General features: G+C 41.1%; 1 protein-coding gene across 4 annotated transcripts; it reads right to left on the reverse strand.

Moving 5' to 3' along the window:
• Positions 1 to 11,661: 11,661 nt before the first annotated feature.
• On the reverse strand, positions 11,662 to 203,671 carry APP (amyloid beta precursor protein). Of its 4 annotated transcripts, XM_016197633.2 has the most exons (18): positions 203,522 to 203,668; positions 156,726 to 156,893; positions 140,919 to 141,048; positions 122,132 to 122,244; positions 119,793 to 119,986; positions 107,195 to 107,394; positions 96,913 to 97,080; positions 94,594 to 94,650; positions 82,857 to 82,990; positions 77,542 to 77,616; positions 76,652 to 76,810; positions 61,856 to 61,984; positions 60,670 to 60,769; positions 37,147 to 37,368; positions 29,376 to 29,429; positions 23,099 to 23,199; positions 19,915 to 20,061; positions 11,662 to 12,890 (listed from the first exon to the last, which is right to left on the reverse strand). In XM_016197633.2, exons 1-18 carry the CDS (start codon positions 203,576 to 203,578, stop codon positions 12,789 to 12,791), a joined length of 2,310 nt encoding a protein of 769 aa, XP_016053119.2. In that variant the 5' UTR covers positions 203,579 to 203,668; the 3' UTR covers positions 11,662 to 12,788. The 4 variants fall into 4 exon arrangements, with proteins under 4 accessions (XP_016053119.2, XP_016053121.2, XP_016053120.2 ...); XM_016197635.2 differs by lacking the exon at positions 94,594 to 94,650 and having other exon boundaries at positions 203,522 to 203,670; XM_016197634.2 differs by lacking the exon at positions 29,376 to 29,429.
• Positions 203,672 to 288,358: the final 84,687 nt, after the last annotated feature.

Here is a 288,358-nt window from a genome sequence, read left to right on the forward strand (position 1 = left end):
ATTCAGCTTCCCTGATGTTAACGTCTGGCACACTTATCAAAGTCAGGACTATAGTACTGTTTCAAATGTAAAGCAGTATATCCCAGCCGATGGTGCCATTGCCATGCTTTTCTGTCTCGTCTCACTAGCTCTCTATTTCCCCACTTCAGAAAAACCAAAAAAGAAAGAGGAACCTACTCCTAACAGGCAGCCCTGGGGGATGGACTGTCTTTCCTGCCCTCTGCTTTTGGCGATCTGCATTCTTTCTCCACAGCACTGGGCTCTGTGATGCCCAGTGTCAGAGTGTTAGCCCAGGGCTCGGCATACTGGCTTGTTTCTGTATTAAGAACTCTCAGAATCTTCTTACTGAGGCAGGATAGTAAGAAACTAGGGAGATTCCTTGACAAGTGGAATAAGGGAAGCTGAGACAATATAATTAAACAAACAATATAATTAAACAATATAATTAAGGCCAAACAGTCTGAGCAATTTACAGCCGGCTAATGAATCACAAGGTTTAATCTTCCCTAACCAAGAACACTTGGAATGAGCAAATGGTTTACACATTCCAGACCATCCTGGGACAAAACCACCTCAGCATGGTCCCTCTTCAGTGACGTTCTTTAAAAATAAACCAACCAGAAAATTACCCGAGCCCTTGTTTTGATGAATCAAAATATTGAGGGACACACATGGAAAGCTAATGAATATTCTGTTAAGAGCCTCCTCTGAGACCTCCCCTAGGATTCCCAAGGGCCAAAGGGACATAAAAAGCCTCAAGACAAAGGAGCCACAGCACACCCTCAGAAGAGCAGGCCCAAGCCTTGTAGCTCTGCTCTTTTTCTCCTAAACTCTAAGGGACCACACGAGTTCTCCTAAACTCTAAGGGAGCTGTGGGCAGCGGCAACTCGACCAGGGCTAATCCCCTGAACCTGTCTCCAAGGCCCCCTTTCCTCTGACTTTCCCTCTCCTGTTGCTTTTCCAGTCTGAAGCCCTCTTGTTGCACTGTCCCCAGCTTCAGTAAACATACTCTCAAAAGCCACTTGGACTCCTGTTGTGAAATCTTTCCTACACAAAGTCAACAACCCACACACACTACCAGCTGGCCCTAGGCAGACCCGCCTGGGGCCCAGACTCCATACGGTAACATTATCCGGGGTTCAGATTAATAATCCAAATCTCAGTCTCATGCTCATACATACTATCTACTTAATACAAGGTTTATCTCCTTTTTTAGTTAATACTATTCCTTTATAATTAAAAAGTAAACATATATATCTTGGAGATAGTATGTTCAGCCTGGACATGTATTTCAAGATGGTTCCAAGCTCTAGCCTCTGGTTTGTTTTGGTGATTTTCAAAATGCTTAGGTATGGTGACTGTTTCTGAAAAACACACCCAAGATTTATGTGAAGGGTCACATTTCTAGCTCATGGGTTCCTGTCAGTGTACTTCTTCAGCCTTGTTTTGCTGTGTGTGTGTGATCTTACAGGGAGCTGTAGGTTTGGGGTCACTGCCATCCATCTCAGCTGTCTTCGAAATCAGTGGCAAACACAAGAGTGGCTTCGAGTTTTCCATGACAAGAGACAAATCTCTCCTGGGAAGTTCTCCTTTGTGAAGTGCAAGAAAAATCCATCAGCCGTTTTGTGTTGACTTTTCTTGCTTACAGGGATTTGTTGGCAGGAAGAGTCTTGGTTTTCTTGATTGAAGAAATGAAGGAAAAAGAAAAGCCAAATGTAAAAGTCCAAGGGTCAATTTGCTATTCAGACTGGAAAAGATTTATTTCCAAGGATCACATGTGGCATCTCTAAGATCTTTCTGCTTACCTTAGCCTACTACCCCCTCCTGACTCCAAGAAAGAAGGAAAGAAACCCTTTGTGGGTGTGCTGTCCGGGTTGTTTAAATACCCATCAGAGCCTCACTGCCAGTGAAATGATTAGAAATCACTAGGTTGTGTATGGTGGAGGCAACTTGAGCCTCTGGCCCATTAGAATTTTAATCTAGAAGGGCTCCATACTGGTAGTTGAGACATAATTATTTCATTAACTTTTGCAGTGTCTGCATTGCTTTTTTTTAAAATAGATTTTTTATTGATTTCAGAGAGAGGAAAGGAGAGGGGGAGAGAGAGAGAATCATCAGTGATGAGAGAGTCATTGATTGGCTGCCTCCTGCACTCCCCCTGCTGGGGATCGAGCCTGAAACTCGGGCATGTGCCCTGACTGGGAATCGAACCGCCATCTCCTGGATCCCAGGTCGATGCTCAACCCCTGGACCACGCTGGCCGGGCTGCATTGCTTTCTGAAGACTCCACTCTGCCACAGGGAGGGAAAAGATCTAAGGAGACCGTTCTTGTGTGCCAAGTATTCCTTTCTTTCCACGATGGAAACATTATTCTGGTGGTGTGGGTAAGATCCAGTATCTATCACGCCAACATAGAGACTCTCCTGCTGGGCAGTCAGAGTAAATATTCTCCAAGTCTTGGCTGGTCTGCAAGCCTAGAACCTTCACCTGATTCCTTAAACCTTTGCCACCTTTAACCAAGAATAACTATTTTTTATCATGTTATTTTCTTTTCCTTAAGTCGATCTACTCTGATACATGAAAATTAGATTTGTGTATAGCAAACCACTTACATTTGCCAGATTTATCTGTAATTTTAGGAAATTTTAGGAAAGATTTAGAGGATGGGAGAGAGAAAAGTAGTATGCAAGAGACACTGGATTGTTTGGGAAATGTCTCCTTGGAACAGAGATCTATGATTGTCACAATGGTGAAGCCAGCAAAGGCCACATATATAAAAACGAAAATCTGTCCTGTGTTTGAAATTGCAAGCAGCAGGGTGCTCTTTCAGCCCTTAGTGCCGTCGTTACATTTGCATCTTCTTGCCTTTGGGCATTAAAACGCAACGAATCCACCATCACAAAACCCGTTATCATAAACAATAAAAAAATGAATCATCAGACAACACATTGATGGCGCTGAAATTAGTTTAGTATAATGTAGATATAATGATAATGTTGGTATCAGAGCAGTTTGCATCGTAATAGGCTGAACCATTTTTGGGCTTTAATTCTGTGTTCTTTCATGTGTGGCTATTGTTATGTGTGTGTGTGTTTAAAACATCTGTGTTCTGGTCACTGGTTTCTGTTTTAGCTTTTTCTCGGAAAAAATTGTCTACTTTCTTGGACAGAAAAAAAAATTCCCTCTAGCTGTCCTTTGAGCGAGAGTTCTAATGACTTCTGTACAGAAGCACATGCTGCCGTGGGAATGGTCGCCCGACAGAGCGCCGAGGCGGTGGGAGTCTGCCACTCTCCTTTTGCTTCCATCCTCCTGGAAAACTGCTGAAAAACGCCCCCTTCCAGTCTTGACATATGAAAGGCAAACCTCAGAATGTAAGCGCCTCCCAGCAGTGCAGGGGTAACCTAAGTGTCCTTCTGCCCGGCAGCCGAGACCCAGGGGCACCTGCAGCTTCCTTTTAACTGAAGCAACGCAATTCTTCCTTTAATCTTCTTCTGGGAAAAAGAGGGGAGGGTGCCACCATCATATGTGTCTTCTTTCCTGTTTGTTTCTGAGTTTTTGCCTTTTAGATGATACAATTGTCTTTTTTTTTTTTTTTTTTTTTTTTTTTTAATTCCTCCTAGTGAATTTTCATTGGCAGTTTTGAGTCCCAAGCTGGCCTCCATGGCCCTTTCGCCGATTTCATGCCCTGCTATTCATTGCAGCAAAAACTGGGAACCTAAGTGCGGTCTCTTGACTCAACAACATCGCATTTACGTAGCTACCTCTGTTGGGGATGGTGTGGGGAACTTCGTAGCATGGAGATAATTATTCCGGTCCCCTGTCTGTGTGGCCTATTGAGGGGTAACTTTCTATTTTACCTTATGAGCACCTTGAAGTTTGTCTTTTTCTCACATAATTTGGAAGCAACACAAAATGTATTGACACAGCTTGGCTATGGCATTTAAGAGGAATTTGGCCCTGGCAGTCCAATGTTAACCACTGCGGAAAGCAGCACACACCTTATCCCACAGGGTACCTGGGAGAAAAACCCAATGGCACTTTTTGGCTCCCTCTCCCACATGGGCTGTCTCTCCTGGCAAGATTCCCTTAAATGCTATTGGAAAAGTTCCCTGGACCCCACTGGGTGGGGACACTCTGCACAAACCACTGGGCAGTTTGAGCAGCAGCAGCTGGGAACTACGTGGAGGAGACAGGGCGGAGTTCTGATGGAACCAAGACTTCCTTTTAAGGGACAGTATTACCAGCTGTGAGATAAATAAGTATTGATCTCTGACCCTGGTTCCTGGCATAGAGCTCCTGAAACCCTTATAAATGTGCTAAGTGATAAGAACACTAGGACCACCTTTTGTTCTGTTGAGGTTACTCTGGGTGGGCTCCTGGATGGCTCTGGAATGGGAGCTGGTCACTAGAAAGACTTGATTAGAAGCTTGGAATTTTCACCCCTCTCTCCTGCTGAGCCTCCCTTTCTCCAGAGAGGGGAGAGGGGCTGAAGTTGGGTTAGTATTTGATCCTGACGACATGAGGAGCCCCCCATCAAATCCCAATAGTATGGCTTTTGAAGAGCTTTCAGGTGGGGGAACACATCAACACCAGGGCGTGATGCACCCCAACTCCACGGGGACAGAAGCTCCTGCACTCAGGACCCACCCAGACCTCGCCCTGTGTATCTCTTCATCTGGCTGTTCACCTGTGTCCTTTACTGTACCCTTTAATAAACTGGTAGACGTGTTTACCTGAGCTCTGCCAACGGCTCTAGTGAGTTATTCGAACCCATGGAGGGGGGTCATTGGAACCTCCTATCTATGGCTGGTCAGTCAGAAGCATGGTGATAATCTGGGCTCGGCACTGGCATCTGAAGAGTGTGTGCATGTGTGTGGGGTCGGAATAGTCTTATGAAACTGAGCCCTTAACCTGTGGGATCGGATGCCATCCCCAAGAAAGTGTCAGGATTGAGTGAAACTGTAGGATACCCAGCTGGTGTCGCAGAGAGGTGCTTGGAGTGCGGAAAACCCCCCCCCACATTTAGTGGTTGAAGTGTGAGAAGGAAGGTGTTCTGTGCGAGTAGTAAAAGAGACTCACAGGAGACAAACACACAGCAGGTAAGAATTATTTCTGAGCCCTAATCTGGAGTCTCGGGGAAGAAAGAAGTGGGTGTCTGTGAGAGCTGGTGGTGAGGAGTGAAGAGATGAGCGGAGTCCTGCTCGTATGCACTGTGAGCTGCAGGAAAGTCACCCCGTGTCGTTGGGTTTTAGTTTCCTGTTCACTGAAATAAAGGAGTCCATCTACATGATCTCTAATGTCCCTTTACCTTCAATTTTTTTGATCTTACATATGCACTTTGTTCATTGCAGCATTATTTACAAAAGATAAGATATGGAGGCAACCTAAGTGTTTATCAATAGAAAAATGTATAGAAAAGAAGTGGTACCTACATAAAAGGAATACAGGGTGGGGCAAAAGTAGGGTTACAGTTGTGAGTATGCAAAACACAGACTTTATTCTTGTATTATCAGTTATTAATCATTGCATTATTTTCCAGATGAACAACTGTAAACCTACTTTTGCCACACCCTGTTTTACTCGGCCATTAAAAAGGAATGAAATCTTACCATTTGCGACAACCTGGATGGACCTAGAGGGTGTTACGCTAAGTGAAATAAGTCAGGCAGAGGATGAGTACCTTATGATTTCACTTATATGTGAAATCTGAGAAACAAAATAAACAAGCAAAACAGAAACAGTCTTATCAATACAGAGAATATTTTGATGGTTACCAGATGGGAGGGGAGTTGCGGGGATGTGTGAAAAAGGCGGCATTAAGATGTACAAATTGCCAGTTACAAAAACAGTCATGGGGATGTAAAGCACAGCATAGGGAATATGGTCAATAATATTGTGATAACTGTGTATAGTGTCAGATGAGTACTAGACTTATGGGGGTGATCACGTCATAAATTATATAAATGTTGAATTACTACGTCATACACCTGAAACTAATATAATATTGTATGTCAACTGTAATTGAAAAATTAAAAAATACTTTAAAATACTTTTTGACCTTAAACATTTGGGAAAAATTTGGGTAACTGGAGTGAAACAGGTAGCTTGGGAACCTAAGGACTATTTCTTCATTCACGTTTCTCAGCCATAAAATCAAGTGTCATACGCTTTTCTTGAAGGTAAAGATGCAAAATCTTTAGCCAGAAACATGTTCAGAGACTCTCAGCAGAGTCCCTGGGCTGGGCCCTGCATTTATTTACTTATTTATTTAAAAATATATCTTTACTGATTTCAGAAAAAGGACGGGAGAGGGAGAGAGAGAGATAGAAACATCAATGATGAGGGAGTCACTGACGGGCTGCCTCCTGCACGCTCCCGACCGGGAATTGAATCGCGATCTCCTGGATCCTAGGTCAATGCTCAACCACTAAGCCACGCCTGGCTGGGTGAGTTCAGTGTTTTTAGACTTTCTATTTGAAGAAGAATCTGCCTTCCATATACACAGGGCTTTTAAGCCTGAGCTTAAAATGATCCTGGAGAGACCAGACATCCGATTATAAACACACACTGAAATGGGCAGGGGGTCCTTTCAGGAACTCATTTCACTTAGGCCCATTTCTTTGTAGATAATTTTGCTCCCTCCATTCTCAAAGCTTATTAAAAAGTCCCCAGTGTACATGCCTTTGGGTGCAGAGTCCTCAGGTACTTCTATTGCTCTGAGCTTGTCATTTTCCTCTCTCCTATTAAGTATCTATATTTCATGGTGAAATCCACCAAAGCTTTTATCTTAATTCCTAAGCAGAAGTGAAACTCCTCAGTAATCGGTGTAATTTTCATCAAATGATCGCTTCCCTGTTCTTATTGTTGGACCTCCCGGCTCGTTTCCCATAACCGCATGGAAGAAAGTCCCATAGGAAACAGGACACAGGAAAAGACGTTTTATTTAGGCCTGGCCAACTTACTACGAAGATTAGTTAAAACTATTAGTTTCTGGAGAAAACAAAACAAGATATACAGTTTGGTTCTCTCTAGTTTTTATATAGCATTTGCATAAGTCATTCTCCTTCCTCCTGTATCTCCTTCTTGATATTTTTTCTGTGCTTGTTGCCAAAATATGACAACACATTTTCATTCACTTTTTCAGCAAACACTCACTGAGCAATCATCACGTGTGAGGCAGTGTTCTCACACTAAGGATTCATCAGTGACCAAGACAGACAAAAAAATCCCGCCTTTATGGAGCTTATGTTGTAGTGAGGGGAGGGCAATAAGCAAATAAAAGTGAGATGGTGCCCAGGAGAAAAATGATGGAAAGAAGGGGTGTAGGACATGCTGGGCGCAGGGAGGGAGCTTGGTTTTAACCAGCATGGTCAGGAAAAACACTATCAAATGATGACATTTGATCAGTGACCTAAAGGGGATAGAGAAATAGGACGAATGGATAGCCCGTGGGTTGTGATTTTTGGCCTAAACAACTGGAAGACTGGAGTTGTCATTTACTGAGAAGCAAAAAGCTTTGGAAACAGTATATGTAAAATGAATTAAAAGCACATTATTGTGATATAACCAGCAGCTGTCCACCCTGGCTGCATATTAGAATCACCAGGGGTGGCTTTAAAACACAAGAGTGTGGGGGCTTGCTGGTAACAGTGGTTAAATCTCCCTCTTCAGCATTGCCGAGAGTAAGAGACAGTGAGCCTGCAAATGATCTCCAAGTACAGGAAACAGACAAAACTAAACAGATGCCAACAGAGTGCCCCCTGCCGGCCTGCTGCAGCCACCACAAGCCAAGGGGTGCCAAAGTCAGGGGCCAGGAGCCAGAAAATCCGGGGGAAAACGAGTGGAGGGGAGCAGGGGACTTGAAGAAAAACAAGACAGAACCACCCTCAAAAGAGAAAGGGAAGCAAGAGATACAAAAATAGTGACCCTGAGGGGGACCTGGTAGTTCAGAGCCCAGGCTACTGAGAGGGGGCCGGAGTGTGCAGGCCCAGAGGTTCAAGCTTGGAGACGCACAGCTTCTGGGGGACTGCAGGGTCCGTGGAGAAGGGGTGTCCTAGGAGACGGGCAGTGAAGGGAAAAAATGAGGAAAAAAAAAAGAGCAAAATGAAGGATCTTCCTGAAAACAGGTACAGGACACATCAACTCTTCCCCTCCACCCCCATCTATGAAGGACGCTGGACAGAAGAGAGCAGGACGCACCCAAAGAATGTGCTTCCTGAGGCCCCCTGCCCACTAATGACCAGGAACAGAAGATAACGGACCGTTTCCACCGAGCAAGACGCCCCAAATTGTGAGTGAAAGATTCTCTGCTGGCCAGGTCTCCTCCCACCCCCAACCACCGTGAAACTGAAGAACACTGTTAACACTCAATGTTAATGAAAAATTCTCCAACATGCATTTGGGGATATGGAAAATACCCTGAGTCAGAAATACAAAAACTAAGTAAAGAAATCAAGTCAGGGGGCAGTGGGGGGGGGGGGGGGGGGGAAGAAGGGGAAACACAGGAAGAAACGAAATGAACTGATGGAACTCAGGAGAGAGACAGAAGAAAATCACATAACCAACCGAATCAGTGGTACAGAAGAGATTGTAAGGTGCCCAAAGGGTTCAAATAAAACCTTAATAAATGGTATTGAATAAGAGAAGGGAAACAGCCCAGAGAATGAAAATGAACAAAGAAAATAAACAGGATCAGAGAGGAGATTGAAATGGAAACGAGGGAAAGGAGGCTGGAAGTTCGTATTACTGCTGTTTCCGAAGAAAAAAAAAAAACAATAATGGAACAGAATATAAAACTCTAATCCAAGAGAAAGTTCCAGACAAAAATGAACTGACCCTGCACATTGAAAGGGCCTGGGAAGGGGGAGTACTTAAGAAAATTGATCGCAAATAATCAACTCTGAGACATAGCTTTGTAAAATGATCAGACTTTAAAGATACAGAAAACATATCAGATCCTCCAGGCTAAAAATGAAAAAACTTAGGAAGGAAAGAGAATTAGATTGGTTTGAGTTCTCGAAAATAACATACGAGGCGAGGAAACAGCATGGAGCAGCATTTTCAAGAAACTTAAGGAAAAACAAGCTGCCCATCAAGTTGCAAGTGATAGAAAATCAGTCTTGAATTGGCCAGAACTGCAGGAAGACTGATCACACAGGCTGTTGTGGGGGAATTTACCAGAGGGCGAGCTTCATGCAACCAAAAGATGTCTGGGAGCAAAGGACCGACCGGGAATTTCATCTCACTTACTGGACTCTAGAGCTGAGACTAATAGGGTGGGTTCTTGCTGGGGAAAAAAAAGGAAGCATTCATGTAGAGCAAATGCTACTGAAAATATGGGAGAGGAGAGAGAAAAGGGGGAAGGTACAGTAAGAACACTGACTGCTGTGTAGGTGGGAGGTAGGAGACAAAGAATACCATTTAGACAAGACAGAAAAAGGTTAAGAAAAACAAGATTAAGAACACTACAGAAAGCATGGGTACAAAAGTAACCACTAGAATGAAAAGACAAAGTTTCCCATAACACACACACACACACAACTGCACACCAAGAGCCCTTCTCCCATAGAGACACAGTAAATGTAATGCACACAGTAATTACATCAGATATGACAGAGTGGACAGCACCCGTAGCAGTCATATCATAAAATGGAATGGGCCGAACCTGCCTGTTAAAAGATTTTCAAATTGGCTCATAGAACGAAAACCCAACTCTGTGCTTGTACAGGACAGATACGCACTTAAAACACAAAGCTGAGCATAAAGGGTGGAAAAAGCTTTATCGGGCAAATGGAAACGGTAGACAGTAGGGTTTGCTATCCCAAAGGCAAAGCAGACTTCAAGCCCAGAGCTAAAGACATGAACAGAAAATTCACACAGGTATAAAATGGTCCTTGAATAATATATGAGTATCCAACTTTACTCGTAATAAGATAAATACACATTTAAACTGTATTCAGATGCCATCCCTCACCCACCAGGTTGACCAGGCCAAACTACCCCCAAATCTCAATGGTCTTTGACCTGGGCAACTACTACTATAATTCTATTTGATAATATACTGGTTTTGTGAAAATTACCACTTTATTAACCCCCGGGCCATCTAGAGGATCCTCTCACTATACCTCAATTGAGAACCAAGATTATAAGGGCATTACCTTTTCTTTTCATAATTCTAATATATATGTGCTTTAAAATTTTTTCATTAATGATTGAAGCTAAAGCTTGCAGTTTCTGGGATTGAAAGCTGGCCTGGGAAAAAATCCTATGTTTGGAAAAGTTGGATTTCATTTCATTAGTCATTGGAAAAATAGTTTTGTCAGGGCTGATTTTACCGTTAGCTACCTCTCTTGGGCTAGGCGAGATGGAGCTGCGGCTGATGCACGTGAACTGTCATGCGTCACACATCCTCGCAGAGCAGTCATGTCTAATTGCCCTTGGGGGGTGAGGGAGAGGACGATTGTGTTCTCATGGAGATGGGATATGCTCAGATGCATTTTAATTGAGCCTGTCTATCATGCAACATGATGAAACGATTTTGTTCAATTTTCTGTGCTTAGTGCTATAGTTTAAAAGGTCACAACCTAAAGCTAAAATGTGCTGGGGCTGATCCTTCTGTTCACCTGGTACCAGGCCCAACACTGCAAAACACCAGGTGGCGTGTTAGTAGACCTTCGGGGTAGCGGTTGGATAGGCTTCCCCGATGAAAAACCATGTACGTATGACTTTGTTTTAAAATGATGTAGAACAGCATGGGCTCAACTGGGGGTGAATTTGCCCCCCCAAGGGGGTCGGACAGCTGGCAATGTCTGGAGACAGTTTTGATTGTCATACCCAGGTGTTAGTGGCATCTAATGGGTAGAGGAGAGATGCTGCTAAACATCCTACAATGCACAGGACAAGTCCCCCCCCGCCCCCCGAAAGAAATGATTCCCTACAAACTATGTCAATAGTGCCAGGGTTCAGAAACCCCATTTTTCTAGAAAACTGGCTATCAGCTGGTCTTAATTTTTATTTCCCTGGAACTCTTCTCTTCCTGTCTTATTTGGGACTGTTATGGTCTGTCTGAATGTTTGTGTGACCCCAGATTCCTATGTTAAGATCCTCATGCCCAATGTGACGGCATTAGGGGGGGATTAGGTCACGGGGGTGGAATACTCAAGAACGGGACTGGTGATTGTAAGAGAAGCTCCAGAGAGGTCCCTTCCCCCCGCTGCACCGTGGGTAGAGAGAAGCCGGCGACCTGTAGGAGCCCTACCTGACCATGCTGGCACCTTGGTCTCGCACTTCCGGTCTCCAGAACTGTGAAAACTAAATTTATGTTGTTTAGTAGCTACCCAGTCTGTTAAAATTACATAAACATTCATGAAATGGGATTTTGTTACAACAGCCTGAACAGACTAGGACACAGACAAGCCTTGAGGACCAAGATATGGCAGCAAAATGCTTTAGGCCAAATGAAAACTGAGTTAGGTCCATGAGGTGCCTGACTAGCACTAGGGGTTGCACATAGGCCCCAAAGTTTCCATCTCAGACTTACAACTGAGACACAATCGGTGGGATGCCCAGGATTAGAGGACATTAAGTTTCTCACCTGTCTTCAGATGACTAAATAATCAAAAGGCTGTTACCATGGAATCACTCACACCAGCACAATGGCGCTCCTCCAAGAATGTGTTTATTTACATGAAAACACCATTTTATACAAATTGAAGACAGATCTTTAAAGAAGGGATCGTCCAGGCATGCCGTCCCCATTCCCTGATTTTGCCCCTTCCCCTTTCGTCTTTTGGTATCACAGGTAAAATGTCTTAGACAGGTTAAAGAAAACTAAATCTCCCTCTTTCTCCACCTAAAATTACTATGAATATTGAATGTCCATCGTCATTCTCCAAAGAAAACTCTTGCCCAGGGTTATTTTATTTAATTTATTTATGTAATACAGTGTAGAAAGCTATCATGGTCATAAGCAATGACTGTACAATCATCCTGCAAGAAAAATTTTGGGGAGAATTCTTGGTAATTTGAGACCAGCAGAGGACTCCCTCCCCCCCACCCCCCCACCAATAAAAGTGCTTACAAGGAACAGGGATTCTTTTCTTTATCAAAGATCCAAAGATACATGGACCAAAGAAATTTCAGTTCTGAATGCCTAATGTGTGCACATAAAACAGGCACAAAGGAATAAATGTGTATCCTCGTAATTCCTATATCACAAATATAGCAGAAGCAGCAATCTGTACAGTAAAATGCAACCATGGGGGGGGGGGGGGAATTCTCCAAATCATCTGGAATACTTAAAAAATGTTTAACTTTAAAATGCATAGTGATCAGGAAAAGAATACTTAGGCAAGAGAAGCAGCTACACTCCCACGTTCACATGAAGCATCCCCCATCGATTCTTAAAGCATATTTCAAGTAGGACTTAACTGGGTCACAAACCACAAGAATAATATACACCTGGCTAAGGGGCTACGTGATAAATAATCAGCAGAGAATCTAATCATGCATTAGTTGGATACAGCTAAATTCTTTACAGTACACAAAACCCATTAATAACGCAGCGGAGAGACCAAAATGTAAAGAGAGAGAGAATACATTACTGATCTGTGGATTAATTCAAGTTCAGGCATCTACTTGTGTTACAGCACAGCTGTCAAAAGGCGCTAATGAGTAAATAATAAAACAGAAGGGTCGGTTCCTTTCCACCATCTCCTATAAATGGACACCGATGGGTCGTGAAGCAATGGTTTCTGCTGTCCAACTTCAGAGGCTGCTGCGGCGCTGGTCTAGTTCTGCATCTGCTCAAAGAACTTGTAAGTTGGGTTTTCATAGCCGTTCTGCTGCATCTTGGAGAGGTGGCGCTCCTCGGGGGTCACAGCGGCGTCCACCTGGAGGGCAAGCACGGGGGAGACGCGTGAAAAAGAAACATCAGCCTTCCAAGGCTGCGCACGGAGGAGCAGAAGGGAGGCAAGGTTGGCCAAGATGCACAACACCCGCTGTTTTCTCGACGTGAACATCTGGAAGCGAGCCCAGGGCCCACCACTTAGGCAGATGCTCCATCTCGCCACCAGGTGGCGCTTCAAACCCTGACGCGCTCATTGGCTGCCCCCCGCAGCTCAACAGCAACTGGATGCATCTAAGGATGGAAAATACACTTTTTTTTTTTTTTTGCTTCCCTGTTGGCTCAAGAAAAGACAAGAAAACCACGATGGGCGACTGCTTTACTTGAAAGTGTGTGGCCATTTAGAAAAACGCCCAAGAGAAATTCAGCAAAGTATACCGGGAAACACTGAAATCTGGACTGTGCACCATCCCAAGTTTCATTTGTCCCCATTTTAACCAAAGTGAACGCGTTGAAGAGACGTCTAAGAACCTTTCAATTAACAATGTATGTACATCAAAGGGATTCTTATTTGGCACAGAAAATACAGCAAGGACGTGCCGTTCTAGATTACAGATTATCTTTTTTCTTTTTAAGTGAGCACTGAGATACTATAGAAGTGTGTCCAGCTTGAGGTCTAGAAATAGACCCTCTGTGGAAATGGTGCTTTATCTCTAAGATTAGGCCGGCAGCTGTAAACCTGTCCTGTCCTGTCCGTCCGTCCCTCAAGCCCCCACCCCCCCCAGTGTCACTGCTAGGACAGAGCTGTGTGGAAGCAGAGGGTGTCCTCTCTGCACCGGGCAAGGTGTGCTCATCCCTGTACTGCGGGGAGTGGCTGCTCAGGTGTCCAGTGTATCTGGGGTACCTCTCTCAGTGCACGGGGGGGGGGGAGGACGTGACCGTCTGCTGAATGAGTAAAAGCTTACTTTTGTTACTCTTTTAAAAATTTCTCTTCTGTGAAACCACTGGAAGATGAAATAACACAAATTTAATCAGGACAAAGAAGACGCATGTTTTCCAAAGAAAACCTGGGCTGTCGTGTGAAGATGGTTTTCCTTCCAAGGGAGCTTTCTGTTCTGCGCACAGTGAAACTGGGCTCCCCACATAATTTCCGGGGGAATCCTGCAGGCCCGTTCCCCACGGCGGAGTGGTTCAAAGCTACATTCCGATCCTTACCTCTGACACATCCAACCTGGCAGGGCATGGCTCAGACCCCACACTGCTGACCCACTGCCACCCCACGAGGGAGACACAGCAGAGGGCTCGAGCTGGCGCTGACACCACGTCCTAGGGGTGGAGCCTGATATGACACTGTGGCGAGACCACCCGGTCTAATGAATTATTCAGACTAAAAGCCTGGTGCAGCCACTATGGAAAACAGTAGGGTGGTTCCTCAGCAAACTAAAAACAGGACTACCACAGGATCCAGCAGCTCCACTTCTGGGTATTTATCCGAAGGAAATGAATCCACAATGTCAAAAAGATATCTGCACCTCCATGCTCATGCAGCGTTACTGATAAGAGCCAAGACATGAAAACAACCCAAGTGCCCACCGACGGATGAATGGGTAATGGAAACGAGGCACGCATGCGCACACACACACACACACGCGCGTGTTATTCCACCACGAAAGGGAAGGAAAGCCTGCCATTTGCAACAGCAAGGATGGACCTTGAGGGCATTATGCTAAGTGAAATAAGTCAGACAGAGAAAGACAGAAACTGCATGATATCAATTATATGTGGTGTCTAAAAAACCCCAAACCCAGAGGCAGAGAACAGTTTGGTGGCTGCCAGAGACAGGAGGTTGGGAGCGGGTGAAATGGGTGGAGGGTGCTCAGTGAGTCCCGGGGTGTAACGTGCAGCATGGTGACTGATATTAACACCACTATATTGCATATTTGACAGCTGCTAAGAGAGTAGGTCTTAAACGCTTGTAACTATATGAGGTGATGGGTGTTGACTGAACTTATTGTGGTGATCATTTTGCAATATATACATGGATCAAATCATCACGATGTATACCTAAAACCAATACATTGTATGTCAATTATGCCTAAGAAAACTAAAAAAAAAAAAAAAAAAAAAGGTCTGTCAATATCCTCTGGCTTCCCCATGGCCACTCACTTAGAGGACATTGTTCAAATGACCGCTTGGCGTCCCTGTCCTTATGGGAACAATCACAGACGTCTTCCCACCCGCGACAGCATGCTATTCAAACCTGGGCATCTCTTTGCTCTGTGCCACCTCTGACCAGATTTCAAAGAATGTTGAGGTTAAAAAAAAACACACCTTGCTGTGGGGATCAAGCACAGAGCTGTTTCCGAGCGTAGAGAAAACCATAATGTTGCGGGACTGCTGAAATATTACAGCTGCAAGCCCTTCAGGAGCCACCTCAGCCCTCACACTGGCTGTCCACGGGCGTCTGCATTCATCGAGAGCAGAGGGACACCTGGCAATGTAATAGTTCATGTCCCCTTCGAAGTCCAGAACGAAATGCGTTAGAGCCTGCCAGAAATGCGAGGCTCGGAGCTGCTGTGCCGTCCAGGCACCTAACTTTCCTGTCTTCTCACGGCCTCTTTTCTACGCTAACCCTCTACCCTTGGCTGCTGGGGAGGGCGGCTCCTGTGTCTCCATTCCCTCTGTGGGTGGCAGGGCCCTCAGGCCTCAGAGGCTTGGAGCTCCAGGAGAAAGGATGATCCTTACAGAATGGCACCCAAGGAGTTGTGGATTCTGGCTTTTTTATCCCCAACGCCTTGAAAGCAAAAAGTGAAACGCTGAGTCCTCATGCCCACAGATAAACATACCCTTAGAGTAGGAGCATGGGGCGAGGAGAGCCTTCCTCTCCAGCAGGGCTCAGCAACCTGTCACTCGCGGCTAAGCGGCACGGTGCGGGCCAGCCCGCTGCGACCCCGAGCAGACAGGGCTTCTGCACGAGACCTTCACGTTACGTCCCCTAAAGCGGAGCTGGGGAGGTTGGAGCCAGTGGTGCTTGTTCTGGAAGGAGCGACAGAACAATGACGGTGGGGATGGAACCCCCATCCGCCTGCCGGGCAGGGACAGCTCGAGAGACGGAAACACGCAAGCACACATCTCTGACTGCTCCCTCTCCAACTTTCTGGGTCAGGTGGCAGCAGTAACACCTGAGGTCTTTGCTTGGCTCTGTGTGGTGTGCAGTCTTTAGGAGGCTCTGGGGCCCCTGACTGCACCCCAGCTTGCCTTCAACTGGCTCTGCACTGTGGAGGGCTGAGCCCAAACAGCCCAATCGGCCTTGTCCTGGCACAGCCTCGGGTAGGACTTCTGAGCACTCTTCCTACAGCTTTCTCTCTGAACTTGACTTTTTGGAGCCACTTGTCCCTTCACTATATCCAGAGGAATTTACAGCTCAACCATCACTCGTAGAGACAAAATTTTATTTGGGTCCCCCCGTTTCTAGTTCTCCGGCATCACATGGCTTCTAGCGTAGGTCCCTTAGGCCAGCAAGCACCACGTTTTAATTTTATCCTGGATAGCCACCAGCAGGGTGTGTGTTGATGGCCGCCCCTCTAATGGGGGCACCAAGTTAGAGCAAACATCAGAATCCCGACCCGTGCAATTTTCCATTTCAGGTCACCCAGGGGGATTAGGAGACCAGGGTGAGATCAACTAAAATGTACGTAATAAAGGAGCCAGTGACGTGGGCAGGAAAGTAAAGCAAAGGAGAGAGCAACCAAGTTTCCAAGCCTCTGTTCATTCCTCCCAGTGACCTCCCGGTGTGGATTTTCTCCTCAAATGCGCACAAGTTCCTTTTCTTAATTATAATCCCGTCTCTTGATAAGCGGTCCAGTTATGTTTAACGCCCACACGGAGTGATTCTTCAGGCAGGCTCACGAACCTGTGAATGCCTTTCGAAATCATTTTGGATGTTTTCCGCTGGCTTCTGATTTCTCTCCCTGCTGCTGGCTTCGAGAAGGTGCGGATTCTGAGCCGCCCTTGCTTCTCTTAGCTTTGCTTCCCACGCACCTAGCCATTCCGTCCAACTGCTCTACACCACGCCGGTGGTCATTAAGTATCCCCATCCTGGGGTCAACTTCTTGCCAGGAAAAAGGGTCCCTAAGGACATAGTATTGTTATAATGTCACCAACCAGTATGATGGCACATTCATAAAAGTCATACACCACAACTCCATGAAACGCTAAAGCAGCTGCTCTCCTCCCGTTTAGATCATTAATGAGATGACTGGGGGTGTGGGGAGACTGCTGATGTTTCCAGTTATCAGGTCTGTGAAAGAAACATATTTTCCACCCTATAATGAAGAATTTGTGGGCCTCTCTCCCCTAATTTTTAAAAATGGAAATATATTTGACATATGACATTATGTAAATTTAAGGTGCACGTGCTAATTTGATACATTTATACACTGAAATAGGATTGCCATTGTGGTGATAATTAGTGTCTCTACCACATTAGAGAATTTTCTTTTCAGTGGTTGGAATAATTAAGTTCTAGTCTCTTTGCAAATTTGATGATTATAATATTGTCTATATTCACTATACTGTGCATTAGATCTAGGGCTTTTTTTACTACTCATTACAAGTTTATACCCTTGAACAACATCTGTGTACCCTACCCCGCAACCCCCATTAAAGGCGAGGTCTCCACTTAGGAGGAGGAGTGGAAAGAGCTACAGTATATATTTCCACGTATCCACTGTCAACTGACATCGGTGTAGGAAAGTCCTATCTGCTATTAAACAGAACTGGGGTCAGTGGGCTTTGCAGGACCTGACAATGGGTAATTCAGCTGGAGCCGGGCTCTGGAGCCACCAGAGGGTGGCACACTGGGGAAACAGTGTCACAGAGGGCCATCGTGTCACCACTTGAGGCAAAAATAAAGCAGTGTCATCTCCTTGGGGAACTGTGGTTAATGGCTCACAGCATGAATCTCTGGCCTTATGGCTGAGCAAATCATTAAATCAATGTTTATTGCCTGTTTTTAAAAAACAAAAACTAGCAACTGCTCATTTCCAGCTGGTAACAACTCTATTAATAAAAATACCAGGCTCGTTTTCATTTGCACATTTCCATCTTCTTCTGTCGGACTAACCGTCAGATTTCCTGGAGACCAAAACCTTCATCACAATTTCTTCTTCGTGCATGGATTGTGTGAAGTACAACTGTACTCGGTCCAGACAGACTTCACCCAGCCCAACTGGACATGTTCATTTATTCATTTTTGCTCTTAATGAAGTAGGGTTACTCATGAACGAAGCAGGCTAATCAGAGCTGGAAATGAACTTGTTTCGGGCTCTCGAGTGTGGGCCTGCTGAGAAAGGCAGAGAACACTTGTAGGAGGGTCGCTTCCATCGAGTGTGGACTCCGGCGTGCTCTTAGAGAAATGGTGCTCTGAACCCACAGCACACGGTCTCACCTGGGCCCGGGGAGTCAGCCCAGGCGCTGGGCTGGGCTGCAGCTCTTCCTGTCCAAGTTCGACCACCCCGCTAGACTGTAACCTTCTTAAGCACAGGGATGGCAAACAGCACGTTGGGTGAAGTTCGGGTCCAACACTGATTTACACGGCTCAACATGGGGCTTGACAAAGTGTTTCTTCCGAAATACAAAATGAGGCAGGGCCCTCACTCTGGAGAGCTTTCTAGTTGTTCTCAAGGAGCTAGTAAAATGAATAGCAAAAGAAGAGCTGAATAACTGCCCTCCCTATAATTCTGTTCTGTTAAGATGCCTCTTGGCTTAAAATTCTTTCCTTTTGTTCAGCATCTGTGTTGAAGTATCAATTTCTCTGATATTTCAAATCCAAGGAGGCATTTCTTGGTGACCAAAAGCAGCATTAACTTAGGTAGCGATGGTTATGCCTTTGAAGTCTTCTTACAGCCTTAAAAAGCATGACTATAACTAGTTACCAATGGATTCTTTTCAAAGATGAAATACTTAGATGATCCTTGCATGTCTGACTCAGTCAGAAAAATTTCCAATACCTGCATTCCCAGCCTCCTATCTGGAAAGTCTGTTTCCCTGGCTCTGGGGTAGGGCCTGGGGATGCGTCCTCTCAAATAAGTAGCTGGTAAGTCCTGAGCACAGCCCCAGCAGGCAGCCTTGCGAGAGGCCCTCCTTCTCTGCCCAGCATCACTGAGCTCTGTTATGGGCTGAACTGTATCCCTCCAGTTGTTTTCTAAGAAATTCTATATTCCACGAGCCCCCTTCCCCCATTATATTTTAAAAGCATAAAAGAGACTTATTTGTAAGTTTTATTTCTCAATGTTTTGTATCATGGATTTAAGAAATCCTATTTGAATCTTGCAGCTCACCCTATTTTGTTGGTGTGACCCATGACTTCTGTGCTGTGCACAGTCATGTCAATCACCGGCTGGCCTCCGGGGAGAAACAGTCTCAAGGACATAACTGCAGCAGCCGTGGCTGCCACCGGTGGGCCTTCTCTCCGCCTCCTGTCCAACTAACTGCACTAATGGCTCAAAATGAGGATGTTTCAGGAGAAAGTGCAGGGTCACAGGCTGAACATCTTGAATAACCGTGTGTGTTCTGCTCAGCTGTTTGGCATGATATGATTTTCTGCAAAACTTTAAAGGTAAGACTCTTTACTGAAAATTATTGTTTACTACTACCTGGTTTTAGTTAGAGGTCAGACTATTTAAGAAACACACAAAACATCTGGGAATAACTGTGTTTAGATTTTTTTTTTTAAAGCAGCCTTCCATTGCCTTTTTTCCTTTCTTTTAAATGCTGGAGGGTAATCGCAATTTTTAAAGCCAGGCGTTATCATTAATAGTTTGATATTTCAATACAAATGGTAAGAAGCTGATGTGGCAGTGCACAACCCCAATGCCCTGATCACAGTGCTTATGTTGAAATGATTAAAAACCAAAGCAAGAAAACAGCTGCAACTTGAGAGCTCTATACAGGAATAAGGATTTTTTTCAGAGAGAGATACCTGGATGATCCTTAGTCTAACGCCAAGCAAGAACATCCCCTCGCAGTCTTTATCTCCCACTTGCAAACATGCAGCCACGTTTACCTACCTCCACCACACCATGATGGATGGACGTGTACTGTTTCTTCTTCAGCATCACCAAGGTGATGACAATCACTGTTGCTATGACAACACCGCCCACCATGAGTCCAATGATTGCGCCTTTGTTGGAACCCACATCTTCCGCAAAGAACACCTTGAAAACAAATCAAGAAAACGGATGGTAACTGCACAAGACATTTTGATGAGGTGTATGAACAGTTTTAGTATATTCAGCATATCTCATGCTGTCACTTGGCGTTGCTGGTCACTCCGTTTTTTGGGGGCATGCTTGAAAAAAGAAAGCACACATTCTACTTACCAAGAATGACATTTGTAATCTATAAAATAATGTGCACTGTGTGGCTTCCCCAAGTCTAGCAAGTCTACTCACCCTCCCCCCACATGTCCCCAGAAAGGCAAAGCAGAAGCCAAGAGGGGTCTGAAACCCTTTAGCAAGTGGAACACTCGCTGGGAGGTGGGACAGTAGCTTGGCTCTATCTAAAGCTGTAAAGGCATGAATCACGATTGCAAAAGGAGGTCAGCATTTTCCCAGTCACAGCGGGTTTAAACTGGGAGACCTGATGCATGACAACTGCACCTTAGGTGCTCTCCAGGCCCACAGATGTCCTAATTTCCTCAGAGCAGCAGTTTTTAACAGGTGTGCTGGGGCACACTGGTGCCCCTCAGAATTTTAAAACATGCAATGCCTGACTGTTTAGTCAGGGGCACTGACCTCTTTTCCCTTAGGTTGCCAAATAAAAAAATGACAACAGCCAACACAACAATAGCCATCCGGTGTAAATGAATCAAAATTATACCTATTTTTTTTGTCAGATTGGCAAAAAATATAATAGATTTTTTCGGTGTGTCGCAGAATTTTAGTGATTAGTTTACGTGTGCCATGAGACAAAAAAAGTTGAAAACTGCTGCCTTAGAGGGACATCAACACACAGGAGGTAGAAGAAAGAGGAAGTCTTATTACCCACTTTAGCCACAATAATTCAGTAGGAAACTAATTAACCTTGAGAAGCATAGTGTTTAAAAGAGAGTTATTTCAAAGGGATGTCCTATGCAAGAATTTTAATAGTCACAATAACTCATGCTTTCTTACTATGTTGTCTCCAGAAATCCAACTAAAAACGTTGCTGTTTATTTGGATTAAATATAAGAATTTAGAGACCGCTGTAAAGAAGAAATTTATTCAGTATGGTAAATTTATGGTACTACACTCCTTCCTATTGTTTATAAAAGCAAGTCATTCTTTTTCAAATTTAATGACTTAAATGGAATTATAAGAGTGAACTGCAACTTGTATCATTGTGTTATATAAGGAGACGATCCCAAGCCAGGTCATTTGGCCTAACGACTCCTAAACATATATATCACATCTGTTGTATAAGTTAATGAAAATAGTTCCCTAAATACTGTTTTCATTCAATCTCAAGGCAGTAAAATGACCGATTTCCATAGCGGAAACTAACAGTCTAGCAGTCTGCAGAGGCAATATAACACGCAGCAAGCTTCTACGGGTTTTACTCATAGTCTATTTTGCAACAGAATTAGCAGCTGTTCATAAACATTCCACTTCCTAAAGAATTTGCTAGCTCACCATTATCTATAAAAAGCAAACCACTAATTAGCTAATGATACAAGTCTGAGGTAATCAGGAATAAACGCAAGTCTGGACATCCTCCTGTGTCTTTAAGAAAATACTGTAATGTTGTAATACTCATTGCACTAATTATATGCATTATCTTATCAACGAGTTCAGTAGAGGGAGCTGGTTGTCCTAATTGCTGCCGCTCCCATTAGTCACTGTCGCGTTACAGGAGTGGATGCAACTGCAGAGATGGACTTTTATGACACAGGCACCAGAAAAGGCAAATCTGAACATTAATCTTCAGCTCTGTGCCCCACAGGCCCCCACTCCTTAGCAGCTCCCCCAGTTCTTCTTTTAACCTTTTCAGCACGGGCCAGATCAAGAATGCCCCCGATTCCATAATAACTATACTGGATTAACTTGCCAGCGAAAACCATGCTCCAAAAAGCTAAATGTCCTTTTACCAAAAAAATTACGGGAGTTAAAATGCAAATCTGAATCTCAAGTCAGGTTTTGATTTGCGCCAATTATGTAGAGTGAAAAGTCGAGGCATAAACAGTCCATCAAAGGGATTTCTTTTGGAGTTTAATAGTTGGATTTAGAAATTTTATTCGTGACTATTGGAAAGAGAGATTTCCTTTTGAAAGAAAAAAATAAAAAAAAATCACACACGTAAACTAAAACAAAAACGAGTGCCCGAGAGCGAGCACTTCAAGTATTATTTCTGTTATGATAATTTTATTATCATTCCTTGTTCACTGCTGAATGTGCAGTGAAACCGTCTCCTTTATTAATTTAAGCCCCTTCCTGTGCTTACTGCTATGACGGAAGGAACCCTAACATAATGCAGGATTTATTTGAAGCTTTTGGTAAAGGATTTTACATAACCACTAGAGCTGCCTGCCAAGGAAATGGCTGCTTTTTGATTTACTCTGATTCTAATATTGGGGGGGGGGGGGAGGGGGGGGGTTGACAGGGAAATGTGTGATTTTAGGCTGAAAAGGAAGCTGCCTTTTCCCTTGCCCAGGCTATAACCACAGCAATGCTGGGAACAGCGCACAGTCTCGCTCACCTCCTGCCTCCCCTCACCTGGATAGAGGTGCAAAGATCCTGCCCCAAATCCTACCCCTGCAGGAGAACTTCAAACAAGGGAGTAAGGGGGAGACGGGAAGGCAGGACAGAGGAGGCCACGAAGAAGGAAAACAGAGACAAATGTGCACATAAGCCAACAGCCAGGATAAAAAGTGTTCCGTGACGCCAAGCAGCGTGCACACGTGTTTGAGGGTCTGATCCTTCCAAGAAATTTATTGTAGACCCGTTTTCCTAAAAAACCCGAGTGGACGTTAGTTAGGGTGGCTGCTACAGCAGACGTGACTCCTCTAGCAGACACGGCTTCCACCTTACGCTGCCTTCCAGGCACAAAGAACTACAACCTAAAGAGCCTCTCTCTCTCCAAGCTCTGGTGAAGACCCAGAAGCAGGCGCTTTCCTTTGGTTTGGAACCTTTCCCTCCACTGGGCCGGTGGCGCAGGGAGCAGGGCTGACATGTCATTTGGCGATGGGTGCAGGGACAGGTCGGCGATGTCACGTACCAGTTTCTGATGATGAACTTCGTATCCTGAGTCGTGGCGGAATTCCGCGTCCATCTTCACCTCGGAGATCTCTTCCGTCTTGATATTTGTCAGCCCCGAACCTGCACGGCACCAGAAGCATCACACGGTCATTAAAACACAGGCAGTGCTCGTTTCCTCTATCAACAGCAACGCGACCACACAGAGGCCACCAAACTCTTCCTAGGCCTGAGCCTGGATGCAATGAATGACTTTTTTCAAGAAAAATGACACCCTACATAAAAATCCTGAACCACCACCTATTTTAAATAAACAAACAAAGGATTAAAGATGAAAGAAATCTGAGGTTAAGGCTTTTACTTGCCTTAAAGCACATGCTATAATTTTTTTTTAAATGAGGGAAAAGCAAGTTAAATGCTAGCTGGGGGGTTGGCAAGGTTTGTTCCTAGAATATGCTGGCTTGCTTTAGGGACTTATAGGTCAGCCTACTGCATGTCTTTTTTACATGTGCTCACATTCCTTCAGGAGAAAAATAATAAAAGCTTTTAAAAAATGAACATTAATTACGTGGTAGAACAAAACTGCTACTTTGAGGCTTTGTTCCAATTACTAATAAATTATGTTCCCGTATCTATGCAGTGAAGCCTTGTAAAAATCCTATCATTTATTTAGTTAAGTGATTTAGTTATAGATACGGAATATAATTGGCTCGTTGGCTGAACAAAGAGCTGCAGCACATAATTCTTGAGAATGCTTCTTTGGGACTAACCGACTCTTCCTTCTCTATAAATCGCTATATGATTCTTCCATTAATTGTTGCAATGCATTTCATTTTTCAGATAATAATTTGAAGCTTAAAAACAAGACGCAAAGTCATTTTTTTAAAACAAAAAGATGAAAGCACAAAGTGTAAGTTTCTATACTGTAGTATTTAAATATCAAAGGTCAGAATTTTAGGATGGGAGAGGCTTTTAAAATCATGTCCTCTAGGGTGTTCCCAACCAAGGGCCGACTCTCAGCTCCTGCCTGAACAAAGGGGGGCTCTATCAGTTTGCCTCCGTTTTCAGGCAGCCTTGCCGTTAGAATGACCTTTCTTACATTAAGCCGAAATCAGGTTCCTATAATTTCTTTGTTCAGCACACGGCCCTCCCTTCTGCACTAGAGCCTTGAACTGGGGAGATGCCCACCGAGAGGCATGTTCCTGCTGATTGTCCTTTTACTCGAGCTACTCATTCCCGGTTCCTTCAGCTCCCAAGGGACCTAAGTTCTTGCTCTTTGTTTAGTCTCTCTAACCACCCTGTCTACAAGGTGCTGTGACACCGAACTGGAACAGAAAAGCACAGTGTCACAGCACCTGATGTGCCAGCCTAGCAGCACAGCCTGTACAGAAAGGACTGGAGGGTAACTGGACAAGACCTTGGGAACCCACGCTGGCTATGACACATCACCCACTCCTTGCCCAGAGGCTCACGGTTTCCACTTAACAAGCTGCCGGGAAACAGACTCAGGGTCAACATCCATCTACATCTGGCTTGTAGATTGTGAGGCTCCCTTCTTTCTCTTCTGCTGTCGGAACTACACTTTTCAGTTCCTATCTTCCCAGCTCTTCTCCTGCTCTCCAGATTCCACAAGGATCATGGAGGACGGTTCTATGATTTCACCCTCAGGTTCTCTTAGCCTGCGATTTAGCCTGGGTCATAATGATTTGAGCATGGGTAGAGACGGGTGACAGTGTTAAAATACATAAAAAAATCGGTTTGCACGCCTCTCTTTAAGAGGTGAGACTGATTCCCGTCCCTTGAGTGTGGACTGGAGGAAGTGCTTGCTTCCAGTAAACAGAATATGGCAACAGTGACAGTGGATGACCCTTGAGACTAGGTCATAAAAGACATTGCAGCTTCTTTTTTATTCTTTCTCTTGGTCTAGGAAAAGACAGCCATCATGTTGTGAGGACACGCAAGCAGCCCTTAGAAAGGTTCACCTGGTGGGGCACTGAGGTCTCCTGCCCACAGCCATGTGGATGTGCCATCCTGGAAATAGACCCACTGGTCCCAGTTACCCTTCAGCCCACAGACGCCTGCAGCTCTGGCAGATGTCATGAGTGCAACCTCATGAGAGACCCTGAGCCAGAAGCACCCAGCTGAACCATGCTTAATGTCCTCAGCGTTGCAGTTAACTGTAAGAAACTAAATGCTTGTTGTTTTAAGTGGCTAGGTCATGGGGGTATTTGTTACACAGCAATAGATAACTAATACAAGGGACTAGTGTTTTTCTTTCTCATCTTGATCTATCTTGGGTTTTAGTTTCCTTTTATTAGAGGTCATTCTTTATAATATAAACATAACAGTCAAAAGCACAGAGTGGTACACCTTCCTTTTCTTTCACCTTTTAACTGGTTCTCTCACTGACTGCCCCCACCCCATCCCTAAGCCAGTCCTGAGGGCTGCTGGGCTCTCTATTCTTATTTATTTTCTTGCTTTAAAATTATTAGCCTTTTCTCCTAGGTTTCATCTCATTTGGCCTTTCTTTCTGACACTAATTTTTATTGGGCTGTGGCACGAACACTTTTAGTTCTTACTGTATACTTTTATCTTTCTACAAAACCCTTTTAAATCTGAGATCCTTGTAGAACCACAGTGATTTTTTTAACATGTCACCCTTTTTTCTGTCATTAAAGTACAGCAATGCAATAGTTAATATTATTATTTCTGAGATTTTTAGAAAACTCATTGGAATAATTTTTTCTTTTAGGGCTTGTGAGACCAAATAATCACTTAAAAAATAAGAATGAGCTCCCCACTCAAAAATTTAAAAACCCACATTATATCTGAAAAGATACCACTAATATTTTTGATGGTTAAAAAAAAAATCAAATTCATGTATCAAGTTAGAACAACAGATAATTATAGCTCAATAGTCTAAGAGAGTTTCAGCGCAAACAGCTCTTGTTAGTTCATTTTTGTACAGCATTTATAATCATTTAGTGAAAAGACTTTCTATACATTAAGTAAATCTCACTAAAGGGAGAGGAATTAATGAGCTTGCACATAGGAAATATCAACGACAGTAAGTTGACACTGCACGTGATAAAACGTGATGGGTAGATTTCAATCAATTGCAGGGGCCTTTGTTTACAGGCTCCCCAGATGCATTTTTGGGTTGTGCTGATTCCATCTTAAGCCCTGGTGTGACTCCAGTTTTCTAAGTCATACCAAGTGAGGAGAGCCTGTTGTGCATTTGCGGGAAAGGGAGGGACATCCTTCATGACGCCGTTCACAGGGCTCGAGGTCAAGGACCTGGCTTTCTTTATGAGGACTGGAGGAGGGTGGTAATAAATTACAGTGGAAGGGCTCACTTTCCACCCTGTGAAGAGGCCGCTAATGCATTTTTCTTCTTTATTCTGGTCAAATGGTGTAATATGTCCTTCAGGGTCTATTTTTCTCTGGAAATAAGCCACAGGGAGTAGCTGCAATGGCCACTAGGCTTAGAAATCACCACTGACATTACTGTGTTCCCTACCTGGCTCTACAGTATATAGAAGTTACAGAGCCCCAGTGTTCAGACATGAAAATCGAGGAGAAGTCATTTTCCTCAGTGGTGATTATATAAAAACCCTTTCTTTACTTGTTTTGGAGTGATAACAGTGATTATTCAAAAACAATGACATGATATGACAACCCCGGGGAGGGTTTCTAAGTTTGGGAAGTCTAAAGAGATAATTTGGCACCTTAGGCTCAAGCATGTAGTCTTATAAAGTGTGGTGATGGCAGAACAAAACCTAATGCCACAAAACATGGGGAGAAATTGGCCCAGGTGCTCAACAGAATCACTACCAGTTCATACATGCAGCGCATCTATGTCTTTATGCACATCCAGCAAATACAGCTATTCATAAACATGCCTTAACTAGAATCTCCCTCACTTCCTCTCTGAGCATTCTTTCCCACCCATGACCTTCTTCTATTGGGGGAACCCAAGCCTTACGATGTGTAAGGAAGGAAGCTTGGCCTAGGCCGTGCTCTCCTCTGCACAGAATTAAACCCCTTTTCTTTGCCAATGGATGTGCTTCAAATTGTTCAAGACCCTTCTTGGAGCTCATCTCCAGCAACTGCCTGGTTAACACACCCTTCAACAGTGCCCCATCCTCTCATATCACAGGCATTCTGGTTCACACTTTATATACTATGTACCCCTGCCTTTCTATTTCCATCTCTTCTTTCTGAATACACAAACCGTGTATCCCTTCAATTACATTTCAAGCTCCTCTGAGGGAATTTATTTAATTTCCTTTGACCCTCCACATCATTTAGTGCATTGATCTTTGTGAAATATCAAAATGAAACATTGCTATTGTACAAGAAAGACTTTAGATAAGCCTTCTTTCCATCAATATATTACTTCTAATTATGCTCTAGTTCTTCCCTTAAAACAGAATGTTTTTGTTTGACAATATATGGAAAAGTCTTATTCATGTCAGATGTTTTTTTTAAAATATATATTGATTTGAGAGAGGAAGGGAGACGGAGAGAGAGAGAAACATCAGTGATGAGAGAATTGTCATTGATCGGCTGCCTCCTGCAAGGCCCCGAATGGGGACCGAGCCCACAACCCGGGCATGTGCCCTGACTGGGAATCAAACTGCCATCTTCTGGATCCTAGGTCGATGCTCAACCGCTGAGCCACACCTGGCCGGGCCATGTCAGATTTTTTAAGAAAAGAAAAAACAATTCGACTTTGGTGGTATTACCCCTTCCTGGATATTTCAATGGGAACATATCAGCCCAGAGTGCCCAATTTAAGACCTAACTAAAATTTAATTCACATTCTATGCTTGTAGATGGGAAGCATTTCTTCCTTTAAAAACAAAGTAGGAAGAGCCATGAAAAAAGGCCTGCGGCAGCTGACCAACCTGGGCTGGTCTCAGTTGTGGTTAGAATGAAACTGACCCTCCGCCTTGGGTCCCAGCAGTGGGCTGAATGGGATGATAATGTCAACTGCTGGCTCCCTGACATTCACTTGTGTGACACAAGCAATAAGGCGGACATTAAGCCAGCCGAGGCTGTGTCTGACTTACTCTAATTCTCCTCTGAGAAGCCCTGCAGACAGGAGATTCATAAAATCAACAAGATCAGCTGCCAAGATGTGTCACTCCACTGTCCCTGCTGCCCTATTCATCACAGGGCAGAGGCATGAAGACGCCCCACATCAGACTCTGAGTCCTCAATGACTGTGGTGGGGACAGACGTGGCCCGAGCCTGCGAGAGGGGCAGGGTGTGCTCCTGGCCCCATGGCTGACTATCTCTGAACCTGGGACCTCTGTGTGTTAGCATCTTCAAACAAGGTTCATTTCCCATTTCCCGATTACTGCACAGGGACATTGTGAGACCAAAGAACAAAATAAATATGAGAGGGTGTGCATAGTTAGGAGGAAACGTTCCCCAGGACATACAGGTTTGTCAGCTCAGTAACTCCTCTGCTCCTTTGGAGTCGTTGACAACACTACCTATGGTTGGGTGAGGTTGTGCGTGGAGTAAAATCAGGCCTGCATGAGCCCCTGCTGTGGTGTGATATTATTCTTAAAACTAAGTTTGAGACATAGACTAAAAACAGATCGAAGAGTGAAAACACGTATCTGCTCAATGCTTGGGAAAGTGTAAAAAAAGAAGCGCCCATTTGGTGTTAATGGGGATTTTAAGTAGCATGAGAAATAGAGGACTTGTATATAAAATTATGCATGGACACCCGCTGTGCCATTTTAGCCACCACTGAGATTAAGTAGACACAACCTACAAAGGAGGAAATGTGAATATTTCTGGGCTATGGAGATATTCCCATTCGGATATTTTTAGAAAGTCACGACTCCTTGAGGAACTGGTTGAAGTGTGAGCCTGGTTCAGTTAGAAAAGGGCCATTCAGATCCAACAAGAAAGTATGACCTGCTCATCGCAGTAACCAAGTCGCCACCAGACAGAACCTGCACCTGCGGGGGGTTCCATGTCTGCAGACAGACAGGCTCTAAAGAATCCTTTCCACTTAAAAAAGACAAAAGAAAAAAAATTGTTGGCAGGGCTCTCTTTCATTGTTTGAAAAGGAAAGCTCAGAAAGAAAAAAAACAAAACTTACGAAATAAAGCGTAAGGAAAAGCAAAGGGGACTTTTAGAAAGTTTGGTTTCCACGTCGTTTCAAACTCTGTTTCTCAATTTGTGCATTTTAGGGAGGCTGACAATGAGGAAAGGGGGCGGCATCCGCTGAAGCTCAAGCGAAAGGTGCTGAGAGGTGGGAGGTACCCGGGCTATACCTGGTCGAGTGGTCAGTCCTCGGTCGGCAGCAGGGCGGGCGTCAACAGGCTGGACTGGGCGCAGGAAGCAAGAGACACGGAAAGCAAACAAGACAAATCGAGATGGTGAGTCGAGGCTCCTGAACACAGAGCAGGGAGAAGCATGTGCAATACACAAGTTATAAAAGAGGGGCGGCTGGAAAAAAGAACCTCAGTGAGTTAGTCCCGAGCATGGGGGGGACCACTTCCAAAGGCGTATGGCTCTTCCTCTGGGCCAGTCCCACTCCTTAGTTTTCTCACAAAAGCACTCACCAGGATACACAGCACATCAAAGAGGAGCTGGGGGGAGGGGAGTGTGGATTTCCCTCTCAGCAAGTTTACAGATAGTTTTTGATTAGAAATAAAATAGATTATACCCAGCCCAGAAGAAAATCGTAAAGATACCTCCTTTGACCACTGTCCAGTCTTATTTTACAGCTAATTAACTACAAAGGACTCCGTTAAATCTCCAGGGGAAATGCAAATATGAATTTATCTGGAGAGAAAGGTTTCACCACATCACCTGCCATTTAGTGAATCAAATTTGTTCCCAGTTTGAGAGTAAAAGAGAGAAACCAGAAAGTAAGTCAGTCTGTCTCCGTCTCTGTTAAAAGCTGGCTTCCGTTGAATAGATGACATACAGTTGAAATGTGTGAAATACTGATACTTCCTTTCGGATTTGTTGACTTGCACAATTTCTCTTGTGTGCGTAGCCTGGGCCTGGCCCAAAGGAAACAGCGCAGGCGGAACCATAGTGCCCACCATTGTCTACCGCTGGCCGCGATTTCCAAACTGCTTCTGATTCTCAGAAATGTTAACTTGAACTTCAACACTGGTCTTCGAAGAAAACAGGCCAGGGAGAGGACCAAAGCTTTTAGGATTAATATACGGACAAGGGGCAGATGAAGCCAGGAGAGGGGACGAGCCCCTGGGGTAAGGCCTGGGAAACAGGAAGGTGGGGCAGAGGGAGCGAAGGTGTCTGTGGGGAGACAAGGCTGCTCGATGGATCAGCGGTTTCAGGGAGACCGCGCAGCTCACTGATGGGCACAGCCCAGGCGTGCAAGCGGGGATTGTAATAAACCCAGGTTGCTTTTGAACGTAACACATGTCGGTGGGGCCAGTGAGAGGAAAGAAAGTGACAGCATGCCCAGTCTTCAAAATATGAGAAAATCGTGTTCTGTGAATACTAAGACGTTTGGATGAATCCAAAGAGAAACGTGGTTTGGTCCTTTGTCCTGCAGACGGCGGCCTGGTACAGGAGAAAGGAGGGGTGGGGGGCAGCGAAACCTGACTTTTACAATGGACGTGATTTGGGGCAAATGGTCACTTCTGAGGCTGTTCCTTCATGTGTAAAATAAAAATAATAACATCCGCAACTTCTAATTGTAATGAGGGGGAAAAATTTAAAACCTCTAATTTAATACTTTCTAATTTTCCAAACAGACTATTACTTGTTAAACCAGAAGGTGGTGTCCATAGAGTGTTCACAACATTTTACACTGGCCGTTTAGTAAATGAACAGTAAGAAACACACCACCTTAAAGAGTTAAAATAAACCTTAATCAGAAATGAGTTATTTCTCTGCCTTCAGCAGCTTAGGATCAAAACCTTCCCGAGAAGAGGAGAGAAACGGGATGGCTGAAGTTCTGGGCATTGTGAGGTTGTTAGTTCTGGCATTGCTGGTTTCAGAAGCTCTCAAATACTGTAAAGCCACATTTATTAAATACTCTTTATCAAATATTCTGTAACAGCTGTTGCTGTGAGGACGATTTTTTTCTAGTACCTAATTCGTGTATTAGATTAGGACATACTTCCTTCTGCAACTCACAAATACACTTGAACAATACAGTTTCTCTATATTTCGCCTTCTTTCCCCCCATCTGCAACCGCAGAGAGTAATGGACTTTCTCTTCGTAAAATGGAGGTAACCGAAAAATGATTGTACTGTCTGAGTTTCCCCACAAAGGCCCCAGATGGTGCTTCCACGGAAGATAAGAATACAGGAAAGCACATTACAGAGCCGAGAAGTAACTAAGGGGTGAGCACACTGGCTGGTGGTTAAATCATCAGAAACCGCACGTGACTCGGAGGGAAGCAGCTGAGTCTGGGGTTTAAATGCAGCTTGAGAAGCTGGTCCAGCCTCAGGGTCCCCCCTTAACGCCTCCACTTATTGTCTGTGATCCTGGGCAAGGCGCATTCTCCCCGATTCTCAGTTCTGTCCCAAGTCAACAGGGTTTCTCCAGGGCTCAGCTGTGCAGAGACATGAGGAAGAGCCTTATAAGTGATTATTAAGCAGGATTCCACAGCTACTTAGGGGAATACGGAAAAGTGTCAAGTGTGCATAGAAAAAAGTCCAAAACGTATAACCGCCAAAAATTATCATCAGTTATTTCTGGGTGGGGAGACCGTTCCTCTAAGTTTCTCTTCCTTTTTTTGGTCAATGTATGTGTAGCATTTGAAACCAGTAACAAAACCTTTTCTCTTTTTCGGGAAGATGAAACAGTACTAGTTTTAGTCACTTACCCCCTAGGCTGCTTTAATAGTTTGAAGTTGGTTCAGTAAGAATTCATACTGAAAACGTAAGTAACTCTTGTGTCCGGTGAGCAGACACGGATACATTTTTTAAAAAGACAATTACGATATCATTGGGGGGAAAAAGAGCATGTATCGGCAAGACAGGGTGCTGCATTTCTTCCCAATCTACTGCAAAGACTTCCTAATTTTCCAAAAGGACTATTGTTAAACCAGAAGGTGGTATCCATAGAATGTTCACAACATTTTACACTGGCCGTTTAGTAAATGAATAGTAAGAAACACACCACCTTAAGGAGTTAAAATAAACCTTAATCAGAAATGTGTTATTTCTCTGCCTTCAGCAGCTTAGGATCAGAACTTTCCGCAGAAGAGAGAAACAGGATGACTGAAGTGCTGGGCCTTGGGAGTTTGTTAGTCCTGGCGTTGCTGGTAACAGACCAATTCTAAGCTAAGCACTGCCCTCGCAGCCTCCCCGCCCGGCCCCAGGTGACGGAGGAAGCAGCAGCAAGCCAGTTCTGCACAAAGAGAGGCCTGAAGAGGCCTGGCTCTCAGGTTTAATGAAAGCCTTTATTAAATCTTGATTTCACCGCTGACAGTGATGCGCTTGCTGCTTTTCATGGCCAGGGAAAAGCAGGGCAGAGGGAACTTCGCTTCGTGATCACATACATGCAGCCTCACAAGACCTGCTGCGCCTCGCTGAGAACACTCTAGTATTTTACGGATGCCGTGTAGACAAAGGAGCTGCCTGTGGGCCACAGAGACTTGCTGGTGGCCACACTGCCCTTCCCGGCTGGCCGGCTCAGGCGGTCATAAAAAACAACACGCTCAGACGCTACCAACACAAACGCATTCAGCCAATGATTTCACTATCCCTGAGAAAACAGTGTTAGGAACACCAGCTGCACTTTGGTTTAGCCAGTTCAGTTTTGTGGACTGGAAAAAAACCACAGAATAAAAATCTCTTCAGGCAAATCGCAGCTGGTCGAAGGGCCAGAAATACTGCAAAACCGTGTTTGTGATATGATTATTTTTTTCAATGTAAATTTAAAGAACGTCTGGGTGTCGGACCCTCTATTGGGACATCACTGATTGTTCTTAAGAAAAAAACCCACATTTTTGGGAAGCGTGTGAAGCTCCAGTGATAAGGAGCATATGAACAATGGAAGGAAATCCTTTGAGAATTCTAGATATTTCCAATAGCTCCGTGTGTGAGCGCATGTCTGTAAGATTCACAAGAAACAGGGCTCTGGAAAGAGGGAAAAAAGGGAGACAAGAGGATAGAAAGGGTAAGATTTTACCACACAGGGCAGGACAAAAATAAGTTCACAGTTGTGAGTACATAAAACACAGAATTTATTCTTGTATTGTTACGTATTAATTATTGTATTATTTTCCATATGAATAACTGTAAACCTTTTGCCCCACCCTGTATGTAGCCTGTTATATTAATTAAAAGGATATACCATTTTGGCCATAGAGTGATTCTCCTTGAAACAAGCTGGTAAAACCACTCTAATAAGATCCTGGTTCTATTTGGAGAAAAAAAAACAAAACCTAAAACAAAACCTACCGCTAAACACATACTATGTCACGGGCACTTTGCTAAGAGTTTTACCTGCCACCTCATTTAATGCTCATACCCTAACTTTAGTTAGGAGTTATTATCAGCTTTTTTTTTTTTTTTTTTTTTTTACGGACTAGGAAATAGCCAGAGAGGCTCTGTAACTTGTCCACAATACACAGCAGAGCTGGAATTTAAACTCTGATCCACATCATTCAAAAGTGGGGGGGTGGGAGGAACACTATCCTGGGGGAAAGTGGGGGATGTGGAGGTGGTTTTGGTTGTCACTAGACTGCAGGAGGGAGGGCACTCCTGGCTTTAGTAGATGGGGCCTGGGGATGTTAAATGCCGGGCACGGGGCAGTGCCACAAATAAAAATTGTCCTGTATCCTGTATGATTTCTCATATTTATGATTATGTGAGTCCAGACCTAACTCAGTTTTATAAACAAACACAAAGCATTTTTGCACAGTTCTTACTGTAACATGGATATTCCAGGAGCTCACCACTGGGTTAATTGAGGGAAGACTGTTTTATTTAGGGCTTTCCCAAGAGTTACTCACTATTTTAGAAAATCACGTCACTGCTGCTTGTAGAAGCTGAATCATGGAATCAGCCCTGAAGCAGTTGGCATCTGTATTTGTCACATCCACGTAGGACAGACACCTGACTGTGCCACTAGTAGTCGAGGCTGAACTCTTACATGAGGAAACACTTATTAAAAATTAGATCCCTTATAGTGATTTCCCCCCTAAACTCTGTTAGTCCATTTTAAGATTCATCATTAAGAAGGCTTTTCAAAATGTTATAAAATGGATGTTGGGTCTGGTAACAGTGAGAACCAGAACGCAAGCTCTGGGATTCTGTTATTGCCTCTAATACTTTTATATAAGATTTTCCTGTTTATCAATAACAGATTTTTATTTTACAACAATATCAGCTCTTTGGATCAGGCCTAGGAATGCAATAGCCTGGGTCAAGAATCCAGAAGCACCTGGCAATACCCAAGGGCCTGGTGTATGTGTGTATGTGTATGTGTGTATTTGTGTGTGTCTGTGTGTGTTTCCTCACATTTGTGTGCATGGGTGTTGTCTCCCAGGAACAATTCCACAATGTATGTGTTGTTAGGAATCTGAGCCCAATGGCCACTCTTGGAGTCTATGTCTGAGCAGAGGGGTTTAGTTCATTAGTGTTCTGGGTACCTCCACCAAATTGTATTGTTCTTGGCCTTCCAAAAGTGATCATTTTGGGGAAATCTAGTATAGTTAATCTGATCTTTGTTTGGATTATTTGGCAAGAGGAGGGCAAAGGTGGGAGGGGAATCATTATGGCTTTAGGATTTACTTAGGAAAGTGCTTTGGTGACATGGTTCCTCCTTATCATTTCGACTTAAAAGGAACAATACTTTTTTTTTTCCTAAACAAAATGGATCAGTTTGGATACTATTTAATGTTTTTGATATAGGCAGCATACTTAACAGAATGCATATAATTTTGATGGAGATCTCATATTTGTCTATGAATACATATAAGTCAAGATAAAATGTTTAGGGCATATAAAGGCAGATTTACTTAACTGGTGGTACTACTCATACTACTAATATGATAAGTGCCAAGTTAAATTGACCTTAAAGACACCAAGAAAATGTGTGGGCTGATATTCATATATAAAGCAGTCCAGTTCTCATCCGACAGAGCGAGAAAGTAAAGGGAACATTTGGAATTGAGGAAATGCAGCACCGAGGCTGATACGCAATGCTCTGCTGTTCCATAGCGCACTGCACGGCACTAGGCTCGCTGTGTTTCACGGTAGTCCCTGAGTTTGAAAAGTTAACATAGGGCTTGAGTGTCCTTGATTTCTGTTCAGTTCTGTACATGTACTGTCCACATGTCCAAGAATTTACAACGTTTAAGAGAAATACCACTTATAACAAACGCAGTCATTTCTGTAAACTCATTTTACTGTGCTCTTATTTTAGCTTTGGCTTTCTAAATCTCTTTCTACAAACTTTACCGTAAACAAATTATAATTTTCAGTCGTCGTTGTGTGTGTGTGTGTGTGTGTCTGTGTTCATAAAAATGATTTAGGTAGGTGCTGAAGTATGTTTTACCCTACTTTTCCAAGATCAATAAATAATAGAAAATATTAAATGACTATTTCATTTACAGAAGCTATATATTTGAAAAAAAAATGAAAAGGTCTTAAATTATGAGAAATTGATTAGAAATTCTGTAAAAAAAACAACAAGAGTATAATCTATATATTTAAAATTTTTTCATAAAAAGCTAACTCTTGGACATAAATGACATACCAAACATTTAACATTATTTGCTGTAAAGGACACTAAGCACAGTAATTGTCTACCAGAAAAGTTTGTTAGACTTCAGACGTGTTACCTATTTCTCCCTCAGTCCAACAACTGAATGTAAAATCTAAATGAAAAGAGGAAATCTCGTGTACATTCAATTTACAAATAAGATTGGACATTTTCCACAAACAGTTCTCATTAGGGACTGCATGATGAGGATTTAAATAGCCAAAATGTATCCACCTGTAAAAAATGATTCAATGGCATTCTATCACAATTTAATAAGAAAGTTACTCTGGTCTTTGATAACTAAAGTCCTTAAAATTTTTTCCTCTATGTAAGAATTTTTAACAAATCTTAATTATTTTTATGTCATGAATAATATTGTTGTTCGGATCTGGAATTATCACTATAAGGTATCCTTTTTCAAATTAATAAAACAAATTTGGGGTGATTAATCACATTATGAAATCAGTTTCTATGAAGATTTTTCTGCAATGGTTCTTTAAAAAAACAACTCTCTAGTGCACTGAAGGTCTAATGTTGGATTTAGAGTTAGTCTGAGGAGTAACTAACTGCATTTTGAGTTGTCCACACTACAAATACCCATATTACAAATATTACCACCATCAAAGGTTGCTCCTTTAACAAAGAAAATCACAGGTAAAATCTTAGTATGTTCTTGAAAAACATGCTATTAGTATCTCAAAATCAAGGTGTTCCTGTGTTCAACATTTTATACTTTTGACATGGAAAAAAAAAACACACCCAAGATGCTCTCTTCTAAATAGATATTATTTGAAAGTTTCTACTAAGAAATCTGAAAGAAAGCACATTATCCAATGTGCAAAGTAAGACAAAGAAAATTTTACTTCTCTGCACTGTCACCGGAAAAACCACTTAGAACAACTTGCACCTTAATTTTGACAGCTGCTTTATATTTCACTTTCTAAATACAAAATTGTGGACCTCTTAAGCAAAATTACATTTCATAAGTGTTCTCTATCTTTGCCTTTAACATTTAATGTAATCTGAAGTTTAATGCACTAGAAGAAACAACCAAAATGAAACCTATTTTAGTGCCTTTTAAACCTCCATTTATGCAGGCAGGCCCCACTGAGACTTCTCTCTTCACTTTGTGAACTGTGATTTCCATAATTTCATCGCCTGTCCATTTTCTTCAAAAGTTGGCATTCTAGGCCACTGTCTCATAAACACAAATTGAATACTGGGCTTTCATTCCAGAAGCAACACAATACCTCTCAATCAGAAAGTGTTTTTAAAAATTCATATCAGAAGTCCCCCCCTTCGGGACATTCGAGAGCTGTATATACACCTGGGCCCCTTACCTTCGTTTTCTGTGTTGGCTGGCACAGGGTCGACCGCGAAAGGATGCCAGGGCTGGAGCTCGTCCAGGCTGAACTCTCCGTTCCCGGGAAGCAGCTCCACGGTGGTTTTGGTTTCAGTCAAGGACGGCATGAGAGCATCATTTCCATAACTGATTCTTGGTTCACTGATCATGTTGGCCAAGACGTCGTCCGAGTAGTTCTGCTCCTTCTGCAGCAGTTCATCTGAAACAAGACAAAGCCACGCATGATCTCATGGAGAGCCACGAGGCGGTACCGTTATCATATCCATTTCACAGATGTGAAAGCTGAGGCGCATGGTAGTTAAGCCACGTGTGCAAAGTCATAGCTAGCAAGTGCCCAAGGCGGGATGCGAGCCCAGGGAGAATGGCTTAGGCCCGGGCTGACGCTCCTTCCAGTGGGGAAAGGCCTGGAGAGCTAACTGGTCATTTCCTCCTCCTACAGTTAGATTCTCCCAGTAAACTATGATCCTCGGGCACCAACAGTGTGCTTTGGTGATGTGCATGCCGCAGTATACAGGGGCATTTCTTTCACGCCAAAGGACAAACCCAGTGAATCCCCAGCCTTTCTCTGAACACGTGTAATAACCAGAGCAGCCTAACAGATGGGCAGCCTGCTTCGTTCTCGAATAGTTCGCAGTTTTGCCTTGAACAAGTCTGTCTTCCCCAAAGGCTCCCCTGGCTGCTGCATGATCTATGTTCTGAGGCGACAGAGAAACAGTCCCCTTGCCCTACGGTTGTGGCCTTGCACACGCGGAGCTCTGCTCCAGCCTCCTCTTCCAAGGACTAAAAGTACCTCCCTCCCAACATGCCTCATGTGATCTCGAAGCAAATATTCTGCCTTAATCTTCAGCTGCTTCTTTTTTTGAAAAGTGCTATCAGTTACCCTTTATCAAAGTGACTAAACAAATTCAACTTTAAGGAACATAACTGACATGCTTGAAGTTCTTGTAGACTAGTGAATATTCCCAAATTATATATTTCATTATTGAAATGCATTTTTATAGGAAAAAAAAGCTTGGAATATAACCTTATACCCGTGTAATTATTGCTTTAAAAACAGGGTATCGCAAGATGTGCGAATCTCCTATTGTGTCGCCAAAGATTCACCAGGTTTTTCTGTGTGAGATATTTTTAAAAATTAGACACTCATAAGTAGCACATGCGCTACCAACAATATTAGATTAATCAGAATATCTTATTTTCCAGTCATAACTCTGTTAAGAGTTTACCGTATTATATATTTCAAACCAATCATTGGTTAGTACTATGCTGTAGAAAATACAGAAAATAGAATCAGGATTTAAATTTGATTTGTAATATTTTACTATCATCTTTCACATTCTCCTGTAAATTGAAAAAAAAATTATCTGAAAAATTAAAATTCTGTTCAAATGTATCTATTAAAACAATTTGACAGAATAGCATTAACGCACGAGATTAATATCCTTGTATGGAGTTGGTTTTATTGCAAGATATTATTTTAAACGATGAAATCCCAAGCAAATCAGTTCTTTTGAAGTCTAATTTGAGCCATAATATATATCTACCCACCGCGGGCCATTCTAAAATTCAATATCTGATGCTCGCAATGACCTTTCCCACATGGATAAAAGGCCCCATTAGATTTCTTCCAACTTTTTCATGTCTTACCAGAGTCACAGGTAATGGCTAATAACTTAGCCAGTGTCTGCTTCAACAGATTAAATCGGCACTTCTTTTATATAAATCTTATGCTTGTGCCTGTTAAACACTTAAAATATTAAAGAAGGATCTTCTGGAATAATTACTGGTGCTTACTCGTTCATCTTGAAGGGGGATAACCTTCATCATGACCTGCTTTTGGCTCCACCATGCTGCTCTCGGTGCCTTCAGGCATTATCATCGCTTTCTCTGTCGGCAAGGGGTTTCTCTTTGTCTTGCCTACGCAGTTACTAAGCTTGTTCCTCCTGACTTCTTTGGCGATTGAATTCAATCGTCAAAGGGCAATGATTCAATCACTCATGCCTATGTATTGAAACCTCCATAAAAACCCCAAAGGACAGGTTCAGAGAGATTCCAGGTTGGTGAGCACATGGAGATGCAGGGAGAGGGATGCCCGGGAGAGGGCATGGATGCTCAGCACCCTTCCTCCACACTGTGTCCTGTGCATCTCTTCCACCTGGCTGTTCCTTTTAGAATAGACTGATCTAGTGAGGAAAATGTTTCTCTGTGTTCTGGGAGCCACTCTAGATTAATAGAACCCGAGGAGGTGGTGGGTGGAAGATCCAGTTTATAACTGGCCATCAGAAGCCCAGGTGACAATCTAGATTTGCTATTGACTATGGTTGGGGGGGGGGGAGTCTTGTGGGCCTGGTCTTTTACCTGTGGGATCTGCCACTGTCTCCAGATAAACAGTGTCAGAACTGGGTTGAAGTGTAGGACACTCAGCTGATGCTGGAGAATTGCTTGGTGCGGGGGGGAACCCGCACATCAGAATCGGTGTCAGGATCGTAACACCACAGCTCTCAGACTGAGCGTCCCAGACGTCCTGGATTATCCCCAACTGATCATGCATTCCCATCAGGACACCTTTGTTCTCTGTTCCTGCCACCCGAGAGGCCCATCTCTGATGATCTAAAGTATATGAGCTCTCTCAAGGCCACCTTGAATATTCCCATCCTCTGAGATCCTCCGCAGACTTTACGAGACGGGCATTCTGATCTCCACAGGACAGGAGACAGGCTGGGAGGCGTGAACAAATTGCTTCAAGATCCCAGGGCCTGTAAGCGTTCGTGTTGACACCCAGGTCCTGGGCACAGTGCCGGCCACAGGAGGGCTCCCTGAGTCTCCTCACGGGAACGATCATGCACCGAGTAGACGGAGGACCCAGGCAGCACGAGCGTAACTCTGCTCCACAATGCCTTCCGCTCTGACAGGCTGCAACTCAAACGCCACTGGCCCCTGGAATGAGTATTGCTCTGTCCCCTCAAATAGGCATTTCCCAGGCATGGCAGCTGGAGGGAGGGCTGTACCCACCTCAGCCATGGAGGTAAAAAGGTGGAGTAGGCAACTGTCCCAGTGGAAAATCTTACGTCTGTACTTCATAAAATATCCAGGGCATTTCGAGTTGTGGCAAATCGTGGGGCTCCCTTTTCTCTTTTTTTCTCTTGTACCACTGGCAGGAAATTTCCTCCAAATGGCTATTCAAATGTTGAGCCCCACAGGGGTTACTCTTCCTGGTTTAGTATTATATTCATTTTCAGAAAATGACAGAAATAGTCAAGAAAAGTTATATATATATTTTTGGCAAAGTGAAAACCACTTAGGCTTTTATGTTTGGTACAAAGTGGCGGAAATCCACATTCCCATGTCAATTAAACAGGAGAGATTCAGAAACCACCACCTCTGGTGATCTCATGTGGAACAAAGAAAGTCAGTGTGGTTTTAAGGGACAAAAAGAGGTAGAGGGAATGATGGATTTCTGTTAGCTGGAGTGGGATTCAATTTTGAACAGTGCAGGGCAGCCAGCTACCTCTTGATATTATTAAGGGCTCAGGATTGTACCAATGGCTAACACGATTGGCAACGGGCAATTCTGCCTGTGATTAAAAAATCCAGAGCCAAATATGATTATGTCATTGCTCATTTGGAGTGGGGCTTCATTTTTGGATTCTGTGGTGAGACTAATCACACCAAAGCCACACTTCTATGTGGGTGGCCCTGCTGGATTATCTTTTTACTAGAATTAATGCAATATTTTATTAAAATGCTTTGATGGCATGGATTGGGGATTTCCAAAGCTTTCAAACATCTGCGTTTGCCAAACTGCCGTGTTACCTCTGCAGTAAAATATTTTCTTCCATGACTACCCAGGCACATGGGCTTTGCAGTTAAAAGTGGAGATACTTAACTGAGTTCCCCCTACTGGGGATCAAGCCCGCAACCCGGGCATGTGCCCTGACCAGGCATTGAACCGTGATCTCCTGGATCCTAGGTCGATCGATGCTCAACCACTGAGCCAAGCTGGCTGGGCAGAGATACTTAATTTCAAATACTAAACATCCAACAAAAACCTCAACAGCTTGCCTTTCTAAAAATGTGTTGAGGATGTAAAGGAGAAATACTTCATCACAAAGAGAACAAAAATATTTAAAATATGGCAAAGAAACTAACATGAAAAGAAACACCCAAAAGCAATTTTATCTTGTTCAAATGACTAAAATGGTTTGTTTTCATAAAAGCAACAGACTTCCATGATTTTGGAGAGAAATAGCCTCATAAAAGAGCTGCTCAATGGGAAACAGATGAATTCTAATGTTCTTCTCTTAATTATTAATCTACCAGTCAAGCTCCTTCTAAAAATTTAACTGCCACATTTTAGGATTCAAGAAAATAAAGTTTACAAGCATGAGATCAGCTCTCTTTTACAAGCTTCGGTTGTAATTACTGGACCACCTCTGCCATCCTTTGACCACATTTGGGGTGGAGAGGACACTTTCCCAATCACAGAGGAGGTTTGGCCTCGCATGGGCCCGTGTAGGACACAGCTAGCAAAGGTCTGACGTGGAGGCTGGTGTGAGCCTCGGGGCCCCTGGGCTCACTGCTTTTTCTTTTGTACGGGATTGAAGCGGCATTGCTGTTACTAATATCTTTCCATTTTCTGAGTCTTCTGCTTCCTGGTACAAAAATACGTATTTATCAGCAGCCTTTCCCCCAGATGGAAATTTCCTTTGAAACTTATCTAACAGGGGACTCTCCTATGACCAATTCTCGTCTCGTAAAGAAATATTTCCTTAGGCATCAGAGAGGACCGAGGACTACGCCTCTGTACAAAGTGCTCCTAGCCCTCCCCCCTGCCCCAGCCGCCACGCTGCACGGAGGTGTTGCTAAAGGGGTGTGACTGTTCCCCATCTAGACGCTCTACTATAAACTGCCCCCCATTCTCGGCATTTTGCCCATGCCAGCGCCGGGAGTTCGGACTGAATTTTTCAGTCACAGTTCCGTGCATGTCTGACCCACGGCCCAGCCTACAACTGCCAACTGTTCGTCAGGCTCAGCCTCCACGGGCTCCGAAACTCCCGAAGCCTTGCGTTCCTCACCCACGGAATTGGGGGAGCTTGGAAGACGGTCTTTGCAGGTCCTTCCCTTTGAATCCTGTTGTCTCTATGCGTGGGGGTCCTCTGGGAGCTTGTGGCAATGCAGAGTCCCAGGTCCCACCTGGGGCCAGGGAAACAGACCGCTGGCGAACGTGATCCCCAGGCGACTCTTACGCACATTACGGCCTGACCACAGCTGTACAGAGGCACAGCCACACAAAGGCCGCAGGTGTCCCTTTCATAAAAATCAGGCTCAAACCCAAACAAGCTGAGAACGAGGGTGGCCAAGAAAGAACCCTGGCAGAAGAAACCTTACTCCGAAATCCCTCCAAGTCATTTGTAGAACCCAATCCTTTGAGGCCATCATTCAAGGTGACATTTCAATACCACAGGGAAGGAAGGACTACTTATGAATTTCTGTTTTTTCCAGACCATTTGTCAGGCAGGAAGTGACATAGGAGCCAGAGCAGGGAAGGGTTCAGGAAGCGTGTGTTACTCAGACTCTGAGAGAAAGAATGTAAGAGTGTAGAGGGCACCACTGCCGGGCTCTCCCCTCCTGAAGACCAACCCTAGCCGGAGCACACCTACTTCTAGGCACCGACTTGCTTATAGCGCAGTGGAGCAGCTGTTTGAAATGCTGATTTGGGGGAGAACCTTTGTGGCCTTCAAGTGATTACTGTAATTAGGATATTTTGATCGCTGGGACAGCCCGACTGTGATGGACTGTCATGTGAGGACATCCTGATAGCTTGAGATCAGCTGCACCCATGACACCTTCTTCTGGGGCCTCTTCACATCCACTACCTCATTTGATATCCACTACAATCTTTGTGCTGGGATTACCACCCCCACTGACAGTTAAGCCAACTGTGACATCCACCTTGAGAAATACATTTAAAGTCATCAAGTGGTAGAACTGAGATCTGAACCTAAGTATCTCGATTCCCAGTGCAACCTTCTCATGATTCCTTGAAAAATTCCATTTTATGGAGAGCCTGGCTATTTAATCTGATTAGTAACTAATATAATAGAAATGTACAAACTCCTATCATGACCTGTCATCCTGTTTGGCATATGTTATTGATGGATTTAGAAAGTGATGAATGCAATGGTATTTTGTTATTCCTATGAGGAAACCATAGTCCAAAGTCACAGAGCAGAGCTGAGAGCCAGGGATTTCCCACTTGTTACAACCATGTGCTGCTCCCTTATCTAAGCCAGGCCTTACCTGTCCCTTCCATTTGACAGCCCATCCTCGACAGCAGTTCCCTTCTGAACACCTATCGCCTTTCAATTTCCCTTCTGGAAGATGGGCAAAAATATGATAGGTACACAAACTGTTATTAGGTTTCACCAATTTGGAGTCAAATTCAAGATAATTTAAACTCCTTGAGATCTTGAGCTAATTAATGGTCGATTCTGCATACTCAGTCATCCTAAACATCTCTTTGCATCAGGGGTGCAGCAACTAGACAACTTCATGGCCAACAGGGACAGGGAGCCCTGCATGATGCTGCCGCATTTTCCAACTTGGGAAAAAATTTATAGACATAGTCTCATCCCAGAGCAATGCTGCTCCACAAATCTAGTTTTTACTTTGACCTCCAGAAAACTGGGTCAGTCCTCTTATTTTTAGCCACACCATCAATCTTCAAAACCTCTCACAGTCTTAAAATTCAGCCTCCATGTCTGAATCTGAGTTTATTTTTCTTTTAGAGCTTCTTGGACACAAACTTTAAATGGAGCATGCTTTGCCCACTTATGACAACAAAGTGTCCCCAGAGGGGATACAAACAGGGCTACGCATCGCTGTGAGAATATCCCTCATGGCAAGTGACATTTTCCTGAAGCACCATGTGCCTGACTTAAGACCGAGGGTATAGAAAAAGTCCCTTTTCATTTCGGATAAGTTTCCTCCAGACTTTTAAACATCGTAGATCAAACAACTTAGTCCTACCAATGGCACTGGTCAGAAATCAAGATAAAAGTCAGGAGGTCCCCCAGCATCTGAAAAGAGATGAAAGGGTTCCTTCTTCCTGTTTACTTGTGGAGTCTGTGCCAACGTCCAGATCCTATTTCTGGTTACATCAGGAGTCCTGCTTCAGCCTGGGTCGTCGGGAGCCTAAGCAGTCCCAAGGGGAAAACGCTTCTAACGTATACACCAAAACCCATGTTTATTTATTATAGAAAGAATTTCTGAAGCTATGCCACGCTGAGATTGTAATTCACGCATATAAATCAATGTCCTTTTGAGGAAACACATACTGAAGACTTAGGATGTAAAGGGCCAATGTGTCTGCAAGTTAGTTTCAAAGCCAGGACTTTTTTGTAATATTTTCAGAACTTTTCTTTAAGTCTGGAATTGTATTAATATTAAAAAGTTCAGTCCTGCAGAGCTAAAACTGGAGCGCCAGCTTTAACCTGTATATATCTGGATTTTTCCACTGTCAACATATATAGTGAACATGCATATATGACCACTGGCATAAGCAGATACAAGGTACATATCCTGTACAAACGAAAATAAAAATGAGTGATTTTTATGTCTCCTCTCCCCTAAATATAAGTCAGTTATTTCATGTGGTTTTCAAGCCTGGAGACAGTGGTCTCTTCACATGCTAGAGGAAAAACTGGCCGTCCTTTTATGGCTAAGCTCAAGGAGTTTCAAGCTAATTATGACCATGTGGAATTCTCCCTTCAAACATGTCTTCAAGGGCCTACCCCTGCGGCATAAACGGGGACTTGACTGCGATCCTTCTTTTATAGGAAAACCTAACAGTTGCTACTAATTACAAGAGTAACAAATTCAGTGCCAAAAAAAGTAGAAAACAAAAGAAATGACAATTCACTTGCAATCCCACCACCAGAGAGAACCAGGAGAAACATTTAAAAAAATAGTTTTACCCTTTACAGAGCCGGTTACTTCATCTCTTCCCACCACCGCTTTATGGCCTAAGTTTTACGACTGTGGTCAACGAGAATACGCGCGGTGAGGCTGCTACGCACGCAGAGGCCCCGGGGACTGGGAATGGCAGGTTCCAGGGCACGGGTGGAATCGCGAGGGGGAATTTTTCTCCTGTTTCACTGTACACTATGTATTTCTCAGTTTTCTGGTTGTTTTGCACAGTTGGCACAGTTTTTTGTTTGTTTGTTTTTACTTCTAAGTTCTCAGATACAGAGTAAATTGGAAAAATGAAATAAACCTGGTTTGAAAAAAAATAAAATAAGACCTGGGTCAGTATCACATTTCATGTTTACAAAAACTGCTGATGCCTTTAGTGAGCACAAAAGTAAAATGATGAAGATGATTTTTGAAAAAATACTCAAATAACAGTTTTACTGCCTTTGCATATATTTTAACAAAGGCAAAGTTGTTTGGGCAACTCCATACAATCTGAGCCCATCCTCTCCTGGAGCCTTCTCTGCTGGTGTTGTGGTGTCTGGGCATCAATCCATAATGTCCCCTTTTTCCACCTCAGCTCTGCACCAATTCAGAGAGCAGGACGAGATGAAAGCATCACCTTTACTTCTAATACAGGCCAGGCCCTTACTAGCTCACATGGCTGGTCAAGCCGTGTGCAGACTGGATTTCAGCTTCAACTTGTAGCCTCAGTTGCACCTGCCGAGAAAGGGAGTGTGAGGGAGTGTGAGGGATGCCCCTACGGCTGGGCCCTGTCCAACCTGCACAGTGTAAGCCCTGGTCCTTTCCCGAACTTGTGAGAGCCTATCTTACCTGGGTAACTGCTATCCTGGGGGGGGGGCCAAAGGAAACCAAAGGAATGGGAAATGGCCCCTCTCAACAGCTACCAACCATTCTCTGCTATGCTCTGAAGAAAGTGCATTTCAACTGATTCACCTGATAAATGCTTAATTGACGGATTTTATCTTTAGAAGGACATAAAGTATTGGTTAGCAAGGCTGGTGAGCTCGTGTTAGAAAGCAAAAGTGTCTACATCCATACAGAGTCAGTTATAAGGGGAACAGGAAAGGGTGTGAGTAAGATCAGCACAAATACAAATATAATACAAATGTAAATATATATGTATTACAAGGGAGGGCGAGCTTCTGTTTCTGCAGACATCACAGCATGTATGTACACATGATAGCTCGTTGGAAATGTTTATTTACACAGATTAAAAAAACAGCCCTCTATGCTCTCCTGCACCCTGGCCTATTTGTGTTTTCTTTAACACAAAACCTGCTCTGCAGCGCACAATTCTAGAAGAGCAATGGTCCCTTCTCTTCTGCATGAGCTGATTTATGTTTTCACTTAACAATGCAGGGGAAGCCGAGCCTGGTGACGGAAAGTGCTTGGCACCTGGGGCTCGGAGATGGATGGAGAGTGTCTGTCTTCAGGGACGCATTAACAGTGCAGGAGTGGGGGAGGCTGGAAGGACTCACTTTAAGGAAAATACTCTGGGGCCAAGAAAAAGAAAACCATCTTATCATTAATTAATGAGCTCATTCATTCATTTATTCACTCATTCAACTGTTTGGGAATCCAACCATCTACCATCTTCCAGGCCAGCGCAGGCAATAACTAAGGCCATTTCTTTTTACTCAGAGCCCATGGCCCAGAGGAAAGATGGGCATAAAAATAATTCCAATGCAAGTGCAAGGTAAACAGTCTGAACATAGTGAAAAACACAAAGCTGGGATTTGGGGGCTGGGGACAGTGATATTGCAGATTTGCTAAGGAAGAGACATAAGTGCATGTGCCAAGGCAGAGCTGGGATGCTGCCGGCTGTTGGGACACAGAGGCAGTGAACAGAAAGCAGCTTAAACGGAAACCAGAAGTTGAAGTTTGTGGGATACAGAGCACAGAACACTCCGGCCTGCGCCAGGAGTAAGCAATTAGCAGAATCTGGACTATGGGAATTCTACGCGCTGAGCGGCCAGCAGTTAATTAACAGGTAAATTATTAAGAAAAAAGAAGGGATGGAGGGAAAATCTGGGGATTATAAGATACTTAAGTGATGTGTCAACATGAAAGAAAGGGGGAGGAGACAATGGGTAAAACGCATACTGAGTGATTAAGCCAGAAAGGCATCCAAGGAGGAGATACAAGGAAGGACGGTGTTACCGTGAGGGGGTGGGGTGCGAGGGGAGGCTGTGGCTAGGACAAGTAAAGGGGTAACCGGTGGCTGGTAATGTTCTTAGTCTTGACCTGCACTTTGCCTATTAGAAGAGCTAATACAGGGCACAAGCACAGGTTTTACTCAGTCTTGTCGAGTTTACAGGATTCCAACACTTCACAGGAGACATGCTGGAGCCACTGAAAATATGGGCATGGACAGCACGTCTATGACCAAACAGCCCACAGGGAAGACTAGGGTGAAACGGGGGTCTCCCGGATTCCAGAAGAATTCCAGGGGTTTCTTGGGGAAAAGCCCACATTAGATTCCCCTCAAGGGATTCATTGTGTATTGAATTCTGCTAGAGAATGAATAGCTCCACCCACAGCGAAGTGCCATGTCTTTGATGAAAATTCTTACAGTGTCTAAAAGCAGTGCTTACCAATAACACCAGACTGCTGGTCATTGCTAAGACTGTAAGGAGCAGGGTATTTCATACCCAAATAAAGAGTTATGGGTCTTTTTCCCCTTAAATCATTTCAATGTTAGCATCCATGAGGTGATTAAAAAAAAAAGGCAAACATTCTTTTATTCTACAAAGAAAAAAGGAAAAAAATTGTGTAGGAGATGAAAAATAAAGCAGACTCAACCTTTTTGCCAATTTAACCTGGGATATATGTTCTCTTCAGACAGCGGTGAAGCGAAACGGGTGGTATCACCGAGGCCAGCTCTGCGTCAAGCTGTCTTGTGAACCACGGATCCTGGTGCCAGAAGGTGTGTTCCATCAAACGTGCTGGAAACGTACCCCAGAGGACCACTTCCTCACCAAGGATGGCTAACCCATCCCACTGCCCAAAGCAAGTGCTTTCCACGATGCTCAGCTTCTGGCTTCCTAGGGAGACCTTCCCCCCGACTTTCCTTGTCATCACTGCCCAGTCTCAGCACTAGACCTCATGCAAGCCCCTGGTGCTTTTCCAGTTGAAAATTTACAAGCACTTCTAGTAATTTCCTTTCTTTAAAAATGTTGCTTAAAAACGTTATTTTCATCTCAGCACAGTTAACCTTTTTTCTACCCTGCTCTGAAAAAAAAAGTAAAAACAAACCCAGACTTCATCTCAAATTATAATACACTATATAATTATCAATTTTCATCTCTGATTTCTACTCTTTACTTTTTACATAATCAGATTAAAAATATAACTACCATTCTTGAAATATATAGTATTAAAACACTATCACCTTCAATGTTATGTAATTAATTCAGCTCAAAGTTTAGAGCCCTCTCCACTAATTACCATAGTGCTCCAACAGCCTTTTTTTAGTGATGTAAGCAATCTTTATTTGAATAAACTTTAAGCTCAAGAACAAATTAAAAAATGATTCACATTACGGTGCATTTATATATGTCTTTTCACCTTCCAAGTGCAGTAAACATTAATTAACCCTGGGAAATTAAAACAGCCACAGTTTACAAATTTACTCATTAATCAGCCTCAAGCAAATGCAAAGCATTTAAAGACTTTCACAATTTGTACCAATTAAATATGGAAATTACTTTTTTTAAACAAAGAGATCATCAATTCAAGACAAGCAGTCCTTTGACTTAAATTTGATAATGTTTCAGAAAGAAACGTGGTCAATTTTTCAAATTCGTAGAAGTCAAGGGAAAGGAAAAATTAAACTGCCTGTTATGGGTTGAATTCTGTTCCCCCAAAAAGGTACGTTGAAGTCCTCATCCCCAGTACCTGTGAATGTGACCTCATTTGGAAACAGGATCTTTGCTGATGTAATCAAGTAAAGATGAGATCAGACTAGAATAAGATAGGACCTCAATCCGATATGGAGTAGGGGGGACCCTACTGGAGTAAGGTGGGTCTTGATGATACAGAGGAAGGCACACGGAGACAGAGAGAGAATGCTACCTGAAGGGGGGGGCAGAGATGGGAGTGACTATCGACAAGCCAATGCCAAGGATGGCAGGCAGCACCAGAAACAAGACAAAGTGGAGCAGGTTCTCCTTCAGGGGGAGCATGGCCCTGCGGACTCCCTGATTTTGGACTTCTAGCTCCAGAATAATGAGAGAATAAACTGTTGTTTTAGGCCACCCGGTTTGGAGTCATTTGTTACAGCTGCCCTAGGAAACTAGTGCACTGCCCATAAGTGAATATTAGCCATTTGCTGGTAAGATAACCATTTCTGGCTATCATAACTGCACTGGAGTAGGGTGTGGCTTCTTAGTAATCTTACATTCAAGGCTGGGATTGGTAGATAAAGGGAGAGGAATGAAAGAGCTCTACCATCCAGGAGTTTAACTTAGTTCCATTAGTGCAGAGATGTTCACTCCTCAAACACCAGAACACGTTTCAGTGGAAACGAAACGCTTCTTGGTTTCAGCTCTCAGCTCCTCTCTTCCAACACTCCTCTACAGGGAACACTACCCACCGGCCTTTCTTGACCCTCAGTGGCTGCACGTCTTATCCGGGTAAGACCATGGGAATTTTGGGCACCAGTGTCACCTCTTAAGCTCAGCAAGGAAGTAGAAGGGCTTCGGTTTCAAACACCCTGGAAACACAGAGGTTATGTCATATCCTCTCTAAGAAGCCAGAAGCTGAGCTGTCCCTGGCAGCAAAATGCATGACCAATGCCTGTCCGGTGTAAGGTGTTACTAACTCCAGGGTGACAGCACTCCAAAGTCTAACGCCAGACTGAGTCTGCTGTCATTCCTACGCTCAGCAGCTGGGCTGAGCGAAGCTGGGACAGCTGGGGTCATCTGCACAATTCAACCTATCAAGTTCACTTTAGGGGTCATATTTGACAAGCTGATCTTAACAAAAAAATTCTTCAGGAGCCTCAAAGAGAATAGATAAATTAGTAAAAAGACAAGTTTTCAAAATCTATCAAGTCTCTCCAGATCAAGCATATGCTTTATGACACAGAGGCCTTACATTTGAAATTCGTGAAGGCAGAGTGAAGGCTGCTGAAGTGAAACCTGGTTTCGCTGACTTAGGGTGCAGAAGCAGGAAACATGTATTTCATGGCTCCTCTGGCTTTCGGGGGATAAAGAACCCATCCATGTGCACTGCATAGATGATAGCTGAGCTCTGAGGGGCCTTTCACATCTTAGGACTTACAGGAACCAAACCGAAGATGTCAGCAAATGCCAGATACTCTTCTCTGCCTACTGGCGGACGGCACCAAGGCGCAGAAACCACGCGGGGCAGCAGAGACGGCCCAAGGTATGGCTGGAGTTCCTCAGCTCATCGCAGTCGCTCCCCTACTGGTGGGTTCCAAGGACATAAAGCCAAAAGCATTACCTTTTTTCACACTCAAGTACTGGGGGACCTGCTCTGATTTCTGAAGGCACTTGCCAAGACGTGTTGAACCCCATGGGCCTCGACCATTTTTATGGTGCAGTCACAGTCTCTGATTTGGATCAAGCCACGTAACTCCCCATAATCCTTCACCTGAAAACTGAGGCCTGGGTCCACCTTCCTGTTCCATGTGCAGGAGGCGTGGGCAGCAGCCGGGGGACTCAGGTCCACCCTGAATGAGGGGAGGGACCCATCTCCTCGTTTCACATCAGAGATCGAGGAAGCACAGTCTTGCTGACGGACGATGCCATGTTCAACAGATAGGGCCTTTTTTTGGGGGGGGGGGGGGATAACTGTTTTAGTGCACCCACAGACCGTCACGCCTTAATTCCTCTTCTTATACCTGAACTGGGTACTTCAGGTATAAGAAGGCAGAGCCCTTAAGATGGAGAGAAAGCACTCAAGTGTCGAGGAACTGGATTTCTGCCCAAAGGAAGGTGAGGGAATGAAGCCGACTTAGCCTGCGAGCTGTAAATACACTGCGGCGGGGCCGACGTATCTAAAAAGAAACTTCCCGTAGCCTCCGCCCATTCCTGCTTTTCTTGAAACAGCTCCCCCCCATTTTCCTCATAATAGCTGACATTGCCAACAGCATCTGGAAACTGTTCAAGTCTGATTCTTAGCAGAAAAGTGAGGGGCTATTTATACGAAGGTTACTATCCTCAAAACACTTAAATGTGGTTGGTCCGCTCCAAGTAATCATTCTCAGTATGAAAAAAATTGCTGAGAACTAACTTCTAGAAGTCGTTTTGGCTGACATCAAGCCCCCTAACAGACAGGAGGGGAGGGCAGCAATGGTGTGTTAGGAAGGGTCGCCTTTTCCCCAGAATAGCGGGAAACCGAGGGCTCTGGGGCCACAGGAGAGGGTACAGTCCCGGGAGAGACAGATGGCCTAACGCTCGCTGATTACACTCACGCTGGCGGCTGAGACCATTTCCACCTGAGCTTCCCCAAATGCTGCATTTAATTCCCCTAGAATTTTAGGGACATGGAACCCCAAACAGAGAAATACAAATTAAACAGGAGGCTGAGAAGGGGAAGTGGAGTCTGTGGTACATCATTTGTCTTTATTGTTATTTCAAAGGTAGTAAAATATATTCACAATACTGAGGGTATCAGGTGAGAAGCAGAAGTGCCTCTCTCCGCAGGCGTGCCAGTATATCCATAGGAATATGGTCTTTTCTAAATTACAAAAGTCTCCACATTTTAATTTATTAGGGAGAGTCAAATAGTCCCATAAAAAGGTTGTACCAGAGGCTGATTAGTGGCGTGTGAAAGTTCCTTTCACTTCCTCTTGTCATGACAGAGTATGACAAATTTTTAAAAATTACCAACTTGATAATTCAAAAAAATTATGTTTTGATTTGTACTTTTAATCACAAGAACTTGTTCATCTTTTCATCCGTGACTGCTCAAAAATTGTGTATCTTTTTCAGTGAATCTGAGCTGTTGTATTTTATTTTATAATCAAATACAACAATTCATTCACAGTTTTGCCTTAAACATTCTTTGTGGCATATAGTTTTTATCATGTGGATTTAGAACACAACTGGAGAGGTGCTTTCAAATCCATCAACGTATATAATACTTTACTTACAGTGTATGTCGCATTGAAAAAGGAGTGTTTGGCAACTTTCCTTTATATCAAATACACTGATTTTCATTTGAGAGTACACCCATCTTAATTCTTTCAAGGCTCAGTAATCATCAACAAAATGAAGATAGGTTTTTGCAAAAGAGTACCCAATTTAGAATTTTAAACAGCAATCTCTCTCTCAACCCTCCTACACCCCCTATCCAAAACCTGGAATGTGAAATTTGGTTTGCTTCTAGAGCTTCCTAACTAAAAACAGTATGAAATGCTAATAAATACAACATGTTAATATGATACGTTCCCTTCTGCACCCGCAGCTCAAGCCCAGGAAGTTCCTTCATAACGTGGGGAAGCTTCAGAAGCTGTGGCCTCAGAGCTTCGCTTCACTCTTCCAGCCTCTGCAAGAGGGGAACAGAGCGGTCTGCCAAGGCCCGGCTGGCTCGGCCTCTGGCTTCCGAGAGGCATGAAACCTGCAGCTGCCCCTTCTTTCTCTCGTACGAGGACAATGTCTCTGGTCTCTACTGGCCTTGGGAGCAGCTTTATCAAGTTCAATGGTAAAGAGAGAGCTGAACACATAGTCCCTCTATCTGCTCTCAAGGGCTGGACAGACTCACCTAAACGCCACCCACACCAAACATAAAGATACAGAGTCATCCACGAGACAAAATACAAGTCATTATTTGCTGTTTCAAAGAAATAAATAAGATTTAACCCATGCTTTCATGAGCACATGTAAATGAATATTTATAAAAAATTAAACATTCTAAATAAGCTATTTTAAATTCACTGTCTTAGGTCAATGGATCTGTCAATAGTAGTAGAGATAAAGTAACAACCTGGTCTTGGTCCTCTGACCTGTTCCTCACTCCAAGTCCAAAAGACTCTTTCTGAACAGCGTTTTGATTTATACCTAGTCAACTCTCTTTTGGACACATGCCTCATCATTTGGAACGGGTTAATAGACTGATCACCTATTTTTGATGAGATACTATACCCCAGAGTCTACGACTTACTGTCCAAAGCAGCCCACAGTATATATGAGAGCAGAACAGCTGACAGAGAGTAATGGGGCTTGCTTGGGGAATGCATTGCTGTGTTTATTTGAGTTGAACGGCAAGATGCAAATTGGTGTTTCCTTCCGAACTGTCTCACATGGGAACATATTCCTCTCGTTCCCAGTTAGTCTTTGTGGAAATATATTTCCAAATTCATCTCAATTTGAATGTCTCTCTATACTCAGGGTGGCAAACATCACTCTGATATTTATTCTCCTCTGTTTAAAGATGACCCTTGCAGGCAGCTGCTTGTGAAAAACAAAATAACCAGCCTTTGTTCCAGTCTGAAATCATTGGTTGTTCCCAAGCCTCCACACATATAAAATCAGGACACATCTGCTGTCAGGTTCTATGCCAGGGAGTAGTCTAGCAGCCACCACTGTGGTCTGACTTCACTCCCCAATCATTTTAGTTAGGATTCCTTTTTGGATTTTGGTTCAAATTACACGGCCACACGTAAAAGCTGGCGCGTTAATAAAAAACCCTAGAACCGCAGTGAATCATCATAGAAATCAGCAGAGCTGGCGTAGGAGGCACTGCCTCAGGCCTCACCCGCTTGGTGGAAATGCCCCCCTACACACACACAAATAAGAGAATGGCAGGAAAATAGACAAAACGACTGAGGTGCCACAGTAGTGATTCAAAGGAAAGCTCACAAAGACATTTGCTCGAGTTTAATGAAAAGATACCTGGACCCTGATGTCCACTGCTAGCAACATTAACAGCAGCCACGGTACAAAAACAACTAAGTATCCCTCGACGGATGAATGGATAAAGAAGACGTAAGACACACACAGAGGAATACTACTCAGCCATAAAAAAATAAAATCTTGCCATCTGTAATAACACTGTTAGACTTTGAGGGCATTATGCTAAGTAAAATAAATCAGACAGAGAAAGACAAATACCGTATGATCTCACTTGTATGTGAAACCTAAAAACAAACAAACAAAAACCAAGCTCATAGAACAGAGAACAGACTGGTGGTTGCCAGACGGGGAAGATAGACGAAATGCGTGAAGGGGGCCAAAGTGTATAAACTTCCAGCTATAAAATAAGTCATGGGCATGTAATGTACAGCATGGTGACTACAGTTAAAAGTACTGTATTACACATTCCAAAGTTGCTAAGAGAGAGTAGATCTTCAAAGTCCTCATAACAAAAAAATAAATAAATTTGTGACTACGTATACTGATAGATGTTAACTGGACTGGCGGCGATCATTTCACAATGTACACAAATATTGAATCATTATGTTGTATTTGAAACTAATATAGTTTATATGTCAATTAGACCTTAATTTAAAAAGATAAATAAAATAAAATGCATGGTTCAATTTTTGGAAGCATTAACTCTTGCTAAGAGGGGGACAGAGATACGCATATAGTGGCAGGCAAGCAAACGTTGGTCCTACTATTAATTTAGGAAACAATACTTGGGAAAATATGAAAAGGAGCATTGAGACTACTGTAAAACCAAAGATGAAGCACGTTTTTGGTAATTTATGATATAAATAAATGTTCTTGTTTCCAAATACTTAAATCAGCTGTAAAATATAAAATCTACATACATTTATAGCAATTTATGAAAAACAAAGAATAAAAGTAGAATGAATTAACAACTCTCTATTTTTACACTTTCTTTCCTTGTTGACACCCTTCCTGGACTGACAATAAGGATACTTAAAATTCTCAGTAGTGATGAATGTTGAATTTTGTTGGGCTGGCTAGTGCTGTAAACGCTCTATTTTAAACCTAGACTACTTGAATTCATTAAATCCTGAAATCAATAAGTTTATTAGGAACAGAGAATGGAAACACTGTCTTTGAAATCGCTGTGTTTTTTTCCCAGAGTAGAAAATTTTATCAAGAGGCCACAGTCAAATTGCAATAAGAAATTATGAGCATTTGTTCATTAGCACGAGTTTCTTGATCTCCTGCCAATATTTGAATTCTGTCCCATTCACTATGGATTTGTTCTGCCAGAGATCCTTCCAACATCTGGTTTAGAATAATTCCTGTTTTTATTAATTTTGAATGCTAAAAGAAAAAAAACAGGGTAGGAAATAATTATGCCTTCCTTTCCCCTTTCCTTCCTACTGCCTTTCTCATAAATTGGTCATTACAGCTTTCTGTGAAAGAGCCATCTCTGAATTGAGAGCTGCAGTATTTTTAGCCTTGAGGTAGCTGCAAAATGAAGCACTTTGATAAATAACCTCAGTGCCAATAGTAAGAGCAAAACAGAATCCTTTTAGCATAGATTTAAGGAAGATTACAAAGGGCGAAAAAGTCCAATCATTTTGAAATAGCAATTTGGCAAAGCAAAGGTTGAGCCAAACAATGGGAGAAACAAAGGGAGTCTGCCTCTTTGAAGGGTTTAAACATGATTCAAAAAGAACATGGACATTGAAAAGGAGGTATATTTTCTTTAAAATAATGATCCTATCATTTGCTGAATAAAAAAATAAAGTCTCAACCAGCTACTTGAAATAATGAGGGGGTTTTCCCACCTCTACAAACAATGCCTTAAGCCTTCTTTTGTAAGAAAATTTCATAATTTGCATGCAAATAACTTTTTTGTTTAAAAAAGAAAACATTCATAAATGACTGTGCTTGGGAACCTGCACATAATAATTCAAACTGAACTGAAAAATTATTATAAAATAACAAAAGGCAAGTTTTTATAAAACAACTAATAGGGCAGTTCTGATCATTCACAGAGCGAAGTATATGGAATAAGTAGCTTAGACTGTGGTGGACAAGGAAGTCAAACCAGACCACATACTTGAAAGATCAAGCATCAAAGTATGTGACTTGGGCAGATAACCAAAGAGCAGTGTCATGGATGGGACACGTGACAATGTTATAAAATGTGATTAATTACAGCCCTTAGAACTTCTGCTTTATTCCTCGTTTTGATGGCTTTGCCAAACGCACTGATTTGGTCTTGATCAATTACAGCTTTAGAGAACACAGGCTGTGGCCATGGAGAGGTTGGTTTCGGGCAATGCCATGCTTGTGCTAAGGAGCCTAGGATGGGTCTTTAGGGTTACAGAGGAGTCCGTCTGATCAGCCTAAGAAGCACCTACCCTGCAGTCTGGGTAGATATTTCTTAGGTTGCTTCAACCTTGGCTGTGATTACTAATCCCTAGGAAGCACCGGGTGTGAGCAATCTGCCGAAGCCTGAGGATGCAAGGTGACCAAGACAAGGCCTGGAACAGCTCAAAGGGTGGAGGTACCGGAGGACATGTAAACAAAGAATTAAATACCAAGTATAATTGAGGGGCAGAAGGAGCATGAATTTTGGACTCATGAAGATCTTGGCTCTAATTCCACTTTCAACACTTCACTGTCTCTTAAGGGCAGGTTAGTGACTGCCCCCTAAGGTTCAGTTTCTTCAGCTATGGATAGGACATGCTATCAATGACTTCACTACGGTTGTCATTTGCTTCTGTGTTTGCATCTGTGTGAATTACGAGAAAGCCCCGCTTCAAGAGGACATGGCCCAGTGCTACAGGGCTTGGTTCCGTGAATGGGTTGCGGAAAGAATGTCAGTCCACGTTTCCCTCCCAGACCACCTGCCACATCTATATGTTATGGCCCAGGACCTTAAGGGTGAGCTTTCATAGAGAACTTGGACCATCAACATCCTCAGTAACAGATACTCACTACTTTACGACTTGGCCGTCACTCAAATGCCAGCTCTTCTCTCTTGTTCTCTATGCAAATTAGTCAAGAGTTTATGGAAGCATGACCATTTCAGTTGAGTATTGAAAGATGCTTTTCAGGCAAGGAAGAACCACGTACAGGATTTATGTGCATTTTAGCTGGGAACCTGGGCAGTCCTGAAGAGGGAGAATTTGAGTAGAAGGGAGCCATGATGCGACAAGAGGCAGGATGACTAGAGCTGGGAGCCCTGAGAAGCTCATGGGCGAGAGAGGAGGGTCTGAGCTAAGGCAGTGGATGCACGAAGCAGGATTCCACGTGAACACGGGAGGCAGAATATAGAGGGCCTGAGGTTTACAAGAAATCACGGGAGAGCAGGAGGAAGACATTTGGGGTAAGTTCAGGACAACTGGGAGAAGCCAAAACTGTAAAGTGAGTGAATTTCAAGAAGAACAAATCACTTATTTATACACACTGACTGCAGTTGGAGAAATGTGTGGGAAACAGTGGAACATGTCACTGGGACTCAAAAGACAGGCTATTAGACCTCTGGATTTGGGATTTACTGGAGTTAATAGTAAAGGTGCGTAAACAGGATCCCGATGAATCCTATGCTCCAGTCAGTTACCTTCTAACTGTTCTAATTTGATGCCAAATCCTACCTTCGTTCTTCCTTCTTTCTAGCGTGGCCAGCGTTGTCCACAATAGAGAATTCTACCAATGGGAGCATAAATTAACCGCAGCACATGTACCTATGTCATTAAAGAGACTGGCAGTTCCTCAGACCGGTGAAAACACTTCATCTCAAGAGCACTTGTTACCTGTATTTAATTAAACTATTGTATTTCTCTCCAGATGTTTTCCTGCTTCAAAATCATCCTAATTACCTGCATTTATAGGCATACATTTTTATATAAAAGGCACGCATTTGTAGGTACTTCGAATCCTGTCCTTTTGCCAGCGGCTCTGAATTTTAAGACCCTTCCTATTTGCACAGAACTGACTCCAAATCGAAAGTCTGATTATATACAAAAGGGGAGACAAACAAAAGTCCAACGAACAACAAAGTATTTAATCAGAAACTATAAAATGCACAAGATATAAACTGGAAGAAATCTATGAAAGTCCTTTTAGAAAGTAAGCTAAAAAACACCACCTGATATCAGGGAAACTTTCATACATATACAAAAGTAAAAAGAATACTAAGAAGAATCTCCAAATATCACTCAGCTTGAACAATTAGCACCCATGGCCCATCTTATTTCATGTACATTCCTACTTTGAAAGTTAGTTATTTTTAAATGTCCCTTCAAATGAACAACTACAGAAAACAACCAGAAGCTCAATCCAGAAAAGCCATTCTCCCCAGGGAGCTCTCTTCTTTAGCTTTCGTCTTCGAAGCTCAAATGGTATACATGTCTAATTAACGGAAGTTCATTACTGCAAGCTTCTCTTTCTATTGCAAAGAGCCATTTAAAAATAAGGCCAGAAAGATTTTTAAAAAGATCATCTCAGGATTTGGTGTCTAGTAAATTTACAATGACAAACATATGAAAAAAATAACCTGCTGTTATTCTAACTTAATAGCTGAGTCTTTCGTTTTCAGGGGAAAAATTCGTGATTCCAATGATCTGAATATTCTTCCTGTCACTGAGATTTGAAGTCTACTGGGTTGCCCTAATCTTAGGCATTTTGCTACTCTCAAGATACCTGAATCACCATCTGTTCTGTGGAAGTATGACTCAATAGTGGCCACTGTTTTAGTACTATCATGCTGAATAAAAAAGTCCTGATAATTTAATTAGGAGTAAGCCATAATTACTGGGTGAGAGGGAATTATTATTGGTCATCAATGACTTATTCCTCTATAGTTTGGTACTACTAACAACACCTTAAGTAGAGTCACATATGAAGTCACATTAAGCTCATGAACATAAGCTTGTTAAGAGAGCGCTTAATATACAAAGATACATTCATCTAGAAGATTTGAACTTCAGTTCATTAAGAATGTGATGATTTCTTTAATTTTTGTCTCTTCTAGAACTTATTGAAAGATTTTCTTATACTTATTTAATAGACAGTTTTTTAAAGGTTCCTTACAAATTTCTGTCCTACAAATACATCTAACAAGAATATCCAGTTCTTAAAGAAACTCGATAGGGTGAAAAATTAATTGGGAATCCTGTCTTCAATCCATGGTGTAGACTAAAAACTCTACCCTCCTAAGATCTTGCTCAACAGTGAGTTTTCCCTTTTGAACAAAAGCTTAGATGACACAGTTTCTTTTCAAAGTATGTAACCTGAAGTACACTTGATTCTACCTGTTAATGCACAATACTAATCAGACCATCATCATCTGATACAGGCCAAACACGTGACTGATATTAATACGAACAACATTTACAAGGCAATACTAAGTTACAAGAGAAAGGGTAGAATAGGTAAAAAGCAAGTCAAGGGGTGTTGTGGGCAATTGAAAGAAGGGATTCCTATAATGGGTCTATCCATCTACAACATCCTGGCCGATCTGGCTTCAGATAACCCGCATCTGTTTCCAACCCAATTAACAAAGGGCAGGATTTGTTACAGAGGGAGATAAACCAGAAGCATACATACTGCTAATGTGCTGACAGTTTATGCACCAAATCTCCAGGGTGACATATGTTTCTTTTACGTTGAAAGATTCACTAGCATAATTGCCATCTATGTACTTTTCTGAAGGAAAGTTAAACAAATATGGGCATTTAGGGGCTTTGTGAAGAATTATGTTCTGTGATACTTGGCTCCCTTCTCCAGGAAAGACAAAGATGGGAGAATTTATACAAAATATTCAAGATGTCATAAGGAGAACCAGGGACATAAAAGGCAGTGGGCACACAAATACATGGTTTTGATCATGTATTACAGTCACGTAAGACGTTGCTATCAGGGAAGGTGGGTGATGTGCACACTGGACTTTGGATTATTTTTCCAACTTCTTATGCGTGTATGATTATTTCAAAATGAAAGTTTAATGAAAGATAGTGGGCACAGCATTTAATTAAATTTAAACACAATGTGGTTCAGACAATAATCATGGCTACTGTGGGCAGGGGGCGGGGGAAGGCTTCCAAGAAAGACATGAGTTACTGAATATAACAATAGCCAAAGTCACAGTTTTTTGCTTTTGCTGTGCTACTTAGAATATGTGTGGCACAGGCTAGTAAGTTTTTTAATTTGTAAGTTTGAGCTCCTTCATCTACAAACTGGGGATATAATGCCACTCACAGGTTACAACAACAGAGCATTAAAAAATGAATGGTTGTCTTCATTAAACTGCAAAGAACCAAAGCACCATATGGTGACAGTTACAAGGTGACAAAATTAGAAAACAACTGTTGACAAGTAAAATCCAATAACAAATGGCTCGTTGCTGCACAAATATACCATACGTCAAGTTACATCCCCCACTTTTGTAAGTATGGGTAGTTAAGACCTGATGCAATTGCTAAGGTGAGAGCTAGTTCCAGCCCCCAACTTTCACTGTAAAACAAGGGGATCTGCTCTTTCCCTTCCACACATGAGAATGCTGGTGATTTGCTGATGCCGATGAACTCATTCTCTGGTTTTCTCCCACAGGAGAGAAATATGTTGATGTGCACTGCATATCAAAAGAACAAGTCACTTACCAACTTCATCCTGAATCTCCTCAGCCACAGCAGGTACATTGTAGAGCAGGGAGAGGGACTGGTTCATGCGCTCGTAAATCACACGGAGGTGTGTCATCACCTGCATCAAAGGATGACAGCTACAGGTAAACCATCTCTGGAGTAAGGAATAGCTATTTCCTTACTAAGCATCACGGACAGATACACACTTCAAAATGAAACTGACAAAACACTGCTGAAACTTTTAACCTGAAAGGGCATCCTTATTTTCCTTCCACTATTTTTTTGTTCTCTAACTTTAGAGCTGCTTGAAGCTTGCCATTATATTGTACGCTTGCAACCGTAAAATATAAAGCCAATTAAAAATATCATTTCATCCATCTCTGATTCTTACTACTGAAGTCCCTAAATAACCTCTTGATGTCTTAATTTTATTTATTTGCAAACTTGTAAATAGATTAGAATATATTTTAATTTAACTGGATAGTTCATGAAATAAAATATATATTTTAAATTCTTCTATTTAAAGAAACGTAGAAATTTTAGATTTCCAGGGATAGATGTCAGTTGCCAACTTTTTGGAATGGAGGAATATAATGCATATTTATTATAGGACTTATAGGGTCACATTATAGCAAAGCATTGTGAGATTTTGACTGCCTACCATGATTTAGTTGAACCAATTTTAGAGGTTTTGCTTTATATACTTTTGGGTTTTGTTTTTAAATATATTTTTATTGATTTCAGAGAGAGGAAGGGAGAGGGGGAGATAGAGAGAGATAGAAACATCAATGATGAGAGAGTCATTGATCGGCTGCCTCCTGCATGTCCCCTGCTGGGGATCGAGCCCGCAACCTGGGCATGTGCCCTGACCAGGAATCAAACCCCGATCGCCTGGATCCTAGGTTGATGCTCAACCGCTGAGCCACGCCCAGCCGGGCTACTTTTGTTTTCTTCATTATAATAATTAGAGATTTAAACGGTTCCTTTAAAAATCAGTAGCAGTAGACACTGAAGATTTTTATATTATTAATAATTCAGAAATTGACAAACTGCACGTTGCCCTAAGATGAGTCTTCAGAATTGACCAGGTGTTAAAGAGCAGCTGCATAACATCCACAGCTGCTCCAGGAGGAATGACAGATCTGACTCCAAGACCAAGAGCACTGGCTGGTCCGAGCTGCGGGTGATCACACGTTGTGCTCACCTGGGACCGGATCTGAGCAGCTTTCTTTGGATCCACCATGCGGACATGTTCGAAATGCTTCAGGGTGTGCTGCCTGTCTTTCTGTTCAGCACGGACGTACTTCTTCAGCATGTTGAACACATGACGAGGCTGTAGGAAAGAAAATGAAACAAAAAACTTCAACTTTGTGCAAAATACTGCTTCTTCCAATGGCTTTGGGTCCGAGGTCCCACTCATTCATCCCATGGTGTGACAGCATTGACAGTCCTCTCTTTCTAAACATTAACCCCATTCCTTTGTTCATGGGCAATTCTTAGTGGATTGGTCACTTTTCATTTCTAAAAGGTCATTTGATACTTGACATATATGATAACTGTCCTCCTGAATAGACATTTTCTTTTTATTTATTTTTTTCTTTTTCTTTTTTAAAAATATATCTTTATTGATTTCAGAGAGAGGAAGGGAGAGGGAGAGAGAGAGATAGAAACATCAATGATGAGAGAGTCATTGATCAGCTGCAGCTCGCACCCTGGGCATGTGCCCTGACCGGGAATTGAACCCTGATCGCCTGGATCCTAGGTTGCTGCTCAACCGTTGAGCCACGCCCGGCCAGGCGACATTTTCTTTTTAAATAGCAGCATTCTGCTATAGAAGGAGCACTGATTCTGGATCTGTTAGATTTAAGTTAGGTCCTTCCCTTTTCCCACCCAAATATACAGGGGCTCATGAGACCACATTTCTATACATTCAGTCTTAACAGTTATCTCAGCAGTAATGTTACACAAATAATCCCATCCTAAGCAGAGTTTGCTACTGAGTAGCATATAACAGTATACTAATGAAAATGAGGAAAATAATAAGCAGCTCAACCACTACTAATTTGCAGGCCAAGAAACAACTGATAGGCTCTCAGAGACATTACATTTTCCAATGCAAAACTGTAGTTATTTTATTCTGAAATGTAATTAAATTCTTCCTGTGCCATCAGATTCTAATCCTTTCAGCAACAACTAAATTTCTTCTTAAGTGCTTCTATGTTTTTCTAATTGGTTCCATTTTTATTCCAATACTACTTGAAAACATTCATTCTCATAAAAAAAGAAAAAAAAAAAAAAGAAAAAAAAAGACAAAACCTCCTTTGTCCTCAACAGTGCCACTGCTCTGTGCATTCTACTGTGGGATTTTATAAAATGATCTCCAAAGATACACGTTTCTTCTTCATTAAAACAAAACTATGGAAGTTCATGTCAGGAATAGAATTTTGGCCAGTTGGGTAAACCTAGTTTTTATTAAGTTATGAGTCATGGGCACCTTGAAAATCTGCTGGAAGGTATAGAATTTTTCCCCAGACATGGGGGTGGGGTGGGAGGTGAAGGCTGCAACATCCTATGAGAGGTGCCCTGCCTTCCCCCTTGGCTTGTTTAACTCGGGGCCACCTCCCTGACAGCCTAGGTGCACGTGTGTTCTTCCTCTGCGCTCCCATGAACAGCTATGCAAGTCCCCACTATTGTACTTAACAAAGTCTATTAAATTGTTGATGCTTCTGACTACCCTCTTCAACTGTGAGATCTGTAAGGACCAGACTTGGTGTTTGTTAGGGACCACACGGTGCACGGCGCTTGGCTCAGGGAGGGTGTTCTGGAATCAGGAGCTTGTTAATGCCCTCCACAGGCCACATTCCTATACTTAAGAACACAAGGAAAGAAATACAATAAGAAAATAAACCTGCGCTCATCTGCCTGACTTATTTCTTTTACTCAAGAAGAAATGTGCTTCTCCAGAATCTCAAGATCGACAGACATCAAAGGTTGAAACCCAGCTTTTGGCAGCACGTCATGAGAATTCTCACTTGCACTGGTGGAATCTACAAATCAGAGAATGGCCCTTTCAATCTTAAAAGAAGAAGAGAAGTAGTAAGAGGTAACAACTGACCATCTACATCGACAATGTATATATTTAAAAGACAGTAAGTTTGCATGCAATAAATTGATAAAGCTAATTTAAAAAAAAAAAAATCTTTATTGACCTCAGAGAGAGGAACGGAGAGGGAGAGAGAGATAGAAACATCAATGATGAGAGAGTCATTGATCAGCCGCCTCCTGCAGGCCCCCGACTGGGGATCAAGCCCACGACCTGAGCATGTGCCCTGACTGGGAATCCAACCCCAATCTCCTGGATCCTAGGTCAATGCTCAACCGCTGAGCCACGCCCGGCCGGGCGATAAAGGTAATTTTTAAAAGGTCAGCGGTTAAAGGCTGACTATTGCCGAACACGAGGGATGTTGTACATGCAGCACTGGCGTATGCAGCATCCTTTAGTTCTAGAGCAATTAGACATCCAAAGTTGGAGACAGAAAGGGTTGCAACTAATTATATTTATTCATGATGTGCCTGCTCCTCACTTAAGCAACTGGCTGCCTTAATGTTCTTTCTCAGTTGCTCCGTTTCATATTTTCCCCTTGAAAAGGCTTTATTGTTTGAAGAATTTTTAAAAATTACTTTACATCATAACTCTCTTCTTCTTTTCTTTGCAGTTAGTCACCTCTGAATGTTCCTATGAGGCGTTTTTATCCTGAAAGGACTGTCATGACCAAGTGTGAGCGCCAGAATGTAATGGCTCCAAACTGGCCAGGGCACGACTGCACTAAGTTAAACCTCACATTAGAGGATGGGGGGCCATTTCTTTTTAACATCTGGTTTCCTTCTGCCTTCTGCTACTACCACCAACAGCACCTGTGTCCTTGGCCTAATTATCAACGTAAACATCGACTTTAAAATGAATGAATCTCAAAATTACACAGGCCTCAACTTGCTCCTCTGTGCAATTAAGACAGTATCTTCACATACAGAGAATGTGAGTATTAAAAATGGTCCGTGTTAGTTACTGAGCATAATGCTTAGTCCTTAGCAGGTACTCAATACATATTTATTTCTTCTACTCATTACTTGCCTCTACCCTCCCTCCCTTTTTTTCAGCAAAACAATAACAGTTCAAAACTTACTGACCACTAATAGGAACCAGGCCGTTTTAAGTGCTTTATGCACAGCAACTCATGGAATCTTCATATCGACCTTAGGACAGGTATAGCTGCTCACCTCGCTTCATAGATGAAGCACAGAAGGCCCTGAGGGCCATCCAGAGGGTCACCCACTCAGTGACAGAGCCAGCCAGCAGTGGGGCAAGAACAGGTAGCCCAACTCTGGCTCCAGAGCCCATTCTTCTCAACACTAGTGAGCCTGCCCGTCAAGGAAACTCTAAAACGGACCAAGCTAAAGCAGCTCCGCAATGTAACTTGCAGCGATGAAAACAGAAAGAACTGAATGGTGAGAAGAGAGAGTCCTCGGCTGGATTCTAGTTCTTAGAAGCTCGGATAATATTCGGAGACATGGAATACCTGCTCTCTTAACTGTGCAGAGAACCACCCAGCCTTAGCTTGTTCAATCCACAACTACCGTGCTTGGTCTTGACCACTGCCCTGTGCTTTGGCTACTGTGGCAGGGGGCGGGCGGAGAAGCAGCGGGACAGGAAGGCCTCTGTCAACCTGATTACTGGAAAGTGATTAAAAGCATTAGTTCAGAGGTAGGCTTTTGTGACATTCACGGATTCCGGTTCTAAATCCATCTATATTTTATTAAGACGGATAATTAAATGGTGAATGTGCTCACACGTTTACAATTGCTTTTCTCATTTAATACTAACACTTCTTACAAGCTTCACAAATATATTCTGAACGTCCCCCTCGAAATCCCTCCAGCGTGACAATGGACAGTAGCGCAGCCAGCTCTACTCCCCAGGCCTGCCCGGGAACAAAGCTCCCGCAAAAACAATGAGCCCCGCGAGTAAGCAATGACCTCATCTTCGCTTGGGGAGCTCAGAGCCGCACTGTGTGTGCATCCACATAAACACAGCATTTTCCTCATGCCTATGCCTCGGGGCTGAGATAATTCAGGAAGACATTACCAGGCCCCTCAATAAATGAATTACAGGGTTCTGCTTGCTTGATTTAATCATGCAAACACATTTCTAAGAATTATGCTTAGAGATGAAAAATATAAAAATCAGATTAGCTCTTACGTTGGAGTGGGCAGAAAAATCATACCAAATAAAATGATGGTTATGTCTACACCTCAGGAAAAAAAAATACTATTTTTAGTTAAGAAAAACATAACATTTCCCTATCCTTTAATATTTTCATTTTCTCTAGATTATAAAAACAAAAAGAACTCTACCTTTGGTATTTGATTCATGCACATTTCATACAGAAAAAGAGAAATAATTGCCTTTATAATTTTTAGCCAGAATATAGATTCCCAAGGCTTAAAACTAGTTATATTTAGAGCTGTATCATGTATCGCAGAATAACAGAAAATCTCATTTGTTTAGGGCATTTTATTTCATTACGCTAGGACAAAGACACATTTCTTAACATTTAATTAAAACACAGAAACACTCAGAAATGACAGGAACAAAATACCTGGTATCTCGATAGAAATATATTCTCTTAAAGTAACTTAACTATTAGTATGTCACAATACTTATATTTAAGACAGGATTCTCCAAATGATTAGAAAAACAAGCACTAAGAATTCAGTAGCTCATCATAAAGCTATTGATAGTAGTTGAGTTTAGGAAGCATGTATTTAACCTCTATGTGTATAATTTCATTCTCAAGTCATGATATCTTCTATAACTAGTAATAACATTTTTCTGCTAAATTTCCCTTATTTCACAACTTAAATATTCTATGTATTAACACTAAAATCTGGTTTTATTGGCATTAAATGGCTAATCTTATTATTAAAATTTATAGCAAAAAACCAGAGATAATAGGAAAAAAACTGCCCCAGGGACTAATTATTTCCAATTGTATTTACTGTCACTAGTGCTTCTGAAAGAGCGTTTATACATAATTACAAAGTATCTGTTTGCATTTGATGTGACACTTTTCAGTTTGCACTAAATTCACAATCACAATGCATTTGAAAAATTCATTTAAAAAAGAAATTTCTCAAAGAACTAAGAGTAGGCATTACTGAAATGGATTAGACTTCAACCTGAAGATTTACATTTTGGCTCATGAACCATTTTCCTATCTTGGAACAAGAGTAAAACCTATCTCTAGCTGCTGGTGCAGTTCCTGGCACGATATTTCCCAGAAAATATTTAACAGGCTCTACAGCACATCCACGCTAGTGTCAACAGGAAGATTCATCTCACTAATTTCAGGGGATGTCATAGCTCATCTCCTTATGGCTTGGGTTTTGCTGTCAGGTTCACGTAGGTAATTCTGAAAGAAATATCATGGCCTTTCCCTAGGAGATAATTTCTTTCTAAAAAAATTAGCTTCTCCACTTCTCAGATGTATTGCCTTTTTCACTCAGTTCTTTTATGCAATTTCACGAATTTGTTGTCCCTGGATTTAGGATGAAGCATGCACATTCGACCGACTCAATGCCAATCACGTTGGAATGCGTGGGTTTTCACTCCACGGCTCACGTGGGAGGAATATTAGAACATGACTCTTCAGCTCAGTTGTCCCCCTCTATGGTTTTATGCTTGATCCAGAAACCTGGCATCTTATCCAAACACACTTGTTCCTTAAACCGCTTCCTAATGGGAAGAAATGATCTGTCAAGGGCCTTTCAAGGCCCTGGGTGTAATCCTGCCAAGGAGAGGGAAGTGAATGAGTCACCTGATGGGGAGCATGGGAGCACCCTAACCTTTCCATGTCACAAGGGAGTCATTCAGAAAGCCCTCTCCCGAAGCACTGAATTGCACCCCAGTGGTTTCCAACCCTGTGACTGGGGGAGTTAATCACCTACTACGAAAAAGCAATTTTCTCCTGTTTTCCAAGTAGGTTCAGGGCCATTATTTTCACAGTTCTATACCTTGGATTTCAAGAAATCTTGAGCATATGAAGAAAATGTACAAAATCTCTGTGTGTCAAAGGAAAAAACACACCAAAGAGAGTTAAGCCTCTCTGTCTCCGCTGAGTTTATTTTGCCACATTGGCCTTCAGCATTTCACATCTACCCTCACTATTTGTAAGAAAAAATTCTGAAAACAAAGCAAAACAGCACCCCGAAAACAACGCCCCTCAAAACAAAACGAAAAAGAACCAAGCATTCAGGGATGCTTCGGCGGCAACCTTCGCATCACACCCGTGTTTATCTTTAAACCTAGGAGCTGAGCTAAGTTTTTAAAGTCCTCTGCAAAATACACCTACACTGAAATGCTTTTTGTAGTTGTTAAAATGAGTATAAGAAGGCAAAACACAACTCTAGGCCAAGCTGAATACAGAAGTCTTGAGAAAGCAGCTCGGGAAATGGTAGCAGATTCCTGCTCTCTCCCCACCCCCATCAGTGTTTCTCAAGGTTCGAGAATATGGTGGCATTAGCTCCATCCCCTCCAGGCACATCCAGATTACTCCTTGGCCCTGGCTTTGTGCTGTGACAGAACAGGGCACCCAGGCAAACAGCAGGTCATCTCCCATCCCTTCCTTCCTCCTGCGGAAGAAGACAGGTGACTTCCTAAACAGGAGCACAGCACCAAAGCCTCCATATAGTCCATCCTAACAACATTCTACCCTTTCTCTTCCTAGGGAGGAAGATACCTATTTTACAGTTTCACCCCAACCTTCAATTAATCAATCCTTCTGTTTTTCTAATTATGTCTAACAGAAGCTAGAAGAATGTTAATTGTAAAAGAGTAGGTGTTAACCCCAATTTGCAGATGGAGGGGGGAGAATCCTTTTGGGTCACTTGGTCCAAGTTACAGGTTATAGATGGCAAACCTGGGAATTAAAGACAGGCGTTTCTAGTCTACTATACATTGTAGAAAAGAAGGGAGGTTCTTATCTTGTCACTCACCAATTAGTGACCTTTGATCAAAGCTGGTAGGTTGCATCATTTTTTTCCAGAATATTTTGCTAGTTCTCAGAAGTAATTTAACTGTGACATAATAAAAAATATATCTTTGGTCTCTGCCTCCAGCTCTTGACATAGAGTTCCCAAAGCTCCTGCCATTTCCTGAGTGATAGGAGCGACAGGAGCATCTTATGTTATAAAACATGTCTCTGCTGGTGAGTGTGCTGGGGTGCGGTGTGCATCATGTGCCCAGAGAGGGTATGCGAGCTCCATGTCCCTTCCTGCACACCTTGCCTGTGCACCCCTTCCATCTGGCCGGTCTTGAGTTCCATCCTTTATAATAAATCACTAACAATTAAGGGAAGCATTTATCTGAGTTCTGTGAGTTGTTCTAGTAAATTATCAAACCCAAGGAGGGAGGGGTGGGGACCCTGATTTATAGCTGGTTAGCTCAGAAGTGTAGGTGGTGGCCTGGGGCTTGATTGCCTCCTGAAACGGGAGACAGTCCTGTGGGGCTGAGCCCTACACCTATGGGGTCTGTGCTAACTCTGAGTAGTATCAGAATTATTTAATGTGAGAAAGAAATCCACACATTTGGTGTCAGAGTATTGAGCGTAGAGGTAATAGTTTTCCCTTTGGCTACAGAGACCATAGCTATAAATTACTGAAGCCAGCATAAAGAACTGAAATTTAGGACCTGCCCCAAACCCTGTGATTTATGTTTTTGGACCAACTTTAGCACACACTGGATCTAGAGCTTAGAGCAGCTGGCTTGAGAGCAAAGACGTGCCAGAAACTGTTTGGACCTATGTCTTCAATTCTTGTTTAATCAAGCAGTGAAACCCGCCGAATCCCTGAGTAAGACACAGGATTGTTAAGGCGCCCCAGGAGGCGAAGCCCACAGACATTGTAAACAAAAGATGTTCTCAAGTACCACAGACCTTTGGAAAGATTCGTCGAATGGGTCTGACCATCTGACAAATGCCAATTGTGACATACTCTTGATTTCTTCAGAGAGAGGTGCGATAATATGCTTTAGTGTTACCTATTCATAACTTGGATTTTCCGGTCACCATTTTCAAAGATATTCACATTTACATTTCTTTTCATTTCACCCTCTCCTCATACTCTAACTACAGTGCCCTGACATACTAAACATATTTACATGACAAAACTCAACGTAAAGCTTATAAAAACCATATTGCCTGGGATCTTTAAACTGACCCATGGGTGAGCTTCATGGAGGGAGTGAGCGCAGAGGCCCATGCGTGACTCTGTGTGCAGCGTACACGTTTCAAGGGCGAAGGCCCTGGTGGCTCTCTGTTCTTCAGGGTGGCATCTGCCACGCCGGACAGCTAAGTAAACGCTGGTTCACTGAATAATGTGTCGTGCATTTGTCTAAAACAACTAAATATTTATGTTTTCATTTTCAAAGATGAAATGAAAGTAGATATCAACATTGAAATAGATACATGGAGACTTTGCTGGAACAAAACATTGCGGTGCTGTGTGTTTTGACAGCAACTGATGAAGAGCTGTTCGACTAAGTAGGGTTCTGCTCTGGAGGGAATCTGGGTGATGAATTTGGTCTCAGAGGCACAGGACAGCTTTCAAGCTAATGCCTTTGTTGCATACTTCTTTATTTTCTATTTAACTTAATTCAATTAAAAACAGAACGCACTAGGGTCTCTGGTTACAAACATCCCGCTGGTCTTTAGCAAGATCTGTCTGTTAAGCTTGGTAAAAGATTCAAGCAAGGTAAGCAGGTCATACTGAGAAGCATTACTGAAAGAGCGTGCAAACTTCTCAGCATAGCTTACAGGATTTTGTTCGTTAAATGCTAATCCTCCTAGGTTTGCTCCCGCTGTTCGTTACTGGTCTGTCCCTAAATGCTCTCAAGTTAACGAGTCCCCTTGTGCTCACCAAGTTTTACAAGTCTCAGCTTAAAATAACTGAATGTTGAGTGAACAATTAGTATCAAGCAGAGCATAATTATTTACATTTCTCAAAGATGATTTTCACCCTAGCAGTCTTTTTAGTATATTTTGATCAGTTTTACAAAGTTTTGAATATATTATAAATTTGAGGGCAGAATGTCTTAAACATCTTAGCACTCACCTCTGTCAGTGCCTTCACATGTTAACAATTCAGCAAATAATTTTTAACTTATTCACCATCCATATATCCTATTTACCTTGGAGACATATGCTATTTACATACATTCTATAAACGCTTCATATTTCTTTTGCAACCAAGAGTGATAAGCAGAAAATGAAGGGTTGTAGGAGGGGGCAGTTGGCAATATCACATAAAACTAAAACAGCCAAGTCAAGCACCTCAATTTCATTTTTGCTTTACAAAACTTACAGTCACAGCAAGATTCATGTTGGCTAAAGACTGATTTAGCTGCAGCCTCCCTAGGCCTTCACTGGGTTGCCTATCACAACACACCCATTAACAGCTGCCCTTTCTTTTCTCCAGCGACTGCTTCCTACTCAACATTTATTGCCTTGTTGTTAGAATTCACCACAGTGTTGAATGAAACCTCAACGTAGGGACAAAACCATGCTCCTTAATGACAAGTCTCACAAATTGTTACATTAATGTCCAACCAAAGAATTCTATGATGACATTTTCAGGAATCTCAGGAAAATTTGGCTGAACTAATCTGAAGTGCAGGTGCTAAAGACACTGCCAATTTTTTTGTCTCTGTTAAATATTGAGAGTCTGAATGTGAAACACCAGCTATGAGCATGAAATTAATTTTAGTGTGGCCAAGATGGTTACAACCACGAGAACACAAAACAACACTACGGGCGCGCAGACAGACAGGAATACACAAAAATGTTTCCTAATTCTCACTTCCACATAGAAAATGCTTAAACGCTGTTAGAGGCACAACAATGATTAGGATGTTGTGTAACTGAAGATTTAGACAAAGTATCTGCAAAGACTCCAAAATCTAAGCATTACAAAGGAAGATTTGGTCACCCATCTCTTATCTTTAAAACATTTCACTTCTCGCTAATTAGGAACTCTTGTTTTTCCAGACCTAAGTGTACAATAGAAAGTTTATTTTAAACAGAGATTCCTATCCAGCCTTTAGTTTCACTGTACAGGATCCCGTTTAAGTGTAATTTCTCTTTAGATCACAAGAATGTTGCCTGGGCAGCCAATATCATCGTCCTCTCTCCTTCTATGAACTAGAACCCCGACAGTTCCACGAAGGAGGCCCAGGCAGTATTTAGCTCGTATTTCATGGGCCCATAAGTGCTGAATGTGAGCTCTGATAAGAGTCAAGTAAGAGGCCAGAACCCAGGACTGGCTGTCAAATGATCATGTAGGTTTAAGTAGTACTTTGGTAGCTTGAAGACCTCCAAAGCTGAACTATGCTCGACGCACCTTTGGAGAGGAACTGAACTTTTCTGAAAAAAAAAAAAAAAAAAAGAAAGTCTAACTCCTTCATTTTCCAAGGAAACTTTTAGAGAAGTGAATACATTGAAGGGACTGATCCTTAGAAGGATCACTAACTAGCCTTCTACAGGTGACGAGTACATTCTGAGGGCAAAGACACACCTGTATTATACTTTGATTCCTGGAGAAATAAAACTGTTTTTAACTATTATAATATTTGAAATACGTGCCTAAGTATGATTCAAACAATGCGCTTTTACATTAATCATTCCGTGCATCAGCCAGGAGGCACAGCGTAACTAATGAAAAAGGACATGTGGAAATAAAGCACACATAGACATGGGGACTCACACATGAAATGCATTGTAGAACAAGGAACTTTAGCTGAAGGAAACATCATCGTATAATACTTCAGGCTTGGGTTAAAAATATAGATGAAAGCATGGATTAAGCCTGAGCTTCAAAGACACTGTGAAAATAAATCCATGTTGTTTCAGATTCCCATGTCTGCAAAGTTTGGGACTGGATGGTGGAACATGGTCAGGGTAAAAGGGATACTTAATCTGAAGATAGTATCGGCTACAGAATTTATAGAAAAAAACAGACTAATTCATTTCCTTTACTGAGTATTTCATATTTTCCAGACACTGTTAAGTCTGAGGGAGATCTCAGAAATATCTATTTCTGGCTCCAATACAAGGCGTGACCTTCCACAGATAATAACCAGCAAGCCTTTGATTTATCTTGCAACAGTGATATATAAAAGTCCTCAAGAAGGGATTTAGAATTTCCTCACATTTTTCAAAGTGCAGAGCTAAGTGCCTTATCAAGTTGTATGTTAAACTTAAAATGAAACGCTCAGACAAAGGTGGTAACTTAACAGAAATGATAGGCAATGCCATGATGGCCTGCCTAAGACGACCCAGGTCCAGGTTTTAGTACGTGGGAGAGTTTTATACATGTCTAGGTAACAATTTAACAGGAACCCCTGGATCAATCAATCAACAATCTGATTTTTTTTAAAACAGTAAAACAGTTCTTCCTAATCCAGTTTTTAATTTTAATTTCAAACGAATATGTTAATTCTACATGAAGTGGTCACCAGACCCAGAACAAGTGTGATTATGATGAATCTAAAAATATCCCCTTTGATAGCACTGAAGCTTTGGCAAATGTTCCTCTTGTCAGCGTCTTTCCTGTGATGGCCGACGGGCTGAAGCAGAAGATTTGACGTGTGCACTTCTGAGACTTCCTTCAGTCATCTTATTTTTAGCTCTATCAATGACCATTTAGCAAAGCTCTTGTTTCAGAGAATGGACTTCCAGTTGGACCACTTCACTAAATGTCAGCTATTAAGATTTTGGTCTCAACACCCACCATCCTGCCCTGATGGTCCCACCTCCCAAAACTGAGTCCTCTAGAAAAAAAGAGTAACCACAGGACTTTCTCTCCAAAGAGACAAACAGAATTTTACTGAGCAGTGTTTGGACAGAGATTTTTTTTTTTCTGACTAGAAAATAAAATGCTAATGTGAATATTCTTTTTCAAAAGCTTTTTGTTCAGAGAGGAAGCATGGTCTATTAAGAAGGCACTACAGTGGTCAACTGTGATTCACAGCTCCACCCTGTCCACTGCTAGTGGTGTCACTGTGGGCCAGCCACTCAATCTCAGTGACATCATCAGTAGAACAGGGTCAATACTATCTTGCTACCTGGAAGAGAACCAGAAGCCCTTTATGGCTCCTCAGAGCTTCCTGTGCTATAACTTTCCTACAGAAAGAAAAATCAAAATGATGAAAGGAATCAGGGCAAGTCAGTGGCTTTTTGGTTTAGTTATATAATATAATGTGCACATAGACTGCCACTTCTAGCCAAGATCAAGTAATGGGAAACAGAATTGCCTGCCACCTGAAACATCCAAAATGGAAAAAATACATAGAATTCTGTTTTTACAATATGTTAGACAGACATCAGATGAAGGACAGTGAACACTGAGAAATGGGAAACAAATGAGGTGAGCTTTACAAATGCCTAAGCTTACTGCCTTGAGTTTCTGGGCTGTGGCTCCAGGCACAGGAACCCAGGCAGAGCTTGGTGGACTCCCAGAGTAGAAGATATGGAGTGAGAGTCCGGAGGGACAAAGGTGGCTAGAAGTCACAGGAAAGAATACGGGAGAGGAGGGAGTTGCTCAGAGAGAACCCAGAGATTTGCAGATGATGCCCCTTGAGAATGTAGCTGACTAATGATCAGTGAATGCATGCAAAGAAACAAATTGAGGGCACAGAACAAAAATCATCCAAAAGGATTAGAGGTAACAGTATCTAATGTTCACACAGGGTTAGGAATAACATCTATTTCTACCATCCAGGTGGGAAAACTCAACATCATGGTAGATTACTCAGAAGGATCTTGCCTCACTACTGGGGAATATCTAGTCATAGGCTGGTAAATGCTCTGATCCACCTAAGAAATCTTAAAAGGAAAACTGTTTCCAAGTAATTTAACTACATTACAGAACATAGCTCAAGAATAGTTAGTTACAGGTACACACAAATACCTAGCACTCAACAAGATACAATTCACAATGTCTGACAGCCAATAAAAAATTACTAGGCATGAAATGATGCAGAAAAATATCACATATAAAAAAAGAAAAATTACTCAGAATTAACCCAAAGCTAACACAGATGTTTAAAAGTAGCAATCAAGGATATTATAAGAGTTATTATAATGCATCCTATAGTTTCAAAAAGTTAAATAAAGATATGGAAGATAGGAAAAAAACCCCCACAACAAACAAAAACCCAGATTAAACTTCTAGATATGAAAACTACAACATTTGAGAAAACATAGCCAGACGGTAATAATGGCAGCTTGAAATACACAATGGCACATCATAATCAAATTGCTCAAAACTACTGTAAAGAAAAATCTTAAAAGTAGCAAGATAAAAAAAAAAAAAAGGTATGTTATTTCCAAAGACAAAGAAAAGGATAATATCAGTATTCTTTGGAAACAACACAATTAAGTAAACAATGAAGCACCATCATTAAGGTAGTTAAAAAAAACCCAAAACTCCATCTTAGAATTCTATACCCAGCAAAAATGTCTTTCAAAAATAAAGGTGAAACAAATACATTTTTTAGACAATCAAAGCAAAAGAATTCTTCACCAATCTACATGGATTAAAAAAAAATTAAAGGACATCATTCAGTTGTAAGAAAAATGATTCCAGATGGATCTATGCAAAGAATGAAGAGCACCAGAAATGTCAACTATATAGGTAAATGAATATTTTTCTTATTATTTAAAACCCTTTAAAAGATAATTGACTGTTCAAAGAAAAATAACAATAACAATGTATGAAGAAAGTGTGATGACAACAGCCCAGAGATAGGAAATGGGGAATGGAAACATTCTCCTGTAAGGTTCTTATAATATACGTGAGGTGGTGTATCACTGTGCAAAGTTAAAAATATTTTCTATAGACCCTAAACCAAACACTAAAATAACAAAATAAAGAGTTATAGCCAAAAAGGCAACCAAAGACATAAAAGAGAATTATAAAGAAATAATCAATTAGTCCATAACGTGGCAAAAAGAAAAAAAAGGAAACAGACAGGTGGGATAAAAAGGAGTCACATAGCAAGATGACAAAGGTGGAGTAACTTAATATAAGACACAGTGATTTCAGAGCAAACCATAGTACTAGAGATAAAGGAGGTTTGATAATGATTGGGGGGGGGGGTGGTGAAAGAGCACATAACCACCCTGAACGTTTATGCACCTATAAACAGAACCTCCAAATACACAAAGCAAAACCTGATAGCATCACATGAAAAAGGCCAACCCACAATTCTGGTCAGAGATTTCAGTATCCTTCACTTAACCATGGATAGTACAAGTAGACATGGTGCACATACACTCATGTTCAGATTATTTTAAGCCCAAAGTAACCTCTCCTATGAAGCTTCACGGAGGACATCTATGCTTGCGTTGCTTGGTATGAGCATTTATCACTAAAAACCACAAATAGGGCTCCCTGCTGCTGACGTCATGATGGACTAGGGCTACTGGGAGAGAATACGGCTGCTGCTCTGAACAGGAACTCCTAGTTTTGTTTCTCTAATTCCACTAAAAATCCTTAAGACTTGGCCAAATCTTAACTTTTCTTGACCTCAGTGACATCACATAAGATGAGGGGCTGGGCTACACTCCGTCCAAAGTCCTTCCAGCTTTTCTGGTTCCCTGATTTCAACTCTACCACGAAAGTTCACCATCCCTGGTATATCAACTCAAGTCAGCCCTTGCACTCGGAGTCCCTGGAAAGTCGGCCTGACTCCTCTGCGGCAAAACGTGTCTACTGTACTCACAGCCCTGGGGAGGCAGCTGCCCTGTGACCCCTTACCCTTCCAGATGGAATGGACGGACCAGGTGAAACCTGCAGACCAGGGTGCGCACGGCATCCTCCCGGTCTCTTTCTTACGGCCTCGAGTGCCCAGGGCCCGCGGGTCTGCCTGCGGCGGGGCCCCACCTACCCGAGGGGGGACGGCCTGCAGCGCGGTGATGTAGTTCTCCAGGGCCAGGCGGCGGCGGTCGTTGAGCATGGCTTCCACCCGGGCCATGTGCGTCTCCACCAGCTGCTGCCTCTCGTTGGCTGCTTCCTGCTCCAGAGACTCCACTTTCTCCTGGAAATGCTGCCGCAGCGGACACAGGCACGTGTCAGTGGGCAGCGGACCAAGTCGGATGGGGCGGCAAGTGCGAGTCATTTAAACGAGACACCAAATTCCATTTCATTCAAAGATTTCATAGTCATTCCACCGTCCTGACTAATTCTGCATGTTTCAGGGGTTCCCTGTCCCTTTCCTGGGCTCTTTCCTCCAAATTTAATTTCCCATCGTAAATCATTATTTTATGTGGTCTCTGAAGACTGATTTGCCTAACCAAAATGTAGGATAAATTTACGTATTCTTGAAACTCTAAATTACAGTGCATATTAAAAAAATATTCCTCTCTTATTCAAAGTATTTTAATTTAAGAAAATGACCATGAAAATCTCAAATTTACTTAAGGTAATTTTAAGAGGGGCTGCAGTTAAAAATTTTAATTACATAATTTTTGCTAAGGGAAGAAGCAGCAGAAGGTCATGGCAACCAGAAAGATATATTATTGATTAAAAAGTAGACTGCAAGTGACAATCTGAGTTTTATGGAAGTGAATTATAACTTGAGCTAATTGGGAGCAAGTATAAAGCAGGGTTTAAGCAACTCGATTACTAGGCAATGATGAGCAGTAATCCAAGTTGATGAGAATATGAACAATCACACATGAGATTCCAGCAGATGGGAAACTTGTAGGCACGCAATGAAATGGTGGGGAGGGTGTTTGCTGGCATGTACCTCTTGGTGAGAATGGGCTCAGGTTTTACCTGGATAACTGCTTTCTTATCAGCTTTAGGCAAGTTCTTTGCTTGATGTTCTGCCTCTTCCCATTCTCTCATGACCTACAAAATAAGAAAACAATTAAATTTAAAATTATCAGTTCTTTTTTCAAATATAGATTTAATGAGACATTATGTTTTTCTTCTGTATATGACACTGTAAACAATTATCATGTTCCAGTCTTATGTCAACAATATTTGACCTCCCACTAAGATGTCGGTCTATCCTGGTAGTACATTGAACATAAATACTTGAATTTATTGCAGCAATATGGCCGTTTGAAACAAAGGTGGTCTGTTTTTCTTTTCCTGAGAAAATGCTGAAAGTCATTTTACTTGATGTGCACAAATGTTGATGATGCGTAACAGACATCTATTTCCTGAAAAAACTTTTCCAACATTAAATTGAACATGTTGATTTTAGTCTTTTGAGAAAGCAAGTTATAAAATTTCAAACAGTATGTGGGAAAGCCTATATAACATTTTATGCATGTGTAGACACGCCATGAACACAGTGCCGAAAAGCAGTACATACCCGAGGAAGGAAAAGACCAGGAAAAAGAATTCTGTTGTCAGATACCCTGAGATCCAACCCACTGAAGAAATGATGGGTAATTAGGGCCCTTTGCTTGCCAACCCACACCATAAACAGCGAAAATGCCCTAAATTCCTCTAGAAATTCTCAGAAAGTACACATTATAATGTTCTGAATGCAGCTAAAAGTATTCTTGGCAATAACACTAATTTAACGACCAGGCTAGTCTGTTTTGTAGAAAAATAAAATCTCCTCCTCTCATCCTTGATGTTCACCCAGGATTTCCCTGAGACAAGTTCACTCACTGATCTGAATGCAGAGAAAAGACTGCAGCTGTGCATATTGTTGAAAGAAAATGGTTTGAGATTCTCACCACCTATGGCTGCCTTTTCTTTTCCAAGTCTACTACTTGCTGTCAACTAGTGTGCTTTTTTTTGTTTTTGTTTTTAAGTGCAGCTTATACTTGAGTCAGGTAAAATAAAGAACAGAAAGATCAAGTAAGAGAAATACTGGTTTGTTGACGGGTGTTTACTTGCATATTTTGTGGACTTCCAAACCATGAGACAACTTGATTTCTGTACGACAAGAGCCTGTTAATTTATAGGTATTTATCCCTAAGGAATTGGTTTTTCTGATGTCCCTCAAGATCATAAAAAAAGGGATGTTTGGAATAAATAACTATTGACAGAGCAGTTCTATGAGATAACACCACATCAAATCACCATGAGAGCTTTTCATTAGATATTCATTGTATACTAACATAAATTTTTTGCATAAGATACAAGACAAGTGTCTCCACGTTGTTTTCATGAAATTATGGACAAAATAGAATGGAATGTATTGTCTACTACACTTGACAAGCATATTAAAAATGACCTAAAGAGTTCACATCAAAATTGGGAAAAATGTCCCATTGCTATGAAAAAGTACAGAACATAGAACAAAACACTGTCCCAGATGATTGGTGTCTCCAAGAATTAATGAAGGGCACCTGCAGGGAGGGGGCTACGGAAGGCTACTTTTGCTTTTATGGATGAGATAAGCCTTGCATTAAAAATTTTTCAATTTCCTGCTTCAAGAATGTTTACAGCGGTGGTATTGTACCATGAATTCTTTAGGCAGGAGTCTCAAAATTAGTTTGAGAGAAAGGTCAAATGTTTTACTGGAATGTAAAAGTCTGTTTTCACAGATTACATTTAAATTTTTACAATCTCACTTTGTAGATTCAGAACCTGGACTTTCAGCTTTGAGCAGAGAACTCAGGGAGTAATTAAGGAGATTTATTTAGCCAATAAATTGAAAATAAGCACTTCTGAAGAAATGGAATAAAATTTTGATTCCCAGAGAAATTTAATAATATCTTACATCCTCACAAATAAAACAATTCAACTCTATCACATCACATGAGATCTACCCCTGAAAGATAAACACATACGGTAGGCTCAGCATCTCCCTGTGAACGACGGCTTCCACTGACAGATAACATTACTGCTGGCTGGCCAAACACCAGATCCGGTGTGGAGGGCTTTACAAAATCTAGCTCATTTAACTGATTCCTCACAACGGCCTGTGAGATTAGCAATGCCCAGCCCTATTTTTGAACCAAGTTAAGTTACCCACTCAAGGTCATGCAGGAAAAATATGGAAAAGGAAGGATATAAACCAAGATCTTTGTGGCTCTAAAGACCAGTTTTGTCCCCTATGGCCCAACTGGCCATTATAAAATCGCAAATCTAGCAGATGGGCTAATTTTATTTATATTTGGTGATAGGAAGAAGGATCATTCCTAGATGTTGATGCTTATCTTAAAAATAACACATTTAGAGAAAGGTCAACTTTCATTTTGAAGAACTTCATTTGAAGGATACATTAAAATTGGTAAATTCATAAATAATAAAAGTACTTATAAGCTGTGTCATCTTGTATTTGCCAGGTACTACTCATAACATAGAGCAACAGAAATCTACAAATTTAGAGTCATCATGAGCCACAACAAAAACCAGGAATACCAGAATAACCAAAACCCTCCGTATTTGTAAGAAAACAACAAAAACTACAATAAAAAAGAATTAAAAGGACTACATTTTTTGAATTAAACATTCTCAGGATCTGGACTTTGTGGTTGCTGCTTATATTGTGTCAAAGCAATTTTCCACTGCATGAGCAAAAGTACCAGCATCACCTGGATTTACGGATCTTCAAAGACTTGGCAGTTCCATGCAGAGAAAATGACAACTCATACAAAGAGATTTAAGAGGAAGGCAAGTTCAGAGTCAAATAGTCCCCAGAATTCAGTGGCACAGATCAGGAAGATAAATGCTGATCTCAGGCATCTCAGGTTCCTGTGACCACCTGGATCTGGCAGCCTGCATTCTCTGCTCCAGGATAACATCTCTCGTGTTAGCTCAGGTATTGCTAATGGCTAAAAGATGAAGAAAATCTATCAAAACGTAGATGAATTAAAGGTTAAACAGATCTGTTAAAATTAAGTTACTATTCCAGGAGAGATTAATAATATCTAAAACTAGGAGAGCATTTGAAATCAGTTATCTTAATAGAATCAAAATGACCAAGGTACACTGGGAAAAAAATTCAGGATTTGTATTTTTTTTAAAAATAGTAATGACTATTTAAGTGAGTTCAATAAAGAAACGCAAGGTTAGTAACGTGACATGTAAACTTATAGGGACTACAAGTTTACAATCCAGCTAGAGAGATCAGATGTGTTTGCAGGCCAGTCATTTGCTCCCTCTAAGAACTGGCTCGCCCTGGGAGGGGCAGTCTCCCCTGGGTTAGTAAGGTCCCAGCTTTCAAATCATCAGAAATGACAGAAGAGGAAAAGCATGATTACTGTAGTCTACTAATGACCTATCTTGATCTTAAAATCACTAATTTGATCACTAATAAAATTGGGGATCAAATATGCAGAGCTAAAGAACAGTAAGAGCAAGAACTGCTTGCCCCTCTCCGAGGACTGTGTGGGGTAAGGAACGGGTGGGACCTGCCAGCGGGAGGCAGAGCAGAAGGGCACCTATTTCCAGAGGAAGGGGTGCTGAGGGGAACGGAAAGGCCAAGGTGAGCTGAGCACGAGCGGAGCAGAGGCCGCCGCAGTTTAATGCTCCCAGGACAGCGACGGCAGCACCTGGGTGGAAGGAAAAGTAGGGAGTCCGGAGTTAGGGCGCAGGGGGTTGGGGTGTCAGGGCAGGCACTGGAAACACCAAGCTAAGCAGTCAGTATTTTTTCTTGTTATTTTTCTTTTTTTGTCCCAGATACGGATTTTGAGGTCAGTGCAAAGCCCCTGAAAGCTTCATGAACAAGAAGTGAGAGAGAGTTTAACTTGAAGGGACATCATCTCAGCAGCCATAAGTATGACTCGTAGTCACCCTTGCTCTTTTGACAGAGTACTGATCAACTTGTGTCTTTCCTAAAGAAGAACCCCATTTTCCCAAGAACCGGTTTCGGGTGGAGCCTCACTGTTCCACTCTAGCTAGCTGTCCAGTTTCACTCGCATTCGGGTTCTCACTGGGCGACGACTAGAGCCGCCCATTGTATTCCAGACCCGAGTACTGGGAGTATGTCCCCCCCTAATGTTATCATTCCTAAGTACTTCCAAGTATTGTGCTCATGCTCTTAAAAAAAAAAAAAGGAATTGTGTTGTGTTGTGCCTTTCCGGATACATTAGTGGTTCTATGTTTTAAAACATAGGTTCTATAGTTGCTCAGGTATGGCGAGGCCAACACATCAGGAGACGACTGCCACTGAGAAGACAGTTTCTTGCTCAGTGTCCAATGTGGCACCTGGGGAAGCACCAGGGTCGGTCCAGAGGCGGAGAGAGTGAGGAGAAAACACAGATAAAAAGATTTATTGTGGTTTGTAAGCAAAGGAATGAGCGAGGCAGGGTCAAGTAGCTATGTGGGCTTAGGACTGCCCAGTGTGGAGAGCTCGGGTGGGACCTTGGGTACAGGGGCTGTCTGTCTGTAGGTGTCTGGTATCTGGCCCTGTGGTGAGTGGGGCCGGTGGACAGTGGCCCGGAGTGTAAGAGCCCGAAGAAAAGAGGTAGTTGGGGGTATGGATTCTGAGTGGTTGGTTTGTACTGGAAAGCTGTGTTTGCGGGCCAGCCATGTGCTGCCTCTAAAAATTGGCTCGCTCTGGGAGGGGCAGTCCCCCAGGGTTAGTAAGGTCCCACATGTCAGATCACCAGAAAAAAGAGAAAATAAAAAGCATGATCACTATAGTCTACTAATGACCTATTTTGATCTTAAAAAAATATATAGGACTAGATGAAATTATTATTATGCTTCACTTTAGCTTTAAGTTTCTATGGTCCTATGAAAGAGCTTTGTAAGATGATTGGTTCAAAGATATAATAATCAGGTATTTAATACAAAAATTCTCCAACATTAGCTAAAGAATGTTTTGTGGGATTTTAATTTACAACTTGATGGTTACAGGTACTACATATGCACAGAGTAATAAAACCACCGAGAGTGTAGTAGAAATACTGAATTTCTGCTTACAAAATCCTATTATATTTATTATACCTGGATCTTTCCTAGGTGGGATGCTCAGGAGCATCTTCCCCCCAAATCAATACCCTATAGCAAACATTGAAAATTAAGACTTTATATCTTTAAGAATCTGATAAAATTAAAGCCCTCTCCCCTCCCCTAGATATTTATTGACCCCTGGGTCCCCATGGGGACACTGAGGGAAAGGCAAGACCAGATTCCCCCTTAGTGGTGGGCTGCAGCAGGAACGGGCCACATACCTGGGACATTCTTTCCCGGTGCTTGGCCTCCAGCCTCTCTTTGGCCTTCTGGAAATGGGCGTGCTCATTCTCATCACCGGGGGTCTCCAGATACTTGTCCACAGCGTCGGGGGTGCTGGCGGCTGTGGTAGGAACTGTGAAGCAGAAGGGAAGGAGGGTTGAGAAGGGAAACGGAATATCCAATCATTTCAAAGAGAGCCAGAGTTTCCATTTATTCCAGAACAAGGAGCTCAGTACAGAAGCACATATAAGATGTTAATGCTGTTTAAGAGACCACCACGAGGCACTTCCCAGCACAGTAAGATGTGTGTCACCCCTTTCAAGACTCAGGTGAAGGAAAAATCTTGAAAATAGTCCATTTTCTGATTGTAGTATTATATTTAAAATTCTTTGCAAAACTAGCAGGCATACAGCAAAAAGAGTTGGTGTTTAATACAGACGTGTTGTCCTAAATTCCTATGCTTTGCTAAATTAATTTTTGTAATCCTGAAAGTAAACGATGGTGCCATCAATACCACGCCTTAAGATGCCTACAAAACCCAAAGAAATCTCAAAATTAGCCTATAGCAGAGTAATTGCACTTCAGAGCAAAGGTAAATCCTACACTGTATATTTTAGATAGCTTGATTACAAGCCATCTTTAGTGAGAAAATATTTTAAGCACTACCAAAAAACTCAATAAGCCAATAAATGCATTTTTGAAATCACAAAAAGACCTTTCTACTTTCCCAAATTTGGTCGTGGTCAACTGATTCATTCGACTATTGATTTCTATTTTGAATTCCACTAATACTTTTGAGCAATATTACTGAATTGCTATATTATATATTTTGCTATATTTAATGGGAAACAAATACCCATTAAATTGAAGAGTGTATCATATAACAAAAATGTCTTAATTCATGAGCTGAGAGAATTATAACACCTATACAAGCAGTTTTCCAAAAGATCAGTAATGACTAAGGAGAATTTAGAACATTTATGAGCTTATTTATTTTTTTAAATGAAAAGAAAAAAGTATTTTCATTTAAAGAAACTATGTTAACCAAAAAAAAAAAAGAAAGAAAAAAAAAGAAAAAAAAAAAAGAAAGAATTAGGTGTTTGCATTATGTTCTCAGGTGAAATCAATGTTTTTTTAATTCAAAAGAGAATTCAAGAATCACCAATGTCCTAAGTATTCTTTATGAAACTTCTCTAATTACTGAACTATTATACTTGAGATATAATATCCCAAAGAGGACTTGAATGAGAAGAATTTATGGCTACGTCATTTCAAAACTAAACTCTACGACAGATGTCTTTTATACATGCTTCCAAAAAACATCTGGAATGTTAACAATCCAATGGCCCCAAGATTTTCACCCAAACCAGAGGCTTTCCTGTTACATAATTAAATATTATCTTTAATTTTAATGAGAAACATTCATTTGGATTTCTTTCTTTCTATTTCAATCACTGCTTGATAATTATTATTTTTTTAAATATAAAAGCAGTTTAGGTATCCAGGCTTTCAAGTGGAAGGAAGTGCACAGGGCATATTCCTGGAACTTTTTCAATACTTGTGAGTCCACCCCCTACCTGGGGGTTCTGAGTCAACTGGTCTGGGGTTGGCACAGGGCATTCATTTTGAAAAACTCCCGCCTCCAGCTTCTGTGAGTAGAAGAGGGTGAGAGTGTTTCAGTAGCAAAGGGGAGAGGAAAGGAAAGAGCATGAGCTCTGCACGCAGGCAAGGCTTGACTTCAGTCCTAGCCAGGCTGGGACCCAGGGCACTCAGGTGAGCACCCTGTGTGCCAGCTGCTTCATCTATCACACCAACGTCCCAGGGGCTGGGAAAATGAGGTCCACACCCTGTGTTAGCCACCCTGCAGAAAGGGTGGCACAGGGGCACTCCCTATTAGCGCCCTCCCTTCCTCCTTTATTACATCTTAATTCAAAATTTAGTGCTTATGCCACCAAAGGAAAATGAGCTACTTTCATTTCAAATCCGCTGAAACGGAATCACACACAGGATCATGAAGTACCATTTACAGGAAAACATGGACTTTTTTCTAAAAAGTCTTCAGTATGACTTGGATAAAAGGTTGAAATGATTAAAAATGAGGCCTTAATTTTTCAGACTGAAAAATGATTTTCAACTTAAAATCCTTTCTGTAAAAAAGAAAAAAAACCAAATATTTTTGACTTAATAAGTTTCCCAATGTGCAATGGAAATGGTATTTAGCATTTTAAATTTGTTTCCCTTTTTTTTTCAATCCTCACTCAAGGGTATGCTTATTGATTTTAGAAAGAGGGGAAGGAAGAGAGAGAGAGACAGACGTCGATGTGAGAGAGAACATCGACTGTTGGCCTTCATACGTGCCCCGACCAGGAGCTGAACCCGCACCTTTGGGTACACGGGACAACACGCCAACCAACCGAGCCACGCTGACCAAGGCTGTTTCCCAAGGTTTTCATCACTTTCTCATCATTACTGGCACAGCTCCAATGAGAACAAGTTAAAAGTTCTTTTGTTATAGTACAATCTGATAGAATGACAAAATTAGGCAAACCGTGTTTTACATTTTGAATAAATAAAAATGTTTGGGGTTACGTTCCCTGGTCAGGATAGCCACAGGCTGTAAGTGTGTCAGCCACACCAGGGCACCCTCTTTGGGAAAGTGGAATTACAAAGTTACCATCTAAGGAGAAAGGTTCATTTGCAAATACTGCCTATTGTTGTGGAAAGGGGGAAAACATTAAAATATGTGTCTCATTAGCCTAAGTTGAAATAAAGCTTTACAATATTAAGAATGAAAATTAATAAGGAATGAGCCCGTGAAGTATGTTTAACAGGAGTAAGAATATTTCAAATGTTAAACCTTTCAAGCACATGGAAATAAACACAAAGACCGAGTTACATATTTATTCCATTTAATCAGGAAATAGTCCTCCGAGTGAATTCTTGTTAGTGACCTCAGTTCCTCCAGCTGGGGACTTTAAAGGGCAGCTGCCTTTTAACCCTTAATTCAGATGTTTTAGGCACTCATCCTAACAATCCACCTCAACTGGTGTGAGTGAAGATTTCCCGTATTCACAGCCACCAGCAAACCAGATCCCTATCTAGCCGAGGAGAGAAGAGTGATGACACCTCTTGATATTTTAAAATGAATTTAGTATTTCATGATCACTAGCCTGCAGCTGGTGAGGAGGAAGGAACATTTTAAGGAGGAGTTTGGGCAGGGAGCTCATCTTCTATTTCTTTAATATTCCTACATCCTGAAGACTCATCTCAGGACTGGCTGCCATCGTGTGAAGTCTGTGGTAGACCAGAGAGAGCATCACAAGGGTGGTGGCAGGGGCTGGGAGACCTGTGTCCCATTTCTTGACCCTTTCAAGGTGCTTTCTTCGGGGAAGGAGAGGCTCCAGGAACACAGTGTGTTCCAAGGCACAAAGGGACAGGGAGCTGTGTATGTATCAGTCCCTTTTGTCACCTGAACCACTTAGAAAGGGAAAACAAACTGGCTTTAGGAGGGTTTCTTTTTGTTTTGTTTTTTTAAACTTCCACAAAGCGTTCATACTGTTCAGACACCTCTGAGGTGCCCTAGGTACTGTGATATGGGCCCAGATTTCCAAGTTGGCCAGGTAATAAAGCCTCCATTCATTAGGGTCTGTGGTGCTAGCCACTCCACATGTGGTCTCATTTAATATGCGAGAAGAAAAAATTACCCGGTTACATATAGTGCACAGAGGGGAAACGCTATCATTCAACATCCCCACATCCCCAGACACGCAGCAGCAGGTCTGCATTCAGGATTAGGGAAACCAGGAAAAGGCTCTGAAGTTAATACTTAGAGCAGTAAAGGGCTAATCCAGCGACATGTCTGGGGCACTGGAAAGGGTTTGTTTTGGTTAATGAACAACATGAACTGGCCAAAAATATGCTTTGCTATGACATCTGTCCGCCTGTTTTCTAAGCTGTTCCCGCCCTGCACGCTGCCTGGTAAATGACCCACAACCAATGTTGAGCAGGGGCAGAGCCATGGCTCAGGGGCCAAGCGCAAGGGCCCGTAGGTCTTGAGTCTGAACACTCTTCTAGCCTGGGAACCCGCTCAAACACGCTCACTCGTATCTTCTGCAAGCAGGCTTGCTGGATAGTCGCCTTCTCAAGGAAAACTAGGCTTAAATCTCAGGGTCCTGCATTTTTAGCTCTAGGTTTTGACCTCTAGCTACCAAACCCTAAGCGGCCTTCCCACCATCAGATTTTTGTGACTTTAACTTTCAGATGACCTTCACGGCAGTTTTCTCAGGCTCTTAATAGCCTTGTAGAATAGGCTCGCATATATACCTTGGGCATGGGTGCCTGCAAGTAACACCAAATGAAAAAAATACAACAGAAAACCCGCTTCAACTCACAGCGCCCTGCCGCCTCAAGGGGAACATTCAGCTTCCGAATCTCCGTGGAATTCCGGATGAGCAGCCCTTTTTCTTTCTGCACCCCTGGGAGGCCAGAGGGTACCGAGAGGCTGAGACAGCAGCCTGGATGTGGACTACGCTGCCTTGAGAGGGCTCACTCCTTCCATTACTCCTCCAGGTAAAATTACAGTAATTCACATTGTTAAAATGTGGTTTGTATTATGGAGAAAAAGAAAAGTGGAGCAGGGTTGAGGAGGGTCAGGAGTGCGGAGAAAAGGGGGAGGCGGCAGAGGGAGGGGGTGGCCAGCTCGCTCTCACGGAGAGGCCCTTGTTGACACGAGGAGCCCGAGGTCCACTCTCCAGCGACCTGCTGCAAGAACACGGCAGGCAGGTGAAGAAAGGAGCACAAAGGCCCTGAGAGCTGGGTGTGCCTGGAAAATTCCAGGACGAGCTGAAGAAGTGTGGGAGCAGGGAGGGGGAGAGGCAGGGTGAAATGGGAGAGGAGAGCCGAGCCAAGGAGGGTCACCGGGGGGGGGGGGGGCGGAATGCGATGATGTGCTGTGCTGTGCTGTGCTCTAAAGGATCACTCTGCTAAGGGACAAGGCAGAAGGAAGACCTTTAGAAAGACAAAGAGGAGGGTGGTTTGGAAAAGAGGCGGGGAGGGTCTCATGGCAGGTCCCCCCACCCCCAGTCCCCACGCAGACGACAAGGATCGTCTCACCACGCTTCTCTTACCACAAAGCGCCGTTACCTAAGCCGCAGGCAACCGCACACCAAGGGAGCTGCGGCGTCCACATGCGTGCGACGGCTCATTTCAGGCTTTGAAATGATGCGCCGAGGCCTGTCACGGCACTTCCACTCCTCCCTGCAGTCTCGCCAGTGCCTCGGAGCTGAGTTTGTTTCTGGGCCCGTGTGTGTGCGTGGCGGGTGTGTGTGTGTGCGCGTGTGCGTGTGTGTGAGAGGAGCAGATTTGCTTTCAGCTTAGTAATGAACCCTGGCGCTGTACCCAATGTTCCTGTCACAAAATACACCGCCATCACTGGGGACACAGATGCCAAGGAAACATTTCCGTTTCTGTGTTTCCCCTGAGAAAACTTGAAAATGATCAGGGAGGTTACTTCAAAACACTGAAAACTGGTATCACCTGCAGGACGCGGTAGAGATCACCCCCGCCCGTCTGCAGGGCCTCCGTGTTAGACACACCATCGAGCTGAAGTGTCCATGTGCCCCGTTCTCATGTTCGTCGGAGTTGACAGCCACTGCATTGTACTCCGTTTCCTGTTCACACTGAGGACAGCAAGGACGTGGGGCCCAAAACAGAGACACTGTGGAAAACCGCCCCAGTCATTCTGAGATTTGTGTTTCCTCAGTCTCTCAGGTGGCATCATTTTACAGTCTTAATGGGCTCAGGACGCAAAAAGAGGAAAAATCCCTCCTTCCAACAGTAACAACCGTGACCACCTACACCAGCCGCAAGGCCAGTGTTTCCTTAAACACAGGCCCAGAAATGGCATCTAGTCAATATACTGACATTAGCCACTAACAAGGAGATCTGATTAGGCTCCTTTGCCAGCAGAGAGGCAGTGCGTTACCCCGATAGCAGTGACAACAGAAAATGAAGGTAAATTAAGACCTGTATGAGTCATCGCCTTATCACCGAAAATTCTATTTCATCCGGAGCTAGCAATGCCATCACTTAAAACGGCTGTGATTTATATGAGAGGTGGCAATGGGGATAATTTATATATAGGGGACATGTAAACCCGTAGAGAACCATTTTATGTGAAAATTTAATCTCAAAGCATGGCAGAGCTTTGCGGACTGTCATCTCAACTTTCTTTATAAAAGGGATCCACTTCTCTAATTCCAAAACAGCTAAAATCCCTAACGCGTGCGAAACACAAACATCTGTCAGCGCCACCGAGTCTGAGTCAGAGGAAGCATTTATAACGTGAAAGTAGTTTGTGGTCCATAAATGTGGTACACACTCTCTAAAAGGAACAAAGGCACTTTCCCCGACATGCCCTGTGTCACTATTTTATAGTCAGTGCGATCACGGTTGGCAGACTATCAAATGCATCATGTGGACATAAGGTAATAAAAACGTAATCTATGCCATGTTTACTCTACTCTAGCCAAGCTACATTTCTTTTTTATGTCTTATGGACACGGATGAACGTGGGAATTTTGTCAAATATGTGAAATGAGTGTGAAAGAATGGATGCTGGTGTTATTTTTATTAATAGCTACATCCCACATAACACAATGCACCAAAATGGAAAAGCATCCTCAAGTCTGAATCTAAAAAATAAATACGTGAAGCCATAGTGATAATAACCGGCATCTAGGCTTTCTTAACCTTCGGTTACTGTGTATTTGTCAATTTGCTGGAAGCAATTTTCAGCTTCACTAATGGTGGATCATAAAAGGTGGACACCTGTCATGATCACTCAACACTCAACAGATGAGTTCAAAAAGTCAAAATCTTCAATGTTGTCCACTTTTCTAGAAACTAGCCGTAAAAGCCAGATGGAGCTGTTAACCTCTGTGGAGGTCTTAAGGATAAAACCAGTTTCATTTTATTCCAGCCTTCCAAAGCAAGCTTTCCTTACATTGGTATATTTTACCTTATATTGTTATTTAATTCCACCACACACGTGGGTCTCATTACGTCAATGAAACTCTCAAGTTATTGAAAGTAGGTTATTTAGTTTACTTTCCTGGTGTCCCTTAACATACCAAGCTCATCCCCAGCACATCCTGGGCTCAAAAGTAAGAGCTTTATTAAACCAGGGATTAGCTTGCTGGTCTTTTTTTGTAAATAATGTTCTATTGGACACAGCTGTGTCTAGTCATTTATCAGGTGTCTGTGGCTGCTTTCATGCTACAACTACTGAGTAACAGAGACCACATGGCTTACAAAAACCTAAAATACTGACTATCTGGCCTTTTAGAGAAAAAAGTTCCAACCCTTTATTAAACTGCATACTCTTCTTTGGAAATAGCTAAAGAATAAAGCACATATATAATGAGCATTTTCTTTAACTGTTCTGAGTAAATGAGATTTTTTTCTCTTCTTTTTAAATGCTGGTTTGCTGAGCAAATCAATTCTTTTCAAAGTCAGGGATTCTCACCACGGTAGCTTGGCGGAAAAGGCCATCCTTTCTACCCGCGTCATTGCTGGATACCAAAGACGCAGCTTCTCGTCCCTGTTAACCTAATAGATTTTATTGGCACTGATGTCGCCTATAATTTAATGCACTACCACGTCTTTTAAGGCTTTTAGTAATGCTTCGAATTTCATAAAAATGTCACAGTTCCGTTCGTATTAGGGAACATGGTAACAGAAGCTCAGGGTTACTATTTTGCGACTGGAAGAAGCATGGTGCGATTAAGAACCATGGTTCGAGTCCTGCCAAAGACGGAATGGCCCTGACGTTATGACAGGACAGGGCAACTCTGGGGTGGGGTGGCACATTTCACTCAAAGGCCACGCCGAGTTACCTACAGTTTGCAAATTGTGAGCTCCTGAGAACCTGGGATGGTGGTTTGGCCTGATCCGATGTGTTCTCTGGTAGGCGACTGGTCCTTTCTATCTGGGCCATTTGGATGTGAGTAGACAGCAGTCTTTACCCCTCCCCAATTGTGCACGAGGCAGATGCACACCTTTACAGGGACCCTATGGCCATAAACACGATCCCAAGGGTCACCCGTGCCAGCAAGGCCACGCGGCGCCTCCAGAGACAGTCCTCCTCCAGCACACGCCGGGCCTGTGCGAAGCGAGGCAGACACGGAGGGGGTGCGCGGTGCATGTGAACCTGGGGCTCCAAGCAGGGGCTTGCTGGGCTCGTCTCTGCTTCCCCAGCAGGGCTTACGTGAGAGCAGGAAAACCACGAGCCCCCCAACGAATACCAGTCAGGGCAGCAGCTCCTGCCCTCCCTTGCAAATGCCGGGAGCGACCCGGTGGTCTCGCAAACCCAATTTCATAAACCTCTGCTGAGAGCCGGAGGCCGCCGACACTCGAACACGTCAGCATGCCTTCAAGCGCGTGAAAGCGCGATGCTTACATCAGTTCCAGCTCTGCATCAGATGCGGGCCCACTGTAGTCTAGATCGGGGGTCTCAGCTGGGTGATTCTGCCCTCCCCGGCACAAGGACACATTTGGCAAAGTCTAGAGATATTTTTAGTTATCAGAGCTGCGGCGGTGTTATTGGCATCGAGGGGGTAGAAGCCAGGGATGCCGCTCAACATCCTCCCTGCGCCCACAGCACGGAATTACCCGACCCAGAGTGCCGGCGGTGTGGGGGCTGAGACCTTGCTTTAGGTGCTGTTTGCACCACAACTCACGGCAAAATGGGCCACCTGTCATTCTCTTTGGTCAGACCCCCTCGGTGTAGTCAGCTAACTAAAAATTGGCCTGATGCTCTGTGTGAGATTAAATGCCATTAAGGAGTCAGTTTGTTTGCCATCTGAGGTGCAATCAGGTGGATTGCACCTCAAATTTTACAAAAAAAAAGATCACGCTCTCATGTGAAACAAACTAATCCCTAGATATGTATGTAATGTGGTGTTGTTCACAAGCCTGGAGGGTGAAACTCTTGCACTGTCCTAAATCCAAAAGGGTGAACACAAAAGTAATATCAGAAACAATCTGGGTCTCACAGATTCTGTTTCAAATGGGGAAGGGATTTTTAATAGGATTCAAATACTTAAGTTTATGAGTAAATGAAAGCTCTTAGCCTCACATCTCTAAACTTTCTATCAGTAATTTTGATTCTTACCTATAATAACCCCCCAAATTCACTGTCCTTTAAAATTGCAATGTTCAAAATTGTTTTTTATGACAAATATTTAAAATCTAGAAATACCTAATTTTAATAAGTCTTGACAGGAAAATTATTGTATTTATAATGTAGACTATCACACATTTTCCCTAAAATGTGCAATCTTAGTTTAACTGAAGAGCTTTTACTATCTCGTTTCACATTTATTATTTGACTAGAATAATAAATGTGCGAAAGGTGAACAAGCCCCTTTGATTTGGCAACTCACACTGAGAAAGCCATAAAATCAACCACCTTTTTGAAAAGAGATAACCCTCCAATTAGGTTGGTTAGGGAAGTCCTAGGATGGCGAGGAGCCAAGTGCAAGCCCAAGTTGCCAAATCAGAGGGGCTTGTTCGCCTACCTAGTTCTGGCTCATTTTCTCTAACTCCAGTCTGCTATCTGCATTTGACCTCCAGACGACCATGACTTTCAATTCAAATGTGCAGCTTTGCTATAAATAAGATGGTTCAGGCTATAAATAACCAGAAATTATAGGTTTTCTCCAGTCTGTTTGTACTAACACTACAAAATCCTTCCCTTGCTGGGACTGAATGGTCTCTGTAGGTAAATAAGAAAATATAACTGCCAAAAATCGTGCTTCACCCTCCTAGAATGGAAACGTGTCAGCATCCCAAACAGATGGAGAAAATTACTAGGATAGAGAAAATTATCAAATAATAATGTTCATTTCCATTAACTAATGAAAATGGAAAAATACAATTATTTTATATACTAAAATAATATAAAATAGAACATAAAAATAATTATTGTTTTGTAAAAGGGTGGGAAAGACATTTAATTCATTTCAGTGTGCTAGGTTCATGGCACTTACAAAAAATGTTTTTAATATTTGTCATCCGCTTTCTACTATCTTCTGTATTTTTAAAATGTGCTTCTGAACTTCAAATATAATTTTTATAATCTAGAAAACAATGTCAGAACCAAATACTTGGCCATCTGGAGTATGCAGCACAGCCATAATATCATTTAGGTTTCAAACTTGGTCCTGCCATTTTTGATGGCTGGGGAGAAGTCACTAAAATCTTAAAGCTTCATTTTCTCATGTGCACAGAGGTAAATGCCACAGAGTATTCCTGAGAAAAATAAATGGCCCATGAAAATGCCTAGTAAAATCCAACATTCCTCGCAGATCAATGTATTATCAATCTTACAGTGTAATATCTAGTTTTCCCTAATCCTTCTACGTCTACTCACTTCTAATACTTTCAATGTTCTTAGAAAGAATGCTTTTTCATAGCAATCATAGGAAATACGTTTATTGTGGGCATAAAAACCACAGCCTTCAAAAGTTATACATAATTCGAATGCATTTGAATCTTATGGAGGCCATTAAAAAACTTTTCTATAACATCTTTTGTAAATTACATAATTATCCAACTATAATTTATCTTTAAAAAAAGATAATTGGTTTCATCAGTTTTGAGACTAGATTTTTTATCAGGAAAATATAGAAAAATTCAAATTTCCTTGTGATTACCAAAGGGAAAAGGGGTGGGGTGAGGTAGAAGAGAGTAAATGGGAAATAAATGGTGACGGAATGAGCCTTGGGTTGGTGAACACACAATACAATATACAGATGATGTATTATAGAATTGTACACCTGAAATCTATATAATTTTATTAACCAATATCACGCCAATAAAAAAAAATCAAACAAACAAAAAACGGTAATTTTCATTATATCTAAGTTACAATTGAAAGTGTGTGTTTTGATCCAGCATCCACAAGCGTCAATAGTGTAAACCATCCCTAACCTAATGCTGGATAAATCCATTTCTGGATATAATCCAAATTTAAAAGTGAGTAATTGTGAGTCTGACACCATGTTGTTAAACTCAGCTAGACTGACACACCAACGGAAATCATCACAAAGCACGGACATTGTATGGTAGGCTGATACAATACCCCTTTAGAGGAAGCTCTTTCTCTACATCTTTGTGATGATGTCCCAGCAGAGTGCATTCAGAGACAGGCAGAAGAAATGGTTCTAAATTCTCAAAGTGACCTTTCACTTCCTAAAGCCTAGGAGCTGCCTTACAACACACACAGCTGAAGCCAGTGTATACACATTAGTACCAGTAGTTAGTACAATGCATGCACGTTACATATTTTTTTCTGGGAAACAAGTCATTTATAAACATAGCCTCTTGTTAAACCATGGCATCTGTGAGCTTTAGGAAATAAAACAGTGATGCCAAATAAGACACAATAGTAGTGTTGTATTTACAACATTTTATAGAACCAGTAAACTAAGTAAAAAGGAAGCTGATCAGAAATAGAAGCAGTTTAATAAATGCCTTTAGCCGGATACGTGAAGTTATATGGCAAAATCAGACTTAGTTTCAAGCAAAGCAATGGAAATAGACATTTTATTAAAAGACAGGTAAGTGTTCAAGAAACACAGAACCATGCAAAGAAGTTGACGATGCTAGACTGAAAATCCAGCCATGCAATGTACTCCTCCCTCCCTCCCTCCCCTCAAGTGAATTACAACATACGTTCAACAGGATCTCGGGGAAGAGGCTCCTGGGTAGTCTTGAGTAAGCTTTGGGACACTATGGAGAAAATAAAAGAACATAACTAAAAAACAAAAATAGAAACATGGGAATGGCGGCTGAAACTCACACGATTCCACTAGCCAAAGAAAAAGAAAACAAAATAATGGAATTAAAAACAAAAACTAAACAAATATCCTGAGCTTTGGCCCCCCAGCATGGAACCATGTCAACAGAGAAACATATGATATATTTGCACAATGACATCTTAGACTGCTGGACACTTCGTCTCCGACAGGATACCTAAGTACCCTGCTGAAGGATTCCTTGCTTCCACGCTCCCTCCTTAGTGCCCGGCGTCCCCAGCTCCCTTCTATCCACTCTCCAGGGCATCTCTGTCGTTTCAGCCGTTCACAGGGCAGCCTCTTGCTCTGGGCTCTGGCTATTTGCTGGGGCTTTACTCTTCACTTATCTGTCAACCTTTCTAACTGACCTTCAGCCTCTCAGTTTTGCCTCCTTGATAAATTATTCTGTAACCCACTTCCCCTGAAACTGAGCACTGCCTGGCTTATCCATTACATCTTTGTCTGCAGCATGAACCTTTTGCAGATCTCAGCAAAATGTGTACCACCCAGGGCACCTCCAGAGGCTCCATCTGACCTGTGGTGCCTGCTGCTTGCTCCGGGCCTGAATCAAACGAAACTGACCACGTGCAGAGGGGAGAGGCTGCCATAGGGTCTGCTGTTGTTGTTTTGGGCGGCTGTTTCTAACTCTTGAGGCAAATCCATCACTGCTAATAACTTCTTAAAACCCTCTTTCTTATACGTTATATGCATACATATTTATACTCCCCCAAAAATCCATTTGGGAAAAGAAGGAAAAGGTTGGAAATATACCAGAAGATCTCTCCCAGCAGCTAAACCAGTTAGAATCACTTTCACAAAGGCCCTTTGTTCAAGAATGTCCAGGCGACAGAATCCCCCATTATGCTCCCTGTTACCTGACCTAATTAACGGCTTTGTTTGAAAGTGAAGAAAGGACTTTTTTGAGCTAGAAGCTGCAACCATCTACTCAGAGCCAGAAAAGATGCCCGTGAGGTTACCTGTCCCTGCACCTGTTCGAACACGGGACAGAAGGGGAGCGTCTCTTACACCGGAGACCATCAGGAACTTTTCCACCAGACTCCATCTGGATACTGGGCTTCACAATAGAAGATCCTAACAGTGCAGGTCCTGTTTTTGTTTAGCTTAATCCTCCGATCACACCGGAAAACCATTTACATAATCCCTATAAATCCCAGGCAGGAAACGGTAACTGTCACTCTCACAAAGCGAGGAGAACAGGCAGGAGTCTCTCCAACAAAACAATGCACAGTTATTGAATTCAGTCTTTAATTTATCCAGCTGAATAGCTACTTCTTGAGTAGTTAAAGCTTCCTACTCATGAAGATAAAGGAAATAAAATAAAATTTGGGATTTATTTTATTTTATGGGAGGCTGTTAAGAACAGAAGTTCCTATGTCCGGTGCATGACTTCCTGAGACCTACATCTGTGGAAGGAGTTTCAACTCGCATTTAAGTCATTGTGACATCATTTATTTACCCCCCAGGGTTGTAACAGCTTAAAGTTCAAGAGGCAAGGCTTTAAAAATTAAATTCCCTGAGCCTTATGTCATTGAAGGTTTGTCATATTAAGTCACGAGCTGTCTTCTATTTCCAAGAGAAGACACCTAAACTTGGAGTTGCAAATGTCCACATGTGAGCTCAGGGGCCACAAGGACCTTTCTCCCCTCTGGCAAGTGAACTGCATGTGCTCACTTAAGTCCCATTCCTTCACCACAACAAAAGTCCCATACGAAATGACTCAAAAGTACTCATCACAGCAAATACGCCTCACCAATGCAACCGAAGCACCGTCAGCCAGGCTTCCATGGTAAACCTTATCTGCACATGTAGTGCACGTGCACAGACCCAAACACACAGGTACACGGACACACACATATGTATACACATTTGCAGAACAGCCGAGAAGACAAAACAGCAACCCCAGCTTGGCTTAAAGAGAAGCACTCCAGAGTCCCTAGAGATTGCAAGACGGACGCACCACAGCCGGTGGAAGGACACATCCGGGCCATGCTTTAGTAGAGACACGGAGGGGGGAGCTCAGGATCGAACGTACTGGAGGAGGTGCCCCGTCAGAGAGGTCGACAGAAATGGGGTTAGTGGGAGCGACAGGCCCATCCCCAAGAGCCAGGAAAACCAGTGTTACAGGGAGCAGAGTCAGTGCGAGAGACGAGAGGCGGCCGGGCCGAGGGTCACTTACTGACGCTGCCGCACACGGCCATGCAGTACTCCTCGGTGTCAAAGTTGTTTCGGTTGCCGCCGCATCCGCCGTAAAAGAATGGGGCGCACTTCCCCTCGGTCACATCAAAGTACCAGCGGGAGATCATTGCTCGGCACGGCCCCGTCTCGGCTTGTTCAGAGCACACCTCTAATCAGAGGAGACGTGGGAACCACATTTAGCGTGAGAAGGCACCGGCTCGGGGGTCATGCACACGTTTACTTTTCGAACGCTTTCGTCCTACCCGTGGTGACCCGGGTCGGGGTCATCAGGCAGCGCCTGCCAAACCTTCGCTGAGGAATTTAATGACCTAGCAGGCCTTTAGGATTACCTTGGACACAAAGCAGTGCATTCAGGTCTGGTGTAACGTGCAGCTCTCGGAAGTAATAAGAGGGTTCCAGCTGGAGGTGAACAATCTTTGAGCTTAATATTAAATGCCTTAAGGTATAACTGCACATCAAAACATTGCTTCACTATAAAAAATAACCTTTTAAAATAACTTCCAACTACATAACAGGTAAAAGGATTGTGTCTGGTTAAGATGCAAACAATTTCACCTCTCGCAAATATCTGATTTTCTTTAATAAACGATTGCCTTGACTTGTAGTATACAATAATTACACATACAGGGTGGAGCAAAAGTAGGTTTACAACTGTGAGTATGTGAAACACAGAGTTTATTCTTGTATTATTACTTATTAGTCATTGCCTTATTTTCCGTAGTAACAAGTGTAAACCTACTTTTGCCCCGCCCTATATTTTGAAGGTGATCCAGTTTTCAGCCAGTCCAATGACTGACGGTATTTGAAAGCACATGTAATATCTGTCAATGTGACTTAAAGTCAGTTACATTACCTCTAATTAAAAAACAATTTTTATTTGTGTATTTATCTGTCCCTTGAACAATTATGTTCCAAACAATAAAACATGGTCAAGCAACTCTAATTTGTTCATACATAACATGCATTGTTTACATTAAAACACGCCTTACCTGTCAACATGATTTGACACCCTCCCCAGGACCAGTTTCATAATCCCCGATCAACTCTAAGTGTAGTAAACTGTCCGGTTCCATTTCACAGGGGTTAGATAAGAAACCTACCTCCCATGTAGATTCCATTTTTGTTAGAAATAATTCTCCAGCTCAGTTGTGCTGGGCCGTGGAGAGAGCCTGAGGATGCCTCAGCACATACAGGTGTTGAGTTTACTCTCAGCTTTACTAACACGCCAGGGGAAGGCAACCTTCTAAATGGTAAGAGCCATACAAAACCCAGAGCTTCAAATTAGGAATATTCAAGACTGACGGCTGTAATCAACTACTCAAAGACAAAGATCCACAAGGATGTAAAAGGAAACTACTACTTTGCTTTCACATATACACCACTCCTGGCTCTTTCCAACCAAGGCAAAGAGCTGATGGCAAAACCAGAAGCTGCAGCTGCCCTGATGATGTTAACAGAGTTGGGAGGGGCAGTCAGCACTGAGCCCAGGAGGTGAGTGTCGAACTCTCTGCGGGAGAAATGTCCGGGGTAACAGACACGTAAGATGGGTCAGGCTCTCTTTAGAAGATTTTCAGATGGAACCATCTAGACCCAGGAGCATCAAGTTCAATGTCACCCATTATTAAAACCATCTCATTCACTACTGTTGCTTTGAATGTCCATGCTCACCAAGCAACGCAATTTAGTTGGCTTTATGCACAGAATTCTCCTGTATGATAAAAATCTGTCAACCTCTTGATGTTAGTATCCCATACACTAGGCAATTCGATTTATTCCCCCCAAATTAAAGGACTATCATTCTGGCTTATAAAGGGTTAGTTTTTTTGGGGGGGGTCTGATTCCCTCTGAGTTATTGACAAAGCAGCCAATGGGCTGCAGAGCTAAAAACCATGCCCCGGATGTGGGGTATCTGCCAACCACAGCCGCCAGCTGTCTGCACTCCTGGACTTTATCTTCCACTGTAACAAATACCTCCAGGCTGGCTCTTCCCTCCTTCTCTGTACCTCCATCACCAATGTGTACACATGCATGTCACATTTCTTTTCCTCACTCATCTCTTCCTCAGGCTGCACTGATTCCAACAAGACTACAAGGCAATGGTGTGTTCTGAGTCTACACTTGGTGGGATGTGACACTAGAGTTACAAGTGGCCACTACCAAGGAAAGCACAGAACACATGACCCTAAGTCACAGGAGCAGACAACAAAAGTCACTTCCTCAACAACTCAAGCTGATCCTCACATTTTATACCTCTCAGAGCACTAAACACATGTCTTCGATGTCTGCCACAGGCCCCATGGTCCGCACCCCAACTCTGCAGGGGCAGGAAACATGTTTTGATGATATCTCCTATGTACTAAATAGAAGTGGCAGAATTCAGGTGGGTGCAAGTAATAACATGAAAGAATGATGACCTAAAGGGTGGTAATCACGGTAGATATTTGCCCTTGTGTAAGACAGTAACAATTTCTTACTTCTGATAGAGGCAAAACCTCCTGGTCCAGAACTCAAATGACATTAAAATGTACTATTGTTTTCCTAAACCAAGTGTGAAACATAATGGCACATCCATTTTTTTTATATTTTATTTTTCTTCTGTCTCTTTCTAAATGGCTATGAAACCATTTGTCATAGCTAATTTGTAGAGCCCCAATCAATAAGGAAAAGCATCCTGAACTCAAAATCCATTTTCATGCCAATTAATAGACAGAATTCCAGGATGGGTCCCCAATTCTTGCTGAAATCTCCAGTGAGAGTCTTAATCCATCCATAGAAAAAGGCAAAGGAAGAGTGACATCATCTCCATTTGGGGAATGTTTTGTTGGCTGTTGTGACATTAGTGCGGTTGCTGAACTCCTGACCTGGAACAGCTCCCAAAGAGTTTCATGACTCTGGTGTGGACATTGTGGACAATGTCTCTATGCACTTTTGATCTTTGTAAGGTAGGTCCTTGCTGAGATCTATGCTGGTTTCAACACTAAATTCCATTTTGTAAAAACCAGTATTATATAAATACAAGAAGGAAGCAGAGCAAGAGCTCTCTACATTATATACAATTATTATGTAATTCACTGTCCAAAATATAATACTTAATCACAAAAAATTAATTCTGAATGGATTTTGAATTGGAACAAACTTTTTAGTGGGCAACCAAAATTAGAATGCTAATTTTACACTTAAAAAAAAATTCAGCATGAAGATAGCTGTCAAAGTGGCAAGCCAGGACGGGGAGAAGCTTCCCACTTTCAAATATATGATAATTATAACGCCACTTTAAAAAGCAAATAATTAGCTTTAAATAACCACTAACTGAAAATTTTAGAATAATATAAAGCTTTTTATTATTTCATTTCTAATAATAAAATTTCAATTCTCAGACTATAGGAATGTATGTAAAATAAAAGCGTGTATTACATGAAATGTATAGTTTAAATTTATAAATAGCAATCACCTGAATAATCCAACTAACTAATCAAACTAGAGTGATTTACAGAAATCTTGGAGTTCTGATACTGTAAAAAATAAATAAAAAATTATGAAACATGAAAAAAAATTATGATGCATACATGGTTTCTCCACATGCTGCAAGAATATATGCACAAGTAAAGTTCATACATAGTACAAATTATATCTATGTTCCTTGAGTTAAAAATTACATATTTTGCAATTTTAATGTACAAAGGGCAAAGGAAAGAAGATGAATATAGTTTGATCTTATAATAAGTCAGCTGCTGTTTAATGTTAACAATAAAATCAAATGAAAACAATGACAGAAGTACTGAAATTCTATTAAATATGCTTATCTTTAATATTTCAAATAAATGTTGATATATCTACCTAATCATACAACCCATTAAAAATGAAAATAAATGACCTCAATACCATTTATAGAAACTTCAGTTTTTAGCCTAAGCCATTGCTACAATGCTAATAGTGCTATAGGGTGAAACTACATGAGCCTAAGTTATTAGAATGATCTTATATTCTGTAGAAGAATAAATAGATAAGTTTGTGTTTGATCCTTATGGATGAAAAATTTAAAAAGTCAACATACTAGAAAACTAGTTATTTTTAAAGTTTTGTTGTTTTTTTGTACCGTAGTTGGTACATGTCCTTTTAATGGAAAAGAGAATTTATAATGTGCTTGCAAATATGAGCACACAGTCATAAAAAAACACAGCCAATAGAAAATTCCTCTGATCAGGGCAATAAGTTGTCAGATATTTATTACCTACTAATCATATTTTACTGACAGGAGGCATGTAAAATTAGGCAAGCAAGCTTCAACTAAAGTCTTATGACAAATCTCACGTAAGCCTGAAATATGGGCTGAAATATATAAACAAATGATGGGAACAGCTGTGCTAGTAATGAAATCACTGACTCAGTACAAAACGACTGGTGCTAATTTGTCACAGAAGTCTCCAGAAGATATGTGCCCTGGACTTGCCTTTTACTGAAATGTGTTGCTTCTCTCAGGCTATCCAATACATCTGTCATTCCAAATATACCTGACCTGATTCTCACATCCCTCCATGATGGAGGGTTATTTATAAAATGCCACCCGAGGAGATGTACTTGTAAAGTGTTTAGCCTACTAATCAGTACTCTTGGGTTGATGGTGCTGGAAAGCATTCATAAAAAGGCACCGCTATGACTTCCTGACACCTTTGTTTCCTGTTTGTTGTGGGAATAAACTTGTTTTTCTCTAGCCTGTGTGGCTAGTCTGAAGCCCAACATAGTATTGCAAGGAGCTCTAAACTCTGAATAAGACACGATGTCATGTCCTTTGTTGGAAACAAGAGAAAGTGATTTTCCTTACTGACTCTGAGGCCAGGTGTGCTTGGAAATTGGCTGTCTTAACACACACACACGCGCGCACACACACACACACACACCCCCCCACAAAAAACCAAAAACCTCTGATTTATATTGCTTGCCAATTTCTGTGATGTCAATACTCCTACCATTGGTATGTCAAGCTGCCAGTGGTTGTGGCTCACAAAAGTCCTCAGTACTTTAATAATCAGATTTTATTTACAGGCTAGCCGGAGTCGGCTATACCACATCAATGAGAGGAAAGAGGCATGAGTGAAACGAGTAACAGCTGTATAGGAAGGGAATTGCTAGGAGTTTTCTAATTTGCTTGGTCTTGACAGGTGAATTTTCACAAAATTGTTCGGTGGGTAAACATATCAAGATTCTTTCATACTTGGTGACTTGGATAATGTATTAAGAACAATACCATCGATAAGGAAGCTTTTCCCTTTCTGTTTCTTATCCCGCTTCAGCCTCCTAAATCTGCAGTGTGGGGGGCGTGAAATGCTACTAGAGATTCGTTTATAAATATCAGTTCTATTATACCAATAATAAAGTCACATGTGTGCCTTTTATAATTAAAATGACAATCTGTTGCCTTACTATAGACAAACTGTAGTTAACATTAGTCCTCTAGAGGATCAGAACAATGCTTATAACCATGACAACGATAGCGTTTTGTTAACTGAGCACTTACTGTCTACCAGTAACTGTACTAAGTGTTTCCCATGGATAACTTCATTTAATCTTCACACAGTGATGAAAATGAGGTAGGTATTATTAAACTCTATTTACAGAGGGAAGCAATGAGGCTTAAATGTTATATAACTGATACAAATTTACACAGTTAGTAGGGTGTAGAGCCAGGATTTGACTCTGGCAGCCTAGTCTTGTAAAACAAACTGAAACACCATGCGCCAGGCACACGGTAAGTACCTAACATGGATCATGTAAAGTAATTCTACAACCAACATGCAATGTCATATCAGCATCTTTACTACATACGTGAAAGTTACTTAACTGGCCCAAGGCCATACAATTCTTAAAAATCCTCTCTCAAATACTATACTAGTCTGCCACTAACCATAATAAAACTACCTCATGAAATTAACTAGGTATGGTCAAATCTGAACTATAAAGAACTTCATAGTGTTTTTCTAATGATCAGCATCAGTTTTTTATAAAGGCCCAGATTGATAGTAAATATTTTTACCTTTGTGGGCTGTATGGTGTCTACCCCATTCTGCTTCTGTAGCATGAAAGCCGCCACAGATAACATGTAACCAAATGGAGTTGGCTGTGTCCTAATACAACCTTTTGATTAGAAAAGAGGTGCCAGGCTATCTATAGCCATAGTTTGCTGACCCCTGACCATTACGCTCAGTGTGAAATGATAGTACTGTGAATATTTGCCTATAGCAAAGGGATAAACATTTATAAGGGAGCACAGGTTAAACTGAAATAGTGCGTATTTATAAACAAAAAAGGAAAGTTTTGACATTCGTGTAACTGAAATACCCTGGCCCACCTGGGTCCAAATCCTCACCACTTACCAGCTTAGTCACTCTGGGCCATTTTAAAAAAATGTCTCTAGGTCTTAGTTGCCTTGGCTTTAAATGGGGAAGTAAAATTTCTGCCACACAGCAGGGTTACAAGGATTGAAAAGATAGAACCATCACCCTAAAGGGCAAGGGGAGTGGTGATTCGGAAAACACAAGAGTTCTAGCCCCATCTGCCACGACACAGTGAGAGCCAATGCCCTACTCATCACATCTGCCTTCCACTGCGACCAGCAATCAGGAAGGCATAGTGAGTACCTGCTGAATAAATGAACATGAGTTCTGCTGGATGGCCAAAAATCGGTCCGATTAAATAAAAGATTATGTCATTTATTACAATACACATGTTTAATGAGAGCTTAGAGTTCATGGCTGAATCAGAAATTGCCCTGATGTCTTGGGTTTATGAAGTGTAATCCCTTCTCAAAACACAGAAAATTAGGAGCAAGTGTCTAAATAAACTACTGTTTTATTCAAATCGGTACTAGCTTATTCTGTTAGATCAATATCCTAGTTGTCTTATTTTTTGTGTGTTTTTTTTTTTAACAACCCAAAACAACAAATTCTAAAGCCAGATGGATGTTTGAGCTTGCTTTCAAGTAATACCTTTCTCCTCTGGAATCCGCAACACGGTTAGAACTGACAACTTCCACTCTCATGTCATTGATTCTACTACAAAATGGCTGGAAATTTTACGACCCTGCCGAAATGTCCTATATTTTTCTTTCCTCTGCCTATTTCTTTCAAATTTTAACCAGTTACAAAAATATTGAGTTTTTTTATGAAGCACATTAAGGACTCGTATTAGTAGCAATACGTTGGTAATGAAGAAACAATCTTCTTAGTAAGTATGGTTGTAAATCACATGTTCTCTCAGGCACTGAAACATTAACATTGAAGACTAGATTCTAAGTCTCTTTTCAGTATCTCTGCTTTGCAAGCCACTTCTGATTTTCATTCTCAGCACAGGAGCAGGCTACTTGTAATTAGAGCTTTATCTTGTTAGCCACCATCTATGGCTGGGCCTTTGCTCTTCATCAGGGAAGCACCATAACTCCCCTTCTACCAAAGAGGGAAGGAAAGGGGGCTTTGTGGAGGGAAAGGGCTCTGTGTAGCTGGCCCCCTCGATGCTACCGTCTAAAACTTGTGCTTCTTTATTGGCATTAGCTGGGAATACAGAGCACTGTCTGATACGGACACAGCACAGCATAACATGCCTCCCCTCTTAGGCCTCCTTTCAAGACCTCCTCAATGACCAGTTTTGTCCATTTCAGGGGTCTTAGATGGGGATGCATGAATTCCCACCGGACTCTTCTATAGCTGGTATTGAGAATCGGTACCTCTAAATGACCAGGCATTTGCTCTTAGAAGGCTGCCTTCATTCTCTTCTTGCCATCAACATTATTAACTTATCTTTTAAGGCTAATTTCTTTTTGTATCTCTACCCTGGAGATTTTTATAATAAATAAGTTCTCTTTTAATTGCCTTTGTCTTTCTATAGAAAATGCTATTTTATATATATATATATATATATCCTTCAATTTCTATCTTAATATCAAATAATGCTACATTTAGAGAACAGCTGAAGCAAAAAGAACTGGACTTACTTAGGACATAATAAGACCATATTATCGCACGAGGATTCTGTCTTGTCTGGAATACGAGCTTAAGTTTGTGTGGCATACTCTCATTGTACTGCGAGAGTTATGTCAATTCCTGTTCATCCAACACCCCCTTAACGGTAATATCATCAAAGCAAAATCTCGTCATTGTTTCTACCAGAAACATAGTAGGTCCTGAACTGACCACACTCTGTTAATGGCCATACTTGCTATGTACTTTCTGATGGCACCGTATAGGTTTTGCTACTCCTACCGCCTCTAAAGTACCTTGTAACAAAACCCACTGGTAGACCCACAACCAGCCCTTCCAATTCTACTTCAAATGCCCTCTCCTCCACAGACCTTTCTCTCATCCATTTATTACTCTTTGAAGTAGGCTCTGGGCCCATACTTTATGCAATGCAGATGACTGTGTTTCTTTGACTTATATTTTCTACTAGATTTTAACATCCGTAAAGGCCAGCTATCCTGTGTATTTTAACCAAATGATCCACTGAGCCTAGCAAATGGCTTAAACTAAACAGGGGCCCCAAAAGCTAATGCTGAATAAATGGACATTAATTATTATATAAATAGCTATCTTGATGGAGATCACAAGAACTTCAATCCTACTGCTGTTGTAGTTTGTCGTCACATGCCTTTTAGGTTTCAAAAAGAAAAGCCCTGAAAAATATCTTTCTCTACTAGGAAAATAGAAGCTAACAAGTCCATTTTGCCAGAGCTGCCACAGATAGTCCTACTGGGTGTATGAAAAATACCGTGGGAAAGGATTTGTGGGTATTTAAAAACAGCGGCTCAAAGTGTACACTTACTTACATGTATATCTACTTACATAAGCATTAATGAGCTAAATTGAATACAAAGTTGTCATTAAGTAAGGAATGAGAAATAATCCGTCTTGAATTATATCTTTCTTCTTTTAAAGAATATGCAATACTTAGAATGTTTTAGGCTATCTCTGAGAGTTCAACTCAGAATAATCTCAGTTTTAAAAGCTACAAATTAAAGAAATGCAGAACTTCACACACACTATGTTAAGTGAAAGAAGCCAGACACCAAAAGACCATGTGTAATCCCACTTATATTAAATATCTAGAAAAGGCAAATCTGTAGAGAAAGAAAGTAGATATTATTAGTTGCCTAGGGCTGGTGGTGAGAACAAGGATTAGTTATGAGTGGGTGTGAGGGATCTTACTGAGATGATGGAAATTTTCTAAGACTGAATTATGATGATGGTTGTACAATTTGGTAAATGTACTAAAGCCACTGAATTACATGCTTATATACTTAAAATGAGTGAATTTCATATGTAAATTGTACCTCAATAAAGTTATTAAAATGCAATGAAGGGAAGATACTACAGTGATCATTAGGAACCTCCTTGAGGCAGAGCAAATATCCCATTTTCAGCTCCAAAATATAACGAGAGCCAAAATAATTTTACCTTAATAAAAAACAAGAGGAAGACTTACAGTGTTGTAACATTTGTGGGTAGACATTAAAAATATTTGCAATACTTGAAACTCAATAAATGCCATCATATTCATCTGATCTAATTGTAGGACTATCTTTTACTACCTGTAAAACATATGAACACCCTTAAGACTTCACCAGATGCTACAATAACATTTGGTTGTTTACTGAAAACTCAATGCTTGCTTTTATTTCATTGAGAAAAAAGGGAAGTCTTTTATCTCATTCAGTTCACAACATTCCCATTAGGAGTATTCATTAAACAGAGAAAGAAAGTCAACTTCTCCAAGAAGGCACCGTCACTTCCCCCTTTTCTTCTTTAAAGAAATCTAATTGCAACTACTCACTCAACAAAGATTTATTGAAAATTTTCTCTGTGAGATACTAAGCAACATCCAGTCCTTCCTTGCCCTCAAGCTCATAGCCTAGGTGGTGAAAGAGGTAACAGACAATAGAGTGTAATACACACCCACTGCCAGGGCAATACCAAGGAGGTCACCTAATAACTAACAGCCTTTGTCAACACTTCGTTAGATGGGGTTTTGCAGAACAAGTTGGAATTTGCCAGGCAGCCTGCACATGGTACAGAATAGACTGCATCACCTGGTCGTCACATCTGTTGACATGAATTGGCAGGCTGCTCGTTAACCAAAGGGAGTTTAACAAGCATAAGACTTGTTCTGAATTTTATTTTTGGTTGGGAAGACAGCGGTAGGAGACTGGATAGAAATTTCAAACTTTACTAACAATGTTTTCCTTTTCCCCGAGAAAAGAAATCCCTGTGAATTACCTCGGACCACCTCTTCCACAGACTCCGTGGTGGTGGTGGTCGTGGCAGTGCTGGTGGTTCTCTCTGTGGCCTCTTCGTAGGGCTCCTCAGCACCTTCCTCTCCCTCCTCACCATCCTCAGCATCCTCACCGTCCTCAGCTTCTTCTTCTTCGGCATCGGCCACCCCCTCCTCCTCCGTGACTTCCACGACTCTGTCTTCGCTGGAGCAGGAAAGAAGTAAAGTGAGAGTCGTTTAAACAGATTTCAGCGAAGGAAAAACAAAAAAAGTCAATGACAGGAATTTGAGAAATCTGGAAGGGAACGTGGCGCTGAATTAAAAATGCACATGAGGCATGAAGCCAGCAGGTCAAAGTATGATCCCAACCACGTAGGTCTGCAAATGTTTCACCCTTGGCCACAGGTCTTCTCAGTTTACGCAGTTGCAGGAAGACGACACCATGATTCCCACTCTGACATTCTGGAAAAGGCAGAATGACGGAGATAGTAAAAATCAGTGGTTGCCAGGGGTTCAGGGTGAGAAGGGAGGGATGAAGAGGCAGAGCTCAGGGGATTTTTAGGGCAGTTTATGACTGTAAAATACTATTACCGGGACACACAGCATGAAAAGTGAGCTCTAATTGTAAACTATGAACTTTAGTTTACACTGATGTATCAAGAGTGGACCAAATATACTGCACGAATGCAAATGTTAACAATGGAGGAAATGATTTCCACAAGAAATAGGTGAGAAGAAGAGGAAGAGAACATTGGCGTTGCGCACCAGCTGGTATCAGCCTTCATCTGCTTAGAGGTAGACGAGGTGCAATCACTGATTTCTTGACTGCCTGAGTTCCTGCACAAAGTCTACTACTTGAAGCAACATCTCAAGCAAATCCTAAACTCAACAGTGGTGCTCAGATGTCCCCCATTTCACCCAGTCTACTTCTGCCTCATTTTTATTCTACAGAATCTCAATGTTGTACTACCTGAGAATAAAAATAACTGACGCATGCCATCAGCCAATGTACTGTGTGTGAGTTCTCATCTGTAGTCAATCAAATCGTAGGCACCAACGCTAGTTAGTTCTCCAAATGAAGTGGAAAATTCAGATAAAACCAGGGAGAAAATTAAGATGAAACCAGTATTCTTCTTAAGCCATGAAGGGTGCATGTGATCTTGAAGCATGAATGGAATGATAGGCAAGGAGGTGATCCTGGGTTAAGACAGCGATGTGCTTCCCGGTGGGAAGGGGAAAACACCACTCTGGGTACCCCCAGGAACTGCCCTCAACCTTCTCTGTTAAGACCTGAACGTTGCATAAAGCTCCAAACAGAACACACGCTTACAAAAACACCTGTGTTAAAGTGGTCGGCTTTCTGGGAGGTGTGTAGCCACGAACAGGAGTGGAATAGTTTATGCCTGTCTCCATCACCGCATCTGCCTGGGCAATTCACCGGCATAATACAAGGCACAGACACACATAATAGTTCAGCCGGCCGGGGGAATTAAATTACTAAGTCTAAGAGAACTCAGGTCCAGTCCTTATTACCACAGCATTGGTTTCTGGAATTAAATTTAGATGTCCATGAACCCAGTTATCTATTTGAACACTATTAAAACAGTAGCACACAGTTATGTTTTAACACCAAACACGCCAGCATGCCAACTGCCAAGTGGAGTTTTCAGAAACAGCAGGAAAGACAGAAAGGGGAGAAAAATACTTTTCTGCTTTCTCTTCAAGAGCTGGAAAGCCTGGTTCTGTGATGGGACTAAGGTGAGTCGGTTTTGGAAAGCTGCTCACAGGGCAAAAAATATGAGGAGGGGCCAGTTTATGGACATGCCAGGCTGGGCGTCACAAAGCAATTTCTTTATAAACGATCAAACCACTCACAATAAAATAATCCCTTGGGGACACAGTGGAATATTCCTATCACATTCCCACATTTTAGCATCTGTCAATTTCCAGCAGGCAGCCTTTACAGCTTTTAAATTCCAATCAAGAGAAACACTTCCAAAGGAGGAGGGAACTACCTAAAAATGCTGACCATCTCAGAAGTATCTGGGTTTAATAAGAAGGCTAAAGGGTCAAAGGGCTATCACTATGAGGAAATAAGTCAGGTAATAAAATTCTATGTGTCAGCATGGGAGACTTGAGATGGCGGAGGGATGCTATATCACAAAGACGACTCTCCTTGTGTTTCTAAATAAGGGCTGAGCTTGATAGAATCCCACATACGGTCACCTTCCCCGAAATTCCCTTTAGATGCAGGTTTTGATTCACATAACAGTTTTAATTGCTTTTGGGTTAAGTCATGCAAAACAAGTCACCATTTGCATTCTCTAAAAAAGCTGTCTCCTTTCAGTCTCTGGAAAGATTGACTTTTTTCCTTCCCCTTTGTAGAACAAAGGAGAGGAAATGCAGAGAGAAAGCTCTGATGCCCATGGTTTCCGTGAACTGGACAATCATGAGACCCAACGGTCTGCAGTGATGAGGGAGAGTGAAACAAAACAGCTGTCCGTTCCCCAAACGTAAGGACCAACCAAGGGAAACCAGGGGCCAAGTGTCAACAGGAAGATGCTCACTTATGTGTTGATCTAGAAAGGGGAGGAGTCAGCCAGAGTCGGGAGTAGAGAGAGAAAATAAAGCACTTTTTAAAAAAAGGTAAACAGTTCTTACTCTTTCTGCCCCAATTCTTATGTTTTTTCTCTATACATACATGCCTATGGAAACATTTAATTTATAACTTAGGCACAGTAAGAGATTAACAATAACCAATAATAAAATAGAACAATTATAACAATATACTGTAATAAAATGTGGTCTCTCTCTCAAAATATTGTCCTGTACTCACCCTTCTTGTGATGATGTGAGATGATACAATGCCTACGTGATGAAATGAAATGAGGTACTTAGAACGGTATGCAACTTAAGACTGATAAATTATTTCTGGAATTTTCCATTTAATATTTTTGGATGGTTTGACCACAGATAATGGGGTAGGAGTGTATTGCACTGGAAAGGATGAAGTGAAGTGCATGAATCCAGAGTGGACAGGATTGGTGGAAGAGACAATATGAGTCCCAGGTCCTCAGCTATACTTCCCACGGGAGGGTGTGGGCCATTACTGAGACAGAATAGCTTGAGAGAACCAAGGTGAGGGCAGGGATGGTGGGAATTAAGAACTCTCTTGTGAACATGTTAGGATTCAAGTGCCTATAAAACATCCAAGCAGAGTCAGGGCTGGAGAAATAAACCTTGGCCTACTTGACTTAAAACTGGGATTTCACGTCAAGGACAAGATTGCAGCAACCCTGGAGAAAGGGCTGGTAAGGGAAATGTCCAAAAGACGTAACCAGAGTCAGGAGTTTAAGGAACAAGAGTTAAAAAACAAAAATAAAACAGTGATGGCAGGATAGTTGAAAACAAAAAAACAAAAAACATCCAAAACTCTGTGAAAATGTACTGGAAAGACGGGATGAAAATAACAATGACAGAGAAGCTGCGTAAGAAAAAGGGTTGGTTTCTGAGAAATACCTAAAGATAATGGTTCCCAAGGGCTTAGTAACCTTAAGGTGCTTCATAGGGACATTTCTAGCCTATGAATGTTTGCATTCCTGAGCTCAGAGGCCATCTGGGCCTGTCTGCACTGGCACCGTAATTAGGCAGATAGACGTCATGAGGAAAATACTACCTAATACCAATGATGGAGCAAAAGCATATTCAATCCTATTTAAGAGTCATGGCTAAAGATCACAGATGTTCTAAATACTATAGTATTTGAGACAGAAAAGGAGCATACAGAGTCCATTTATCAATGTGTATGTATGCTGGGAAAGTCTGCTCCCAACTGTGAGGAACAGTTTTGCTAAGTGTATCTCAGCACTGATAGTGAGTTGTGCATGACGTTGGCCTCTAAGTGGACTAGGGACTTAGAGATGCCATAAAAGTGTGGTCTCAGCATCCTGTTCTTCCAATTTGTTCTAACCTCATTAAACTCCTTCAAATGCCATGTTGCTACCTTGTGACAACCTTGTAAACATTTTCATAAAACCAAATGCTCTTCCACATGTGTGTGACTCCATGGCTCCAGTTTTCCAATAATAGTAACTATAAAATTCTCCTGAGAACTACTGAGGCCAACCCATTAACACTCAAAAGGATATAGCAACACTTAAGAGGAAACAAATGAACAGCATGTTCTAGGAGGCTAAAGACAAACTTTAATATATCTTCCCTTACTTACTAGTAAAGTTTAAGATACCACGATTCTTCAAAACCTGTTTCTGAAATATAATTTGAATATAAACTTGAAGGTCTTTAGAGATATAGAAGTTGAAAAGTAGAATGACTTTACTGTTATTTGAATGCCTACTTGAGTTTCTGTGTAAAATATCCAAAAGAGCCCCAAACAATTAATTCCACATTAATTTTCCAATCCCAGGAAATCATATTTTCTAATATCTTTTGCTTCCCTAAAATAAAAAGAACTCCTACATACTTAAATTCAGAAGATAAGAAGATCATTAGCTGTTTACTATCAAAACCTATTTCAATAATGTTCTCAGCCTCATCTAGGACAGAAAGTGCTCCAGGAACCATTATCTATTATTATTGATTGTAATAATTACTAGGCATACAATACTTTTAAAAGACCTGATTAAAAAGAAACATGCTATAATAGCCATGATCATCAAACCAGAGGTGGGTGATTAGTCATTAAGCCAAAAGGAAGCTTTTCTATTTGACAGTTCGAGATAATGGGTGGGGGAGAGATTGGACTAAGGAGACACTGCTTATTAAAATTTTGCTGGGTTCTCTGTGATAAGTTCCTGCTATTAGTTTAGACTGAGAGAAGGAGACATCATGTCCTATAGCTTGACCTCCGATTTTAGGGCTCCTGGAAACCAACTTATATAAAACCAACTTCCAAATAAAGACCCAGCATGATGTTTATTCTTATCAAGTAAAGGATACCTCTTTGGGCATAATACGCTAATATGTGCATCTTGAGGCAAAGAAAAAATAAACCAGAAAAATAAATACATAACTTTAAGGGTCACCTTTACTTGTAACAATGGGGATTCCTATCCAAATTAAACTAGGGGTTTTCCAATAATCTCCAGATGTTGGTTCCGAGAAGGAATCTGTGTCTGGGGGTACTGCTGCCAGAAACCAGTTAAAATCATAAGGATCTGTGTTTCCTCCTTCTGCCACTATTTTTTTGTAATCTGGAAAATTTAGACAGTTTAATTAAAAGACATTAGGGGAATAAAGGGAGACATTTCATACGTCAATGGTGTCAAATTCTCAGCACTCAATAATCCAACCCTCCAAATATCTCTTACAAAGGAGTCATTCCCCAGGACTTCCCATTCAGCCATATCCTGTTACTGGGGCAGCCTGTGCCATTAGGTCCCTAAGCAAGCGCGGGGATCACGGCCACCGCCAGGTGTAGCTCAGATGGCAGCACTCCAACCCTGCAGTTCAAAGGCATCCCACTTCCAGCCATCACCTGCCTGGAAACCAAAATAAACCCCACTGGTTTGGCCGCACATCTGTAATCTGGTTAAGGCTATTAAAGTGTTTTGTTTTTCTTCTTGACATACATATGGTCCAAACTTATTAAATACAGAAACTCAGCATTTTTTTTATTAAAGTAGGCAGCCAGTTCCCTCAAGAGAAAATGCAAGCGTCTGCTACTCTCTTATTCATCATTTTCCAATTAGATTCCTCATTTAAGTACAAGAGTCGGGGATATAGTTACAGCCTCAACCATGCTGGGAGCTGCCAACCCGGCATCGTGACCGCTACTTCTCAAAGCTATAAGCTGTTTCATCAAATCTGACTCACACGACTCATCCACTGGCAATGACGGGAGGCTGTAATTTATCATCTGTACGATCCACTTTGCAATCCACCAAAGTTGTCCCCCTACCCCCACTGGAGCAGTTAATACCACTTACAATGCAAGTAGAAAAGAGCTGAAAGATTATCATATATTCAAAGAATTTTAACTCCAGAGATCCAAATAAGACAAAGTGAAATAACTCTTTCTCTAAAAAACAAACAAACAAACAACAACAAAAAAACACAAGCTCTCTCATAACTAATTTTAAAAAGACGAAAGTGTTGGCCCATTAATAGGCACATATTCTCACAACAGCCTGAGCTCAGGTGTGGCTATGTCTGCTTCTACATCCCAGGCTACCTGGAAGACTGTATCACTTATCATAAAACATGACTCAACCACAAGCTTTCACAGAGGACAAACAATGTATTTGTTAAATGCACCCTCAGTGCTACCAACTGGTGATTATTTCTGAGAAAAGTTCTTGGAGCACACAGCCCGTAGTTAACTGGGCTTTCAACTGTACCTAGCAGTGTGCCACTCACCAATCAAGCTTCAACTAGAGCTTTTTTATGCCGACTGCAATAGCGATCATGATCAAGGTTTCATCCCTTATGTTGAGCATCAGCTTGTGCGGGTCTCTGCTGAAGTTTCTGGGAGATGACTGGAAATGGGCTGGTTAAGCAACATGGAACCAACATGTACTATATTATCAGTAAAAGTCAAGCATTTTTCACTTCCCTCAAATATATTATGAATCATTCAATCAAAATTATTTATTGGACTGAGACTTTCTATACTCAAAGGTGAATGAATTGATCATTTTTAAAGTTATGATTTGTATGTGTTCTATGGGTGAAATTGAAGAAAGAGGGTTGGATGAGAGAAGTACAGATTATTAACTACATTTTGTTAATGGAGAATTAATGGAATAAGAATCTGCAGAAGGGTTCTACTGAATTTTACATTTGAAATACCTACAATTTTTTGCCTGGCTCAAGAAAAAAAATTAAACCCTCAAGTATAGATTCATCAGCACAAATCTATTCCTAATTTTGGAAAAGCCCAAATAAGACTCATCAAGCCATTCTACAAACAACTCACAGACGTTAAAAATCTGTGAACATTAAATGGGTTAACATATGCAAGGTGTTCAGAAAGTGGTTTGCACATATCAAGGCCACATAATATCTATAATTATTACTACTCATGCACAGAGAAGAGTATAAAAGGCAATAAAACCTAGTCAATATCTTCATGAAACTCACCATACAGAAGACCCTGAAAGATTAGGGTATGAAGAAGGGGCCACATTATTAAAAACAATTATGTCACCCAGTACAGGTTAGTATGCATTGACCAATAAATTCATCCACTGTTGCTACCTCACTGTAAATGGGCATAAGCATTATTGAGATATATTTTAAGTGATGTAAAAAGATACACATCTTTTAATCCCCAAATCCTACTTTTGGAAAGCTACCTTAAAGCAATTATTATGGAATACGGGAGGAAATCTGAATTCATTAAAGAATTCAAATACATGGCTTCACAAACGTAAAAAAAAGCAAAAAATGCCTGACAATGTTGACATGGATGAACAAACTTTGAAGAAACATACATAATTAAAAGTATTATAAGTTCATTTTTAAAGTCTTTAAAATATTATTTAAAAATAAAAATGTTTACATTTTAACCACAACTAAATAAAAACATATACATGCACAACAACACAAATAGAAACACTGAATTTACAATAAAGTTAAAATTATAGGTGATTTTCCCTGACTCAAAACCTTCTGAAAAATTATCATACTTTCAACATTTTCTAATTACATGTAATGGAAAAGTATTTCAAGTGGAGATAGTCTCCCATGCCAAATATTTCAAAATACCATCACTCTGTCCCAGAAAGTAGGGACAAATTGTATTTATTGTAGTCAAAATGGACAGCAGTACACTAATAAAAAGAAAAACATTTGACATAATGATCAGAATTAATGAAGTAACTGGGAGCAAATAAGAAGCTAGTACGAGCACATTTTGACGATGGAATGGTATTTTAATCTATAAATCAATAAATCACCAGGGTCGATGGGATACTGACCGAATTATTTCAAGCCAGAGACTGGATTTGTCAAAATCCTAACAAGAATATGGGAAACAAAGCAATGGCCTACCGAGCGGAATGTTCCAGACACATCCCCACCCTCAGGAAAGGAGATGCCGAGGAGCGCAGGAACCGCAGGCCCACCTCTCATCTCCCACCCAAGTGAAGAGACGCCTAAGGTCCTGCCACAGAGGCTTACACTACCTTGTGAGGAGCAAGAAATGCTGGATGTTCCAGCTGGGTTCGGAAGAGGAAGGCACTCGAGAACATTCATTGGCTACTGACATGCTCTACAGAATTTTGGAAGGCTGGCCTACGTTTTACAGACGACAGCAAAGCTCCTGACTGTGTCAACCATGACGAGCCCGGGGCTGCTCTCAGGAAGGGGCATGCCGACCACCTGACTGTCCTGGCGCCTAACAGCAGAGAGACAGGATGGTTTCCCGCTGGCAAAGGTGCCGACAGGGGTGCATTTATCTCCCCATTTGTTTAATCTGTACACAGAGGATATATGGGCTAGACTCAGAGGAAGGAGGAGTGAAAATGGGTGGAGGAAACACCATTAACTTAAGATACGCCGCTGACATCATCTTCCTGGCAGAAAATAGCAGTGATCTGAAATGGCCTCTTCTGATGAAAGTGCAAGAAGGGAGTGCAAAAGGAGGACTGAACTTGAACACCAAGAAGACAAAAGTCATGACCACCGAAGAAATACACAACTTTAATAACAACAATGGAGACACCGCTTACCTTGGTTCACTCGCCAATTCAAATGGAGACTGCAGCCAAGAAATCAAGAAAAGGTTGAGACTCAGAAGGGCAGCAATTGAAGAATTAGGAAAGATCACCACGAGCAAAGATGTGTCGATAGAGGCCAAGGCTAAGACCACCCACACCCTCATATTCCCAGTTACTATGTACGGAGGCGAAAGCTGGACAGTGAAGAAGGCTGATAAGAAAAAATTAATTCTTTTGAAACATGGTGTGAGAGGAGAGCTCCATGGATACTTTGGACCACCAAAAAGACAGATGACAATACTGAAGCTGTCCTACTTTAGGCACATCATGAGAAGGCAGGGCTCTTTGTAAAAGACAATGATGCTGGGAAAAATAGAAGGCAGTAGGAAAGAAAGATGGCCAAACATGAGATGGATTAATTCCATAAAAACTGCAGGTAGGAGTCTACAGGAGCTGAGCGGGGCTACTGAAGACAGGACACTGTGGACATCACTCATTCATAGGGTCACCAGGTTGGAGTCGGCTCATCAGCACACAAGACACACATGCGGTATGTTTGGAAGGCTTGTTTTGATCTCAAACATTCCCATCTGCACAAAAGCTCTATTCAAGATGCATATTCCTGGGGTGTTTGCTTTTCTGTCGTAGGAGGTCAGGGTGATCATAGGAGGTCAAAGCTTGCAATGGAAAATTTTTTAAAAAAGGAATACTTTCCCTAGCTTTCCAGCACTGAAGAAACTTCCAAACCGGTTTCTCAACCTTGGTTCCATTGGCATTTCTTTGTTGTGGGGCTGTCCCTTATATTGTGGGATGGTTAGCAATGTCCCTGGTCTCTACCCATCAAATACTAGGAGGAGACCCCACCCCCCATAGTGACAACTAAAAATGTCTGCAGACATTTCCAAAGGTCCCTTGGGCAGCAGGATCGCCTCCAGTGAGAACCATTGCTCTACACTGATGTTTATTTATTCATCTTTTAAATCACACAATGCCTGCCAAAAGCTAATGGAGTTGAGCTAGTCTCATGACTATAACTTGTACTTCCTGAAATTTTTGCCTACTGTTATTTTTTATTAAAGAGCTCCAATTTGACACTAAGGAACAAAAAAATGCTTGCTGGTATAAATAAGAAAGCCACTCTAAGAATGGACTTTTATCCTAAAGCTCCAATGGAGATGAATCTTACCTTCATGTATAATTCTAGTTTCATTTCACTCTATTTTATCTCACTTTTTGAAGCAATGAAAAGATATTCAAGTAGTTACTATAGTAAAGGGGATAGGGAGTTGTAATAAATATTCCAGAGGTCCTGACATTTTTCAACGTTTCGAGCTTTAGAGATTCGTGATGCAATTTCACTTAATTAATGCTTGTCTGGACTGATATTCCTTAGTAGCCTTTGCTTTAAAGCCAAGTTAGTTTAACCTTGAATTACCAGTTATGTCTGTGTATGCATTGATAGGAATGCCAGTTCAATTCAACCTTGCAGAAAATTAGGCCGAGGATCTTAATGATAAAGACACAGACTTCTCACAAGAAATGTAAATTCCTGATAAGAAGGACATATATTAACTCCTGGGATGCCATCAGGGTTCAGTGGACACAATTTTACCTTTTGAGCTCCATTTTGAACAGTTTCATCTACTTATACGGTTGACATTTCTGACTTTTATAAAAATTTTACTTTTTAAAAGTTGAATAAAACTCTATCTTTTAATTACCATCTCGGTCCAATGGAAATTTTTGTATACTTAAGGTTCTTTTTAGGCAACATTTTTCTATTTCGTCATTCCACAAGAATTATTTCATGGTTACTCATTAACTATTTCCAACTATGTTAAAGGAGACCAACTAATGTGACAACGAAAGTATAAAGGAATTGCCGAAGATGTAACAGAGAAGTTATCACAGTTTTATTACTGTGGTCCCAAAACAGTGCATCATCTTTCAAGAAAGTAGATAAGCCGCCTAGAGACTTTCACTGAATATAACTGAAAATCAAAGAAGTTTATTTTCCACATTGGCAAACAGGAGAAAATTGACGGGATATTTCACAATTATTAGACAAATCAGAAGATGGATGAAGTTGATCACATAAGTAAAACCTCAGACCATGAGTCTTCGGATGAGGGTATACTGAATGTATTTTCTCAAACATAGAAACTGAGCAATTATTTCTAACAAAAAACAAATACAGCCATAGGTGCTGGTCTGGTTTTTCTGGTACAATGAGGGGCAAGATGGTCACCAGAACAGGTTCAGTTGACTGGACCCAGTGAACATCGTAGGGCAGCGAACTTCACCTTTTTCATCTCATGGCACACAGAGTAATTATTAAAATTCTGCGGCACACCAAGAAATATATATTTTGCTGATCTGACAAAAAAACAGGTATAATTTTGATTCATTCCTACTGGGTGGCTATTGTTGTAATTTTTTATTTTTATTTGACAATCTAAGGGAAAACAGGTCAGGGCCCCTGACTAAAGAGTCAGATAATGCATGTTTTAAAGATTCCTGCGGCTCACTGTTATGTGGAAGGTGGTAAGTCATCAAACAGGGATAGTTAGGTGCCTCTAGTAACATTAACATCCCAGCTGAGGTCACAGCATGAATAAGAAATGGAATTAACTGATAGGGTTACAGGACCTGATACGTCAACCTTAGAAAACTCAGGAGGGAAGAGAGAAGCTATTTTTTCCCAGACAAAGAAGTCTGAGAAGAGTATGTTTACAAAATGTGAAGGTTACCAACGGGTCCAGATATTTGAAGAAATACATGGAAATGGTTAGCCATTGAGGCCCTCCTGCTTAGAAATGATTTTTAAAAGGGAAGACAAAGGACTAAAAGGCTTAATTAGGGAGGTGACTATGAGGAATGGATACAATTCAGTAGGACCTGATGGGTGTTTCAGGTTCAAGGTCAGAAGACCATGATCAGAGAGAAATCTCAAGGCTGGACACCCTACGGGTACAGTGTTTCTAAGGAACGACGGAGCCCATGGGGCGACTGTGGAGTAGACAGCAGAAATGCAATATAAATGAAGGTGGCTAGGAAGGAGCCGGCTAGCATTTCAGCTGGTTACCAACTTGGATGGTGACAAAGGTAAAGGCAGAAATAGGTAGAGTAACTATATGACCTAGTTTGTCCGGGTCCTTTAGTTTCTGGCTGTGGTTGTAGTGTCAAACTTGGCTTGGGGAATAAATTGTATAATTGCCCCAGTAGTAGGTAATACAGTCACTTATAAGAAAAAGGAAACAGTGTTAAAGAATAATATACGAGCGGCCTATAGTTTGGTGACCGTAACAGAGAGGACAGAGAGTGGTAGAGCCAGAGAGATGGATATCAAAGGTGCAGGCACTGAATGACAGTGACAAGTCAGGGAGGCTCGGGGCAGGACAGGAAGGCCTGTCGAGTCCCCTTCCAGGATGTGTCAGGGGTGCAGGAAAGAAGGGGCCACCGAGAGGGTCTCTTCCTAAGATGATGTTGGTGATGCTTTCCATTCGGGCCCTGATGTGGAAGTGGTGTAGGGGGAAAAGCTGAAGACAGAGTGAAATTCGTTCCCAATAAGAAGCAGGTTTTACGAGATATAAGAAAATGTGCTAAATGAAAAAGAGCACCTGGAAACAGTGTGTCGCTCTCAAGATAAAGCAAAAGGACCCATCTTTCGTTATAAAAGTCCTTGTATGCGAATGGTCATGAATGTCAGGTCACCAACATCGACTCAAAGGTACACGTACACACCTAGTTTTGCGTAATTTTTATGGCAACCGTGGAGCTTTCTTGGTTTACTCGCCGCTGTTTGGTTTGTTTACTACTCAGCTCAGTAATGGGAAGTCGTCCTGCATCCAAACAGACTCTGAACAAAGAAAACGGCCCAACAACTTCCATTTCACCTGTGGTTCCGGTGAGGCCTCCTTACCTCCCGTCCGCGTAGTCCGTATCGGCTCCACCCCACCAGACGTCCGAGTCATCCTCCTCGGCGTCGGCCAGGTCCACATTGTCACTGTCCTCGGCCAGCGGGCAGCACACAAACTCCACGCCCCGGAACTTGTCAATCCCGCAGGGCAGCAACATGCCGTACTCGTGCAGGTTGGTGCTCTTCTCACTGCAGGTCTAGGCAAGGCAGGGAGGGGACAGGGAGGGGACAGTGAGGGCGGCAGAGTCGATGTGTTTCTTTGTAAGAAAATCCTCAACACACAGCCCCCAAGAGCCAACCTCACAATGGGATGGACCGTTTGCTTTCTGAGTGGGTAGCAACGGTTTCTCTAGCTCAGGCTACTTTGGTATCCATACATTTTAACTTGGTCATTTCTTGAAGAAGGATAACTTGTTATACTATAGAAATGAAGAAAGACAATAGGGAGGAACCCAATTGGGAAATAAGGTCCCTGTAGGAGAAGCCTGCACTGGCGACCAGATAGCATCAGAGAACCAACGCTTTCTGGCTTCATTCGTGCATCAAGAAGTGACGACTCCTTGCAGTCCTCCAGCCTCACTCAACCTCCATTACAGACGAGCGCTTCACTCACTTAAATCTATCTTATTCCAGAAACTCTAACTCTTGGCTCACTTCCAGAATAACAATCCTGGGAGGAGAAGAGATTACTCTCCGCTATAAATCAGAAAACACAGTCATTAGACATCTCTCTCTCAGTATCTCTTTGCTTTCCTGGGATTTGCTCAAGTTGCACAAATCTAAGTTAACATGAAGCTTTGAAAGCATCTACTGCTAACAGAGGAAAGATTAATATTTCAACACATGTAGGAAGGTAAACAATGAAAATATTAAGAGTGCATTTTGACCTCATAGGAATTAGAGTCGTTTTTGTTTCTTAACAACAGGAAACAAAATTTGTGAAAACTCCAGAAGAAATGACAGATGAGGTTAGCTGATGGATAGCTGGGCTTTAAATTGTCTGCTTTGTTTTCTTAAGATCAACAAACTTCAAAACACATTTTTATATACAAAAAATTTTGCTTTACAGTAAATGAGGACATTATTAAAGGCAAAAGTAATGGTAAATCTTAAGTGGTGTTTTTTGCTGAACAGCTTTAAGGCTATGATCTAACGGTTAAACTGATGTAGATTAGAGCTTCTCAACCTCAGCACTACTGAAATTTTGGACCAGATAATTCTTGGGGAGGGGGGGTAGAAGGGAGAAGAGGCTGTCCTGTTCACAGAAGAATGTTTAGCAGACTCTGTGGCCTCTAGCCACCCAATACCAGTAGCACCACTCATTCCAATTGTGATAACCAAAAATGCCTCCAGACGTTGGCACATGTTCCTGGGGAGGGATGGGGAACAAAGCTGACCCCATTTGAGAACCACTGTCCTAGATAAAAGAGCCTAATTCTAGGGGGCTAATAATACCATACACACAAAAGTTACACTTACATAAATTATTGGAAAAAACTTCATAATGTTTCAAAAGAAAAAGACATTTTAAACGGGGTACAACTTATGCTAGAAGTGACATGTTATGCTAATTGACTCATGCCTTTAATCAGTTTTTCCAAAAGCAGGCATTAGCCAAGGCCAGGATTGGTGCCACGTACTCACCCACTATGGAAAAATGAAGGTGGTAACGTGGCCTGGTGAACACAAAACTGGACAGCTTAACTTAGAAACTGAATTCTAACTAGTTTTCATGTTGGTATTAGACAACCTATTTCCTGTTCTACTACTACATACCCCAATAAATAACAGAAAAGACTGTTATATCATTGAAACTTTGTATATGACAAAGAAAACAATAGGTAAACAAAAATAATTTGAAGAAGAGCTATATTTTAAGATCTAGAGAGTTTAAGATTATAGTTTCTAATTTATAAAATATGGCATAGATACATAATGAATGTAGAGGCCTTATTTTTGACTCTTTACAAATACTGATAGTTTATTTTTTAATAACAAAAACAGAACTTATTTATTAACACAGCTGTTGCCCTGAAATACTCTTTAAAATGTCATTACTCATGTCCCTAGGAAGACTTCATTTTAAGAGAAACAATGTGCCCCGGCCAGCATGGCTCAGCAGTTGAGCATCAACCCATGATCCAGGAGATCGCAGTTCGATTCCGGGTCAGGGCACATGCCCGGGTTGCGGGCTCGATCCCCAGTGGGTGGAGTGCAGGAGGCAACCGATCAATGGCTCATCATTGATGTTTCTCTCTCTCTCTCCCCCTCTCCCTTCCTCTCTCTGAAATCAATAAAGACATTAAAAAAAGAGAGAGAGAGAAAGAATGTATGGCTGGTACCTCTTTGGCGACGGTGTGCCAGTGAAGGTGGGTTTCGCAGACATCCATCCTCTCCTGGTGTAAGAATTTGCACTTGTCGGGGACAAGGAGGGCATCGCTTACAAACTCGCCAACTGCAAGAAAGGAGAACAGCTTCATGTCATTCTGTCTGCATCGCAGGGCTCTTAGCAGGGACAGGGTCAAGGAAGGGTGGGCTAAGAGAAGTCGGAGCAGTTAATCGGCATTTTGAATGATGAAGTAATCAGCCCAAGAAAGCTATTACCTTTGGAGTGGTGAGCCCTGTGTCCTTAGCAGCCCACTTCTTGGCCACCTCAACCTTGATGGTTAAAATACTTCCTACACGTTTTAAGTAAAATCTTCAATTAATAGGAATCTCTAAGTGAAACGTCAATCACAAAAAGAGCTGCCATTCCATTGCAACAAGGGTAAAAAAATACAAATTCACATTAGCTAGACAATCATTTCAACAGAATCAATCTAATTGCCCACCCCGCCTTCATGCCCAAGTTCCAGAAAGGAAGACGTAGGAATGAATTTCAAACAGGCAAGGAGCAGAGTCTCCCACGCTATGCAGCTCAAAGACGGGAATGTATTTTTTAGTTTCTTTCTGTTGCCTGTTCAAAAGTCAGATGAGGCCAGGAGGAAGGCAGAATTAAGAGTATAAAGAGCTCTGACTAAATCCAAAGGGACCATGAACCCAAGGCCCAGGGAGAAATGAGAGGGGAAAGGGTGCCTCAGTTTCCATCACTGTGCTATGCTCTATAGCCCAGAGCCAGCTCGGGAAGAGATGTCCACAGTACCAATAACTCTGGACTCTCTGCCCAGCAATGCCTTAAATACTTTGTGTGCATCGTCTCACAGCATTCTTGGAACCAGGCACTGGGGCAGCTACAGTGATCTCACTTCATAAGGAAAGAATATGAGGCTGAGAAGTTACACAATCAGTCCAGGTTACAAATAGAATAAATGGAAGAGCTGAGAAAAATGAGTTAATACTTGCAAAGCACTTGATTCGGGGCCCAAAACAAAGTCGCTCAATACATCCTTATTAGTTACTACCATCTCTCCCCCCGTATCCATTCATCAACCACTGTTTCACAGGCTGTGTGCTGTTTCACCTACCCTGCTGCACACGTGCACGTTAAAAGGAGAACTGTAGGCAAGGGCTTCCTCAGGCAATTTTTTATTTTACTATTTCAGACTCTTACTCCACAAACATTTTTTCCTAAATTTGCTAATCAAGCACTAATATTTTGTAACTCCCACATGTTACCAATAACTCTGGACTCTCTGCCCAGCAATGCCTTAAATACTTTGGGGAATTTTTCTGGGAAGCATTTGTGCTCAAGAGGCGGAAAGAATACTTAGAGAAGCAGCTCAAGTACTTCTCAACAAACTTTCTGTGTGATCATCACACACACATTGATAATAAAGGAAATGCTTTGCCTCTGAAGCTTCACCCTGCCTTTGAAATGTAAGCATAACCCATCACAGAATTCAATTCGCTTGAACAAATGAGGACCCTTGGGCCTGATGGGGTTTCTGCATGGCTCGTAGCAAAACTGGGCTGACACCGTTGTAATGCTCACTGCTCCGCGCAAGTGAGAAACACTCCACAAATTCTGCATCATGGCTTCCTCACCAACCGACTCAACGTGAGTGAAATCTGGGTGCTTGGTCTGTTGCCTCTGTTACTGCATCAATTACTACTCATATTCTCGATCTTATCAATTATGGGCCTTCTTTGTTACTCATATTTGTAATAATTCCAAGATCAGTTAAAAGATGGAATTATGAAAATAATGGTGTTACATCTTTCCAGGCCAAGGGGTTCTCAAACTCTAACGTGTCTCAGAGTCACCTGAGATGATTGATCAGCCGGCAGACTATCGTCCCTGCAGCCCGAGCATCTGGACCTGATTCTATGTGCGCCAGGAGGGCCTGAAAGCAGAGCTCCCCAGGGGGATTCCATTCAGGAGGTTCGTGGACCACACTTTGAGAAATGGTGTTTAGAGCAGGGCTTCTCAGACTTTGATGTGCACCTGAATCACCTGGGGATCTTGTTAAAACACAGTCTCTGACTGGACATGTCGAGGGTGGGACCAATTCTGCCTTTCTAACAAGCTCCCAAGAGATTCCACTCAACTGTTCCTTCAGGTAGCAAGGGTCTACTTAACATAATTCATTATAACTCATCTTACTAAGGTGCGTTTTTTTCCTAAGTTACACATCATTGCATTAGGAAACACTTTTAGATGGCTTGTCTTTTTCTTTTAATTGTGGTAAAATACACGACATAAAATTTACTGTCTTACCCATTTTTTCAAGTGTACAGTTCAGGGGTGTTAAGTACATTCACACTGTTGTGCAACTGGGCTCTTTTCATCTTGCAAAAGTGAAACTCTAAACCCATGGACAGCAAGTCCTATTACCCTCTCCCCCAGTCCTCTAGCAGCCAGCATTCCACTCTGTCTTTATGAATTTGACCAATCTAAGCACTTCATATGCTCTGTCCTTTTTAAAAAGTAAATCTTTCATGCCTCTCTCCCATAAGCCTGGTGCCCTGTCCTGTGGATGTCATGTTGGCACCATCTCAAGGATTGAGTACCTTTGAACACAGTTGCTCCTCTTTTGTCTTTTGTTTCTTTAATCATAGAAGATACAAAATAGGGCAGGAAGAGTTCTGTATTTGAAGCCAGAGAGGAGAAAACAAGGCAATGAATGACTCAGGAGAATGCAGTGATTTCCATATATGAAAAGGTTGGGCTCACAATGCCTCCTGGCCAGAGCGGTGCAAACAGGATGAGGGACAACAATTATTATTAAAATCTAACACGATTCGGTTTAATTCTGAGAGATCATCTCTGCTACCACTCAGTTTTGCTGACTATCACTGTACCCAGTTCCATGAAGGATACAAAAGAACTGAGACGCAATCTTGTACCCAAAGAGCACAGAATAGCTTAACCCAGCAGAAATATAATGCGGGCCACATAGGTAGTTTTCAATGCCTAGTAGCCACATTAAAAAAGTAAAAAGAAATGGGTAACATTAAATTTTAGTAATGTACTTTATTTAGCCCAGTATATCCTAAATATTATCACCTCAGCACTCAATCGATGTATAAAATTATTACAGAGACAGTCTACCTTCTGCCCTCCCTTCCCCCAGACTAACTCTTCAATGGCTGGTGTATATTTTCCTTATAGCACAGGTGGTCTGGATTTGCCCGGCTCAAGTGCTTATGAGGCTGGCAGGGGCCACCATCGGGCAGCACTAGTTCAGGGTCAAATTTTAGAGATCGGGAATATTTTCCAAGGAGTGATGAGTTGAACGTGGAGAGGTTGAGGCTATGGGGGAAAATCTGAATCCAAAGATAAAGGCCTAAACAAAGAAAAAAAATTATAAGTTTGACCACACTGAGTAGTATCCAGTCCTATGTGCTGTCAGCATATCGTGCATTCCAGTCACTGAGAGGACTAGCGCTAGGACTTAATGCTACTATCATTAACCCTACTTATCAGCAAATTGTCCTTCCCTCATTTCTCTTTTTGCTGTTCTCATATTACAATTCATATTTATATTTATAATTTTATATTCATTTATTTAATTCGGATATAGAAATGTAAATAAGGTCTCCGTTGCACATAAACCTAGTTATCTTTAGCCTAATTCATCCAGTCTTCTATATTCTGAGAGACGAGCTGAAAGGCAGAACTGTAGGGACATCATCCTGAGTTCTCTACTTTGTTTCTTGCAAATACAAGTATCCTAGCTGGCTGCTTTCTCCTAATACTTTCTTTCCTTCTGACTTATTAAAAAATTCATAGCTTGACAGATTTTAAAGATGCGATTAATTAGGGTTACATATGGGGCTTTTAAAAAGCCACATAATTGCTAACAAAATACCAATCAGGCCGATGCACAGTGAGGCAAGATAGCCACCAGTTATTACCAAAACCTTAAATTACACGGAGAGGTAAAAATACACAGCATGCTTTATCCACACACCACATTCAGAAAGCCCTGTGTGAGGTAGGCTATAATCAAGACAGGAAGAGGCACTTTCCCAGATAAACTTCTCAAAAGAGTTGCAGACCTTCACTTTCAGGCACCTGACGGTTGTTTCCAAGTCATTACCACCTGACCTTGCCCCAACAACCTTCGGCAACTCTTCTTCCAAGGTCAATAGCTACAAACGCATTATCTCTTCTCAGTCTTCAAGTTCACTGTCTGCCCTACCATATTACCTTCTTCCTTAAACTCAGTCTTCTCCTCTAACTTCCCACCAATCAAGATAGCACTTGTTTCTCCGTTCTCTACCTTAAACCACTGGTTCTTGCCCTCTCACTGACTCATCTTGATTATAAATAAGACCGTCCTCTACTCTCTGATCTTGCTTTCTCAATCAGATATATCATCCATGCCTAAGGATTTAATGACCGACTCCACCCTCAGTGTTGACCTTTCCATTGCTTTCCATTCCCTTGCTGGACACCCACTTAAGAAGGTGTTGTTTTTAGCAAATGTACCAGATTAAAATCAAGTGCCAACTGACCATGAAATTCTGAAACTGTACCCAAAGAACAACAAGCAATTCCTCACCGGGTCAAAATCTATCTTATGTGGAAGCAAGAGAAGGCAAAGAACCAACATTCAACATTTTGGGGGAGCCCAACCGAAATGGTGGCACTGCTGAACAAATTCAATTGGTATGTAAACCTAGGACCCCTCTCCCGCTACTCCGTGCTTCTATTTTCTCCATAAACATGTACCACTGATTCATGTCCCTATCCCCGGAGGCTATACCTCTACTCCACTCAAACAGGACATCATTCCTGAGGCTGGACCTCAGATCATGCCACACGCAGGAAAGTTCTGAAACTCTGACCTCCAGTAAAACCCGCTACCACCCCTGTGCTCATGAGGCCCAGGCTCCACTGTCCCAGCCAACCTGTCTCCTGACGCCCAGCGCCACACTGTGCTCCTGAGAGCTCGTTAGGTGACTCTCTGGTTTCTCTTGTGGATAGGCTCAACCTGAAATGTCTAGCTGTAGGAGACAGTGTCATTGTCTCCGAGTGATCAGAGCGATCAATGTTCTATATTTCAGGGGTTTTCCAACTCAAAACTTTGCAGGAAAAAAAGAACTCATACCCTAAAAGATGCAAAACTCTGTAGGCAAAAGGAAGTAGATGAGAGAATGTAGAAGAAAAAAAATAGTATTACGGCATTCAACAGAAAAGCTGGCCAGGAAATACTTTTGATAAGGAATTTGAAATTTAGCACAACATTTTACTGGTATTAAAACATTTCTTTAATATCTGAAGTTTTTGTTAAAATATAGAAAAAAGGATTAGAGTTCTGTCATTGTACCTGCAGTACTACCTACGGAAAAGTGACACAATGTCTAATAGAATAAAAAAATATAATAAATATACGTGATTCATTAAGTTCTTCAATATAAGTATGTTTCAGAAATCATGCAGCTCCATTTTTGAGTTGTTTCAAGAAAAAAATCATGCGATCTTTACAATGGGACTAGATCCCAGCTAAATTAGACCCCTCTCCCTCTGTTCCCTCTCCACTGTGGACTTAGAAATTGCCACTCAGATCTGTAAACAAGACTTAATTGCATTATTGTAAATCAATTAGGCAGGGGTTATCACTCCTGAGAGAGCCGAAATAATTAAATTTCTGGACTCCTAAGGAAGAGGAATTGGGGCAGGAAATTACATTAAGGCTTCCAAAAGGTGTATCACAAGCTATTTAGCAGAAAACTCCTCCATGGAAAAGTCTGATCCCACTTCTCTAATCCAGTGTCTTACGATGGCGTCTTGGTCTGGCCCAACCGAGTTATCTGTCCCTCCCTGCTGCTACTCACAAGTAAAAGCGACGAAATTACTGTAAATCTGCGGTAATGGTCCAGAAAGCCCACATTATAACAAACAAATAATGGACTTGATAATAAAGGCGATACTGGAAATCTGTTTAAGGATAACTCAAAAAAACCCTAAGAATATCTAAGGTCTGTTAAAAATATGCACACCCTGGCTGGGTGACTCGGAGCCACCAGTGCACCAAAGAGGTTGCAGGTTCGATTCCTAGTCAGGGCCCATACGTAGGCTCCCGGTTTGACCCTCGGTTGGGGCGAGTATGGGAAGCAATGGGTCGATGTCCACCCCCCCTTCCTATCTCTAAAATCAATAACAAAACATATCCTCAGGTGAGGATTTAAAAAAATAAAAGAAGCACAATTTGAGACTACTGATTAGAGTCTTCCTTCTTCAATATTAAAAACTATTTCTGTACTGACAAAGTCCCCTGCGTCACACAACAGAACAGAACACAGTCTTGAACCCAGTAATTTTCTTCCATCACTGCATCTTCAATCATGGATGTAAATGAAAACTTCTGCTCACTTTGCTACTTTTCTGCTTGACTGGATTTTATAATGAAAACGTCTGTTCCTTTCTGACAGAGCACAAGTGTCATTCAAATTTTACACACAAGGCAAAGAGTGAATGCGTTTGTTTAGATGCAAAATTATTGAAAGGTGTCACTACAAGCCACTGCATATGTATGGATGCTGCGGTTTAAAATTCTCTTAAGCAATAAAGCAACGGCGTTGAAAGAAGGTGCATTCAGGCTTCAAACATCTTCAGACTGGTTCTGGCCCTCTGAATAGTCGGCCCGCCTTCCTCTCCTGGCCCTCCTCAACCAGAAAGCCAGGGCACTCGGCCAAAGCCCATTCCATTACCTAAGTGTGTTCTGGGTCAACAACCCAGAGTCACTGAAAACTCCACCTTCAACTGACTGCTCCAGAGAGCAAATATTTTGAAGGACAAGCATTCCAGGCATGCAGAAGCTGAGTCTTTAAATCAGACTTGGTTGTTCCAGCCCACTTCTCCGCTAATGCCCACCTAAACCAAACTTAACCTTAGCTAGTTTTTCAAAGTACAGCCCTGCTGCACATAGAAGGAACACAAAAGGGTTTGAAGAAGGGAATCTCTCATTTCAGACTGAACGGGTAAAAATGAGAAAATTGTGTGTGATTAAGGCTTATAATTACTGTGCAGGGAGTAATTCTATAGTAGTTCTCATTCCAAATAATACAGGTTCAGTCTTACACTTAAAATGATAAAGGTGACCTACCTAAATGTAGGTGAGGGGAAAATTATACTTAGGGTCTCAGATGTTTTGACCCAGAAATGTTGTGGTTTGGGAAAAATACTGATGTAAGATTTCTGATTTTTGTAAGAGTATCTGGCTACCAGGATCTCCTAAGAAAAGTGTAAGTGATTTCCCACTTTCTGGCCAAAAAATAGACCTTCTAGTAATGCAATCAGGCTAACAGGCCACGAGACAGCCATTGTGTAAACTGAAGGTGAACCATGTCACGGTCTGATGAAGTGTTTACTCAGGGTCACCCACAAGGAAGGCATGTCTGCCTTTCTTCCAGTTAAAGCAGCGAGAGGTCAGTTCTCTCTCTGACCTGGCACCCTTCCCACTCCTGCCATTACATGATCGTTCCAGATGTTTCACTTTTGGCTGATGTTAAAACCATCTGGATATTACAAAGCCTCACCTTTTAAATCTCTAAAACAAAGTAGCTAGCTATTCACATAAGTCCTCAGAAAATGTGGTTTTTAGGACCACATTTTAGGACCATATATATAGGAGGCGATCTTTTTGAGCAAACAGGGCTGACGATTTGAAAAGCCAACTGTCATACCAAATAAGTATGTCTTGGATAAACGTTCTCATGTGCAAATGAACATTCCCTGACTATAATAAATAACAGGTAACATGTGTGTCTTCTTGGACTTCTGAGAACTTGCTAAGACCGTCTCATATCACTCTTTACTCATTTAAGCAGCTGTTTAATTGACATCCCTACATTAGGACAGCTTTCCATGTTTTGCTTTCAGGTGATTTCATTTGGTTCTTCCCAAGTATAAATCTCCTGCTAGTTATAGTTCTCCTTACAGTGTAAGATACCAATCCTAACACCGAGATCACATCTACATAAAAAAATATATATATTCTGCAGAAGTTTTACGCTTAAGTTAAAGTATCTAAAAATGCTTTTTAAAGTCAAATTTTGAGAGAGGATTGTGATTAACTGCATATCCTCATTTCTTTTTTAAAAAAATATATATCTTCATTGATTTTAGAGAGAGGAAGGGAGAGGGAAAGAGAGAGATAAAAACATCAATGATGAGAGAGTCATTGATAAGCTGCCTCCTGCACGCCTCGAGCCCGCAACCCGGGCATGTGCCCTGACCGGGAATCGAACCCTGATCGCCTGGATCCTAGGTCGACACTCAACCGCTGAGCCACGCCTGGCTGGGCTCCTCATTTCTTTAAAAAAATATGGAAAATGTATACACGAGCGCCTCCTAGGGATTTAAGCTTGATTAATTTTATTCTTGCGCTCTAGTTGCAATTCACTGGCAGAAAAAGCAAAGCAAAACAACAACGAAAGCCCTAGATTATGGTGGTAGCCCGGTGTGAGGTGTATTTCTATATCCATAGCAACGTTTCTACATTAAGCCCATTTAAATCTAATTAGTTCTTATGCATGAAAATCAAGGGTTCAGGAGACCTTAATAAAAGCTTGAAAACAATCTTATCCCTGACCTAAAACAGATTCTTACCCCAAATGGTAGGATAAACCAACGGAGGACAGTGGAACAGACACAGCCGGTGCTCATCTGTTTTTGTTTAGCATTTACCACTTACTGGTAAGGAAACTGGTTCACATCTGAGATGAAATGTTCCCATGAGCTAAAAGCCAGCCCTGTGCGCTATTCGCCCTACTCTGCATGCTCTTACCCCTCAAAGTCAAGGCTAATTACCAAGACTCCAGGAGTCACATTGAGTCTGATGACCAACAAATACTTAGAGGCTGGCCTGGATAGAACGACTCAGGAATCCTCAAGCCAGGCCTTCGAGAAACCACCGCACTGATGAGGTTTCCTAGGAACTATGTGTATTGTGGGGAAGTCGACGGCCCAGGAGGACTCCTATAAAACACCAATATTGAGGATTTCTTGAGTGGGTTTCAGAAAAAATGAGCCACAGAAGGAGAATGAGAGTAGCAGAAAGAAAAACAGAAACAGCAGCATAATTACAGTGTGGGGAGCAAGCACCGATCAACAGGCACGGGTCCCACTGGGAAGCTGAGGACAAAAGTGCCTGAAGGATCTGACAGCATGAAAGGCAGCAAAGCGCTCGCTCCCTGGGGCTGCAGGGACGGATGCCCGGGAACAGCCGGCTGTGTAGAGGTGGAGGTGAGAAAATACCACAGAAAAGGCTGCCGACCGACCGTAGCAAGAAGCACAGCTGTGGCCTGGCCGGCGTGGCTCAGCGGTTGAGCATCGACCTAGGATCCAGGGGCTCGAGGTTCGATTCCCGGTCAGGGCACATGCCCGGGTTGCGGGCTCGATCCCCAGCGGGAGGCGTGCAGGAGGCAGCCGATCAATGACTCTCTCATCATTGATGTTTTTCTGTCTCTCTCTCTCTCCTCCTTCCTCTCAATGAAATCGATAAAAACATATTTCTAAAAATAAATAAGTAGATAGATAAAAAGCAGCACAGGTGTGAATGGGTCGAGCAACAGTGGAAGTTAAAGATATGGGGTCACATGACTGATGGGGTCTCTGATGAACAGGGAAATAAGAGCGTGCTAAAAATTCCTGAGATATGAAATGGAATAGAGAGTCTGCGGACCAAAGGTCTTTATGAAATCAAAGATCAGAGACAATGAGGACACAGAACCTAGTGAAAAAAACAACACAGGGATTGATTGGTACCCATCCATTTAGACTCAATTCAGAATTTTGCCTAAAAACTTAAAATGAGAACAAAGGTGGAAAAATAAACTCAAATTATTAAAATGGCAAGACATAGAATGTCTTGGCATACTGAACAGGAGACTATTATATAAATTATGCTAAGAGAATTTAGAATATCAGAAGGTTTTCAATGACAATTGACTCTAAGTTTTCAATAAAGAGGAAAGAGTCACATGACCTTCAGGAATCCAGCAACACTGAGCAGAAAAAGATATCATACAATAAAGAAGGAATCTTCAGTGACAGCCAGACCTTTAAGAAAACAAGGCTGTACCATATTCTGGCAAAGTAGTTAACACTGAAGGGGAAGACTCAGGGACCTCTAGCTGGGTAGCATTCTTAAAAATATACCTAATCAACAAATTAATAGGATGCCCCTCAAATTTAATACCATGGAAAGTTTTAAACCTTTAGAAAGGGAGTACTTAAAAGCTACTGATTAAGCACCTACTAACCACCACATTCATCTCATTTAATAAAGACATTTAAATATAATAGGAATTAATGGTTAGCATACACAAGTATGACCCTACCTCTCAAGGTATAACATATGAATCTGAAATAATCTCGTAAACTGTGTTACCATTATAAATAATATTTAGAAGTGGGTTTCTGTTAAAATAATCCTTTATCATTAGAGTGAAAAGCTAAGGATAATGAAACTATCGTAAACAAATCTAATAGTATGCTTGATCTCTACACACAGACGCCTCTGGTATATACTGGCTATAAACCACAAACATGTAGGATAGGTTAGACCTTATTGCCTACTGATAAAGAGTTTAATGTACTTTTGTACAGATCCAAAATACTTGAGTTTCTTCCTAATCTGAGATTCCTGGAACTTCTCGGTTGTTAAATAAAACTTGCCCTTCTTCTGTTGATCAACGCTGGCCTAAGTAAATGACATTTACCGTAATCTCAGAGATTGCTTTAGGGCCGTGAAACTGCTGCTTTACATCCTTTGCTTTCCTAGTAGTTAAGCTATTCCTTCTTTCAATGTTCCTTCCTTTTTACAATATTCAGCTAAGGCCTCCATTCATTCATCCATCCATCCATCCATCCATCCATCCATCCATCCATCCATCCATCCATCCATTCGCTATACACTTACTACATACCTACCAAGTGCCACGGCATGCTCAGAGCTCTGGGAATATTTCAGCAAATAAAACAAAAGTCCCTATTTTCAGAGAGCTTCCATTTCAGGCACAAAACAATGATTTCCACATGCACAGGCGCTGCAGGAATGCCTCTTAGTGTTCAGCACCGGGTACAGTTTATTCCCAAAGCAGTCTTTCCCTTCGCCAGGCCCTCAGACCCACTAACTGTGCATCTTTCTCCCAACCTCTTACCCTCTATGGGTTTGCCATGAAAACTGAAAGGTGATGAGCACCCAATCCGCCAGGTTGCTGCAGTTTATGGAAATGCTGCTCTGGAGCACAAGCAGTGTTTTCCCTAATCCAAGTGCACCATTAAAAGAACTGACATAATGAAAGACTTTATCCTGAGGCATAGAATATACACCATGACAAGGCCTAAGAAAGCAGGTACGGTATATCTTAAAGGGGATATTAGCATATTCATGACATGTGCAAGATAAATAAAACCACACTGAGTGTTCAGATATTTTTCTGGACATCACATAAAAGAAACCACCAAGTGAATTTAAGGTCCTTCCAAATAGAAAATGAGATTTTGATATTACTCCAAATTTAAATAATGAACCATCTTGGCACTAATTCTAATTTTCCAACATTATGTACCAATACCACCAACACAAACCACTGTCCCCAGGATAGTCCCAAATATTCTAATTCAGATCTTTTCACTTTCTCTACGTATGTCTTAGAATGCATATCATGCCTCACTCTCCTTCAAGGAGCTTCTACCGCGTGCTCCAGCTCACACTCCTGTTTCCCTAACTCCTGGTTCGTGATGCAATCCCACATCTTACCTAACATAAATAAAAAGTTCATGCCAACTGGTGATAAAGTGCATTTTTAATTAAGATTGGAAATTTAAACAGATTTACGGTTGGGGGAACACTTCTGAGGAAGAGGAGTCCAGTTTAAATCATTTTGAGTCTGGGTCCCTAAACAGACACCTGTCACTAAATTATTAGAGGAGATAAGCACATTTCCACAGGAACAATGATCACCACACACTCTACAACGTCTAAACTAGTGCAACTCTGCCTTAAATTCTGTAGAATAGGTATGAAGGTAGCTTTATATATGCATAATCATAAGTTATACCCAAGGAAAAACAAATATCTTGTCAATATATAATACAGAAAAGGCTCAGCTCTATTATATCACAGCTGAGCTTTACCCATCTCACAGTTAGCAAAATAAAGACACCTCTTTATCAGCAATTTGTCTTCCAAGTTTTAATTTTAAATTTTCTAGATTAAAAAAAATGTCTGGAACCCTTTAAATTCAACTTATTCTGCCACAGATCTGCTTGATAATTTCTCTGTAGCAGGAAGAGGTGATGAAAATCATTCACTGCCCTCTCATTTAGTTGTCTCTTCTGCTGTATGTCCCCACATTTCTAAATTCTTTGTTTCCATGGCCATCTCCATGAAGTCTGCTTACTATGGAAAGTGAAATTTCACATTGACCCCCTCCCTTCCCACCACCCATCTAGTGCAGTTTTGTCCTGCACATGGTATTTGCGTCGACACTTTGATGACTAGTCAATATACGACTATGCCAACATTGCTCAGACCTGGGCAATGACACTTTCTTTTTTAAAATCGTATAACTTTTTGTCATTTTTTAACTTTTGGGTTTCCTTTATCTAAAGTTGCCCCATTTTAAAGTTTGCTTCATTTGTGATGCACCCATCAAGTACTGCATCTTTCCCAAACTCCACACCAGCACCCTAAAGCCCATGTGTGTGCAGGGAGGCCCTCGGGGGATGCGTCAGGGCCTTTTCCTTCCCGAGGCCTTCCTCCTGGGACCCTTCTCCTCCTCCTCCTCCCATCTGGCCTGGCCGCTCTCCAGACTGATGCTCAGCTATTGCCTGGGGACTTCCCTTCACTAGCAGGCTTCAAAGCTAAAGCGTGAGACTCAGGGACAGGAAAAAAAAAAAGAGACTCCTGGGACACATCACCAGCCAGAGCTGAAATTTATCAAGGGAACCGGGGAGAGGGAAAGGTTAATGAAGCCACTCGGTGACTGCTGTGATAAAAAAAGAAAACAACAACAGAATTTATCCCTGGACTCTACAGCAAAACAAACATCGAGGGCATTCTGTGTCAAGTACTAAAACTTGAACATTTTATAACATACTTTGATACTGAAATTGAAATACGTCTCAGCTCAGGCTTTGATTCACTGTCATCTTTATGACACTTCTTACAGGCACGAGGCTTTTATGTGCATACTTCTCCTCGGTGCATTCTAGTCAATTCTTTCATTAAGTATAAACATCAAATTACTTTCTTGAAATGTATTAAAATACTTGAGGAAAACGATTTTCCCTAATTTCACTTCAAGTATTCCTGATCTAATTAACTCTTCCTCCATAATAAAGTTATACTTTCATAAGCATTATCTGGAGATTATTAGAAGGACATGCTGTGCCTAATTCAGAATATTAAAACTGAAAATTTTTAAGCCCGCAAAAGAGCACTTCTTTTTTTTTTAGGAAAGAAATATATCAAAAAATTTCTGTAATTTATGATAACATTAAGTTTATGTCTATCACATTGTACATATTATTTATATAACTTTAAAAAAATGTAGTTCACTAATTAAAATATAATGAAAACTAGGGTTTTAAGACAAGAGCCTAAGTTAATTCAGTGAATTCCATTTTTTATATGGGATTTAAGCCACTCTCCTGCCCCAAGAACCATAATAGCTGTCTGTACCACTTTAAGTTTTTCCCTTACATTTTGTATTCTTTGTCTGGTTTTAATTATTCATGTGGCATAAAACATGAAGCCCTAAATCCCCCCAAAATCTTGCACAACTTTTGTCAACCTTCTATAATAGAAACTGTATTTTCTATTATAGCCCTTTGGAAAAGTATTTACAAACTAAACTGATAAACAAAATCAAAACAGTGTGGTATTTGTTTGGTAAAATAATATTGTAAGTATTCAGTTCTAAAGACAAAAGGAAAAATCTGTTTCCTTTCTCTGGTTTGGGTAGGAAGTGATGACATGCAAGCAACACACCTCCTGAAAAGTGTTCAGAAGTTGCCAGAATGAGAACTTGGAGAAAGTCAATCTCTTGATTCCCACCATAATCACATCAGAAAAGAAAGACAATTTCATGACAAAAGACACAGCTTTGAGGTTACCTGCAGATGTTGCAATTCTTCGTGTTAAATTTGTGTTAAAATAACAAGCTTATGATTTCCAAGAGGGAATTATGCAGACGAACCAGAGAGCAGCTGTTCACTAGTTGGCACAGAAAAGTGAATGTTTCTGACCATTACAGGTCTCCTAGGACAGTACCGATTGCAGATATTTAGAGAGCAAGATTAAAAACTAAAAATAATGTCTACCCATGTATTCAGTTAGTGTGCTATTAAACCTAAAAGCATTTTTGTCTTTTGTTAATAAAGTAGATGACAGTGTGACCATGTGAGATTTAAGTTACATGTGACTGTTTTTACTTCTCGGATGCCAGTGTCTGTCTGTCTTCTCTCTCCATATATGTCCATAGAAACAATCTAAAAGCAAGCTAAAGACTACATAAAAAGGAGTCTGAAATCCCTCCAAGGATGGTTAGCCTTCCCTGATGAAGAAATGCCTGGTAGTTCTGGTCATTTCTTATGAGTGCATGGTGCAGACAATCCTTAAAAACAGAACAAATGTATACCCCCCCTCTGGAGTGAGAGGCCAGGCTCTCCAAGCATCACTCCCACAGTGTGTGTGTATAACCCCAGCACATGCCTCTCCCAAGACTGCAGAAGCAGTTGCATCTGCAGAGTGCAGAAGTCAATGAAGACTGGAGGGGTCATAGGTGCTGATTCCCTGGAATCACTGAACTACTGTGCTGGGACACACGGGTCTTTATAAGATCATTAAAGGCTACATTCCCCACCCCCATTCTTAAAATTAGGTGACGTCTTGTGTCACATTCTTGAATACTGTTCTGCTGTATGATGTGTCTCAAGTGAACTGTTGTTTAGCATAAATCCAAAACACTACTCTGGCAAAGTATCAGTCAGAATATCTAAATGCATCCTTTCACACTAAAGAAGATTGAGATCGCTGTAGCTAATCCACACAAAAGCAGCCAGCAAAACACAAAGTATGCTTGTTCTAAAATTTTATTAAAGCAATATGATTCAAAATTAAGATGACTATGTCTGAATGGCTTCCTGATCATTAACTACTCGTACGTTTGGAAGGCCTTGGATATAAAATGAAATCGAATGATATTTAAGGTAGTAATTCTTTAACTTCTAATTCTTTTGGATTAATTTATGAACCCGGCTTTGCCCCCATTGGTCAACAGTTTATCTTCTGCAATCCACCTTGCCTAGACTGGACTGACAAGTGCAGAAGGGCACCGATTTCAAGAGGGAATCTATTACACCATGAAGGGTAGTCATTCAAATGGAAAGGGGTTGAAAGCTTTGCAAAGAAAATATTCTCCTTGAGTAATGATTATAATGTGCTTGAATCCCACATGAGACAATTAATAAAATGTTATTATGATTAAGACAGATCTTATACTCGGGGTCCAGAGGCACAATCAAAAGCAAAGGGTGAAATGAGAAAGCCAACCAACCCACTCTCAGGGGAAATCATTCACTCCATGGTAAGAAAATGGCAACAGCAACCTAATACACTTTCTCCATCTAGACAAGGAATGCGAGGTACTGTAGAGCAAGTACGCCCAGGGCAAACACATGAGCTAGAGGAACACAACCCAGGGCAACACAGGATCCTGCATCTGATAGAAAGTTCAGGAAGGTTGCATGCCAGACATAACAGGCATTTCTCTCTGGTCAAGCTTTGTTTTGAATTGTAATATGTTAAACAATTTTATTTTGTTTTCTAGGTAGCACCTTTCTGAGAACTAACTTCAGTAAAATAATCTCTTTTGTCTAGAGGATAAATCTGGATACAGTCAAAGATGTTAGAGGACACTTATGTTAATGCTAAACAGCAATTCTTTGTTCAAGCAGCAGGCAATATATCAGACCTTTGCCTATTACTACCATAAAGTGGAAAACATTACCGGATGGGGATTTATCCTGTTCCAGGATCATGACCGTCTCCTTTTTAAATACAACATCTGTTGTGAGTTTCTTTAAAAAAATGTTATTTACTGGCTCTAAATCACAGCCTTTCCTCTATGATTTGATTTTGTAAATCAGGTGGATATTTGCTTTGAAACAATTTTGTGTCAATACTGTAAGGGACATTGGATTACGAATCCAAAAATCTCTGGCACTGGTCCTGATTCTACCACTAACAAGCTGTGTAAGTTACAGCAAGAGATTCAATCTCACCGACTCTCAATATTTGTGCCTGGGAAGAGAGGCTACTTAGGATGAAGTTTCCCTAAATGGTGGGTAACACAGCTTATCATGATAAAAACAAATATTTTGACAGTTAATCATAGCATTATCATAAAATCTTCTGACTTCATATTTGTATCTGAAGACATTTTATACATCTCTTGTTTCTTTTTAGTATTTTCTCCCTTGAGTTTCAATTCACTCGTACCATCGAGTAGAGCTTTTCAGAGGTGGGAGGTGCCTATCTGCCACACCTAAGTTGCGCTAGGTAGTGAACGACAATGGTCATGTGGATTCTACCTTTTGGTCAATTCTAACAACTCTGAATAGAATTCTTCAGGAGAAAGTTCTAAGCAAAGTGATATGTATTCATTCTAAAACAAACTGCAGTGTGTCTTATCAGAAGCAATAATACTCATCCAGAGACCTAGTACCTGTTCCCAGTGAGGGTAGTGTCTTCAGAAAATGTATTTGAAACATTTCATAGAATGGGCAAGTGAGAACCAACAGAAACAAATCATTAACTGATTCATGATTCCTTCCTAACTCCTACTGAATTATATGGTCTCTTGGTATAATAGCTCAGTTTGTTAAACTCAGTTCCTGGAGACAACTGACCTCTACATGCTCTTAAATAGTAAATCAAATGTATTTATGATTTAAACATTACTTGTTTTCATATTATTAAATCACTTCTTGACCAGACAGACAGAAAGGGGTGAGAGGCCTTGTAAATTATTTAGGAAGAATAGGAAGGAACAAAGAAACACTTAAATTATCAAATGTTCAAGAATTTGCTTTTCCAACTCTCTTCAATTACATTGTGAGTAGTAAACCCACCAAGTGAAACCTTCATACTATTGCCCAGTTTTTTCCTATGAACGTCTGACATTATGCCCATGCGTGAACAGTAACCAGTATGCTCTTAGGACATTCCATGTTGGACCAGGTATTACAGAGAGCTCCAGAATCTTCAGGACTTATTATACTTTCTAAATTTCCTGTTGGGACTTTAAAAAAAAAAAAAATTCCTCTTATTCTTTACAAGCAGCCATCAGAATGTATATCAATACTTGTCCATATCCTCCATATATAGATCTCTACGTTCTTATTTACAACCATCCTACTGGTGAATAAATGCGTGGAAAATATCTAGATGCTAACCATCTAGATCAGAGACTGCTGATTTCCCCAACGCCTGGTTACATAAAAATATCAACAGGGAAGAGACTAATAACCAAGTCAGATTAACTATGGAGTATGACAGTGTTTCCACAGGGAAAAAGTATAGTACCACATAAAACAACTCAATTTTTAAAATAAAAAATTAAAGTCAAATTTGAGGATGGTGAGAGGAAAACACATTTAAACCTTAGTGATCAAACTGTTTCCTCTAGTTTGATGTGAGCGGGGGGAAAAAACAACACAACCCCAACTCCGATTTCCCAGCTATGGCCAAATAGGACAAATAGTTGTTGTCGGAAAGAGATTAAGAAACGAGCAAAATGCTGGAGCTTCACATGAGGTCCTTTCTTCTATGAAGCCTATGTGAGGAAACACACAAGGCCTTGATTCTACAAGGCTAGATAGTCAGTGTACATGAGAATCACCTATGGAATCTGGTAAAATTAAGATTCCTGGGCTCTACCACCAGGCACTTTCATTAAGCAATCCTGGGATCTGTCCAAGAATTTGTAATTTTGAAAAACACACTGGATAAATTCATTCCAGGGTTGAAATTTCCATGCAAGGAAATTCAGAAATGCATCTCCTGTACTATCGGAACACAGGCTACCTTAACAGTCCTGTTATAGCCGACTTAAGTGAGACTAAGTCACATCGAGACCCAATTGACCATTTGGAATTTTATTAGCCAGCGACTGCGAGGGGGCTCCTGCCCTAAACAGACTCACAGCCCCGAAAGGTCTTTGCAAGAAGCATATAAAGGCAAAAACCACATCCTGGCTGGCTAGAGGGGAGCAGGTGGGGGACTAGTGAAGCAGTAGACAGAAGCTAAGATAAGCGTAACTGACCTCCCATGGTTAGCTACTTCCTGGAATATGTGGGAAAGTGCCAGGGAAGGGGAGGAGGTCATTGTTTCTACATGAAAATTTTGCTCTAGCTTATCTACAGGATGGCAGGTAGAAGGATGGGAGTGCTACACTTCAATGGGTAGAAAGATGGGAGTGCTACACTTCAATGGGTGGAAGGATGGGAGTGCTACACTTCAATGGGTGGAAGGATGGGAGTGCTACACTTCAATGGGTGGAAGGATGGGAGTGCTACACTTCAATGGGTGGAAGGATGGGAGTGCTATTCTTCAGTCCAAAATATAGTCTGACATAGAGTGGCAATATGTGGAAAAAAGAGTCCTGTGTATCAGAGCATCCCTCATTTCCATCCCCAAAGATCAGGGCCACGGCTGGCCGGCTCACCTAGGCAGCGGTAGGGAATCACCATGTGGCCATGGGTCTTGCACTGCTTGCGGCCCCTCTTGCACCAGTTCTGGATGGTCACTGGTTGGTTGGCTTCTACCACATTGGTGATCTGCAGCTCAGGGTAGACCTGGAGGAGCACATGAAAAGGGTAAATTGTTACCTGAATCAGGGGCTGGAATGCGCAAGCACCTGCACCACCAACACTGTTATTCTAATATATTTCTATCCCCCAACACTCAAGCAGCCTCAAGCAATTCAGGGTAAAAAGATGCAAATGACCGCCTAACCATTCCATTCAAAACATTAAGCAGTGTGACTTTTAATTTTATGACACCTATTCTGGCTTAAAATATTATTTTTCCAAAGGAGATAAAAATAGAAACAGGGGGAGGGGATCCTCTCTTAAGAATGGGGTCATTTTCAATGCAAAGTAAATTGGTGTGAGGATTATATTCTGTAATGTCCAAAATAAACGTTACAGTAGATTCACCTGGATATATTACCTTTACTGAAATTCAACCCAGCCCTATCTTACTAATTAGGAAAAGATTTTACGCACAGGATATGACACATATCAAGCTTTCAATATAAAAATCCTTCTCTTTATTCAAAGTAATTTACATAAGAATAATTTATCAAACAGTTATCAGGACTGTCGTTTAGACAAAGAACTGCATTTATGAATCTCTTCCCTTGATAAAGCTATAGCCCTTTGCTTTGATAACTGTCCTCAGTACAGTATTTACTGAACACTTGGAATGAAATGTGGAATTTGGATCAGCTAAAATATATTTGTGAAATATCAAAACCATTTCTATTTATTAATAATGAGTAGATATTTGAAAGAAAACAATCATAAAATTTTATTTATAAATGGGTTTTCCTTTGCATAAAGCTTGCGTTTGATCGGGGGTACTGGTTTGCCAGAGAAGTGCAATGAAGAGAGAGAGAAGCATTAAGTGACTGAGGAGACAGCGAGAGAATGATTGTAATAATGGGCCATGGCATCTAGAGTGGAGGGAAGGGAGAACATAAAGGAGGGAGGAAGGGAAGTGAAAACATGAAGGGGGGAAACACACGGAAAAGACTGTAGTATGGGCCCTGGTATGAGCTACAGCGTGTTGGCATGAAGGTGCCAGAGAAAGTGGTTTGTGGACAGTCAGAGAATTGATATCACGATTTGGGAGAAGTTACAGTATTTGTTCATTGCAAGGAATGGAATCCGACCATCAGAAGGAATGGCTGATGAAGGCAAGATCACTGGAGGCATGAAAATCAAGGAGCTGAGAAACTGGAGCAGTGGAATGATCTTCGAGGTTGATAGTAAAATCACTCAAGTATCATGGAGGGAGCAGTTGTTGGGATGATAGGAAGCCAGGAGCTAAAACCTTCAAAGACAAGGGAGTATGCCCATGAGGATGAAAGAGAGCTACAGGTGACCAACGAGAAGGGGAAAGGGGTGATCTGGTTGGAGAGGGTGTACTTCAAAGGTGGGGAGGGGGCTTTTAGGGAGGAGAGAAGACTGGTTTGGAAGTGAAAATGTAGAGAAGGGAGGACACCCCCACTTCCAGGCACAATGCCATGCGGCTACCGAGAAAAGAATGTCTGCCTGAGAAGGCCACAGGGGCGGCAGGGCCTTTGGGAGAGAAGCAGCTTTCAGAGCCCGGTCATGTCCAGTGTGGGGTATGGATATAAGGAACTTTCTTATGATTGTCAGTGACATTCAGAGAGGCTTGCCTTGACGCATCTTTATTGAAAATGTTGATATTTTATTCATTATAAATTTTTACACTAATTTTAATATTTTTAAATATAGCATCAAAACATTGTTTAATCTTGAATCCTGAGTGTCTCACATATCTCACCCTAGTCCCAGCCCTGAGACATATCAGTTTAAAACAATAAGGCATCAAAACATGGTACATTCAGACAATGGATTATTCAGCACTAAAAAGAAATTAGCTATCAAACCATGAAAAGACTTGGAGGAACCTTAAATGAGTTGGGGTACAATGCAGTCCAAATACAAATATCCCACAATGGCATATTAATTATTTTGAATTAAAATAACTTGAGAAGCAGCAGGAGCAGGAGAAACTCTCTGACTTAAATGCAGGAAACAAATTTCCATGTGAAAGGTGCCCTCCCTGCTATGAAAGGGGTAGGAGCAATCAGACAAAGGAAGAGGCAGCCTGGTTACCAGAGATAAAGAATCCAGCACTGAGAGGCCTGTATAAACAAACCCTTGGGAATTTTATTAATTTACTGCCGAGCCTATGTTCTACTTAAATTCCTTACTAACTACCTACCCAAACCTAGCTCCTCCTCATTTTGTCAGATTCCCCACTAATTTATTGTTTCTTTATGTAAAGGATATATGAACAGCCCACTGCACTTCTCTCAGGGAGAATTATCCTTTTAATTCTCCCGTGTACACGTAATAAAACTCGGAATTTTCTCCTGTCATTCTGCCTTGTGCCCATTAGTAGCCACAGGAACTCAAGAAGGGTAGATAGAGGAAGTCTCTTGTCCCAACAAATGTATATTACTAGTGACAGGAGCCAATCTGAAAGGCTCCATGATGTGATTCCAACTACACGACATTCTGGAAAAGGCAAAGCTACGGAGACGATAAAGGATGAGTGGTTGCCAGAGGTTAGGGGTGAGGAGGAATGAACAGCACAGAGGATTTTTAGGACAGTGACATTATTCAATATGATACTATAATGGTGAACACAAACATTTGCCCAAACTCTGAATGTACAACCAAGAGTGGCTCCCAATGTAAACTGTGAACTTTGAGTGGTGATGTCCATGTAGGCTGGGGTTGTTGATAATGGGGAAGGCTGTGGGGGCAGGGGTAGGTGGGGAAATCTCTTGTACCTTCCTCTCAATTTTGCTGGGAACCTAAACTGCTCTAAAAAATAAGTCTACTTTTATATAAAAAAAAAAAATTAAAAATAAGGCACTGATCAGCGTAGTGAGGGGTAGATTTAGCATTGAAATCATATGTTATGAGAACACACACACACACACAAAAGATGTGTATCTAAGTCAGAATCCTGGGGTGGGGACTGAGAAAGTTATTCTTCAAAAACAAAGCCAGTAACTTAGCTCCCACGGGGAACAGCAACCTCCCCCTGATTTTATTTTGTACATAAGCGTCTGAGGGCTACCATGCATGCATTTCAGTCTCAGATAATGCTCCACTTGAAAATGCCACTAAAAATTTAATAACCCCGCGGCCTTTCTCTCCATAAGGACAGGTGAAGTGGCTCTTCACATAGGAATCTAATTCTCCCACCACCTTTCCTTGTTTACTATATCACAAAAGTGCAGCACTCCTGAGTCATAAACTCTGTGACACAAGAGAGAATTTGCCCCGAGGGACAGAACTTTATGGGCCGTAAAGTGTGAGTTACTGCATTTTTCTAAAGGGGTTCCAGCTGCCACTTCACAGAAATACTACCCTGCTGAGAATTTTCCCAGGAGCGCTGGGTTTCCTACAAACCCTGTGGCAGGCAGTCAAGTCACATTTTCTTCTTTTCAACTCAAAACCACAAAAACTGTGTGTAGGGTACAAGTTGATAAGAAGGAAAGAAGGATCTCTGGCTCCCGGTGCATACCATCCTCGGTGTCCTAGGGTAATATTTGGTGTAACAGAGCAGTAATTCATTATGATGCTAATCTTCTAGCCATAGGGCCTAAAGATCACGGGAGCTTCACCAAGTGGTCAGCCAAATACCGAATTTGCTTTAGTTTCCACCACAAAAATCTAGGGCATATGCGATGTTTCCTGTGTTTCAACCTCTCTCTCCAGAACAGTGACAACGATTGTTACTATGCAGATGGAAGAGATTATAAAATTTGAACTGCGTAGGTCCCATGCACGGTTTACCTACCGCCCTGACACCTACTGTTATTCAGAGACACGAAGTCATTAATTTGGGTCTGCCAAAGATAATACAATTTTGCTGTTCTAAAATCATGTTTATTTGAAAAGAGGGAGGAATATCAACAATCAAGGTCACAAAATTTCTTCTGACACACAGCCAGTCCCAGTTAGTCACCATAATTGCCACACGGTACAAACAACCCCCAACTCAGAAAGCAAACAACAGAACCAAAAAACAAAAACATGTTCCAGTTTCAGACAAAAAGCCCAAGTACTATATATCTACTGTTTTTTAAAATTAAGCAGCTCTAGTATATGACCGGAGACAAATAAGCACTTTGTACTGAAACAATAGCATAGCTCATAGATTTAGGCAAGAGCAAAAATTAAAAGAATCAGACACACAAATGTGCTTGTCCCTGAGTTTTCACTATAATTAATCACAAGCATCAGTTCAATGTTTTATATTTTCTTGGCTGCACCTCAAATCATACCATAGGAAATAAGGATAAGAGTCCCTTCAACTATTTCATTTGGATGTTTTCCAACCCCAATTATGAGTAACTGTTTCCTCGATTATTTAAAAAAAAAAAAAAAAAAGACTTTAGGTAACTACAAGCTATATTAATAAAAGCATAAAGTAGAAGCAAATCCAGGCCTGCATTTAGTTCCTTGAAAACTGTCCTCAGTTCCTACAAATCTTCCTGAATTATAGCTGCACGGACCAGTCACTGAATAAATACATATACTGCGCTTCAAACACACTCCCACCTAAGACCCTGACGTGACACACACTGCACACCCCAACCCATCAGGGACTTCCCACGGGGACAGACCTCCTCCGTGCCGCTGAACTGCCATGATAAGCCCTCTCCCCCTTCAGGAATGCTTTCTGGTGTTCAGCAGTGTGACTCACATTCGTGTTAAGTACACAGCTATACCGCCTTCCCAGTGAAAAAGCACTTTCCCGAAGGGCACAAAACACAATCTAGCACCCCGCTGCCTCCCTGTAGCACCCCACATTCACTACCTTTGGTTTAAAGCTCTCCGCAGGCTGCCAAGCCCCTGCCTCTCCCTGCGGAGCCCCAGCCCTCACCCTCTGAAGGAGAGCTCATTAGTGAGCACTTGAACTCAGCTCCTTCCTGACAGCTGATCACAGCCAAAGGAACGCAAGCCCTAACCTGCAAGCTCTGACCTAGCACATACAGGCTCTAGCTAGATGAGGGGAACACCTGACTGGGGGGCAAGATAAGTCATGGCCAGACCAGGGCCATATCTGGACTGGCGGGTGAAGGGGAACCAGGCACCTGGAAGAAGCAGCTGGTCTACCGCAGGAGACTAGGAAGACGTGCAGAGAAAGAAACTGCGATGACAGAGCCTAGTAGCCAAGACAGGCACAGACAAGACAGAGGACCGGACAGGGGCTGCCTGATTACCTGTTACCCTGGGGGGGAAGGGGGCACGGCACATCCCCTTCATTGGCCCCCTTTTGAAACATAAGCTACTTTGTAGCTTTATATTGAACAAAACCCTAGAAAAAGGCCTAGCTCGAATGCTGGCCCCCACCCCATCCCTTCGATCTCTGCATCCAAAGCATTTTATCCGGCCACATTTCCCTGATCAACGACCACTTTCTACCTTCTCTGACACTTAGGCGCCTTCCTGCCCTATCAGACTAGACACTCTGTGAAGGGAGGGACCGTGTGACTCATTTCTGTGTTCCCTCAGTAATGGCCAACACTAAGATAGGACAGTAAGTGCCTGATAACTATTTAATGAGTATTTCTGGTTAAGTTCAGAGTCCATTATGGGATGCAAAATTCAGTATATATTAATGTCCCATTGGGTATTATCACTGTATCTCCTAAATAAGATAATCTAAATAGCATAATATTAGAGCTGCATGATGAACTTCTGAGAAAAACAAGCATCTCGATGTCTTCTAATATTGTTCTTCCAAGTATGATGTGGCGTCTTATACAAACAGTAGCATCTTCTATAAAAAGCTGCAGATTAATGCTAATAATTACACAGCTGAGAAAGATGCTTAGGAAGAATTAAGAGTTGGGCTCTCACTTAGGCTAAGGGGGCCCATCTGGTTGGTCCACGCACCTGAAAGGTGGCCTAGTCTTCTGGCCATAGACATATGCTTCATCTTTGAAAGCTAATGTATCTGAGGTTGCAGTAGTAGCCTAAGTGGTTTTGCCCACTATAGAAAAACACCTTAAAACTTGATCACCATCAGAAAATTTTCATCACAAGTTAAAAAAAAAATCGAAAAAGTCTTTTCGCTATCTATCCAAATTGGAAATATACTAATCTCCGACAAGATGACATTTAAGTTGTTAAATACGCACAGCAAGAAAAAAAAATTTGATATTTAAGACAGCCAAGAACATGTAGTTCTATATACAGAAATATAAAAATATTTCTTTACGATATACTTTGTCAGAGTCTTACAGAAACTGTCTTCTATTTCAAATATTAAGAGCAAATAGGGGGAGCCCTCGGGGGCCCTTTTGCAAACAAGTCACCTGGGATAAGGGATTAAAGCCAAAAGTCTTCTTTACACACAACTAAATTTCAAAAGACCAAGGATATTTCAAGAACACAAAATCAAATGTGGTAAGAAAGGGCTGAAAACAGTTAATGGCCAGGGTCCTGGGAACTGTTGCTAATTCTGAAAATAATTTACTTATGGTTCTTTCTATTCATTCCACTTTTGAAATCAATTGTTAAGCAAATTCTCAAGGGTACTTCTTTGTTTGAAAAAAAGGGCTAGCAATGATGTAGTGTTAATGACACTTCAAATATGTAAGAAGTCAGCCAATAACATTCATCTTAGTCAATTTACAGTTCTGCAAAAAGAGATGAGCAACACATCTGCATGAGAGTTTACCGAAAATAAAGCCGACCTTGAAGGAGGCAGGATAAAGCACTGCATTGCAGACTTCTCTGGGAACCAAAGTGACTAGATCTGATAATCATTTAAGTTGAGTGATAGGTACACAGGGCATTCATTATACTATTCTTGCTATTTTGTCTATGTGCTTGAAATTTTGAATTAAAAAGAATGAAAAAAAAAAAAAACCTAGCCCAGTGGAAGCAGATGTTTCATGTGTAGCCATGTCACCTCTATCAGTGGGCAATCGCCCCATTTCGCAGAAGACGAAAGTGACACAGGTGGAACTTGACAAAAATAGGATCCATTTCTGAGCACTCAAGAGTCCACTAAGGATAAGTTTTAAACTATACACTTCAGTATCTAAACCAAAGCAAAGTATGTCCTAGAAAATACATTTTTGTTTCTGGATTAAAATGACAAACTTTCTCCTTTCGAATTTTCTGGAATGCAATGAAAAATGCTATCAAACCGTTTTCAACATAAATTCTTTTCATCGTGAGGGCTACTGGAAACGAAATAACTAACTTAATTGAGAAAGAGAATTAGAAACCAACCGCAAACATTCTCTGATTACAATCTAATGAGGTGCTGAGAGGCAATGTGCAGCTGATGAAACGCTACCGTAATAATCGTAATAATGGGACATGTGAGCGGTGCTGTGTTTGTACAATGTTGGCAAATGCTGCCATGCAGGGCATCAGCTTATTTCCCAATAATCTAACTCATGTCTGTTTCTCACACTGAATATAAATATAATTATATACATGCATGTATACTCAGACTTGGAAAATACCGTCCAAGAACCTTGTTTAATATCACTCTTATTCCAAAGTGCTGAATGTAAAAACAAATTGGGGGTGGAGAAGTCACCAAAATAAATAGGACAGGACACAAATGTGAAAACACAAACAGATGTGCACACATATAAGCCTAGATTCCCATTCTCTGTCAGTTTATGCTAATTTTTTTACATTTTTAAATAAAATGTCAATTATAAAAGTATAGTATAACTGCAAAGATGCAATAATTAAGTATGCATTTAGGAACGAGATAAATAATAACAAGAAGAAATGCTGAATCTAACATTAATTTGATTAAATAACTGTGTAAAAAAAAAAAAAAAGTCCAAAGTGGTTTTAACTTATTTTAGTATTAGCTCTAAATACTGTGATTTGTGCAAGAAGTCCTATATTTATACAGATCATTGATGGACAAAACATATCTGTTTTCATATACAGGTAGCCGAAAACCTCAATTCAAAAATTGTTTCACCTAATAGGAATTTTTGGATCTTTCCCAAACCACAATGTTCATGTACCTGTAATGTGTGGGTCAATTTTAAGCCTACAAAGGTGGATGGCACACAGGGCAAAATCATAGTGGCCAAGAGTATACCATCGCTTCTGCCACAGCACTGCGTGGACAGAGTGCCCTCTAAGTTGGTTAGATTAAAAGATCTCATGTGTTGTTTGTTTCTAAAATGAATTTTAATTCCACATTACTGTGGAATGAAAAACGGTTGAGAAACAGCTCTTTTCTGGGAATCCCACGTTCTGTTACATATTTCAGAGTAAAAAGTTGGGCAAAGGGAATGGCTTTGTTCAATTCATCAGACAGGCAGTTTTTGTTTCATTCGGGTGCTGGTGTGCTTTTCTGGTGATCCCATTAATTTATAGACAAAAACACTCTTCATTTAAAGCAAGAAAGACAAAGAAACAGAAAACACATATTGTTTGCTGCGGAAAAGAGAGTACACCCATCATCTAATGGAAGGGATGGTAAACAAAGCCACCTTCCCCCTCTCCTTCCCAGCTGGAAATCTCTGCCAGCTCTTGAGGCTTCACCTATTCCAAACTCCCCCCAGAGACCTGCTCCCCAGTGTGGAAGCAGAGCCATGGACACCTGCTCCCAGCCCCTGCCTCACGCAAGGTGATCTGAAGGCTAGGAAGAGAGACGGTGGCAGAGCCTGTGTTTTAAGTTCTCTCCTTAAACAAACAAAAAAAACAGTCCTGGGGCCTCATACAATTTCTTGTTGAATTTGACAATTTTTAACTTTTACAACACACACCTGACACACCTGCGTGTTCCTATCAAACAGGGAGGTCTAGGATGGGCGAGGCAGCTCTCTGGATTGCTCAGGTGTCTGAGAGCAAAGGGAGCTCTGATAGCAAAGCCCACGCTCCCCCTTCACTGCGCTTGACCCCAGGGGCTCCCTCATCACAGCATCTTGTATACAAACAGGATGATCTTTCACATCCTTTTTTGCACTAACGGCCTGAGATTTGAATTCCCTCTTCTCCCCGATCTATTCTATCCTTGGATACAGGCTAATACTTCTAAAAATGTCTTGACCAGATAACACAGGAAAAATAATTCCATAGATCTTTTTTTTTTCCTTTTTATTAAATTTACTGGGGTGAAATTGGTTAATAAGATTATACAGGTTTCAAGTGTACAGTTCCATGATATATCACCTGTATACGGCATTCTGTGCCCGCCACCCAAAGTCAAGCCTCCTTGCCACTCTGTATTTGACCCCCTTTACCCTTTATTACTCACCCCCTTCCCTCTGGTGACCACCATACCGTTGTCTGGGTCTACGAGTTTGTGTTTCTCTTGTTTGTTCATTTGCTGCTTTCAGCTTTATATCCCACATATGATTGAAATCATACGGTTCTTGACTTTTTCCTTCTGACTTATTTCACTTAGCATGACAGTCTCAAGATCATCCGTGTTGTGGCAAATGGCAGCATTTCCCCCTTTCTCATGGCTGAGTAGCACTCCACTGTGCACATGTCCCAGTCCTCCACCGAAGGGCACTTTGGTTGTCTCCATGTCCCGGCACCTTGAATAACGCTGCAATGAACACAGGAGTGCGTATAGCTTTGCAAATCCATGTTTTCAAATTTGCAGGTAAATACCCAAAAAGGGGTTGCTGGGTCATACGGTAAACCTATTCTTACTTTTTTGAGGACCCTCCATACTGCTTCCATAGTGGCTGTCCCGGTCTGCATGCCGCCAGCCGCGAGCGAGGGCGCCCTCCTCTCCACAGCCTCCCAGCATTGGCGCTCCTGCCTTGTTGCTCCTGGCACTCCAACAGGCGGGAGGTGGATCTCACTGTAGCTTTGATTTGCATTTCCTTAACCGCTGGTGCAGCTGAGCATCTTTACACAGATCTGTTGGCTACTTGTATGTCTTCTTGGGAGAAGTGTCTGTTCAGGTCCTCTGTCCATTTTTTAATTGGATTGTTTTTGTTGTTGTTGAGTTGTCTGAGTTCTTTATATATTTTGGATATTAACCCCTTACTGGAGCTCTTTCTTATTTCCAGAATCAGACTCCAAATCCCCAGATTTATAATGAAGACCCTCTGCTTTAGAGCCTCATTCCACCTTTTTGCTTTTCTAAACCCTCTTTTCAATGCACCTCATTGTTTGTTTCTATAAGCTCCTCATGGGCCAAGAGTGGTGTTTCCCTGCCATCAGCAGCACGTCACACAAAATGCCATCCTGAACGAGTTCAATAAGTATTTGCTAAATTTGCTTGAATTAAATTTGGAAAAAAAACCAAGATTTTTTAGATGAAGAGTCAAAATACATTTCCAAATTTTTAATTTTCTCATCTCAAAACCCTTGGTTTAATAAAACTGTACTAAAAAAAAAAAAAAAGAAAAATCTCACTTCATTTGAAAGGACAATAAAATTGAAAGATTCTCATTTTTATTCCTAGGTTTTAATATGTTTCCAGTGGAATATTATCCTAGTTTTGTTCTGTTTCTAAGACTGCAACTTCCTTAGGCCAATGTTTGGGTACTACAGCAGTTCATTAAGGCAAGTGGCCACTTTAGGCTGTTAAATGATGAATAATTTACATAGTTATTTTCAAGTTGTTTTCATGACGGCAGTGTTTTCTGCACCTCGTATAGAGCAGAGGAAAGGAGGTGCTTTCTATTAAAAGACCACAGAGGAAAATAATAATTGAGGGAACATCAATTGTGGTCCTCTCTGATTGCACACGAACTAGCCCAAAACTTAGTGGCTTCAAACAATAAAACATTTCTTATCGCACAGCTTCGGTGGGTTAGAAATCTGGAAGTGGCTTAACTGAGGGATCCTGGCTCTTACAAGGTAAGGTCAAGATGTCGGCCATGTTCATGTGAAGCCTTGACAAGGCTACAGGATCCACTGCCAAGTGGTTCGTTCACATGCGCGTCACGCTGGTGCTGGCTGCTGGCAGGAGGCCTCCGCTCCTCGCCACACGCACATACCCATAGTGCTCCGGGGTGTCCTCATGACACGGCAGCTGGCTGCAGCCACAGCAAGAGCTATGCACGGCAGAAGTCACATGTCTCTCCTCAACTAGCCTCAACAGTCACACAACATCACTTCTGTAATCTCTTATTGGTTAGAGTTGTCAGCCCCGCACAGGGTGAAAGGAGACTACGCATGGACATGAATGAAAGGAGGGAGGCAAGGATTGTTGGGAGCCGTCTTGAAAGCTAGCAACTACATAATTTCCAATTTCTCACAGTTCTGTCGGTTCACCGGGCAATTCTTCATCTGGTGTTGTCAGCTAGAGCGCTACAAGGAAGGCTGCAAGGTCCAACCTGGCCCTGCCCGCGTGGCTGGTATGGGCATCTGGCTGGGAGCTTGGGTAGGGCTATGCAATGAGATGAGAGCCTCCATTCTCTTCCAACTGGGCCTTCCCACAAGGCTGCCTTCCCAGAGCATGAAAAGAGAAACTTCTAGAACTTTTTAAGGCTTAGACCCAGAACTGAACCAGTGTCACCTTCACCCCATTCTACTGGTTAAAGCAAGTCTCGGGTTCAACCAAGACTGCTGGAAAGCATAATTCATGAACAGCCCACGGTGGAACCTATTACCATAGGGTCACATAAGGAACAACCTAGGGTTTGCTTGATGCTTTCAGAAAGCATACTCAGTGATTATTTAATATATTTAACTGAATATTTAGTCATGTCTATGTTTATCACTCTTCTATTGAGTGTGTATCGTGGCTCTTGCATCTTAAGTAAGGAAAAACAAACTGAGGACAAATCTGAACTACCGGCCAACAGTCCCCCAACGCTTGCCTAAAAATCTCTTTAGAATTCCATCAATGGAAAGAAATAGTCCCTGCAAAAGGAAACCACAGCTCCATGGGAGGGGAGGCTCTCAGTGCAGAGAGGGAAGCAGAGCCCCTGCCTATTCTGCTGCAATCCCCAGGCCAACCAGGCCATCCACAAGCCATTACTCAATTAATGACTACTAGTGTGTGCTGGATCAGAGCTAAGTTTCAGATAAAATGCTTTGTAAGGCATGACCTCACAAATAGCTATTCTCAGAAACACCCAGGGTCTGTAATCCTTTTACTCGTAGAAACCATGGTTAAGTCCTAGTGTTAGCTCTGGCTGCCATAACAAATTACCATACACTGGGTGGCTTCGGCAACAGACATTTATTTTCTCACAATCCTGGAGGCTGGAAGTCTGAGATCAGGGTGCCAGCATGGTCAGGTCTTGGTGAGAGCTGTCTTCCTGGCTTGTAGATAAATGGCGGCCTTCTGTGTGCTCACATTATCTCACTGTGTGAGCAGGGAGAGCAAACTCTCTGCAAGTTCTCTGGTGCTTCTTCTTACAAGGGCACTAATCCCATCATGAGGGCCCCACCTTCATGACCTCACCTAACCCAAAGGCTCCACCTCCAAATTCTACCACATCAGAGGTAAAGGCTTCAATATAAGAACGGGGGGGGTAGGTGCACAAGCATTTGGTCCACAGCAGTCTTCAATACATATTTGATAAAGAAACAAAAGAAAATCCTCAAATGGTACAGACTGTTAATAAAAAAATGAAAAATACAAAGAAAGGCAAATATCTGAATGATGATTGGGCAGAAGCATAAATATTATCACTGGGGAAAAGGAGGGGAGAGAATATACAGGCACCTGGAATTTGGCAGATTTGGGATAAAATGTAGATTAAACAAAAACTCAATTTAAACAGTAAATTTCTAGCTGTCTTCCCAATAAAACTTTATATGGGTTTATAATAAGGAACAAAGGTAAAAGACTCAATTTTTATTTTTCTCCCTAATTTTGCCTTCGACTCATGATAGGACAGGAGAAATCAGGGGGCAAAAATGACAATAGTCATAAAATAACAGGAAAACAACAGCAAGGAATACATATTGAGAAGAGCATGAGGCTACAAAGAAGACAGAGTAGATAATTCATCAAAATAATATTTAACACATCATATCAAGTTAAGCATCAACAGATAAAATATAAAGCTTATATGGGCAATTCTTTGAAAAAACAAATTTAACAAGTTAGTTATACTGGTTAGCAAAAGGTCAAAATGAGGTCACGGTCATGAGTTCAGTTGGTTTTCTCCTGTCCTAGGTTCACAGACTTCTAACAGCTGCCTCTCTGACTCAGCCAGCTGTCTCTCAAACATCTGTGTTTTGGTCACAAGAGGGACTGAGTGAGCACTTAGAGAAAAATGTACTCATCACTACTGGGAGAAAAATAATCAGTAGATGAGAGGCACTGTAAATGGTAACAGTCATGGTTTCTGTATACATATTTGTAAAGGAATTTTCACAATTACAGATGACAGAATAGTCGATAAATATCTTCATAGTGCTGAACAAAAATGCTCATCAATCTGGAATTCTATACCTAATTAAGCCATTGTTCAATACGAGGAACAACTTCTATAAATAACTAAGATGACAGGCATAAAAAAAGAGGAATAAAAGTTAGTAAAATAGGAATCGAGATGCTTTGGTAAAAGGATTGGCTGTAAACAATGAATCCAGTTAAAGACAGAACTTATAACTACGGGAATTTATGCCAACAGAACATTGAAAATATATAAGTAATATAACTTATAAAACCTATAAGAAGAAGTAGAAAACTTGTGAATATTAGTTTAAAGAAAGAGAATAAAGGAACATAAACATTTTCCAACAACATATATGAAATTCAATCTTACAAACAAAAACTGTTCATTATTTCTAATTATAAAAGAAAAATAGAATACCTAAAGAGTAGGCAGTGGGAGGAAGACCCTAAAATATCAATAAGGAATATCCTAGGTATTTCGGGATGCACTTTTCAACAGAAAATGTCAAACACTGTTTAAAAGTTCTGGGTAAACATCCATCCCCTCATTCCCTCACTTATACTTTCCCCAAAGCTGGTTAAAGCCAGGAGGCACTATACATTTCCTCAGCTACCCACTCTCCAACCTATAAAACTTTTCTAACGTCCCGTGTGTTTCTAAGCCCATTGTGTTGAACTGTGGTCTTATTTCTATTTTGCCCCATGCCCCCTTCACCCATTTTCTGTCAAGAGTCCCTCTCCCCACACCACGTGGCAGGCTCAGCTCCTGCCTTCAAACAGATCACACACCCACATGGTCAACACAGGCCAGTCCTAGTACTTGTGTCAATTCCAGTACTTGTGTATAATTCCAGAATCCCTCCTGGAATTATAATGCACACCAGCATACTGCAGCTGGGAAGTCAAGCTAGGATGGCACATCCCCAGAGCTCCTGGCTCCCATCCTTCCTGGCCTCCCAGAGGATGCTCATCTCAGCAGGAGGCGAGGTGGATGAACGTTAGGGTGAAAGAAGAGCAGAAAAGAGAGACCCCCCAAGAGATTGAAATTCCAGGCAGCACTGAGTGTTAGTTCTAATATCTACAGAACCAGCTTCTGGGTGTCTTTACTGAATTCTATAAGGTACCCCAACCCCAAGATCCTTCCCATCTGTGGCAGGAAATATTCTCCATGTGTAAGATGTTTCATGGGTTTCCATCACCTGGCAAACAGAAGCTGGTTAATTAACCCACCCTCACTATTTCTCCATCTTTCCCTTTCCTTCCCCTGCCCCCCCCCACTCTCCTTTCCAATCACTTATCCACTGAACTCCATTCTTCCTAGATACCTGACCCTAGTTTTCTTTCCATGGACAGCCACCGTCTCCACAGTTTAGTTTAACCTTTCTTCACCTTAAGTTCCTTCCCTTTGAAAAACAAAGACACAACAACAAAAAATAAAGCCTTTCCCTGTTCCTTGAATTGCCCTGAAGCTCTTGGCCTCTAGGTCTTTCCTCAAAGACTCCAAGGAAGTCTTCACTATCCATGCCTGTATTCTTCCTGTAACCTACAGCAATCTGACTTCCATTTCATTGCAATTACTATCCCAAAGATCCATATCAACCGTTTATTTGCCAAATTAGAAGAATATATTGTTATAAAACACAAATAGTCACATATCCTGGAGTAGGTCAGTGTCTAGTGAGTGAGGAGTGAAATGCCTGGGACTCCAGTTATTTTAAACTGAATTAATAAAGAAAACCCCGTAGAATAACAGCAAGGAAACCAGCAGGGATTGCACAGAGGGTGAGGACCTCAATGGACAAAGATCGCTTCACTTATCAGAGTTAAGTCCAAACAGCAAACTGCAGAACAGTGCTCACTGTAAGCTACCTCTTTTATTAAAAAATAAAAAAATAAATGTTCTCTTTTGCAAGAACGATAAATCAGGAGCAATGAAAATGTTTATCAAGATGGGTCACAAATGATATTTCCAAGTATAACTTTTTTATAGTTTCAATGTTTTAACAATGTAAACATTTTACATTTTCAAGAAGTAAAACTAATAAGGAGGGGAACACAAACCAAAACATATCAAATTGGTGACATAAATAAACTTAATTCTAGTCACTTTTACACACAATACTTTGTGCAGCTATAGCGAGATACACTCTAAAAATAAAAGGACATGCCAAGATACCTTAAATTTTACTCGGTTGGCTTACTGGTGGCCGGAGTATGATATAATTCTTAAAAACATTTAAACATCTGGTAGAGTGAAGCAAGTAAATATCATTAATGGTATAAGGAACAAAGATTTTTCACTGCAAGAGATATAATACAAATATATAAATTAAAAATAATAAAGGCAGGTGACCCACGGTGGCCGCCAGTGGGGACTTACCTCTTGGCAGTACTGCAGGATGCCCTCCTTGGTGCCAATGCAGGTCTTGGTCCCCGATGGATCCGACTCCCACTTTCCGTTCTGTACATTCATGTGCATGTTCAGTTTGCCACAAAACATGGCCACCTGGGGCTCCGCGAGCAGGCCAGCGTTGCCATCAGTGGGCACCTGAAAGAGCGGGCGGCCGTCAGTTACGCAGCCCACGGTTCTGCAGAAGCGCCCGGGGGGGGGGGCTGTAAGGGGAACACGAACTGGGCAACGCGAGCAAAAGTACTTCTACCCTTGCCCATTCTCGACTGCGAAGGAGCCCTGCCCTCGGCATCCCTTGGAGTGACTTACGATGCACGCTTACATTTTGTTTTCCCATTGAAATGGAGAAATCAGTAATATTGAGAAATGTATTCATTGACATGGTTAGACATTTCCCCAGGAAATGGTGGTGCCCCCTTAAAGGTTCTCACAATCAAATCAGATGTTTTTCTGAAATAAATATACCTGCTCTAGAGGAAGCCGCATTCTCACAATAACCTCTTACTGACTCACACACAGAACAATGCCAAGTCCTGCGTGATGACCAGGTCGGGGGGTCACGCTGCATGTCCCCTCCCAGAGCTGAGGGCACGGTGGCAGTGTGCATTGTTAGTTAGCAAGTGACTCCATCGTAATTTTTTGAACAGAAAAATTACTGTTTTTTACCATGCCTAAATGTGACTGAATATGCTGGCCATTCACCGGGCCCCTTCTCTGCCCCCAGAACAATTCCTGGTTATCGCTGTGTCTCAGCTCTTAGGGTGCTGGACCCACCCTCCCAAACACAGTGCAAGGAGGCAACCAGCCCTTCAGAGCCCAGCCCAGCACCCCCCTGCTGTGCAGTGAGCTCTCAGCTGCTCTTACTGCAGGCAATATACCATTTCAGGAAAAGAACTCTGAAAGGGTGCCCGTCTGTATTTCCAAACCCTTCTGCCCATGGGTATTCCCTTCACGTAAATATTTTTAAAAGGGAGAATGGGAGCAATAAAAAGATCCATACCACATCACTTAAATAGGTTCTGATATCTTAGAGAGAAAAAAAAATCAGCAAGAGATGAAAATTAAACCCACAGGAGCAAAAGTGTTATTCGAAACCAAGGAATCACAAGACACGCCAAGTAAAATAATTCCTGCCTTGGTAATCCAGCTGCTGAGAACATGTGTGACCTCCACGCCAAGAAGAGGGAACTTCCAACAGAAGCCACTCACACAGGGAAGAACTGGGTGACTCTGCAATAACTTGTATCCTTTCTAAAAATTGTTCATAGGAGAGAAAAAAACAAACCTAAAATTGCCCTGAGAGATTTCAGTGAAAGAAAACAGCTTCCTGACATTTCTTCCCACAGAAATGTAAAAATAGAGCACACATCTGTCCTCTCTGGTCATCCTCGTGTGTATTTTGTCCAACCACAACAGAAGATTTATGGTCTTTAAAAAAAACCTGGCACTAAACCCAGCTGAGACCCATCACTGATCTGAGTGTAAAACCTCTGGGCAGAAGCTTTAAAACCATATTCCAGGTAACGTTTTCTACATCTAGTTCTACCTTGTGTGGCATATTTAATTAACAAAATCTGTCCCTACATTGCCAGATGCAACAAACAGTAGTGAGACCACAGTATCAGATCGTCAGCAGGAATAGCTAGGACCCCTCAATTCCCCAATTTGGGCCCCTTGCCACCTCCTCCAATTCCCAAGCCAGAAACTGAAAGGCTCTTTCTCCAACAGATGCAAAGCAGCAGCCTGAGCATAAGATGCGCTGTACACGTTTCAACAGCTTTCCTGAGGGGATCCAATGCCCCATCCTAAAAATCAGAATGCAAATGTCGTCAATTTTATTGAACTAAGCAGTAAGATAACAGCAATGCAAGGAAGTCAAATAACAATCAGACACCAATAGGTAAGGCCTTACATTGATGCTATGGAGGATACGGAATGTATTTATAATATATATAAATATGTAAAATTTATTTATTTGTATATAAAATATGGCGTTGCCCTCAGGGAATTTAAACCCTAGTTATGGAATCACCATTGATTGCATTCCCCAAGGTGACTTCATTTTGCTCAAAGTCATTCCTGTCCCAAAGATTTCCAGTCTTAGCAGATCTGGGTACCTTACCTCTCTAACTGAAGGAGAGAGCAGTCATCTTTCACGACAGCTGGCAATAGTTCTGTTGAATTAACCCCCGTGCCCCCAACCTCGGATTCTCCACATCCTGTTCACTCCAGTCTCTACCCCCTTGTCAATACAAATGCCCTTCATTCCACAGCCTCCTCCCAAGGAACCGTAAGTGCCAATTTCTCTCCCTGCGGTGGCCCCCCGTGACGCCTGCCTCCTGGTATTGTCAGTGCCATCCCACAATGGTCTGTCTGTGCGACAAAGGGAGTAGGACAAAAACGATGTTCCCCTGACAAGGCAAGGCCATACAGGGCACCTGGGCTGCTTCCTTGCTCGCTGGCACCCCTTGCTGTGGCGGAGGTGAGCGGCCACACTGCCAGGACACTGAAGTGGCCCTGCCTCTGAGAGGCCCATGTGATGGGAGCAAGGTCTCCCGTCCACAGCAAGGTGAGGGAGCTTGGAAACCTCCTACAGCCTCGCTCAAGCCCTCACACCACTGCAGGGCTGGCTGATGGCCCTGAAAACTCGACCTGGAGCTAGAACCACCCAGAAGACACTCCCAAATTCCTGATAATAAATGTTTGTTGTTTGAAACCATTAAGCTTGAGGTAACATGGTAACACAGCAATAAGACCTAATACCCTCCCCCCCAGCTCCATAACCCATCCACGAATAGCCTTTGATCTCCTCTTGAAAAACAAAAAAAACATTCGCTTCATTCTGTTTCACCTCTGGAGCAGGAGGTCAGCCATTTGTCTCTACACAGGGCCAGACAGTACATATTTTAGGTTTTGGGAGCCATATAGTCTCTGTTGGGACCATGCAAAAGCAGCCCCAGACAAGATGCAAAATGAGTGTGACTATTTAACAATACAATGTTATTTACGAAACAGGCCATAGGCCAGGTTTGGCCAGTGGGCCACAATTTGTTTGTCAATCCCTGCTCTCGAGGAAGCTTCCTCCATGTGCTTTCAATTAAATCAGGGGCTGACTTAAATAGACACTCATTGTTACCACCTTCAAACCTGCTTCTTAAACCCCCTGTAATCTGGTTTACATTCCCACCATTCAAACTCCTTTCTCCAAGGTTACACAGGACTTCCTATCTGAAAAACCAAATGGGGTCTTTCTTCAGGACCTGTCACTCTTCAGCATCTTTGCCACACACGAACCCTTCCGTGGATGCCTGTTCCCTGGGCTTCTTCCGAATGAACTCCCCTGGCTCTTGTTACTTAGCTCTGATTACCCCATCACTAACTCGCAGTCCTCCAATTCACAGCCTAGAACAATCCTAAAGGCTTGGCCACAGCTTCTTTAAAGTAGGCCATACCTACTTTAATTAATTAAAGCCTTGGTGATCTCACTCTAGACTTCTCACTGCAGAGACGCAACCCAGATATAACAACAACAAAAATATGGCAGCAGCTAATATTTCTTTCTTCACTCAGCTTGTCTGAGTAGACAATACACGCTTAGACACTGATGTACTTCTGAGGACAAAGCAATAAATCATGCCAGGTCCTTTACCTGACAACGGGAATGACCAACCATTCCAGTTTGCCTGGGACCGAGGGGTTTCCAGGAGGTGAGACTTTCCATACAAAAACCAGGCAAGTCCCTGGCAAGCTGGGACCACTGGTCATGCTGCCTGCCAAACACCTCAGATAAACCCCTCTTCATCTTTCCCTACTTTGACTTCCACCTTCTTTTTGTTTCTTCCATTCTTTACTGTCATCCTTCCCTCTCCTTGACTTTGCGGTTATTTTAATGCCACCTGTTGGCATGTTGGTATATGCCGATGACCAAAAGGTAATCCTTCCCATAGCTCTTCAAATGAATCGATGATAGCCCTATCACACTGCAAAGGTGCAGAAACTCCACTTCTTTAACACGACCCTTTCTCACTTCTTAATCATTAAGCCCTTAGGATGTCAAATCCTAGTCAGTATCACACAGTCTTAAGAACAAAGCCTCAGATCTGTTGATCACAGAAACCAAGTTTTGATTAAACTAAGGATAACATCAGGACATCAGTTGTGTTTCGGCCCCAGGCCCATGAAAGTGAAAGGACCCCACAGTCCACACCCTCATGAAACGAGGCAGAACAATGCCATGGCTGACATCAGGACCTGATACAATGATCAATACCTTCATCCTGGCTCCAACCAATCTAGAGCTCAGGGCCCCAAATCTTTTAGCCACCATGATTAATGACTTTCCCCCTATATAACCCATCCCCTGGAAGCTATCGAGGAGCCAGGCCTTTGAGCAGTAGCTCCTCTGTGACTTGGGGATTGGCGCCATTTCCTCAACTAATAAATCTCTACTTTCTTTACTGCAAAATCCTGTTTGTATTTGATTGGTCCTTGACGCTCGCAGGTGAACGAACCCCTTTAGTCCTGTAGCAATATTACTAAAGAACACCTTTAACTGCCATATGCTCTTCATTTTTACCAATGGGAGTTCAAATCAGAAAATACATGCTTCAGTTCCTTTAGGGTTTTCAGCAAGATAAGATCTAATATGAACTGGAAAAAATAAAAGTATAGAGGGTAGTGATCATTAACATGCCTGATTTTCTTCAACTAGAGACGGTTAATAGTTCAAACTGTGATTCTCAATAATTAGGGCAAATTATTATACTAGAAATTTTAAAGTGGGTTGTACGTATACATCTGTTCCCTTTTACATTACAAAAGGCCTTTCACAAAAGAATACTTAAATCACAAAAACAAGTTTATCAGGCAAAACTTCTTTCCCAAACCAACACCACGTGTGTACAAGAAGATCAGACCAATTTTCTACAAGATAACAAATTGAACCAGAAGCTTTTCTATTCTTACTGAAGACCACCCGAAAAGAATTCCATGTTTTAAGTAACATAACCCGATTATGTTACTGGCTCAGTTGATTAAAAGAAAACAAGTAATGCACAGGCTTCTCAGCTAAGCCATTTAAGAAACAAAGCCTGGATTCTAGGAGCAGTCCACTCTTTGGCACTCAGCCAGAAGGAAACCACCACCAGCCCAGGTGATCATACAGAAGATACTTAGCCATCCAAAAGTCCAAGAGGTTTCCTCAAATCTTTTTTTTAATGAATCTTCAAAGAAATGGCTTAATAGATCACACACAGGGTCCTACTCGGGACCTGTTAATATGGACACTCTTAAAACTGAAATCTTTGGGTTGTTGTGTAAGTTACTCGCTGCCAGTGAAAATGTGTACTCTGTCAAAGTCATCCTAAAGATAATTATTTCTAACTTTTAGAAAACATTTCTCCTTTCAATAGGAAAGAAATACAAAAGCTTTAGTAGATGGGAAATATAATCCCTTAAATAACTATTACATTCTAATTTTGTTTTCATCTTAACACTATCTAAGGTAACTTCAGGTTACTCTGCAGAAATCTGAGACAACACCTAAGAGGTTGGAACCCTGGGAGAACCGGCATGGTCTGTGCATTTCTGTGAGGCTGAAGATGAAGATAATTCTTGTACATTGAATGACTTTGCACTGACATCATGAGACTAGAGATGCTTTCCCATGGGAAAACAGTGTTCGGGGACAATGCATAAAATAATGGCTGAAACAATGGAGTGTCCACACACTGCCTCAAAACCAAGAGGCTATTTACAGAAGGTTCTGAATGACATAGTTGTAAATATCATACCTAATAATGCTGCCAGAAAAATATTTAAGGTCACAATATATAAATAGAGTAAGTACTGAAGTGAAAGGGACTTTCCAAAGCGAGTTAGCTAAAAAAAAGGGGGGGGGCCTTGAAAGAGGGAAAGCAAATTACAATAAAACATATATACCTACTGTAGGCCAATCTGCATAGATGAACTAGAAAACCTACAGCCGAAATTGCTGCAATTTACAAATGCAAAACCAGCATCTCCTGCTGCCTTTCAAACTGGGTGTTCCCTTTCCCCCAAAAGTTTCTCTTTATTATCATCAAGGAGATCAAAATTCCTTATAGAGCAGGCTTGGCTGCATTCCTCCCCACACAGTCCCAGCTAAAAGGAAAAGGGAACAAGGAGCTCTCTGTTTCCCTGGCTGAAATGTCTCCCTTTGCAAGGAGAAGGCGCAGATCCATAGCTTACTTGCATCTGTGGATTTATGTAATTTTAAGGTTTGTAGCTAATAAAAACCACCTGGTTTCTGCATTTAAACAGACTTCTCGCTGGTCTGAATAGGTGGCCTCACAGAGAGGAGAATTTGGTACTTTTTAATCAGTTCACAAATTTCCTCGGGGTCAGATGCCTGTATAGCATCTCTTAAAAAACAGTGATAGTATTTCTATCACATCCGAGGTTTCCTCCCATAAACAAAGTTTTCCCTTAACCTGGGCATGATTCAATTATACCCTCACAAAAATGCTTTTAAACTTAACTTTAAAACAAATTTTCCATTTTCAATGTAGTTAACTGAGTTAAGAGTGAATTCCTTTCAAGAGGGAAGTAAGTGTCACTTAATGCTTAACATAAGCAAATTTTCATTCTGTAAAGAAAAAGACTCTCTGTACAGCTTTCCTTTTAATGCCAAAAAAAAAAAAAAAATCTTAGGCGGAATCAGAACAAACATCTGCAATTGCCCATTTTATCTCAGGGGAGAACTGACATTAAAATTAGAATCACAGAACTGGAGGAGTCTGTAAAATCATCCAGCAGCTCTGAGAAGGAAAAGGCTCTGGTGCGGATTTGTCCAAGGCCACACAATTACGAAGAGGCCGAGACGGGAGCTGGACCTCCATCAAGAGTGTTGTTGACATGATCAGGCTGACTCTCAAATCAACAAAAATTGCAATTTGCCAAGGTTTTGCCCTCGTGTGCGCGCATGTGTTTGTGGTGAGGAAGCATGGAGAAAGCTAGTCAAAGCATGAAGAAAAATGAAATGTGGTTACGGAAGCTGTTCACAGCTTTCATTTACCTGCATGCAGTCAGTCGGCCAAGTCCCTCACATCCACTATTTGCTGCACGACTATTTCAGAGTTCAAGTTTCACACTAAAAATGATTTGCCACAAAAGTGAATAAAGAGACAACAATTCCTTTCGGAACAAATCCACATATTTTACTCCTCAAAACTTGCCACTGTGGGCCTGGCTTTCTAGGACAAGTTCTCGCTCTTTGATGAATACATGGCCTCTGCTGATACTGATAGAAGTTAATTCTTATATGGGGACCCACAGCATCGAGACTGCCCCAGTGGCCTGGCCCACCTCACAAAGCTCAACCTAGGTCAGCACGTGCTTAGGGAAAGGCCGGTCAAGGAAACCCAAATACACCAGTCACAACTCTGCAATTCGGCCTGAGCTAGCTCACCTTACCCTAGAGAATAGGACCTGCCAGCCTCATAATAAACCCCTGACCTCTTAGGCAACCATGCCTCTTTTTCCTGTGGCCTCTCCTGCCATTCTGAAAATCTTGCTCTTGCCCCAAACCCCTGGGAACGGGACTTCACTGCTTGTGAGGCACTGGACTCCCCCAACCCATGGATTGCTTTCCCCTGAATAACCAACGGTCACTACTGAGTTGTTTTAGTTTTGTCATTTGATAATATCAAGTGTTTCTTTCTGCTCAAAAGATAAGGTTTCTAAAGACCCCAAACTCCTCCCATCTCATAACAAAGCTGGTGACGCCCAGTACAGAATCAAGAGATGCTGGTTTGAATAGCATTCATTGTAAAGAAACCCGATGGCAGCAAATGAACAGTTTCCCAGTGTAATTTCCATGAGTTCTGACAGCGTGGGCAGATTAGCATGCAGCACATAATGCAACACGGAAAATGAAAATTTTTAATTACATATGTGGCTTCCTTTATATTTCTATTGAACAGGGCTGTCCTAAATGTAGCACACATAAGCCAGGACAAAACTTACAACACAATAATAAATTATGTTCATGTCAATATATTACCCATATGTCTTTTATTAATGTTATTGTACACATGTCACTACCTCTTAGTCCATTTTTATAAACCCTGGAAAGTCCGGACTTCAGCTGGTTCAACTGGCACAGACCAGCACATTTATAACCAGAAACAGGATAAATACTTGATATTTCATGTACTATATGAGGCAGGGATCAGATGAGAAAATGGCTCACTATGGCATCTAGCCATAAGCTCTTGGTTTTATCTCTGAGAACTAAAAACCAAGGGGAAATAAGATGATCCAGACATACACACTATCGCATTAAAGGGGTTGGCAATCAATTGTGGCTATCTATAAATGTGACTGATACTGTGAGCTTCACTTTTCTTTCTTTTTTTATACATCTGTAAATAATAAATAATTTTTTAAAAATGCACAGGGTTTTTAAAATTGAATGTATTTGTTTTCACTCAATATGTTTCCAAAAGGAAATGTTTTAAATCTGAAAAGTCTAATGCTATTAAACAGGCCATGCTGTTCATGTTTTACGTGTGGCTGTGTGAATACAAAAAAAACACACACCCTTATTCTAGTGTCACTTCTCCCAGCAAAAGGCATGCAAATTCCATCACCAAACACTCATGCTGCTAACGTCACAGTCCACCAAACAGTCTGTGCTTGTTGAAATCCACAGAACCAAGCAGTGAAGGTTCTTACCACCCAGAGTCCTGGGCCCAGCCCGCGCTCGGAGACAGATGTGTGTGCAGAGAAGAGGGTGGGGTGAGAAACGGGGACACAAAGGGTTCTGGAATGTGGGGTCAAACACGTCAGTCATCCGATACCGCATACTGAGATCAAACCAGATTTCACCATGGGGCACCAAGCAGGTCCCCAAATTAAAGCCTCAACATCACTTGGGTTTAGTGCAGAGACTCGGCCGAATGAGCAGAATAGTTATGAGCTAAAGACAAATGTATTTTATTGCCTTGGGATGTACTATCCCCACATCATTTGCAAGCTGAGTTGTTATGACTCGTCCTCTACTTAACACTGAGACTACGGATGTTGCCATGACACTTTTGACGCCTCTCATCACCTGCCAGATACACTGTCTTTTATGCCATTTCATTTTCATCACTACCCAATGGCACAGCTCTAAAGTGGACTTTCACTTTACCAATAGACTTTAGAGCACATCCAGTGGATTTTCTAGAGCCAAAGGCTTATGCTAACATGCTTACGGTATAAGTAAGTGCAAATTTAAAAGTTTTTTAGCTATTTTTTGCCTCTTTATTTTTTCTCATTTACCCACTGAAAGGTTGACCCAGTCATAATACATACAACAGAAGCAGCAGACACCGAGGGGTCAACAGATGGAGAAGAGAACAAGGAGTCTTTGAACAAGCTGCAGGTGGGAATGAAAATGGAAAACAAGCTTCCAGAAGAGGCAGTAGCTGTAAAAATGGAGCCACTTTATCATTTAATTAGAACACGTACAGCGGTGCCATCTCAGACATCTGCATATAAGAGTTAAAGGGGCTTATTTCTTGACCTTTTATCAGCTCAGAAATGCACCCATTTCCCTTTACAGCCTCAGTCACCCATCAGGCTTCGGGAAACCGAGGAGGTGGGGAGCCCATCAGAGCCAGGATGGGAGGCGGCGGCCAGTGGGATTCCGGGGGTCGGGCTGCAGTGAGGAAGACCCCGTGCGCCCGGGCCTGGCGCATTCCAGGCGGTCCGTATCCTTTAATATCGTTACCATTTCTAGTTCCAAAACGGGAAGAATCCTAGGAATCCTCGTTTTCCAGGTAAGTTAAGACCCAGTACCATCCTTCAGTGTACATTCAGATCTCAGAGCATGGGGGGGGGGGGATCGGGGCAGACTCGAGTCAGCTTCAGCCCTGGGGAGCTCCCTAGGGAGTCGTTTCCACCTGATGCCCTGCAGAAGGGCGGGGTCGGCGGAGTCGGCTGCATGCTGGCATCAGTGCCAGGCCCAAGGCGCCCTGCGTGTGAGCATGGGCCCGCGAGCACCCGCTTTATAAAATGATCCAACCCGCCCTCGTCACTAGGTTTTCAGTTAACAGCATAAGGATGGTCATAAGTGGAAGAGTAATAATCAGCAAAATGTATGAAAAGTTCCTGAAAAGTCTTCAAAGCAAGTCACCCAAGAGGTGATCAGGCGAGTGGGGAGAGAAAAAGGGAATGTAAGAACTTACTCCAGGAAAAGCAATCGGGGTAGAGAATTCAGATATTTACCATTTATTTCTTGTTCTTACCTCTTCATATGTACACCTATGTACACACACATTCACATGTATGTACAGATAGTGAGAAGCCACCTACGGTCTATTGGAACAAGAAAGATTATAAATAAGCACATTACATGGAATAAGAATTTGAATATATGTGGAGTGGATCCAAGAATTCATGGTCTTAGGACTTTTCTATTTTCAGAATATTTATAGAACTATTTCAGGAAGATGACACGCAGTATTTATTTTTAAGCAGAAGGGAGATTTACATTATATCCTTTGGTTTATTTCCTCTCTGAGCTGCATATTTACTTGTCTACTTTTCCCATCTGCTTGTAACTCTCATACTATTGTTTTTATTACTAGGACTTTTGGCACAGGAGAAAACCGCTTTGCAAACATAATAGAAATTCAGAGAGAATATTAAATTGATGTGAAAAAAAATCTATGATAACTTTCAAATAGCATCCCTGTTTGTTGTTAAAATTGTATTGTGTTACCTTATCACTTTTAGTGTAAGCCAAGATTATTTTCCAGGGTTAGAACACTGAAGGGTACTCAAGTTCAAGTTTCAGGCTATTTCTTGATAAGAGCGGGTAGATAATCCTCCTAAGTAAGGCACCAAGGCACTTCTCAGGGGCACTCGCCCTCTCTACAGCCCTAAGACACACTAAGAATTTTTCAAACCCCCTTTCTCGTGGGAATAAACACTATTGGGAACTACAATACATAGGAAAAAATAATTCTAAAGGGAAGATTATAGTCAAGACACTATTTCTACTTTCTTGGCTACATAACTTTTTTTTTTTTTTACGGAAACAATAGATGACCAGGAGCCAAAAAAACCCCACACAAAACCATATTGGAGTTTTTACTCTTCCACTTACTTCTAAGGTCCGTTTCAGTGGCACAACATCTGACTCAAGTTTCTTTATCTCTAAGCAAGGACAGAACTCAAGGAGCTGATTGGAGGCCCAGATACAGTCCATCTGAAAATGATGTGAAAGGGACATTGGTACAAGCGTGTGGGGTGCTGTTACTATGAGGAAGCGGTGGATGGCACCGCCTGTAAGCGCTCATCTAGTCTTAGCTGTTAGAAGAAAAGAGTATCTAAACACTCCAAAGGACTGGAGCAAGGGCTGCTAGTCCTTTCAAAGCGTTTCTTCACGTAAATGCAAACAAGATGAGAGTTACCGCCTCACTGCCCACCTGAGATCCCCCTTGCCATTTACTACTTGGGCCTCTACCTCTCCCCCACATTCGAGCACTCAATAAATATTTATGGAAGCATTAAGGAATGCCTGGCATGAAAAAGACCAATAATTAACTAGAATGTGGAAAATGTAATTATTGACAAAGGCGTGGAACAATATAAAATAAATTCCAACTTACATACTTGTGAGATTTCTTACTGTGGCACCAGGAGAGTAATTTCCTAATGTGATGAAAAAGAAACGCAGCGCCCACGCCCGTCTTTCCCAACTCCCCGATACTAGGTACAATTCAACTTGTTCAAGAAGTTCAGGCTCCCCTTTGGGAAGAAAAATAGGTGCAAACAAGGTGGCTTATGATCTTTGCGGCTCAATAAGCTTCAGTGTTTATTTCCTGCCTCTCTGATAACACATTTCTGGGAGGTGCATCATTTTGTAATTCAGGCGGCATTAAAAAAATCAGATTACCTCACTAGACTCCAAGAATGGCACAAATAGCGTGGGCAGCTAGACTTCTCTAATAGAGCATCCAATCAACTATTTAAAAAATGTGTGAGGCTAAAAGCCCTCAGCAGCATGAAACTGATGCTCAGAGATTTCCCGGTAACCTAACCCCTAAAGTGAAGGCTCGTGTAAAAAAATACACCTGAAAATACGCGGAGGAAGAGACAGAAACTAATTGTTGAACAGCTAGGCCGAACTGCATCTGCTGATGGTTATCAAACACTTGTCCTCCACTTCAAATAGACAAGGTTTCAGAGTTGTCTGACTCTGGGATTAAATTTCAGGAAACTTCTGGCTCCATGCCTTATGTTAAGATAAACATTTCTCAGGTACTGAACACATTCAAGACGGGAGACGCAGGCATGACTTAAACATCCTTGACTTCAGAGGACATCCAGTGGTGGAGACAAAAACAATAATAGGTGTGGGAGTGACAAAGCATTGGCTGGTTTGATTTGGAGCAGAAGGGGGAGATGGAGTTTCCATAGTGTAGGCAGACCAAAGACTGCAGCAGAAAATGTACTAGGGTGAGCGTGGGGAGAGGAGGAATGAAAGGTAGGTCAGGGTTAGGTGTGAATGACCTTGAATTTGTAATAAACGTCCAAAGGCATGGGAGCAAGTGTCACATTTCCAAGAGAGCAACAGCAGCACCCAATCTGTGTATGAGGGGGAAGCATGGATGCATGACATCTTTTGTGGGCCCTTTCCTCTCTACCAAATTATTAAGAGTTGTATTTTAGGGCTGTGTTGGTATAAAGATGACTGTAATTCAGGATGGCTTCATTAGTATATATTCATTATTACAGTTGTGTGTGTTTTTTCTTCCTGGTTTAAAAGAAATTGAAATCAAAACATTTTCTTGGGCCTCTGAAGGTACTGTGGATCCAAGGCATTGAATAAATGAAGTCAGCCCTGGGGAGCAGGGAAAGGGGAGATGGGCCCAGCCAAGCACAGCATAAACTTAAGCACAGAAGTAGAACAATGGCAGAGAGGGCAGAAAATGGAAGTGGGCAAGATTGGGGGGCTTGCAAATTTCAGGATGCGAACACAGGGCGGTGGTGAGGGGGACTGCGTTTGTAGGACCTCTCCAGCTAACAGCAGCAGCCCGCATACATCATGCTAGAGGTTCAAATTTGTCCCAATGGGGGAGGGGAGAAAGGAAAGTCACACCAGCCACTGCGTCCTTGATTTACTAGCAAACATCCTATTCTGCCACTATTGCTCTGTGCCCCACGTCACACTAGGAGTCCTAGCAGTCAATATGGTAGATCAATCCACCCACATTTCATTGCCTTGCGCGACGGAAGATTATTTTAATTTTCAAAGCTAGCAGATGTTTAATGGAGCTGTGCAGGGCTGCTGCTCCATCAGGGCACACGGTGCTGATGTAACCTGGGGGCAGAACACACTGGAATCTTGCACTGCTAATCCATTACTGAACTGCAGGGATGTCTTTCTGACACATCTATAGAGGAATACGCCCTAGAACAGAGGGAGAGCTTGCAATTCAATCTACATCTTGCCCTTGAGGAAGAGAGGCGTTATACTCTGTTGGAAAAATTTATGTTCCACCAAGAAATCTAACCATGGGGTGTTTACATAAGCAAAACTTCTTAAACAAATTGGTTCGAATAAACCAGAAGTACACAGCTGTGGTCACACACTCACACACACACACACACACACACACACACACACACACACACACACGTCAGCAGGTGAATTCAGGCATCCCACTTTAATTCAGTTGCTCATGGTATATAATTCTAAGTAATAAGAATTCTAAGTAATTAGAATGGAAGTACCTTTTCAGACTTGCTAAAAGGTGTTTTATAGGTGTGACTTTTTTCCAAAGATGGAATGGTGTGGGTGTACACCTAACACTAAACTATTCTGGCCTAACAAAGGTAAATTTTCAAATATCCACATGCACTTGTTTTCTTTTATAAGCACAGCCAACCTTCAGTAAAGAGGTGCTTTAACCCAGCAGTGGGCCTGTGTCGTTCAGCTATGCAATGGTTCCCCACCGGGGAAAGCTTGTTAACCCTTAGGGATCATAAGCCACCTTGTTTTTCTGAGCTCCGTGAATTGTTTCTAGGTGGAGGCTCAAGGTTCTAGGGAAAGTTAATGGTCACAACTTGGGCGGTTCTTTTGGTAGAGGTGAGGGATGTTAATAAACGTCCCACAATGCACAAGACAGCCTCCCTCAGGCTCCCCCCAATTAAGAACTATCTAGCCCAAAATGTCAATAGTGCTTAGGTCAAAAACCTTGACCTAAGCTTTTCCGAAGTGAGTCATGACTTACCTCTGAATTCCTAAGATAATATTCAGAACAATACTGGCTCTCAAATACTGGTTGAACGGAATAGATTGCCTTCCAGAACATAGTGTAAATTAGTCCAACTGAAGTAATATAAAAATCATAAATATATAAATTCTATAAAATATAGCTTGCCTTTCAGATGCAAATATATACATGTTAATTTTTTTAAAGTATCTGGGATGTCAAAAGTTATTAACATTAGCCGGATAACCCCTCTCTCCCCTAAGACTGGCCCATAATTATTTTGTATAAAGTAATAAAAATGACTTTACTGTATTAACTCCTTGTGGATTGATTTATAACAGTAATCCATCAATGAAGAAATCTTGATGGTTTATTATTTAACCTACACACACGCACACACACACACACACACACACACACACACACACACACACAGAGTGGTAACTGCTTCTGAGCAAAACTTACAAGAAAGCAGGATCACACACTCATAACTAGGGCTCCAAGACTGAGGAATCCAGCCAGATCTCCCCTCTCCCTGGGTCAAGACTTCTTCATTCTAGTCAGTCATTTCATAATGACTTAATGAAAGGCTGAGAGGGCTAAACCACTGGAACCCCACTTAACAAATTACATAAATGAAAAGCCCTATGAAGAGACATGACTAAAAGAAATTGTTTCCAGGAATTCCTTCATGTCCTGTACCTGCAACTATGAACCTGGTCTTATCCATCACTTGGCTATAGCTCTGGAGACCTACTGAATGTTTAGGGGAAACTTAACTCTAACTCTTGATTTTTTGAAATCTCTAAAACAGATATATTAACATCCCACCTCAAGGGTTACTATGAGGATTAAAATTCCATAACTTACATAAAATGGATAGAAAGCGATTTGTTTTTAAAGAGCTAAGCATGTTGACTCAGCTAATGTCTAGCAGGAAGAAAGAAAGAAAAGGAACTCCAACGCGAGGAACTTCCTAAGACACGGAGAGAAACTGAACAAATGAAGATACAGCGCTTGGAGACTCCTGAGTGCTACCCTACAATGTCTGCTGTTTATGCAGGAATCCTGGGAGAGGATTTTCTGCTCCAAAGAAAATGTTGAGTATATAACTAGCTATGACACCCCGGCTTAAAGAATGTCTTATGCCACTTGAAATAGACAATCTTTCCCCATTTATCTGCAAGCTATCTGCCTGCCAAGTCGTTTCTAAGAGAGAAAACTAGTGATGACAGTGCAGCCATGTGTCCTCAATTCCCAGCCACAACCTGCAAGCTCCCCGTGGCAGACCTGACTCACCAAGTCGACATAGTATTTTTAAACCATCTAAGATATTTTAATCTGTGCAGGTTTCAAGGCAATTTGGGCTTTTTTCATAACATCTAATAGAAGATTCCTGATGTCCACCCTCCCAGTGTAAAAGCACAACTGAGTTAAGGAGATGTAGCACGTTTCAAGATGCTAAGAATTTTTCGGTTTGTCTGTTTAGTCACACAGTTATAAATCCAGTTTATATAATGAGCTTCTCTTATATAAGGAATTCTTGTTGCAAGCTCATACCAATAAATTATGGATATCGCTAAGTAACGTATACTCAAAATGGCCCAGTGGAGTTGAAGACATGTTTTTCAAAGTATTACTGCACGCTTCACTAAATTCCTAATTCAGTGTTCTCAAAGACACTTTCCAAAAGATGTCAAGAGTTATTTCTTGGTGATGGGGGAAATTCTGTTGTCAAAGACATATGGGGAAATGGATCCTACAAGATGGACGGTAGATGGAATCTTTGAAAAAATCTTATAATAATGAAGCTGGTTTAGCTTTTTTTACACTGATTTTTTCCAATGTATGCATTTAATATATTTGAAAAAGAATCTGGAAAAGAAAAGTCGTAAGAGATGTGAAATGGATGATCAAGCAAAATTTAACCTGTTCATTGTGAGTAAAACAAAGCAAATAAAACCAAAACCACACCTTAAAGGGAAGAACAGCAGTGAGTGCTACAGGGTGCCCACAGAACCGATAAAGCACCAGATTTGGCTCTAGGCAAAGTATTATACGACCTACACACTACAGAGCAAGACAAGAAATCAGAATGAAGACATGTTCCCAAATGCCCCACACAGCTCAAAAGCTAGTTATGGGCATTCACAAACATGCAGTAAAGTAAAACTTGAGAACTTTATAAGGTCCCAACACAATGCAAAACTCTAGGTCTTTTGCCTTTTAAATTATGCAGGTAAATCGAATCCAAGTGATTTGTTAAAAGACCACTTAGATTTTCGTTTAAAGAACAAATGTGAGAAGGGTGATGACAGGTGCATGTACTTAAATCACATCCCTGGATTCCAAAACCACACTTGTAAACTTCGATGAAGTAATACTAAGTAAAAACACGGGGAGAACTAAGAAAAGAAAAGAAAGGAGGGGAGAGGGAGAGGGAGGGGAGAGGGTGGTGGGGAGGGGATCAGTGGTTTTGTTTGCACACACAGAGCATGCGTTATTAATACTGATTTCACAGCAGAGACTACACATTACTTCTAATTTTCCCATCTTCACACAAGGGAGACAGAGGTCAGCCCGACTCCTGAACTAAGTTTACGTCGACCTTGGAGGACCTTCGCAGATGATTATATGTTTTGTGATACTGGGGAGTCCATCCATGGTGATAAATAAAAAGTACCTGGTAAAGTAAAAGATAATATACTACCCAGAACCTCACTATTTCTTAAATGCTGTTTTTCCTCAAGTAACATATTAAAATGCAATGTTACTCTTCTCTATAAAGAGGCTACGAAGTGTTCAAAATCACACAAAAGCCAGAGCGGTTACACTTCCGATTAGAAGTCACAGGCTGTAATCACAGGAAGGCTGCCCTCAGCGACAACGCTAGCAGAGCATACCATTCCATAATGTTTACGACAACAGAATCTGTAGTGTTGTTTTAAAAAAAACAAACGCTGCAATTAGGCCCTCACAGTTATTCAAAGATCAGGTTTAGCCAAAAGTTTTCAAACATTTATGAAAGAAAACTTTCTTGTGTTAAATTTCTGTCTGAAGGTCACCAGGTTACTTAGCGTTTCTCTGGTAGGTAGCACCTCATTAACTTTCCAAGAGATGATAAAACTCTGCAGAATAAAACAAGGACTTTCTTCATGAGGTCACATGCTTTATTATGAAAAGAGTGGCTTGTTGCTGAAAAAAACACCAACTAACAATTGTCTTTGAATTTTAGGTACAGCCTCTGAGAATCAAGAACCTCCCCATATTTTTACATAATTCAAAAAATCCTCAAGAAGACCTGTTTTAGATATTCAGAATATTCCATAACATTCTTTAACATTAAAATGCTTGGAAAGGACTCAACTGTTTGGCTAAGATTACGCTACAGGCAAGTTCCTGTTTCTAAATGTGTCATGTCTGGACAGCACAAATATGCCAGCTTTAACACCCAAAGACTTCACTTCTACTTAGCAATTCATATTTTTAGTGGCAAGTCTTGCCTTCCTTCCTCCCTCACCACCACAGAAAAGAACAAAACAGGGGGGGAAAATTCTCCTTAAACAGTCAAAACCATCTTTTAGATGGGAGTTCACAACTAAGAATAAATTCTATTATTTCCTTTTATGTATACCTATTCCTGGGTAATATAAATTTATATTATCAATAAAGAAGTGAAAAGGCCCATAAAACAAAACACTTCATTATTTACCCAAGGAGCACCGAGATTTTCTAGCAAAATGTAACCATTTTATAGTTCACAGTGGCTCTATAATTTTCCCCCCCTTAAAAACAATTGAGTCTAGAGCAATATAGTTAACCAGTCACTTAAAATACAGGGTGTCCCCCACAAAATGTATACACAGTTTTTTCTGACAGCTCAATTGATGTTTCTTTCTTTTCAGATATAACCCATTGGAATTAATAACTATTCAAAGTGTGTACACATTTTGTGGGGGACACCCTATACTTGTTGGCTCTTGTTACTAGGCCAAAACAAAGATTATCAAACTCTTGCAGAGACATCAACTGTGTAATGCTTAAAGAGAAAGGGAAATAAGAAAATGTCTACTGTACTAAGTAAAATTTTAGCATAAGACACTATTTTACAGTAAAAAGACCTATTCTATAACAATTGAGAAAAATACCCAATCATAACAAGCTCCTCTGATTATAATGCCTAATTTATTGACAACTGACTTGAACTAATACCTAATTCAAGTCATTGGGGAGATCCAACTAATTGTTCTCATCAGTGAGAAACATTAGTATGTAATATAAATGTTACATATAACACGATGTGATGGAAAGACGGCATAGTCTGGAATCTTAAACATTCAGAATGAGAAATCATAAAACTTAAATTTGACACCTAATTTATACATCTGGTCTCTACTTCACATGGGATAGTAATAGTTAGGCTTCCCCACCCAGATCTTGTTTTCTAAAACAAGAAAAAAACTGCAAAAAACTCCTCACCACATTAAAGAGTTATAAATAAATAGGCTGACCATCTAATCTTTAGATGATCTAATCTGATCTATCTCTGCCACTAAATAAACTATTAATCTTGTAAATAGAGACAATTAAAAACAAACAAACAAACTCAAGCTAAAACTACTTTGTTATAGTAAGAAGTTATAACTCTTATCTGGCATTTGAGGCTCATCCAAAAGACTCAGTTTAAGGGGAAAAAATAAATTGATATTATCTATGCCATATGCCAGATCTCTGATTTTAGTCAGGCCTCACACTGAAATCTATACTTTGTTCCCATTGGATAATTCAGCAAACTAAAACTCGTTCTCACTATAATCTCCACAAGGTCCAATGCACTGAATTACTTTTAGTCCAAAATATGTCACTCCTTTTAAGCAGTTAATTTTAGTTTTCCCCTACATTAAAAAATAGACCTCTCCTACTCCTGAACTAGCACGTAACTTTACATTTCCAGTATGCAGTCTGTGATATCTGCCTTTATCTCTGTAATCCTGAATCCACTGACAGTGCTTCCCCAGAGAACACACAAATATTTGCTTACTTCAACTCGGTTTTTAAGAAACAGTAAATTATGTTACAGGACATAGCATTTTGAGTTTTAAGACCATTTCTAAGGAAAATAATGTGTGTTCCTTTACAACAGAACCTTCCTTGAATGTCTATGTTAAATTCTAAGTGAAAAGATCCCCAAAGTCAAAATAAATTAAGGACTGGCCTTATTTGATACGACTAAGTGAATAAATGACTAAGTGATCTTCCTAGTTCGTGTATTCTACACGAAAAGCTCACTATATGTACCTCACTGTTGAAATTCAATGTCAAAGAGAAGATAAAAAAATCTGATAGTTCTGAGTAACGGGAAGGGACTTACTAACACTGTATGTATCAATTTTCATTAACGCACCTGCCCCAACATCTTGATTTTAGGATTTGTGTGATGCTAGATCCGGATTAAGTCTGAATGTCTTAATTATTCATTATAATTACCAGGGACACGAATCACTAGACTATGAACTAGGTGTACAATCTTGTTCCGCATCTTTTTGACTATTAACTGATTAACATTAGAATCGACGAAATGCTCTTCTTTCAATATCAAACTAATAAGACCCAACATATGAAAATTTACCTCCATCAAAATACAGATCGGATATGACCGACAAGATAATAATTCTCTCTTCCTGGCCCTGATCTAGAACTTAGCTTGGTTAGCGGCTCTGATTTCAGACGTCTACAAAATGACGCTGAGCCTTTGACACAGTCTTCACCGGTGTTGGAATTCCTTTGCAGGATTTTCCGAAGCTGTTAAAAAGTGCAGAATTAGGAGGAAAAGTAATGTTTGCCTGCCTATGATTATTCACATATTTGCTTCAGTTTCTAGCCCACATTTCATACCTTCTACGATTAGTACCAATCTAACATAAACTGCTAAACAAAATTACTGGGAGTAGTAAATATGAAACCATCACTATTATTAATATCTGCAAAGACGACGACCCTGGCTACAAATCAATTAAAAGTCAGCTTAAGAGAGCACATAATTAAACAGCTGATCAAGCGACATGGCAAATAAGACTAAGGCCATTTATAATTATTCTGAAGCAGAATTATTAAAAAATTCATCCACTCTTGAAATCCTTCCTTGGGATTTTTCTGCCCTTGTTAGTTAACAAGAAGCTTGAATGCTTTGCTTTTCAAAACAATTTGCTTTTCACAGCAATTTTCTAAGTGTGATTCTAGGAGAAAATACATAGCCATTCATTTGCTCCCTTCAGTTCCCAACCCCTTTCCCTAGAACAGTGATAATAATAATTTTCCATAATTGCTTTGTAAAATTCTCCTGTGAATAAGTAATAATTCAGAAAGAGACTATATGTTTTTAACACGCAATTTACAAAGACTTCCTCCCAAAATCTGCTGAGCGTTTCCTTTGAGTAAAGATACTTGGTATTTTCTTATAACCTAAATGTTTCCAAATATCTAAGGCATCCACAAGATTAAAAATAAAAATTTCACCACTCTACCATCAATAAGATTCTAAGAAAACCATTCAGCATTTTAATTTTTCCTTATATCTCTCTGTATATATACAACAGTGCCCATCTCCTGGTATTGCTAAGAGCTCTGCACTCACACTATTGCTGGTGGAGAGGCAGCAAGAGGTATTATCCCTTATTATAATTACGTCGTGTGCATAATCAGATAGCAAGCCAAAGATAAAGCCAGGATTAGAATTACCTTCTTAAATTCTTAGCTTATCAGGAAGGTAAAGCTGGAGAAAGACTAACCCTTCCAGCAGTCCCTGACTTCCTCACTAGACACTCAGGACCTTCCCAATCTAGCAGAAAAAGAACAGGGATTGACAGCGGCTCCATCAGATGCACTATTTCTGTAATTTAGACATTCCAGTACCTAGCAAACATAAATAATTTGATTTTATACCTCTCCCTAACTAGTAATCATAGAACCATGAAAAAAACTATGCAAAATCCACAAGTTTTCTCCTTCATTCAATGCAAAGTCAATCCAATTACTTCATACAGACCTCTTTCATTTTAAGCACCCCAAGTTTTCATTTTCAATTCTCTTAGAGTATCAGGAAAAATGCAAGCTACTTAGAGAAGCCAAGATCCGGGGCTATTATCTCACATTCATTCTTAAGTAAGTCAATATTTTCATTAGGTAATCACATTAAATCTTTAGGAAATTAAATACTTTAAAAAATAAATTGATGTTTTGATGATTCTACTCCATCCTGGAGCCATTAGACTCTAGAGAATGTTAGTTTTTTAATGTGCACATGCTTGTTGGGGTTCTCAGTGAGGTTACCGTAATGCTTTGCCCCTCAAGGAAACTGAAATTTGAATTCTAAGAAGTCTAACTTCTATAATTCATCTGCGGTATCCATGCCAATTTGATTCATAAATAATTTCAAGGTGTGGATTTTTAAAGAGCAGTTTATCTACCCCAGTCCATCTACTCTATTTTTTCAGGAAGGCTATTGTAAAAATACGTGCTGATTACTTACTTCCTATATCTAAGCTTTGAGCAAACTATCGGGCAGACAATAGACCCAGAACTAAGGCTAGTGTTGCCTGAAAAAAATAAAGCTGGTTTCTAACCTAAGTTCAAGTCTTGGCCTTGACTCCAAGGCAAATCTGTCTTCCCCTGCTATATCCGTAAAGAGGAATCACAACCAGCCCCCTTAGGCCAGAGGTTTTCAAACTGTTCTCAGGAACCCTGGGGTTCCTCAGAGGCACCTTAGTATTTGAGGGAAGTCAAATAAGGAAAAAGATTTTTAAGGTTTCAATGAAAGTAGACAGGTTTTTCAATCTATTTACAGATGGAGGACCTATCCATTCCGTATTTTTGTTTGAAAAAAAATGGGTTATGCTGTCCTTTTTTCTTTTTTTTAACCCAAGTAAAAACCTGTGCCTTATTCTTTGACTAAAAATGTTAACAATTAAAAGTAGAAATCATACTTCAAGTGTTTTGAAGTTGCTATAAAATAATTTTCACTGTCACAAAACAAGTAGGTGGGGGATGGGCTGTGGTGACAGGGGCTTGTTCATCATAAGCAGGAGCCAATCCCAGCAGGACCCCTTCCCTGCTGGGAATTACAGGACACCACAGAGGGTGAGAGCAGAAACCCAGACACCAAAACCTGACAAGTACACACACACATCTACATAATGAAATATATATGTATACTTCTAAAATTCAAATAATATGTCAGAGTTTTTAAACTATTACTTAGCAACAGTACAAAAATATTCTGGCTACCCATCCCAGGGATAAATAAAAAGACAGGGGATCCTATTTCTGTTTCTCCTTTTAGTGGACGTGAGTCATGGTTGTCCCTAGGATTTTACTGATGAAGTAAAATAGGTATTTGTTTTATAAACAAAGAGCTTCCCTTAGGGAACTCAACTTCCTCTTTGGTGAGAGTTGTCTGATGGGTATTTTTGTGTGGCTCTAATGGACACTTTAGAAAACTCATAAGAGATATAATTTTACACAGATTATCTAAACAAATACCAGAACATATACTAAATCGGTGGGCTTTTTCTGGTCTACACTGTTGTATTTATAAAATCTTGCATCAAATTCTTTTAGCCACCTATGCACGGAAATATTTACAGGTAAAACATTGGGACTTGCTTTAAAATACTACAGAAAACAAAAAAGTGTGCGCGCTGTATGCCGAAATGAGAACAAAATGTGGTTGTTGTTGAAGCTGGATGATATATACATTTGAAAATTTTCTATAATAAAAGGTTTTTTAAAATTCCTCTGGAAAGTTGTCAGATTATGTAAACAATACACAAATATTATACGTGCTACAGAACCAAAATATAGGTTTAAACCAAAAGATTCAAAGAATTTATAAAACAGCATTCTCTCAATTACACAAGTAATTTGTCAGTGGATAGTTTCCAATGGCTACTGTTAGATGGGCCAGATATAGAAACCCGGGTACAGAAACTCACCAAGGCAGGAAGCCCCGGATGCCTAGCAAGGGGAGAAACTGGGAAACAAGAACCTTGTCCCCAGGGTAACCTGTCCTCCCCCCCCCAGCATATCACTGGTCATGTGGTTTAGACCCCCTGAGTGTTCCTCCCTAAAGATAACATCTAGGCCTCAGTTGTAGTTCAGCTCCAGGCCCAGAAAAGCACAAAACCAGACAAGTGGCACTTCGGCTACCTCTGGACCAGATACATTGACTAATGACCCCCTGCCCTGGCAACGACCAATCAGTGGAGACCACGACCCTGAAAGAGCACCCCTGGAAAGCTGATGAATAGTCTATTGAGACCTTCCCCTGAGACCTCCCCTAAGATCCCCTGCCTGCAAGAGAGAGATAAATATGCTCAGGACAAAGAACTCACCAGGGGAGCACGCCAGCACCGGCTCCATTCCTCTGAGGGGACCCCACAAGGCTTGAGCCCAGGGAGGCAATGGACAGCGGCAGCTCATCCCAGGCTTCCGCCCACACCTGTCTCCAAGCCCCTTCTCTCTCTGACTCCTCAGGGAGCGAAAGCAGTCTGGCCTAGGCTCTCCTGTTGCTGCTTCTATGCTCTTTCTTGTTTCACTGTCCCAAGTGTATTTTTGCTGCCATCATGGATCCAATACCTTTTGGCTCCGCGCGGTGTAGCCGGCTCTTCCCTTTGGATATGCCCATCCCCTTTTAATAAATTTAATTTTTCTTTATGCACCTGTCTGATATGACTATTAAGCCTGCCCTTGCACCACCACCCACGTTAACCTTTCAGATACAATACAGTATCTGTTATTCAATATTTATCAATCGCAAACACAAAATGGAAGTGACTCAAAAAGTAAATTGACTATGTGGGCTGGACTGTGGTCCTTAAACTTGTGTACATATTGTATTACTCTGAACCCATGATTTTAGGCGGAGTCTATACATTTTAATATGATAGAAAAGGCTGATCAACATCAAACTGCAGGGGCTACGCGATGCTTATCATGATGCAAGGTAAGTAAGAGTGAGAAATAAGCCAGGGGAAAGGTATGTTAATGCACAAAACCAAATATATGAAAAGCACAGAAGAGCCAAAGGTGATCTTCCTTGACCCTGAGGAAGAATGCATTTTATCATGTAAGTATCTCAAAGGAAGCTCGTGATCAAGTAATCCTGTAAAGAAACATCCTTTACCTTGTAAAGAATACAAAGGGTTGTTTCTTCTAGAAACTCCAATCCTGTCAACATTTTATTCGTTCTCAAACTTTAGCTTCCATCAGAATCAGCCAGAGGGATTGTTAAATGGAATGCCACCCCCAAGCCACACTTAGAGAACTATGGGCTTATTCCACGATCAGCTCATACATATTACCAGATTTTAAAAACAGTCACAATTTTTAAAAACTCAATACGCATTCTATGAGAAGTATTTTATTAAACTGAATTTACAGGCAAAGCAAGAAGTGTTTATGAAAATTTCCTCACTGATGAAAGAATTGCAGTTCACAGACTAACAAATGAAATAGGTACCAAATAATTTGGAAACCCCATCCGTACTTTGGTAGCTATAAACTTTTATAATGTTGTAACGTACGAAAAGATGCTACTAAATGAGAACAGAGTTCCACCTTACCCAAACACAGACTTAAAACAATGCCTCGTTCACAGAACCCACTTAACCAGCTGATACAGTCAGAGCCACGTCCTCTGGTTGGTCTGTTTGAATCTTGGGGGGAGCTGGCTGCGCTCACCTGCAGTTACAGCAGCAGCTGCGGAGTGCTCCCCGCCATCAACAAACCGTTGTTGCAGCAACCACAGTGAACCCACAGGTCAGAGCTTCCAGCCTGGCGGATGAGTCAACACAGAACCTACCCAGCTACCAGCAGGCCCAGCAGGCCCTAGTTAGGGGTGGATCACAGGCACCAGGGCCAAGTCAAGGGGGAACAGTGCACCCACAGCCCGGGTACAGTCAATCACTTTCCTTTTGGAAATTTCTTAACACAAAGCCCAGGGTCAGGGTGGGGGAGGAGGGACAGATCCTAAAGAAATGCTGGTCAAATTCCATCTAAGATTTACCGGTGATTTAATCCCCACTAACGGCTTCCTCCAAACCAGGCCTCTCAACAACAGCTGGAGTCAAGATGATAATTCAGATTTCAACAAATTCAAAGCCTACTGCATCTGCACCAGAATGAGAATAGTTTATCAATGTTAGGAAACCTGTTAGGCAGATGATGGGGGGGGGGGTGTAGCATAGCACCCTTAAAAATCTTGTTTTAAAAAAATAGTAAGTAGACTACATTACTTTTTTCATAGAGGATTTTATTATCGTCATAATTAGATAGGTATTAACGTTAATAAAAGGAAGAAAGCAAAGGGAAGTCAGACACTGTAAGCATGATCACCTGGGCAGCCTCATCAGGAAGCTACGGCTTCACGCTGCCCAGGGGACCACCAGCCCATTCCCTGCAGACAGCTGGGGGAAGGGGTGGAACGAAGTGGGAAATGGGCTCATGCACAGCAAAGTGGGGCGGGGAGGGGTGAAGTCAGGGGTGAAGTGAGGAAGGTACTTGCATGTCAGTCTAGCCTAGGGAACAATGGATTGGCTAGCAGGGTGGAGCCACTGCAAGAGTGTGAAATCTTGAAAAGTTAATTGGTTAAACTCCTCTTTAAAACCCCAAAGGGCTTTCTCCCTCTGGTTCTCTCTTGCACTGTGACCTGCACTCACCTGTTCCCTCTGCTTGGCCATGTGGCCTTAAGCAACCACATGGCCCATGGCTGTGCGGACCCTACACCCAATGGACTGCAGCTGGGAACACAAGCTCAGCTGGCCAGATGCTGGACTGGACTGGACTTTAATATCGAACAGAAATTCTGGGCAGTAGCCTTAATTCTGGCCCTACTGAAGACAAGATTGGACTTCTTCCATGGTGAGATGGATGAAGATGGGTCTCTGGAGGGGAACCCCCTTAATTTTACATAATCAATAAAGCTTTCCACAAAACCCCATCCTCCCATGGGGGCCTCAGGAAATTCATCTCCTCCGGGCACCCCAAGAACTCCACTTCCACTGGCAACAATTTGATGATGGTGCCAATTCACAGGCTTTCCTTTCATTGATGCTCAAATTATTTATTTAAAGAATGGAAACAAATATTGCAAACATCACGGGGTGTGGTTGAGCTAAAGGTTCTCAACTCTAAGAACACAATTCATTTACATAGACATTCTAGAGTAGAAAAGGTAGGGGATTTGGAATCCAACTGCATAGACTTTAATTCTAACACCTAACTGTGATCCTGAAAAAAAGGCTCTGATTTTGGCTCCTTAGCTGTAAATTAGGAGATAAAATAGTAGTACTCATAGGAACAGAGCAGGAATTAAATGAGCATGTAAATTGTTTAAGGAGCAAAAATAAGGATGCTAATGATGACACGTAAATTTAAATTTGCAAGTACCAAAGAGTCTAATAAAACTTTAAGAAAATCACATGTCATTTGTCCATGAGCCTTGGAAGTTTGTAAAATCCACAAATTAACTTGAATATTACTTAATGTTTTATGAATAGCCTGACAGGTATTTTACAATTTCCTGATTTTGAATACATTTTGGGCACAGTCACATTATAAGAAGAAAGAAAGCAAGAAAACCAAAGGAAAGTAAATAGACAGCTTTTAATCTTCTGCTAAAATATATTTCTGCAAGACAGGATTGTGGATGACTCAGTTCTTTTACTTTGGAGAGAAGGCAGAGGGTCAAGAAGGTTTACATACTGTCACTTAAAAGTATGGGCATGCACATGAGCAGGGTCACCAAAATGTCTAGCAAATGTTATGAGCCAATCATCAGTGCTGGCTTACACTAACAGCAATAATAATAAATATTTACCAAGCATCTATTATGTCCTACAGACTACATTATTTTTTTCTTTCTTTTTTTTTTTTTAAAATCCTCACCCGAGGATATTTTTTCCCATTGCTTTTCAGAGAGAGTGGGAGAGAGAGATAGAAACATTGACATAAAAGAGACACATCGATTGGTTGCCTCTCGCACTGGGGCCGGGGATGAAGCCTGTAACCAAGATGCGTGCCCTTGACCAGAATCAAAAGCGAGACCCTTCAGTCCTCGGGCTCTAACCACTGGCCAAACCAGCTAGGACATATGATTTCTTTTAATACAACTCTAGGACTTACTTTTCTATTAAGTCCTACTTTACAGATAAAGAAACCTGAGGCGTAAGGTGAGTTTTCAAAAAGAAACTTCAGTTACTACATCAAGAGTTTCACAAATAAAGCATTTAAGAATTCAGAAAGGCAATGAACTGCTTTGCTGGGCCTTTGGAAGGCCTTTGACCTGCAGACAGCTAACCCCTAGTAGGTAACCAATCGTGTATGCCCAGGTAGGTAACCTCCAGATGGCTGCAAGGAGCACATGTGTGACACCTGGTCACACTGTGTAACCTATGGACAAGGCGGTGAGATGGAAGGATAAGAAATAGTATCAGATGTTAGGGCCAGATGACAGGGTACACAAAAGGAGTTTTCGCAACTGTGAAGAGATTGTGCTGATGTTTTGGTGTAACATGTTTGGGGATATAAGTGGCTTGATAAATACCTACTGGGGCTTCCTTAGAGCTGGCAGGATCCATTTTGAACAGGCAAAATATCTTGGTGACTAAGCTGAGCATGTTGAGGACATGCCTATATTTCAGTAATAGGAAAAACTTACGGTGAAAGAAAGAGTCAATACGAGATTTTTTTACTGTATTTAAAAAAGTTGATTTTTCAAAAACCTCACCACAGTTATAAGAAATTTTAAAATCTTTATTTAAGGTCAAAGACAGCTTTAGAAAAATTCAATACCACTTTACTTGCTATAACCTTCAACTTTTATAACCAATGTGGAATGGGAATGAATTCCGATAATAGTTTTGATCCATAAAATGAGTCAGAAAATCAATTTTAAAATAAAAAAGTGCTTAAATGTTAAATATTTAATATTTACAAAAAAAGATAGTAAGAAAGATGCCTTCAAAAATAATAAATTCTTGGTTACTGTCCTTTTTTCAGTCTCCTATCGGAGCTACACAGAGGCACTCTGGCTCGGTTACTTCTAGATTAAGTTTACAGAAACCTGGGTTCCAACCTCAGCCCTACAGTTGACTATGATTTGGGGCAAATTATGCAGCCTTGTTGAACATAACCTTGTTCATATTTTATTTTGAGTACTTGCCCTGACTTTCTTATGAAACTAGAAAGAAATCAGTAGATGCATCATTGTGCTAAAAACATCCTTGTAAATTAGAACGTTCTCTGCGTTTTATATTTGGTTTACGTTATCCCTGATACCACCTCAATTTACTGTTTTAATTCAGCATGATACTGCACAAATATTTTCTATCGTAAGCAATGTCTATAATCTCCCATACCCAGATAGTCATTAAAACGTTCATTATTAACTTAAGAAGATCTACATAAAACCTTAATTAAAAGTCAGTTATAATTTTCACTTGTTAAGAAAATAAAAAATAAGATAAAAACAAATATTTTATCACGGCAAATTCTTTTCAATAACTTCCTTGGTTAAAATATAGAAAATATAACAAATCTCAATATAAGTTCAGTGGGAGAACACTTCCATCACATTGTTTTCTTCAGCCTTTGCATGGTAATTCTGTAGTTAGCATGAGTGCCTATTTGAGAAGCAGTATTACAAGCATCAATCCTAGAAATTTTGGATTGAAGGAGTTACTTCTTGGTGTTCAATGTAGGGCAAATGAGCCTGAAGTAATAATTCCCGTATCCACTACTTTCAGAAACAAGTCTTGATAGGAGAATCAGTTACCCATGAAAAACAGATGAAACTCACTGAAATGACCTAGTTTTATGATTCAATAAAATTGGCTATTTTCTACTATATAGAAGTATTGTTCCTTAGAAGAACAATTGGGAGAATTCTAAATATCACATCAAAATACATGTCTTCTTAAATTAGAGGTGCTTTAAATGGAATGACAATTGCCTCTGGGACAACTGTTTAGAACCTGGTTGATCACCTATCAGGAATGCCAGGACCAGGGCAAATTTTGTTAGATTTACTTGACTCTTTCAGATATGTTCTATGCATATACACTTTGTTTTATATATAAAATTTTCCTTAATTTTATACCTTTTTTCTGCAAGTTCCTTTTTCATGTAACACTATTTTTCATTTTTGATGGTATAATATTCCAGTTTGGTACAAATAGTAAAAAAAAAGTGTTTAATTGATAGAAATAATGCTCCAAAAAGTCCTCATCTTTGGGCACTTATACAATACACTGTGGTACTAATTCCTAGAATTGCTAAATTTCAAAGTATGCACATGAAGTTTTGAGTAACTGCTCTTGAAAACTTTTATACCAATGACAGTAGAAGAAAATGTGTCTCTTCACATTCTTGTCAATTTTGGCAAGACTGTTACATCTCTGCCAATCAGATGGTTAAAAAATGTTATCTGTTTTAATTTTTATTTTGTTTTCCTGGCTACTAATGAGATTGAGCATATCCTCATAAGCTTACTAGGTCTATTTTTTTCCCAAATATCTATTAAAATCTTTTCATTCTTTTTTTTTTTTTGGTCCATTTCTTTTCAATTCTTTTAGAGGCTCATAATGAGATACATATGGATAAAATTATATGGCTGTGTTTTTTTTTCCCTTCAAAATAACCCAGTGAGGAAATGGAGAATGGGGAGAGGAATTACACATAAAACAAGACAATAATAGATAATAAAGCTGGTAATAAGTTTATAATTTCTGGGGCTGGGTGACAGGTACCTGGTGATTCATCACACTATTCTCTTTTGTATATGTTTTAATTTTTTTCATAGTAAAAGTTTTTAAAGTGCTCTGTTCAATTTTTCTCTTAAGATGTTCATATTTAGCATTTCTGAGTTATAAGAAGGCTTTGTGGAATAAAGAAATTTGCTCTTTTTTACGGACTCTATAAATAACCACCCAGCTTCTTTCTGGGGACAGACAGCTCAATACTATTTACCCATAATCCACCTTCCCCCCCATATGGAAAACCACCTTAATGCTGCACTAATTTCTAATACACATACAAATCTATTTCAAGATGTCCACTCTGTCCCATGGGCTTGTCTTTGCGTGTGCTATGCACTTCTAATTTCTATACCTTTCCATTTTCCTTTAGATTTCTTTTTCTGCTTATTCTTACCTATTGATTTGACCAGATGACTTTAAAACAATTGTGTTAATTTTCGTAAGTGTCTATTATACTTATAAGCATCCCTCCTTCTATTGCTGCCTCCCCAGAATACTGTAGCTTGCTTTTTTTCTTTTATGTCAGTATATTTTCGTGTTCCTACGCAGGGCCTCACCTGTCGCATTCTGACTCTGAATTCACTTGACACACTGCTAGTGCACAAATGTTAACTAATTCTTTTCTCTGAGTAAAAATTTTTTATTTAGTTATTGTGAAAGATAAAACTGCCAGAACAGACTGCTATAACATCTGAACACTGCCATTTATATAAATCTTATTTTTATAAATAAGCACCTGACCAGAAACTCAGTAAAGGAGCGTGTCATAATCAGCCTGAGGCAAAGGGTTTTAAATAGAGTGCACTAATTGGAGTCATAAGCATTTTAGTTTTACTTTATCGGTCTACAGCTTCATAGGAAGATGTGAATTCTTAAAAGAGACAAGTATCTTTCATGTGGCTTGATCAATTTATTAGAAATAACCAGCAGCGAGCATCTGTTTTCACAGAGCAACTGTTAAATTAATTCCTGTTAAATCGGCCTCAAAGCACTTGGCCCCAGCTACAGGATGTGGGTGAAACTGGATCGCACAGCCCGCACCTGATGGGGCCTCGCACATGCCAGGTCAGAAGGCACAAAGCGAGAAGAGGGAAAGTCTATCCTAGAATCCAGACATCAAAAACCCACCAGTCTTTTGGGTTTGTCTTGAAAAATTCAACCCCTCCCCATCCAGATTAACTCCCCATCCTAAAATAAAACTTCCCCAACAAAAAACAGACTGCTGCATTCAATTCACCTTTTGTGAATTAATGAAATCACCAGAGGTCCAAGTTGAGTTTCTCCTGAATCTAATGTCAGAATGAGCTGAGTAGAGAAATACACTGATATAATGTGACCAGAAGTGCCCATTTCTAATACACAGTCAATGCTATGTGTGAGGGGGACCAGGAGATGTCAGTCCAGTTTGCTACCATTTCAAGAAGCTTCTGCAGGTGCTAGAAACCACAGAAAGATCTCTGTTACCTCCTTCTCAGTCCCCTTTGATATGTGGTAAACAATCCCTTTGTTTTCAAAGGGGTTTGCAGAGATCTTTGGAAGACAGCAGCTGGGAACTTGGTGGCTGTCTCCAGCAGGTCCAAGCAGCCAAAGCCCTAACTAGTGCAAGGTCATTGCTGAAAATGCCACGGAGGGGCAGAGCTAGGAGGCGCCAGCCGTGGACAAGCCCGAGAGCTGCCGCCTGGATACACATTCTTTAGATTCCTTTCCAAGCGGTTTTCCTTCTGGTCCAAAGATATTTTAAACCTTAACAACCAGACTACAGAGTTTACGTAGAATTTTAAATGTCATTCCTGTTTTCAGATATATAAAAAAAAATGTTGCTGATGAAATGTTGAGATGCTAAAGCCTTCCAGCCATCTGGTAACACTGAAATGTCCTCAGCCTAAGCATTTTCACAGGGGTCAAGGACAGTTCTGAAGGGTACACAAGGGTCGACAGTTCAGAAGGGTCCCAGAAGGGATATTTCAAAAAGGCTTAAAATGAAAATAAAAGCCATTTTTCACTCAGAGCCTACTATGGGCTAAGCTCTGGTCTTTGTGTGTTACTCTTAATTCAATTTTTCTCCCAACCAATCTATTTACAGATACTTTGCAGATGTGGAAATGTAGGTTAGGGAAGTTAAGTCATTTTCCTGTGGTTATAACTCCAGTTATTGTGATATTGTGAGTCAAATCCACGGTCTGGGTGACTCCAACATTTACAGTCTGGATTATTTTATTGGGGGTTGAGAGAAAGGAAAGGAATGGGATTGGGAAGGAAGGAGTTTTCGTGGAAAAGGGAAGGCACCATGAAGGCGAGGTTGGAGGGAGGCAGGGCAGCCAGGAACTGAAGCCCAGTTTGGTCTAATTTCTTATCAAGCAGCCACTGCAATGACTTGCTTCCTCAAGGAGGGAATTGCCCAGTCCAAGAGGAAACACTGGCCAACTCCACCCATCCTTCCACGCTGCTAGAGGCTGGGAAGCTGAATGGGAAGCTAAGAGGCAGTGAAGACAAACGTTTGAAGCTGGTTTGTGAGCTGTCTCCCAGAAGACACTTCACCAGCTTGATGCATGAAACGTGGAAAACAGGAGATACCTTATGGGCTGTTGAGGATTATTTGAGCAACACTTCCCACAGCACCTGGCTCTTAGAAAGAACTATATACCTGATTACTATTATTATTATCACAAAAGCCAAGAAAGCATCTATTTTTACATCTGCCAGAAATAGAGGCATTTATTCCAGAACTAACAAATCACAATATGACATGAGTGACTGCCAAGTTTCTAATGCAAGTTCTTTTGGTTGCGACCAAAAAACCCCCACAGCAAACCTAAAATAACTGTAAGACAGTATTTCTCCCTGTCTTAAAATTCTAGAATACATGGACAAAGATGAATTATTATATACTCTAAGAGTTCTTTGAAATGTTTAGAATACAGAATGTCTTCCATAAATTTCTCTTGATGAAGACATGCCCTCTTCTCCATGACTCAGTATATTCAGTATGGATATATTTACCATTAGTGATAATAAATGATTCATCAAGGTGAAATGTCAGAGATAAATTATGTACACATAATTGGCGAAATGATTTTAACAGTTCATGTACTTTCTCAGACACCCCAGCATGCTCCCCCCTCAGCCTTCGCATTTACTGTTCCTTCCAGCCTGAATACTTAAGGGAGAGGGGAAAAAGGCTTTCCTCTGCCCTCTTAGGTTCAGTACTGGGGCCATGCAAATTAAACTTACAAACGATAGATCAACAAGTGAAAACATACAAATTTTATTTCATGTTAATATTTCTACCTGGGGGTGTGGGAAAGGAGCTTTTCAGAAAAGAAATGAAAACCCTAAAGAAGCAGTTAGGCCTGAAAGCTTGTATCTCATTTTAACAAAGAGTAGTAAATTGTCTTATGGATACTATCTTCTCTAAAACCTATGATTCTTTTCCTAGACAATAAATTGAGGTGGCCCTTGCACAGCCACACTGTCCAATATGGTAGCCACTAACCACATGGGTACTTGAAATATGGCTGGTCTGAATTAAATTATTCTCTATGAGTAAAATTTTGAAGACATAAAATGAAGAAAAAAGAAAAAAAAAAGAATTACTGGGTACCATAAAACATTAAATTAATTTAACCTGTTTCTTTTACTCTTTTGTGTGGCTACTAGAAAATTTTAAATTACATTCGTGGTCCCATTATACTTTTATTGGACAGCATTGCTTTCTAGTCAGGCCCAAGCATTTAACTGAAGCCCAGAGGAATTCTGAGAAAAAATGACAACATCTGAATAGAACAATGCCATTCCCTGGCTCTTCACCACTGGGCCTTGGAGCTTATCATTTCTATAAAATACTTATAAGTGGCTGTTTTAAAGCCATGCTTTTGTTCTTATTTTACTCATCAGCAATGAATTAATAGCAAACAACACTGGGCCCAAAAATAATATCACTTCATTTACTCTAGGGCTAAATCTTAATTATCAACTACAGGCTTTAAGCATAATCCTAAATGGATTTATCTTTACACAGGCACTTGTATCCTGTTTTCAGTTTCCTTTAAAACGAATATATATTTAAAATAATAATTTAGTTTACTTCATAAAGATGATTACAATCTTCTTAAAAAATAACTCCCATTTAAATTTAATAGGAACAACTAAAATGAACTTACATGGATGGACCACATATCACTGATATCTAATTAAAAACATTTCCACTAATTATTACAATCTGTATCAATTTATTTAATGTACTTTAAATGATCAGAGAAACAGAGATGGTTTGAAGAGAGCCTGTATACTTAGAAACAATTGAACAGAGCCAATAAAATATTTATAAGAGTCAGGTAAGTCGAGAGTGAATACGCAAGTATTCTTCACTGAACATATTCTTGGACTGCCAACGTTTTCAATTAGGTGTTCTTAAATAAGGCATACCTCTAATTGCCTATAAAATCAACTACCAAAGTCAATAAAGCCAGCTAACTCTGCAATGAGAGCCAACCAAAGGCACACCCATTTCAAATTGGTCTTAAATTATGGCCAGTAATTATGTCGAATATTTTCACATATATAAACACAGAACAGAATTCAGAATAAAATATATGTTCTTAGGGGAAACCTTGAGTTTATCAAATTATATAGATTATATGACCACTGGAAAATTATGCAGGAATTAAAAAACACAACTTTCTTATATTTTCAAATTTTATCTAATATAATTTTTAAAATTTACAAACTTCCATGATGTAATTATTACTCTTTTTATGGGGGAAAAAGTATAATTTCAAAATATGACCATGGTAATAGAAGAGATAGATACAGTCACACAAATATTGGCTACTCTCTCTCATTCTCTATCAACACCTGTTCCAGACACAAATTGTCATCTGTTTTTCTGAAGGCAGTATTTAAAAGTGAGGAGATAAAATATTTTCTCGATACTTAAAAAGAAATGCCAACATTTAAGATGATCAAACTTGAACTAAGCTTTTGATTACCCTTAGAATAAAGGATTCAAAAGGAAATATTCAGAAAAAAACCAAGAGCAGTTTTTGAGGAACCATGATAATTCAGACATTCCCTTGATAGAATCGTGTGCAATATGTCAAACTATTAGGACATATTTTAAATAAATCTTTAGGTACTATAAACTCCAAACACTCCCGAATGTAGGTGATTATATCAAGCCTGCTCAGTACTCTAGGCTTTTCCCACGTCTTTATTTCATCACATACTTCCTGGTAAATATCTTCATTTGACCACTTCTAGAATAATTTAAATAAAGAAAGTAGGTAAGTAGTAACTTTTAAAATGGCAGTCCCAATTTGACTGATGTAAATATATTAAGGTTCAATTTCTTCTTTACCCTATTTCTTTCCACTTTTTTTTTTATTGTTGAAAGTATTACAGATGCCCCCCACACTGACCAAATAAGTGGATCTGAGAGGCTATGCAGCAAAGAAGCTGAACATGGAGGCAAATCTAGCTCACAACAGGTTCTCAGTGTCATGTTTTTCTTAAAACCTCAAAGTTTGCTTTATCTACTATTTCCTTCAAAGAACAAGCACAACAAAGTTGCTTCAGGGACGCCTCAAGATCGAATGAATGATAGCACACGAGCAGCGAGAATAAACTGCCACTATCCACAGAGCCAGTGAAATTATTCCTTTCCCATCACTCTGGTTGGAAGCATTTCCCAGAAAGACAAGACTAAACCATCTTGGAAACAATGGGACAGGGTAAAGCTCAGCTCTTAGGTGTTCCTGCCATAAAAATAAAAAAGCATTCCCCATCTCCTCCTCCACCACTCCCCAAAGACGTGCTTCCTACATGCTTCGCTAGCAAAGTGGACAAATCCCAAACACCTACTGTAATTATTCATGAGGAATCCTCCCTTTAGTTTCGTTCAGAGTGGTCCCTCTGCCCATTTTCCTCTATAGCCCAGAATGCCAGCGGTCACCTGAAATCCTCCCTCTCTTTCACCCTTTAAGAGAACCTGGAATGTATTCCTGGTGGCAATGCTCCCAGCTCACAGACCACACGGACCAGCCTCCCTTGCAGCTAGGTGCTACCATCCTGCTAATGAGCTTAAGCAGACACTGAGAACTTCTGCAAAGGCTCCTAGGCCTAACTGACTGAACCGCTCCCATCAATGGCTACCCCATTGTAGGAACACTTAACAGGACCCCACTGCTGGAAAAATGAAGCTCAAACTCATGAAGACATTCAGAGCTCTGAATCATCTACAGTCCATACCAGCTCTGCCACCCACATTTTCACAGCTTCCCACTTTGAATCTCTATATCCTCACTGTTTCTTCTGTCTGGAAGCCCTACCATGCTCCAGTTAACCTCCACCCAGCCTTGAAAACCAGTTCAAACGCTGCCTGCCTTCTCTATGGAGACTTGCACATTCTTCCATTGTTGCCTTCGGCGCACGGTGCCTAATTATTTCCGCATCCTTTTCTTCCTCCATCAGGTTACAAAACCCTTCAAGGTGCAAACTGAGTCACTGATTCTTTTACTTACAGCCCTACCTACATACCAGGGCTCCCGTAACTGAAACACAGAAGGCATCCAGCACATGTCCATAAAATAAATGAAGTTTTTAAAAATTCAAGGTAAAGGGGAGAAAAATACAGTGAGATGAATTAATAATAATAAAAAAGCATACACACAATGGAGTATACAGATGTTGTAATTTGAAGTTCTACACCTGAAATTTATATAATGTTATTAACCAGTGTTATCCAGATAGGTTTAATGAAAAAACCTGTAACTCTAAATCAGTGTCAGTACCACAGAAGTGAATCACAAGTGCCCTGAGCATTCTTGGAATAGAGACAGAACAGCGGAATACATAATTCAAACATCCAATTAAACATCCTTCACTAAACCTTCCCCTGGTCTGCGAACAGAATAATCGATCTATGGGCTTGGGTTTATGTTTTACGTGTTCTACTCTGACATGAATGAGCAAACAAGCAATGATGTCATGTGTCAGATTCTTTTAAAAGTAGAAATAATTTAGCACATTGTAATAAACCCTTAGAATACTGCTTTAACCAGTGTCTTTTTTCCTCTCCAAGGTAAACAACTATACCAACGTTTTTTCTCTCATTTCTTTATTGGCTATTTATGAAATCAGTAACTACAACTACTAACGCACACAAAAGAAATATTCCAAACAATTCCCATTGGTGTCCTTACGACATGACCTGGGAAATTTGCAAGGATACAAATTTGACCTTCTAGTCCAGCTCACCTAAGTGAAGTGAGATATTCAAATGACAAACACAGTCAAGGAAAGGAACTGCTTGGGAACAAGATAGGTCTGCACCCTATCTTGTTTACTAAGTATGCCAGCAAATTCATTATCTTTGTCCTGGGTGTCTCGAATGGCCATGCTGATAAGTTACTCGGTCCCCAGTTCCCGGGACGTGCACTGTCTTAATGACATCTCTACGCAGTAGCCTTTGCTTCTACTCTGTTTCAGCCATCAGGTCACACGGCCACCCTCAGAGGATTTCCTACTCTCATACTTCACTGAACAAGTATGCAATGATCCCAAAGCTGCAATTTTGTCACAAGTGGACTCCTGAAAGCAGAGTCCTTCCCAATTCCTCACACTAATAGCAATGTGTGAACTACCTTCACATTCAGACACACTATCGGTTAGCCAACAACTATAGGATTTTAAAAACTGACTTAACTTTTTATCGCGTTTACGTTTTCTGGATTTTGTGGTGTAAGAGGATTTGACACAATACAAGACATCAAAAACAAGCCTGAGAAAACACTAGCAAGATACAAGGCTAATCATAATGACAGCTATTAGGTTTTCAATGCCTGTCAAGTTAATAGCATACAGGGCACTGGCTTCAAACCTTTGAACTTGAAAGGGACAATTCTTTTTGAGAATAGAAGTAACAGAATTCAATTTTTTTCTTTAAGGTCCAATTTTGACCCTAGTTCACACCAAAGTAAAAGGTAAATATTAGCTGTAAAGTGGCAAAAAAGTAGCAAACTAAAAAAAACATAATGATAATGAAAATTTCATTTTGATGGCCATTCAGTTTAAATCCAATACACAATATTTTCTTTCCAAAACCCACTATCTACTATTTATTCAAACAAAATCATTCTCAGCACCCTTAACTGAAAGCGTCTCAGTCAGTTAGAGGATTGATGAAATACTTCAAGAATGAGGCATTTCTTTGCTGGACCAATTTCCGAAGTAAAAAGTTGCAAATCACTGATCATTATTAAGTTATTGACGGTATTTATGACACCTTTACACAATAAAATGTTCTAGAAATGCATGAAAAACGAATCTTATTTAAAAGACTTTAATTTCCTCTCTGAGCTTGGAGTTAGGTGTCATTCACAATGTTTTTAAACATGTTCTGTGAACTCAACTTTCAAGAATCAAGCGTATACTTTTTTATCACCACAATGAAAAATCACTAGAGTGCTCACTGAAAGTATTTATGGAAAATTTAGTAAATGTAAGGCGTTGTGGTAAGTGATAAAGCAAACTATAGGAAACAGTTTGTGATCACAATCAATATTAACTTCTCTCCCTCACCATTTTTGTATTTAATATTGAACCATTTCAAGGTAGATCCCCTGTCCCCAGTTAATATATAGTTTTCCCTTCTAGGTATCTAAGTTTACATTTGGGTGGTGACCAGACCAGAGGCCTCTCCTGTAACACCACATAAAATATCACACCCACCATAGGCTTCCACATAGCACACCCCTTACCCAAATTAATATTTTCTTTTCTTTTTTCTTTTTTTCAATATATCTTTATTGATCTCAGAGAGAGAAAAGGAGAGGGAGAGAGATAGAAACACCAATGATGAGAGAGTCATTGATCGGCTGCAGCCTGCAACCCAGGCATGTGCCCTGACCGGGAATCGAACCCCAATTGCCTGGATCCTAGGTCGACGCTCAACCGCTGAGCCACGCCCGGCAGGGCCCAACTTACTATTTTCCAAGCCCCCCCACGACTTCCTGTTTATTTTGTCTGCCCCTCGCTGTACTGTATGCTCCGATAAGGGGAGGGAACCTAAGAAATATCTGTAAAATGAAGGAAGAAATTTCCTTTACTGGGTGTGCCCATAAGAATCTAGGTTTCTCTGCGTATAAAAACAAGCTGGTAATTTTTCTATAGAAACTTGATTTTAATTTTAAATTGTTAATTCATTTAATATGTAAGTGTCTGTGAATACATTATTCTTAGAATGGTTAGTATTCATATTTGCAAGTTTTTATAGGAGTTTCTTAAGTTAAGAACTCACCATTTATATTTTCAAACCAATATACCGCAATGACAGAACTGTATTTGTTTTAAAGAAAGCATACTTTGCAATTAAGCATCAGTATTGGGAATATTTGCTCTCAAGTACCACTTTTCATATGACAGGTTTTAATGTTAGTCTCTGAAGAGTTAAGCTACAATTTAAAAAATAATTACATCAGTTTTAAAGGCTCAACCTTCAAAGTAAATGCAGATTTTTTTAGAAAGATGGAAAAAAATCAATAAATATGGTTAAGAAATAGTGCCCATCTACCTTTGTCATGTGAGCCTATTAATTCCTTTATAAAATAACTGAGTGGTTACTTATAAAAACAATTATGCTTTTGAAAATTCATCCAATAGGAAGAACAGATATAAAGATGTTCGTTTTTTGATTAATCAAGCCTCAAACACTATTATTTTCTTTATTTTGAATTAAAAATAAAAATTATGTTGCTTCATTAATTTTACTGTAATCAAGCACGTGCAGACATGCAAAAATTAAACCAATGAGTTTGTAGTAACCGAGGGTATGAGGTCAGGCGTAAACTCCACAAATCTAGCTCACGTGAGGGGGATTAAACCTCTTGTTTTTCTTCCAATAAAATGTCTCCATGGAGTCAAACTACATTACAGTCACAAAGGCTTTGAAACTGAACCAAGCGACAGGAGCAATAGCTCATTTCTTCACTTAACACAAATGACTGTCCTTGATACAGCTGATCACTTACTCTCAGAAGTATCCTCTAAGGCTGAAAAGCAAGTTTCCAGCCTCTGGGCTGCCTGATTCTTCCACGAAGACAGTTCTGTGGGTTTCTACGGATGTGAATTGAGAGCGCAGGACAGATTACTAGATCCTTTAAGAAAGAGAATCAGGCAAAGAACAATTTCGTATCAGCAAAATAAATCGCCAAGAAAAAACTTTTCTGGCTCAATCCAATGTCTCAGCTAAAACTCCTCTGACCTTGGGAATGAAAAAACAAAGAGGAAGACCATCTGGAAATTAAGAGACACAAACACTGTCTGGGGCCCATCGCTAATAAGACCTTCAGAGTTCTCGATGTTGTTCATCTACAAAAGGAGGCTTATTGTTCTGTTCACTTTCCTGACATACTGATCTTGCTTATACCTTACAGATACCTCACATCTCTGCTCACTGACATGTACATACATGTGGCTGTGACAGCATCTCCTTCATTCCTCCCTGGATCCACTCTGGGCAGGATGTTCATTCCAGACACAGCAGCAATAATTACAGCTTCCACCTGAGCCCACTTTTTTCGGTTGAGCAGGACGGTGATAACTGGTGCAACGAAAGCCCACATAGATTCCTTGGGACTTTGCTTACTGATTCTTCAACATGTGCATACTTTAACTACAGGAACAGCAATCTCCTGCACTTTTAAATACCCTTAGCCTAATTTTGAAATTGAGATTGAAAATCTCTTTTCTAACGAGTAAAAGTATGCTAATTTCACTATCAGGTCTTAGAGAGGCAATAGCCATCGTCTGACTAGTAGTACCACCCATTTTATTTTGAAAACGCATTTCTTACAGAAATGCTGCATTCTCAAGCAGTCCTACCCTGATGAAGATCATTCCAGGCTTCCATTCCAAGATCAAAAATCTTTTGCTGGCACAGGAAATCTTCCACTTTTGCCCAGATTGGCAAAACTTGTTTATTCACTTTTCTAGAAAAGGTTTTGCTGAAAACTAAACCAAGCTTGTTCATAGCTCCATGCACACAGCTGGGAGTCAACTAATAACCGAGTTAATAATCGAGCCAGCAATATTAAGACACGTGTGGCAAGCTGCCAGGGCACACACATTTAAAACGGGTCTTTCTCATTTGTGTAAAAACTCTATGCTTTTTCCACATTTACATGCTGTTTAAATTTTTCAATGAGCACGAATTACCTTAATGTTTTACAAAAAGCCAAGTGAAATATGAAATATACATAAATACTTAATAAGTAAAATTTTATAACATGTACTCTAAAAATTTTATCTGTGGCATGTCATTTTTTGAAATTTAAATCAAATTCATTTGTTCTTATAGAGAACAAACTGCCAGTTTCCTGTGATAGTCTTAGCTGGTTGTTAAGTGCACTAGGCAGTAAGTGAAAAATCATATAGGTTTTTGTAAACTTTCAATTATGTGAGACTTAAATCTATCTATCCATCTTACATCACCATCATCATTATATATAGTGTAATAACTAACACACAGTACTTACTAGATGCCATCACGTTACATTCATACAAACTCTTACACTGTCTCAAGTATTTTACACATGTATTAACTCAATTATCCTCAACAACCATAAACATTATAATCCCCATTTTACAAGAAAAAAACTGAGACACAGAGCTAGCCCAAAGGCAATAGCTCAAAAGGGACAGAGCCAAAATTTAAGTAAACCCAGGCGATCTTGCCCTAATCCAGGGTCTTGATCAGTGTGGGCTGCTACCTTCCCTGGATAGGTGAGAACCTCAGACTCAGACATCTCACTGGTCCTGAAATCAACAAGACAAATGGAACAATTCCACACTTTCCATAGAGCTGGGCTTTTAGAAACCTCTCATCTTTCCCATTTTAACCACTACCTTCTTTCTTAAAACACTATAATCCTAGCAAAGTTCAAGCTAAATCTGTATTGCATGTCTGTCTGTTTTTTTAAATGCAGCCACATAAACTAAATCTAAATAAAATGCCATCTTAGCTCCCTTGTGCAAGCTAAGATTTCACACATGGGAACCTGAATCCTCTGTATCAATCAAGCATCACTTTTTTATAATTGATGAACATGTCCAGGCTCCCCCTCACCCAGTGAATTTGCTTTAATCCTAAAGCAGTCATTCTAATCCAGTTTTTGGTGGAGCTCTGCTTCTAAAAAGGTACCAGTAAAGCATATCTATTAGAATTAAGCTGAAGAAAAAAATTCACCAAATAGTTTTTCAAAGAAAAACACTAGTGTCCTCACTGAAACGGTTATTTCTTAAGCTATCCTCAATAAACTGAAGACATGGTTACATAACATTTCCCTCTTCACTACGGTTTCCATTTGGTGGAGCTCTACTAAATGCAGTTTGAGAGTTCAGCTACTGTTTGCTTTTCCTTTTAAAACAAACAAACAAAAAGTAACAGATATCTGTATTGCTTAAACCTGCCACTTGTTCAGGGGGGCTGTGCATTCCTTCAACTTAGCTTCCTCCACCTGCCACCCCTCGGTCTTGCTCCAGCCACTCAAGGGTTTGCAGGTGAGAGTATTTAGCATCAATCCCACTCCACACATTTGTCTGGGAACCCACTATGAGAAGGAAACCATTTCATAGTCGGGTCAAACACAGACAGGTAGAAAATCACCAACAAGAACCAAAAAAACAACCAAAGCTGTCTCTTCCACCTTCCTGGTTGCTGCCCAGGGAACCCCTTTTTGCATTACGCCCTCCCTGACCAACGTCTTACTGAAGATACAGGGCTCTCGGATCCTGCTTTTCAGCTCCTTCCTTTCGACCTCTCAGTTGCCCACTCCTCTCGAGAACGTTCCCCCTCCCACCTTTCCTCTAGGTCTCAGGCTCTGTCATAGCTCACGAACATACATTTATAATGATTTCTGTATTGTCTGTCCTCTCCACCAGACTGGAAGCTTCATGAAGGAAAAGGCTGTTTTGTCCATCAGAGTATACCCTCAGAGCCGGACAGGACTTGGCCCAAGAAGAGTACCAATAAAAATGCCCCCACTAATAAGTAGATGGAGAGGTTAATGAAATCAGCCTCCACACTTGCTAATCTTTCATGGTTTAAGAGCCTCATCTGGGCCTGGCAGGGTCTCAGCCGGGCACAGGGAAATGAAAGGTGAAGACAGAGGCCCCACCCAGGCCCTCAGGTGAGAGAGAGAGAGTGTGTGTGTCCGTCTGGGAGGGGAAAAGTGGGAGAGGCATGTAAACAATTACTGTAAAATGACCTGACTTCCACTCCCCAGATGCGCATACAAACCCGGCTGAAAATGAACTAGTAGAGAATTCTCCACAGTTATCTCATCCTATTGCTGCTGCTTCATTCTTTATACACAGGTTTAAACTGCCAACGCTTTTACTGAGAGCCCCACTTAATCTGTACTTTCCTCCTGGTACTTAACACTTTCTATTTTCTTTTATAATCATATGCCTGACTTATTTACTTTGCAAAGTTCCTGGGAGTTGGAGTGAGGGTGGGAAGACATGAGGTGTATACAAACTAAACCTTACCTCGTGGAGCTTTGCATCTAAAGCAAACTGGTAAGGTTTATCTTTACATACCAAAATTGATATAGGGAGGCAGAGAGCAAAGAATGCACTAATGATCGATGCTTTGTAAGCTCTTAAGGTAATACTTGTCCCCACCTAGGTCACATTTGCACAAATAGGATGCACATGTCTACTGAAATTGATTACACTTCTTCAGTGGTAGTTTAGTGGTCACATAAAAGGCACATAATAGAAATGCTTCTTCCTAGAATGACTGACAACATTCATCTTCACACAAATATCTGTATAGAAGTCTCCCGTGTGCCATAAACAGCAACATAACATAGGGGGATCCTCCAGCAACAAGGAGAAAGCCTTATCCATAGACTCAACCTGTTTTCCTTGAAACAAATATTCAATGGATCACATTTTTTTTCAATTGGCTATTCCTAATTTAACCTTGTTACCTACTGGGCTGCAGGTTCCTTTTTGTTTCCGCAATCAGAACCAGAGATCCTCAGTCCCTCTGCAGTACTTCTCTGTAGTACTAATAGCATCGCAACTGCCATCAGACGCCTCTGCTGGGTAGGGTGACAGGAGGGAAGCTTTTGTGCCCTGCTAGTGATCATGGTCCCCACTGATTAGCAAGAAACTCCTTATAGATCACCATCAAACCTTGGCTTCACTATTTTGTGTGTAGGCGTCTGCCTTTCAGGCCGCACTCCTCAGTATGGATAGGATTCTACAATCTATGAATTAGCACCACTATCATAGCAGATAATTGTGATTAGATTACCCCCCCAATATAGGAAAATAAAATAAAAATTTAAGGAGAAGCAAGTTAAAGGAATAAATGTCGGAGCTTTTACAATTCATCCTTTCTGGATACACCAGGCAAAATCATTAACCTATGTAATAACGCTTCCACCAAAAGCAGAGTTCCATTATCACTGCCCTTACTGGAGTCTTTATAAGAGACACCTGCAGCAGACCTGTTTTCTAAGCCCTACAAAGGACAGTCAAGTCATAATTACATCTTTTCAGTAGACACAGATACAGCTGGATAAGCCCCCTTCAGACCTCATTAGAGTGAATTACACACTCTTCCACCAACGCTGGGAAAAATGGACTAATGGGAATCTCACCTCCACTCTTTGAAAGAGGTAACAATAGCCAGAGAAAATGTCCAAAAGGATGGCAGAAAAAGCAAAGAAATGCATTCCAAAGGCCAAAAAACAAACTGAATCATATTTGCCTACACGCTCTTTTTATACAGAAAAAAAATGCTTGCTCAGAAAAGTTAAATATTTGTCAAAAGCTTCAAATATAAAGGTTATGATATGAGTTAATTACTGTATTATCACTTTATTTGCTTTTTAAAATGTAGTAAATCAAGAAAAAAAGTAATTGTAGGAGTAAATTTAAGTCATCGGAGAAATGAGAGTTCCCTTAATTAAATGCATTTTTAAAAAATATATGGAAAACTAGATTCTTTAACTCTTAAAAACAATTTATCTTAACTAGCCCTATGCCACTTCCTGAGCCACTTGTAGGTAAAAGACAGAAAGGGGGGAAAGTTCAATGACCCCGTCAATTAGGGACTAAAAAACTGTAAGGGTGTGATAGTCTGTACAGTCTCAGTGAAATTACAGAAAAACACTTGTCCGGAAATCGTATTTTTGGAAAATTACCATGAGGTAGGGGAAGAGGAGGGGGTGGGGCGCGGGGAGGGGCGCTTGCAAAATGGTAAATGCCGAACGGGACCCCACCGAGGGGAACTACGACCCCTCTGCCCGACTGGCACGCAAACAACTTCTAAGCATCTTTAGATGAAAAGAAAAACAGTCGTTTTGCACGAGCGCCGGCTGAAGGTTCGCGAGTGGGATGAATGGGGAAGACTTGTTATACACCTAGCGGTGGGAGGCTTTCACCAGGCTGCAGCCTCCACACAGCTTTTCTTTGCTGCACTGCAGAGGCGCCATCTTCTCCGTCTTAATCTTCACTCAATTCAGTCCTTTTATCTGCACCCTACAAAAAAAGCCTGGGAGCACCCTCCCCAGCAGCCCGCGCCCCCCGGGGCTGTGCACGCGAGGGCCGGGCGCTCCAGCGAGGAGGCCGCGCCGCGGGCAGACAAACGCCTCCTTTGCTGCACAGCAGGGGCGAGCTCGTGACTCCCGCACCGCCCGGGCCACTGCGCACCCCGCGCCCCGCGCGCTCCTCCCCGCGGACTTCACAGCCCAGCACGGAATTAGCGAGTCTCGGCGGCGACGGGTGGGAGGCGGAGGCGCCCGGAGCCCCGCCACCGCCGCCCCAGCAGCGCCCCTGCCCCCCCCGGGACGGCCGCGCCGCGCCAGCCGCGGAGCCGGGGGAGCCTCGCAGGCGCGCCGACTCCCGCGGCTCGTCCCGCCGCGCCCCGGGCTGGCCGGGGCGGGGTGTCGTGGCTTTTGTTCCCGGGGACCTTCTCCCTCTCGCCGAGACGCTGAAGGTGCGAGCGAACGCCCGAGGTGGGGGAAGGTGCGAGGTGGGTCTCCGACCCCTCCCCTCCCTCGAACTCAACACAAAAGGGAGACGCAGAAACGGGCAAAGTTTGCCTGCGGAAGGCGGCGCGCGACCCCCACGGGGGTCGCACTCGGGAGGCCGCCGCGGGGAGGAAGGCGGCGGGGAACGCGCAGGGGCGAGGTGGGGATGCGGAGGGAAGGTGAAACGGGGTGGGGGGGGGGCAGCTTCCCGAGCCGTCCCGACTCCTCCCCAGGGCCCGAGAGAAAGGGAAGGGCAGCGACTGCGCTCTGGGGACAGGATCCAGGGGCGCAGCGTTTTCGATTTTTACCCCACGTGCTCCACCTGGATGTCCCTCGCCTCCCCCGGTCCCAGCCCCCGGCCGCAGGGACAGAGTTAGGGTCTGAGCTCGGGATCGCCTCCTCTGCTCAACCCCGAGTGAAGGGACCCCGGGACCCAGACACTTCGCCCGCTCCCCCTCCGCCCGCTGGAGCGCGCGTCCCCCGGATAGGGCTGGGCCGGAGGCTGGGATGCGCAGGGCGACCGCAAGCGAGGGTGTTGGGTGCTGAGGGTAGAGGGGTCTTCTCGACTGCCCCCCCCCCCCGGCTTCTCGGGATTAAAGACTTGGGGGGGGCGGCTCCGCACCGTCCTCCCTCCCCCTATTCCGAAGGGCGGCACCCACCTCCAGAGCCCGAGCCGTCCAGGCGGCCAGTAGGATCAGTGCCAAACCGGGCAGCATCGCGACCCTGCGCGGGGCACCGAGTGCTCTGCTGTGGGAGTGCGGTCCGCCGCGCGCGCGCTCTGCCGGTGCCGCCGCCGCCGCCGTCCCCGTGGCTCCCGCGGTCGCGCTGCTCCGGGTGCTCTCGCCCGCTGCCGCCGAGGAAACTGGCGGAGCAGGAGCCGGGCTGCAGGGCTCGGAGCCCCGCGAGTCAGCTGATCCGGCCCACCCCGCCCGGCACCCGAGGGGGACCCCTAGCGGAGGCGCCGCGGCGCTGCGCGCTCGGGCCCGGAGCGCACACAGGTGCGGCGCCCCCGCGCCTCCCGCGCCCCGCGCGCCTCCGCCGCCGCCCGCGGCCGGGACCCCCGGGTAGGAGGAGGGGGAGTCCGGGACCCGCGGAGGGACGGTGCGGGGCGGGCAAGGTGAGTCGCAGGACGCCGGGCTCCGGGGAGTCGGCAGCGCTCCCCGCTCGCTCCCGCGAGCTTGACTCAGCCGAGCGCGCGGGCCTCTCGGGATGTCACGGGGCGGGCTGCTGCTGGGGTGCGTCTTTTTAGCCGCATTTCGATTTTCATCCGGGCCGGGAGAAGCGGGGGAGGCGTTTTAAAAAGAGAATGGGAACGAGATCAGTGTAAAGGAAACAGAATGTCGTCTTCGCTTGTTGAGAGAGCAAAAGCCTCATCCCCCCCCCCCCCCAGTCAAAAGCAGCCACAAGCAACCTGGAATTTCTATGTTTAGAACGAACCAAAGGAGAAAGGAGTCGGGCTGGTGAAGAGGCTGGCGACCCATTTACTTACCCTTGAAAGAAAGGTTTAAAAAATTTTTGTTGTTTATTTGTTGTGCGTTTTTTGTTTTGTTTGGGGGGGGCGAGAGGGGGGTCTTAAGAGAAGAGGCCGGTCAGCAGGGATCCTTTTATTTCTTTTTCTTTGTCAGACAGGGATAGGACCTACATCAGCGATGGGGTGAAGTGAAAGTTAAGAGGGAGAGGGCCTGTAGAGATGATTCTTACTCGACCCCCATAACTAAGAACTTCTGACCTCAAACTTTGCCCTTGTTCTTTATTGTGTCTAGAATGATCTAGAATTGTCCATAGGTGTCCCTTCCTCTTGACCCGAAGGAGCATGGGTCACCAAGCCTCAGTCCACTGTGGGGCCAGTGGGAGGGAGTGTGTGAGGTCCTGGCTGGGCCAGGGGGTGGTGACTTCCTGAGAAGTCAGCATTCACCTGCCAGCTTCCCTAAAGGCTCTTTTCATCTCCCCGCCCCCTCCAACCCTGACCCTTGGATTACCTTTTCCCCTGAGTGTCCTTGGAAAGTCCTCAACAAATAGCAACAAATATTTGTCATCATGCAATATTTCTTTACATGCCTTGTCACTTCCTACGAAAAGCCAATGAGGCCCTTGCTAGTATTATTCCTACTTCTATAAGTCAGGGAACGCAAGCTAAGAGAATTCCCAAATCTGACAGCAAGTAAGTGACATGAAGTTGGTACTGCAGGGGAAATCCTAAGTGACAGCAAAACCCAGTTGCTTCCTGAACACATTTACCCAACACCGTAGCTCCCTGACGGTCCCAGGTTCGAGCAATTGAAGGCACCTGAACGCAAAGAGAAGTGTGGCTTGGAGATGGAGAGGGAGCAGGATCAGCCACGCATTTTGCAAAACGAAAAGGCAGGACCCTTTTTTTCCAAAATTAAGAATTTTAAGTTGGTGGCACAGATTGTTAAACCAACCATGGGGTCCTTCTGAGCACAGGGCCCTGTGTGACTGCATGAGTTGCATCCCATGAAGGCAGTCCTAGGAGGGGGGAGGCAACTTTTAAGAGTAAGGGACTTTTATTGAGCACGGAATTCAAATACACAGAAGCAAGGTTATAATCTATAGAAATGAAAGTCCTTGGACTTAGCGGTTTCCCCTTCCATGGTTGAAATTCACCACACTCCCACATTCCCTGGACAGGATGTTCTCCCAGGGAAGATGATTAATGACTGACTGTCAGAATGATGGGCAGTCCTTACATTTCCTCCCGCTCCATTACCACTCAGAGATCCTGATGGCTTTTACTTTTCAGCCACTATCTCTGTTCTGTATCTAATGCCATTTCCTGCCGTGGGGTATCTTTCAGATTCTCGAGCAGAAAATAGAGGAACATCCCTAGTGAGAACCCTACAAATGTCCAACCACCAGTTGGCTGGCATCTCCCAACATTCCCAGCCCAGACTTAAATGCCTCAACTTGTGAGATGTTTATCATCCCTTCAAACAGTGCATTCTGTCTTTGGGCTGTTCTGGCTTCTACAAAGTTCTTACCTCCTTACCTTTTCTTGAACCTCCCGCTCAGATGTCCTTGTACCCCGTGACCAAGCTGAATAAAGCTTTTCCACACCACATATGTTCACATATTTGCCAGCAGTTTTCATGATGCTTCTGCCTCCAGCGTCCTCTCTTCTCAAGGTAACAGGCACGTCCTTCAACGGATGTTCAGATGGCATGGTCTTTGGTTCCTCCCCAGCAAGCCCTGGGCTTTCTCCTCTAAATGTGTTCTGGTTTGTTGACAATACTCCGTGAGTGCTCTGCCCATTGCAGCATGGGGTGTTGTCTTGCCCACCTCAGTGTGCAGCCAAACGTCATCATTCAGTTTTGTCAACTCAGATTGGTCACACTAGCCATCAGTTCTCCCAGATCTATTTTATGTGTAGCACTGTGAGCCACATCTGTTACCTTGTGTTTAGGATGTTATCTGTGCCCCACAAATATCCCAAACAATCGCTTTTGAAAAATGTTTTTATTGACTTTTAGAGAGAGAGAGAAACACCCATGAATCAACATTGAGTGGCTGCCCCTTGCACGCCCCCTGCTGAGGATCGAGCCCACAATTGACCCGGAACTAGGTGGATGCTCAACCACTGAGCCATACAGGCTGAGCATCCCAAACAATCTTAATCAAAGCCAGAAGGTGAGCCCTGTATTAGTTTGCTAGGGCTGCCGTAACAAAGAATCTCAAACTGGTTGATTTAAACAACAGAAATGTATTGTCTCACAGTTCTGGAGGCTAGAAGTCTGAGATCAAGGTGTTGGCAGGGTTGATCCCTTCTGGGGCTTTTCTCCTTGGCTTGCAGGTGGCCTTCTCCGTGTCTTCATGTGGCCATCCCTCTGTGTGTGTCTGTGCCCTGATCTCTTCTCATAAGGGCATGTACAATAGGAAGAATCTTGACTACGGCAAATAAAGACCAAAGGAAAGGTGGATGAGAGATGAATGTTGGGTGTGGCTGTGGTAGTTTTCTGTGATGACTGATGGCCTGTCCCCAACAGAGGAGCTGAAAACCATTCAGATGAAGTTACCATGATATTACAAAAGAGCAGATATGCTTCGTTGTGTTTACTTGTAAAAACCAAATAGTCACAAGGAGATTAAATATTTGTGAGATGAACCCTAAATACTCCAGTAGATACTGTGTGAGAAAGAAGTGAATTATATATGTTACTCAAGGTTATTTTCTAATACATGATGCATTAGAATGATAATTTTTGAAAAACGAACAGTAACATCCCCTAGCACAATTTCCAAACTGTGTACCGTGGAACCCTGTGACTAAGTGCATACGCATACGTGAAAAGAATTCTGGAATCAAATAAGTTTGAGCAGTAAGTGGTTAAACAAAATTTCACAAATACCGTTACCTTAGAATGCCTACGAACCTTTAAAATGCGACCATGCATTTTCAGTTTTAAAGAAGGTACCTGTTTATGCAGCATCCCTCTCTATTTTTGCCAAAACAGATGGGTTCTTTCCACTGGAAGGTGTTTCCATGCATGACCTTGAAGATAAATAAACAGAGGGAGAAAGTAGGAGTATTAGGCTGACAGACATTTTAAAGTAGGGCATAACAGATGCCATTAACAAGCACTCTAAAGTTTAAAGCAGGAGTTAAAATGTGTGTTACATGGAAGACACTGGAAGAGAGTCTTTGAATATTTATAACACAAATGTGCAAGTATATGACCAGCTTCTTCCCAGTTTCAGGGAGAAGTAGGACAAAATCCAATTCACATTTGAGACAGCTTCTCTTTAAGTTTTCCTGTGTGAAAGGAGGAAGCATAGCTACGTTTACAAAGATAAGCCTAGGATAAGACTGGAGCTCATTGCACTGCCTTTAATCTTCGCGGACGGTGGCCCCGAAGAAGCGCTCAGGACCTCTACAAAGATGCATGAAGGGCTCCAGAAAGGAGGGTTGAAGGAGATAGCAGTGGGGTTAATTTTAAGACGCCTTTGCTGAAATGTCTCATACAGTATACATAGAGAGCAAAGGCGTAAGGAGATCTAGAACTCTCTAGGTGAAAAATAAATAAATCTGAATTTCCACGGTTTTCCTCTGTTAGTCCCTACTGAAAAATTCATTTACTGCTAATGGTGTCACGCATCCCTGTCAGTCCTCATTATTGTACCAGAAAGAAAAAGAAGGGAAAGGTTTAGGGAGCCTGGTCTGAAAAGGAATGTGGTTATCTCTGTTTTCCAGTTATCAGTGAAAACAGAGTCTGTTCTCTAAACCTTGCAAGGTCTGGCGCCCAAGGAACCACCTTGTTCTGGTGGGTTTGTGAAGCCTGGTAAGAGACACCAACTAAATTAAGAGGGGAACTAGGCAGGCCCATTTTCTTTTGCAAAGGAAGGGTGAAATGAGACAGAAATCAACTGGGAAAAGTGGAGAAAACACAAATGTTGGTTTTCTAGAGCCCTGGCATTAACCCTGGCTTAAATCTTGGAAATTAGATTTGCTTAGACTCAGTTGTACCATTTCAGCCTCAACAACTTGGGAGCTTCTGGGAAATGTTATTTTTTTAAAAAAAATCGGGTTCTATCCACATTATTTGGTGCTTTTCCACCAGAAATCTCTAAACAACTCTGAAAGCCATGTGCAGGCTGTGTCCAGAAGAAGGTAGACCAAGGTATTAGAAACTGAACTGGTGTAACTGAAGTCTTATAATGCTGTCTCAATAATTCAACACCCAGGAAACATCCATGAGATTTTTTTTTTTCAGTCAAGGTGAAAAAGCTCAGGTAATCACGAGGATGTGCCTTCGCTCAGAGGCTTCCTTCCTTTCAGAATTCACCTTCAGTGATAGTTGTTCAATGTAGGATTTAGCCTCATGAACCAAAGCACAGGGACAACCTAGAGCTTCACTAGTTTCTTGGGAATAAGAAGATTGGAGCTCTCTTACCTGTCACATCTGAAGAGAAGATATTCGGTGGCTGGCCCAGAGGCCTTTTTGTCTCATTTCTGAACTCCTGTGGTGAGGAAGGATAGGATTTTACACAATTTTCCTCCAGTCTGAACACACCAGGGTGCTTCCACCACCATCCTATAATACCCTGTGACTGACCCTTTCACCTCCAACTCTCTTCCAGTTCCCATGAGCTGAAGAGGAACCAGAATTACAGTGTTTAGAAGAGAAGCCAGCATGGTGTTCATCTAAGCCAAGCCTTTCATTTGATGAAGACTCGTTGGCCACCCGGAGAAGGAGAGTAACGTGCGTGTGGTCATGTGACTGTGTATTGGCAAAGCTTGTCCCTGGTTCCCCTGACTTCCCGTTCTCATTTCATTTTGTGATGCTTCCCGCATCTGGTGATCTCACCAGACCCGAGTCACGAAGACAGTGGGCTGGGGGGACCAGCCAGGCTTTATGAAGTAATGCAATTTTCCTGATCTAAAGTTGCTTTATCTTCCTAGAAACTTAGAGTCGGCTTAATTTTAATAATATATTTTCTGTTACTTAATATATGCTAAATATTATCATTTCAACATGTAATCAGTGTCAGAGTTATTAATGAGATGTTTGACATCCTTTTTGTGTACTTTGTCTTCAAAGGTTGGTGCGTATTTTATACTGACAGCTCATCTCAATTCAAAGCAGACACAATTCAAGTGCTCAGTAGCCACATCTGGCTGGTGGCTACCATAATGGACAGTGTGGGTCTCGGTGGTGGTGATGAGGGTGTAAAGGCTGCATTATCTCTATAGCACATTCTTTCCAGAATACAAATGTATTATAATATGCTCAATTATATATACATATAAATATACATATATATATATTTAAATATACATGTCTATATATATTTATAACCCTTTGTTAACTTGACATGTTTTAAAATTATTCTGCTAATAACATTGTTATTATCCACTCTACTGAAATATTTCAATATCTTACTTTATGTGCAGCATTCCTTAAAGTCATCTCCAAATTCGATATGCTTGCCTTGGGCATCTTCATGTGTTTGTGAAGACAGGATTACTAAATACCCTTCAGTTGTAATGTTTTTTATTATTATTATCTAGCCGGGTCTAACTATATCTAAATATGTACCTTATCTAACCCAATATAGCTTGTCCATAAAAGTATCACAAGAGTCATGTGCTCTGTTGAAGTCCAAAAATGCCATGCCAGCCACACTTACCTAATGGAGATTAGTGTGGCATGCATTTCCTGGTGGGTCTGTGTCACAAAGCGATAGTTGGCTAAAACAGGCTAAATAGTGGTGAACTCTTGTTGGGTCCTTGAAAATTAGCAAGGTGGAAATGACAGGGTCAGCCAATGCCTAAAGTGAACCTTGTTAATGTACCAGGAGAATTCTGATGGGCAGCCTTTAGTCTTGAAAGTTTTCAGCACTCTCTGTCTCTCTGTCTCTGTCTCTCCATCTCTGTCCCTGTCTCTCTCTCTCTTCCTCTCTGTTGAAGCTTTCTTGAAGTATAATTTGCATACTATAGTTAAACCAATTAAAAGTATACAATTCAATGGTTATTAGTATATTCACAGATGTGTACAACCATCACCACAGCCAATTTTAGGACATTTTTATCACTACTAAAAGAAGCCTCATATCCTTTCACCCTCCCTTTCCTCCCTCTCTCCAGCCCTAAGCAGCCACTAATCCACTTTATGTCTCTATAGATTTACATATTCTGGACATTTCATATGAATGGAATAATAAAGTATGTGGTTTTTTCTTAACCTGTTTCTTTCATTCAGCATAATGTTTTCAAGGTTCACCCATGTGGTAGCATTTATCCATACTTTATTCTTTTTTACGGCCAAATAATATTCCTTTGTACAGATATACCACATTTTGTTTATCCATTTGTCAGTTGGTGGACATTTAAGTTGTCTCCTTCCTTTTGTCCATTATGAGTAATACTGCTCTGAAAGTTCACACACAAGTTTTTGTGTGGATATATATTTTTATTTCTCTTGGGTTGAATACCTAGGAGTAGAATTGCTGGATTTCAGCTGTCTTTTGATGCTCTTATTATGGGACAGGTCAAGAGGTAGTAACACCACCCTCATCTCCCTAAAACACTTTTTAAAAATAATCCTAAATTTTCTAGATGTTTGTTCACTCGGTTAATAATCTGAACAATTACTGCAAATCAGGTAATGTTCTAGGCACTGGCAGCTTTAGTAGGCACTCTGGGTTTGTCTCTTCAGGGTCTAAATGGAACCTGACAGAAAGATAATGACTTTTACCTGCGGCAGGCATAACTGGAGACTGCCTTATGTAGGAAAACAGAAAGAGCCCTTACCCTGCAGCTTTCTTGGTTAACTAAGCTATCATCATTTCTTAGCTCCTCTCACAGAAGCTTCTTGTTTCCACTGCTTATTTATGCATTCATTCTGTACTCATTAATTTCCTAATACATTCATTCAATACAAATTGATTATGCACCTACACTCTGTCAATCACTGTGCTAGATTTGATGGATATAAAGACATTCACTTCTTGTCAGAGAGAAATAACTCACATAGGTTCTTATAATACAATGTTGTCTGATGAGATGTTCCTACCCATTTAAGGGTCACTGGGGAAGACTTCCTGAAAGGTGGACCTGTGGAATGTGAATGTAGGGACTGGAATAGGGGTGGCGAACCTTCCAGGAAGAGGGAACAGTTTAAGTAGATACAGAAATAAGAAATATCATGGTGCAAGTAGTTTTAGTATTGCTGATCATAAAGTGCTTCTGGGACAAAGAATCCTCAAAGGGGAAATAAATTGTTTAATATGTAGCCTGCCAGTGGGAATTAATGATTAAGATAAAAAAGATTATGAAATAATTTATAACTGCTCACTAAATAGCTGTGTGACATCAGATAAGCCATTAACTTCTCTGTGCATCAAATGTTAAGTGGGAAATAGACTTCATGAATATGTCCTTTCAAAAGTGACTCATGAATTGCTAAAAAAACAAAAAAGGTAAAGCCCTAAAGAACTTTCTAATATTTTCCCCAATATAGCCAAGGCTTGGACAGATAAAACTGCATAAAATGAAAGAACTGTTTTAGATTAGATCCCAGATTAAACAAATTAAAGTGAAGCTCTCTGAAAAAAGGAAACAGGTGAATTTCAAACCTGGCTTGGCACCCCGATGATGTTTTCTGCCTAGAGAAGGAAATTCCCAACTCCCAAGTTCAAGTCTGCACTTACCCTTCTGAAACTCCACCATCTATGATTCATGAGAGGGCACGCCTTTTATGTGACCTCAAACCCTTCCCTAATAGTTGTTTGGGAACATTTGACGTGTCTCTACAGATTGTGGATATTGGATTGTGAGTCTATGTAGCTGTCCCATAGTGCCCATGGTACTCATTTCTTCATAGATAGAGTAGTTGCTGTGTTCTCCTGTAAAATTTGGATATTTCCAGGTCTTAAAGGTTATATAGGGGGCTCTATCAGGAGCTGCATCGCATTTTATTCTTAGATGTATGCTATCAGTGGCCACCAGTCCCCTCTCCCTTCTTGAAGGCTCTACATCTGTATCCTTGATCTTCTCTTGCTGCCTCTAGGTCTACGCAGCCACACCCAGCAAATAGTTGCCCCAAGTGCCCGGGTAACCCCGTACATTGGCCACGTGCCGGCCTTCAGAACCTTTGTTCCCCTTCATTGCTCCTTACTGACAAAGCAACATGGAAGACCAGAGAGTAGCCTTGATGCCCCATAACTGTCCCCGGATGAGGGGCCCAGTCACAAATGCACAAGCCCAAGAGGGAAAGAGACGGGGCTGCGGGTGCTTCTCCACCCCCTCGAGCACCCTGAGGGGGTGATAGTCATTCCTGTGACAGAGGAACGAGAAATCTGTGGCATGGAAAATGAACAGGGAAGAAGGCACGATGGGACCTGCAAGACACCAAATAGAAGGGGTGAGTGAAGAAACAGGCTCGCCCTGAGCCAGAGGACAGGCTTCAGGGAAGCAGCTAAGGCCCGTGTTACCAAATGGCTCTAACTCCTGCGCTGTCCATGGCAATGCTCCCTGAGAAGGGCTGTTGCCAAAGAGGGCCTGTGGCCATGGATGAAGGGAGCCCTTACCCGGGCGAAAGCAAAACTTCCAGACATGCGGGTAAGTCTGCTGTTAACCCACATGATACAGAAATTTCCTCAATTGCCACTATTTTTATGATATCAAATGTGAAAGTTGCAAAATCTGCTCCCATTTTATATAGTGGCTATCATTCATGAAATGCAATTTCCAGAATTGAATTCCTGGGATAAGGCCATGTTCGGAGTGTGAGGTTTTATTTTACGCATCTTTAAGCATTCTGTTTTCATCTGCTTCATGATTTTTCAGTCGTCCAGTGGCAGGTTACCAAATTACTGCAGTTTTATTGTTTTACACATAATATTTACATATTGAAAACATAATTCATACACATATTGCTAAGACAATAGAGCTCAACCATCCATCCATAAGAAATTCAATTTTTCTTTGTAAAATTAAATATCAAAAGAGAAACCTTCTGGGAGGCCTGTGTGCCCACCCCCGAGATCTTGCCCCTTTGCTTCAAGGTGGGACAATTTTTGTGGTGTCACTCTTGTTCCAAAACTCATGGGATCTAGTCTCAGGCTGAGACTAGACTTCAGCTGAAACCACATCTTTGCTTTGCTTCACCCCCACCCTATCCTGTGTCCTTTTAAGTTTCTTCTGAAACATTCCTTCAATAAATCCCTTGCATAAAGACCCCTATCTCGGACTCAGCCTGTGAGAAACTCCATTTAAGACTCTGTGAAAACACTCATGAGTCTCAAATGAGAGCAAATATTGAAAAATGCTCAAATAAAGTGTTATAAACCGTTTTCAGAAATAGGACATTTATAAAGTAATAAAATATCCATTTAAAATATAAAATATGCATAGAGGCTTGATAACTTTGACACACAGTGACAGAGTAATGTGAAAATTGTGTACAATTATTGACATTCAAGTAATAGAAGCACGGGAAGTCAAAGGTTATCCACAGATGCTTCCTGTCAAGAACAAATGCGCACAACTATGAACTTACGTTAACGGTCGTGACCTTGTTGGCTGTGCCCTGCTTGGCATTTACAGAAAGATGTGTGATAATGGGATTGATGAATTCATTAGCATTCTGAATCATGTGGAAACAGAATCTTTAATATATTTTACTAAGTGTTGACTAAAAACTGTTGGTTTGGAGGGGACAAAGATTACACACGTTTTAAAATTAGGTTCCCAAAGGGCAACGGAATAGAAACAGTCACACAAGCCACGCTTGTTGTGTTGTTATCATTCTTAGTGTGATTTCTATATATTTTTTAACAATTTATCTTTATTTTTGAAAGTATCAGATGCCTCCCTTTTCTCCCCATTCACCTCCTCCACCCTGCACCCCCTCCGGCCTTCACCGCACTATTGTCTGTGTCCATGGGTTATTTGCAGATGATTTCTGGAGTTTATAGGCTCTGGCTACATTGGTGTGGTTTCCTAGGGTTTTTCAAACATACAACAATGTCTAAGTTCTTCCCCATTGCCTTAAACTCTTTAGTTAGTTCATATTCTGGAATTGTTACAGGAAAAATGGATCTCCCTGCCCCTAAACCCTGCCAAACAACCCTATAGTTCAAATTTAATGGGTGAATATCCTTCATTAAATTTTCTGTACCTTGTTTTTCCTTGAAAAAGTAAAAATGCTACTTGTATCTCTAGGAGTCACTGAATGTTCCCACCCAGGTCGTAAAATTTTTCAAGACTTTTGGGCACAAGCACTCTGATGTGTGAGAGGTGAGTTGTGTCATGCATTCGAGTTTAGTGTTTTGATTTATTTATTCGCTTAGTCACTAACCCATCTGTTTTCGGTAATCATAGCAACTGCTATTTGTGAATATCTTTTCACTACTTCTGATGTGCCACAAATTTGAGGATTTTATTTTAGAAAATGAAATATATTAACAGTGTGTGTAGTTTTGTTGAGTATAGAGGTCAGCATTCTAAACAAGTAGCTAGGATGTTAGCTGGAGAGGAGAGGTTTGTTCTATCATGCTAATATAGCTTGTTATATTTTGATGAATATTTGATTAAATTCTGAGATAAATTGATAGGAATAAATTTCCTAAGTACTTAAAAGAAATTTATTTTCATTATATCATTTTATTTTATAGAACCATTATAGGTTCTTTCATCTGTTAATGGAAGAGTGCTATTTTTCTCTTAACAATTGTAAGGATTTTGTATCTTAATTTTTAAATAGAAACATGTAAGTGAAATTTGGACTTTGAGAACCAAGTAATTCACATTTTCATAGTATTTTCCTTCTTACAAAAACCACACTGTCTGAGAAGAATTCTCATACTATTGTGCCTTAATTTAGTGTTAAACAAATTCTTCATATAAATTATTGCCATCACTGGAATCTTACCAGTGTGTTTGTGCCTGTGTCAACTTAAGACTCATAGAGACTCTTGGGATTTATGGCTTTTCAAATTTAAAAAAAATTATTTTTATCAAGTGGATTCTCTAAAGAAGAGTAGATACCTATTTTTTTAAAGCAATATTTGATCTGATGTTACAAAGAGCTCTTCACTTTTGACATTCAATCTGTGAGAAAGTTAATTTATATGGGATAAATAATATTACTTAGCAAGCCTCTTCACTTCACCACACTGTTAAAAGCTTATACTCTGCAAACAATTCACATAATAAAACAAAAAGCATAAATTATATGCATTAAGAAACATTAAAAATTCAAGTAGTTATAACAAGAGTCATAGCTCATTTGTTCTAAATCAATACTTAAATTGTTAACTTTTAAGAAAATTAAATGCTTATTTCTGGGGGGGAAAAAAAAAAAAAGCCTTACTAAGCAAGTTAGTTAATTTAGGTGTATATTATAGTAGCAATGGTATGTTTTATAGAAATTCTATGTTTTATGGATTCTGTTCACTGCTTCTATAATACACATGTTTCTACTTTGTTTCCTGTTTCATTGCTATCCTGCAAATAGCTTAAATTTCTAACACAATTTATATTACTGGGTTGGCCCTCAGGTGTGCATATCAGAGGACAAACGAGACATTTTAAAAGTAGCAGGCTTTCATCCCTCCCAATAGTCAATACGTGTTCTTAGCAGGTGCAAAATTGGAACCATAAACTGAAACACTTAAATAACATGTTTAGCATGGATAATTTCTACATTCTTCTATAAAAAGCTTCTACAAATTTAAGACAGGTTACTGACAATTTGTTGACGTGCACAAGGCCCTATGATAAGCAAAAAAACAAATAAACATAAACCCAAAAAACAAAACACAAAGAACTTTACTGGGCACTGTGAGAAAAAGAAAATCAGAGTTGTTCATTTCCAATTTAATTAAGACAATATCTTGAGTGCACATAAAGAAGATAAAAGACAAGTTCAAAGAAACATTAGAAATTGTCTTGCTTGGCACTCTAATTTTATAGGAGTGATAACTGGAACATACTGAAGGTTAAGTGATTTGTCCAAAGTCATGGTCGGACTGTGGCAGAGCTGGCTCTTGACTTTTTCTAGTCCCCTCTTCATCACACAAGGTACCTCCTATGAGCAGAGGATTCATGCCAATTAAGTGTAATTGCTTAAGAAAGATCAATAGAAAAAAATGGTGAACTGTAATCACATGGCAGAAATAACAATATATTCAGGACTATTTGTAAAGAAAACACCATTCCAAAACATCCATCTCAGACTTGGCAAGGTGGAATGACAATCTGCAACTTTATTTTCACCAGTTATCAATCACTGATAGAATGAGGCAAATGCTACCAGTGAAATTTAATCATTGAATCAAATTCTAAAAAATCATACACATGCTTAAATTTTGTACAAAAGAAAGAGCTTTTATATTCTTCAGCCATAAAATTCTCCCCTTCTCCCTTTTCATTTCATGTGAGACCTGTTTGTTTCATGGTCAAATCTGTAGGAAATAACTCAGAGTGGTCAAAACAAGCACTTTAACAGATCTCACTTTGTAAAGCTATGAAGCTAAATAGAACTGTACCCCTCTGAATGATTTCCTCAGCTTCTTAGGTGTGGGTTGGGGGTTAGATAATAGCTAAGTCAAATTTAATTTGTTCAGTTCCTCCCCACTCTATTATTTATATCATATCATATAATTAATTAAATTTATTTTTTTAAATCAGTTTATTAAGTCATTTCAAGTCATTTATTACTTTACTAGGTCACAGAGTAAACACATTTTATGTGAAGGGTGGGGATCTGCTTCCTCGAAATATAACTACTAGTGAATAAGACAGGAGCATAGCGAAGTTAAGATCGTCACATGTCGTGGTGGCACTCCAGGTGGAACCGCAGGGGGCATTTGTCTAAGGCCCCGGCATTAACCCCCCACCACATCGTGTCATTGATCAATGGTCCCTCTTTCCTGAGCAGAATGTCTCTAAGATTTGCTCTAGTCGATTGGGCAAATGCAGGATGCCATTAACTTGATGCCATTAACAGAATTGTTATAGTCTATCATGTCAAGTTCTACTTTAGAGAGATTTTTGACTTTATGGATCATTGATTTAATAAATCAAAATGAGTCCTTTAAAGCGCTTGTGTTTTATCAGGTTGCGGCTGTTGCCTTGCATACTAGATGACACCGTCTTTCCTGGAGCCCAGACACCTCGGAGGTGACCAGTGTCTGTTCCTGATGAGCTGGCGTAGCTACTTGCTTCTGTTGCTCATTCCGCAAAGGAGAGGCCACTTTCTCACTTCATTTTGAAGCCCACTGCTGAGAAGTGTGCTTCTATTTTACTGTGTGGGAGGCTTGAAGTGATTTTTAAGGCATTCTTCAAGGAAATGTTAGTACTTAAGAGACAAATGGCTTATTATTGAACTTGGAGCTGGAAGACCTAGATTTGAATACTGGCACTGCTACTTACTAGCAGTGTGGCCTCAGTTTCCTCATTTATAAAATTGGGTAGTATTATCATTACCTCATAAAGTTTTTTCTGAGACTCAGTTAAAAAAATTCAAGTTAAAGTCATTTCAATACTGCCCGACTGACGTGGCTCAGCAGTTGAGCATCGACCTAGGACCCAGGAGATCACGGTTCGATGCCCAGTCAGGGCACATGCCTGGGTTTCGGGCTTGATCCCCAGTCGGGGGCGTGCAGGAGGCAGCCGATCAATGACTCTCTCATTGATGTTTCTCTCTCTCACTCTCCCTTCTTCTCTCTGAAATCAATAAAAATATATGTAAAAAAAATAAGCTATATAAAGTCATTTCAATACTTGAAAGTGCTATGCAGATGTAGAGCACTATTAGTATTTTGTACAAAAGTCATTTATTTAAAGGTGAAACAATTAATTAAGAAAAAATACAAATGAAAGCCAAGTCATAATATAAATGAAATTTCCTTAAGAACTGTTGAGATAATTCTGGTTTTGGAAATGGAAATTTATTTTTAGATTTAATGAATGCAAATATATTTCTTCTTTTAATGTTTAATTTGTTATTGTAAGTCTTAGAAAGTTTAGAAAATGTTTATTTCAGCTCAAAATAATCTTCATGCCAAAGAGGCATATTTTGGGGTGGCAAATTCTGCTATCCTTCAGGGGATGCATATACTGTAACATAGGAGGCAATTCCAAAATTGGGGGTCTCATATTCTTAGGGAATCCCCATATGTAAGTATGTAATAAATTTGGTCATTTTCTTCTGTTTATCTGTCTCATGTTAAATTGTTTATTAGTGTAGCCAGAAGATTAAAAAGGTAGGAGGGCAAATTATTATTTTATCTTCCCCACAGAGGCTTAATATCACGTTTTAAATCTTTATCATCTCAGAGAAAAACCAAATAGTTATAAGTTAAAGGGTTATTAAGGTAATAAGCAGTTCATTGAATGGAAGATTTTGAACAACCATTAACATTCATCCAATCTGCATCCCTTATTTTACAGAGGCTCCTAGGAATTTAATAATTTACCTAATATCAAATAGTTTATGAGTGGACAGCCTGGGACCAGAACATGCCTCTCCTGGAATTCCGTCAAATATTCTGCAACACCATAGGTAATATGCACTTGTTAAGTTGCATGATCAGTGTTTTCCTTTTGTGCGTTGCAGGGTCATTGTTTAAGTAAGAAGTGATAAACTTTCTGACCTTTAGCATTTTAAATCACTGGGCTTAGTGAAATTCCCCAGATGCCTCTAAAAAGGTGTGAAAAGACAAATGAAGGCAGGCATTTGGAATATTTTGAATACCAAAAGCCAAAAACTACACAAGCAAATGACAAGAGTTTAAAAAGAATGCCTCCGCTGCTGTTTGGATAAATCAACCAAAGTTGAAACATTCACTGAACTTGTCTATGGACATTTTCTTCCTCAAAATGAGGGATTCCTTGGGGGAAAGAGGGTAACGGATAAGCACATTCACCTCTTGCTAGCTCTGGAAACCGAAGGTGCTGCATATTTATTCATATGTGCTCTATATAACACAAAACTACACTTTTAATCTAAGGAATGCCCGTGGTGGGGGCTCCAGACTGCTGTGATCATTCCATGTCTGGGCAGGCCTAGGGCATTACTGTCAAAGAAATTTCTGCAACAAACGAATGTACCAGCTTCTGAAATTAGAGTCCATGAAGGTGATCCTGATTTTGGCTTATATTTTTGTTGCTGGGAAAATGCACTTTCCACAGTTTCCTCCTGTTTGGCACTCGTCCCAGGCCAGCATCTCCCTGTGGCTAGACAAGGGTTTTCCTGTTCTGTTGGGAAGGAGATAGAACCTCATTTTGCTCTATACATCTCCTGTGAATCACTCAGAGTCCTTGGAACCAGCATTCCTAGGCATCACCCATGAAGAACTGCCATCCAAACGCAGGGAAGTGGTACAGACTCTATTCAGAATCTGTGGATCCCCCAGGTCTAAGGCTGGGTGTGGCTGTGAGTGATGCCCAGGAGTAGAGGAGACCTTGACTGTATTCAGGGCAGGCACAAGGAGCCGTGAATTCATTGTGGCCCCCTCGAGGGGAAAACATGAGCACGTAGCAGCGCTCCTGGGACTTGTTCCTTCTGCCAGGGATGCCCTTTTGTGGCCACAGGCACTCGGAGGAAATGAATATTGAGAGGATCTGGAGAGAGCCACGAGAGTGAAGACTGATGGGGGCTGTTTCCAGAAAGGTTAACAGAAACAAAAGGGTACTATTTATAAAAACAATCCGAGTGAAAATGTTTGTATGCAAGACCATTTTAATTATTTTTATAATATTTTAATTTCAATTATTATTTTTATAATTAATATTTGGAATCATATTTATGAATGAAAATGAGGCACAAGGTTAGGTAAGTGCTGGAACTAATGCTAGATAATAAACTTAAAAATACACACTTTTCATAATGGTAAATTTCAAACATATTCAAAGAGAGAAAATAGTGTAATGAAGTCCATGTACCCATCACTCCACTCCAGCAATTATATATTTATCAGTACACTGTCAATTTTAATTTGACCTGTACCCACTCTCCATATCTCTTCCAATTGTTTTGAAGCCGATCCCAGACATAATACTTCATCTCTATCAGGTTTATCTTTAATAGAGCCAACGAGAGAACACCTAGCCTCAGAAAAAGTCTTGTAAGTGTTCAGTGAGCCAAACTGAAGACAGTTGCCAGGAAGCAGAATCTCAATGGGTTGAGAAAATGCCCTGAAGAATGGCAGTTTTGCAGCTTGTTGCATATATTAGAATCAGAGGAGGAGATGTACGGAGGGTTACATCAAATCCATGGGCGGTAGATTAGGGAGGAGGGAGAAAACAAAGCAGGGAAATCTCTGGGATTGGATTAAAAGCCAAATGGAGAGACACACGTGCTTCTCTTCCACTGGTGGGCGCAGGGGAGTTGATGATTACTATTTACAGCACATAGAGATGATATGTGAGCAGCAATGAGGAGGTTCTGTGCCCTGAGGGGTCTGGGAAAGGAGATTTCTTTGACTTTTCAGAGGTGTATTATCTTAGATGCACAAAGACAATAGACAATTTCGAAGGTAAAGACTGACCTTCGTCAAGGAAGCGACAGGCCTAGGATGTGATTACCCACGATGACCAGCTAGACATTTTTATGTTCAGACCACCCTGTGTGGTCACTTTTGTTCTCTGGGTTTGTAAGGCCCACCATGAGGCCTCCCCTGAGCTTGTCAGGTTTCCTATGTGGTCCCTTCTCTTCCACAATAGTTTTGATAGTTTTTTTTACACCTAAGTTTCATAAAATTACTACATCTAAAACTTCATAATTACTTAGCATCATATAATTTCCAATCCGAGCTCAAATTTTACTAGTTTGTCCATAGTTTGTTTGAATGATAATCCATATGAGCCTCACATTGCATTAGGCTAATAGAGCCCTTAAGTCTCTTTTAACCTCTGATGGGTCCCAGTCTCTTTCTCTTTTTGCTGGCCTTTTTGCTACTGTTATTTAAAAAAATAGCTTGGTCTTAAAGCAAAACATTATAACTTAAGCTTATATATCAGTGTTATTATGATTGGTTTGTGTTAAAAATTATTAAAAAGAAGACAATTTAGGTGATATAAACAAACTTTATTTAACCCTGCATGAAGAACACAGCCTTTTTTCAGAGAACTGCAAAATGGGGCAGAAGGCAGGAAGCTTCTGTAGGATAAAAATAAAAATGAAGAAGATACGCAGAAAATATCTGATTATCTGGGGCCACATAGTGAACCTTGTTTGACGGGAGAAGGCCCAGAGTTGGCTTATCTTTTGGGGACTGCCTGATTGGATATACTGTGTTTTTGGTTAGTATATATTTGGTAGAGCTTCCTATTGGAGATAAAACTGTAGTCACATCAGTAGCAAAGGGCTTCATAAAATACTCCGACCTCCAATGGTGGTATAATTTCCTGTTGTTCTCAAATCCTGATATGTTCTAGAGAAATTTCATTTTTTCATCAAGTTCTTTCAGATAAATCAATGTGCTAAGGCTCTGAGTGTACTTGTAGTTCTTGCATCGGAATGAAATCTAATAGAATAACATTTCATAGAGCTGTTTAGATAACATCTCTTTGGATAATATAGTAAGACAAATGGATTTGTGTTTGTGAACTACAAGTTCAAATTTCATATATTATTTCTATGTTGTATTATTTGAAAAATATGGGCTAGGTACCGTCTTAGGGCTTTAATTATAATTTAATGGAATATGAATTCATGCTATTATTTATTTTTGGTGGTGGAGTAGGATTGAATTAGCAATGGTGTGTACAGTGATCTGATATCAGACAGTTACCCCTCTGCTTTGCAGTGGTAATGGGTACATGGAAGGTGGGCTTAGGATTCGGTCCCAGCTTCACCTGGTTTGGAAAAGCTGGTTGTGTGACCTTAGACATATTATTTAACTACTCTGCATGGCTGCTTTCTCAATTATAAAAAGATGACAATAGTATATTATTTCTATAATATAGAAAATCACCTTCATACTGTGTCTGGAACATACCAAATGCGTAAGAAATACGATGCCCTTCATTGCACTCCAGGAAGGAATTTGGTGGCATCCCGTAGCTTCTGAATGCTCCACTATGTCTGTTATAGAGCTGGGGACATTTCTCACTTCACCTTTTCTTTCTTACTCTTAGAGTCCTCCTTTATTCCTAATGCAGCCATCCTCTCCTACAGGAACCGTCCACGTTATATCATCAATTTTGCACAGAAGCTGCTGACAGCGACCTCTCCAGCAGTAGCATTGTCTCCCTTGCCTTAAGACTTTCTCGCAAAGGTTCTCTACCAGGAGAGAGTTATTCTTAGCCCTCCCCCTGCCGCGGTGCGGCATCTCATCAGTGACATGCACATTGGCAGGCTGGCTGAGGTCTATTTCTCTGCTTTGCTCAAAAGGCACCACTGACCTTTCTAATTAGCTGGGCTGCAGATGACTGAGCTTGCACATCTGAGGGCCAGCCAGAAAATAAATCTACCCTGCTTCTGCCTAGCCAGTCATCGGGAGTCAGGAAAAATTCCACTGAAAGTCCATAAATCTGCCATCGTCCTTCCTGAAGGGATGTGAGAGAACAGCTCTTCAGTGTTTACATATGGCAGGACTCCTGAACGCTTGGGGAGGGTTTTGATGTTAAACTTTTGTACTGAGTTCGATGTGGGTGGCAAGAGTTAGCATCTTGCAGTTAGGTGTGAAATTTGGTGTGGACTAGGACAGGACAGCATTGATAGGCCTGGGGTATGTAAATCACCTAAGCTCTTTAGAAGAGCTGCGGATGGTGTAAACCAAAATTCCCCCAAAGAATATCAGAAAATGGAGAGACTGTATTCATGTGAAACAGTTTGCAAACTGGGGAAACAGCCTCTGGTGGAAACTGAAGGGACTCTTGGCTGAGACAAAAGGGAGGCCATCTTTTAAACAGAGAGTTCCTGCCCAGGTTCCCGATTAGGTTCATTGAATGCAAATAAGGTATCCAAATTCTTAGGGTTCTGATTTTTTCCTAATCGCACAGACCTGATAGGCCAATATTATGCATTCTGATTGGGTGTTAAGGGAAAAGATGAAACCAGGGCTTCCCTGCAGGTTGACTCAGACAATGTAAACAAGAGGGCATAGTGTGGAAGCTGAGAGTTCAGTTTGAGGTTTTTCCCTGAACCCAGGGTACATGAGAAGCCCCTGTTAGTAAATCGCCACTAGACTCTTATTTGTAAAATGTGGGCCCTTGGTTGACTACGGGGAGTCCATCTCAGCAGATGAATTCCTTCTCAAGTTCACATCAAGTGAATCTTTCTTCTCAGGTCCACAAAAGGTTTGATTTCTCAGAGTGAAAACCCACAGTGAGTCGAAGGATGAAAGTGGGCCGGGAACAAGCTCTGAAATACATATAAAGCATAAAGGGAGAGGGGAGATTTAGGATCATGGAGTCCATTGTCTTATTCCACATAAAATGTGCACCTCAGCATGTCCAAAAGCATAGAGAAAGAGTTGGGCTTCTCCTAGCAGTAAAACCGGCTGCTAACAGACAAGCACATGGTTTAGGAAGCTGCACTAGCCAGGAGGTGAGAACACAACCCCAGGACCCAGGACTGTAGAGATCTCTAGAGAATGCAAGAGAGGCTGACAAAGATTGAGAAAGGCTCTTTACATCTGAGAGTCAGTGTTCCTGGACTCACCAGGGGCCAGAGCAGCTGCAGAGCTGAAATACAGCAACCCAGAGCAAAGGGATTGCTCTCTAGGGGCCACAGCAAGCAAAAAAAGTGAAGGCTCAGCTCCTAAAATTCAGCCAGATCTATCTTACTAACAGGGCTATAGGAAATAGCTACCTTTTCCACTGGTGAGGTGAGGCAGTCAGCCTGTGAACTGCATCTTAGGCGTTAGGTGAGTAACTGAGAGTAAACACTGAGATGGCTTGGTAGAGATTTGACATTGCTGTGACAGTCAAGTGTGGCATCTGTGGGCTTATACTGTGTGTGTCTTGGACTTTAGGATTTTATTTTATTTTTAAATACAAATCAGAAAAAAGATTGGCCCTTTATGACAGATTGTTTTTATGCCCACCATGTTTTGTTTCTCCCCAGGCCCTCCCACTACCCTCATATCCATTCTCCACTCCTCACATCCACACACGGAAAATCTCACAACTTCTAGGTCTCAGGTTCTTCTGCCCTCAAGGCACATTTCTGATTCTTCACCCAATTCCAAGGTGCATGCATGTGGGGGGTTTCCCCAAACCACCAGGCAAGTCTCCAGCCATCAGCAAGGGGTCTACAATTCAAGTAAATTCTGATCTGTCTCCCTAGAGATAGTGTCAGATCCCACAAGTTAAGGGTTCAGTCCTACAAGATTGCCTCATTTCCCCAACTGCAAGTCCAATTTATCACCCGTGATTCTGACTGATCAGCTATAGCTGGAGGCTCCAACAATCTCCTCTTTGGGTTTGATTAATTTGCTAGAGCGTCTCACAGAACTGAGAGAAACATTTTCCTTACTGGATTACTTTAAAAAGATAGAACTCAGGAATGGCCAGATGGAAAAGATGCATAAGGCAAGGCTTGAGAAAGGGGCAGGAAGCTTCCAGGCGCTCTCTGAGTGCACCACCCTACCCAACTCACCACTTATTCACTAACCTGTTCTCTCAGCCCTGTCCTTTTCTTTTTCTGATGGGTGCTTCATTGCCTAGGCATGATTGATTAAACCATTGGCCCTTGATGATTGAACACAATCTCCAGCCCCTCCACCCTTATCCTGGAGGTCAGGTGTTGGGGAGGTGGGGAAGTGTGAGACTGAAAGTTCCAATCACATCCAGGTTGGTTCCCTGGCAACAAGCTCCCAAAATCTTCAGGTGTTTTCCAAAAGTCACTCCATTAATATAATAAAAGACACCTTTAGGAAATCCTAAGGGTTTTCTGAGCTCTGTGCCAGAAATGAGGAGACCAAATATATATTTCTTATTATAAATAACAATATAACAACATCATTCACACAAATGCTGAGTGCTGACTTAACAGCAATAACATTTCTTTCTTTTTTAGTTTAAAATTTTTTTAATTAAATTTTTGATGGGACATTGGTTAATAAAATCATATAGGTTTAAAACGCACAATTCTCTACTACATCGTCTGTCTGTATATTGCATTGTTTTCACCACCCAAAGTCTAATCTTCTTCGGTCACCATATATTTGACCTCCTCTATCCTTTACTGTCCCCTGCCCCCTTTTCACTTTAGTAACCACTATACTGTGGTCTGTCTATGAGTTTTTGTCTATTTGTCTTGTTTGCTCATTTGTTGCTTTCAGCGTTATATCCTACATATGTGACTTTTTCTGTCTGACTTATTTCACTTAGCGTGATATTCTCAAGATCCATCCATGTCGTTGCAAATGGCAGCATTTCACCCTTTCTCATGGCTGAGTAGTACTCCATTGTCTATATGTCCCACACCGTCTTTACCAATTTTTCTATCATGGTTGTTTTCCTGTCTTGACTGCCGTGAATAATGCTTCTTTTGAAAGTTTCAAGCATGTGACCCTTAATGAAGCAACAACTAGAAAAATAAAAAAGTTCATGTGACTGTCAGAGAAAGTGAGGCAGAGGCACAGCAATACTGGCTGCAAAACCCAGGGAGGAACTGGTTGGCTTCAGGAGGTTAGTGAGACAATCTGTGGTGGAGAAACTGGTTTCTCAGACAGTTCCTGGATTACTATTTAGTCATTAAGAAGACGCTATTGAGTTACTATATGATCTGTGAGGTAGATGCGGGCAGTAAATTCAATAGCTTATCGTTGTTAAGTTGTACAATGATATTGGACTAATCTTGAAAGCAAGTGCAGTTGGTGTGTTGTGTCTTAGTCATGTTCTAGAAAATGATCCAAATGTGCTTTTTCTAATCAGAATTGTAAGCTATGGGTCCTATGGCAGCACTGTAGATGAAATGGACTAATTTTTGTACAATTACTAATTTCTTTGTGGCCTTTAACCTGGCCAGCCTTGAGTCACACATTGACCAGGGTTCCACCTCTTGCTTGGTCATTTAGTGTCTCAGGAGGTGGCGCTGAGAGGAATGAGGAGTTTGACACAGCTGGAGATGAGTCACCATGTTTCCTGAGCTAACAATGAATTGACACATCTCAGCGAACTTTCCTCCTTACGGGAGCGATTTCCCATCACATCTCCAACTTCTCCATCCACTAGAGAGATGAGTGCTACCATCCTCTGAGGTAGCAGAGGACAGTCACATTGCTGCCAAAGACAGGTTTTACATTCTCCACTTCCTCAAGAAAATGTAAAACTGACTGGGGTGCAGCATGAGAGGAAGAAATTCAGCAGAATTGGCAGGTGTGAGCATCCTTTCTTAACCTCGAGCAGTCGTCGAGGGGAAAATGCCAGCGGTGTCCTGATCTAAGCTGTTTCCCGTTGCACAGTGCTGGCCACGGATGGCACTCCAGAGCAAACGAGAGGACATGCTCTGCTGTGAAAGGAACTGGCAGGCAGGATTTGGTTCTGGGAACTGAGCCTCGTGACACCATGCTGGAGACTAACTCATTAGCTGTGATCTTGTAAAAATTCTGGAATTCTGAGATGAAGTGGTTTGATCACCAACATGGCACATGAGGCTTTGGAGTAGCTTCAAGAGGCACCATAGATCAATACGGAAACGAAATGTTTCAGTCTAATGAAAATATTCCTCTTGGAGAATATATTCAACCACATAAAGTGCACACACATGCGTACATCAATGTGTGTGTGTGGTGGATGTAAGAAATCAAGGGACGTGAGCATCAGTGTGAGTGGAAAGTGAGAAGCAGAAAACATGCATGTGAGTTATGACATCTGCAGGCCACTGAACTGTCAGGGACGCAGAGGCGCTTTCTGAGCCTTGGCAGGCAGAGCAACCTGAAGTGGTCACTAGCCATGTACGCATCCTGATCTCATGGGCTATGAAAACCAGCTTTTTTTCACATTGAATTTTCCCTTCACTATGCTGAAAACACAAACAAACCCACAATGAGCTGAAGTAAGAGATTTTTATGCCAAACAAAGATGACGAAACTGGAAGTATGAGACCTTCTATTGTTAGTGGATCCTGACATTCTTTACTGCTCACATTCCCCGTTTCCAGATATGTTCTCCAGTTGGCTGGTAATTGTGCTGTAAATCACCTTTCACTGTGTCAGCTGACAGTGCCACGGACTCAAAGAGGAAAACAAATTCAACTTGCACAAAACAAACATACAGACTCTGAAGTCTAGAGTAGAAAATGAAGGACAATAAAAGAGGAGTTAAGAGAAAAAGAGAACCACAGGTTGCTTTCTGGCTATGTAAGTGCAGACTCCGGTTTGGACACTATTAGCATCTATATGATTGTGAAAACCGCTCCCCAATCAGTTAGTTAAATGAGAAAAAAAGAGGTGTCAGCTTTTTCTGGAGAGAGAGATATATATACACGTGTGTGTGTGTATGTGCACGCATGTGTGCGCATATAAATTTTATATTGATATATATATTTGTATATATAATATATATTTAACTCAGTATATATATCTATATATATACACAATTATATATTGAACTTTCCAATTGATTCCAATTGCATTAGATTCTCAAATAATTAACATATATTAAATATAAGTATATATTATTTAACAATATTATGCATTATATAAATAAGTTAGATAAACATATAAATTAAATACTTATTTTTAAGTCTGACCATTATGTTTGTTAACCAAGGAGGGAAGCAGAATTCTATGTTGCTGTGTAAATGTGCTCAGACTTGAACATTCAGTCCTTTCCTTACATTTTGAGTGTGCTTATCTTGAATTCTCTGTGGCATAGGGTTGATTGATATCAAAATGTATGTGAAATACTTTTTAAAAAGTTAAATGAACACTTTCTAACTTTTAGTGGAATCTATTCTATTGCCCCAGATTATACATAAAATAATATAGTTACAGGTATTGAACTAGGTTTGTGCCAAGTAATACCTACTTGAAAAATTAATTCGTATACATTTCTGAGCATACCCACGTATAGCAATATTTTTAAAATTAAATTATACTAAATCAACTAAATTCCAAGTGAAGGAAAACAGATGAACTGGAAGGTGATAGAAAAGCAAGTGTTTCCTGACCCCCATTTGCATTTTTTTACTGTTCTTTGCTGGATCAACCTTACACGACAACCACATTTACAATTAAGTTTCAAGTAAAGTTAAATGTCTGACTTTGGAGCATTGGTGGAGTATTGGAAAGCGGGGGCCAAAGGGAAGGCCTCTCGCTTCAATCAATAGGAAACGCGGCACCTTCCTCAGTGCGAGGTGGCAACACTTATGGCTCGTCACTGGCAGCGTCTCTCTTTGCAGGAGACTTTGCTGGTGGAGAGAAACCTGCTTCCTTGCGCCGGTGTCAATCAGAAATAGCGTCCTGGCATTTCATTTTGTGTTTCACAGACCAGAATTTTTAGCAACCTGAAGACATGTGACTTTTGAAAACATGAGCAGTGTTGAGAATTATATTCTCTCCCAGTCTTCAGAGCTAAAGGGGGTTTGAGTTGAACAACTCCCAGTGCAGCACAGAGGGCTAGAAAATATTACATCCACAGTTTTTAAAGGCTTCCCATTGAAAACTGACTTGGGAGTTTTTTTGGAGTGAGGAGGAAGGGAGCTTGGAGTCAGAGAAATAGTGCTGTCTTCCCCTCACTGATATTTTTCTAAGTAAAATAGTTAATTAAAATCTCAGGTTTTCAGTTTCTGCAGCTGTAAAGTAAAAAGTTTGAGTAGATAAACTCTAAGTTCCCTAATTTGATCCTTGTATGACATCATCCATAATTACACAGATGTATAATCTAATCCTATGGAATATAAAAATTAACTTTCCAAATATGACATGCGTTAGCTCTTTTGATGGCTGTGTGTCATTCTTTGTGTGACTTTGACATTTCCTGGTCTGTATGACATCTGACCTATTACTGCTATGTCCTGAATCAGGGCTTTGGCTGAGCAGATATGTCCAAGTGCGATCCTTATGACCCAGGGAGGCTCATAATTCCCCACAGGAACATTCAAGGGACCTTGAAGAATTTATGTTTGTGTTGGTAAATAAAGGTTACAGTTTCTGTTTGCGTTGATGAAATGTTTGTAATAGCGGTGATTGTTGCATGAGATTGTGTGATTCCAGTCTGTACAAGCATGGCCTCCCTTGGAGCAATAGAGGAAATGTGTTTTCTGACAGCTCCAACTTTATAATGCCAGCGGGTGCTCAGCGTGATCCCAGTCTTAGGTCTGGAGCTGAGAAGTACAAAAGGCACTGTCACAGCTTCCTATAATTGGTCATGCATATGTGATCAATACTTTTCAGAGGCACTAGCACTTTGGAAGCAGATAGAACCAAGTTCAAATCTCAGTTGCAATAGCTGGGTGTGTAACCTTGGGGTATTGACCTCTCTGCTTTGTAAATGGGCGTGATGGATTATGTGAAATAGTATTTGCAAACCGCCTGGTATGGCACTGAAGATTCAAAGAGTATTCTTACTGTGCTGCCCTTCCAGGCTGTGTTTACTGTTACAAATAAAATCAATTCAACCTGTCAGACTTCTAACAACCTGTTAGAAGATGTCAGCATCTTCAGAAGTGGTCTCTTTTGACTGGAGGCAAGCCACCTGCAGCGTTTTGTACAAACTTCAGGAACACAACGTGCTTGCAAAATACTTGTCAATGTAGACTCCAAGTGGTACTTTACATTGTTAAACACAAAAGCAAACGAAACAATCAGACTAAAACACATGAACAAGTCATTTACAACAAGATAAACACAAATGACCAATAATTATGAAAAAATGGTCCAACTCATCCATCATCAGAGAAATCCACAATTTAAAAAAAGCTTTTTTTGCGATAAAACTCACATACCATACCATTTACCTATTTATAATGTATATTTCAATGGTTTTTAGTATATCCACAAACTTGTACAACCATCACCACAATTAACTTTAGAACATTTTCACCCTCAACCATAAAGACACAATACCCATTAGTAGTCACTCCTTTTTTCACCCCATCTTACCCCTGACCTGCAGTCCTAGGCAACTACTAACCTACTTCCTGTCTCCATAGATTTGCCAATTCTGGACATTTTATATACATTGGAATCATACAACAATCACCACTATCTATTACCAAACATTTCATCAACCCAAACAGAAACTGTAACCTCTATGAAATAACTCCCTTTCCCTCCTCTCCCTGATAACCTTTAATCTTCTTCCTGTCTCTGAATTTGCCTCGTCTAGATAGTTCATATCAGTGGTATAAAATATTTATTCTTTTATGTCTGGCTTATTTCACTTAGTGTAATATCCTCAGGGTTCATCTATGTTGCAGCACGTATTAGAACTTCATTCCTTGGCTGTCATCAATAAATACACGAATGGCAGGTGTTGGCGAGGGTGTGGAGAAAAGGGAACCCCCATGCACTGTTGATGGCAATGCAGATTGGTGCAGCCACTATGGAAAACAGTATGAAGGATCCTCAAAAAATTAAAAATGGAGCTGCTTTATGACCCAGTGATTCCACTTATGGGTATATATCCGAAGAAATCCAGAACACATCCCTATGTTCATTGCAGCGTTATTTATAATAGCCACGCTATGGAAGCGACAAAAGTGCCCGTCAATAGACGAGTAGATAAAAAAGCGATGGTACATACATACAATGGAATATTACTTAGCCATAAAAAGGAATGAAATCGTACCATTTGTGACAACGTGCATGGACTTAGAGGGTATTATGCTCAGTGAAATAAGTCAGTCAGAGAAATACAAATACTGTATGACTTCATTTACATGTGGAACTAAAGAACAAAATAAATGAACAAGCAGAATAGAAACAGACTCATAAATACAGAGAACATTTTGATCGTTGCTAGATGGGAGGGGGTTTGGGAGTCTGGGCGAAAAAAGTAAAGGGACTAAGCAGCACAAATTGGTAGTTAGAAAATAGTCACGGGGAAGTAAGTAAAGCTTAGGAAATATAGTCAATAACATTACGATCACTATGTATGGTGCCAGTTGGGGTACTGGAAATATCAAGGGGAAGACTATGTAAAGTATATGATTGTCTCATCACTAAGCTGTACACCTGAAAGCAATACAAAATAAATATGAAAAAAGACCGAAATGCCTTTTTATGGATGAATAATATTCCATTGTATGGATATGACTCATTTTGTCTACCATTCATCTGTTCATAGAGCCTTGGGTTGTTTCTACTCTTTAGCTATTATGAGTAATGCTGCCATGAACATGGGGAGACGTCCAGCAGGATTACTGGTAAAAGCAAAAAGTGTTTATCTCTAAGTGGTGGGATTTGGGATTATTTTTTTGTTTTTTCTTGAAGATTATCTTTACTGTTAGAACTTTCAAAAAAAATCAGCATGCATAAGAACAATAATAAAACTACCTTCAAAGGAAAAATAATTCTGCTCTGAACTGTGCCTATTACTCTTGCCCCTTACTATTAGGGAGCATTCCACTTTGATCCTGAATTCCTACCTTTAAGCCGCAAGAGAATCCCAATGAACTAGAGCAACATGAAGAGAGCTGGCGTAACAAGAATGTCTGAGCCTGTTTTCATTGAATTTCCTTGCAACAATTACACAAGTTTAATTACAGCAAATAAATTAAAATCAAAACACTGGAATCAATATGCACAAAACAAAATGTGCTTGTTTTACAGGTCCTAATAGGATCACAAATAGGAACTGTTTACTAGCATATGTTTCTAGCACATCTAGCTTTGAATGGAAATTTGTGGGAGATGGTGAGAGAGGAATGTAGAATGTTTCCCCATTCTGGCACTCATCATCAGCCAAGAGGGCTCAGTTCATCCTGGTTTGTCCTGAATAGTTTGTGCTGAGTCACGCCTTTGTATGTATTCCCCCTGTATTTGGCCAGGAGCCTCCATTTAAAATTCCTAGGAAAGTCCCACCGTTCTACCAAGTTTATTCTACTGGCTTAGATTCACATCTATGTCTCCCAAGACTGTGCCTGGAGGTCAGTTTGTTGCTTGTCTGCCTTCATGGTTTCAGCAAGTTTGTAAAAAATATTGGTACCTGCCAGTCATCGATTTGTCAGAAGTTTGCTCTGAATGAACCCACTGTTACCATTGCAGTTAGCTAGTTATTAATACTGATAATAGGAAGAAGGCAAAGGGAAGGCCAGATAAGCATGGTTATCTGGGCAGCTTCAGCTGGAAGCTGCAGTTTCACACTCCCCAGGGAACTACCAGTCCATTTCATGCAGATCACTGGGGAAGGTGTTCAACAAAGGGGAAGATGGACACATGTATAGTGAAGTCGGGGTGATATAAGGAAAATACATGCCTGTCAGTCTATCCTGGGAAAAAATAATTGGCTAGAGGAAGTGGATCCACTGCAAGCACTAGAAACCTTGTAAGGTTAAAATCCCCAGAAAAAGAAACTTTCCCTCTTTGCCCCTTTGCCTACTTGTGCAGTCTCTTGTTCTTTGACCCACGCTAGCCAGCCATGTGGCCCTAGAAGCTGCATGGCTCATGGCCATGTGCACCCTACATGCGTTAGACTTTGGCTGGGAACATAAGCTAATAACAGATGCTGGACTGGACTGTGCAAATATAGAGTGGAAACTCTGGGCAGTGGCTTTAATTCTATCTCTGTTGAAGAGGAAATGGGACTTTTTCCTTGTGGGATGGAGGGAGACAGGACTTTGGAAACTCAGAGACTCAGTTCCACAGAAATAAAATTTTCCATGATACCTCATCTTCCCGTGGGGGCCTCAAGAAATTATAATCCAGCAGCACCTCAAGAAACCAACTTCCACCTCAAGAGGTGGGGATGCAAAAAGCACCCCACTGATTACACCACCATTAAGTCTTCCATGTACTCTCCCCAAGAAATGGAAATATCTTCTCAATACATTAGAACACATTGGGTAATCTCTATATTCCATTCTTTTCCTTGAAGGTATCCTTTTTTGGAACATTCCATTTTCTGCCTCCAGTATGGACTGGTGATTGTGTAGACTTCTCTCTTCACCAGCACCCTGGGAATTCCCTCTTCCACCTCCTGGATTAGATCCATGAGAGTCTGAGTTTATGAGGTCTTTATCCCGTGCAGCTACACTTAAAAGGGCCCTGCATTTGGTTTAGTGCTCTGCTGTAGCCACCTTGAAATTCTTCATAAATTTTGAACAACAGACACTGTGTTTTCATTGTGTACTGGACCCTGGAAAGTATGAAGCTTGTTCTGAATGGACCCCACATTTCGTTTTTTTCCTTTTTTGGTAAATTGTCTCATTTCAGTGGAGCACCTACTCTGATAGCTTCCTGAGTAAAGCTGTATGAGAGGCAAAAGTTCTTGAAATTTGGCATGTCTGGAAAAATCTTCATCTTATTCTCATATTCTAATAAGAGTGTGACTTAATATAGAATTCTCCATTGGAAGTCATTTTCCCTCAGGGTTTTGAATGAATTGCTTGATTGTTTTCTGGCCTCCGGGTGCTTCTGTTAAGAAGGCAGATGTCCTTCTGATTCCTGACCTGGGGATAAGACCTACTTTTTCTTTCTCAGTTTCTGCTTTGCATCTCCTTTCTGGCAACCTGGCTTGATTGTGGTTGTCTCCTCTCCTCGACTTGTTTTCACAGGTGAATTTTTTTTTTTTAAATCATCATTGAAGCAGTATTTTGAGAGAGAACAGGAGATGTAAACATGTTTTTAATCTGAGCCACTTTAAAAGGGCTGTGTCACTTTTACTGTCTGCCCTTTCCTTTGGGGTGCAGAATTAGGTGGTAGTGTTGGGGGATAATTTGCATAAGAAGCTCCAGCGCTTCTTGAAAGAGATACTAATTTTCTTTTCAAAATTTAATGTTAAGGGAACCTCTGCAATGACCAAGGGCTGCAGACAAGAAAGAGCACCAAGAACCCCAGAGAGGGACGTTCACTTTGAGAAGAGAGTAGACTGTACTGTTGAGTCAGTGTATAGAGCCGGACTGAAGTAGTAGGCTGTAATGGGAAAGCCCAAAACCACAAGCCTGGACGCTGGGATAAGGTCTCCATCTGGACGCTGATATGAATGGGACCTTCACCCCTGCAGGGCTGTAAGAACTCAGAGCTCCAGCCACTTAACGCTCAAGCTTGGCTGTACCATGGGTGATGTTTGGAGCCCTGCTGGACTTCCACTCCAAAGGACGCGTGCAGGCACTGCAACTCCCCGGCTTGAGACCCATGCCCACCCCTCCACTTGCGGATGTCACCGGCCACTGGGACTTCGCTCCTGATGCTCTCTCTGCTGGCTTCCAAAGGAGTAAGCTCTCCCTCTCTGTGTGTAACCTGAGTGTGACTTGCCTGGCTTAATGGGGAGGTTTCCCCTAATAAACCTGGCATTGTGGAAAGACACAAATGTGTGTAACTCCTTTTGGGGATGCTCCCTTACTCATGACAGCCAGTGCTATGCCTGTGCTGCTGGATTGAGGGTTGGCTGCAGGAGATTGAACAAAGGAACTATCTCCTTGGCTCCCCAGTAGATGTACTGAACCATTTCTCTATTGTTGAACATTAATGTGTATGGTTTTAGCCATTACAGTGAATGTCATCAATATCCTTGTATGTACATTTTCATACATTATTCTTTTTTTTTCCATGCACACTTCACATGTTGCATTGTGCCAGAGTGTCCCCAGAAAAGTTGCTGCTTCCTCAGGCTCAGTGTGATTTTATTTGAAGAAAACAATTTCCTTATAAAGACCTAACAAATTTTCTCTCCAATTTCATACATGGAAGAAATATTAAGGTCATTTGAGGCTCTGTTTTATTTGAGTCTGAATATTTGTTAAGGTTCAGTTTCCATCTTTGATAGAATTGGATGCATTTGCCATACAGTTATAATATCTAAATAACAATATTCTAGAAGAAGGATGGTTTTTTTATGACCTCTGTATTTCACTCTCATCTAGGTCTATATTCATTTGAAAGTATTGTCTGTGTTTTACAAGCATTTTTCTAGGGATTTTGACAATGTGGAAGTAGTCTGACTATAAAATTAAAGGAGCCTTTGTTTGAACTTTTATTTTTCAAGTTAATGGAAATTTGAAATGTGGGTGGGCAGTTCCTTTGATGAAATCTGAAATTGGCCCCTGTGCAGGGAAGGCAAGGTGAGACCAAAGAAAGAGGCAGACCACTCCGAATTAATAGGTGGCAGGTTTAAACTCTTGGATGTCCTAGATGGACACTCACATTGTTTGATAATAATAATTGTTTGGTTTTTTTTTTCCTAATATTTATACCTAATTTTTTCTTTTAATATTTTAAAAGTTTGTTTTAGTAAAAATCTTTTCCCAGTAACAGGTACTTACTGAGTTCAGAGTGTGTCTTTGGTGGTGTTAAATTCCCGTGTTTCCTCTTTGCTCTTGTTTGTGGTCGAGGCTCTGGATGGAACAGTTCTTTGTGTTTGGCGTGTATTTTCTCAGCCCACAGGAGGAGCCGTGTTTGTCTGGCAGATGGTACACACCCTAATCACCTCTGGTGAGACTGCAGAAGAGAAAAAGTGCCCCTAGGAGGGTATGAAGGCTTTTATTCCGAGGAGGTGCCTCCTGGGGGACGGTAACGCCCCTTTCTTTTGCTCAGGGGCCATCCTGGTGGTCTCCCTGTCCCAGCTCCTAGGAGGCGGTGCTCATCCGTCCTGTTGCTGTCGTATCTGAGCCACTCTTCAGGGACTTACCCCAAACCCTGCTGCACTCTCTCTCCTGCCTCCCCTGCTTCTGACGGTGGCATTACTCTGCAGTTCTGCTGCGAAAGAGCACTATCTGGGGCCCTTGCATTTCTCTACCAAGAAGGTTCTTCATCTCTTCTGGGACATGCTGCCGATCTGTTTGCTCTTGTTCTGTTACTTTTAGAAACATCACATTTTTATGGTCGGGTGGTGAACCTTGCTTCCAATATTGTTATGAATTTGCTAATTGGTTTTCTTTTTTGGAGGGAGTATTGGATTGTATTCATGCACAGGCTTCTTAGGTCCTTTCTGATTAATTCTTATTCTTGATTAGGGATGAAGTCATCCAGGCCGGTTGTTTGCTCAAGAACTGAGAGGAGAGGGAACAGGGAGTGGCTGGGAGCAGTAGTTTATTCACTGTTTAAAAGAATAAAAATTTTTTTCTTAATGTAATAAGGGTCACTATGTAACATAGAAAATGCAGAAAAAAATAAAAAAATCATTCATACTCTTATAACAATTACTGTTAATATTTAGGTATATTAACTTTCTGTCTTTTCCTATGCATATTTTGACATTCTTGTGATTATATTCTCTATAGTACTTTGTACTTATTTTTCAATTTACATTTTAACACACATTTTCTATATTATTAGAAACACTTATGATTAAATCCTTACTTTATAATATCATAAGATATAATCAAGTGAATCCTCCAAGGGTACTATTTCCCTGTGTTGGGCCATTTGGGTTAATTTGGTATTTGGTTGTTTTATTTTTAAGAAGGAAATCTTACTTTTATATATTTATAGTTTAAGTTTTGAGATAAAATTTACAGTGAAATGTACAGATCCTAAGTGGATAATTTAATGAGTTTTGATAAATGTTTACATCCAAGTAATCACAACCCCAACCAGATATTGAATATTGACTTGGCTCATTTTAATAATGCAATGATGAATACCTAGAAGAAGCTTTGCCCTGCTTGGATTGTTTATTTAGGCTATGCTCCTAGAAGTGAAATACTGTGGCCTCATTTTATGAAAATCGTAAAGGACATTTTACCAAAACACTTTCCACAGGGTTGGATCAATATCCATTCCCGCCAGGCAGCAGAGAGAGCCAGGGCTCTTCAGTCCTTTCTTGAGATCCCCGTGACATGTTGTGACTAGCTCCCCACAGGGAAGCTCCACTGTTTCTTCCTGAAAGCAAATTGTGACTCTGTCATGTCAATACCTATCTCTGCTAACCGTGGCTCTGATGTATGTGTGTCCATGTTAATGTGTGAAAACTTGAGATTCCTGCTTCCAGTGGCCTCAGGATGCTCTCCCCACAGGCGACCTGCATTCACGCCAGTATCTTCCTGGAGGAGTCAGCTCAGCGCCAGAGCCCGCAGCGCTTCCTATCACATCGGCCCTAAACCCGGGCGCCCAGTGAACTTCTCTCCTGCTCCAGTTGATCCCAGCTCCTGCCCGCTCTGCTCTCCTGGTTCTCGCTTCTCTTCCCATATTTCCGTTTCCATCCTCACTGCCATATGTTGGCTCTTCATGACCACTTACTTAAACAGTTTCAGTTCTTTCCTCCCTAAACAAATCTGTCTTACCCAGGGCCTCCAGATCCGTCACCTCAAGGCAGTTGATTATACTACGCAGCTGCTCAAAATAAGATTATTCCATTGTGTCTGTCTGTCTATCATCTATCTATATCTATCTATCTATCTATCTATCTATCTATCTATCTATCTATCTATCTATCTATCATCTATCTGTCTATCTATCTATCTATCTATCTATCTATCTATCTATCAATCATCTATCTGTCTATCTATCTATCTATCTATCTATCTATCTATCTATCTATATCTATCTATCATCTGTCATGTTTTTTAATCCATTTATCTGTGGAAGGAAACAGTAGCTGTTTTCCATACCTTGGCTGCAATGAACGTGGGAGTACAGATATCTCTTTGAGATGGTAATTTTGTTTCATATATATATATATATGTCTCATATATATGTACATGACATTTGTACACCTGAAAATGGAATTGCTGGATCACATGGAAGTTCTATTTTTAATTTTCAGAGGCGCCCCCGTGCTGTTTTCCATAGTGGCTGCACCGATTTACATTCCCATCAGCAGTGCGCGAAGGTTTCCTTCTTCCACGCCCTCGCCAGCACTGGTTAACGCTTGTCTTGTTGATGGTAGAAACCTTAACAAGCATGAGAGCTTTTCCCTGAGCATGCAGGCGGGTTAGAAGCCGGACCCTCAGGCAGCAGCTTGGAAAGTGCCATACGCCCCGCCTCCTGCAGGGAGGCACAGGCAGGTGGGCACGGCTGGCTGCTCGCTCCGCTCTAGCCCAGGTGTATAGCCTCAGGGGCTGTGTGTGTGTGTGTGTGTGTGTGTGTGTGTGTGCTCCTGCACCTGTTTCAAAACTGCTTCCTTGTTGGCCACAGTCCCGTGGGACTTGGGAATGCAGGCCCTGCTGGCCCTCAGAGCCAGGTCCTTACGAGCCAGTCCCTCAGGCGGCTGCCCTAAAAGTTGGAGCAGTAGTTATGTGAACAGGCTCCTCCCATGGAGATACTGGAGACCCGGTTTTACTGTTGGAGGGAGGCAGAGGGGGCAGTGCCCACTAGCTCCTTCAGGCTCTGGGAGGATCAGTCATCGCCTACGTGCATGCTCATTAGAAGACGAACTCTCAGGCTGCAGCTTGTAAAATATGCATCAAGCCCCTTTCAGGGAAAGACTGGGAGATGGGGGCTTCTGCCTCTCCCTCTGCAGCGCGCTCTGAGGGGACAGCCGTGGTGAGGTCTCATGTGCCCACATTAACAGGCACTTTGTTGGCTCTAGGCCAACTTTGTTGGGACTTGGGAATGAAAACCCAGCTGCCTATCAGAGCTAAGGGATTTGGGGAGGCCATCCCTCCAGCAGGAGTCTTAAAAGTCAGGGAGGTAGGGAGCTGGAAGTTTGGGGTGCCCTCCTGATTGATGCCCTGTGTGAGAAGAAGGGTATATGGTGAGAAGGTACCTCAGCCTTTCCTACCTGTTTCGCTGTGGGCATTGTCTCAGTCACCTGATGAGTAGGAGTCACTCAGCGAATTTCTGAATTTCTCTCAGAGGGAATCACTCCCTGGGTAGCTGTACGCTGGGTGCATCTCTGGGAGGAGGCAGATTCAGGAGCCTCCTGTGTCACCATCTTGGTCTGGAATCATAAGTACATGTTTATTGACCAAATAAGCCATAGGGGGAGAGGAATTGACTAAAAGATACAACTTATTTCAGTTACCAGGAGAACACCTCGGTCTGGCATTTGCCCTTTTAAGAAAAGAGTTACCATTTTCGACAAATGCAAGCTGTTTAAGAAGTTCAAAGACTGAGGCATTTCTGTGGGACATTCTGGTTCAACCTCCAAGTCACCCCTGGGTCAAGACAGTGAAGGCAGTTTAGAGCTGAGAGGCCTGTCTCCCCTTATTGCTGCAAAGGTGCAGGAAAATGGAACTTGCCTCTGTGTGTCGTATTTCCGCCACGCCCAAAGGCGAGCTCCCTGTCCCTTTAACCTTCTCGGACCACGGATAGCCACATTAAGTAAATATTTGTTAAAAGATCTCAGAGCTCTCTCTCTTCACCTGCTAAAATAGTAGATTTTAAGGATAGAGTTCCTTTTCTCTGGAGGTCTAATATTTGCTAAACGTGTGAGTGTGTGTGTGCGTGCTCACATCTTATACAATCTTAACACCTGTCATTTTTATTTGTTTTCAACTTTCTTTTTTATTCCCTTCCACTATCACAATTTACATATACATCACTTTCTTGTACACCCAAAACTAATATAATATTGCATGTCAACTATATTTAAAGATAAATAGGAAAAAATATTAGAAAAATAAAATTATTGATCTGGAAAGTAAAGATACAAAACTCACTGAGTGAGACATGGCCATTACGTTGCTAGCTCTTCTATGATGTTTATAAAATATATCCACACCCTACAGTGAATATAAGCACTGTTTTGCTATCCTAAGCAGTGAGCACTATCAAAGAAAAAACACCACCCCAATAGCAGATAATCTAATCGATTACCCCTTAACAGCATTTCAGAGATGGGAAATCTGTAAAGTATAAGAGCTGAGCATATGGGTAAGATGTACTTTCTCACCCGAAAGCCTGGGCACTCATCCTGGGGGACAGCAGAGGTGCTCCCTTCTTCTGCCCACCTGCACAGCTCATCTGAATAAATTAGCCTCCTGGAGAGGGAGGTGACAGCAAGGAGTACACCTGCAATGTAGTGTGGCTGTCGCAGAATAGTGAGGGGTTGCCAGGGAAGCAGTTTTTAAAAAACGGGAGGAGAATTGTCAAGGTTTGGCTCCTTGTGAAATTTGCCTGTCAGAACAGATGATGCATTTGGGCGTAATGTGCTCCTAGTTCCTTCTGGCAGTTTTCCCCCTCATTTTCAAGGCTTTCAGAATTTTGCTGAAACTTAATATTTTAGGGGTTTTTCCTCTCACACGTTTCTCTATTGAACACAAGTCCTGAGAAGGGAGAGATTATGTTTAAAATGTCCACTGATGACTTCGGATCAGGTCATCAGGAAGAAGCCCCTATAGCATCTTCCCTCCCGTTTTGAGGGCAATATCCCACCTGTGCTTTAGTTTGTCTGAACTTGGAAGAGGGTTTGACATTGTTCAACAAGTATGGGCCATACCAGCTCAGAAGGCTGTTGGCTTTTTTCTGGGTGTGGCCTGTTAGTGTTGAAAGTGCAGAGAAGGTGAGGAAATGTGATATGGAAGTGATTGTGATGTGCTGTCCATGAAACTACCTGGTCCCTAGCATCGTGGGGTCTTTTCTGTTTTAATAACATGGGAGCATATAAGGGTTAGAAAATGAAATTTTCACCTGGAAGGGTTCAGTAACAGGTGCCATTGCACCGACTTGCATTGTCTAGTGCTCCCTCCATTGAGTCCTTACATTTTTAAATATTTATTTTTAATTTATCTTTATTGTTGAAAGTATTACAGGTATTCCATCCCCCCCCAATTGGCCCCCTCCACCTCGCTCTTGCACCCTCTCCAGGCCTTCACCCCATTATTAACTGTGTCCATGACTTATGCATATAACTTCTTTGGTTAATCTCATCCCACCCTCCACCTCCCTTCCCTCTTTCCTCTGAAATATGATTGTCTGTTGCATGAGTCAATGTTTCTGGATCTATTTAGTTTGTTAGATTCTTCTGTTCATTAGCTTCTTAAAGAAGACCCTTCAACATTTCCTGTAGTGCTGGTCTGGTGGTGATGAACTCCTTTAGCTTTTCCTTGTCTGAGAAGCTCTTTATCTGACCTTCAATTCTAAATGATAGCTTTGCTGGGTAGAGCAATCTTGGTTGTAGGTTCTTATTTTTCATCATTGTGAATATTTCTTGCCACTCCCTTCTGGCCTGCACGGTTTCTGTTGAGAAATCAGCTGACAGTCGTATGGGTGCTGCCTTGTAGGTAACTAATTGCTTTTCTCTTGCTGCTTTTAAGATTCTCTCTTTGTCTTTAACCTTTGGCATTTTAATTATGATGCGTCTGGCTGTGGGCCTCTTTGGGTTCCTCTTGTTTGGGACTGCCTGTGCTTCATGGACTTGTAAGTCTATTTCTTCCCCAGGTAGGGGAAGTTTTCTGTCATTATTTTTTCAAGTAGGTTTTCAATTTCTTGCTTTCTTTCCTCTCCTTCTGGCACCCCAATAATACAATATTCAAATGGCTTCAATATTGAGCCATTTGAAGTTGTCACAGAGGCTCCTTATACTATCTTCATATTTCTGGATTCTTTTTTCTTTTTTTCCTTTTAAAAAATATATCTTTATTGATTTCAGAGAGAGGAAAGGAGAGGGAGAGAGAGAGAGATAGAAACATCAATGATGAGAGTCATTGATCGAGCCCACAACCCGGGCATGCGCCCTGACCAGGAATCGAACCCCGATCCTAGGTCGATGCTCAACCGCTAAGCCACTCTTGGCCGGGCTCACTTGTTTTCTTAGTAGTCTTACTAAGATCCTTGAATATCCTTATAACCATAATTCTGAACTCTATATCTAGTAGCTTGCTTGGTTCTATTTAATTTACTTCCTTTTCTAGAGATTTCTTCTGTTCTTTCCTTTGTGACATGTTTCTTTGCCTCCACATTTTGGCTGCTTCCAGGTGTTTGTTTCTATGTATTAGGTAGAGCTGCTATGTCTCCTGGAATTTGTAGGGTGGCTTTGTGTAGTAGGTGTACTGTAGGGTCCAGTGGCTCAGCCTCCCCAGTCACCTGAGCTGGGCCTTCTAGGTGCGCCCCTGTGTGGGCTGTGTGCACTGTCCTGTTGTAGTTGAGCCTTTGTTGCTGTTGGTGTCACTGGGAGGATCTGACCCCCACGGCAATCAGCTGTGAGGACCAGCTGCAACTACAGCCAGAGAGCTGCTGTGCTGGAGACACCCCTATGGAGCAGGATTTACTTCAGTGGAGCTTTGGTGTTCACCAAGTGCACCCCTTGAGTGTCACTCGTGGATGTGGTAGGGCTGTAATCCAGTGTGGTTGAGTCTGAGCACCAGGTGCAGTGTCTCTGGGGCCTCTGGGGAGGTGCACAGTCAGCCTCTGCCAGTGCCTTGCCCAGGGCCCCCCAGCATGAGCTCCACAGCAAACCGTAGTTGGCTGCTACTTGTGCTGGGCTTGGAGGTGCCCAGGAGAGGCCAAGCTATGAGCCAGTGCAGGCTGCCGCTAGTGCCAGGCCTGGGGCCGCTTATCAAGCCATAGGGGGCCCGCTGCTGCTTGTTTGAGAGATTTTAGGAAAGCCCTAAGCATGAGGCTCGAGAGGCCACTGGCACAGAAAAGCCCCTGGAAATGGCCTGGATGAGCTGCAGGTGGGGAGGGGCGGGGCCTCCGGGAATCACGGGGCGGGGCCAAAGGTGCGAGTCAGGTGCTGGCGACTCAAACATGGCGCCTGCCTGCTGGCTGTGTGTGAGGAGGACTCGCCAAAGGAGCCATGGCCTCCGCCAGCCCTTCTGCCCGGGAGGAAGCCGCCCTCCGCCTCTCGCCCGGCTCTCAGGCAGGTTAGTTCCCCCCCGAGTGTCCCGGGTCCTCTCAGGCTGCTGCCCGGCACTGGGCTCAGAGGGAGCGTCCGAGTGAGTCTGTGCGCGGGCCCTTTACATTGTTTGCGGGTAGTTTTTATCGTGTGCTCTACTACCAGTCAACGTAAAACGTATAAATACGTTTCGCGCATACAATGTGTTTTAAGAGTAGCTGCTGGGGCTCCCGCAGCCTCCGAGACCCTCAGGGACAGTCCTGCTGGTTTTCACAGCCCGAAGCTGTGGGGACGTCTCTCCCCGGCCCTGGGACCCTGGAGCCCTGGGCTGGGGGCTGCTGTGGGGCTGGGACCTCTCCCTCCTCCGGGAAACCCCCAGCGCCGAGATTCCCTCCTGGGTTTGCCCTGTGGCACTGGGTGTGGGCCTGGCCGTGTCTCTGAGATCCAGCCCGCCCTGCCCGCGTCTCCGCCCCTCCTCCCGGTCTCGGTGCTTCTTCAGCTCCCTGGCTGTGGGGCTTCTGTGCAGCCGGGTGTCAGGAGGCTCTGAGTGACGGTGGTTCTGTGTTTTAGTTGTGATTTTGATGTGGTTGCGGGAGGCGGCGGGTCCCGCAGTTACCTGCGCCTCCAGCTTGTTTCCTCTGGCCCAGTCCTTACATTTTGTTAAGGGAGCAGATGTTATTACTCTTACTTTATAGATGATGCAACCAAAGCTCAGAGAAATTGCACCCATGATAAGCGACGGCATCTGAATGAAGTCTGAAGCTCTTATTCCGGTCTATAGATTTCTCTAGTATCTAATCTCCCAAGCAGAAAAAAAAATCCATCTCTAAAGTACATGATTTTTGCTTTCTCTGAAATAGCGGATAGTAAGGTGGTGAGGCAGGGGTGGGCAGTGGCAGTATTTATATATACAGAGGGAGAGACGCCTTTTTAGATTTGGAGTCTATGGTATAAATAGAGCCTCTTCTTTGATTTTATTTCAGAGCTAAATGATACTAGCGAGTAGAAAAAAGGCCCAAATCCAAGATCTCACCTCCAATTTCCTGCTGTAAGCTCTAAAACAAAGGTGACTTATCATTTACCTTAATAGACTGTGCTATGTATGCACCCGCAGACAGAAAATTCCAATTAAAAGAGTATTGATTGCTAATAAATTAATGCCATCTGTGCAAAATCAATGGCCACTGAACTTCTTTCAGTAATTTTTGTTGTGAGCCTTCTTGGCCACTGTAATTGTATGCCTAATTAACACGGACCTTTCTTTTGCTATTAGCATAATTTTCGATTTTAGTCTGGTTTGCGCCATTAGTCATTGCACATGAAAGTCAGTGGAATCTTACAAACTCAAAAGGCTTCCCTCACCTGCTCCTGGAGATAATTTACAGGCCCTCATTCCTCTGATCCCCAAAGCAGCTAAACATCTTTAATTAAGCTATGAAGAAAAACAGAGATTCTCTGGAATAGCAAAAACAAAATCAAAACCAAAAAAACCCCTCAAAACCCAGAAAATAAGGCAGAGAACATGAACCATGTCATAGGGATTAATGGGAGGATATCATTTTATTGCTTATGAGGCAAAATCATGATGCCGCGATTGCTACTGCACGTCCCCAAGGGGCTCCCCTAGAGTGCTATGCTAATTAAATCTGAAAGGGAGACAAGTTGGGAGGCTACCAGATGTCAGGCTGAAGTCTGGCAGGAGAGTAAGAGGAGCTGGGGAAGCTCAAGGAACACACATTTCAGAAGACAAATGTGATCATTGTGTGAAGCTGGGGTGGAATTGATCTTCTAGTTCGATGGCTGGCCTGAGACTGTGAAGGAACCTGTGGCCAATCAAGACAGTTTTGTGACTCACGCTAATCCTTCAGACTCTTGGATTTCATCCCACTCTTCCCATTGATGTCGCAGCTAAAGTCCGTTAAGAATAAGCAATCAAGCAGTTTCTTCCCACTCTGGCACTTCTGTACTGAAGAGAAATGTTCACTTATTTAATTCATGTTTGTTTTATGCATAAGGGGCTCCTGATGGCCCAGAGGGGTGGGGTGGAGGGTCGAATTCTAGGAGAGAAGTCTATCAAGTGGGAACATTGCTTAGGGATCAGGAAACTGAGGTTCTAATCCCAGCTCTGTCACACATTGGTTGCAGGTCATTTAATTTTTCTGTGTTTGCTTTTCTATAAAGAAAATTGTGCAAAATAATTATATGTTCAATTTTGCTTGTGTGATAAGGGACAGTGTCATATTTCTCATCTGTTTAAATGGGAAAAAAGATACTTCTATCAAAGTGTTTATTCTGGGTCCTCCCCCCCCATTTGTTTTCTTTCCTCTATTCCCACATCCATTGTTTCACCTTCTCTGCATGATGAATTCTTTAGGAAGCTGAGCCCTGCTGACCACATCACCAGGGTTCCCATGCAAGTTGGTTGGCTTCCAGTTATTGTCAAAGAGAGACAGTAGTGGAGGTCAGAGGGTGAAGGAAGAGAGAGGTGAGATATCTCTTCCAGGCTTTCTTCTTGCCATGGGCCATATTTTATGGTCATGGCTTGGTCCCTAAACTATAGCTTCTGTTGATGGTTCTGGCTTCATATGTCCAATTCTAACCCTCTAAAACCACCCGTACCTCTTGGGCCGTTAGGCCTAGAGGTGGTAAAGGCTTACAACTATTTCTGGTCTCTGATCATATTAATTTTCAGCCATTTGAATTGGATTCTGTCAGAAAAGGATCTGACAGAGCACCACAGAGCTAGAGCCAGATTGCAGTGCATTTAATAACGTCCTACTGAGAAGCATAAGATGGACTGGAATGGAGACTAAGATTCAAACACATTTTCTTCTCTTACATATCAGTTTTCAGTTCACAGACTAGATATTTCCAATGTAGCTACAAAGGCGTTCCAATAGTATTCAGAGCAATGGCAAAATTGGACATTTAAATAAACATTGAAGTTTCAACAGTTTTAGCTACAGGAAATGTAATATTTTGTTTGTGCATATTATTTGGCCTAGCTCCCATTGTTCCTGAGAGTATTTCAGAAGATGCTTATTGAATTCCCTTTCTCTGCCACTTTTATTTCATTTGTTCTACCACATTTACTTTTCTGCAGTTAGCTGACAATATAAGTAGAAGCGAAAGAGCTCAGAAGTCTACCCCAAATGCTACCGCAAGCATGGGCTAGTGATTTCAAATACCATGACTTCTGCGTTACATTTTCTCTCCCTTATATTCCTGGTGAGGCTTACCTGCTCTGGTTCTTGGCAAAGAGGCTTGGTGGAAAATTTCAGCAATTCTTGCCCTAGAAGGTCTTGAAGCAAAATCTAATATCCACTGTTGAGCAGGTAGAAAATCTAGTAGATAAGACAGAGAAGCTGTTAAGCTTTGCCCGAATGAATGCTTTCATTGAGCTGGTGTGGAATCTGCTCTGCAATGTGGTTATGCAGTTTTGATAACATTTTATTATTATCTTTTCCTTGAAAATTATGCCAAGATCATGGTCTGCCATGAACATTTAAAAAACAATATTTTCCTTTTTCTTTCTATGAGTCAAAAAACACTATTTCATAAAATAGTTTTCCCATTGGATCGGAACTTTCATTGGCTGACAGAAATAATTACTAGCATGAAAGAACATTCTTTCCCTGCTCAAAGCTGATGAGCTGTTTATGATGTGGATGATTGTTAAACTGTTCTGACTGGTGACCTGGGGCTCCCCATTCACTAATCACCTTTGGGAAGAAGCAGGGTGCTCATTTTACTTGAGGCTTTGCTCTGCTGTGTCACCCGCTGGAGCACGTGCTCAGCATCCCAAGTGCATCACTGACAGTTCCCATCATCAAGGGCAGGGAGGTCAGAGTCACTGGCATCTGTGTGAATGATGAATTCTGTTTCATCAGAAATAACCTGCATATTCATGTCCCAGACTACTTGATATTCTAGAACCTTCCTGTTCATGGATGCAATAAGAAACACTATATATCCATTTTGCAATAGTGGAAAATAACCTCAAATGTCACACTTAATATTTTGGTTCAAAAAAAAAAAAAATTTCCAACGTTGAATCACTCTATAGAAGGTAAAAGAGTTCTCTGAACTTCTAAACAACGTAAAATAATTTTCAGAAATTCCACATAGCAACTGCAGGAAGAGGTAGTGATTTAATCAGTCTTGGGAGATACCCTTAAATTAATTTCCAGAGCACTGGGCAATATTGAGAAGGAACATTCTAATGTTTCATTCCTAGGTGAGAGCATTTACAATAGTAGCTTTAAAATCACAGACGGTGGCCACCACATGTTTCCTGGGAGTGTTGATACTCTGCACAGGAATCCCTGCTTTTTAAAGCGAGCTGTGTGGGGGCTGGGCAACAGCTGTATCACTCCTATTATCCTCGAACTCTCATAGCCAGAGAATATAGACAGCCCTGAAACACAAGAGGGAGTGAGCACAGGGCATATTTCTAAGGCTTTCCTCAGAACACATCACTATCTGGCTTTTGTTGGTCAATAATTTGTAAGCAGGCTTCCTCCTCTATAAACAGACTGGCAGGAAAGCAGAAAGCCATGTGAGTTATTGCTTCTCTACTGCCTGGGACTTTGGAGACAGCATCGGTTTTAATGCATTGAAATGTGGAACTGTCTTTGAGGGAATGCCATTTGGAATATGACTGTTGGAAAAGCCTGGGCTACTTTAAAGAATGTGGAGAGGTTCATTTCATGACACTTACTTGCCTGGTATCTCCAAGTGAACATCACTTACAAAGCAAATGTTAGCTAATGGTTTTTAGCTAAGTTTCCAGCAAGATTTGGGAACAGAAATGAGAATGCATTGGTTTATTACTCTGCCTTGCTATGAACATTACTTATTTCATACATGGTTATGTATGAAAGGCCGAGTCTCAGCCATGCTCATCCTATGTGGGTATGTCATGAATCCTTTAGGAGCCTTTTGAGGGGGTAATGGAGGTCCTGAGTGTAGTATGTATCCATCACTTATACTCTGGATGGGCCATTTGGCCTCTTCCTGGACCCTATAAAGAGGGATTACAGTAAAAGACAACACGTATTAAAGAATTGTCTAAAACCTCTGAAAGGTATTTGATGCACAAAAGCATTGTTTGAGGTTTTTTTCATTCATACGTATTTTATTTGCAAGAATGAATGCGTCACGTGTTATATACTTATAACATGCCAATGGCTACAAGTGAGAGCCAGTGATTACATTGTGATGCTTTGAGGGTTTTACTGCAGGGTATGGCCTTAAGTGAGGGTGATGAGTGCTTGTCTATTGGCAGGTCATTGGGCACACTGAACAAAATGAGGTGATGTAGCATCCGGCCAGGCACACCTGGACCTGGCTAGGAAGGGAAACTGAAAAGGCCACCAGCCACATTAAGAGGGCACTAACCCCTTTGGTGTCATCACAGACAGCACTGTGACCCTTACGCAGGGACTTGAAGGCTGCCTGGCAGCTTTTTGTGTTTTCTCTGTGGCTCATGGTTCTCAACCAGTGGCATTTTTTCCTGCCAGGGGACATCTGGCAAGGCTCAGAGACAGTTTTAGGAGTCATGACTGGGGCTGTTGTGGGGGATGGAAGATGCTGCTACTGTGATCTGGTGGGTGGAGGCCAGGGACGCTGCTCTACATCCCACAATGCTCAGGACAGTCCCCTCCTCCCCTTCAAAGCAACGAATTGTCCTGTCCGAATGTCAATAGCACCAAGATCTATGAGTAACTCGCCTTCGTGACTGTATTGCTACAGTGGTTTTGAACAAGAAAGTAAGAATATGCAGGTGTGTCTGGACAAATGAGATGATCCATTCCAAGGGCACACCTGAAATACCCTGATGGGGACTCCGGAGCTTTGTGAGAGGCTTCAAAGTATAGACAGATACTCCTGCCAGGAAAGGCAGGTGTCGAGCCAGATAACTGTGATCTGGGAAAACATGGAACGCTTATAAGTGTCTCCTGCATGTCCAGCTTTGTTCAGATTTAAGCTTTATTAGCATTTAATTTTTAGTTCAGTAGTTGTCATCCTTTTGTAGGCTTTCAAATCCTTTGTAAGGCTGGACCTCATCCTTAAGGTCAAGTGCCTGATGCTAGGTATTGGTGGTGCTTGGCAGCTTTATTCCTTCTTTAATTCAATCGACACTTCCTGACTGCCTGTTACCTGGCAGGCATTCTAGACATAAAGGAGACAAGAATAAGACAGACTCGGCTGCTGTTCTCTTGGAATTAAATTCTAGTGCGAAGAAATGTCTGTAAATGAATGAATATCCAAGTCATTAATGAATTGCTGTTGCTGTAGAGGATCACTAAGAAAAATACACAGCATAATGAAAGTGTGTTAGGGAGAGCCTAACCCAAATTTGGCCTTTCCAGAGTTTTCCCCAATGATTGGATGCCTTTGCTCTGCTTGCTTGGGCTTGCTTCCAGCATGGCAACTGGGTTTCAAGAGCTGAACCCTAAGAGACCAAGGCTGAAGTGCATGGTATTTATGTTCCAGCCTTGGAAGTCATGTCGCCCCACCTCTGCTCTCATCTTGAATAAGGTGGTCACAAGGGTCCAACAAGTTTCAAAGGCTCGGTAACATAGGCGCTAGGACTTTACGGGTCAAGACCACATTGAAAGAGAAAAACAGGTAAGATAGGAGACTTTGTCGCAGCCATATTTGGAAAAAACAGTTGACTATAAAGTAAGTAAAACAAGAGTGATAAGCACAAACTAGGGTTAAACCACTCCTTTTTTTAGAACCAGGAATAAAACTCCAGCAAAATATAGAAATATAAAGATTTCTCTAACTATAGAGAAAATGTTAAATCTATAAAAGATAATCAGCGAATGAAGAGCTACAGATTCTAGGAAACTTGGCTAGTGAATCCAATGACAAATTGGTTAATCTTAGTCTTAGGTTCAGATTTTAGGTCCTTTGGAAAATTGTGTAGGTTCATGCAGGCCCCAAGCACGTAGGTGCATTTAAGGTCTCATAGTTGCCAGCAGGTTGCTATAAGCCCAAAATAGTTTTATAAAAACAAAAAGGAATTGTTGTTAGAGATATGCTATTTTTTTGCCTTTTTTTCTCCATTTACGAGAATGAAAACCTTTCAACCTTGTGCAAACAAAATGGGGAACTCAGCGTGACTCTACTGTAGTGTTGGGGTGGGAGTGCGGTGGGGTGGTGGCTCCCTGTAGTGTAATTGAGGTTGGACAATGTGTGTGCAAAATACAGATGCCAAGAGTCCTTTCCTCACTGTGACTAGCTACAAAGGTGCTTCTGGGGTGAATTCATGATAGAAAAAACATTAACTTTGCCTTCTCTGGGACTATTTGTCTTTAGGTTGGTTATTTCAGTAGAACAAGAACATAGAATTCCTTCAGTTATGTAATTACTAAACTACTTGGCTTATGTCTCCCCAAGAATGTAAGGCAAAGCTGGACAATGGTTTTCTTTCTTTCTTCTTTCTTTTTTTGCTGGTTAAAGATTAAGTTATATAGGTTAAAGAAGGTATTAATGTTTACCAGAGGCCAGTGAGCATCAATACATTTTTGTTCCAAGATACCCTGTGTTGCACTTCTCTCATGGATATGTGGAAAAAGAAGAGGAAAGAGCTAAAGGAAATAGCTTTGGTGGTGAAAAATATCTTGAAATCTTTTTTTCCCCCTGCAGAATGTTATATCGATTTAGGAAATAAGCTTTGCATTTTTAAAAACTATAATTTAGAATAAAACTACATTTAGATCTGAGGAAAAACTATGTGATTTTGAAATTTCTGAAATTTTACATTTGGACAGTTTTTCTTATAGTTGCTCAATTAACACACTTTCTATAAATAAAATGACTTAAAATCTCTTTTCTGTCCCAGGATGTCTCTAAGCCATGCCTGAGGACTAAATCTCGAGAGAAACAGAGGAGCAAAATTTCTTTTTGCAAATTTGTGAAAAAGAGCATTCAGTGAAAAAAATTGCCAATCTAAAAGCACTGGAGAAGTAATGTTTCTATCGTATTTTAAAAATAAAAGACTCAGTGAAAATACAAGGTCCTTTGCACTTAATAGGCTAAAGAAAATCATGTCGAGGATGACACAGTATAATTAAAATAAAAGAGGGGGGATGACTATGAATCAGTCAGGATAAGATAAATCAAAAGACTAAAGGAGCCTGGCCGGGCGTGGCTCAGCAGTTGAGCATTAACCTAGGATCCAGGAGATCTCTGTTCGATTCCAGGTCAGGGCACACGTCCGGGTTGCTGGCTTGATCCCCAAAGGGGGCCATGCAGGAGGCAGCTGATCAGTGACAACTCTCTCATCATTGATGTTTCTATCTCTCCCTTTCCCTTCCTCTCTGTTAAATCAATAAAGAAATGTTAAAAAAAAAAAGACTAAAGGAATAAAAAGTTTTTTTGTATGTATAACCCTTTTTTAAAGAATTATGTGTCTAGAAGAGAATGACAGTGAAATATGAAGTGGGAGTATGTGGGAAAGAACAATTCTGGATTCTGAAAGAGTAGATGTACACAGCAGGTATCTGAGCTGTGCACAGTGTATGTGCTAACAGCAGGGCCTCTGCACTCTTCATTTGAATACAAGATGAATAGAAGATAATAAAAACAAAACTTTACCCTCTCTCAAGCCACAAAAGTATGAGACAATTTTTCTAAGTCATTTAGCACCATGACCAGATGGTTAAAGAAGACAAATTTTAAGAGTTAATTTTTAAATTTTAGAAGAAACTGCTGCTGGTGTTCAGTTTGGTGTGCTTCATCGTCCACATTTGCATATGAAACACGCTTCCATAATACTGCAGTTAATTCACTGGGCAAACAGCGTGAATATGTATTGTGGCTTTATGGTGCCAAAAGAACTGCTTGATTTGATAAAATTATAGGTAAATTGGAGGATGGAGGAGAAAGGAGTAATAAATCGGTTATATGTCAGTTTGTAGAAGAAAGAAAATACTGGTCTACTCCCCAACTCTCCTCAACTTTCCAACTGGCTGAATGTACATTGTGCAGACAAATGTGATTGTGCTACTTCTTAGTTATTGATTTACCCTCCTAAAAAGACTAAGTTACTTGGTTGCTTTAATGAATTAATTTTTGAAATTGGCAAAAAATCCTTGAAAAACACTAGACCTGTGTAAACACAGTCTAAATACACACTTATATAAAATTTTATCAACATTTGGAAACCCAGTCTGTCAAGGCGTCTAAGTTAAAGTAGTGAAATGATGGTTAACTTCTCTAATCATTAGAAAAAAATGACTGGCTCACTAATTAAACAAAAAATATTTTTCACACTGCATACTTCCTTAAATGGATCTGTTACCCAACCATTTAATGGATTGAACACTAAGTGAAGGAATAAACCTTTCTGGTTAATGCTATCCACATGGTTGTTAGGCAGGCACAGCCTTTGTTATTTACATGTGAGTTTGTTCAATATTATTATGCTTCTCCAGCATCAATTCATCCCTCCTTTATTATAGAGAAGCCACCAACCCAGATAGTTGACCTGAGCTCCAGCTTCAGAAGTGGACTCTAACTGGCTTAGTCCACAGTGCAATTCCATCCTCCTGGTCACAGGGATTGGTCCAGGAGTGTCACATCACCTGAGTTGTTCCAATCAGAATGATGCCCATGGCATTTATTCAAAGCTTGAGAGAAGAGAGTTCTCTCTCCTTCTGGATGATGTTTCATCTTAATGTGAGGCCTGGAACTGCCGCAGATGCTTGGCTGTCAGGAGGAAAGCCAGGCTCAGGATAAAGCTGATGGAGCACCAGGGTGATAGAGCTCAGTGAATTATAGGTAAACAAACTAGAATCTGTATCAAACCATACCAGAAGCCTAAATATTCTCTGTACTGCATAAGCCTGTGCATCCCAGTTTAAGCCAGTTTGTGTTGGGTCCTCTCTTACGTGCAAATAAAATCATCTCAAGAGATCCAGCAACTCAATAGCACCAAGTCCAAGGGCCCTTACTGGTCTTCAGTCTACTTTCCCCCACCTACTCCACATACACGCAAACATCCATGTGACACCTTTTCTCTTCCAAAGCTGTTTCTAAACTGTGGTTTGGGACATAGAAAAGATTAAGGGTAAGACAAATTCTCCATACTTCCATATCACAGCTTTGGAAAACCTTTAGATATTTGTATGTAGCCAAGATTATTTATTTTAACATTTTATTTTGAAATGATTATAGACTCATAGAAAGTTGCAAAAGTAGCATATCTTTTATCACTCATAAAAGTGAAGTGAAAGTGGGTTAAAGACTTAAATGTAACACTAGCAACTGTAAGACTCCCGGAAAAAAAACATAGAAAAAAGTTCTTTGACATGGGTCTTGGCAGTGAATTTTTGGTCATGAGAACAAAAGCACAGCAACAAAACAAAAATCAATAAGTGGGATTATATCAAATTAAAAAGCTTCTGCCCAGCAAAGAAATGATCAACACAATGCAAAGGCAACCTATGGAATGGGAAAAAGTAGTTGTGAACCATATGGCTGATAAGGGGTTAATATTCAAACTATATAAAGTACTCAAAAGCAAAAAACCAAATAATGCAATTAAAAAATGGGCAAACGACCTGAATAGGCATTTTTTCCAAAGTACTCTTTTCTTATTTTGCAATAGATAAATTGATATATCTGCTGCTCCATCCTTCATATAATTTGAAAATCTCATTCTTTGATACATGATGTGAAATGTCTTAAGGAACTGAGCAAAGTTTCTATTTGGATGGGTAAATCTTTTAAAAAAAATATGTACACAGATGTTAGTTTTTGCCAGCCTTTACAGAATCCCTGTCCCTTTCTAGATACTGAAAAAACAAAAAATATAGTTCATGCATTTGCAGCATTGACAGTGCTTTGAAGTTGTAGTTTCTCTTTAAATAATAATGATTTAGTAAGATTTCTAAGACAGCATTTTTTCCACCATCCAAGCCTTAGTTCTTAATTTTTTACCCATTCTTTTGCTAATTCTCCCTTAAGTTATCTCATTTTAGGATTTGTTTGACTTTTAAAGATTGGCTGTAGTTTAAGGATGTACACAATATCATGGCAAGAGAGTTCTCAGGGTTGGTGGAGTCACAGAACTTATTATTTTAATAGACATGTAGAAAAAAATTGGTACACATTTAGATGTACACAAAGTAGGAGTTCTAGTATCTTATTGTATTCGGTAAATAAGGTAATGCTGGAAATACACAGCATTGGTAGTCCAGTTGGAGTGACCTTCCACTGTAACTACACTGGCTGCAAAGACAGTCTGTGGGCATGGCCTCAGAGAACCCCGCTTACCCCATGACTGCAAAACCCTGAGCTCCAGTGCTTTCAGCAAAGCTGTTACAATTCAATGAAATAAGAAATGGGGGTATAGCCTTCAAAATTCACTTCTATATGTGTTAATAGATCTGACTACAGCAAAAATATCTGGATTTTATGCAAGTTTTCATTTGTATTAGACAAATGTTCATTTCAAACAAAGGTAGAAAGATAATATCTTAGGAGATTGACAGACAGCTAATCTGATCTATCATTTTGTTTTGATGTGAATTATAGATTGCTAATAATGGACATATCACTTCTTGGTGTAAATTTATCATCCTTGTAATGTTTTCATCAGGGCTTTCAGCAGACATGCTTGACTTCCCAGTATACCCCTGGTTCAATGACTTAATCACCCAATATGAATTACTTAAATTAGTAAGAATTATTAAGGAGTGAACAATCTTGATATTTTTTCCCTAGTTCTTGAAATAAGGCACAAAATTTCCCCTCTGTTTTATATGGAAGATGTGGATACTGAATTGAACAACTCACCTGGGTAATATGAGATGACAGGTAGTCAATTAGGATGTTTTTTAAAAAAGGATTTAAAAAATAGTCAATAAAGATTTTTTCAAAATAAGGACTTTTTTGGGGCAACATTTTTATTAGATATAACTTTTTTTCTTTTTTTGGTAATGGTTGGAAAAATCAGACCTGAGTGAAATCATATACATGCAGATTTAAACAAAGTCCAGACAACCTTTGAGTGCTTACGTAGGCCAGAGGGTGCTAGCGTTCGGCTCTGTTCTAGGACCACAAGATGGGTCAGGAAAGATGGATCCTCTGGGGTGGGGTGGGGTGGGGTGGTGGCCAGATGAGGAAGTAGATATAGGAACACTTATTTTGATAACTAGATATATCAAATTGTATGGGAACAGAGGCATGAGTTGTTCATGCAGGTTGAATAATTGCGAAGACTAAAGAAGAAATGCCAAGCAGAACAGCACAGAGGTCTGGAAGTCCATGCCAGCAGCCTGAGGCTGGAGAGCCGCCTGGTGTGCCTACAAAACAGTGCGGGAAAGCGCAGGGCAGGGGACCCAGGTGCTGGGTGCGAGAGCCCTGGGGCCAGGCTGAGGGCGCCTTGCTTTATTGGAAAGGATGAGAGAGAGAACAGTGGCTGGGAGACTTCATCGTTGATGGTCTCTCTCTTATTGAGTAGATTAATGGATTGTTTTTTATGAAAATCCTGAATTTGATTCACAAAAATATCTACGAGACGTGGAATGTTTATGGACAAAAGTTTACAACAAACCTTATATTAGACTCCATGGCTTTGCACCCCTCCCCACCTAATGACTTGCTTTTACTTCCAAGCAGATAATGGTTTATTTAAAAAGTACTCACAAATTTACTTCTCCTGACTGACCAGTTTTGTGATGTTTGTACACAAAAAGTAAAATGAAATGAAGGAAAGATTGTTTGACCTCATTAAATATTTTTTACACATTAGATTTTGACAAAAAATTGAAGTGGATTATCCAACAATTATATACAAAATTGATGTTTTCATGGAAAAAATTCTCTTTATCAAGAAATGTTATGCTCTTAAGGGAAATAAACATATGTTTCAAAACCATAATTTTTTACTAAAGAGAATGTGAGGGATGCCAGTTTTCCATGATGATGTTATCCACAATTTTAGTTATATCAATAAAAGAAGATTTGCCATGACTAAGAAACATCAAAGCATTTGGAACAAGATAAATTGGAGTTTCCAAAGAGAAAAAAAATTCACATGCTTCTCTAGATATTCCAAGACTGTGTGCACATGCAGAGCTTAAGAGGCAAATTTACTCAAGTACTTAAAGTGATAAGCAATCCTAACGTGAATATGTTTCCTTCCAAAAAACATCACTGTTTTTGTAAAGTTTGGAACAAGATTAAATAAACTTTAAAACATGGGGATAAATGGTGAGGAAAGGACACTGGACATTGGGTAGTGAACACACAGTACAATATACAGATGATGTCTTATAGAATTGTACACCTGAAACCTACGTAATTTTATTAACCAGTCACCCCAATAAATTGAATAAAAATTAAAAACACAATTTAATGCTAAGTGAAAAAAAAGACTTATAAACATTTTTGATAGAATAGCCAAATCTTCTCTTCCTAAAGAAAAAAAAAAAATAAGAAAAAGTTTGGATATGTCAGAACAAAATAAACCAAAGGCCACAAGGACTTCTATGTGTGCCAAAGGAAAGTAGTCAGCATTCTTTCGCAGCCTTGTGGGTAAAGAGCTCTAAAGAATTTGGATCTCTGCCAGTGGGCTTGCCTGGCGCACTGTGCAGACACCTGCTCGGACAGGCCAGTAAGATTCATGCTGTTGTGTCAAGTGCCACAGCTCACAGGCCTAACAAGTGAGTGCAAACCTAGCACATAAGCAAAAACACCCACACTCAGAAACTAATGCCTGCCTACCAGGTATTTCTTAGTTTGTGTCTGGGTAAAAAACTCCTATACAGAACTCTGATGTCAACCCAAACCTGGAGTCATCCTTGCAACAAAAATTTGAGTGCCTTCTATGTTCCAAGTGTTGAGGAGAAAGCTGCAAGCAGCACACACAAGGCTCCCACTCTCAGATAATTTATAAAGCAGGCATTAATGAAAAAGTACAGAAAGAAATAAGATAATCATAGATTATGATCATTGCTATGAAGAAAATCAATAAGATGATGCCTAAGAGAATAACTGAAGCAGAGGGCTGCTTTAGAGAAAGTAATGAGAAGAGTCAACAAAAGCTGGCAGTTGAGTCAAAGACCTAAAAATGAATGAAACTGTGCTAAACACCCAAAAAGCCATGGGAAAAAGAATTCAGTGGAAGAGCAAAGCCCCTGAGGAGGGAAGGGCTTTTCATTTTTCCAGCAGATTGTTGAGCGTTTCTTAAATGCCAAGCTCAGTGCCAAATGAAACAGTCATATCCTTGGTGTAACAAGGCATTTTGGAGAAGTAGGGGAGACACAGGTAAATGCTATTGCTTATGTTGCGAGTGAACCATTGGTGAGTTAAGGGGTGGCATTTGGATAGAGAGATTCAGGGAAATAACTTTTATTTGGGCTGAGGGGAGAGGGGAGAGAGAGGAAAGGCAGCTGTTCAGGAAGGAGTTAAATATATTGGTGTGCTATCAGTTGCTGCTGTTTGTTTGAACTAGTGGGCAAGTAGTCAAGTGATTGTTTTCTGTGAATTCATTATGAACACGAAGATGCCACATAATGACCAGTTGTACATTCAAATGACCTAAGGTATCCTTGACAAGTATTAATCAGAACTTGCCCTGGACTCATCATTTCTGGGAGACTTTTGCTCAGATACATCTTGGTAGAACTTCTAGCCTTGGAAGACATTTGTGAGAATCGCCGACTTTACTGAAGACTTGGGTAGTGGAAAGGGAGGTTACACTCCAGCTTTACAGCAGATGACTTGACAACATTACAGCTGTTGAGTTGAATATTCAATTTCTGTTTCTTAGGGTCCCTTGGGCATTTCCATGAACTCAGGTCCTAAGCTTCTGCTTCATTTGCTGTCTCTCTTTTCTTTTCCCCTTTTTATTTCTCCCACTAACTCCAACAAAACTCTGAAAAAATGCTTGCCAATATTTACTCCCTCAATCAGGGCTTGGCACTACCAGAATGGGTGGCTGTTGGTATAGTGCAACTCATAAGGCCTGCCTGCCCCAGAGTGTTTCCACTGCTGGTCAGACATTGAGGTCTGCAGTCCCCACTATTACAGCCATTCTTTTGTCTTACTCATGACCTCAGGAAGGGCCTTGTTCATCGGAGTCTGCTGCCTGAAAGAAGGAGACCCCATAACCAATTTTCATGCCCATTAGTGATTAAAATGTTTTTTAAAGGGCAAGGTAGTTCTCCAGATTGGTTGGAGATTGGGGACAGACGAGAAGGAGAGTAGAAAAAGTCACATGGCTGAAACCACTGCTAGGAAGGCAGCATGATCTATGATGGTCAGTCCTGATAGCTGGGGTGAGAGGGTGTTCAGGTACAGGACACAGGGCCCTTTCAGGCATAGAAGGAGGAACTGCAAATAGTAGGTTCGTGCACATGTGTGTGGCACAGTGCAGGAGACAAATTTATTGGCTTGCCAATGTTGCTTAAGTCTGACTCTTATCTCATAACCCAGACTGATTCAGTGACCCTGCCTGACATGAGAGGAATTTTGCAGACAGATTTCCCTGTGATCTTGCCAAAGTGAAGCATCTTGGATAATCTTATATTGTAGCTAGAGGCAAGAATCTGTGCTAAATATAGAGTTTGCTGCCTTGCTTTTCATTTGCCCTTAAGAATTTTCACAATCCATATAATCTATAGGATTTTTCCCCCCAAAGAACTTGGTAGATCACCTTACCTCCTTGTTATTGATTTACTTAAATTTCTAGTTTTAGCAGAAGGAGGTTAGTCATTAGTCTTTCCAAATACAGCAAAAACAGTTAGTTAAAAATGCTAGGGGTCTAAATGGAAGGAATACAAATTATTTGGTATTCTGCGTATCTTCAGAACATTTAGCAATCCTCTTTCTTTGAACGAGAAATAAGAATCATTGAGGTTAAAGTGCAATAATTTAAGTATAAGCTTCTGATACTAATTTTAGGATTTTTAAAATATGGTAATTCTATCTTGATTTTCCCATTAGGTTATGCATTTTGGGAAAGCTCTTACGGATTATCTTATATATTTAAAGATAATCATTAATAAATCTATATCTAAAAATTTAAAATATATTGATTAGTATTAAAACAAAATCAAAAGTACCTTGAATTATCTCCCACTAGTCAAATAACTTCTTTGATAACTACCCATAATAATCTGCTATCAATATATTGCTCTACTTCTTTCTAGTGTTTTTTAAATTCAGATATATTAGTACACATATAAATATACACACTACCCTGCTTGTATATGGCATATGTGAATGTTTATACCTAAACCAGATTTGTAGTGTCTTAGTAAATAGTTTTAAATGATGCTTTGGCACCTAGTGATTTGGCATTGAGTATTCTCTTGTGATGGATGGGGATTCAGAGTCAGACCCTGGCCATCATGGGCAACATTCTAGTGGGACAGGCAGAACATGAACAGAATAAATAAGGTATTAGGCTTCATAAGCACCAAGGAGAAAAATGTGAGTTAAGAAGTGTCTCGGGGAAGAGGTGGGTTGAAGTTTTAGATATCACAGTCAGGGGAGACCTTAGTGAGAAGGTCTCATTTGAATAAAGACTTGAAGAAGGTGAGGGTTTGAATCATATTAATATCTGTAGAAAAACACTCCATTTGAGGAAACAGAAAATAGATGAGCCCTAAGGTGGTAGTGTGGCTGTAACATGAGGGAGTCTTAGGAAGCAAAGTGAGGAAGGAGAGGTAATTTCAGAGAGGTAACAAGGTGCCAGATCACAGAGGAACTTGAAGGTCTTTGTTGTTTGCTTTGAGTTTGATGTGAAATTACTGGAGAGTTTTGAAAAGAAAAATTTTATGATCAAAAGAATTGTTCTGGCTGCTGTACTGAGAAGATAGTCTTTAGGAGGACAGTGTGGAAGCAGAGACCAGTGAGGAGGTTATTGCAACAATCCAGGAGCAAGATGATTGTGGCTTGGAGCTGAGTCTCAGCTGAGGAAGTGGTGAGAAATGTTCAATTTTGGACATATTCCGGAGCTGGAGTTGACAGAATTTGCTGATAGATGAGAGGTGAGGAGTCATGGACAGTTATTCTGTGTTTGGGCTGACAAACTGTAATAATTAAGTTTACTTACTTGGGGAAGTAAGTGAAAAGGGAAGTTTTGGGGGGTTGTCTATCAGGAGCTCATTTTCCACCTATTAAGTATGAGATGCCTATTTATTTATTACTCCCCATTGGGAATGTCAAGGATAGTAGGTGGTTACAGCTATGAATCTGGATTTAAGAAACAAGATCAGAGCTGGAGATTAAAAATTAGAGAATCACCAGGATATAGATGAATTTTGAAACCTTGGAATGGGATGAGATTTCCAAGGGAGCATGTATAGATAGAAAAGATAAGATATCTAAGTATGGTATATTTAGAAATATGGAGATAATTGGTTACCTTAATAACCAATGAGGATGAACACCTGACTGGAGTGGGCTCAACATTAAATAAAGGAAGGGATATCAGAGACAGAGAAAAAAGATAAAATTTTTTCAAGCAAATTGTCTAAGGACATCATGCTGTAGTTTTTACATCAAGCCTATGAAAGGAGATGGGCAAGATATTGGTAGATTCACTGATGTGCTGAAACATGGAATAAATCTCACAAAATTAGCTAAAGTGTAGACTTCCCACTTTAAGATAGTGTAGTAGGCAGAATAATGTTTTCCCCAAAATGTCCATGTCCCAATACCCCAAACCTGTGATTATGTTACAGTACATGGCAAAAGGAAATTTGTAGATATAATTAATTAAGGATCTTGAAATGGGGAGATTATTCTGGATTGTCTGGGTGGGCCCTAAATGTAATCACAAGTGTCTTTCCTTATAAGAGAGAGGCAGGTGTGTCAGAGTCAGAGAGAGATTTGAAAAGTTTATACTTCTGTTTGAATTTGGAGGAAGGGACCATAAGCCAAGGGAGGTAACACTTCTAGAAGCTGGAAAGGACAAGGAAATGATTCTCCCCTAGAGTCTCCAGAAGGAGTGCAGCCTTGCTGACACATTAATTTCAGCACTGTAAGACCTAGCTTTGAACTTCTGACCCCTGGAACTGTAAGATAATACATTTGTGTTATTTTAAACCATTAAGTTTGTGACAATTTATCACAGAAGCCCTAGGAAACTAATATGATGACATAAGGGAAAACCTTTAAAAAGCAGGCTAGCTGATTAGTTCTGCTCTTAGATCCAGTCAAGAGGACCCCTAACCTAGGCCTCATTCTTTAGAGGGCCCCACTCTCGAGAACCTCTCACTATAGTATGAAGGGTCCATGAGGTGAAGGAAATGTGCCCACCAGAGCCTGTGCCCTGCATTTTTGGACCACAGTATCCTGGTCATATAGCACTGAATCTGCTACCAGGGCCTCTGCAGATGCTCAGATTGGATTCCCCAGAAAGCAGATGCTGAGCAGCTGAGCATATAGCATGTTTAGAAAGGAATGGCTTGGAGGAAACTCAGGGAAGTAAGCAGGATTGGGCAGACGGAGAAGTTGAGCTGGTCCAGCACATGTTTTGCTTATTGCATAGGTGCTCTGGAGCTAGAATGACCTTTCTGAGTTGTTCCAAGTTGGCCCAGCATAGGCAGGTCTTAATAATGCCACATCAACCAGTCATTGAATGTGGGTTGCCCCTGGAATGAGCATGACTTGGGGTGAGGCAGATTTTTGCAGTGAAAGCAATCCTAAAGGGACTAGTAATTAAAAAATATCTATCTGCCTACAGCACTTTCATAAGATAAGATGTCTTTCATTGAGGCAGGACCTTGGTATCATATCACAGGGCTCACTTCAGCAGACACCTTCCTAGCTTTTGCAATCATAAGGGGAGACAAGCACTTTGGCACGCACCTCCCTGCTCCCAGGTGTGGCCAAGGGGAAGCTGATGGTGGGGTGTGGGGCATTGAGGATGAACTTAAATTCATGAGCTGGGATTTCTCCATGTGTGTTCATGTAGGGCTTTGAGGTATGGGCTGGAGTTGGGAAGAGAAGTGGAGCAGGCCTCAGGCAAAAGGCTGTGGGCCGGCTCTCCCTGCCCTCCATGTTCTGGTACAATAGCCTCAAAATGTTGTTGAATTCTAAATTTGCACCTGGCCTCCGGGTTTCATGTAGGGATATTTGTCAAGGTAGCAGAGTACAATGTATTTCATTTAACAGTTTATTAGCTTGGTTTAAATATTAAATCTTTAGGCAGATGGAATATGGGTTTTTGTTTGTACTCTTGCCCTGAGCCCTGCAAATGCGTTAGGTGGTTACAGTGGGTCACTTGTCCCTGTTGGCTCATTTCTAGATAAATCCTGCAATAGAACTTTGTATGGCACAAGGGTCACTGACCCACCTTGTGAAGTAAAATTTTTCTCAGCTGAAGTACTGAACTTTATTTTTTTCATGTTATACTCAAATCTACTTGGTTTAAAAAAAATAATGGGGCCTACGGAATTCCTACTTAGGAATTATGGTCATGTTCACCTACACTCGTTCAAGCCAATTCTATGGTCCCCATTGTCTTTGCTTAGATCCCTGTACTTTGGAGGAGCTGCTTTTACTGGGTTGTTTTCCAGTACTGTGGGCTAGTGGGAGCCATGCTGGGAAGCGATCACATTTTTTTTCTTGCAAGGACACACCTCCCACCTGCTAAACTCCTTTAGGCTAATGGAGGAACAGCCCTCCCTGAGATGGAGAGACCTCCCTGGAGACATCTATCTCTTGATGCAAACAGACCATTTCCCTTCTCAGCTAGGGACCTATCTAAAGTAAGTGGACTATTCCCCTGTATTGCCTCACATAAACTAGAGAATTCGCTCTCTTGCTCTTCTTGTTTCTAGTACATATTTATGGCTTTTGCCTCTGCTGAAACACATCTTCCTTACTTTGTGGATGTTCTGCCTCCTTATTTCTGAATCCGGCATACCTCTCAATCACAGCGCCCTACTTTCCTTTCCCTGCTCTCTAAGGTCAGGGGAGGGGCCTATGTGACTCTCAACCATTTGGATAATCTTTGCCGGGTTTTCAACTCTGAGCAGAGTAATAATTTAGGCTCAAGGTGGTTAAAACTGACTCATTGAGATAATTGAAAACCTATAAAGAACTGTATATATTATATACATTTGGCTTTTTCATTGGCTGAAGTACTTAGCAATTTATTAAAACTTACCAAAGCAGCTCACCTACTTGAGTACTAAGGTTACTCTCACACTGGTTAAGTAGATTTTTCCCTTTTTCTGTTTACTGTGACCAGAGTTGATAACTGAATGCTGGAATGCATTTCTCTCGTAGACTTGAAGGTACAAGTAGTGCTACGTCTTGCCAGGCACTGAACCCAGTGACCTGCCTGTTTCTGTTAGCTGTTTACAGTGAGTTTGCAATTCCATAAAACTAGAAGACAAGGCACCAGTCTACTCAGCTGTCTTCTTTTTGCATGAAATTTGAGTTCAAGGAATCTTTATGCTTTTTGAGGGACATAAGGCATGTAACTTTGGTTTGGTTAAAGGAGTTTGTTATTTTTGCTCTGTTCAGATTCTTCTGATCAGGAACAGAATTTACCATGGCTATCATCCAATTGTCAAGGTTGAAAGAAATATCACCTTACCAGAGAGATCTTTCCAGATTCTGTTGTGGGGGCAGGAAAATAGCTCTGGGTGTTAGTCTGGTGGGATCAGGCTGGACCTGGATTCAGCAGCCTTGGTACTTGGGTTCTGGATAGGAAAGAATTCAGAGCCAAGACCTGAACTACAAGAGAACTTTTATTTGATAAAATTACAGAGGTGGAAGAAATAATTCCTAGAAGAAATGGGCTTAGGAAACAAGTTATAGAGGCAATGAAAGGGCCCTAGGAGCTTGGGACTGAGGAAGCTAATGGTAACGTGCCTCGTGCCTTGGGGGGGAGGGGGGGCGTGAAGGGAAGGGAAGGGGAAGGGAAAGGGGAAGGGAAAGGGAAAGGCAGGGGCATGCTCCTGAGAGGGAGAGCCCTGGGTCTTCTTCCCAGTGGTTTTAAGGGAGGAGATTTTAGGGGAGGTGCCAAGGGAAGATCTCAGTAGAATATTCAGCAGCTTTCCAGGTGTGTCCTTTCAGGGTTGTGGTCTCCACTGATTGATTGGTTGGCGCCAGGACAGGGGTCATGATCCAGTGCAGCAGGTTCTAAGGTCAGCAGTTGCTGGTTTTGCTGCTTTTCTGGGCCTGGAGCTAGAATAAAACTGAGGTTTAGATGTTATCTCTAGAGATGAAAGGTCAGAGGGTCCAAACCATATCATGGGGAAGAAAAGTCACCCTGGGGGAGAAGTCCCACCCTACAGTTGTCCTTTACTAGGCATCCAGGGCTTTCTACCCTGATAACCTTCTGTACCTGGCCCACCGTCCTTGCTCTGCTCATGTCTGTCTAACTGGCCATCACAATTCTAAAATAGCCGCTCTCTCCTATGATTCTCTAGCTCACTCTCTTATTAGTTTCTCTCACACAGCTGGCACCATTCATAATTATTTAATTATTTGACTGTTTATTGATTGTACTTGCATTCGGGCATGCCTGAAATATAAGCACACCTATAACCACTTTGCTATGGTGTTAGCCCTACCCCCCTAGCGTGCACCCACAGCCACGTGGTTCCTCCTAACCCAGCCAGGCTTGTTTCAGGCATCCTTCCCAATCCTGCCAGACCACTTGGAACCCAGCGGGCCTTGAGGGAAATGTCTCCGTGATAGGACACGGCACTGGTTCCTGTAAAACGCCCAGCCCTCAGCCGCCGCTGTTGTCCCTTGTGCTCTTGTATCCGGCTGGCTACGTCTTGTTCTACCCCTATGCTTTTCATTTTAAAAGCCATCTTTTAAAACACATACAGAATTGTCAGGGTACTAAAATTTTCAGTTGCAGAATGATCAGGGAGTATTTTGTGCTATAATCTAAAATGCTCCCAATAGTTAACTCTCAGGAAAGTGGTTCTTGATGCAGACATGGTATAAGCAGCAGACATCTGCCCAATTACAATATTGGCACCAGAAAAGCCTTTTTAAGTCCACACCTCATGCTATTGCAGGGAAATGCTTCTTTGCAGTTTCCTGAGAATCTTGTCTTTTGCACAATAATAAAAGGCAATTCTCCATTTCTATGCAGCTATTTAGAAAATGGAAAATCCTTTTCTAAGTTCCAGAGGACAAAAGAATAGTTAAGGGTACTTGGTTTGAGGTACTCACACTGCTGGTGAAAACCAGTTTTTCTTATAATGCAGTAACTACTGCATTTTATTTTATTTTTATTTTTTTAAAAAAATATTTCTTTATTGATTTCAGAGAGAGGAAAGGAGAGAGAGAGAGAGAGAGAGAGAGAGAAACATCAATGATGAGAGAGTCATTGATCGAGCCTGTAAACCGGGCATGTGCCCTGACCAGGAATCGAACCCCGATCGCCTGGATCCTAGGTCGACGCTCAACCGCTGAGTCCCGCCCGGCCGGGCACCACTGCATTTTAAATAAGTAACAGACAAGTCTCATTCTGTGCATAGATAAATAGGTGTATGAAAATCAAATCTTTGAAGTGAAATTATGTTGACATTTTAAATATGTGATACCCATAGGTTACTTATAGGATATTTTTTGATTAGTAAAATATCTATTTTATATATATAATTGTTCAATTTTTATAAACAGGAATCCAGTTCTTTAACTACAATAATGCATTAATTAAAAAAATGTGATACATATAAAAATTACACAAATTTATAACATAATTTCAGGAAGAAAAGAAACAATGCATGTTTGTAAATAACACTGGTATTTCTAAAATTGTAAATATAATAATATTTGATATTTGAAAAATAAATGTATTGAATTACAGGAAACAATACATCATTAGGCTTAAGGTGGGCAAATTTAGCCACCATAAATGAAGAAAACGGAGAAAAGAATGCCTTAGCTTTAGTTAAAAACCAATTTTTTATTTTTAGTTAAACATTTCTATGTAGTGCTCAACTTGTTTCTTAGGAAGTTTTACCTGAAGAATTTTGTCTTTTAGCACATGCCATCGTTTTCCATAAGTGTTACTGTTGAAGTAATTTTGAACCCTCTCTTAGCCAGTGAGTGAAAGTTAAATGTCATTGTCTCCTTCTTTAAAATGGACACAAACCAATTCTCCCTTATGAACTAAGACTAAAACTTTCAACACTGTCTCCCTCCAGCACGGTTCCCATTGATTAGATAAACAAAGAGGTGCTGAGTAAATATCGCCTGGTTACCACAGTAAATCTCTCTTGTTTTGTTATTAAGTTGAGTCTGATTATGAAGGTCAAATCAAATTAAAAAATGAAAACCCCTTTTACATCTGAAAAACACAAAACATGTATTTTTTATTATTCTTATCTGGTTAGAGGTTACACATTTTTTATTATAATGGGGAACTGCATTCATTTAAACCTATAAATATCGTGGTGTGTGTTTATGCCCTGGGACAAGAGAGCCATCTACTATTTAAAATCATGCGTTCAGGACATTTGGTATTATTATATATTATGTAAAAATAAATCCTTGAGGAATAAATAATTTGCTTTTAATATTAAAAAACTTTTAATATTAAAAAACTTATCTTCCTAATTTAAAAAATTGCTACTAAAATGCTAAGGCTGGAATTTGCTTAGCTCCTGGATTTTGTGTGTGTTGTTTTATTGGAAGAAAAGGGGAATTGCTTAGTGTTGGTTTAACCATATGGCCTGAGCTTGGGAGCAGTCATAAGATTTTAGTAGAAAGTATAGAGCATTAAAAATAGGATTTTAGGTGTTACTTTCTTGGGCTTGATTAGGGGACAAACCAATTAAACAGTAGCTTTATGAGAACTCCTGATGTGTAATATTTATTCTGATTTGTTCATTTATATTTAGTGCATGTTATAAAACTACATAAGGCTATCAAGTAAGTTTAGAAGTTATAATGGAAAACAGCTCTTAATGAAGATTTTTTAAAGATTCACTTTGAAGTGTATTAAAGACATATTCAGCTGAGTAGAGCAGCCTCTATGCATCATAGACTTAATTCACGCACATAATAAAACCTTTCCATGCTCTTGAAGAAATAGCACAAAGATCAATAACCTGAAAGGAGCCAGAGGAATGGAAACACATGGTAGATGAGGCTTGTTTTTTACGAGATGAGAGAAGGGATATTTAAAGCTTCGTGACAAATTAATACGGTCTGCTTTACATTTTGCTTACTATAATAAAGTTCCATCTATTTCCAGAATTTTAATCAAAGCCAGTGAAGAAGAAAAGTAGGCTTTCAGAAAAAGGAACCCGGAGGATGACTAAGGACCGTCAACAAAATATATTCTCAGTGAGCTATTATCTCTGTTTTACAAGGACCTCATCTTTGAGTTTTGTTGGCTAACTACCTGCGTAGCCTTTGAAGTTATAAGTAATGATAACATCATGATGCTAAAATGCCTTTAAAAAACCTTTGGAATATGAACCAATAGAAAAACTGGTTCTTGATACATTTGACTTTAAAAAATACATAGTGGAAATCGCTCTAGGTGTTTAAAAGTAACGTTGATTTCCTGGATAGTTGCACATGAAACATGAAGAAAGGGTGGTCTTAAGTGCAGTCGTGTTCCCCTCTATTAGCGTGGATGGAGGCAGTTGGTCTGGGTGGCTATGTGAGTGTCCCCTGCTTTGGTCATAGTGCCATGTGTCCTTTCCCAAAGCTTTGCAAGAGATGTGAGGGACATCAAGGGCTATGAGAGGATGCTTAAAAAAAAAGCAGTATCTTTCTTTGGTCAAAGATAAATAGCAGAGGCAAACTCAAATACCCACAGGGACTGGACCCGCTGAGTTTAACAACTCACGTTGAGTGACAAACAGCAAACAACACAGACCTCGGAATCGAGAAGTGGCTGTGACTCAGAAACCAGAGAGCTCCTGCTTGGTTAAAGTCATCCAGCTTCAGTCAATTGCAAGAAGGTCTATTGCTGCAGTTTGATCATTGCATTTTAGAGCTCTAATCACCGTCACTTTCTTGGAACTTTTTTCTCTATGGACAAAGTTAAAACTGAATTTCTGAAACTCCAGGGGGCTTTGTACTTATCAGTAATGTTATGGCTTTATTGATCAGCCACATGGGTAGGAGAGCCATAGTTTTCAGTATAGTAAGTCTGTTGTCAAAGTTGAGATCATAAAGCTAATGTCTTTCACCAGTGTCGCAGCCTTGGTTTGAATGTATTCTGTTGGGGCCATTATTTGAAGGGGTACCTACTATGAGTCATGTAACTGGGAGAGTTATAGAGATAACTAATATGCACTATCCATTTTCACAGTCCAGCGAAGGCTCCCGTAGATACAATTTAAATGCAGTCAGAAGATAAAGGTCATGTAATATAACATGTTTTATACAATGATAAATTATTTTGCATTTTTACCAAACTGATTTCAATATTTATTTTGGTTACTAACTATGTAACAATTCTAAACAACTGAGTATTTCTCTTAATTTTAACCCTTGAACTTCTAATTTCTTATGTACTGTCAAAGTGAAATGATAATACTGACCTCATTTATGCCCAGTGCTGAAGTGCATATGTATTGAATTTGGGTTAGAAGCAGATTACATTAGTACTTTCAAGGAAAGTACAGAAGCATTTTTTAAACATAAGGTAAACAAAAATAGTGGGGTTTTTTTTAGTCATTCTTTGTGTTTTTTCAGTCATTGCCTTTCGTTGACTCTGAAGTGAGTGGCAACAAACATCTTTATTCCTGGCCTCGACACCAGTTCTGACTCGGCTGAAGAGTAAATTGGGAGATTTAGTTCTACCAAAAGGCAGGATGTGATATAATTATTACAGACACTGCCCTGGTCATCTCTGCGCTTGGACAGCCAGTGCACCCTTATGTTGAGGTAGCCCAGGTGATGGGGTTGGGTTTGCTCCTCTATGTCTCCAGCGCTCCAGTTTCCCATAGTGCCTGGTACCCAACCCTGAATTCCAACTGTGAGGCCAAGGCCCTGATGCACCCCTCTTGGTTCTCTGTCATCCTTCTTCACTGCAAGCTACTTGACAGTCATCCCCCTCTGGGCTTCATCGGGAACCAGTCTTGTCACTTCTGCTCCTATCGGTCTATCCCATCCCTTTTGTTGACCTTCCTGAGCAGTCATATCTGTGTGAATCAGGCTGACTTCTCTACATAACCCCAAACAAAATATATTAATTTGTCGGTTACTCTTACAACAGAGCTGAGTACCCTGTGGTCTCAGTTATGGACTTCTCCTCTTTCCCTCTCTAGGTGATACTAAAATCCTAGTGTTTTGTGGTGGAACCTGTCTGAGACTCCACAATATTTGTATAACAGTTGGGAGTTTTTAAAGTCCTTTAGTATCATAACTTGAATTCCAGAAGTACCAGTCAAGTGCACTCCCCAGAGCATCATACAGTCTCATTTCCACAGGGCCGTATTAGAGAATGAACAGTGTCACAAGGCCAACATTATTTGACAAGGAGTCTTTTCCTTCGCTTATATCAAAATGGTCTCCAGCCATGAGATATACTCATATAGAATTAATTTCTGAGTTAAAACTGAAATTTATGGGTTCTGGTTTTAATTGCCTCCTTGGCAATGAATGTCTCCATGGAGAAGCAAACACACAGTTGCTGCGGATTATCCCCCATTGCTCATATTGTGCACATGGCATCGTCACAGTAGGACTAACATTTCTTATTTCACTTTTGTTCCTTTTCAAACAATTTTATGTCTTATAATAAGATGGTCATTAAAGACTTTGAAGCATGAATTGAAAGCTTTACAAATTATTATTACGCTTTTAACTGAGAAAGGAAAAAGTGGAAAGCATAAAAAAGTAGGTAGCTCTTGTCTTTAAGTTAAAAAGGGGGAGGAGGGGTCCCCTAATAGCTATAAGATAATTTAAATAACCTATAGTCTTAAAACTGAGTTCAAAGGTGAGCCCTTCTCTGGCACACAGGAGGAGGAGTGTTTAGGATGATTAACTAAAGGCATTTTCTTCAGATTTTATTCTTGGCTCTAGCATAGATTTTATTGCATTTCTTTCCTAAGCCACCATCCGCTGTGTTACAAACACACATCACTTGTTGTAGCTAGGCAGCTGTGAAATGAAGCATGGTATCTACTCTGTTGAGGGAAAAAAAATCATTTTCAAACCCTTTATTTTACATTCTTATGACTTTTGGATAAAAACATTCTACACCACCTGGAAGGTATCATTTTTCAGTTTCATTTTCAGACCTGATCTCCTCTTTCCATACACACACAATTATGTTCTATGTTCTGAAGATTATTGAAGGTACTGCTAACTGGTCTTTAAAATACATTCTTCACATTCTATTTTTTTCTTGAGTAATGTCATCACTGTGTCCAGCATATATTAATGAGTGGAATAATCAAAGATATTTGCCTAAAACTAAGTTATTCTTGAAAGCTACTTGGTGTTGTGCAGGTGATATGAGCTGGCATTTAAAAAAATGTGGTACATTAATAGGCACCTAAGTGAAAATTTGTTAAACTACCTGTATTAGTAAGGACAGGATGGGTTATGCCACAGTAACAAATTAGCCCTAGAACCCAGTTTAAGACCTATGACAAAGGTTAAAGATGAAAAGAGGTTTGTGGAATGATTACAAAAACTGTTTAGACACAGGCACTTCTCTAGGCAAGTTCCTTTCTATAGGGTGACCCAGAAACAGGGACCATTCGCTTTGGGTGGTCCTTTCATGTCAGCACATGGCTTCCATGGTTGGTTCGGAAAGAGAAGGTAGGCTATTGAAGGCCACAGCGGGGAAGTGTCTTACATTACTTCCACTTACAGTTCTGTACCTAGAACAGGGTTTCTCCACCTTGGCACTATTGGCATCTTGGGCTGACTAATCCTTTGTTGTTGGCTGACTGTTCTGCACATGGTGGGATGTATAGCAGCATCCCTGACCTCTTTACACCAGATGCCAGTGGACCCCTGACAGCCGTGATAAGCAAAGGTATCTTTAGATATGTCCTCTGGTCGTGGGGGTGTAGGGAGGAAGCCAAATTGCTCTCAGTTGAAAACTACTGAGCCAGAACTGCTCATTTAGCTGTAACTGAAAGACTGTTGGGGGAAAATGGTCTTCTTGTGTTTATAGGAAGAAGAAGGGAACTGGATGTGAATGTGCCCTAATCATCTGTAGTACATTAGCTAATGGAAATAGAAAACTTTCATCATTTTGCTATATATCTAATCATATGTGGAAATGTTACTCTATTTCAGTTTTAGCGTAAAACACATAATATTGCATGTCCAAAGTAAACTAAACAATTCTTAAGTGCTAATTAGGTTTTATTAAACTGTAAGAAGAAACATTAACAGTGAAAATACATTGAAAGAGTTATTAAAGAAGTTGAAATTCTAATTATTTTATTTGATGATAAGAGGCTTAAAACAAACATTAGCTATATTGTAAATATGACTGTTAGAGAACAAATTAGTGCTACTGTGAAAACGTGTTTAGCATCTCTGAACATATGTTTAATACTGAAAATAATTTCTTAGTAGACATTGAAATAACCATTTCTGGGATAGATTAGTTCAATGTATACTTGTTCACACATGTTGACTATGGTAATTTGTTTCGTAAATGTGTTGCTAAATTGCATATATTAGTTATGGAATAAAGAATGTAGATTAGTCATATGATAATTAGTTAGAATCCTTCCTGTTACAGGGGTTGAAACCTGGTGGAACTATCTTCTGGGAAAGATAGAAGTGAGGGAGAAGAGAAGAAGAGGGAGATGATTTATCAGAAGGAGCTTCTATTGTACCATAGCAAAGGATTGTTTTTTGTTCATGTCACATTCTGGTTGTGGCTCTACCCACATATATTCTCATTCTGGGACGTGGGCAGCTCCTATCTCAGTCTTGTGGAAGAAGAAAAAAAATAAACATACAACCAGGTGGTGGTTTTTAAAGTTCCTGCTTGGGTGTATCATAAAAAAAGCAAGCCACATGGCCAAGCCTGATGTCGATGGGTGAGGGAAGTATCCCCTCTCACAGGGAGGTACTGCAAGTGCCATGACCATCAGAGGGACACAGTGTCCTCTTACACAGAGGGCAACAGATCATCGTGACTAGTAATAGAATCACCAGAGGTCCCGAGATGGATCCCTGAGGATGGGGGCAGGCCTCAAACTGGGGGCACAGTTGTAAGCACTCTGCTTCTTTCTGTTTTAGCTGCATTCTTTCCAAATTTGGAAAGTAAGATCAAGTCAACAGCCGTCCTAGGTCTATACTTCTCTTACTAGCCACAAAAAAAGAGGACTCCTGTCCTGAGATTAGCGCTGAGCATCCCTGATGGGCTGATTTGTTAAAAGGAGCTTTTGCTATGGAGTAACGTGGCTGATCAGCCACGCCCATGTGTTCACTCCGTGTGCTTAGAAGTGGAGCACTGGGACTGCAGCCTGTCCAAATCACATCTTGAATGGGGCGGGGAGAGTATTTCCCTAAAGGGTGGGAGGATGCTGTTGTCAGAAGCAGGTATGGTTGCTGGAAAGGCCAGAAGGAATGCCTATGTGTGTATAAAGGTGACATCACTAAAATTTAGTAGGCCAGAATATAAAGAAACAGTATAAAATTTCTTTAACTTTTTGCTCCACTAGTCCCAGAGTTATACAAACAAAATTTGCTGCAATCAAGACATAAAGGTTGTAGAAAAGCTTAAAAATCAATTTTGAGGAAAATTAGTTCCCCAAATGTTCCTTATAAACCTTTGAGTAGGGACCAAGAACAATAAAAGCTTATGACTCCATTAAAGTAATATTGTTAACTTGGCAAAGAAGATAACTTAAACTTGCTTAAATCTTGTTCCCAATTATTATTGCCCCCCCCCAATTCTTTTGATGTACTGAGATTCCTTAATGTACAGAGTTGAAAAAGGGCCAGTGACCCAACAATTACACATGGTAGCCATTTCTGGACATGTTGGCAATAAAAAAGAGCTAGAATTATAGTCACTGACTTTGAAGTGTTTTCAGGTTAGATGTAGAGATAGAAGCATTCAAGTAAAAAGATAATAGCACATGGTTCTTTATGACAAATACCAAAAGGATAGAGACACTGAGCTGTTCACAGCCAGAGAGTTTTCATCCATTGGCCAAGGCAGTACAGGAGATCACAAGGGGCAAGGCAGGCTGTTGGCACTAATTCAGGGTAGAGCTCACCATGGTGCAGGCTCCCTTCCCAGAGGACACGTCTGTCCACAGGCAGGTAGACTGTGGTGTCAGGATTTGGCAGCAGGTTCTAAAAATTTAACTTTGCATATTAAGGCAGTGCTTCTCAACCCAAGGTGATTTGGCCCCCTGGAGAAACATTTGGCAATATCTGGAAATAATTTTGGTTGTCACACCAAAATAGACGGTGCTATTGGTATCTAATGTGTAGACACCATGCATGCGCATCCTACATTGCACAGGACAGCTCCCCACAACAAAGAATGATTCAGATCAAAATGTCAATAGTATAAATGTTGAAAAATCCTGCATTAGCAAGTTCTGTGGAGATGAGGTAGATCTGGCCTAAGTGAAATATAAATAAAAGAAGAAATATATATAGTCATTGCAACAAATGAACCCATACCCTATGAGTACGGTTTAGACACAGTACATGTGACTAGACTAACACTGAAATTTATTACACAAGAGAAACAAAAATGAGGCCCGGCTGGCATGGCTCAGTAGTTGAGCATCGACCTAGGATCCAGGAGATCGCAGTTCGATTACCGGTCAGGGCACATGCCCGGGTTGTGGGCTCAATCCCCAGTCTAGGGCCTGCAGGAGGCAGCAGATCAATGACTCTCTCATCATTGATGTTCCTATCTCTCTCTCTCCCTTCCTCTCTCTGAAATCAATAAAGATATAATTTTAAAAAAATGAGGAAACAGAATTCTAAACACATCTCAGTTGTTAGAGGAGCAGCTTTAACATTTGTCAAATGTTTTTAAGCAACAGAGGAATAACATAATTCTTAACCTTGTCATGAAGTTCACAGCAGCTAAAATTGGAGAACAAAGAACAGTAAGCTTGTGGGGTTTAAAACAATTTTTTTACAGTAGTAATTAAGAATAAGTGAAAAATCTGGGCATTGATAAAAAATCTGAAATTGGTTGAGTGATACAAGATGAGATATGTAAGTAAGAGCCAACATATAAGCTAATTTCTAACTTAGCCAAGCTGTGATTTTATGACTATGGACATGACAGACCCCGATGATGAATTTAGGGAAATTTTGCTGTGGCTGAATACTTTGATGTTATTAGTGCACTTGAGATGAATTGATATTCTTGTAAATGAGCAATGAGCACAGCATACGCACATAAAATAGATTCCTTAGAAGTGTTATTAATCATCAGTTTGAAAATTGACTACTTTTATTTTGAAAAATTGGTTATAATTTTAGAGACTTTCAAAAGTCAATTGTTGATTTTAAAAAGGCATTCTTAATGGAAAGCAAATGTGGTTTTCCTTTCATCATCAAATCAAACTCTTGGAATTTCCCTGACTGGTCCAGATTCCCTTCTTTCACTTGTGTTAAAAATTGGTAATATTTGCAAGCACTTGCTACGGATTATTTTATTTAATTCTTAATGCAGTCCTCAGAGGAGGAATTGTTGTTTTACTGCTTTAAAGATGTGGACACTGAAGATGACATAGCAAGTGGCAAAACTGGGATAGAAGCCCAGGCTGTCAGATTCCAAGTAAGACGTGCACTTATCTTATCCTCTGTGTCCTATCGGCATACTTTAGTTGTTTATAAAAATGAAAAACTGACCATATCATACCCATTTAAAATCTTGCGATGGCTTCCAGTTCCTATTAGGGGTAAGATTCAAGGAAGTCTTCCTCTGCAAGCCCTTCGCTGCTCATCAGCACCCTCCAGAAGACATCACATGGTCTTGTTATATGTTCCCCTTAATAGTTGTGATGGTTACTTTATAGCACTTATCACGAATACAGTTATATATTTGTTTATCTGTTCAGTAGCTTTTATCCCATAGTCTGTAAGCTCCCTCAGGACAGAAACCACAATAATTCATCTTCGTCTCCAGCACATGGAACAGTCTCTGGGACATAGTAGACCACGAAGAATATTTGTTGAAGGAAAGATGGCAGAGGGAAATTTATTTAAATATGACAGCATAACATTTGAATAGAATACCTTAGAGCCTTACTCACAGTCCCTGTGGGGGATTATCTTATTGTGAGACTCTTGTTAGTTTCATAATTAAATGTCCTTGGGTAGAGTTCTGAATAGAATTGTTTTATACTGATGTTTATTCTTCATGCAGTGCTATGAAAGTGGGGAGTAAAGATATCAAAGTTTATTGTATGTATTTTTATATTTATTAGTTTATTCTGGCATTACCACACCAAAAATATTTAATTGCTATAATCATTGGATTACTATTATTTGTTTTTTTGGTTGTTTACATGTTTTACTTCTATACATCTTTAAAATTTCCACAAATAAGAAAAGTATAGATACATATACTTATCTATATTACCTGTATGTCTATCTATCTATCTATCATCTATCTATCATCTATCTATCTATCTATCTATCTATCTATCTATCTATCTATCTATCTATCTATCTATCGATCGATCGATCTATCTATCTATCTATCTATCTATCTATCTATCTATCTATCTATCTATCTATCTATCTATCTATCTATCCACCTACCTATCTATCTATATATGCATCTATCTATCTAGGGGGGAGAGAGTAAAATAAACCCTATATTCTCATTATTCAGCCTCAGGACTTATTAATATATGGCTATTCTTATTTAATCAATATCCCTACCCATTTCCACTTCTATATTGTTTGGAATCAATTACCAGACATATCGTGCTATAAATATTTGAGTATGTATCTCTATAAGAAAAGGGCTTTAAAATATGCTACAACCATAATGCCATGATCTCAAAAAAAATGAATATTTTCTTAATATCATCAAATGTCTTCTCAGGGTTCACATTTCCCCAATTGTCTTATAAATTTTATAGTTTTTTTTAGTTTATTTGAATTGGGTTCTAAAAAAGATCCCCATATTGCAATTGGTTGTTATGTCTTTTAAACTATAGTTTACTGCCCGGCCGGGCGTGGCTCAGCGGTTAAGCATCAACCTAGGATCCAGGCGATCAGGGTTCGATTACCAGTCAGGGCACATGCCCGGGTTTCGGGCTGCAGCCGATCAATGACTCTCTCATCATTGATGTTTCTATCTCTCTCTCCCTCTCCTTTCCTCTCTCTAAAGTCAATAAAGATATATTAAAAAAAAAAATTTAAACTATAGCTTACTTGCTATTTCCATTATTTGAGTATTACCAAAAAGTCAAATGAAACATCCTCACTTCAGAAAGAAAAAGTTTAGCCAATACCATTAAACCCCAAGTTAAATCTATGTTTGTACTCACCCTGAAGAATTGTTGGTTCTGCTAAGTACCTAGCATTCCCAGTTGTTACTTGTAGCATTTGAAAGGTTTAGAAGCGAGGCCCTTGTCAGAAAGTGATCCTTGTCAAAGGTCCCTATGGCCTGACGTCAGGCCACTGGAACCGGGGTGGAGGGACCAGAACTGTGTGAAGCAAAGGGAGGTTCCCCTGGCTGCTGTGGCTGCTGCAGCCCGGGAAGGACTGAAGGGCGGATCGCCCACAGGGAGGGCCGGCTGTCCTTTCAGAGGCAGAAGGTGGTGGGCTTTGCTTTTTCTCTCTCTGCCACTGGCGGAAGCGGGCGCGAGGGGGTGACTTACCAAATGCAGGAACAAACCCCGTGGAAGCAGCTCCCGAGGGCGAGGCGGAGCCTTGCGAGCACATCCACCCCGGCTACCTGCTGAGGGCCTTACTGATGGAGGGAAGGCAGAGTGAAGTAAAAGATGTCGAGGATGTTTTCAGAAGTTTTCACGTTACGGGCGTTTTGGATCTTGTATATTTGCTTTCTCCGGATAGCTGACATTTCCCATCTTTCAAAACCCATGTGTGGCCTGGCTTGTGCCCACCGACTCCCTTACCGCCCTCCCTATCTGTCACGGTTTATCTTCACAGCTTCCCAGGACCCCCTTTATTCTTTCTGGTCCCGCAGCCCACTGTCGTGGTAAAAGGGGACTCTGCCGCCTCCCACCATGAGTATGATGCTTAGATTGAAAGCCCTCATTTCCAGTGCAGCTGCTTAGGGTTACAGCTCTGGCTTCGGAACTAAGCAAAGGGGTGTTTTCTATATAAAAATCAGACACTGAGCCTGGCTGGTGTGGCTCAGCAGTTGAGCATCGACCTAGGATCCAGGAGATCGCAGTTCGATTCCCAGTCAGGGCACAGGCCCGGCCTATGGGCTTGATCTCCAGTGAGGGCCATGCAGGAGGCGGCTGATCAATGACTCTCTCTTCATGGATGTTTCTGTCTCTCTCCCTCCCTCTCCCTTCCTCTCTCTGAAATCAATAAAGATGTATTTTTTTTAAAAAATCAGGCACTGAAAAATGCACACTGAGTTCTAGCCAACTATTCTTTTATTTGTTCACTCACACATTTCAGAAGGGTTCTTGATTACAATTTCTTGTTAATCTTAAAACAAGATGCAACACTGATGTATGAGTCTTATCTGATGCAATTGTTCTGCACTGGGTCTGGGCATCTATCTGTTTAAAAGCTCCCCGTGGTTCCAGGATAGAGCAGGATTGAGCATTAGTTGTTTTAGATGCCGGATACAGTGGCAAAACACACAGATAATGGTCACACTCACAGGAAACCTAGGTTCGGGAGTGAAAAAAGAATCATAAACACAGGAATAAGACGAATTCATCTAGTTCAATGGAGAGGATCCAAATACAGGGAAAGAACAGAGAGGGACAGGGAAGGAGCTACTTTAGAAAAAGTGGCCTGGGAAGCTTGTCTTGAGAAGGTGCGAATGGAACAGAAACTTGAATGAGTTTATTATGCTCCACAGAAGAGGAAAAGAGAAGAAAAGATATTTCTTTGAAGACGGGTCAAGCTGTATAAATCTAATTTATTTTAGTGTTGAGTTTTATTTTCCTTAGAAAATTAAGAATCGGGACTTAAACTTTTTTAAAATTTTTTATAATTTTTATTTTTGTTTAAAGTATTACAGATGTCCCTTTTTCTCCCCAATGACCCTTTCCCCATGGGACTTAAACTTTTAATCATTTAATTTTATTGGACACCTACCTGTCAGGCACTGTGCTAGGCACTGGGGTTACAGGATGAGTAAGGCACAATAAACTTTTTTTCCCCAATATATCTTTATTGATTTTAGAGAGAGGAAAGGAGAGAGAGAGAGAGAGAGAAACGTCAATGATTAGAGAGTCATTGATCGAGCCCGCAACCCGGGCATGTGCCCTGACTGGGAATCAAACCTCGATCGCCTGGATCCTAGGTTGACGCTCAGCCGCTGAGCCACGCCCGGCCAGGTGGGCACAATAAACTTTTCATCTAGGGCAGCGTAGATGAACAGACCCAACACAGGGGGACATGCTGGCACTGCGGTCATGACGGGAAGGAGCTCTTGGCCCAGCAGTGCCTGTCAGCCCCTCTTTTCTTTGGCATATTCCAGGGACCACTCAGTGTCTTTTTTTAAAAATTCTCACCATGAACGTTCTTTGAGAGAGGGAGAGAGAGAGACACATCAATATGAGAGGGAAACATATCGGTTGCCCTCTGTATGCTCCCCGACTGAGGATCAAAACTGCAAGCCCAGCACCTGCCCTGACCAGGAATCGAACCGGCAACCTTTCGGTGCACGGACAAGGCTCAACCAGCTGAACCACCCCGGCCAGGCAACAGCCTGTTTTCTCTTCAGCAATTCTCTTCACCTCCGTTTTGACGTTTGCCTCTCATGTTTTAGAAAAGTGGTTTTAAGTGAAAGAAAGAACTGATATATGTTAGGCAATTATAGCTATCTTTGGGTAGAATCGATCAGTTGAATAATGTAGTGTAAGAACATTTACTCTTTTTGTGAACTGCTAGGTTCTGTAGTGATTCAAAGTGAATTCGTTGTAGTTAGTTCCTTGGGTGAATTTAAGGAAAAGTAGGTAAAACAGAAAATCGTAAGTGCTGTAATAAGGTATGCGAACAGCGTGTGGGCGAGTGGAGGTGGGAGTGAAGAACTTACACTGATAATAAACCTGTTGGGGTCCAGGGTACCTCAGGGGGCTAGTGCTGGCTCTATTTATATTTATTTTTCAAGATGGCATAACCAAGACGGAGTGGTTTCTTGGTGGAACCTCACTATCAAGGAGATAAATTAGGTCAACAGTTGATTATTTAAGAACATCTTGGAAGAGAGTTAAAGGGATGCCTAGCTTTAATAAGTGTATTCATTCTGATTTTCTTTCTAGATGGGCTTTTCTTTTTGCTACATTTTACTTTCAGTTCAGAACCAGCTCTGGATGCTTTTTGGTGGTTCATTAACACCCCAAGGTAACACTCTGTGTTTGGCTTTTACAGAAACCAGGAATAGGACTTAGAGAAAAGAGCCTAGATGAAAACAGGAGTTGCATAATAATAGTAACTTCACAACACCTTTCCCCTTGGGGAGTTGTTTAAAGCATCTTATGAAATAGAAACAAGGATGCTGAGAATTCCTGGTGGGAAGGCGACAAAAGTCATTGCTTCCATTTAGGAAGGGAGTTTTCCCTGAGAATCTCTGTGGAAAAGAAAAGCCAGGTGATATGATCATTTTATAAATAATGTAAAGGCAGAGACCATACAGTTTCATGCCCGTTTCTCCTGGGCCTTTGAAAATTTGTAGCCACAGAGTGGGGAACCAGTAGATGCAGATCACATGGAACTGAATCATTCCCTATTTCTGTTCAGTATGCAAAGTCTATCTTCTGGGCCAATAGTTTCCTGAAGTGAAGGAGATTATGTACTTGGTGTTGGGTTCTTCACCTTGAACCGAATTATATAATTTTCTGACAATTTTCCTTCCTGATTTTTTAGCATGAAAATTTTACATCTTATTCAGATTATTGCTTGAGACCAAATCTATAATTCCCCTTCATTTGCCAAAAAGAGTGAATCCCTGTCTTGTACATTATTTTTTACATTCATTTCCTACAGCTCAAGAGACATCAGTTGGGTGAAGTCTGTCCCACAAAAGCAGCAGTTTTGTTCAACTCAATGCAAAAGCTCAATGTTACTTTTTAACTTGATACATTATAAAGTTACTGTTTTATTTATTTTAAAGGAAGTTAAAAGCAAAGTGAAGAGTGATGCAAGCAACGGAGATTTTTATGGCCATGTATCTTCTAGAAGTTTTTCGTCAGAGAGCAAAACTAGCAAATAAAATAATGTTAAAACTAATGGTTTATGTAAGGATAGGTTTCAGATTTAATTCTAGTGATCAGTATTGAAAGAGTACTATCAAGCTTTTACCTTTTCCCATAGTGAGCTGAACTCCCAGAATTCACTTTCAAACATGAACAACATCATAAAACCACAGAACAAAAACCTTAACTCAAGTAAGCAATTGACATTTGCAAAGGAAGAAGCGAGACTACAATTCATCCATTTAGTTGCTTAATACATATTTATCAAGGGCATCATATGCACTTAGCTACCGGGTTTGTTAGAGGTTTTCTGACTTTGAATATTACTTGGGTCCATTTTAACTTACAACCTTTTATAATATCAAGGAGAAGAACAACACTTACCCTGCAGAATTTTCACTGCGTGCTTTTCTCTGTCTTGATTTCCCTTCTCCCACTATATTCTGGACTTATTTTTCATGATTTGCTTCAAAGCTTCCCTCTCCTAGAAGGGCCTTACGGTCTAGCCTTCTGTGGCAGGTCCTAGAGGTTGACTCATTCAGCAGCACTCTCCCCATTGCCCTTCTGGGCCAGGGAGGCCTCAGAGAGGAATGCTTGAACAGCCAGCCTCTCTTGCAGCTAGAATTGGCCACGTGACGTGGTGAGGACAAGTGAGGAACACAGGAGAAGCTGTCTGCTTTCTCTTCCTCTCCCTTCTTTCTACCTGAAATGTGCAAATGACACTAGTAGGTCAAAAAGCCACCTTGTGAGCCTGAGGACAATACTCACACACTAAAGATAGCAGAAGGTGCCTGCTTCCTTGATAACATTATTTAACAAATATACCAGCCCATGATCATCATCTTCTGGATTTTTGCCCCCACAAGATAAAAATAAATTATTTAAACAACTGTATGTTGGGTTTTCCGCTGTTCACAGTCTAATACATTTAACCAATATCCTCAATCCATTCTTTCTAGATGGGTTGAATTTAGAGTTCGGCTTTCTCTAAGTTTAGGATGTTGGGAAAAGTCCAGTTGGTTAGATTCTTCCTTTCTGCCTCCTCTCCCTTTCTTACTTTCTTTCAGTTCAAATTCCACTATTAGTACTACCGTTAAAACTTAATGCAATACATTTCTCTGAATTTCTTGTTTTGAATATGTTATATATTTTAAAAGATGTGTATAATTATGTATGGTAATATTTTCAAAAGCCTACTCCATCTTCTAAAAAAGTATGCTCACCATCTCTATGGCTTGATGGTTGATATTATGTCATAGGATAAAGATGAATTCTTAAGACTTTAAAGGTCTCACAAGAAATATGAATCAATATGTGAACATGTGTATTTTCAAAGCTCTTTGTGTGTGCAGCAACCACAGTGCCTGTCCTTCTCTCTGGAGATAAGTTAATATGTGTTCAATAACAATGAAACTTGGTATAGAATAAACATTTTAGGGGCCATGGCATCAGGTTCTAGTTTTATTCTACTAAGAGCTTGAGTACACTTCAGAAAGTTGTTTAAACTTCTTATTTATAAATAGAAATAGAAATATTCTTCAGTAGATTGTTGTGAGAATAAGCCAAGATAATAGATTGGAGTAATGCAATGTAGTACATAAATGCAAAATATAAAACTATTAATTATTAATAGAAATTCTAGAGTATGAATGCCAGCATTCTTTCAAATCAAGGGTATTTGTTATCTATGAAGATGGAATTTAATTGTTTCACTTATACTTTTCTTCCCGGGGGGAGGGTCACATCAATGAAGTCATTAAAGGGTGAAGAAAAACCCCACTTTTTCCTAACAACATTTCCAACTCTGGTTTTGCGGTGAGTTTCCTAATAAAATCAATCTGTGTAATGTGTGTGGTAAATAAAGCATGGTGAGAACATTAAAATATTTTTTTCTGGGCTGTGATTAGGCTACTAAGCAAACAGCTTCCAGGAAAGTTGCCAGCAGAGAACATTATTCTGGGGGAGGGAAGTTCTCTCACAAATAAATGCATTGAATGTGTTCACGTCTTAGGAAATAGAGAAGAAAGGCTACCCGTTCAAAAGAAATGGAATCGGCTATGATCATATGAAGAAGCTGAAACACCAAAAGAACAACTTTCTTGATAACTTTCTATTGCCTCAGTGATTCATTCTAGCAAGAGATGGGAGAGACACAAACTAGTCTGGAGGTGGCAATCCCGCCAGCTCAAGTTTTGCTAATTAGACTATAAAAGACAATTATACTCCAATGGAAGCCCTGCAGGTTGACCTGGAATGCACAAAGGTGCAAGTGCTTCTTGGGAAATAGGGAAAGCAAGCGTGTGACCTAACTCACAACCCTCTTAAGTCTGGAGGAGAACAGAATTTCCTCTTTAGAATGTTGTTCCAAAGCCTATGACCTGTGCCTGAAAAATCTGCTTTTATATCAGGGCTGTCTGGCCTGAAGCGACCTTTTATCATGATATGAATAGTTTTATACTGGGTCGCTTCTGGATAAAGTAATTTTTTTTTTGCATTGGTCATGCTTACTTTTGTGTTAAATATATATGGATTTCTTAAAATATGTCGTACTAGGATATCTAGCTGGGCTTTCTGGGAGAATATATTGAACTAGGTCATCTCCACAGATATTTCTCATGAACAGTCTATTCCATTTAAAAATAAAATGTAAAATTATATTTTATTTCATGGGTTACATTTTGAAAACATATCTTGTCTCTTAAAACAGTAATAGTCATTAAGATTTCTTGACTCCAAATCACTGCGTGCAAATTGAGTAATTTATGTAATTTTTAATTCAATTAAGCCCCACTCATTTCAAACTCCAATATATTTAAATTTAAATTGCATTTTGGAAAAAATGAAAAGGGCTGTCTGAACAATACATTATAAAAGAAGATGATTTTAAAATATCAAAATATTTTACTTAATTGTTTTCCTCCCATATTCTATTCATTACAGCTGATTTCTTTTAAAACTTTAAAGATTTGCATTTCCATATAGACCTCATCAGAGTATGCGTGTTCTTGCTGTAAACAAGCATCTATAGCTTCTTTACCCATAATATGACGTTTAGTGCAGCTTCACAGTAGAGGTTTGCATTTCTTATCAAGATGTCTCAGTATTTGATAATTACTAATGAATGCTTCATATGTGTTTATGTGCAGGCTTAGACCATCAAAATTGGAGAGAACCAATCTCATTTCAATTATTATTATTTGTTTTGCATGTAGGAGATTGTGTCTTTATTTCACAAACTTTTTCATGTATAGTCACTATAAAGTTCACATTTTCTGTCAGTCCTCAATTCTCTCAGCTAGTAGCTGGTAAATGAGCAATGACCCATAGGAAAGAATAAGTTATGATTGGGGCAGGGCAAATAAAACTTATTCTAGACTACAGAAAAATAGAACCATAATTGTTAAAGTCATCCAAACAATTCATCATGATTGATAACTGGTTGTTAATAAATTGACTAGGTTCAGTTGGCTATTAAAATAGACAGTTGTTTGACTAATGTAATAGATTATTTTTCTTCCCAAAATGACTTGAGATAGTTGGGTATAATTGTTATAATTGACATGAAGAATGGATTTGGAATTAGGAGTGTGAGTGTGTGTGTGTGAAGTATATATGTATGTGCATATTCTAGTTTATATATAATAAACATATTTATAGTAAATAGAATAAAAATGCCTTGACCTCAAGACTAGTGAGTCAAATATGAATGACACATTGTGCTCTTTTGGCAACTTCAGATCTCTTGTTCTATACTTGGTGGCAATGCAGTCTTTCACAGACACCTAAAAGGTTGCCCATAATATACAATAATAAGTGTTGTAAAGTATGAAGAAAGTGCTAGTGTCAGCCATAAAGCCATACATAGTTTTAGCTATATATAGATATAGCTCTGCTCTGAGAAAAGAAAACACATTAAATTCTTTTAAAAAGTCCCAGTAGGCTGAACAATAATATACTATAATGGTTTTTAATATTATTTGTACATATTTCCTTTACAAGGCATATAGAGTTATGCACCGCTTAATGACAAGGATATATTCTGAGAAATGCATCAGGAGGTGATTTTGCTGTTACGTGAACATCATAGAGTGCATTTACGCAAACCTAGATGGTATAGCCTATTTTACACACCGAGGCTCTGTGGTATAGCCTATTTCTCCTAAGCTGCAAGCCTGTGCTGCATGTTACTGTACACAAAAATGTCGAATTAAATCAAACCTGAGAGAAAATGATGCAATCAAGAGATGTGTGAACATGAGATGTATGAGGCTATGGCATACTGTTTTACAGCACATTTTTTGTAAGTAGGAAGAGTAGACTAAAATAATGATAGTACAGTAAATACATAATCATTTATTATCAACATCAAGTACTATGGACTGTACATAATCAGACGTACTATATAATTTTATATGATTGGCGGCCCAGTAGGTTTGTTTACACCAGCATCACCACAAACATGTGAGTAATGCATTTTGCTATGATGTTCTGACAGCTGCATCACTAGATGATAGGAATTTTTTGGCTCCATTATAATCTTATGTGACCACCATCACATATTGGTCTATCATTGACCGAAATGATGGCGCATGACTGTATTGTCTAAACTTCAGGGTATTAAAAGTTAAATAGTTCTGAGAAAAAGGACAGAGAAGTAGCAATGAGGAAAAGAGCAGGGAAGTCTCTGTAATTTGGAAGACATACTTGTAAGATGAAGGTAACTAAAGAGACAGAGTTTTAAGTGGCCATGTGGGTGAAGACGTGGTCAATGGCAGGTGAAGGATGGAGACTATTGATCTTGGCAAGGAAGCCACAGTCACTGTGAATTCTGATGGTCCTGCCCAGAGTTACAATTTCATTCATGGTTCAGTGGGATAAGTTGAACAGAAGAGTTTGAATGTGTGTATGTGTGTGTGTGTATATATATAAACTTTTAGAAGAAAAGTTATATATATTTTGAAGATAGTAGATAAGTAGAAATAGGACCTCTGAGCAGATTGTAACATTTTCTGTAGACTATTGAACTTTTACCTATCCACAATGAATGAAGTTTTTCCCCCTAAAATATTATTCTCACATTTAATCCTTGAATAAAACATCGACAACCCTTTGGAAAATATCAGCAGTTGCTTCACATTGTCCTTGAAGACAAATGCATAAATAATGCTTTTGCTGACAGCTGTGATGAACAACATCTAAAAATATACGGGACCCTTAAAACAAAGTCCCCGTGTCTTCTTGATAACCATGATGTGCAAGGTGAGAAGAGGTGGAGTGGGGCTGCTATGAGGGCTTCCTAGCTCTCAGGCTGTGTCCCACAGACTACAATTTTAATTAGAGATTAATTTCTTTGCCATTTGCCTATCAGGAAAAGTCATATTTTCATCAGTGTAATACAAATCGCACCATCCTAATCTTATGAATTTGGGGAAAAGAATGGTTAAAGAGGGAGGTGGGATGGTACTTAGAAAATTAATCTACGTACTCATTTCTTCAACAAATACTTACTTTGAAAGATTCAGTGGCATGTAGGTCCTAATGGGGTCAACAATTTCTGGATTCAGATAACTAGAGAAATGAGCCTATAACAATGGGAGATGGTGATTGGGGAGAAAACCATTATTGAAGGGAGATTGTGACTGGAGTGTGATTATTAGTAGCAGTAAGATCCAGGGAAGTGCCTTCTAGCAATTTTATCTGTCATGGTACATAGAGAAAATTAGACAGCCCTGAGTCTTTGCTTTTTTTCCGTCACCATCCTTTCAACTCTTCTTTCTAATTTATTTCTCATATGTATCTTTTAGGCTGACCCTTCAGCAGTAGCCAAGGGAATCTGAAAATATTTCTGGGCCGTCATTCCTGATGTTCCAGTGCCCAGAGATAGATGGAACTTTACATGCTAGATAAGAGCATTGCAACTCCATCAGTGACTGCCCTTCTTGTGTGACCCAGCGAAGGTTCAGGTGGGGTAAGGGCTGCAGGGCTAACTCTGATGTCTCGGCTTGGGGCTAAGGAGCCTACTATTGCCATTTCATTCTAATCCATCCACCAGGGTTCTGGGTATTTGCTCTTGGCCTTCTGTGCTTTGCCTCCATTGCAAATCCTCTTGTCTCATGTGACTAGTTGACAGCTAGCATTGCAGAGAACTCCCAGTGCCTTATTTCATCCTAATTCCTCAGTTCAGACCCCTGCAGCAATGGGGCTGGTCAGGACTGGGCAGGAGTTTATTCCCCATCTTTTCTCTTAAATGCTTTTCTCCTTCACGGAGTCAGTTTTCCTTCTGTGAGTTAGCATTTCTCAACTTGGCCTCCTTTGTTGCTAGCTGGGCCTTTTGCTCAAAGCTTCATCTCTTCACAAGTGTTCCCAGCATACTTTCCTACTTATGCATTATTCCAGCTGTAAATTCATCCAGCCATCTCCTGTGGAAACAGATGTTCATAAAAATCAAATGCAGAGAGATACCAAAGTTAGAATACATTAAAAGGATTTAAACTCACAGGTGATTTTCAGAAGACTGACCTTAAAAGTATATTAACTTCTATTGGGTATTCAAATAGCGAGAGTAAAACCTAATATTATGCAGATGTTTATCATAAAGAACACCAACTATCATATTAAGTCCCTGAATGGTAAGAGCTGCATATTATAATACTCTGTAGAGACATGATTAAGTTATGGCCATTCAATCTGTTTCCTGACACTAACATAAAAATGAACTTCTCCTGTTCAGTGGAAAACTGAATAATTTATTTTGAGCATTAATAGGGTAGGCCAGTGTTTGTCTTTATGGATACATATTAAATATTAACTAATTATGAAAATTATTAATGCCACTGTTGCAAAGAGATAAAGATAAGGACAGGGGAAAACCCACAGCCAGATTGGAGTTAAAGTAACAAGGACACAGATGGTGCAATGCATGAAAAGTCAAGATGATCATTCTACCCATGGAAGCACCATGTGGAGAAAGACCAGGAAGCTAGAGTCCTCGCCGAGGAGCACACTTGCTTCTGACACTGTCTGCCCAGGACAGCACCCAGGTGAATATTTCACGATAACATGGCATAATCATTATTGATTCTCAAGATTGATTACCATCACACAGAAATGCAGGTATCAAATTTAATCATTGTGGTGATATGAAATAATTAAACCAAATAAAATATATAAACCACGTATTTAAAAATATAAAGAAAATTTATTTGCCTAGATTCTTTTAAATTAGGACATTTTTGGAATCACTAAAGCACTTTAAGACTTCTGAAATGCTAAAATGTATGTGCCTTGACCACTATGGGCTCTGCCTATGGAATAAAATGTAGTTCTTCTTTCTGCTTTATTACCTACTAATGGTTCTTGGTTTAATTTTCTTCAAGAGGAAGACATGAAAAATAATGTGAACCAGACATACTGGAGCTAAGAGCGGAATGTTTTGACTTTGGCTTTTACTGTAGTTTTAAGTAATTGGACCAAGAGGCATATCTTTACAATAGCATCTCGTGTCTATGAATAGGAAGTTATTTAGGGTAATAATGGGGTAAAAGAAAAGATATTCATGTACCCAAATGTTCATCCCCAGTAGCAGCCATGGGACCTGTGGTGCTTCCTCTGGGGGCTGATTCCATAGATCCAGTACCACCCTGAGATGAGATGGTGCCGGGGTCTAACCTGGAGGCACAGGTGTCCATAAATAAACACTTGGAATTCAGAAATTTCATCTTACACTTTCTGCTCTTCCTTATAATACCTAACACCACACAGCATGCTCAGTATTGAAAAAAATGCAATTATAAAACTCTGCACATCCTTTACAATGATAAAGACACTAAGATGCTGGCTATGGTCTAAATGAAAATATTTTTATAGATTCTGAAAAAGAACAAAATAAAACAAATCCACAAAAACTGATATCAGAGTCTTACCACAGAAATTCTGATTTTATTGGCCTGGGGTATGGCCTTGAC

This window comes from Miniopterus natalensis, chromosome 6, assembly GCF_054644295.1.
Source record: "Miniopterus natalensis isolate mMinNat1 chromosome 6, mMinNat1.hap1, whole genome shotgun sequence".
NCBI classification, from domain to species: Eukaryota; Metazoa; Chordata; class Mammalia; order Chiroptera; family Miniopteridae; genus Miniopterus; species Miniopterus natalensis.

Bases quoted from the DNA above. Each gene is read 5' to 3' on its own strand.
- APP (XM_016197633.2), bottom strand. From the start codon at position 203,578: ATGCTGCCCGGTTTGGCACTGATCCTACTGGCCGCCTGGACGGCTCGG. The intron at 97,081-107,194 runs GTAATTCACAGG...TCCTCTGATTAG, and splicing joins TGTGGAAGAGGTGGTCCGAG to AGGTGTGCTCTGAACAAGCC. The intron at 29,430-37,146 runs GTAAGGGGCCCA...TCCTGCGCCCAG, and splicing joins AGCCAACACAGAAAACGAAG to TCCAGCCTGTTGACGCCCGC.